The sequence below is a fragment of the Mustelus asterias genome, chromosome 4 (assembly GCF_964213995.1).
Source record: "Mustelus asterias chromosome 4, sMusAst1.hap1.1, whole genome shotgun sequence".
NCBI lineage: Eukaryota > Metazoa > Chordata > Chondrichthyes > Carcharhiniformes > Triakidae > Mustelus > Mustelus asterias.
Genome location: NC_135804.1, coordinates 89582124 through 89870481, shown reverse-complemented (window position 1 = coordinate 89870481; position 288358 = coordinate 89582124). Strand labels below are relative to the sequence as shown.

At 42.1% G+C, this 288358-nt stretch overlaps 3 protein-coding genes across 8 annotated transcripts; all 3 read right to left on the bottom strand.

Annotated features, from left to right (window-relative positions):
- Window positions 1-70912: 70912 nt before the first annotated feature.
- Window positions 70913-86542, bottom strand: LOC144492843 (E3 ubiquitin-protein ligase MSL2-like). Its single transcript, XM_078211354.1, has 2 exons — window positions 86389-86542; window positions 70913-71904 (listed from the first exon to the last, which is right to left on the bottom strand). The coding sequence occupies exons 1-2, from the start codon at window positions 86540-86542 to the stop codon at window positions 70913-70915; spliced, it is 1146 nt and encodes a 381-aa protein (XP_078067480.1).
- Window positions 86543-98117: 11575 nt separating this feature from the next.
- On the bottom strand, window positions 98118-250096 carry stag2b (STAG2 cohesin complex component b). 5 transcript variants are annotated; one of them, XM_078211349.1, is made up of 34 exons: window positions 249828-250096; window positions 206718-206869; window positions 195201-195285; window positions 184796-184957; window positions 183899-183995; window positions 182159-182235; window positions 180238-180442; window positions 179288-179439; window positions 175624-175697; window positions 175388-175511; window positions 174959-175057; window positions 170848-170927; window positions 162670-162777; window positions 160620-160734; window positions 159994-160111; window positions 150269-150372; window positions 148284-148376; window positions 143833-143922; window positions 140826-141029; window positions 138213-138283; window positions 133388-133475; window positions 133174-133254; window positions 127331-127423; window positions 122320-122494; window positions 117334-117473; window positions 116743-116844; window positions 114156-114304; window positions 110842-110970; window positions 110495-110697; window positions 106283-106466; window positions 103566-103673; window positions 101979-102105; window positions 101823-101900; window positions 98118-98953 (listed from the first exon to the last, which is right to left on the bottom strand). In XM_078211349.1, the coding sequence occupies exons 2-34, from the start codon at window positions 206759-206761 to the stop codon at window positions 98930-98932; spliced, it is 3783 nt and encodes a 1260-aa protein (XP_078067475.1). In that variant the 5' UTR covers window positions 206762-206869; window positions 249828-250096; the 3' UTR covers window positions 98118-98929. The 5 variants fall into 5 exon arrangements, with proteins under 5 accessions (XP_078067475.1, XP_078067477.1, XP_078067478.1 ...); XM_078211351.1 differs by having other exon boundaries at window positions 106283-106463; XM_078211352.1 differs by having other exon boundaries at window positions 195213-195285; window positions 249828-249882.
- Window positions 250097-256575: 6479 nt separating this feature from the next.
- LOC144492841 (E3 ubiquitin-protein ligase XIAP-like) lies at window positions 256576-288040 on the bottom strand. Of its 2 annotated transcripts, none has more exons than XM_078211348.1 (7): window positions 287920-288037; window positions 282728-283749; window positions 277749-277848; window positions 276653-276731; window positions 271596-271644; window positions 271212-271406; window positions 256576-257059 (listed from the first exon to the last, which is right to left on the bottom strand). In XM_078211348.1, the coding sequence occupies exons 2-7, from the start codon at window positions 283614-283616 to the stop codon at window positions 257049-257051; spliced, it is 1323 nt and encodes a 440-aa protein (XP_078067474.1). In that variant the 5' UTR covers window positions 283617-283749; window positions 287920-288037; the 3' UTR covers window positions 256576-257048. The 2 variants fall into 2 exon arrangements, with proteins under 2 accessions (XP_078067474.1, XP_078067472.1); XM_078211346.1 differs by lacking the exon at window positions 256576-257059 and adding an exon at window positions 267966-269614 and having other exon boundaries at window positions 287920-288040.
- Between the last annotated feature and the right edge of the window lie 318 nt (window positions 288041-288358).

Genomic DNA, 288358 nt, shown 5'->3' with positions numbered 1-288358 from the left:
GATTTCCAGCCCCAGGTGCGTGATTCCAGGTTATGCCTGGCTAGCACTTTAATATAGCGGACATTTCCCAAAGGAGATGATAGAGTCCATGCCGCTTTTTTCTTAAACCCCTAAGCTAATCCCAATTGCCCGCATTTGGCCCATATCCCTCTATACCCATCTTACTCATGTAACTGTCTAAATGCTTTTTAAAAGACAATATTGTATCCGCCTCTACTACTGCCTCTGGCAGCTTGTTCCAGACACTCACCACCCTCTGTGTGAAAACATTGCCCCTCTGGACACTTTTGTATCTCTCCACTCTCACCTTAAACCTATGACCTCTAGTTTTAGACTTCCCTACCTTTGAGAAAATATATTGACTATCTAGCTGATCTGTGCCCCTCATTATTTTATAGACCTCTATAAGATCACCCCTCAGCCTCCTACGCTCCAGAGAAAAAAGTCCCAGTCTATCCAGCCTCTCCTTATAACTCAAACCATCAAGCCCCGGTTGCATCCTAGTAAATCTTTTCTGCACTCTTTCTAGTTTAATAATATCCTTTCTATAATAGGGTGACCAGAACTGTACACAGTATTCCAAGTATGGCCTTACCAATGAATTGTACAACTTCAACAAGACGTCCCAACTCCTGTATTCAATGTTCTGACCAATGAAACCAAGCATGCTGAATGCCTTCTTCACCACTCTGTCCACCTGTGACTCCACTTTCAAGGAGCTGTGAACATGTACCCCGAGATCTCTTTGTTCTGTAACTCTCTCCAACGCCCTATCACTGTGTTCTATTAGTAAGTTAGAGGGTTATAGGTAAGCCTAGTAGGTAGGGACATGTTCGGCGCAACTTGTGGGCCGAAGGGCCTGTTTGTGCTGTAGCTTTTCTATGTTCTATTAACTAAGGAAGTCCTGCCCTGGTTCAATCTACCAAAATGCATCACCTCGCATTTATCGAAATTAAATTCCATTTGCCATTCGTCAACCCACTGGCCCAATTGATCAAAATCCTGTTGCAATCGGAGATAACTTTCTTCACTGTCCACTATGCCATCAATCTTGGTGTCATCTGCAAACTTACTAATCAGGCCTCTTATATTCTCATCCAAATCATTAATATAAATGACAAATAACAGTGGACCCAGCGCTGATCCCTGAGGCACACCACTGGTCACAGGCCTCCAGTTTGAAAAACAACCCTCTACAACCACCCTCTGGTTTCTGTCAAGAAGCCAATTTTGTATCCATTTAGCTACCTCACCCTGGATCCCGTGAGATTTAACCTTATGCAACAACTTACCATGCGGTACCTTGTCAAAGGCCTTGCTAAAGTCCATATAGACAACATCAACTGCACTGCCCTCAGCTACCTTCTTGGTTACCCCTTCAAAAAACTCAACCAAATTTGTGAGACATGATTTTCCACTCTCAAAGCCATGCTGACTGTCCCTAATCAGTCCTTGCGTCTCTAAATGCCTGTAGATCCTGTCTCTCAAAATGCCTTCCAACAACTTACCCACCACAGATGTGAGGCTCACTGGCCTATAGTTCCCAGGCTTTTCCCTGCAGCCCTTTTTAAACAAAGGCACAACATTTGCCACCCTCCAATCTTCAGGCACCTCACCCGTGACTATTAATGATTCAAATATCTCTGCTAGGGGACCCGCAATTTCCTCCCTAGCCTCCCACAATGTCCTGGGATACACTTCATCAGGTCCAGAGGATTTATCTACCTTGATGCACTTTAAGACTTCCAGCACCTCTTTCTCTGTAATATGTACACTCCTCAAGACATCATTATTTATTTCCCCAAGTTCCCTAACATCCATGCTTTTCTCAATCGTAAATACTGATGAGAAATATTAATTTAGGATCTCACCCACCTCTTGTGGATCTACACATAGATGACCTTGTTGATCCTTAAGAGACCCTACTCTCTCCCTTGTCACTCTTTTGCCCTTTATGTATTTATAGAAGCTCTTTGGATTCTCCTTTGCCTTATCTGTCAAAACAATCTCGTGTCTCCTTTTTGCCTCCTGATTTCTCTCTTAATTCTACTCCTACACCCCCTATACTCTTCAAGGGATTCACTTAATCCCAGCTGCCTGTGCATATCATGTGCCTCCTTCTTCTTCTGGACCAGGGCCTCAATATCCCAAGTCATCCAGGGTTCCCTACTTCTACCAGCCTTGTCCTTCACTCTAAGAGGAATGTGCTTACTCTGAACCCTGGTTAACACACTTTTGAAAGCCTCCCACTTCCCAGACGTCCCTTTGCCTTCCCACAGACTCCCCCAATTAACTTTTGAAAGTTCCTGCCTGATACCATCAAAATTGGCCTTGCCCCAATTTAGAATTTTAACTTTTGGGCCAGACCTATCATTCTCCATTGCTATCTTAAAACTAATGGAATTATGGTCACTGGTCCCAAAGTGATTCCTCACTAATACTTCTGTCACCTGCCCTTCCTTCTTTCCCAAGAGGAGGTCATGTTTTGCCCCTTCTCTAGTCGGGCCATCCACAAACTGAATGAAAAATTCCTCCTGAATACACTCAACAAATTTCTCTCCATCCAACCCTCTAATGTTATGGCTGTCCCAATCAATGTTGGGAAAGTTAAAATCTCCTACTATTACCACCTTATTTTTCTTGGAGCTATCTGTAATCTCCCTACATATTTGCTCCTCAATTTCCCACCGACTATTTGGGGGCCTATAGTACAACTCTATCAAAGTGATTTCCCCCTTCTTATTTCTCAGTTCTACCCATATAGACTCAGTGGCCGAACCCTCAAATATATCCCCTCTCAGTACTGCCGTGATGTTTTCCCTAATCAAAAGTGCAACTCCCCCTCCTCTCTTACCTCCTGTTCTATCTTTCCTCTAGCATTGGAACATTGAGCTGCCAGTCCTGTCCCTCCCTTAGCCATGTTTCAGTAATTGATATAATATCCCAGTCCCACGTACCCATCCATGCCCTGAGTTCATCTGCCTTGCCCATCAGGCCTCTTGCATTGAAATAAATGCAGTTTAATCTGGACTTCCCTTGCTCTCTGTCTTGCTTTTGCCTGATCTGTCTGGTACTAGTATTACTGACACTGCCTTTACTATTTAATGTGCTTTCTTTAACTTCTGTGTTGTCCTCAACTTTCTCTTCTGTCTCCCTACTGCTTTGGATCCCACTCCCCTGCTAAGTGGCTCTAGCAAATCTCCCCGCCAGGATGTTAGTCCCCCTCCAGTTCAAGTGTAACCTGTCCCTCTTGAACAGGTCACCCCTTCCCCAGAAAAGATCCCAATGATCCAAAAATCAAAATCTCTGCCCCCTGCACCAGCTCTCAAGCCACGCGTTCATCTGCCTAATCTTCCTATTCCTACTTTCACTAGCACGTGGCACCGGCAGTAATTCAGAAATTACTACCTTCGAGGTCCTGCACTGCCTTCTGCCTAACTCTCTATATTCACACTTCAGGACCTCATCCCTTTTCCTATCTATGTCGTTGGTACCAATATGTACAATGACTTCTGACGACTCACCTTCCCCCTTAAGAATGTCCTTCCCCCTTAAGAATGCTCAGAGACATCCTTGACCCTGGCACCAGGGAGGCAACACACCATCCTGGAGTCTCGATTGCGGCTTCTAACTAGCGAGTCCCCTATTACTACTGCTCGCTTGCTCTTTGCCCGACCCTGCTCTACAGCAGAACCAGGTGTGGTACCATAGGCCTGGCTGCTGCTAGTATCTTCCCCTGACAGGCTATCCCCCTCAACAGTATCCAAAACGGTATACCTGTTTGAAAGGGGAATAGCCACGGGAGACTCCTGCACTACCTGCCTGCCTCTCCTGGTAGTCACCCATCTACCTGTCTGAACCTGTGGTGTGACAACCTCCCTGTAACTAGTGTCTATCACACTCTCTGCCTCCTGTATGCTCCGCAGTGCATCCATCTGCTGCTCCAACCAAACAATGCGGTCTGTAAGAAGCTGCAACTGGACACACTTCCTGCAGACAAAGTTGTCAGGGAGACTAGATTGTTCCCTCACACCAGGATTAAATTCTGCCCTGGGAGTGAGGCACATTGTTAGGGTAAGAGTAGAGAGAACTTTACTCTGCATTTAATGCTGCTACACCTAACCTGGAAGTGCTTCAAGCTGACAATCAACATCTGAAGTGAATAATTAACTATTTACCAGCACAAATCTAGATTTCATGGTCATCAGTAGATTCTTAATTCCAGACATTTTTGATTGAATTCAAATTCCACCATCCACTATGGCAGGATTCGAACCCAGATTCCTAGAACATTAATAGATTAATAGTCTAGTGATAATACTACCAGGCCATCACCTCCCCTGAATTCATAGATTCATATAAAGTTCATTAAAACATTGTTAAAATACGACAGTGAAAACACTGAGGAAAATACTGAAAAAGACAGTCAGATCTGAGCAACTTATTGATCATTACCAAAACAATTGCTCCAGAACTCAAAGACTGTTATTGATTCTATCCTCCTCCTTGGAATTTGTCAACTTCTGTTGTGCAGTTTTACATGTGCTAGTCACCCTCCATTATAACATCCAAATGGTCTTTCTTTTTTTTTTCAGTCTGGACAGCGAGGATCAGCAAACTATTCTACCATGAGATGAATCACAGTAAAGCTCGGTCTACCCTCACCACAGATCCACAAACAGATACCTTCTGTTCAATCCTGATAGTGGACAGGAACAGCAACAGGAACCTTTCCCAATGATTTTTTTCTTTTTCTTACTTCACAGGGCAATCAAGTCATTTGTTCCTGTATTACCCAAAATCAACAAGCAGCACAGACTAGGAATGAAATGGAGAACATTATTTCTTGTGATCTGATTTGATTTGATTTATTATTGTCACATGTATTAACATACAGTGAAAAGTATTGTTTCTTGCACACTATACAGACAAAACATACCGTTCATAGAGAAGGAAAGGAGAGAGTGCAGAATGTAGTGTTACAGTCATAGCTAGGGTGTAGAGAAACTTAATAGAAGGCAAGTCCACTCAAAAGTCTGACAGCAGCAGGGAAGAAGCTGTTCTTGAGTCGGTTGATACATGACCTCAGACTTGTGTATCTTTTTCCCAAAGGAAGAAGGTGGAAGAGAGAATGTCCGCGGTGCGTGGGATCCTTAATTATGCTGACTGCTTTGCAAGCTTAGACAGAGTCAATGGATGGGAGGCTGGTTTGCATGATGGACTGGGCTATGTTCATGACCTTTTGTAGTTCCTTGCAGTCTTGGGCAGAGCAGGAGCCATACCAAGCTGTGATACAACCAGAATGAATGCTTTCTATGGTGCATCTGTGAAAGTTGGCGAGAGTCGTAGCTGACATGCCAAATTTTCTTAGTCTTTTGAGAAAGTAGAGATGTTGGTGGGCTTTCTTAACTATAATGTCGGCATGGGAGGACCAGGACAGGTTGTAGGTGATCTGGACACCTAAAAACTTGAAGCTCGCGACCCTTTCTACTCAGTCCCCATTGATGTAGACAGTGGCATGTTCTCCTTTACACTTCCTGAAGTCGATGACAATCTCCTTCATTTTGTTGACATTAAGGAAGAGATTATTGTTGCCGCACCAGTTCACCAGATTCCCTCTCTCATTCCTGAACTCTCTCTCGTCATCGTTTGAGATCCTACCCACAGGACGTGTGTCACAGGACGGAGTGGTTTTGAAAATAAAATTCTGGCGTTGGCTCATGGTAACACATTGGCTACAAAGCTAGCTTGGTTGCTTTTTTCTGAATCTTGATGGCGTTTGGGACAATTCTTTTTAGAAATTAATTAGACTCTCAAAGGCTAAAGCCTGGGTAGTGAGAGTAATGAGTTTGCTACAGAGCAGAGCATCCACTGAATTTACAGGGGCCACAGTGACTGAGCTACAGTCTGTCAGCAATGTGGAGTGAGAAAAGGGAGACACATGTTAATGTTGCTTGTTTGGCAAGCAGCCAGTATTATTAGCAGTATCCGACTCCCATTTAGAAAGGAAACATCAGAATCCAACCTGTGAGAACATTAGAAACAGTTTCATGGTAATAGTATACTCTTAACTTATTTTTTCTCAAGATTATAGGGTGGCATGGTGGTGCAGTGGTTAGCACTGCTACCTCACAGTACAAGGACCCAGGTTCAATTCTGACCTTGTGCGGAGTCTGCACATTCTCCCCGTGCCTATGTGGGTTTCCTCCGGGTGCTCCGGTTTCCTCCCACAGTCCGAAGATGTGCGAATTAGGTTGATTGGTCATGCTAAGTTGCCCCTTAGTGTCAGGGGGACTAGCAGGGTAAATAAGTGAGGTTATGGGGACAGGGCCTGGGTGGGATTGTGGTCAGTGCAGACTCGATGGGCCGAATGGCCTCCTATGTTAAATTCTATGTAGGATTCTATGTTAAAGTTGCAGAACTCATTACCCATCTCAATTTTTCCTTCATCCTGTAATCTTTAAGATATTAGTAACAAAAGTTGGGCATCACTGTCACAACTTCTTGATTAACGTATCTTTGTTGATGGTTTCAACCTTGAAAACCAGCCTTATGGCCTTTGTCTCTTTACATTAAAGTTCAGTAAAAGCATTGATTGAAACAGTTACTGCTTTCCATTCTTCTGAATAACTCCTGAGGTCAAGGTGCATGAACACAAATTTGTTGTGAATACTGTAGAGAACATTAAACCTTCACTTCTTGGCGGGGATTTTACCGGCATGCCCACCCCAATTCCAGGGTGGGTGAGGCTCGCAGAACGGCATTCTCCGTTGGCCTTGGGTGGGATCTTATGAGTCTTGAGCGGGCGAGGCGGTAAAATTCCGGTACTTGTATTTGTATATACAAATTCTTCTATCCGTTATTTGAACAGATGTATTATTCTCTAGTCAAGTTCTATTCACTCATCACGCCCGACATGAATAGGCTCCGAGTCCATCTACAACTGGATTTTAAAATTCTAATTGTGTTTAAATCATCCATGGGTTTGCTCCTCCATGTCTCTGTAACCTGTTCCAATCCTATAACACACCAAGAACTCTGCTTTCCTACATATATGGTGGCTTGGGCAACATTTCATTTGTTTGTCTGTCTTTGGCAGTCATGTATTGAGCTCTGGAGTTCTGTCACCAAAGTCTTCACCTCTCTGTCCTCACAGAATGGTTACAGCACAGAAAGAGGCCATTCTGCCCATCATGTCTGTGGAGTCCTCCAAAAGAGAATTTGTTTGAAAATGCTTCTGTGAAGTGCCTTAGGAAATGTTATCATGTTAAAGGCATCATGTAAACACAAGTCTGTCTTCTTCGTAACATACTCTGCAGAACATACCTCCTTAGAAACTCTCCTGTTTCCTCCTTGTGCTTGCGGTCAATTTTGATCTGATTATTCTGCTGCGAATCAATTTGGGACATTTTACTATGGAAATTAAAGTTATTGGTTGTGTTTTAAACTATATGTTTTGATAACTGGATTAAAATAGCACACAGAGTAGCATTACCAAACAACACAGATTAACTCATGGGTTTGAATTCAGTGAAGGTGTGGCCCTGGATTGACCTGCTGCGCATTTTGAACATTCACTGTGATCTTAAACGAAGCAGAGAATGAGATAAATGCACAACAGGGCAATCAAAAACTGGAAAGAAAAAAGACAGGCTATGGTGTTTCAGGTATGTGACTCCTCAGAACTTAATTATCTTACAAAAAACAGAATCAAGCAAGGTCTTGTTCTGAATCTCTGTGAAGAAATCCTGGAATCACATAATCCTTACATTGTAGAAGGAAGTCTCAGATTATCATTTCTAAGAGCTTTCCACATGAACGGATTGGCCTATAGTTGCTGCATTTATCCATAACACCCATCTTGATCATTGTAACATTTGTAACATTTCTAAAATGATAGCACAGTGGTTAGCGTTGCTGCCCCACAGTGTCAGAGACATTGGTTCAATTCTGGCCTCGGATCCGAGGCCAGAATTGAACCAATGTCCCTGACACTGTGGAGTTTACACATTCTCCCCCGTTTCTGCGCGAGTTTCCTCCGGATGCTCCAGTTTCCACTCACATGCCAAAGATGTGCAGGTTAGATTGATTGGCCGTGATAAATTGCCCTTTAGTGTCAGGGTAAATTAGCAGGATAAATACATGAGGTTGTGGGAATAGGTCCTGGTTGAGACTGTTGACAGTGCAGGCTCGATGGGCCGAATAGCCTCCTTCTGCACTGTATGTATTCTAAATTGCTCCTTAGTGTACCAAGATGTGTAGGTTAGGGGGAATTAGCAGGGTAAATGCATGGGGTTACAGGGATAAAGCAGGGTTGGGCCTGGGTCAGGGAGTCGGTCCAGACTTGATGGACCAAGTGGCCTCCTTCTGCACTGTAGGGATTCTATGATTCTAACTCTCCAGGTCTCTGGTGCCACTCTTTGTATCTAAAAAGGTTTAAAAGATTTTGATGAATATGTTCGCAAGATTCCCCACCTTACTTCCTTCAACATTCTCTGATATATCCCATCTGGCCTGGTGACTTTAACTATAACCAGCCTCTCTGTTAACCCCTTTATCATTTTTTACTTTATGCAGTGTCTTTACTACCTCCTCTTTCACTACGACTTTGGCAGTAGTTTCTTCCTTGATAAAGACAGACACAAAGTACTCAGTTAATACTTCAGCCATGCTTTCTACCTCCAAGCATAAATCCCCTTTTTTGGTGACTTAATCAGCCCCACTCTTCCACAAGCTGCCCTTTTATTATTTCTACACCTATAGATGATCTTTAGATTCCTTTTTATCTTAGCTGCCAGTTTCTTTTCATATTCTCTCCTTGCCTCTCTGAATTGTTTTTTCACTTCATAGAAGCATAGAAGATAGGAACAGGAGGAAGCCATTTGACCCTTCGAGCCTGCTCCACCATTCATTACAATCATGGCTGATCATCCAACTCAATAGCCTAATCCTGCTTTTTCCCCATAACCTTTGATCCCAGTGCTATATCCAGCCACCTCTTGAATACATTCAATGTTTTGGAATCAACTACTTCCTGTGGTAATGAATTCCATAGGCTCACCACTCTTTGGGTGAAGAAATGTCTCCTCATCTCCGTCTTAAATGGTTTACCCTGAATCCTCAGACTGTGACCCCTGGTTCTGGACTCCCCCACCATCGGGAATATCCTCCCTGAATCTACCCTGCCTAGACCTGTTAGAATTTTATAAGTCTCTATGAGATCCCCCCCTCATTCGTCTGAACTCCAGTGAAAACAATCCTAACCTAGTCAATCTCTCCTCATACATCAGTCCCATCATCCCCAGGATCAGCCTGGTAATCCTTTGCTGCACTCCCTCGAGAACAAGAACATCCTTCCTCAGAAAAGGAGACCAAAACTGCACACAATACTCTAGGTGTGGCCTCACCAAGGCCCTGTATAATTGTAACAACACATCCCTACTCGAAACCTCTCATAATGAAGGCCAACATACCATTTGCCTTCTTTGCCACCTGCTGCACCTGCATGCTTACCTTCAGTGACTGGTGCACAAGGATACCCAGATCCCACTGCGCACTCCCCTCTCCCAATTCAGGTAGTAATCTGTTTTCTTGTTTTTGCTTCCAAAGTGAATAACTTCACATTTATCCAAATTATACTGCACCTGCCATTGATTTATCCACTCACCTAATCTGTCCAGATCATTCTGAAGGATCTCTGCATCCTTGTCACAGTTCAGCCTCCCACCCAACTTGGTATCATCTGCAAACATTGAGATGTTACATTTTGTTCCCTCATCCAAATCACTAACATATATTGTGAAAAGCTGGGGTCCCAGCATTGATCTCTGTGGCACCCCACTAGTAACTGCCTACCAATTTGAAAAGCACCCATTAATTCCTACTCTTTGTTTCCTCTCTGCCAATCAGTTTTCTATCCATCTCAATACACTTCCCCCAATCCCATGCGCGTTAATCTTGCACAATAATCTCTTATGCCGGATTTCGTCAAACACTTCCTGAAAGTCCAAATATACCACATCGACTGACTTCCCATTGTCAATTCTACTAGTTACATCTTCAAAGAATTCCAACAGATTTGTCAAGCATGATTTTCTCTTCATAAATCCATGCTGACTCTGTCTGATCCTGTCACTGCTTTCTAAATGCTCTGCTATAAAGTCCTTGATAATGGATTCGAGAATTTTACCCACTACCGATGTTAAGCTTACTGGTCTATAATTCCCTCTTTTCTCTCTACCTCCCTTCTTGAATATTGGAGTGACATTCGCTACCCTCCAATCTGCAAGGATTGTTCCAGAGTCTATAGAATCCTGGAAGATGACCACCAATGCATCCACTATTTCTAGAACCACTTCCTTAAGTACTCTGGGATGTAGATTATCAGATCCTGGGGATTTATCCGCCTTCAATGGCATCAATTTTCCCAGCACCATTTCTCTACTAATATTGATCTCACTCAGTTCTTCCCTCTCACTAAATCTTGCATTCTCCAACATTTCTGGCATTTGTGTTCTCTTTTGTGAAGAAAAGTATGTATTCAGTTGCTCGGCCATTTCTTTGCCCCCTATTGTACATTCCCCCGTTTCTGTCTGCAGGGGACCTACATTTGTCTTCACCAACCTCTTTCTCTTCATGTATCTATAGAAACTCTTAGTGTCAGTCTTTATGTTCCCTGCAATCTTACTTTTGTATTGTATTTTCTCCTTCTTAATCAATCCCTTTGTCCTTCTTTGCTGAATTCTAAACTGCTCCCAATCCTCAGACCTATTATTTTTCTTGGCCAATCTATATGCTTCTTCCTTAGATCAGATACTCTCTCTAATTTCCTTTTTAAGCCATGGATTGGCCCCCTTACTCATTTTACTTTTGTGCCCGACAGGAATAAACAGTTGCTGCAGTTCTCCCATGCGTTCCTTGAATGTTTGCCATTGCCTATCCACTGTCATCTCTTTAAGTAACTCTCCCCAATCTATCAAGGCCAACTCACGCTTCATATTCTCAGTTTCCTATATTCCTTCCCTCGTTGAACTTTCTATATTTAATCTGCATCTCACTTGTATCATCAATTTGGCATCTCTCATATACCAATTTTCTCTGCTGCATCTTACTCTCTACCTCTCCTATCATCCAGAGAACTTCAGCTTTTCTTACCCTGCTTTTGTCCTGTGTACAAATGTACATCAAATGTTTCTCAACCTCGTCCCATTACAGTTTTGCCTACTAATCTTTGATTCCAATTTAGCTGGCCAGATCTGTTCCCACCCCACTGAAATTGGCCCTCCTCCAGTTAATTATTTTTAACTCTGGAGTGTCATTTCCCATAACTTATCTAAATGGTATTCATAGAATCATAGAATTATAGAAAGAATCATAGAAACCCTACAGTGCAGCAGGAGGCCATTTGGCCCATCAAGTCTGCATCGACAACAATCCCACCCAGCCCCTATCCCCATAATTCCACATATCTACCCCACTAATCCCTCGAACCTACGCATCCTGGGACACTAAGGGGCAATTTAGCATGGCCAATCAACCTAACCCGCACATCTTTGGACTGTGGGAGGAAACCAGAGCACCCAAGGAAACCCACGCAAACACGGGAAGAACATGCAGACTCCACACAGACAGTGACTCGAGCCGGGAATCGAACCCATGCCCTTGGAGCTGTGTGGCAGCAGTGCTAACCACTGTGCCACTGTGCCACCCCATTGTGATCACTATTCCCTAAATGTTGCCCTATTGACACTTGATCCACTTGACCCACCCCATTCTCCAAAGAGATCCAGCAATACTTCCTTCCTTGTTGGACTGGAAACATACTGATCTAGGCAATCTTCCTAAAAACTTCAAAAACTCTCTCCCACAACCCCCCCCAAATCCATTTAAATTATTATATTAGGACAATTAATACCCCCATTATCGCTGCCTTTGATTTTTTTTTGCCCATCTGTAATTAACTCCTTTTGTTTGGAAGATACTTCTGGATATTTAAGATATCAAGGAATATGGGGACAATGCAGGAAAATGGCATTGAGATAGAGGGTCTGCCATAATCTAGTAAAAGCAAAGCAAGCTCAAAGGGCCGAATGGCCTACTTCTGCTTAATGATCCATGCCAATTAACAACAGGGAGCAGTCTCGCCACCTAATCAGGGTGGGTTCCTGAAACTAAAAGACCAATGGCAGGTCCTCCACCGCTGACACATTGGCAACCCCACCCCAGGTGAAAGCTGCAGATTTATAATAGAGAAGGGGAGTGGCAAACACTGAAGAAGAGATCAGCTCTTTTTTTTTAAGTTAAAACAGCCACAGCTGCCTTGGCAGGACAACCAGCAGCCACAGATGTGCCCTGGCAACCATTATGGAGGAGGTGGGAATTCTTCACATGACTCACTTCTCTCCCCTGACCTCCCACCCTAGGCCCACCATGTTTGCCTGGACACAGTTCATGCTGATGTGAGCTGCCTGCCTTGCCAATCAGTGCAGGTACGGGGCTTTAATAGGCTCGGTAATTATCAATAACTGATTGACTGCCTGCCAGTGGGCATCTGATCCAAAACCAATTTGCCCTCATTGCAAATGGTTCAGGGTCAGGTCATGGTGACAAACCAGCAAGGAAGCCATCCGTGTGAAATTACCAGCTTATCCGCTTCCGATCTTGACTCTGCACTAATTTAAAACTCCAGCCCCTCGGACACTTTGGGCGCGAACTTCTCTGCCGCTCACGCCATGCTCCCGCTGCAGTGAATCGGAGAATTTGGCAGCCAGCCAAATCTCCGTTCAGTGCAGCAGGATGGGAAAATCCTGCCGGCGTGAACAATGGTAAGATTCCGGCCTTTATATCCATAAACATTTAGCATCTAGGTTTGGATTTGTTTTAATTGGCATTATATATGAGGTTTCTATTAAACATATATAAGAGACCAATTGGAAACTAACACGTCAGGTAACATCAGGTCATGATAATAATTAATGCTCTAAAATAAGTTTCTCAAATTACAGAGACATGCATCACTGCTGTCTTGGTGTAGTACCACCAGTGATGTGCACAATCAGTATGAACCAGTTTTGCCACGATTTGAAATGACTTGTTCCTAACAGGCTGTCAAATTCAATATCATTCAATATATTTTCTTTTCAAATAAATTTAACAGTTAAAAGCCCGTGAGAACATTTATGATATTTAATTTATTATCACTTAGGGCCCAATTTTACCATTGCGTTGCGCCCATTTATGGGCGCGAAAACTTGGTAAAGTCAGGCGTGAGGCGAGTAGCATGATCCGTGCCCATCTCCGCATTTAAATTGAATTAATGGGCTGCACGCCCAACTTTACCAGTACTTCCCCCTTTACCACCGCGTTCTCCAATCCATAAAAGTCCGATTCAGGCACTCCATCAGTGAGGGTTAGAGACGAGATAAGTGCGTAGTGTCCGACGGCTCTCTGTTGTTCACAGGTGTCTTTTTGTTATGGCCATTCTCTTTCTCAGGTTGGTGGCGGCTCTGCGAGTGTATGGGAGGTGGGGGGCTGTTGCTCAGCGGGGTCTCCGATGTCCGATTTGCAGCACAGACCCGGGTCTCAGCACTGACCTCGGATCTTGCGGTGCTGCTGGGTCCTAGTGCAGTCAGCTCACTTCCAGCGGAAGGACGATTGGTGGGGGGGACATGTGCTGGGGGAATTAGGGGAGGCTGTGATTGTGCGGAGCATGTGGCTGGGGGAATTGGGGGGCTGTGATTGTAGGGACCATGTGGCTGGGGGAATTGGGGGGGCTGTGATTGTGGGGAGCATGTGGCTGGGGGAATTGGGGGGGGCTGTGATTGTGGGGAGCATGTAGCTGGGGGAATTGGGGGGGGCTGTGATTGTGGGGAGCATGTGGCTGGGGAAATTGGGGGGGCTGTGATTGTGGGGAGCATGTAGCTGTGGAAATTGAGGGGTATGGACAGTGACTGTTGATGTGCTGGGGCAAGCAGTGTTTCTTAACTCTACATGTGTTCCTCACCATCTCCCTCCCCCCACCCCTTCAGAGTGATAAAATGGCTTTTGCAATCAACCAATCGATCTTGCTATCCTTTTGGTTGCTGCTGAAGCTGAGGAGGAGGAGCAGGAGGAAGAATTGTGGGCACAGGATCCCAGGCCTTACCACTTGCAGGAGCAGAGGGAGACTACCACCAGAGGCAGGGGGTGGCCACCATTCACCCAGAGGGGGGGGCGGGCGCAGGAGAAGGAGGGAGCAGAGAGCCCGGCAGTTCCATGCACGAGTGTCATTTGAACAGATGTTGTACACCATGTGGTGGCGACGTCTCCGCCTCCGAAAGGCGACGGTGCAACACCTGTGCAACCTGTTACAGGACCTGGCACCTAGGGGCAATGTGGGATGCACCCACTCTCAGTAGCTGTCAAATTGACAGCCGCTCTGAACTTTTATACGACTGGCTCCTTCCAACCACTAGCGGAGATGTATGTGGCATTTTCCTGTCAGCCGTGCACACCTGTGTCAAGCAGGTTACGGAAGTCCTGTACGCCCAGGCTGGGCAGTACATCAAATTTAACCTGGACTAGGCCCATCAGGAAGCGCAGGTTACAGGGTTCGCAGTCATTGCGGGGATGCCTAACGTACAGGGGGCCATCGACTACACACACGTCGCCCTCAAGCCCCCCTATAGAATCCGCGAAGATCACTCAACAGAAAGGAGTTCCACTCCCTGAATGTTCAACTAGTGTGTGACCATAACATGAACATTAGGCACGTCTGTGCAAGACATCCAGGCAGCGTGCACGACAGCTTCATTGTCAGGAGCTCGGACATCCCGGAGGCATTTGAGGAGGATGGCTCGTGGGTGATATGGGTTACCCGCTTCGGACATGGCTGATGACACCTGTGCAGAGGCCTGTGACTGAGGCGGAGACCTGCTATAATGAGGCCCATGTAGCCACCCATGTGATAGTGGAGAGGTGCATTGGGCTCCTCAAGACACACGATTCCGGTGCCTGGACCACTCTGGTGAGACGCTCCAATACAACCCTGTGATCTCTTCCCGCATAGTGGTGGTGTGCTGTACCTTGCACAATCTGGCTCTGCAGAGAGGTGACCTCTTGGAGGAGGAGGAGGGCATGGAGGCTGACCAGCCGGGTGTCGCTGGGGAGGATGACCAGCAGGAGGAGGAAGAGGAGAAGGAGGAAGAAGAGGAAGAGCACGCTGAGGAACACCAGCCAGGCGCTGGAGGGCCGGCAGCTTAAATGAGGAATGCGAGGGCGGCTAGGGAGGCCCTGATCACCAGGTGGTTCACTCACTAGGGGCTTGTGTCTGTGGGTTCCATTCACTCCCCCGACCCCCAAAATTCCTTCTATCTCCTGCAACATTGTCACACCAGAGTGGTGGGCCTGGGTACTCTGTGTTAGCGAGTCTCTTTGGCAGGCAGGAGGGTGATGATGACTCGCTAAGCACCATTATGATGATGCCCTGGTGCAAACAAGTCTGACTCCTATCTGAACTCCGCATGCACGTTGGCACCTAGGCCCATGTCTGTGTAGTGGGTAAGGGATCTGAAACCCCCATACAGAGCCCTGGGGTGGGTGGGGTGAGGGACGGGAGGGAATCGCTCATGGGGTCTGGGGGACCAATGGCTTCCTTTTCTCAGTGACACAGCATTGAGGGACCTCCCCAACTGACATCAACATGAAGCATCCCTCCGGTGATCATCAATGGAAGAGGATTCCTATTCGAGACAAATCTGAGACAAATTAGTCACAGGTGGGTGGTGAAAAAACATTTAATTGCAATCAAGGTGCTTAAATAAGATATTCTAACATAAAAGGTTGTGAACAGAAAACGTTAAGGTGCTTACATTTCTTTCTAACTAGTGCAACCCTTCACCCGTGCCATCTCAGTGCAACTACAACTTCCTAACCTTACGTGGCCTACCACTACATGTCAGTGACTCCCCAGAATGTACATCGGAGGTGGAGGGGGCCAGCTGTCTACCATGCCCCATGGCCTGTGATGCACGTGGCGGGCATCCTCTTGAGGCCCTGGACCTTGAGGGCCCTGGCCGGCTTCCAAGTGTCTGGGATGTTTCCATGACACCCTCTTCATCCCGCTGCCCCTGAGATGCCCCAGTGTCAGGAAGGGGGGAGTCAGAAGGCGTAGCCACAGCCACAGTCTCCTGGCTGGAAGACCCTGGCATGGGTTCGAGCCCTTCCTCCTCCCGTGGGGTTCCTATGGGCCCCTAGGTCACTCCATGGGACAGCGGTGCTTCTGCAGTGAGCTCCAGAAGGTCCGGCGTCACCTGGCACTGCCAGTCCTAGAGGACCACCTGCATCCTATCCATTGTTGTCAAGCCCTCTGCGATGGCCACTTGATGTGGAGATGCTGGCGTTGGACTGGGGTAAACACAGTAAGAAGTTTAACAACACCAGGTTAAAGTCCAACAGGTTTATTTGGTAGCAAAAGCCACAAGCTTTCGGAGCCTTAAGCCCCTTCTTCAGGTGAGTGGGAATTCTGTTCACAAACAGGGCATATAAAGACACAAACTCAATTTACAGAATAATGATTGGAATGCGAATACTTACAGCTAATCAAGTCTTTAAGATACAGACAATGTGAGTGGAGAGAGCATTAAGACAGGTTAAAGAGATGTGTATTGTCTTCAGACAGGACAGCCAGTGAGACTCTGCAGGTCCAGGCAAGCTGTGGGGATTACAGATAGTGTGACATGAACCCAATATCCCAGTTGAGACTGTCCTCATGTGTGAGGAACTTGGCTATCAGTTTCTGCTCAGCGACTCTGCGCTGTCGTGTGTCGTGAAGGCCGCCTTGGAGAACGCTTACCCGAAGATCAGAGGCCAAACGCCCGTGACCGCTGAAGTGCTCCCCAACAGGAAGAGAACAGTCTTGCCTGGTGATAGTCGAGCAGTGTTCATTCATCCGTTGTCGTAGCGTCTGCATGGTTTCCCCAATGTACCATGCCTCGGGACATCCTTTCCTGCAGTGTATCAGGTAGACAACGTTGGCCGAGTTGCAAGAGTATGTACCGTGTACCTGGTGGATGGTGTTCTCACGTGAGATGATGGCATCTGTGTCGATGATCCGGCACGTCTTGCAGAAGTTGCTGTGGCACGGTTGTGTGGGTGTCGTGGTCACTGTTCTCCTGAAGGCTGGGGAGTTTGCTGCGGACAATGGTCTGTTTGAAGTTGTGCAGTTGTTTGAAGGCAAGAAGTGGGGGTGTGGGGATGGCCTTGGCGAGATGTTTGTCTTCATCAATGACATGTTGAAGGCTCCGGAGGAGATGCCGTAGCTTCTCCGCTCCGGGGAAGTACTGGACGACGAAGGGTACTCTGTCCACCGTGTCCCGTGTTTGTCTTCTGAGGAGGTCGGTGTGGTTTTTCGCTGTGGCGCGTCGGAACTGTCGATCGATGAGTCGAGCGCCATATCCTGTTCGTATGAGGGCATCTTTCAGCGTCTGGAGGTGTCTGTTGTGATCTTCCTCATCTGAGCAGATCCTGTGTATACGGAGGGCTTGTCCGTAGGGGATGGCTTCTTTAACGTGTTTAGGGTGGAAGCTGGAGAAGTGGAGCATCGTGAGGTTATCCGTGGGCTTGCGTTATAGTGAGGTGCTGAGGTGACCGTCCTTAATGGAGATGCGTGTGTCCAAGAATGCAACCGATTCCGGAGAGTAGTCCATGGTGAGTCTGATGGTGGGATGGAACTTGTTGATGTCATCATATAGTTGTTTCAGTGATTGTTCACCATGAGTCCAAAGGAAGAAAATGTCATCGATGTATCTCGTGTATAGCATCGGTTGAAGGTCCCGTGTGGTGAAGAAGTCTTGTTCGAACCGGTGCTTGAAGATGTTGGCATATTGAGGTGCGAATTTGGTCCCCATGGCTGTTCCATGTGTCTGGATGAAGGACTGGTTGTTGAAGGTGAAGACATTGTGGTCCAGGATGAAGCGGATAAGTTGTAAAATTGCATCTGGAAACTGGCAGTTGTCGGCGCTGAGCACTGAGGCCATTGCAGCAATGCCATCATCGTGGGGGATGCTGGTGTAGAGTGCCGAGACAAGCTCCTGGTTCAACTGCTCTATGGGTGCCGAGTTTCTGTAAGAAGTCCGTAGTTTCTTAAAGACTTGATTAGTTGTAAGTATTCGCATTCCAACCGTCATTCTGTAAATTGAGTTTGTGTCTTTATATGCCCTGTTTGTGAACAGAATTCCCACTCACCTGAAGAAGGGGCTTAAGGCTCCGAAAGCTTGTGGCTTTTGCTACCAAATAAACCTGTTGGACTTTAACCTGGTGTTGTTAAACTTCTTATTATGGTCACTTGAGTCAGGGGCCACCTCTCAATGGCCGCAGCAAGTGCCCTCTGAGACTGGGCCACACTCTGCAATCCTCAGCCATGACACTTTGCGACTGGGCCAGGTTCTCAACAGCTGCTGCCATAGCCTGCTATGTCTCAGTGCTGTCCCACTGGGTCTCCTGCAAGCTCTCGAGCCTCTCAGCCATGGGCCGCAGAACCTCAAGAATCCTGTTCAGTGCCTCAGCCGAAGCCCGCAGTGATTCAGCCGCGGCCCTCTGGGACTCTGCTGTGGCCTGCTGTGACTCGACCATCGCTTGGAGCCTGCCACTCATGGTGAGGATTCCCTGCCCCAGACTTTCCGCCACCCTTGCAGTGTTGACCTGGGAACCATGCAAGACAGGCAATAGCTGATCCATCTAAAAACTTTAGGACTCCTCCCAACAGCCTCGCAGTTGGTCCAGTGTGGCCGTCAGCCCCTCCTGCATTCCCTGGCTCTGTTGCTGCATCTCTAGCAGCTGAGGGAGAAGTGATATCAGAGGCCCAGCATGTGGCCAGCTGAGTCCTCGCTTCCGATATACATTATCAGATGTGTCGTGCTCACCAGAGAGTGACCCAGAAGCCTCATCACTAACTGCACCCACCGAAGTGTCAGTATCTGGGATGTGAGTTGTAAGGTAGAAGCTGACGCCAAAACAGTGCCACCTTCAGAGGTCCCTTCACCCATATCCTCCGAGGACTCATCCGAGCTGTCTGGACCAGGATGGCGGGAGCTGTAGCCGGGGTCTGTAGTCCAGAAGGCCCCAAGGTGTCCGGATCTGTCCCTGCAACACAGGACACAAGGTTAAGTGCAAGGAAAGGAGAGGAATCCGGGAAGCCAAACACGTGATTCACATTTCTCCATTGAACATAAAACAAAGCGCCAAAAAAATTACATCACAGGAACAGGACCTTTAGCCCTCCAAGCCTGTCGCAACCAGGCTGCCCATCTGATTTGTTAGCCCCTACCCTTCCAGGGGCCATATGCCCCTATTCCCATCCCATTCACATAGCTGTAAAGATGCCCCTTAAAGGTCACTGTCATATCTGTGTCTGTGACCTCCCCCGGCAGCGAGTTCCAGGCACCCACTACCCTCTCTGTGCAGATAAACATGCCTCATACATCTCCTTTAAACCTTGCCCCTTGCATCCGAAACCCATGCCCCCAAGAAGTTGCCTCAAAGTGAGTGGAGGAATGACAGGTGCTCACATCTTGACGGCAGCCCGACCATGCTGTCACTTACAGCCCGCATCTCCCAGTCTCTTGAGAGCTCCAGCACCCACTCCTCAAAGGGGGTGAGGACCCAGAGGTCTGGCTCACCACTCCCTGTCTTCGCCCTCTCTCTGGTGTTATGGTCGGTCTTCTCCTGTGGAGACAGAAGGAGCCATGAAAGAAATGATGGTGTGACTCCTGCAGAGTATCAGGTGGCGGCCCTTCAAGGGCAAGCACAGTGGGGTTCTTGGAGGAATATGAAGGATGTGCTTGGGGGTCAGGAGCTGGAAGCATGCAGGGTGCTGGGGATGAGAGGATCTGGGGGAAGATGCAAGATGGGGTTCAGCACTTACCCTTGCTGCATGGATGAGGTCATTGACTTTTTTCCGGTACAGCTTCCCGGTTCAGGGGGGCCAGTGCCCTGGCATTGACCGAGGCGGCGACTGTCTCCCAGGCCACATTCCCATCAGAACCCCTGGGTCTGCATCCTCCTGGGGGGAAGAGGGTGTCCTGCCTCGCCTCTGCTGCATCCAGCAGCCTCCCCAGGTCACCCTCAGAAAATCGGGGGGCTGGTCGTGCGCACATTTTGTGCAGAAATGCCTGACTGCCTGTCCATTTTAGAGTTTTTAATGGAGCTGCCCCTCGTTAGGGCCGATCGGCTGCAGGCAGTTTGGCAGAACATTCCAGCAAGTTACATGCAGTTTGCTTGTTAGCATTGAGGGGAAGGCAAGTGAGCACTTGCAGGTGTGCTGATGGGGATGGGGTGGAGGTGGATCAGTGCCTCAATGATTGGGGACAGGGGAGAGAGAGGGAGGTGTCACACAGCCATCGGAGTCTGGAGGAGATGGGGGCCTTGTGCAGGAGAGTCCGGGTGGAGGTGAGGGGGATCACCCTGTCTGATGTCTGTAGGATGGAGGGGGGAGGATGGATCTCTCTGCCTGAGATCAGTGGGGTGGAAGGGGGATTCGCTGCCATTCTGCCTGAGTTCAGTGTGGGGAAACGGGAGGGGCCCACGATTAGTCTGAGTGGTGGGGATCTGGGGGGGGATAAGGAGGTCAGTAATGTTGTGGGGGTGGGACAATGTCTGTGGGGGCCAGGGGGAGGCATTATCCAGCCCAGGAGGAGTGTGGCAGGAGAGTGTTATTTTATCTTTTTTTTCTGCGCATGCGCAGTTGGAGGCGCCGATCGGAGCTGCAGGGTTTCAGGCCTGTTAAGCCCCGCCCACAGGCTTGTGCAGCGCGATTCTAACTCGCTGATATTTTTGCAGGCAGGCACCTCAGAACGGGTCGAAAAGTCGGATCTGAAATACTCCCAGTTTCAAGTCCGCCCAGCACTTAGAATCAAAATGGTAAAATAGGGCCCTGAATTTTTTAGTCTGTATCAATACTCACTGCAAGCATTCTGATAGTAAAACAGTCAACACTTCCTGAACTCACTTTTTCTATCTTCCTCAACAATTATTTTCTCTAATAGACACATAAGAACTTCACGCACTGAGAGAAAAATATTTCATTTCAAGGATAGATATATTGATAGACAAATGATAGCAATATCATTCGGAGACACGGGGTGGGATTTTCCAGCTGCGCTCGCCCCAAGACCGGAAAATCTCGCCCCTGCTTTGATCAAGGCACCTGACCTCTGCCTGAACTGAACATGGGAGAGACTGCCAGGGATTTGAAACCCTGCTGTTGGCACAGGAATCACAGGAGAAGCAAGGTCTTACATAGTGCAGACTCCAAACGGACAACAGTACAGGAGGAACCAGAAATTCCTATAGAAAACAAATGAAGCATGACCCTGCTCTGAACCAGAAAGTGTAGGTGAAGATCAAAAACCAGAATCCAACTGTGAAGATAACCAGACAAAGCCTGAGAGTCCTGAAAGCCATCTAAAGGGTGGAAGTGGCACAGAGCAGGAGAAGGCCCTTTGCTCTTCAGAACCATCTCTGTCACCATTCAGAACATCCAGTGGAAGAATTGTGAAAATAACCCACAGAGATACAGTGATGCGTAAAAGCTATGATAGCCATAACAGAAACATGGCTAAGGGAGGGACAGGACTGGCAGCTTAATGTTCCAGGGTGCAGGTGCTTTAGACAGGACAGAGGTGGAGGAAAGAGAGGAGGGGGAGTTGCTTTCTTGATTAAGGGGAACATCATGGCCGTAATCAGAGATGAAATAACTGCGGGATCATCCAATGAGGCTTCGTGGGTGGAACTAAGAAATATGAAGGGGACGGTGACCTTATTGGGATTGTACTATAGGCCCCCAAATAGTCAACAGGGATTAGAAGAACAAATATGCAGGGAGATTGGGGAGACTTGCAGAAATAATAGAGTTGTCATAGTTGAGGATTTTAATTTTCCTAACATAGCCTGGAACTGCCATAGTGTTAAGGAGCTTAGATGGAGTGGAATTTGTTAAGTGTGTTCAGGAAAGTTTTCTCAGGCAGTATATGGAGGGTCCAACTCGGAAAAGGGCAAAACTTGACCTACTCTTGGGAAATAGGGCAAGGCAAATGACTGAGGTGACGGTGGGGGGCCACTTTGGGACCAGTAACCATAGTTCCATTAATTTTAAAATAGTTATGGAAATGGACAAAACTGGTCCACAGGTGCAAATTCTAAATTTGGCAAGGTGAATTTTGATGGAATTAGACCAGAGCTTGCAAGGGTTGATTGGAGTAGCTTGTTTGAGGGCAAAGGGACCTCCGGCAAGTAGGAGGCCTTCAAAAGTGAAATAGCTAGAGTTCAGGGTTTATATGTTCCTGTTAGGGTGAAGGGCAAGGCTGGCATGACAAAACATATTGAGGTTTTGGCCAGGAAAAAGAAGGGGGCATAGCTCAGGTACAAGCAGCTGGAATCAAGCGATACCCTCGAGGTGTACAGGGGATGTAGGAGTATATTCTAGAAGGAAATTAGGAGAGCAAAAGGGGGCATGAGGTAGTTTTGACTAAGATGACTAAGGTGAATCCAAAAGGATTCTTTCAGTATATTGAAGTAAAAGAATAACTAGAGAGAGAAAAGGACCCCTCAAGGACCAAAGTGGACACACATGTGTGAAAGGGCAGGAGATGGGCAAGGTTCTCAATGAATATTTCTCCTCTGTATTTACCGTCGAGAAAGAAGACTTGGGAACCTGGGGATGTTAGTGGCAATATATTGGGGACAGTTCACATTACAGTAGAGAAGGTGATGGACGTATTAAAATGTATGAAGATGGATAAGTTTCCTGGTCCTGACCAGGTATATCCAAGGACACTGCATGAGGCTAGAGAAGAAATTATGGGAGCCCTGGCTGAGATATTTGATTTGATTTTGATTTGATTTGATTTATTATTGTCACATGTATTGGTATACAATGAAAAGTTTTGTTTTTCGCACACTATACAAACAAAACATACCGTACTTAGAGAAGGAAAGAAGAGAGTGCAGAATGTAGTGTCACAGTCATAGCTAGGGTGTGGAGAAAGGTCAATTTAGTGCGAGGTAGGTCCATTCAAAAGTCTGATGGCAGCAGGGAAGAAGCTGGTATCGAGTTGGTTGCTACGTGACCTCAGACTTCTGTATCTTCTATCATCATCGTTAGCCAAGCATGAGGTACCAGAAGACTAGAGGGTAGCAAATATTGTGCCTTTATTTAAGAAGGGCTGCAAAGAAAAACCTGGGAATTACAGACTGGTAAGCCTGACACCTGTTGTGGGTAAGTTACTAGAGAAGATTCTGAGGGATAAGATATATAGACAATTGGGAAGACAGAGTTTAATTAGGAGTTGTCAGCATGGCTTTGTGCATGGGAGATCATGCCTTACAAATTTGTTGGAGTTCTTTGATGAAGTGACCAGGAAAGTTGATGAGGGCACGGCGGTAGACATAGTCTATGTGGATTTCAGTAAGGCCTTTGATAAAGTTCCAAATGGTAGGCTTCTCTGGAAGGCCAGATCACATGGAATCTAGGGATAGATAAGTGTGAGGTGTTGCATTTTGGAAAGTCAAAAATCAAGGTAGGACTTTCACGATGAATGGTAGGACCTTAGGGAGTATCGTGAAACAGAGGGATCTTGGAGTTCAGGTGCATGCTTCTCTAAAGATGGAGTCACAGGTAGATAGGGCAGTGAAGAAGGCTTTTAGCATGCTGGCCTTCATCAGTCAGAGCATTGCATATAGAAGTTGGGAAGTTGTGTTGCAGTTGTATGTGATGTTGGTGAGGCCGCACCTGGAGTATTGTGTTGAGTTTTGGTCGCCTTGCTAGAGGAAAGATGTTATTAAACTGGAGAGAGGGACGAAGTAGAAAGGGTCAAAAGCTTCAGATTTTTAGGTGTCCAGATCACCAACAACTTGTCCTGGTCCCCCCATGCCGACACTATAGTTAAAAAAGTCCACCAGCGCCTCTACTTTCTCAAAAGGAAATTTGGCATGTCAGCTACGACTCTCACCAACTTTTATAGATGCACCATAGAAAGCATTCTTTCTGGTTGTATCACAGCTTGATATGGCTCCTGTTCGGCCCAAGATCGCAAAAGGTCGTGAATGTAGCCCAATCCATCACGCAAATCAGCCTCCCATCCATTGACTCTGTCTACACTTCCCGATGCCTCGGCAAAGCAGCCAGCATAATTAAGGATCCCACACACCCTGGACATTCTCTCTTCCACCTTCTTTCTTCGGGAAAAAGATACAGAAGTTGGAGGTCACGTACCAATCGACTCAAGAACAGCTTCTTCCCTGCTGCTCTCAGGCTTTTGAATGGACTTACCTTGCATTAAGCTGATCTTTCTCTACACGCTCGCTATGACTGCAACACTACATTCTGCACTCTCTCATTTCCTTCTCTATGAATGGTATGTTTTGTCTGTATAGCGCGCAAGAAACAATACTTTTCACTGTTTGCTAATACACGTGACAATAATAAATCGTGAGTGCAGAAGAGATTTAAAGGATGTTGCCAGGTCTTAAGGGACTGAGTTATAAGGAAATATTGGACAGCCTAGGGCTTTTTTCTTTGGAGCGTAGGAGAATGAGATGTATAACTACATGAGAGGCATGAATAGGGTGAATGCACTCAGTCTTTTTCCACAAAGGGTTGTGGAATCGAAAACTAGAGGGCATAGGTTTAAGTCAAGAGGGGAAATAATTAATGGGAACCTTAGGAGCAACTTTTTTACACAGAGGGTAATTTGTATGTGGAATGAGCTGCCGGAGGAAGTGGTTGAGGCATTTATCCTAGCTAGTTCCCCAGACACTAATCAACCTAACCCGCACATCTTTTGGACTGTGGGAGGAAACAGGAACACCCGAAGGAAACCCACGCAGCCACGGGGAGAATGTGCAGACTCCACACAGACAGTGACCCAAATTGAACCCAGGTCCCTGCCGCTGTGAGGCAGCAGTGCTAACCACTGTGCCACCGTGCCACTTTACCACATGCTACAGATTATACAAATAAACAGAGTTTAAATAAAAGAAAAACCTGCAAGTCACATTAGAGAAGAAGTTTGCTCCCCAGCAGTTACAGCACAGCTCTGACACTAACAGGCCCTATGGTCACCATGGCATCATGTGCAGCAGGGAAAGTACACAAAAAATAAATCACTGGCGATTTAGGTGTGAGCTTTTACTGCCACCTTATGAACACATGGACACATTTCAGAAAAGATTTTTCAGAGGAAAAAAGCATGCACATGCTCATTCATTTCCAAATTAGCAAAGCGGCAATTGAGTTTTTACATATACACAATTACAGCGTTAATATTAATTGGAGGTGTGGTTGAAAAAATAATTTCAATAATTGAAAACATGCATAGCTGCTTTCCACAATGATGGTGCTAATTAAATTTGATATTCAATCCTGGAGGGGGTGATTGAATTAAAAATCATACTGCAATCTATTCAGAATCATACACTCATTGGGCCTGATTTTACCATTTTCATTCTAAGTGCTGAATCTGGGCGTAATGCAGATCCGAGTTAGAAATCTACTTTCAGGCACCCCCATACGCTCTCAGCCATCTCCAGTCCCATTCACGCTGTGGGCGGGGCTTAGCGCTGCCGGAACGATCGGAGCTCTGAACTGCCCATGCGCAGTTAGAAAAAAAATTGAGAAAAGCGCGCCCGTGTCAGATCGCTCCCGGGCCGCAGAAAGCGGAGAAAGCAGCCCGGGAGCGAAAAGCGGCAGCGAGGGTGTATCTCGTGGGTGGGGGGGGGGGGGGGGGGGGGGGCAGATGGATCTCTGGTGGGGGGGGGCAGATGGATCTCGGGGAGCGGAGGGGCAGATGGATCTCTGGGGGGGGGCAGGGGGGTCTGCTGCCAATCTGCGGATGATCGGTGGGGTGGAGGGGGGCAGGGATGGCGATTGGTCTGGGTACTGGGGGGGTGGATAAGGGGGACAGTGATGAGTGTGGGTAGTGAGGGGGTGGATAAGGCGGACACACACACATCACTGTCCCCCTTACCTACACCCCCACTACCCAGACTGATCGCCACCCCTGCCCCCCTCCCCCCCCACCAATCGCCCGCAGAGTGGCAGCGGACCCCCCTGCCCCCCCCAGAGATCCATCTGCTCCCCCACCAGAGATCCATCTGCCCCTTACCAGAGATCCATCTGCCCCACTCCCCGCCAGAGATCCATCTCCTCCCCCCCCCTCCCGAGATACATCTTACCCACCTCCCTCCTCCCCCCCCCCCAAGACAATGATCTGGCCTCACTCCCTTCCCCCCCCCCCCAGAGAATGGTCTGGCCTCACTCACCCCTCCCATACAATGATCTGGCTCACTCCCCCCCCCAGAAAACGATCTGGCCTCACCCCCACACCCCCCCCGCCCCCGACAACGAACTTGCCTCACTCCCCCCCCCCCAGAGAATGGTCTGGCCTCACTCCCCCTCCCCTCCAGAGGAACATCTGACCCGCCTCTTCCCCCGCCACCACCAGACAACGATCAGCCCCCCCTGCCAGAGATACATCTGACCCGCCTCCTCCTCCCCCCCCAAACCAGACAATGATCTGACCTCACTCCCCTCCTCCCCCCCCCAACCAGAGAATGATCTGACCCGCCTCCCTCCTCCCCCCCACCATTGATCTGAGTCAGAGAGCCGTTGGAAGCTCGGAACGAGCTCTTCAGAAGCTGGAGCGCTCGATTCAGACTTTTATTTAGCAGGTCCATTACGGCACGGTTCCGGATTGGCAAAAGTGGTGGTAAAGGGGGAAATGCTGATAAAGTTGGGCGGGCAGTTCATTAATTCAATTTAAATGTATGCAAATGCATTTAAATCACCGTTGCGCCCGTTTTGGGCGCGAATCGAATCGCCGCCATTCCCGGGTTTCGGTAAAGTGGAAATCTGCGCGGATGCGGGTGCGGATCACGATAAAGGCCTCACGCCCGACTTTACCACGTTTTCGGGCCCATTATCACTGCGACAAGAAAACCTATTTCAGGTAAAATGTGTTGTGTCCATAACTGCAACAGAGAACCAAATATCACAAAAAAAAACCACAGGGGTTTAATTCTGAATTTTGGAACTGTTAGCGCGAGTGAACAGATACCACACCACTCGCACCCAGAGCCAAGATTGATAGCAGCACAGTTTATTATAGTGTTTTACGTCGACGGAGGTACAATCAGGACACAGACAAGACAGTCCCGAAAAGTACTCTGCTTGCCTGCCAAAACGGAGTACAGTTATAGTAACGATCTGTTTTGATATGTAAATGGTTTGTGAGTGGTTTCCTGATATAATCATCCTGTTTCAATAGGTTTGTGGGTGTGGAGTTTGATGTGTAAATGGTTTTCTTTTATAGTTATCCCGTTAATGGGTTTTCTGGTCTAGAGTTTTAATATGTAAAGTTTGGTTTAAGAGTGTGATAATTGCTTTATGTCTCTGAATTCCTTTGGACAATGGGTGTTTGATGGGATGTCAGGAAGTTTTCCAGGTCTCATGGTATTTTCTGAATAGCATATTGATGCGAGTTCCTGAGTCTTTGTCAACCTGGTTTCTGTGTTTAAAAGATGTCTGCTTGCCTTACTCACACCTTTCTGGCTGAATGCTGTCCTGTTTTGCTTCATTTATCGAGTTATAGTTTAAGAAATATTCTAATCCTAATACCCACAAAATTTATGCCCGCCTACAGTCCCCCCTGTCGGTCAAAAGTGAATTTTTGTTGTTTATTTCCTTTTCACTTTTCTAACCGATCTTTCTCCCCTTTATTATATTTTGTGTCCGGTGCTTCCTGCCTCCGTACGCTGCAGTCGTACAGTTTAGGGAAGTCCCGGAGTTTGTCAAATCATGTGTAGGCGGGAGTAATCATCCCGCTTGGTTACCTGCCCCATCATACCAATTGTTCTAACTAAGTTCTTATGTGCTTTCATTCTCTTCCGCTGGCGGTAGGTGTAACATGTAGCCAATCCCCAGGAAAGGGCTAAGATGAGTTGGATGACCACCAGTGTGTGCGATGTAATTCGGACCCAGGGGTGGATGTTTACATTTAGACCCCAGTCCCACACCTTCTGTACCCATGTTTGACTTCGTAACGCCGTCTCGGTATCTTGTTCCAAGGTTTTGATGTGTGACTGTAACCGGTGGTATAATCGGACGGAGTGTCCTACTTTAAGTCGGAGCTCCCTTAGGACTTCGGTCAGGTGTGGGATGGGGGCTTGCTCGGGTTCTTGGTAGTCTCTTAGGTTGTCTTTTAGGGGGTCTGTGGCATTAAAGGCTATGGTCTGCCTATTTCGGATATTGGTGATGTGAGCTTGACCTATAGTGACTGGCTTGCGAGGGGTAAAACAGAAGTTAGGGTCGGGGATTGGGCATGTTAATCCGTTATATGTGAATGATGTACGTGTGGTAGCTACACAGTATCTACCCCGCCCCCCGTATCCTGCCCGGGCGAAATGTGGGTCTACGGGTATAATCTCTAAGGTGCAGTCCTGTGTTCGGTTAAACCCACATTCTGCTGCCTCTCCTTGTCTCAGTGGGTGAGGACAGATGGTGACCTCTCCCCTCTGCTTGCACCCTGCGAGAGAAACACTGGACATTATGCCATGTTTGGAGATGGCCATGTTTTCGGTTATGTGGTAGCGGAGGGAAGCATTGCCCCTAACAACACCAATATTTTCAATTCGGAAGATGGGGAATGGTCCAGCGTCCTGTGTGACCGTTGGAATTAGCAGAACCATTCCTATCCCGGTGCCCTCACTAACCTCGCAGTCGGGGATTACTGGATATACTCGTGTCATCCCCTTCAGGGTCCGGTCATCCAGCACCCCCTTCTGATCTGCGAGTTGCGCTAGTTGGGCGCTGTCGATCCAATCGGGCACTTCCCCCCTGTGTACCTGGTCCAAATTGTGTCGTATTTGTGCCACCATCCACTGACCATATGCATGGCATAACTGTCCCTGTTGTACCCGGGCAGTGTCTTCCCTTTCCCTGTCTATGAGGCGATTGATAGTTCGGGCATGTGCTTCTAACACTGCAATCCCATCTAGTTGGATATGGGCGCCCGCTTCCCCTAAGAATGCTTGTTCCGCCTGCTGGTCTAATGACCGCTGTAATATGTTTTTCATTACCCCTTTCAGCTGTTCAATTTTACTGTTGAGGCCCTGGATGTCAATGGAGTTAATCATTGTGTCTCCTGTATTCAGCCCTGTGAGCATATCATTGATAATACCCCGTTTGCTTCGGTATGTGTTGGTGTTTATGTTTCCCCTGTAGTGTGTGGCCCCCATTGCGTCAATGGCCCGTTTTATGGTCTCTCTCTCTAACATCTGATACAAGTTCTGTACCCGTTCTGAGCAATGCCTGGGTACCTGGATTCCTGAAATGTCGATCAGGACAGGTACCACCTCATGTTTTACGTTGTCGTACACAATTTCCCCCTCGTTCCACAACACCAGTCCTCCCTCCGGTCCCCTGCTTTGCAAGGGACAGGGTAAGATTTCGGGCCTTGTGGTCGTGGGGGCCCGCGTTGGAAGCGGTGCAAAACATACATACAATGAGACTGCGGGAGCCTCAACAAGTCCGTAATAGCCGCAAATGTCCATGTTTGAATTCAAAGTGTCCTGTGGTCGGGCCTCTTGTGGGTTGTCGGGGAGGGCGCAGAGAGTCCCAAAAACGCACTGGTCTCTGTTCTGGAGGTCCCGCTGTTGAATGCATGTTCGGAGTCCTTCTAAAGTGCAAGTGAAGCAGATCTCGTTGATACCCGGGCAAACTTGTAGCCATGCGTTAAGATAAGTTCTACTGTTCATAGGGTCCGGTCCAGCTGGCACACAGAGTGCCTCGGATGTGTTGAAGGCTACCCCGTGGAATCGCGGGTAGATGGGGTGTTCTTCGGGTGCCACACTCGTCAGGAAGGTCGCCGCGAGGATCATCCTCCAAGTGGTCCACATGGTTCTGGAGAGGGGTTGGGGGAGGATATATAAAACCTGGTGGCCGCCAGTCGTTAGGTTCATATTAGGTGATGAACTTGTCTTACTTATCTTATTCTTATTTCTATCTACATATATACATTCATGCCTCGGTTGGCATATAGTTCCTTTAGTGTTGGAAAATAAAGGTTGTTATTTCGATTTCCGCTGTAAGGACAAAGATGGTTAAGGGCCAATACGTGGAGTGGACGGAGCATCCTCTGTCCTTTCAGTCAGTCTGCTCTGTCCTCTTTCCCCGTGGTGATAGGATTTTAATTGCGACCAATGTTTCCATCGGCCTTTTCCTTTCACATCGACACACGCACATGTATCGCTGGTAAGGATAACCTCGTGGGGTCCCATCCATTTCGGTGCAAACCCGGGTCGGTCTGGGGCAATCCGAATCAAAACCCTATCCCCTACTCGAGGGAGGGTGGGGGTATGACTGACATTTTCCTTTTTAGCCTGGCCTCTAATGGCTTGCTGGTCCCTGGCTGTGTGGTGCAGGTCTCGGAGTTGTGAATCTAAGTGTTGCACATATCGTTTGAGCTTGTCCCGGAGGGGTGTCATTTCTTCCCCTCCCACGGCGATGTTTTCGGGGAGTCGCATTGCTCTCCCGGTCATTAGTTCGAACGGGGTGAGCCCTATGGTTCGACCTGGGGTGGCCCGTAGGCGCATCAGGATACAGGGAAGGACATCTACCCACCCCTGACCTGTTTCTGCGATAGTTTTTGCTATCGTGTTCTTGAGGGTGCGATTCATTCTCTCTACCATTCCAGCACTCTGGGGGTGGTATGGTATATGGAACCGCTGTCGGATCCCTAAGGTTTTACATGCGTGTTTCATTACCTTGCCTGTGAAGTGTGTCCCCCCGCTGCGGTAATGAATCCGCGCCTATTCCATGCTATCATATAGTCGTGAACCACCCCGAACGCATATTGACTGTCCGTGTATATGTTTACCCTTTTGTCCCTTCCTGCGCTAAGGGCCTTTGTTAATGCTATAAGCTCGGCCACTTGAGCAGAGGTCTCCCCCCTTTTACCAATCGCTGGATAGGTTCTGCTATGGATGCAAACTGATCGATGAAATTCCGACAGTAATTAAAGAGTCCCATTACCCTACGCACCCCCCTAACTGTGTTCGGACGGGTCATGTTGGCAATTGCTGTTTTTCGGTCCGTGGGAAGGGTTTTCTTTCCCTGACTTATGTAATGCCCCAGATATCGGACCTCTGGTTTTGCGAGTTGTGCTTTGGTTGGGTTAACCTTAAATCCTGCTGTTTGTAAGCCCCGCAGGATTACTGACAGGGCTCCCAAATGCCCCGTCGGGTTAGTGGAGGCGATCAAGATGTCATCCACATATTGGAGAAAAGCGCTCTCATAGGGGGATAAGTTACAATTTTCGAGGGCTTTGCTCATAACCCAGTGGAATATGTTGGGGCTATTGTGGAATCCCTGGGGGAGACGGGTCCAGGTGTACTGTCCACCTCCACAGGTGAAGGCAAACTTCTCCTGGGAGTCTGGGTGGAGTGGAATTGACCAGAATCCGTTTGCTATGTCTAGCACGGAGAAGATACAATATTCAGGTCGCAGTCCGTTAAATATAGTGGCCGGGCTCGCAACGATAGGGTGTTCCTTTGGGGTGACCTTATTCAGGGCGGTATAGTCGATGGTTAGTCGGTAGTTCCCGTCTGGCTTACGGACGGGCCACATCGGGGAATTTGTGTGGGACACGGTGGGTCTCAGGATGCCCCGTTTAACCAAAGCCTGGACGATTGTTTCGGTTGCCTGTGACGCCTCGGGTTTTATGGGATATTGTTTATGAGGGGCATGGGCTGGTCCTTGTATTTGTAAAGGAAGGATTGTGACGAGACCGCAGTCTTGCTTGCCTGTAGCCCAGACCCGGGGTAGTGCTTGACATAAGAGTCCCACTAGTCCCTCCTTCTTCCAGTCTCGGGCCGTCGGAGCCGGAGCCCCCATGCCTATGGCTGCTACGTTCTTATTAGGGACCCAGTATCCTTGGATCCCGCTCTTGTGTTCTTTCCTTGCCGTCCACAGCAGGCGCTTATTGAAAGCGTCCACCACTGCTCCTAACTCTCCCAGGAGGTCTATTCCCAAAATTGTCCCTTCTTCATTTGGGCCCACCCAGAAGTGTACGGGGAGTATGATCCCCTCTACCTCAAGTAACACTGCTTCGCTCTGATATGCTATAGTCCTATCCCCCCCTATTCCTACTACTACTATGGAACGGTGGGTGGTGGGTAGTGCCATGTTGGTGAGGGATATCGAAGCCCCCGTATCTATTAATATTTTGCATCGCCGGCCCCCTAACGATGCATTCACCCAGATACGGGGGTCCGTTCCCGGGGCGGGGGCCGATGCCACTCATGCAAATTTTTGTGCCGCCAAGGTTTGTATAAGCTGGTCGCTGAGGTGCGCTGGGTCCGAAACCACCTCATTCTCCCTTATATCTGGGGCGCTTGCCGGGGTTTTCTCCAGTCTCTTCGGGGGCGCTCTCTCTCTCCTTGGGATCCTTCTGTCTTTGCAGGTAGATTCGGTGTGTCCGATTCTGCCGCACTTATTACATGTATTAGGAGGGTGCGGGATCATAGCTCGGCATTCCCTTTTGAAATGGCCTAATTCCCCGCACCTGTAGCAATTTCCTCCTTCAGTTCCTACCGCTGATATCCCTACTCTGGCGCCCTGTGTTTTCCTTTGCTGGTTGTCTACAGTGACAGCCCAGTTTTCTAATTCATTGAAGGTGTTAAAGTTTACCAATCCTGTCTTTAGGATAGCTTGGTGTGCTGGGCTCAGCCCATCCCTATATAACCGGAGGAATGCCGGGTTCTGTCTATCTGCATCTGGCATTCCTCCGTGGGCTACAAAGGCATCGAATTTTCGTCGCCCGTATTCCTGAGCCCCTTCCTCCTTTTTCTGCGTTACTCCTACTATTACACTCCAACTCACGGGGACCTCCCCCATGGTCAGGATGATATCGTTTTTAAAGCCTGTCAGAGCCTGTTCCTGCTCCCGGCGGCTCCCGTCTAGGTCTGCACACCAAGTCCCATTCTGGTGTTCTGCCCGGAGCCGAGCCCAGTGATTCTCGGGCATCTTGGCTCTTACTAACCCTGCTATATCTCGGTTGTGTAAGTTGTGGCACAGTTGCATCCCTTTCATCTTTTGCCAAAAAATTACGTTACTGTGCCTGGGCTGCAGGGTTGGGAGCTTTTCTAGTAATTTCATAGTGCCCCCTGGCGAGAGTGACACATAAGTCATTTTAATTTGGGCCTGCCTTCCTCGCCCGTCTCTCCCTTGTCCCCCTGGGATACATTCGATCTTAAGAGGTGCTGCTTTGGCGTTTGGGGGATCGGTGGTTACCGGGGGACTCCCCCCTGTTTTAATCATGCTTTTAATTAGGTTCTTGTTTTTATCTGCTAGATAGCGGGTGAGGGACCCTTCCGGCCCCCATTCAAAAATGGTCTCAATGCTATCCATGTCGAATCTCTTAGCTAAGATCAGTGGTGTACTAATCCTGGTTTGGTGCTTCCCACAGATACTTGTGTAGGTATCCCTGGGGTTCCTGGTTTGGTGTTTCCACTGTCAGTACCTTTAAACCTTCAGCAGTAACACGCAGAGCCCGTCCTGCATGTAACGGGGAGATCACCGCTCACAGAGACAGGGGGGGCTCTGACCACGACTACAGGGGCCGGGGGCCACTCTTTCCTGACCAAATCCTACCGCTAAATCAATCCACAGAGGCTCGCCGTTTCCCTATCTCCCCGGGAATCACCCTGACCTGGGTGCGGACAAGCGTGGGATTGACCGCAGGTAGGAGTTCCCCCGGCGTGTAGCCGTTCTTTCGCGCTACCAGAGGTCTCCTGCTTGTAGTGCCCGAAGCACTCACAGAGGCTCCAGACTTAGTAGCGCCCGGACATGTAGCAGACTCCTCGCGGATCTGTTTCCAGTGGCCCAGACTTTCGCGCCTGCAGAGGTCCTACCCGACTTGCAGCGCCTGGACTTAAACCGAACTTCGTGAGTCCGCGTTCATTGGCCCTAACCCTGGACGTCCTCCCGGCCTCCCGGCCACTTAACCCTTGTCTTCCTTAGGTACCTTTTGGGTCAGCTAATGTCTGGTCGGGTCCGCTGTCAGGGATACGCGGAATGCAACAGTACACAATCAATTACAATTCGCGACCCCGCTCACCCGCCCAAAGAAGAACCTACCCCGCTGTGCAGCTCTCGATCGGGCTCTGTTCACAAGTTCAGATCGCGGCAGCCGTGGAACACCGCTGGCACTGGGAATTCCCGCGGACTTTAAATGAGTAAAGATACTCACCCAGTGTTTGAGAGGCGATGTTCCAGCGGCGGTCACGATCCCGGACGAGCCCCCAATTGTTAGCGCGAGTGAACAGATACCACACCACTCGCACCCAGAGCCAAGATTGATAGCAGCACAGTTTATTATAGTGTTTTACGTCGACGGAGGTACAATCAGGACACAGACAAGACAGTCCCGAAAAGTACTCTGCTTGCCTGCCAAAACGGAGTACAGTTATAGTAACGATCTGTTTTGATATGTAAATGGTTTGTGAGTGGTTTCCTGATATAATCATCCTGTTTCAATAGGTTTGTGGGTGTGGAGTTTGATGTGTAAATGGTTTTCTTTTATAGTTATCCCGTTAATGGGTTTTCTGGTCTAGAGTTTTAATATGTAAAGTTTGGTTTAAGAGTGTGATAATTGCTTTATGTCTCTGAATTCCTTTGGACAATGGGTGTTTGATGGGATGTCAGGAAGTTTTCCAGGTCTCATGGTATTTTCTGAATAGCATATTGATGCGAGTTCCTGAGTCTTTGTCAACCTGGTTTCTGTGTTTAAAAGATGTCTGCTTGCCTTACTCACACCTTTCTGGCTGAATGCTGTCCTGTTTTGCTTCATTTATCGAGTTATAGTTTAAGAAATATTCTAATCCTAATACCCACAAAATTTATGCCCGCCTACAGAACTATAAACAGGTAAAATTAATTTAGTCCATCTTTAAACATGCTATCAAGAGCTGTCACCAACGTTTCCTCTACTTTTTTTTCATCGATGTGCAGAAATTATGTCCACTAATATCATGGTAATGTGTGGATTTGAATTCACAACCTCTTGGGAACCACTCCACTGTGAGAGAGAGAGAGAGAGTCTGCCTGTTTTTATATCATAGTTTGTATTTTAACCTTTTGACAGAAGAGAAGTTGAATTGGTAGCGATGGCTCAAGACACAGATCCTTTGTTTCAGTTTGACAAGTTCAAAATAGAAAGAGCTAAGTCTTTTGAATTGATAGATAACATGGAAAAGACAAGTTTAATTTTTTCAGCTTACTGAGTGTTCTCTGAGAACTGTTCTGAATAGTGTGGAAAATAGTTCACTAATTTCTTCACATCAACAAACATAATTAGGCGGAGGTAAAATGTCTCTGTGAATTTAGGGAAAGGTTCGCTCTCATGACCTGGAGGCTGAAGGTCAGAAAGACACAGGGCAGAATATTATGAGGGAGGGGTTGGATGGGTCATACCTCCCCAGAAGCAAAGTCGGCTTGGAGCTCGCACGCCCCACACCAGCCTGCCCGGTAACGTATTGTGAGTGGGCTGATTTGGAGCAGAGTACGACTACTGCCTCTCACTGGGGAGAGAGGCCTGCCTTCGGGAGCTACTGGCCAGCTGTTCCACCGGTCCCAAGCAGCACCATGAATGGTCTAGTGGACACTGCTAGGACTGCAACCAGAAACAAGAAGGCCCATTGATCCTGGAGCCAGGGAGGTTCGGCATCTTGGATAGCGAGGGAGGCAGGTGCATGGGAATGGTGAGTTCTATGGAACAGGCAAGTCAGAAGAAACAGAACACTATCTTAGGAGGGCTGCACCCCCAGCCTCAAAGGGCCAAGATAGTAACTGCCTTCCATCCCACCTCTTTTTATAAACGTGGCCTGCCCACTCCCATCTGAGTACCCATGCCAACCGCATTATGGCATGGGTAGTGTATTCGCAGAATCAATTGACTTGTTAACAAGCCCAATTGACCCAGGTGGATTGCCAATTTTGGTGCCTGCCCACCTCCGTATTATGGGAGTGAGCTCGGGGTGGTTGGGAAGGTGGTGGGGTGGGCTCCTGTCCAAGTTTTTGTGCTCTCTCCCAACCAAATGTATGTGCAGTGGGAGCACACAAATACACACAAAATGTCCCTGTAAATTAAGTGAATATTGAAGGGGGAAAGAGAGAATTGTGGTGGAGGGAGATTGAAACCCAGCAGGAAGATGGATGGCTGAATAGTTTATGCGAAGTAATAGCATTTATTCCACCTACAGTTTTTTTATCAATTAAAAATCTATGATTTGTGAAGGAATAAACTGATTCACTATTTTACTCTCTCAAAATGCATAAAGAAGTGAATTGAGGAAGAGGTCGTATAGGTTCTCTATATCCTGTGAGACTTCCTCACAAGAACCTTTGCATTATTATTTGGAGATCTGAGCTTGGCATCCAAACCCTTTCACAAACTTCTGGAAATGCCCTTCCATTTTTAATGTGTCAATTGTCATTTGGATCAATCTTTGTTTAATAATTCTACAAAACCAGAATGAACAGATCAGTGGAATGAACTGGCCGAAAAATCTTAACTAATTCTTAACTCTGAAATTCTTTCAACATATTTAATGCTCGCCACTTCCTGCCTCCAGCCTATCACTTCTTCCCATGCATCACTTCTCTGCCCGGCTTGCCACAACCTCTACCTGCCGCATTTCCCACTTGCCTCTTCCCCTTGCCTTCTGCCCGCTCAGTGCTATGCTCCCTGACCCTCACTCTTGATGCCTCTCCCTCTCACCTCCTGCCCACTAGACACTTAGCTGCCCAACGCCCCCTCTCACCTTATCTCTCCCGTTCGTTGCTTCCCTTCTGCTCACCAACATTCCCACTTGCTAATTCCCTCCCCAACCCTTCAGCGCACTGTTTCTCCTGCTCACCGCCTTCCTTCTCCAACACTCCCAGTCACCACCTTGCCCTCGCCCTTCCTCCCATTTGCCATGTCGTTCCCTGCCCCTCCCTCTCGCCACCTCCCTCCCACTCACCAGAAGCAGTGAATGTAAAGACAGGGAGCCAGAGGCAAACAGCAAGCAGGAAGGATGTGGAGAGTCAGGGAGGGTAGCGGTGAGTGGGAAGGTCAGGAAGATATAGAGACATCAAGTTGGAGGGAAGCAGTGAGCAGGAGGGTCAGTGAACAAGCATCAGGAAAGACAAGCGCTAACATGTGATTGTCTGTAAGACAAGCGCTAATGTGTGATTGACTGTAAGACAACGCCTCTCTTGAGATTGACTGAAAGACAAGCGCTAATGTGTGATTGACTGTAAGACAACGCCTCTCTTGAGATTGACTGAAAGACAAGCGCTAATGTGTGATTGACTGGGCCCTCTGGGGTAGAGAATACCAAAGATTTACAAAGTTTAAGAATTGTTTCCTCATCTCAGTCCTAAATGGGTGACCCCTTACCCTGAGTGGTGAGTGGGAAGGTCAGCAAGATAGAGAGACATCAAGTTGGAGGGAAGCAGTGAGCAGCAGTGTCAGCGAGCAAGTCTCAGGAAAGACAAATGCTAATGTAGCTTCAGGCTCCAGGAACAACCTCACTAATAAAGAGAGTGTTTACAATTAGAGTTGAAAAATAAAAAATGTAGCCTGAACAAACGGCCTGTTGAGCATGAAGGACTATTGTTGGGTAAATTGCGAGAAATAGTAAGTGGAGGGAACAAATTTAATATCATCACAAATAATTCAACATAAACTACAAAGCAAACTAAATATTTACTTCATAAATTTGAAATTTATGAATTAGTATTGAAAAGTGTAAATTGAGAAGCATAATTAGTGTTCAACCCACATTCATGTTTCTGTGTTATCTGAGAGAGGAGGTGGGAGAGTAGGAACAGCTGTAGAAGCCAGGTGCAATAGCAAAAGATTCTTCTAATATTAGAACAGCAGGAGGGTTGTCAAAATAGAATTGAGAACCCCCAAGGATATTAATGAGGTTGAAATAGAGGATAAACTAAATATAATTCAACTAAATAATTACTTCCTGGAAGTATTCGCTAGGGCCAACATTAGTAGCATGCTACACCACAGAGGAAGTTTTAGACATTAGCCACTTCAATATTGCTCTTCAGCTGTTGGTGACTAATATCCAGGTCTTCTATTGTCACGCAATATGAAGCTACCAAATGTTCTTTAAACCAGTGGCAAAGAATCCCATTTTGCCCGCTGGGTTTCAGACTGCCACCAGAAGGAACAATGGTTAAGATTATCATGCAGTAGAGGTGAATGGAAGGGTCAGTGAGATGGAGAGGCAACAAGCAGGAGGGGAGCAGTGAGCAGAGGGTCAGCAAGCAAGCCGCAGGAAAGACCATTTCACATATCATGACAGCATCACTCCATGCAAGGGACCAGAACACCCTAGCCAGCCCAGTGCTCAAGGGTATGTTTGACCTTCACCATACAACAAGTTACGAGAAGCTAACGGTACATTATAAACTTTGTTATAATGGCCATGGAGAGGAACGTCAATAGATCTCCCCGTGGGCCTCGTAGAATACGAGTTCCCCTATTAGGGCAGTGGAGAATTGCCAAACAGGGAAGGAGCAGAGGGGGTTTTAAAACCAGCTGGCTCCATTCAGGCTGGCAGTCGATAGACTCAGCGCTGATCTACACTCTACCGCTGAATGGCATTTTAATCACATTGTAAATAAAGGGTGATTGGTGACGGAAGACTGGCCTCGGTAAGTTTATGACAAAATTGAATCTGGCAGAGCAGCTCAGTTAACTAACCCTCCCAAGGCACAGGCTATAAAGTGAATGCAGCTTTAATCTCCTACAAAGAGATGCTAAACATCCTTAACACCAATATATCACAGGGACACAGGTATATATCAGAAGGCACAAAGTGTGATTATGGATAATATCTATGAAAGGCTATTAGCCATCAAAAGGAAATCAGAGGAGTTCCTGTTGGATTGGAAAAAAGCCAACGTGTACCTGTTTTTAAAAGACCATCATTAAAAACCCCAGCCCATTAATCTGAAACAAAGACCTGCCAAAATAATGGATTTGATCGCTGATGAAAAACTTGGATTACCTCTCTGGAAATATCATCTCATGAGAGGAAATCCAGCTTAACCAATTCCATTGACATTTTATTAGAAAATAACATCTGAAGTGTGTGTTGTTCAGAAAACAAAGGTAGTTTTCAGGAATTTATATTTGTATTCATAAACAGTAGAAATAAGATATTTAAGTGGGTATAATTTAATGTTTCTGTGCCTGGAAGGGTAAAGCCGAGAGTTAGCTACATGCTGGACAAAGGTGTCTGTATGTGTGGGGTTTGGTTAAGTTCCAGCTGTGATTCTATTGTGCTTAGAGAGGGTTACAGTGTGAAGAGTCAGTGAACTAGCAGTGGTTGCTTAGCAACTGGGGTGCCTTGTGATGCGCGATTAAATCACTCGGGAGGCTGGATCGTACCCGGGAAATAAAGGCTTTTATTAGTAACAAGAATGGAGCATACTGCTTAACAATACAATCCCAGACTAAAGGGTCACCAGGCAGTGCAGTGACCTTTATACTCCTACAGGTAGGCGGAGCCAACCGGAGTGTACCACAGAACAATACCAACAGGTAGAACACCCCAACCCTAACCCCAACAGTGACAACAGTAACATATGTACAAGTACCCATAGTGCTAACCATCTATGGTTCAGTACCCATAGTGGTAACCATCTATGGTTCACCACACCTTGTAAAGTAGAAAAGTTTTAAAGTTTTAATTTTAGCTCGATATATTGCAGTTGAAGAAAGACACCAGGGAGTGAACATCTCTCAACTCTGCCTGGAAAAATACTGATGTGGAGATGCCGGCGTTGGACTGAGGTAAACACAGTAAGGAGTCGAACAACACCAGGTTAAAGTCCAACAGCTCAGTTACTGGATAATTTCCTTCCTGGAAAAATACTGGACAGGACAGGAACTGCAAACAGGCAGGCTTCCCAAAGAACCAGTTACAGTACAGGTAAACGGGGACTGGGACAGAAAAAATGTCTTAAGACAATTGAATTTAAGGGGACAGAGACCAAGATATTGTTTAGAAGAATTCAAGGAAGAGTGAACAAAGTGTTCTGAGACAATTGCAGAAACCAGATCTAAAACAGGAAAGCAGATGTCAGAGGTAAATCAAAAGGTTGATACCATTTTAATAGGATCTGGGAATCAAAACTTAAAGAAATTGTGAACAGTTTGTACAACAGTCAAGACAAAGAAATCCTAAAGGGGGTAGTTTAAAACCTGGATACTGGTTTTGCAGTTAAATGTGGAACAGAAGCTTTGTTTAAAAGATTCATTTGGAAAACCTAGACTGGATTTCAGAATGCATACCACTGATAGAAAGCATTATTGTGAAAGAAGATTCCGAAGCATGTTTTGGGAGTGGTATTTGGAAACTCGCACATCTGGGAGGATTCTGAGGAGAAATCCATAGACACCAATTTGTGTTCAGGGCACAGTGTGTGTATTTGACTGTGGCCAATGTATGTGCTTAAAGGGACTTTGTGTTAATGAGACTGTTGTAGTGTAAGGTGTACTTTGTTATCTGTGCAAATCTTATAATCTGTGTGTATTTAAATTAAGGATGGAGTTAGAGTATTGTATCATAATCCAATTTTTTCATATTTAATACATGCATTTTTCTTTTTGATACAATTAATTAGCAGTCATGTGATTCTGTTCCTCCATATTTTATTTTTAAAAAGTAAAAACTATGGGGGGTGATTTTCCCAACCCACTGTGCTGCTCTAGCGGAGGCCGTTTCGCAGGCTTCTCGCTGGGTGCCACGGCCACGTCCGTGCGTCTACGCTTCCAAGATTTCTGACATAATCAGCTCCACACCAGAAATTGGCATGGAACAATATGGAAATAAGCATTTCCATTTCAGTTGTGGGCCTGGGACTGAAGTCTCCGGGGCTGCTAGCATCTCCCCTCCCCGCCAGAAGTGGTTCGCTCCTGCGGGGTTTACAACAGGTCCCCACAAATGGGGAATAGGTGGCCAACCCTGCTGGAGTGAAGAGAGGCCATTGAGGCCCCCCCAGGAAATCAGGGGTAAGGGGGGGTCCCCCCTGGACAGTGCCAGCCTGGCCCCCAGCACTGCCCAAGGGGCAAACTGGCGCTGCCCAAGGAACACCTTGTCACTTCCCACTGGGCATTGGGCAGTGCCAAGGGTGTGGGGCCAAAGGGGACGGGGTCTATTGAAGGAGCCAGGCCTACTGGGACCAATTGGGGTGTTGGGGGAGACCGACTGCCACTCTGCCAGAGGATCGCGGGCAGAGGGAGGGAAGAGGAGATTGGGGCTGGCCATCCGGGTGGGGGAGGGGGTTGGAAGATTCGTGCTGGCCGGAGGGAACATTGGGGCTGGCCCAGAGAGATCCGGGAGGCCAGCAATCGGGGGTGGGGGGGTTGCGGGGCGTAGGGGGGGGGCAGTTACAGAGCTGGCCAGTGATCGGGAGGCTGGCAATGCGGGGCCAGTGTACATGCACCGAGGCCCGCTCGGCGTTATGCTACCAACCTCTCCAGCAGGAATAGAATTCAGAGGGTATCCTGCTGAGGCACTCTGCAGTGCTCAGAGCGTGGGAGATTCAATTTGAATGTCACGCCAAAATAATTGGCAGGAATTACTCCCGTTTTCATGCAAATTGGGGACCTAGAATTTTTTTGTGAGAATCCTGGCCATGAACTTTTAATGTGGAGATGCCGGCGTTGGACTGGGGTAAGCACAGTAAGAAGTCTCACAACACCAGGTCTACTTTAACCTGGTGTTGTGAGACTTCTTAATGAACTTTTAAGCCAGGGTTCTATTCTGGAAACTTTCCATTTACTGGGATTGTAAGAGTGTTGAAATGCCTTATGATGCAACAGGCTATTAGTGTTAGCTACACAGCTAACCGTCCTGCAGATCACCTCTGAATCCAGGCTATTCTGTAAATGAGAAATAAGTAATGGCTTCAACAGTGATCCCTGATGCACTTAGGTCACTTAAATTCACACACCACTCTCCCCACCCACATCATCAGTTTTCTACAAAGTACCTGCTACATTCTCTCCTGCATTCAAATCCTTACTCACATCGGGTTCCTATTCCTTGTCGCATATCTTGTGCAAAACGCTTATCAAAACTTTTCTGGAGGTCCGTGGATGTTGCATCACAAGGTATTTCAGTATATTTTCAGAGAGATAATCCAATGTTTTCATTAATGATCAATATGAATTTACTCACTGACAGCTCTTCATAGATATTATGCATAATCATTACTCTCAATAAAGAAATTCCTCCTATGTTTTTTCTTTGATCAGATAGCGGCTGTCTTATATTAATGCTACCTTGCTCAATTTCCCCTCTATCAAACATCCTTTCGATCAAATCCCTTTAAAATTCACAGTGGCACAGTGGTTAACACAGCTGCCTCACAGCGCCAGGGACTCGGGTCTGATTCCCAGCTTGTCTGTGTGGAGTCTGCACGGAGTCTGCACATTCTTCCCATTCTGCGTGGGTTGTTTCCAGGTGCTCTGGTTTCCTCCCACAGTCCGAAAGACATGTTGGCTCGGTGCATTGGCCATGCTAAATTCTCCCTCAATATACCCGAACAGGTGCTGAAGTGTGGCGACTGGGGATTTTCACAGTAACTTCATTGCAGTGTTAATGTAAGCCTACTTGTGACACTAATAAATAAACTAAATTCTAAAGACTTGCATCAGGTCTTTTCTTCATCTCTATTCTAGAAACAAAAACAACAGCCTCCTCATTCTTTTCAAACAATTGCATGCTCTCAATTCTGGGTAACATCAATGTAAATGTTTTCAGAGCTTTACTCAATGTTTATTCATTTTGTAATAAATAATAGAGAACAACACATAATGCACCATGTGTTGTCCAATCAATGTTCTACATAAAATTAACATTACAACCCTGATTTCATCCTAATCTGGTGGTAGTGTTCAATTGATTGATCTTAGCAATAGCTGACTTCTTGGTAGCTGATGAAGGAGTTTTGCTTCATAAAGGACTTCTTGCGGAGGCTGACATCTTGGTGAAAGGCAAAAGGGGATGTTTCTGTTGGCAAAGAAGTCTTGGCACGAGGTGACTGCTTGATATCTAACAGGGAGGGTGGTTTGCTGTATCATCCCACTTATTGTGCATTCCCTTGCCTTGTCTGATCTCCCCAAATGCATCACCTCAAACTTCTCTGCGCTGAATTCCATTTGCCACTTTTCTGACCAGCCCTTTGATATTTCCCTGCAGACTAAAGTTGCGTTCCTTACAATAAATCACATGGCCAATTTTTGTAACATCTGAAAACATCATGATCATTCCTCCTACATTTACATCCAAAACATTAATCTCTGCCAAAAATAATACAGTGGACCCAGTACTGTGCCCAATAGAATGCCATTGGAAACAGCCTTCCAGTCGCAACATCACCAGTCAACAACTACCCTTTATTTCCTGCCATTGAGCCAATTTTGTATACAGCTTGCTCCATTTCCCTAGATCCCATAGGCTTTTATTTTCTAAACCAGTTTGCCACATGGGACCTTGACAAAAGCCATGCTAAAACGTAGACCACATCTACAGCAGTTTTTTGAGGAAATGACAAGGAGAATTGATGAAGATACAGCAGTATCCTCATCAATCTTCCTTATTATTTCCTCAAAAAATTCCATCAAGTGAGTCAGACACGATCTTCCCATAACAAATCTATGCTATCATTGATTAAATCGTGCCTTTCTAAGTGACAATTCATCCTGTCTCTCAGAATTGCTTCCAATAACTTGCCCACTACCGAGGTTAGACTGACTGGCCTGTAATTATTCAGTCCATCCCTTACTCTCTTTTTAAACATTGGCAGACCTCCAATCCTCCAGCATCACAACTGTATCCAGTGAAAAATGCTATTTAGAAATTCTGCTATTTCCTCTCTGGCTTTTTACAACAGCATGTGGTGCATTTCATCCGGCTCTGGTGATTTATCAACTTTCAAGAATGCTAACCCCTTAATACTTTCTCTCTCCCTATGTTTATCATATCCAATACTTCACACTCCTCCTCGTTAACTCTACATCGTCCCCCTCTTTTGTGAAGGCAAATGCAAAGTATTCATTAAGAACCATACTCACATCTCCCTCCTCCACACATAGGTTACCCTTGCAGTCGTTTGTGGGCCCTATACTTTTGTTAGTTATCCTCTTACTCTTATGTATTGATAAAACATCTTTGGGTTCTTGTGTCCAGCACAAGGGAAAAAGTGTAACTCAAGAACAAAGTAGAATCACTTGTAAAGGTGTGCATGTGAAAGAAGAGGACTTCATCATTCCGATACGTAGGGATGTCTCTTCCTAAGAATGAGGTACAACATGTCTACACCTATTCTCTCACCACAGATGCTGTCAGATCTGCTGAGTTTTTCCAGCATTTTCTGTTTTTGTTTCAAATTAAGTGATCATTCGGTTCCAATGTTTATCTGTCAATGTCAACTGAACATGGAATGCAAGATGCTTGATGGTGAGCAGGCCAGGATATTTCAGGCACAGTGAATATGAGCCAAACCCGGGTGTTTTTTCTGAACAGGAACTCTTTCCATCATTCCTATGGTGGTGCCTAAGGGAGGCTGTGTGTTTTTGGACTCTTGACCCTGGAGGCTAACAAAACCATGGATTGGGTTTCAGCAGCAGAGGAGCTGATGTGGAGATGAAATAAGTGATTTTGATGATGGATTGGAAATGATATTGAAGCTCAATTCCAGGTTGGACATATAGCCAACACTTTCCACAGACTCAACAGACAAATGAAATCAGAGGAAAGGGATTGGAGCCCAAAAACAATTCCTTTGATCTTCCCGAAGTTGGAAGAGATTACGACTCATTCATTCCCTTGAGCAGCTCATTGAGGAGGTAGTATTTACCCATTTCGTAACCTCTGCTTACTTTATATTGGCTTAATTTCTCAGAGAAATGAGAAGGGCCATCACCTTCAAAAAAACCTCCAAGTTCTTTTGTGGAGAAAGCAATTCTGGGAGTTTCTCCAACTGCGTTCCTGAACTAAATCTCCAACAAAAAGCTGCCTGTTTTAAAAGTGGAACAGAACTTTACAAAACTTGGCTCCCTTGATTCTGTACGTCCACATGTAATAATGTCCCTCACACATGGAAGAAACACACAGCTGAGTTTTTTTTTCCCCAATGAGCTGACCACTCAGAATTCAGTGGGGTTGGCTTTTCATTCAGCCAGCACCAGAGTGCCCAGGAGAACAAGCAACTCTTTGGCTTGATGTTGGAATCAGCCCAAGAATCTATTCCTCAGTGAATGTCAGTCTATATGTGTCAAGACTGAAAACACTAAGTCTGTGCTTTATGGCATGCCAAGAAAATTAATAGGTTTCTGAAGACCAGTACAATGCCTGACAACTCCTCCTTCTCAGCATTTTAAAACCTTGCTTTGACACACTCAATACTGCATCTTGTTATGCAAGTGCTAAACACTGTTTAATGCATCAATGACCTCTTTGTTAAATTCAAATTGTGAACAGCACAGATTGATTTTACCATTCTAATTGCATTAAGATGCTCTCCAGAGTTGACTAAGTAGAACAATTTGAAGACTAAGTATCAATGTATTCTGTTGCGGTTTCTTGTTAATTGTTTAACTGCCTGAAAGAAGGAGAGGTTTTTGAAAGCAACTGCACTGCATGTTGTGGAAATAAAGTTGAGGGGAGGTAAGGGGGGGTGGGTTTTACCCCGTGAAATGGGGCGTTTGAAGTCAGGTGAGATGTCAACATTTTGAACATCTCAAGCCCACCTCCAAGGGAATATTTCTGGTTTTAATGGAGGAAAGGGAGGGAATGTCGGGGGAGCTGGCTGGCAGCCAACCACTCCCCGGGGGAGGATTAGCTGTTGAGTTATTATAGTGAGGCTGCCTTCAAGCCTCACCACAATCACTACCCCCCCTCCCACCCCACCTCCCCCCCTCCCACCCCACCTCCCCCCCTCCCCCAAGTGTTCCTTGCGCAACAGGGAGCCTAGCCTGTCAATCAGGCTACCTTCCAAGCAGAAATGCGCTTGAAAAAGACTTGCAGTGTGGTGTACTGATGCGAAAGCTCCTTCTCTGCCCCGTCATTCTCACAATATGCCCCAATGGAGCCACTGCATCAGGAAAGACGTTTTTCCATTTGATGTATTTCATCCCATTACCACTGAGACCCTGTCTGCTCGAGCATTCAGAACACACTTAACATGTGCTCAACACTAACTTTATCATTGGCAAACTGTAAGCAGATCAATTTAAAAGCCATGTTATAGAGATTTGCCAACAAACACCACTGCTTCGTCACATATTGCGTCCTTCTCATAGGTTAACTGTGACGATCTGGAGTCAAGCTTATTGCTTAAAGTTAAAGTTTATTTATTAGTCACAAGTAAGGCTTACATTAACACTCCAATGAAGTTACTGTGAAATTCCCCTAATCACCATAGTCCAAAGCCTATTTGGGTCAATGCACGTAACCAGCATGTCTTTCAGACTGTGGGAGGAAACCGGAGCAACCAGAGGAAACCCGCGCAGACATAGGAAGAACGCGCAAACTCCACACAGTGACCCAAGCCAGGAATCGAACCCGGGTCCTTGCCGCTGTGAACCAGCAGTGCTAACAACTGTGCAACCGTGCCGCCCCATACTTGTGTGGTAGAGTGGTCCCTTTTAAAGGGGTGACACCTGAGGGCCACGTGATCAGGCCAGACCCTATGGAGAGGCAGGGTGGGAAGCCAAGCCAATCGAGTGCAAGTGCGGGTGGGTCAGAACTTGCCCAGACAGGTCCAGGAAGCCAGCAATCAGGGGGTGGGGGTGTTGGAGGGGCAGCGATGCAGAGTCATGGGGCTGGCCAGCGATTGTGAGGCCAGTAGTGCGGGGCCATTGCCAATCTCTGTTTTGCTGCCAGCCTCTCCAGCGGGAATAGGCCCCATGCAATGATTTTTAGAGTGAATTATGCTAGGGCACTCTGCATTGCTCAGAGTGTGGGAGGTTCACTCTGAAAATCACATTGAAAAAATCCACAGGAGTTACTCCAGTTTATTGGAGAATTGCCCCGTATATTTTTAATCTGTACACCTGAAGAATGACATTCATGAGCAAGATTGGCTGCAGCTATGTATGTGTGTGATGATATCTATCCACAGTGCATTGTGCAGCCTGGCAAAATCAATTGAAAATATCAACCAGTCTTAATTGGTCTGAACCAAGAGTGAAAGGTTTCAACTGGTTTTGACTGGGTCCAGCCAAGGCAAGCGGTGATTATAGCTGGAAACTGGGTTGGGATTTTCCACTTGCCCAGTTGGTCGCGGTATTCCGTCAGCAGACATTGATTTGGACCAGTTGACTTGTTAAGCATTTCAACTTGAACCAGTTGGCAGGCACTTCATCATGGCTGACCTGGAATTAAGAAGAGTCACTTGGCATGTTAGCAAGTTCATGGAGCAATGACAGCCATTTCTTTTCCCAGATAAGTCATAGATAGATCTGGAGGGTTTTTCACATTCCAATGCCTCTCTGTACAACAGCCTTTCCATGTTAACTTCAGCTTCTGTCCATTATCCAACAAGCTTGGGATGCCATAAGACCTGATGCTTAGTCTTAACTTCCTGTCCAGTAAGGAATAGCACAATCCAAGGGTTATGTGAAAAGAGTTCTAATTAAACAATGGGATCGTTAGTTTTTCCCATGGATCTGTAGTTCCTCCTACCTCCTGTGGGAAAATGCCTGAAATCCTTTGGGTAATTGCTCCAAGAGTTTGAAATCAGAAGCTCACTCTATAAGCAAATTACTAGCACAAAGATCCAATTCTATACCAAGTGATTCAGTAGCATGGGACATGCTGCAAATTTTTACACTTACCATACTTTACTGTGTAAACATATTTAAAAGCAAATAGGATAAAACTAGCTGCTTAATGCAGAGAAAAACAAAAAATTAAATTCCTAATATACTTCTATTAATTTGCATAAGTGGAACATGAAAAAGTGGATAGTGCATTCGTTAGCAAACAATGACCAAATCAGATACATTGGAGGAAGTGGTAAAGGCCATCAAATGCTGAAGTCAACCACTGAAAAGGGACAAACTCACTTACCTCTTTATTATTATCGTATCTCATCACTACTTTTTGCTTTTAAGAATGCACAAATTTGAACTCTACTTCTGCAACTAACCACAGAAAAGATCAAATGGTTTGTATCTAACCACAAAGCAGATCAAATGGACTTCAGGCTTATATTGAGACCACAAGATCAATCACAAAGAGGCCAATTGAGGAGACAAGTTTAAGAAGCAGATGAGATTCTGAGTTAGTGCACCAGGAGCATTGCTACACTGTGCTCACCAGTTAGAAGATAGGTCAATACTGCAGTAACCTAGTATTGTCAGATAAAGAAAATGGCAACATTGATCTAGGCAAATTGTTCAATATGATAAACAGTTCAAACACCAGGGGACAAAAGAGTGAACGTTAGGAATTTAGACATATATCAATGGAGCTTTTAAATTGAAAGGGGAGGATACCAAGGAAAGTCACTGAACTGGGAGTATAAATGGATTCAAAAGAATGTGAGATTGCTTGATGAAAGAGGAAGGATATATTAGGCCCGGTGGCCTTTTCCTATTCCTAGATATTTTTCAACTATTTGTAACACACATTATTTTCTTTCAATAAATTACCTTTCAATCTAATTTATCTAATCCATGCAATTATAGACCGAGCAGTCCATTATCATCAACCAGTAAAATAATGGAATTAGACAACAGGAACAAACTTGAGGAATGATTGTGTGGGAATAATCTATTAAATAATAGCCAATGTGACTTTAAAAGAGAAAGGTGATGTCTGAAGATCGCCAGTCGATACTGCAAAGCCATGTGAAGCATTATAGTTTTATTCCCATAAACACTTTGACAAAGTTCCTCAAAAAAGGCGGCAACTAAAACTAAAAGCAGTGGCAACTTAGTTTGCATTGCATACACAATTTTTTATTGTTTCCCTATCTGGAGGCAGAATCAATCGATAAGGAATTGGAATTGTGTAAAGAAGGAAAAGCAGAACAGCTGCCTGTAGGGAATGTGGAAATGTGGGGCAGAATATAGAGGATCCGCTGGAGTGGGCAAGATTGCGGGTGGGCCATGGGAATCGGGCAGGGATCCCTGCATCCAACTTCCAGCAGTGGAATAGCTATCCTGCATTGCATGGGAGGTAGGACGGGGGTTGGGGGGGGGGGGGGGGGGGGGGGGGGGGGAGGGGTTGCCGGTGAGCTAGCTGCAGGAATCCCCCCCCCGACAGGTAACAGGATGTCAATTTAGGTTCATTATGGAGGCACTTGAAAGGAATTATCCCTGGGCCAAGGAGGATTTAGTAGCACCAGCATGGGTCTCCTGCACCTGCTGAAGTAAGTTATCAAAGCAATCGGATTTACCTGTGGTCTCATTCTGGGGGAGCCACAAGCACTAAGTGCCCAAACAAGGGACCTGGCATCAGGAATGAGGGGTGCTTAAGGACCCCACCTTTGATCTGATCCACTTCCACACTTGCCAGGACTCCTTCTCTGCAACCTCATCCCATCCACATGTATCTGTCTCCAGGAATCCAGCGTTGATTCCTGGCGAAGGTCTCAGTGCATTACCTCAGCAGCCACCGCTCCAGGTAGCACTGGAGATCTGCCGGCCTCTGATAGGTTGGCAGATCTCTGGGTCATGATTCTATCTGACTTTAGTGAGCAGGAGTCCCTACTTGTCCAGGTAAATAAATGCTTAACTGCATTTAAATAGTACTGTGCCTCCTTGAGAAAGGAATGTGGGGTTCCCATCATCTCGCCAAGAGTGCAACCCCAGTTGCCAACATTAAATTCTGCCCATTGAGTGGGACACTCCAGGATTTGATGCTGGGAATCTAATGTTGCGAGTCTACATTATTGACAAAGACAATGTGTGGGCCTTTAAAACAGTAGCCGGGACCCGACTCCAGGATCTCCAGCCCCATTCCCAGCACTCCCAGCTTTCATCAGCATGGGATAAGGGTGTGGGGCAATTCAGCTAGCGAACCTGCACCCTGCACTCCCAGCACGATATAGGCATCTTCCAGCCCCTACAATTCTCAGGGAATCGGACCAGCTTTTCAAGGAGTCATGGTTCACAGCCACTCAGAGTGTTTTTTAAATTCATTCAAGGGATGTGGGTATCACTGGCTAGGCCAACATTTATTGCCCATCCCTAATTGCCCTTGAGAAGGAGAGCTGCTCTCTTGAACCACTGCAGTCCATGTGATGTAGGTACACCCATAGTGCTGTCAGGAAGTGAATTCCAGGATTTTGACCCAGCAATGGTGAAGGAACGGTGATGTAGTTCCAAGTCTGAATGGTGAGTGGCTTGGAGGGGAATTTCCATGTGGTGGTGTTCCCACATGTTTGCTGTCCTTGACCTTCTAGATGGGAGAAGTCGTGGGTGTGGAGATCTCACCCAAAGTCCAGGGAAGCTTGCTAAGTTCCTGCAGTGCATTTTGTAGATAGTACACACTGCTTCTACTATGCCTCCTTGGTGGAGGGAGTGAATATTTGTGGATGGGGTGCCAATCAAGTGGCCTGCTTTGTCCTGGATGGTGTCTAGCTACTTGAGTGTTTTTGCAGCTGCGTTCACCCAGCAGAGTGAACAGTATTCCATCACACTTCTGATTTGTGCCTTGTAGAGACAAGCCTCATTACTGCATATTTCAACCATGCTGGACGAAATACACACCACCAAATAGCCTTGAGGCGAAACATTCCAAGGTCTTGTTCATCATGGCCAGGGACTTCAATCAAGCCAAGCTCAAGAGTGACCTACTAAGATACCACCACCATATCTCCTGTTTCACCAGAGGCCCAAACATCTTAGGCCACTGCTACACAAATAACAAACATGCGTACCGCTCTATCGTCCGCCCACCGCAAATCAGACCACAAGGCTGTGCTCCTGCTCCCGACATACAAGCAAAAACTGAAACGGGAGAATCCATCAAAGAAAGTAGTGCAATATTGGCCTCAGGAATCGGATGATCTCCTATGAGACTGCTTAGAATCAGTAGTCTGTTCAAAATGTTAAAACTCTGCAACCAGACTGAATGAGTATGGCACTACAGTAACTGACTTCAAAAAGTAAAAGTAAAGCTTTTTTATTAGTCACGGTTACATTAACACTGCAATGAAGTTACTGTGAAATTCCCCTAGTCGCCACAGTCCGGCGCTTGTTCGGGCCAATGCACCTAACCAGCAAGTCTTTCAGAATGTGGGAGGAAACCGGAACACCCAGCAGAAACCCACACGGACACGGGGAGAACGTGCAAACTCCATGACCCAAGCCGGGAATCAAACCCAGGTCCCTAGTGCTGTGAAGCGGCAGTGCTAACTACTGTGCTACCATGCCGCCCTATTAGTAAGTATGTAGAAGACTGTGTGCCAAAGAAGCAAATCTGTATGTTCCCCAACCAGAAACCATGGATGAACAGGGATATCTACTGCTTGCTGAAGTCCAGATCCGAGGCGATCAAGTCAGGTGACCTATACAAGAAAGCCAGATACAATCTAAGGAGATCCATCAAAGATGCCAAAAGACAGTACCGGACCAAGCTAGCATCCCAGGCTAGCCACATGGACTCCCACCGCCTATGGCGAGGTCTGCAAGACATGACAGACTACAAGATGAAGGCATGTAAAATCTCCGGCACCAATACACCCCTCCCTGATGAGCACAATGCCCATTTTAAGGTCAGCGAGAGCATGCCCTTCACCCCGGGAGCCTTGGACAAAACTGTATCCAAGGTTACCATTGCTGATGTCAGAGCAGCCTTTTCGAAGATCAACCCATGAAAAGCGAGTGGCCCAAATGGGGTACCTGGATGAGCACTCAGATCCCGCACGGATCAGCTGGCGGGGGTACTCGCAGACATCTTCAACCTCTCTTTACACCAATCTGAGGTCCCCATATGTTTCAAGAAGACAGGCACTTTCTCCCAAGGTGAAAGACCGAGCTGGGAAATCTCCTGACTCCCAGTATCCATCTCCAGGATAAAAATGAAGCTGGATATACACTGGTCAAGATCATAGCAAAGTAGACAATGTGGCTAGGTGGATGAAGCAGCTATGAACCTACCTAATGTGACAGATAAAGTCTATGTATGTAAGCAAATACAGCAAAATTTAGCCAGACATTCCTCATACATATACATATGTAAGGCATTGTCGTTGATTAACAAGTTGCAGTAGATCACGAATTAACCATTGGTCCAATCAACCACATCATCCCAAACTGGGTCAGTAATCCATTAACTACATGATCTGTTGGGCTGTTACAAATGAACTTCACATTGGGAGCTAGTGGGAGATCAGACTGGATTACCGCCACTGTTCACTATTCAGTGACTCCTGCTGACTAGTGCATGTGCATATTTCCTGGGTGGGGAAGGAATCTGGATGCTGGATATCCTCCATGGCTAAATGAACCTCAGCAATCACCTTCCAGTCTCAGATATGAAAATCGGCAAGTGGAACTCATGGATATCAGAACTCATGAACCCTATCCCAACAAAGTCCAGCCACTTCAACATTAAAAGGCCAGGAACAGAGAAAACAGAAACATTCTCAATTTTGGAAAATATTAAGAATGCTGAACATTTACTTTAGCACAAGATTGACATGTTACAATGTCACTGTTTTGTTTCTTTTCCTCACTTTAATATTGCAGCATTATGGTGGAATTATTGGCTTCCTTGACATTAATGTCTGATCTTGGATCAAGTTGATTTTATACTGATTAGCAGCTGGCTCTTCTGATTTACAGCATTGGTTTGTTCCATTGTAAAAACTTCCAAGTTTGATGCAGAAGTGCATTGTTTATATCATACACTCAACAGGCTGTTAATTAACTGTTGTGTTTCACAAAGTATGCCACCTCTGTTTGTTTGGATTTAGGTCGGAAGCATTGTTTAATTATTAGTAATCTGTTCATCAAGAAGTTACACAAGGTATAGAACTTTGAGGGGCAGCACAGTGGCACAGTGTTAAGCACTGCTGCCTCACAGCACCAGGGGCTCGGGATCAATTCCTGGCTTGGGTCACTGCCTGTGTGGAATTTGCACATTCCCCCTGTGTCTGCATGGGTTTTCTCCGGGTGCTCTGGTTTCTTCCCAAAGATATGCGGGTTAGGTGGATTGGCCATGCTAAATTGCCCTACTGTCAGAGGGATTAGCTTGGATAAATGCATGGGGTTATGGGGATAGGGCCTAGATGGGTAGTGATCGGTGCAGACTCGATGGGCCGATCAGCCTCCTTCTGCACTGTAGGATTCTATGATCCTTTAATTCTAATAGGGGATCATTGTCTGGTAATGAGTATGAAAGAGATTACAGTACTAACAGCTCTGAAACAGCATCATAATGTTACAGATCATTGTTTGAATTTATATTAATTATACCAGATGGCTGCAAGAAAATTGCACTGCAAAGTATTTGTTAAATAAGAATGAGTTTTGTTTTTAGAATATATGCATAATTTATATTGTTAAAATATTCAATGCCAAAGATAATGTCAAAGTAGAAGCTAAAGTATCTGTTTCATCAAGTCAGATCATAAGACACCATCTGCACAAAAATGAAAGAGGTCACACACTTTGGACAATGATTAGCTACAAATACTCATTATCAAACTACAGCTGAGCTCACTGGACTGAAAACCCAAATCACAACTACACATCATTAATTATGACCACGCTATGTCATCTAATTATCAGATAATAAATAGCTCTGCTTATGCTCAGAGAATGCACTCGATATTTCCAAAACAACCCATTTAAGCATAAATAGATAATGGAATCAGTATTTTTAAAACTGAAAACTCATGGCACATGAAGACATTTACGCATGAAGACTGTTGGAGATGTATGTTGTGCAATGCCACAGCTTGACATATGAGTGTATCCCCATGTCCAAAGGTAAGAATCTATGTAATATAGGCAGCCAGTCAGGTTTGAGAAGATGCAGTTGTTTTTATATATTCTGCAGTAGCCAGGTACTTAATCTGGAGAATTTTTTCTTTATTCATTCCTGAGTCATGGGAGTCGTGGCTGGCCAGCATTTATTGCCCATCCCTAGTTGCCCTTGAGAAGGTGGTGGTGAGTTGCCTTCTTGAAAAGCTGATATTTGCTTGCTAGGCCATTTCAGGGGGCAGTTGAGAGTTAACCACATTGCTGTGGCTCTGGAGTTACATGAAGGCCAGACGGCATATTTCCTTCCCTAAGGGACATGAGTGAACCAGATGGGCTTTTCCGACAATCGACAATGGTTTCATGGTTATCAATAGATTCTTAATTCCAGAATTTTTTATTGAATTCAAATTCCACCATCTGCCATGGCGGGATTTGAACCCGGGTTCTCAGAACATTAGCTAAGTTTCTGCATTAATAGTCTAACGATAATCCCACTCGGCCATCGCCTCCCCCATTTAATATTTTCCTTTTCTTTATGTTTCTTCCCTCCTTTCCTTTTCTGGTGGCAGACATTCCTCAGCATCAAGACTCCTTGTTCCATAAGCTGCCTCACCCACATGGCCATTATTTACCAATCAACCCAGATAGCAAATCATTACACTGCTGGCTTCAACTGTGATGGGCACCACTGGTGAGCCCAAACCAGTCTTTGCCCAACACATACACCTGGCACTAGCAACTTGGACTGGGTATTCTGGCAAAATATTTCCATCACAGCTGACATTCACCAACTTAACAGAGATCAGGAATCAAGCCTGGAACCTTTTTGATTGAAACATATAGGATACTGAAGGAACTTGATAGACTGGATGCGGAAAGGATGTTTCTCCTTGTCGGAGAATCTAGAACTCGGGGTCGCTGGCCTGCATTTTCCAGCCCTGTCGCAGCTGGACCCACTGCGGGAGATTTGGCAGCTCTGACTTTTGACAGGATCTGACAATTCCGGTGGCAGGCAGGGCTGGTAAATCCCATCGACTGTTTCAAAATAAGGGTCGTTCATTTGGGTCAGAGATGAGGAAAAACATTTTCTCTCAGAGGATTGTGAGAATTTGTAATTCTCTACCTCAAAAGGTGGTTAAGGCAGAGTCCTTGAATATCTCTAAGGCAGAGGTAGATAGATTCTTGATAAGCAAGGGGGTGAAAGGTTTTCAGGGGTAGGCAGGAATGTGAACTTGTGGTTAAAAATCAGATCTGATTGAATGGTGAAGCAGGTTCAAGGGTTTGAGTAGCCTGCTCCTAATTCGTATCTTCATATGGGGAAGTGATGGCCTGGTGGTACTATCACTAGACTATTAATCCAGAAACTCAGCTCACATTCTGGGGACCCAGGTTCAAATCTCACCATGGCAGATGGTGGAATTTCAATTGAATAAACAATATCTGGAATTAAGAATCTACTGATGACCGTGAAACCATTGTCGGTTGTCAGAAAAACCCATCTGGTTCACTAATGTCCTTTATGGAAGGAAATCTGCCGCCCTTACCTGGTCTGGCCTACATGTGACTCCAGAGCCACAGTAATGTGGTTGACTCTCATGTGCCCTCCAAGGGCAACTTGGGATGGGCAATAAATTCTGGCAAGCCAGCGATGCCCATGTTCCATGAATGAATAAAAAATAAATAAAAATATGTCCATATGGTTTAGTCAAACACTTTAACCCTCTGTGAAACTACTTGAACAATTTTAAATTGCAACATACAGCTGACAATGTAACAGTGGCTGGAGCAAAAGCGCCTCTGTTAATTCGTATATCAAAATTCTAGAGTTTTATTGGTAGCTTTCCTGAATTTAAAGACTTTTCTCTGTTGTTCCCAGTAACTAGTTTTTAGAAGTTAAATTATTAGCTTATCCTGCTCAAATCAGTGAATCTGTCTTTAGCCATCAAAATGACAGTCAGACCCAGATAGTCTCTGTAGAAGAAAAAAGAGGGGCTTGCTTATGAAGGAAAATTACTTATAGTTTAGCACAGCATTTATGAGCTATTTATTATTTTGTATGAGACAGAAATCTAGCGAAGCTCAACAACTACTGTAAGGATATATGTTCTGTCACTGACTCTATTCACTTGTTCTTTTACAGTCCAATAAATCTGCTCAGCAGTCAAAGCCTAAATCAAAGTTTAGTAGTAAGTTATTCTGACACTTTCCAAAGAGGGAAGATATTGTTAAAGCACAGGTTAAAACCAACAGCGAAACTAAATGGAAGAGGATTGTCTGTTCATTCACAGGGTATGTTATGGACTTATCAAGAAGACATGGTGGCTTATCCAATAGTGCCAGGTGGATTTCGTTAGAATCAGCCCTCCCCTCCACAAGATTTTTTTTAGAATAAAGAAACTCTAGAAGATAAGATTTTTTTACTTTGTTGGAACAGGTCGCACCAAGTAAGGGCAGTCTCATAGAAATGTATATGGAGGAGAGTGTATTGTCAACTCTACTGAACATCACAGAGAGACTGAGGAGTACAACGGGGGATAATGTTTCACATTCACAATCACAGAAGATAGTATTTTGGACTTTGGCTTGTTAGTCTCCATACTATCAACATGAACAGAACTTTGGGCCTGTGCTCTTTGGAGTTTAGAAGGAGAAGCGACCTTATTGAGACATATAGGATTGTCTGGGAGCTGGACAGGGTAGATGCTGCTACTGCACAACTCAATCACTCACACATCAGCACGCCACAGCATGCAAGGCTCACTCTTGATATTCAGAGGCTCCAATTCACTATCATACATCTTCCACTGATGCCAGTCTCGCACCTCCTGCTCACTGCTCCAGCTATTCAGCTACAGCAGGCATAACACACAAACATAGCCCAACACATTGGATCACTGACATTCCTCCCTCTCTATTACAGAGCAAAGCAGCACATGATAGAAGGGAGCAACGGAAAGAGCAGTGGCCAACACACCATCATCCACTGAACCTGACATAGGAGATGGAGCTCAGAATCATGGGGCTGACTGCAACAGAATCCATTGCATCCAGCATCACTGGGATCTTTCATGATGGCAATAAGTTACTGCTTAGTGCACTTCTCAACTCCCTCCTCGCCCTCATCCTTCTATTTGGCCTGATAAACAAGATATTCATGGCAACCATGGATCTCTTTCTTTCTTTCTCATCACCTTTTCCTCACCCTAATTCTCCCCTTCTGATTTTATGCTTTTGGATACCCAGGAACTGTCACCTTTCCAGAGACGGTGCACCCAGGAGGAAGAGAGCAACACAATATCCATAATGAAGAAGCATTGCGAATTGACCCGACAATCACAGCCATCAGCTCAGACACTGCAGGTTCTGCAGAGACCAGTGTAGAGTGGAGATCTGCACATGCTGGACATGAGTGGCAGCAGCCCAGGCCAGAATGAAAGGGTGGCATCTGTGACAGCTTATCAGTGGGTGAGGTAACAACAAGTTCTATAACAGGGGACTCAGATGGTGACTTCATTGGCAACCTACATGAAAACCTACTCTGAGACTAAAGACTTAGTTATAATCTTTATTCCATGATTACTTATAGTTACATTAAACTAGTTACAATATAAAATTAATGCTGTTCTTGTACTTCTTTGGTCCTGGTTTAAACTACTGCCTTAGTTTGAAATACTTAAAACTCACCAATCACCTGCCTGCTCACCTAATTTAAACTTCTTGTCTCCTGCTCTCTCTGTTTTGTAAGACACCAGAACAGCTGCTCACATCTTCCCTGACTGCACTGAATTCCAGCACTCACCAAATTCACAAGTACTCTGTAGAACCAGTACTCCATTGAGCAAGACTTTGTGCCTTTGCTAGAATTTCTCTTCAATACATCTATGTTATTTGTTTATGCTACTCCTTATAGGAGTGAGTTTCACAATCACACAGTGGAGCAGCACGGTGGCACAGTGATTAGCACTGCTGCCTCACAGCACCAGGGACCCGGGATCAATTCCCAGCTTGGGTGATGGTCTGTGTGGAGTCCGCATGTTCTCCCTGTATCTGCGTGGGTTTCCTCCAGGTGCTCTGGTTTCTTCCCACAGTCCAAAAGACGTGCTGGTTAGTTACACTGACCATGCTAAATTCTCCCTCAGTGTGGCTGAACAAGTGCCGGAGAGTGGCAACTAGGGAATTTTCAGAGTGGCTTCATTGCAGTGTTAATGCAGCCTACTTGTGACACTAATAAATAAACTTTAAACTTAAAAAGCTACAGAAAAATACTTTAAGCAAAATTTTATTATTTGTTTTTTTATGCTGGTTCCTACAGCGGCTGCAGTAGCTTTTACATCCATTTTTTAGGCTACTCTTGAATTTTCATGCAAATGAAAAACAGGCTGTTTCTATAATGGTGGCCAATACACCGCATCAATGTACACCCTGCAGAAAGTCGAAAATCTGCACTACCAAAGCATTTTGCTTTATTTCCCTGGATGGTGTTGTTCTAGCAATACAGTTCTCACATGCCATCTAGTGAAAAAATGTAAAAATTACAAATATGCAGCAATACAAGTAGAATGCATTACAATCAAGGCTTCTGTTTTGGTTTTTCACAAAAAAAGGCAGAATAAGTTGCTGCAGCACTCAAATATCACTAAAAATTCCTGAATTCTTTGTAATGAAGTAATTGGATATTTTTTTTACTATAAGCATGGTTATGACAGAAGTAAATACTTTTTTTGGGGGGGAAAAGCAGTTCCATGTTATGTTGTTAAAATAGAGACTTATATTTTGAGTTTGTATTTGTGTAAATATGTTTGTGTATGCCTTTTTAATGGAATCCTTGGTTTAATAGAAGGCTAGCTCATTCATAGAAATATGTTTTAATTCTTTGTGCTTTCAAAGTAAGGAATGTTAACTTTAGGTAAGTGAATACTTTCAGGCACCCATTGTCAGCATAAAACTTTCCCACGTTAGCTATAATAATGGTTCAATTTTGTGATCAATGTCAAAGCGATGATGCTCTCCACTGCCTACAAAGACCTAGGGATCTCAATAGCACAGACGTCACTTTTTCTGATGTTAATTTGAATCTGGTGTCAAGGGATTCTCCAGGTGCTGAGCAAAGTGATGTCATCAAGCAGGATAAGCAGCCAACCACATTGAAGTATTCTCACAGGCAGCAAACCAGGCAGTAATATGAACTGATTGGACTTCATCCTTAATTCCATTTTAGAGAGAAAAATAAATCATTGGGACATGCACAAATTTGATTTGATATTGTCACATCTACTGGGATGCAATGAAAAGTATTGTTTCTTGTGCACCATACAGGCAAAACATACTGTTCATAGAGCACATATGGGAAAAGAAAAAGGATAGGGTGCAGAATATAATGGCAAATATCATTTGTAAATTTTAAAAGTATTGTTGCAATGGATAAAAATTGGCATTATATAAATATAAAATATTCTTCCAAGGCAAAGAGCCTATTTAGCATTAGTGATTACTTTATATGCTGTTAAATCCCAATTACAGCTCCTTAACAAAAATAATAACTGTGTTGTTGAAGTCTGCAATCAATTAGAAATCATTGGACTAAAGGGAACATCCCCTTTTACACTAATGTTGCTGTTCACCCTCCCCCAATACTCTACAGAGGAGTGTAGAATCACTGATAGCAATATTGAATTTCCACATTTAACTGTGCATATGTAAACTCCAGAAGTTATTGTCAGTTTCCAAGAAAAGGAAGACTTGCATTCATTTATATAGCACTTTTCATGACCGCCAGACATCTCAAAGTGCTTTACAGCCAATCAAGTAATTTTTGAAGCAAAGTTATTGCTGCAATGTAGGAAAGCAAATATATAGGAAAAAAGAGGAGCAATAATGGAGGAGCATGGACCATTTAGCAGAGCAAAACCTCTTGCATTAATGTTGCATTTTTGTTTCTACACCAGCTATCATATGGACTTAGATGCCAGGAGAGATAGCACTCTAACTCAACAAGGCTATGTGTGTGTTTCTTTTTGTTTTCTAACAGTAGGTTGAACTCACTGTACCAAGTGACTTTCACCATACTATTATGGAGCAGCTTAGACATTGAATCAACTCATACCTCATTTATGGAGAGATTGAAGGAGAGACTATGAGCTATGACGATGTATGACCGATGAAGATCTAGTCCAGGGATGTTTCATTGCTACACTCCCAGGTTCCACAACCATATCGGAAAATAAAAGGCAACAGGAGTCTACTTTATAAAAACTATAATAGATGGGGGACAAACCTGCACAAAAAGTGGCCACCATATTATAAGGTCGGTAGAAGCAAAGGTGCTGAATATCTAAATTCATTTGAAATTTCAACAGGATTAATTTTAAGAGAATGACAGAAAATTTGGAACATGTAAATTGGTCACACCTGCTGGGTAATCTGAACTGATTTAGAGTATAAATGTCAAATTGTTACAAATAAATGTTCCTGAAATCAATAGGGAATGTGAGAAAAAGCCAAAATTCCTGACAGGTCATATGGTAACAGAAATACAACAGAAGTAAAAAAAAATCTAGACTGAAAGGGCCCTATTTTACCATTTTGATTCTAAGTGCTGGGCGGACTTGAAACTGGGAGTATTTCAGATCCAACTTTTAGACCCATTCTCAGGCGCCCCCATACGCACTCTGCCTGCAAAAATATCAGCGAATCCGAGTCATGCTGCAGAAGCCCGTGGGCGGGGCTTAACGCGCCCAAATCCATGCAGCTCTGATCGACGCCTCCAACTGCGCATGCGCAGGAAAAAGATGATAGAATGCTGCTACCCTATCACATCCATCCCGGGCCGGATAATGCCTCCCTCTGGCCCCCCAAGACATTGCCCCACCCCCACAACATTACTGACCCCATCATTCCCCCACACCTGTGACCCAGACCAATTGTGGCCCCCTCCCCCTTTCCCCCCCACCAATCTCAGGCAGAGTGGCAGTGGACCCTCCCTCCCTCCCCTGACTGATCTCAAGCAGTGTGGCAGCGGACCCCCCTTCCACCCCCCCTCGCCCCCATTGATCTCAGCAGAATGGCAGCGGAATCCCCTCCCCCCTCACTGATCTCAGGCAGAGTGGCAGCAGAACCCCCTCCCCCCCACGGATCTCAAGCCGAGAGCCATCGGATGCTAGGCACCTTCCTCCTCACTAACTGGAGCGCCCGAATTGGACTTTATATGGAGCATGTCTGTTTCGCGCTGATTCTGGATTGGGGAATGTGGTGGTAAAGGGGGAAGTGCTGCTAAAGTTGGGCGGCAGCCCATTAATTTAATTTAAATGCATGAATATCATGGCCAATCACAGCCATTTTCAGGCATTGGTAAAGGGGAACCGGCGCGCATCACGCTACTCGCCTCATACAGACCCAAAGTATATAATACACAGAAAAACATACTGGAACCAAACCCAGTTGGAAAATTGTCGTGTTTCATTGTTCTGTGTTTGATTTTGAGAGTACGTTTACTATTGATGTTCACTGTTCTTGCTTAGGTAGACATAGATGTGGACGCAGAGAAGGGTAAACAAATTGCAGAAGTTACTGGAAACTAGAGTTGTAAGCATGGAGCAGACATTTGAAAGCATTGTGGAATAAATTCCAGTTACACACAGTTACACACAGAAAGACTCGTGTCATCTCTGCATAGCTCCAATATATAAAATATACAACGAAAATAACTGTAGCTGACCTAAAAGGACCCTTACAGTTAATGGAAAAGAACATTATGGACATCTGAAGTAGCAAAAGAAATAGCTTTTCCAATTCTGGGAGTCAGAGGATGATCAAAGGCAACGTTTGTCTATTGAAAGATATGTTTATTGGGCTCCCCGCTGGGTGCCATCTCCTTGGCGCATCCCCAGGCTCCGGATTTTCAATGCTGAAAATCGGCACAGAGCTGATTAAAATATTTAAATCTTCATTTTAATTTCATTAGCAGGACCAGGACTGAAGTTGCTGAATCTGCTAGCCTCTCTCCCTCCCGCCTCCCCCCGCGGCAGGTGTTGTTTACACCAGCGGGACTTACAACAGCTCCCCACTAACGGTGGAGTCAGGTCTGTGGGATTGGGGTGGAGGGAGGTGCGGGTGGGTGGATGATTGGGAGATCTGGGCAGCCACAAGGGTGGGGAGGGGTGGGGTGGGGGGGGGCTAGTTAGAGGTTGACTGGGGGTGGAGGGCTGAGCTGAAGATGTCTGGGAGGCCAGCGATCGGGGGGTGGGGAAGGATCGGAGGGGCAGCATTGCAGGGTCGCGGGGCTGGCCAGTGATCAGGAGGCCAGCAGTGCCGGGTTACTGCGCATGTGCCGATCTCCGCACTGGCAGATCGACACATGCACAATGGCCCGCTCAGTGCTATGCTGCCGCCCTCTCCAGTGGGAATAAGCCCCACACACAGATTTTTATCGTTATTCACGCTGAGGCACTCTGCAGTGCCATAACTGCGGGCTTGCATGAATAACCTCAGCCGGTACGGGAATTGAAATAGCTCCGCATCACTAACCAACTGTTCACCTATCAACGGATGGTAACAAAGTGTAGAAAAAAAAGTGAAAATCAAAGAACAAAGAAAATTACAGCACAGGAACAGGCCCTTCGGCTCTCCAAGCCTGCACCGACCATGCTGCCCAACTTAACTAAAACCCCCTACCCTTCTGGGGACCATATCCGTCTATTCCCATCCTATTCATGTACTTGTCAAGGTGCCCCTTAAAAGTCACTACCGTATCCGCTTCCACTACCTCCCCCCGCAACGAGTTCCAGGCACCCACTACTCTCGGTGTAAAAAAATCTGCCTCGTACATCTCCTTTAAACCTTGCCCCTCGCAACTTAAACCTATGCCCACTAGTAATTGACTCTTCCACCTGGGAAAATGCTTCTGACTATCCACTCTGTCCATGCCTTTCATAATCTTGTAGACTTCTATCAGGTCTCCCCTCAACCTCCGTCGCTCCAGTGAGAACAAACCAAGTTTCTCCAACCTCTCCTCATAGCTAATGCCCTCCATACCAGGCAACATCCTGGTAAATCTTTTCTGTACCCTCTCCAAAGCCTCCACATCCTTCTGGTAGTGTGGCGACCAGAATTGAACACTATATTCCAAGTGCGGCCTAACTAAGGTTCTATAAAGCTGCAACGTGACTTGCCAATTTTTAAACTCAATACCCCGGCCGATGAAGGCAAGCATGCCGTATGCCTTCTTGACTACCTTCTCCACCTGCATTGCCACTTTCAATGACTTGTGTACCTGTACACCCAGATCCCTTTGCCTATCAATACTCTTAAGGGTTCTGCCCTTTACTGTATATTTCCTCTCTGTATTAGACCTTCCAAAATGCATTACCTCACATTTGTCCGGATTAAACTCCATCTGCCATCTCTCCGCCCAAGACTCCAACTGATCTCTATCCTGCTGTATCCTCTGATAGTCCTCATCGCTATCCGCAAATCCACCAATCTTTGTGTCATCCGCAAACTTACTAATCAATCCAGTTACATTTTCCTCCAAATCATTTATATATATTGCAAACAGCAAAGGACGCAGCACTGATCCCTGAGGAACACCACTTGTCACAGCAGAAACGCACTCTTCCACTGCTACCCTCTGTCTTCTTTGACCGAGCCAGTTTTGTATCCACCTTGCCAGCTCACCTCTGATCCCATGCGACTTCACCTTCTACACCAGTCTGCCATGAGGGACTTTGTCAAAGGCCTTACTGAAGTCCATGTAGACAATATCCACTGCCCTACCCTCATCAATCATCTTCGTCACTTCCTCGAAAAACTCGATCAAGTTCGTGAGACACAACCTCCCCTTCACAAAACCTTCAATTCATCAATTCTTACAGTTTCACACTCAATGATATTTAAATTTTGCCTGAGGTAGGCAACCAAATCTCCAACTGAAAGGTAGCGGGAGCTTAAGTAATATACTGAATGTTTTGATTTATTATTGTCACATATATTAGTACACAGCAAAAATTGTTTCATGCGCACAATACAAAGCATACTATGTACAGAGAGGAGGAGAGGATGTAGAATCAAAAACAGAAAATGCCGGAAAATCTCAGGTCTGACAGCATCTGTGGGGAGAGACTAGATGACCTTTTGTCAGCTGTCTAGTTCTCTTTCCTGTATTCCCTCATCATTGGTGTCATCAGCAAACTTAAAAATCGAGTTGGAGGAGAATTTAGCCACATGAGTATTTCAGGAGTATAATGTTCTGCGTGCTCCTCAGTTTGCTGTCGACAGAGTCTCTAGCATGCCAGTCAAATGTGATAGAGTAACTAGACTGTGGAGGGTCAGCATTTATGTGGTATTTTACAGAAGGAAGGTATTTTGGGGTTATCCTGGACCATCAGCGCTTGTTTGATCACACCTATAAAATGTCAGCCATTTCTGTCGATGGAAATTTAGTTTCCTACAGGCTGGATCAGGGGAAAATGTTGCACTCTACCTTTTAAACAAAATTTACTCCATGCTTAAAATTACAATGCCAATGTACACGGTGCAGCGGGTGGACCCAAATCCATCTCCTTGCTTGCTCCAAAACCAAATTCAAATTGAATCCAATTCATGGGCCCGACAAGAGACAAACAAGATCCAACCTGACAATATAAGGCATTTCACCCCATCTTCGGCTTGATCTGATGCTTGATCTTAGCCAAAAAGCCAATCAATGGTGTTAGAATTGGTGGAAACTGTATCCAGCATCAGAAGGCATGTGCAGATTGAAGTGCAGTAATGATCTGCTGTGGCCAGACATTTGGGTGCACTGTATTGCAGGCATACTGCATCGCATATCTGTGGGCTACAGATGTGCAATGCAGTATGCCTGCAATACAGTGCACCCAAATGTCTGGCCACAGCTGACCATTACTGCACTGTTGTACAGTGGTACAGGACAAACCGTACGTGCGCCTTTGCAAGTGACACTACTTAACCTCAGTAGACATTTGAGAGGCTAAACCTGAGCCAGTAAAACAGCTCAGGGAGTTTGAAGATTTCTTCAGGGGACTGCTCCTCCAATTACATGTTTCACTCCTGCGTTTGCTGCTGACAGGCTAACTATTGAGGAACAGGCTATGATTTGAGAAGCAGCGAACACCAGCGACTGCAAGTATTTGAAGATGGAGAGAGTCTGAAGCATACAGGGTATTCATCCGCCACTTTCTCCCGGCTGCCGGTGCTCTGATCTAGCAGCAGCCACGTTCCCCAGCTCTCCCCACCTCTCAGGTACGTGTGAGAGGAGGTGGGTTTGTGAGTGAGCATGAGAGATGAGCAAGAGGAGTTTGTGTGCCTGGCTCACTTCCGGTCTCAGGTTTCATTTACCCACACACACCAGGAGTTCTCACAGTGGGTAAGAGTGTATGTGGGCTAGACACACATTCTCACCATTTCACATTCCAAATAGTCATCTTTATTACTCTTATAAATTATCTATTGCTTTTTTTCTCCTCAGCAAATTGTTTTTCAAATGCCAGCTTTTTTTCCTGAAATCATGTTCAGTTTTGTGCCTAACCATCTTTCTTAAATTTGCTCATTGCCCCCCACCCCCGACCAAGTGTGATAAAAATGGAAATGTTCCCCCCTCCCCATGAGAAAAAGTTGGAAAAGCCCAGGTTGAGGTAAGGCTGCATGATCACTCGATTGTAATCTCAGGCTTTAGGTCCTTTTCCCTTGTTCATGCTCTGCACTTCATTGCTGACTCTTCAGTCTTGACGAAGGTTGCTAATTGAGATGCTTTTTAATGCTCTCCAATAATTTTCTAAATTGTAGATCTCTTTAGTCACTTCCATCCATCCAGTCCTGTCATCCTCGAGTAGAGAAAAAGTTTGGACTGGAATGAGAATAAGTAAGGCTACACATGATAGTGCTGTTATCAACACTTGGGATTCTGGCAGATTTTAAAAACAGTGCAAATTAGAATAGAACTATTTTAAACTTGAAGATGAAGACCTGGAAAACATATAGCACAAAAGGAGGTAATTCAGTCTACGGTGTCTGTGCCACAACCCTCTGGGTGAAAAGAATCCTCAACTCTCCTCTAATCCTCCTGCCAATCATGTGAGAACACCATCCACCAGGTACACAGTACATACTCCTGCAACTCGGTCAACGTTGTCTACCTGATATGCTGCAGGAAAGGATGTCCCGAGGCATGGTACATTGGGGAAGACCATGCAGACGCTACGACAACTGATGAATGAACACCACTCAACAATCACCAGGCAAGAGTGTTCTCTTCCAGTCGGGGAACACTTCAGCGGTCACGGGCATTCAGCCTCTGATCTTCGGGTAAGCGTTCTCCAAGGCGGCCTTCACGACACACAACAGCGCAGAGTCGCTGAGCAGAGACTGATAGCCAAGTTCCGTACACATGAGGACGGCCTCAACCGGGATCTTGGGTTCATGTCACACTATCCCCCATAATTACTTGCCTGGGCTTGCAAAATCTCACTAACTGTCCTGTCTGGAGACAATACAAATCTCTTTAACCTGTGCTTAACGCTCTCTCCACTCACATTGTCTGTACCTTTAAGACTTGATTACCTGTAAAGACTCGCATTCCAATCATTATTTTGTAAATTGAGTTTGTGTCTTTCTATGCCCTGTTTGTGAATAGAACTCCCACTCACCTGGCGAAGGGGCAGCGCTCCGAAAGCGAGTGGATTTTGCGACCAAATAAACCTGTTGGACTTTAACCTGGTGTTGTGAGACTTCTTACTGTGTTTACCCCAGTCCAACGCCGGCATTGCCACATCCTGATATTCTCTGCCTTGGCTATTAGGGAAAAGTATCCTAAATGCCTTCTTAATCTACCTACCCTCTTACCTTTAAGGGTCCATAGACATGTACTCCAAGATGTCCTTCTGCACTTCTCAGAATCCTTACATTCATTGTGCATTCCCTATCTGTCAGCCCTCCCTAAATGCATTTACTCTTCCAGATTGAATATAATTTACCAGTTTTCTGCCCACCCTACCAGTTCACTGACATGGTCCTGCAATCTTCTAATTTCTTCTATTGGCATAACTCTGACAGAGCCATCAATAGTTAGCAATTTAAATCACTTTGTCAGATAGTTCCCAGCGCAGCGTAATTGTCCAGGGCAAGTTAGCACTTTTGGACAATTGCTATGTCAAGCCTTCCCTGGGAACTTCCAAGAGGGACCCCCCAGCACAACTTTGGAGTACCCCTGATATCCAATGCTGAAGTTACAGTCTATCATCTCACTGAATTCAGCGAACTAAGCACTAACCAGGAATCAATCCACTTACATAAATAAAAGCAAAATACTGCGGATGCTGGAAATATTGAATAAGAACAGAAAATGCTGGAAAAACTCAGCAGGTCTGGCACCATCTGTGGTGAGAAAAACAGAGTTAATGTTTTGAGTCAGTATGATTCTTTAGAGCTAAAGAGAGGAAGAAATATGATGGCATTTATACTGTTTGAGAGGGAGTGCAGCACTGACTTACATGCTGCCTCTACCAATTGAATTAATAGCAAATGGGAATGAGTCATTGGAGAGCTAGAAACATACTTTGTTACAAGCAGCTGCCAAAGCTGATCCTTAAAATAAGAGGCAGGCATGTAGCTTGAGCATCTCCCCACAACCTGCACCCCCCTCCCAACCCAAACTGGGAATAATTCTGAAAAATAAAAGGGCATAGAAAACTTTGAACATTATTGTTAAAAGGACGCAACATGCTTTCTTCAAAACTTAAATATTTTTATTTTTGAAGAAATAAGAACCTGTTCCATCAATTACTTAACATTTTAGCAAAAAACATGAACTTGTCTATCCCACTTCTCAGGTATTAATGATCGTAAATGAGGTACTGTTCAAAATGTAATGTTTATTGACCCATAAATAAAAATCATTTAAAGTTTAGTGAATTAATTTTTCAAGGACAGAGGAACAAACATCCCATATTGACCTTATTAAAATATATTCATGTCTTAGGAGTTAAACAACCCCCTTTGTCTACCCATATTTATGACTCAACAACATAAAACTGGTTATCAAACAGTCTCTAATCAGCATGAATTGAATTTTCATTTAAACTCTATATTTAACTTTATAGTAACTCCGGGAAGGGTGGATGAGAAAGAGAGGCAATTCAAAGTCTTCAATGCATTGAAACAGATGTTTTATTGCTGTCCAATAAGATTCAACAACTTCTATTGCATCAGATAAATCCATTGAGGAAGTCTCATCAGTACCTATTCAAAAATCCAGACGGTGGAAAGAACTACATTCAGCTTTACCAGTCTTTCACCCCTCTTAGCCGGTTTCCTTTCAATGAGATTTTGAACTGGGAAAAAAATTCATTGAAAGGAACTGATTTGAAGGAATAATTAAAACTATCATAAATCACAGGATATAAGTCAACCCAACATATAATCCAATATTCCAGACCCAAAAATCATGTTTTTGTACCTATTCAGCATACAAGTCAACCACATTTTCAGCCACAACATGATATACTCGGACTAGTTGTCAGATCCAATTTTTCATCCCACAAATGCATATTTTATTTACCAGTACCTTATACCTGGACGCAAGGGATCAAGCAGGTTTTACAGGCTGTGTTGTGAAGATGCACGGGAGTTTAAGATATCCTCACTTTGCTGATGACATTTCTAAATGCAACCACCCGCAGTTCACTTTCATACTCGGCATATAAGCCAACTTCCATTTTTGGAGGGATTTTTATAACGCTTCAAAGGTCGACTTACATAGCTGACATCTATGGTAATGTGTCAAGATGATAAACTCACACAGTTCAGATGACTAGCTGGTCTTCCTATTAGTTCAATTCCTTCATATGATAAGGTTGAATAACTCCATCAGTGTTGATAATTATAAAATTAACCTCATCTAACAAAAAAGAGGGAAGTAAAAATACAGTTTGAAAAGGAATTGTTAGTATCCAGAAAGATATTAAACTAGAAAGAATGCAGAAAAGATTTACTAGGGTGCTACCAGAACTTGATGGTTTGAGTTGAGGAGAGGCTGGATAGACTGGAACTTTTTTCCCTGATGGCTTAGGGGTGATCTTATTGAGGTCTATAAAATAATGAGGGGCATAGATCAGCTAGATAGCTAGCATCTTTCCCCAACGATAGGGGAATCTAAAACTAGAGGTATAGGTTTAAGGTGAAAGGGGAGAGATACATAAGGGTCCAGAGGGGCACTTTTTCACACAGAGGGTGGTGAGTGTCTGGAACGAACTGCCAGAGATAGTAAAGGTGGGTACAATTTTGTCTTTTAAAAGCATTTTGACAGTTACATAGCTAAGATGGGTATAGAGGGATATGGGCCAAACGCGAGCAATTGGGACTAGTTTAGTGGTTAAAAAAGGGCAGCATGGACAAGTTGAGCCGAAGAGCCTGTTCCTACGCTATAAGCTTCTATGACTCTATCGTTATTCATCCATTTTGTAAAAGAAATTACAAAATAGAACTTCAAAACTCCTTTCTAAAATATTTTTGAAAGTTACTGGCTTAGAAGATATACTAATTGAGAGTCTGGGGAATCTGAATGATTAAAACCAGAGCTTTTTTGCTTTATGTTTACCACTGAGGGGATCATAAATGTCTACAGCAGTGACCTTACAGAACTGCTGTAAATTAGCAAGTATAAAAATGTAAATTAGCATGCAACAGCGTACAAGTTTTCATGAAAACTATAATATCTTGGGAAGTGATCTGAATTTGTGTGGCATGATACATATCAAATTATGGGTCGTTTAGCAGCTCCTTCTATTAAATCAGAGCCAAAGTACTATTTGAGCATCGGACTACCTACTTCTTTGGCTTCAGCAGTCTTACCACACGAATTTGGTCATAAAGTCTTAAAATTTATACCAGTATACTGGCATTATTTTAACATCAAAATGATAATATAAATGCATCAGTCTTAAAAAATTTTACACCTCTCTATTCACTGTTCACTATAATCACTGTTTTTAAAATCTATTTTTATGTTAACAAAACTTGGTTGGATTACTTTCAAATCTGAAATTTCTACAGATGTTCAAAAGCATTTACTCCAATTAAAGAGAAAATGTTACCTATCAGCAACATTCTCTTGAAAAAATGTCTAAAATTAATTTACTTTTTGTTGGTTGATTTTAAAAAGATACCTAAAGATGAAAATTCCTCTTAGAACAATTCTAACAATTCAGAACAATTCTGAACTTCTTGTATAATTTTTTTAACTTCTTTTAAATTTTTGAATTCTTGAAGTAGAAACATTGGTACCAGGACAAATTCTATCCTGCAAAAGGATTTCGCCAGATTGGTTAACTCAAGTATACTGACAAGTGGGTCCATACTTCAAAAGTAACAGGATGATGGTATCTCAAAGTTGCCAATATTTTGGCAATTATAATAACATTTAGCCTTTGTTGTAAAAGGTACTTTTTTTTGTTCCATTACTCCCATCTGTCACTATCTTTTTTTGATTTCTAAATATTTCCTGTTCTTTCTTAATTTACCTTTCTCCATACTGAAGGGAGCTTCATATCTGAGAAGATGAGCAAAAACAATCAACTTATATTTGTAAGGGAAATACTTCTGCTTTCTTCTATTAATTGAAACTATCTACAAGCTTGTTCTCGAATAGGAGAATGAGTAAGGAATGTATACCAAACCCTAGAAAAGGGTAGTAGAAATTCTTTCAAGATGACAATAATAAATCACTTAAAATAGAAATCGCCATATAAAACTGCCTGTTCACAAGGTATATTCAAAGCTTTGGCTGGTAAGCTAAACTGAAACCTGCACAACTGTTTTGTAACTTTTAGTACCATAACCATACTAAAAAATTACATTTGTTTTGCATGACCTATTGGAGTTGAACGACCAACACTCTTCATTAATCTGCTCTGCTTATGAGCTATCTCTGGAACAGCAAAAGACTCTAATTTCTTTGTACCATTTTCCATGTAGGAATTGTTACATCCACAGCAGATACAGTCTCGACAAGACCTACGATTGGCATAACAAGGGCACCTCTGCCCCCTGCAAGTGAGAACACTGGGGGCGCATGCTGCACGGCCACATTTACACCCAGGTTTCCCTCTTGGCTTTTTGCACACAGATTTCAGTGAACTAGTACATTCTTGATTGCCTAACCCCTTCACAGTTCTGTACTTAGCATTGTAACTTTTAACCATATTTTTCAACCTTTCAGTGACACTACTGTGCCTATTATCAGTTGGCTTCTTCAAGTTTAATAAGCTTTTGTCAGATGGTGGAATGTATGTAGATATCTGCTCAGTACTTTTATGCTCATTACTTTTCACATTACATCCATCAAGATTTGTCTGTGACAAACTTTGTTTGCAAATCTTTCTAGGAAAGACACTAACTGCTTTCTTCCTGTTTTTCATATTGGCATCAGTCAGATCAGTTGGCTGATTGGAGACAATAGATTTTTGCATCACCTGTACTTGTACAACTTGCAGCGGAGTCAAGTTACTTAATATTTTCATAGCTTTATCTGTGCAGCACAACACACTGGACTCCATTTCACCGTTCACCAACATCATGCCCTCTTCTAACAAATCATTTAGATTAACTGGTGAGGTGTATTTTTCTGAAATATTCTCCAATATGGCACAGTTAGCTATGTAGTCACAAAGTTTCTTGTAACAAGTTAGAAGAATATGAAGTTGCTTGTTTTTCACAAATGTTCCATGGTCTTTGCACCAACTGCAGGAAGGCTTCATTTGCATTTTCTGCCCTGTACAACTTTTACATACAAAATGTTGGCAGACTGACGTTTTTGGACCAACTGGACTTTTCAAAAGATAACCTAAATCAAAGAAAAAAATAGTACATATTTTGAAGCAGTTTCAACATGATTGACAAAATAAAAATAACAAAACACAAAACATGGAGCACAGGTAGTGTCTCTCAATTGAACAAAGAACTGGTCACAATGAGGCAGTTATTAATAAGGTAATTCAATTATCCCATCACAAAATAAGGAATTAAGCAATTATGAGTAAACTTGGAGAGTCACAGAAGGGACAACAGGATGAAGCTCACCGCCAAGTTATGAGGAAAGTCTAGATATGACTGATTTTTCAGCGCAGAAAGCTTGTACCTGAGAAGTGATCTTGCAGTTATAAAGGAATGTTACAGGCTATCCAGGAATATTATTTTAAATTGAATTAGAATGTAAAACTAAGAGTCATGGGCTGAGACTAGTATAAGGTTCAGTATCAGGAAATATCACTTTGCACTTAGGACCAACGAAGTGTGGAATAACATTCCACATATGAATAATGAAAGTAAAAACCTTCAATCATTTAAAAAACTGAATATTGAAATGAGGGGACATTTGGATCTATCAGATGGCTAAATTCAGAGTAGACAAAAGGCCTTTCTCAGCTGCATTGTGAAGCAGGATATGGATGTATTGAAAAGTATTCAGAAACTAACACGGGTGACTTCAGTTATAAGTAAGTCATGTAAATTTCCAACAAGCTTCTTATCTACAGTAAGGGGAGATGGGCTTCAAAATAAAAGTATGCATTTGAAGTAAATAAACAATTTTAATATTGACACAACATAGGGAGAATGTAAAATTCGCAAGCATTGCGCAAGATTAAATACAACAATCTCACTCCAAAGAATAATGGATATGTAAACAAATTTCCATTCGCTTGTGGTCAATTGTTGCTTTACTTTGTTTTTTTTTTAAAGAGCAGCATCAGGATCTAGATTATTGTGTGCTTTTGCTCTAAATATTTTCCTTGGTTTTCAGGCCATTCAAGTTGGGGAACTCTTGTTCCCCTTTCTTTACCGGTTAAATATTTGGGGTAGAATGCAATGGACCCAAAGGCTAAGAAGAAAATTCTCTGCATTTTGGATACTGGTTTTATGACAGTCCCTCACCCCTCTGCAAATTGGTCTTTTAAATGAAATGAGGTCCTATTTTGTCTACTTAAAATGCTGTAAAAGATCCCATGATATTATTTAAAGAGCAAGGTGTTTTCCCAGTATCATGGTCAACATTTCTCAATCAACACCAGCAAAACAAATGAACTGGTCATGTATCTTACTGTTGTTCAAGAAGCCTTGTGCGCAAATTAGCAAGTTTGCTCATATAAGTGATTACACTTTGGAAGAAATCCATTTCTTGTAAAGCACGCTGAGATATCCTGGGGATGTGATTACATAAATGCAAGTTTATCTTTATTACAGAAGGTGTAGAATAAACACTTCACTGGACTGTGGCTTAGGCTATAAAGAGCCAAACAGACTCGTGAACCAGTCAGAGAAATAGCAGAGAAATAGTGTAAATTTACAGAGGTTATAACCTTAACAACCCTCGGCGGAAGACAGAAGACAGAAAAACAGTTACATCGGCTGCATTGAACAGTAGTGTGAACTGGACCAGTCACAAGATCCCTCAATAATAAACTTTGTTCGATGATTTGTTCTAAAGATTTTATATGGACCAACCAATTTGTGCAAAAGGCATATTTTACAAAAAAACAATGAAATTTTGTCTTCAACAAAAAAGAGGCAAAACATACAAGTAAAATACACAAGATATTTGCATTTTAATTAAATGGCCTCATTTATTCCCATCTGTACATAGTATCTTTATTCAAACTTATGAATACCACTTATCAACCATAGTCTCTTGCATCCACATCTGGAACCAGGCAGTTCTGGCAGAATCTGAACTGAACATCAGCAATTGGGTGTAACCTGCAGGTAACTAAGCGGAGATTGACACAGAATGGTAATTCCCCAGGTTTATGTTTTTTGTTACAGGACATACCTGGGAAAGATTCTACCCTGTTGAGTCAATAGCAATGTCACAACTGCATTGGAAAAGCTGGGCTAAAGTGCGAACTAATTCTGGTAAATATAAAGCAATAACCATTTTAATTAAGCTTATTCCTTTCATCCTCCAACACTCAATTTTCTAGCCCATATTATCCTAACTCTTTTTCTCATGCCAATGCCAAACAAAAAATTAATTAGTATAATACCATAAGAAGCAAAGTAATATTTTTCCATTTTCTTTGAAATCAGCAGAGATCAATGATGTCTGAGATCAATAGTAAGTTTGCAGATGACACCAAGATTGGTGGCATAGTGGACAGTGAAGAAAGTTATCTTCGATCGCAACGGGATCTTGATCAATTGGGCCAGTGGGCTGATGAATGGCAGATGGAGTTTAATTTAGACAAATGCGAGGTGATGCATTTTGATATATTGAACCAGGGCAGGACTTAATCAGTTAATGGTAGGGCGTTGGGGAGAGTTACAGAACAAAGAGATCGAGGGGTACATGTTCATAGCTCCTTGAAAGTGGAGTCACAGGTGGACAGAGTGGTGAAGAAGGCATTTGGCATGCTTGGTTTCATTGGTCAGAACATTGAATACAGGAGTTGGGACGTCTTGTTGAAGTTGTACAAGATATTGGTAAGGCCACACTTGGAATACTGTGTGCAATTCTGGTCACCCTATTATAGAAAGGATATTATTAAACTAGAAAGAGTGCAGAAATGATTTACTAGGATGCTACCGGGACTTGATGGATTGAGTTATAAGGAGAGGCTGAATAGACTGGGACTTTTTTCTCTGGAGCGTAGGAAGCTGAGGGGTGACCTCATAGAGGTCTATAAAATAATGAGGGGCATAGACAAGGTAGATAGTCAATATCTTTTCCCAAAGGTAGGGGAGTCTAAAACTAGAGGGCATAGGTTTAAGGTGAGAGGGGAGAGATACAAAAGTGTCCAGAGGGGCAATTCTTTTCACACAGAGGGTGGTGAGTGTCTGGAACAAGCTGCCAGAGGTAGGAGTAGAGGCGGGTACAATTTTATCTTTTAAAAAGCATTTAGATAGTTACATTGGTACAATGGGTATAGAGGCATATGGGCCAATGCGGGCAATTGGGATTAGCTTAGAGGTTTTTTTAAAAAAAGGGCAGCATGGACAAGTTGGGCCGAAGGGCCTGTTTCCATGCTGTAAACTTCTACGACTCTATGTCCTGACACACAAAACTGAATTGTGCCAGAAACAGACATTCTTCCTCATTTCTTAACATAACAATGAAAAATGTCAACGCGTTAAAAATCTGTGAAGTTCTACAACCAAAATGTTGAACCCAATTTCCAGCACAGCAGGGAGAAAGTGCTCATAAATTTGAACTCTCAGCCCAATATGAAAATGGTTCTTGAAAGCACATTTGTTACATTATTTAGCTTTCCTGTAGAATGATAGAGAAACTTCTACTCCCAAGAGGTCCTTGACATGGACATAGCCTAAGTGAAATGAGCTCCAGTTTCCCTTGTAATTTCTAATTGACAAGGAATTAGTGCAGTAACATGGCGTACATGATGTTCAACCAGCTTATTAATGTGTTTAAAGTTCTGTTTTAGAATTAAAATACATAATTACAGCATACTGGTGAATTTCCTCTGTGGCTGAAACCCTCATTTGTGCCAGAATTATTCCAATGCTCTTCTGATAGACTCTCCTACATTGCAGCCTCCATAAGCTCGAATTAATCAAATACTCATATTGCCCATATCCCAATTTGCAGCAACTCCATTCACCAATCAACCATATGTTCACTGGTCTACAATGAACAATTGGATTTCAAAATTCTGAGTCTTGTTTTCAAATCCCCAAGTGGCTTTGTCTGTCCATATCACTGTAACCTCTGCCAACCCACAAACCTCAAGAGAACTCTGTGCTTTGCCATTCTGTTCTCAGCCCCCTACTATACTCCTTATATACCTATGACTGTGTGGCCAAATTCCCCTCCAATTCGATTTCCAAGTTTGCTGACGACACCACTGTAGTGGGTCGGATCTCAAACAATGACAAGACAGAGTACAGGAATGAGATAGAGAATCTGGTGAACTGGTGCTGAGACAATAATCTCTCCCTCAATGTCAACAAAACGAAGGAGATTGTCATCGACTTCAGGAAGTGTAATGGAGGACATGCCCCTGTCCACATCAACATGGGCAAAGTGGAAAGGGTCAAGAGCTTCAAGTTTTTAGGTGTCCAGATCACCAACAATCTGCCCTGGTCCCCCCATGTTGACACTATAGTTGAGAAAGCCCACCAATACCTCTACTTTCTCAGAAGACTAAGGAAATTTGGCATGTCAGCTGCCACTCTCACCAACTTTTACAGATGCACCATAGAAAGCATTCTTTCTGGCTGTATCACAGCTTGGTACAGTTCCTGCTCTGCCCAAGACTGCAAGAAACTACAAATGGTCGTGAATGTAGCCCAATCCATCATGCAAACCAGCCTCCCATCCATTGACTCAATCTACACTTCCCGCTGCCTCAGCAAAGCAGCCAGCAAAGTTAAGGACCCCACGCACCCCAGACATTCTCTCTTCCACCTTCTTCCGTCAGGAAAAAGATACAGAAGTCTGAGATCTCACACCAACCAACTCAAAAACAGCTTCTTCCCTGCTACCGTCAGACTTTGAATAAATCTACCTTGCCTTCAGTTGATTTTTCTCTACGCCCTAGCCATGACTGTCACACTACATTCTGCACTCTCTCGTTTCCCTCTCTATTAATGATATGCTCTGTCTGTATAGCGTGCAAGAAACAATACTTTTCACTGTATGATAATACATGTGACAATAATAAATCAAATCAATCTTGTGTATCCCAAATTTTCTGCAATCCATCATAGGTGGCATTGCCTTCAACTGCATGGCCCTAAAATTTAGCATCATCTATCTAAACCTCTCCTCTTCTTACCTTAACTCAACTTAAGTTTTGGCCACTTGTTCTTGTTTACAAAGCACAACACAGAATGTCCTGCACAAAAACAAGCCACTAAGTCCAATCAGTGTATGCCAGCATTTAGGTTCCAATCAGGCTTCCTTCCATCCTTTGTCATCTAACTCAATCTGCAAGACTTTCTATTCCCTTTCCCTCATATACCTATCTAGCTTCCCATTAAATACATGTATACCATGAGTGCTACTGAGTTCTCATTTCATCACTCTCCAGGTAGACATTTCTTCTGATTTCCCGAACGGACATATTAGTAACTATTTCATATTGATTGTCCCCGATTCTGCTCTTCCCCAAAAGTGGAAACATTGGCAAGGATTTTCCAGTCCCTTCAGTGGCGGGCATCGCCGTGAGCAAGACAGGAAAATTTGGAGAGCAGATAAAAGTCATTTTTAGTGATTATATTAATTTTTGACTTGGCCGCTCTCCAAATGTTTCTGTCCCACCCAGATGATGCCCACTGCTGGGGAGACTGGAAATTCCCAGCCATACTCTATGGGTGGGATTTTCCACGGTCTGTTTCACAGCAGTGGAGGCAGCCCACCATTGGCTGGATCTTCTGTCCCACCAGTGTTAACAAGGTTTCCCTTTGTATACAACCCCTACCGCCAGAAAACCCACAGCGGAGGTTCACTGTCAGCGGGACCCAACAATCCCGTTGGCAGGAACAACCTAAAAATTCTGGTCTGTGTCTATGATGCTAAAATCTTTCATAATTGTCTGTGCTATCCTGTCCTATTTGCAGCAGAACCGTCCAAGTGTAGATCAGCCTTTGCAATCACCTACATATCCACTGAAATCCTACTCCAGATGATGAACATGGGCATGGTGGCCAGAGCAGTACACTAGTCCATGTGTAATATAATCAAGCCTTGATACAAGTATGAAGGGACTAGGACTAGGGACTACGACCTTCTTCTCAAGTCTTAACGGTTGAAACATTTAACCATCTTAGGGTTCCAGATGAGGGTACACATTGCTTGTCAAAGACAAGAGAGAGGTGGGAGTCAGTGGCATGGACCTCGAACTGGTGGAACCAGTAATATTGCCTTGCTATACTGCAAACTGGGGACGGAATTTTCCTGTCCCGACCACCGCGGGAAGCATAGAAGCCGGGACAGAAAATTCAGCGGACCATGTAAATGTCCATTGACCTCGAGTGAGAATTTCTGATCTTGGGGCACGCGTGACTGGAAAATCCCACCCTCATTCTGCCATTAACCCCGCTACAGCAGCATCACAGAAAAGGAGCTCTGCCCAGATTGACTACCTGGTCCCATCTACACCATTTCTGCTGGAACTTTACGCCATTGCCTACAAGACTGATTCATCTCTGCACGCCTCTCATTGTGTGAAATCAACACCACCAGTAAAGTGAATTATACTGCATCAGTTTTCAGCCCGCCAACCTCCATGATGGAATACCCACATGAAACAATATTTTTTTCTCTCTGTACTGTCCTTGCACTGTAAATCTTTTCTCTTTCCCTTACTATATGAATGCAAAGGAGGTAACATTGATACCCTCCTCCCATGGTTTGAATGTGCGCTTCTAAACTAACTCTCTGAGTTCATCCTATCGCGAGTTTGCTGTAGGGATATTAATAGAAAATTAGATCACACAACAGGGAGGGAGGCGTGCAAGGGGAGCTGTGAAAGAGGCCACCGCTTATAAATGGGAAAGCAAAACACTTGGTGATTTATGGATCAGTGCTGTTTAAATTAACCCCTCTCCTGTCCATGGGCAGCACAGTGGCACAATGGTTAGCACTGCTGCCTCACAGCGCTAGGGACTAAGGTTCGATTCCCAGCTTCGGTCACTGTGTGTGGAGTTTGCACATTCTCCATGTCTGCCTGTGTTTCCTTCGGGGGCTCCGGTTTTCTCCCACAGTCCAAAGATGTGAACGTTAGGTAGATTGGCCATGCTAAATTCTCCCTCAGTGTACCCTAACAGGCACCAGAGTGTGGCGACTTGGGGATAATGGCAGTAACTTCATCGCAGTGCGAGTGTAAGCCTACTTGTGACTAATAAATAAACTTTACTTTAAAAACGCACAAGGTTAGCATAACTTCTCTACTTTTAAATTCTATCACTCTCGGAATGAACCTCTGTGATTGATTTACTTTTGTTATTGCCTTAAAAGGTCACAATTTTTAGTGGTTTGCAAATTTGTATTTCCAGATTCCTTTTCACCATAACTCAGATTCTTATTTTCCATGTTTAAGATGTGACCTTTTTTAATTACCAAAGTGTAATACCACACTTATCTATGCTGAACTTCATTTGTCAATTATATGCTTACATATCCCTTGTGTGACACAGTGCCAAGTTTTGTTTGATAATTGCTCCTGTTAAGTGTCTTGAGGCATTTTACTACATTACAGGTGCTATTTAAATAATAGGTGCTGTTAATATAAAAATCCTCAACAACCAAATGGCTTTTTCTTTAAAGGCGAGAAGCAAGCTGCTTGCTGTAACAAGCCAAATAAAGTTCAGGAACAATTTCTGGCTGATGGCTGATTTTTAGCTATGAAAATGGTAAATACAGAACCACAATCAAAAAAGGTGGCAACTTAGTAAATGTATGCAGTTTGTGCTCTTAAAAGTGAGAAACTAGATGTTCAAATAGCTTGGTTACTATTCAAATCCCAGGTATGAATTGAACAAAATTTGATTTTTAGGTGCACTCCTGAACAATGATACCATTGTTAAATGATAGATTCTGCCAATGCAGTTTAGGAAAGATTATGGAATGTCAGAACATCTACAGGGGCTGTAACTACATTTCTGGCACAATGAACTGTCTTAGTAACCTCTGCTAGAGGGAAAAACGTCAGTGGGTTTGCTCTCACCCATGAATTTAAGTACTCATATGGACCAGAGGATATGATTCAATTGCAATGCACCACATCACAAAATAGCTTGCTACCAAATGTGTTTAAGGTATTTGGCTACCACTATAACGACTATGGCTACCACATCCTTTGGAAAGTGTATGCGAGCAGATCTTTAGGCACATTCTAAAGAATAAGAACCTGGATGAAGTAATGGAGAGGTGTAAAATAGATTGTGTTTCAGGTGAAGGAATACATCCTGGTTATGAAAAGTCCACGCAAATTATCAAAGATATAAAGGGCAATCTGAATGGGAGAATGATAAGGTGAAAGCACACTGGTAACTTTATTGATTCTTTGTGCAGGTTGTCGTGTATTTAAAGTAGTTGCATCCTGCTGGTAGTGACATAATCAGAGGGAATTGCGGGCTTTTGGGGCTCTTCCATCTTGGACCTTGAAAAAGGTACACCTCAATAAATCTACATCGTGTTTGGCTTGAACTCACAAGTGTGTTCAAATTCCTGGTCAATTCATAACAGCTGTTGCCTCTCCTTTTGTTTATGGGATTGTGGGGATTGCTGGCAAGGCCCAAATTACCATTAAGATGACAATATGAGCTGCCTTCTTCAGCAGTTGCAGTCCATGGGACCCAAAGTGCTGTAAGTTCCAGGGTTTTGACCCTGTGATGGGCAAGGAAGAGTGATATATTTCCAAGTCATAAAGATGCATGACTTGAAGAACTTGAAGGTGTGGTATTACCTTGAACCTGCAGCCCATGTCCTTCGAGGTGGTAGAGGTCATTGGTTTGGAGGTGATTTTGAAGAAAGCTCAGGGAGATGCCTCTTGTAGATGATACTGCAGCTATGGTGTACCAGTGATGGAGGGAATGAATGTTATATTAGGCTCCTGTGTAGCCATTCATGCCTCAACTGGATTTATTTTTCAATAAAAAAATACTGTGGATGCTGGAATTATTGAGTCTAATACGATTCTTCTAAAGAAGTGAAGAGAGGTAACAACGCGATGGGATTCTACACTGTTGAAAAAGGGGGGACAGGTGCAGCAAAATAAAAATAAAAAATCAGGGACAGGTTAGAGGGCAGAGGAAATTAAATGACAACTATGTTATAGAACACTGGACAAGATTGGTTTCTCTCTCCACAGATGCTGCCAGACCTGCTGAGTTTTTCCAGCATTTTGTTTTTACTTCAGATTTCCAGCATCAGCAATATATTGCTTCTATATTAGTGTTTAATTCATGGCCACTTCTCTTCCAAGATTGCCTTGCTTGAATAAGTCCTGCTCCTCTCTTCAATAAGATTTCTGTTTGCCTCTTTTGTCGTGTTCATCTTCATTGCTTACCATTTCCCTCTTGGTGTTGAAGTTTTTAACCAAAAATCACTTTCACAGCCACATTTTCTTCTTGTGGCTGTCTCTGGCTCTGACTTATGTGGATTCCAACTGAAAATCCATTCTCATGTTTTGAATCCATCCAGGATTACAGGTACCTCCCAAGGCATATCATCGTTCCTCAGACTGCTGTTCCAGTGCATCTTGCAATCCATTCAATGCTATGCGCTGCCGTATGTACACACTCAAGCTCTCTGCAATAGCATAGATGCACCCTCTCTCAAAGCTATCTTTCTTCTCAGTTCCATTTCATTTATCTCAAAACGCAAGGAACATTTTCTCTTTCTTTCAAGTGTAAAGGAACGCAACCTTCAATAATTTATTGGTACCAACACCTTCCGTACCTTTCCTCCCTTTTCATCTGACCTCTTCCCTTATTCTTTTCACAGGTTTGTGTGTATTCACTGACTTCTGATCTTGCCCTCTCTGATGCTGAAAGATGTGTTTAGCACAGGAGTCCATTTTATTTCCTTCCTCTTAAATGAATTTCGGGGTTGGCATGACATTGAACTCTTCAATCAACTTCATGTTCACTTCTTTGGGCAGGATACCTCCTCCCACTTAATGGGCCCTTTTACCTATCCCTAAGATTGCCTCCGCCTGGAGACTTCCCTCTGGCATGCTAAACGAATATCACATTCCATGTCATAAGGGTGGGTTATTTTCCGAACCTGTAATTTTTACATTTGAAACTTCTTGGCCTGCCTTGAATCCACCTGGCCCAAAAATCCTTTTACTAATTCTGAATAATTAACCTCCTGTCCATTGATTCCCGTCTCCAGCTTGACTCACCACTCCGCTCCCAAACTCTCTCGCTACCTCTCCCAAGAACAGCTGATTCTGTAAATGCTCGTGCTCCCAGTCCTCATTAGATCCTTACTAGCCAATGTGAGCAGCCACACCTCTGCGAGGATAGCATCAGTCAAACCGAAAATTTAATCTCATGGATAGATATTTGTGTGCCCACGACGTTCACAATCCTGTAGGCACTACTTACCAGTTCACAGCAAGTCATACAAGCTACTCAAATGGCAGCTCCTTTCCTCTACTATCTCCCGCTTCCACAGCTTGTTCTCTCTTCCTACACAATGGTCAGGGCAGCTGTCAGCCAATCAGCTGTTTCCACAAGGCCTGCGGCCAGCAGGATCAGGCACAATGCAAATTCAAAAATGCACGTCACAGCTTCACGAAGCATCGACTAGGCTAACAGAGTCCTCTCCTCATGCCATGTGAATGGCGTTAATAACAAAGTTCGCAGCACTTAACGAAATGTAAGCGGCTACTTAGGCACACAGCTTCAAGGGAACATAGGTGCCAGATCTTTAGCGTTCACTGGGAGAGCAATTAATTTCAACAAGTAGCACTTTTTAAAATACAATTCCATATGAATACTTCAATTATGTGTATACAAACATTGAAACATGTAAATATCAAGACGCAATATCTGTACTTACAAGTTTGAGATGTGCCTAGGTAGAGCATTTTTTGACCCATCTGTGTATAACTGCAAGGTGGAGGTCACTGGTGTTAGGTATAATTCTGGATGATGGATTAAATATGTTAAGCCAGTACATTCAAATATTGGGTGTGTGTTTTTCAAGTGGTATACTGATTTACGTAAAACAAGTCAATAAACTTGTGACTTAAAGAAACAACATGGAAAGGCAGTATAACTACTTGGCAAGGTGTGAAAGGACTGAGGGGTCTGGGGTGCATATTCATAAATCCTTTAAGATGGCAGGGAAAGTCGTTAAAGCAGTTAAGTATACGGGATACCTGGCTTTTAAATAGGACCAATTAATGTAAAAAAAAGGAATTTATGCTAAAATTCTATGAAGTTCTGGTTAGGCCTTGGCTCAAGTAATAAACTTTAAAGTTGCCATAGTCCCAGATGGTCATAGGTTGCTCTCCCCTTTGAGGGAGAGTGCTGACTGGTGGCAATTTAACCCAAGGAACACCACATCGCAGACAAGGGGCAAGGTTGAGAAGGCAGGCTTTCATGAATAACCTCAGCTGGGTCAGGGATTGAACCTGCAATGTTGGCGTCACTCTGTATCACCAACCAGCCAACTGAGCTAAAAATACAAACCTCCCCCAACCCCCACAAACAGTCCGACTGGATCTTTCAGCAGGGATGTAAAGACAGCCTTTGGCGCTTTACACTGCTTCAGCATGTTTTGGAACCAGTAAAATACCTTCGAAGTGTAGTGTTGTGCAACACAGAAAAAACCATTATAGACACAGCTGTGATTGACATGGAAATTGGTAGGCTGAACATTGACATAGCTTCACCATAAGAGACCAGGTTCACTGAAAAAAAACATTTTTATATTTATTCTTTCATTAGATGTGGGTGTTGCTAGCAAGGCCAGCATTTGTTTCCCATCCCTGATTGCCCTTAAATTGAGTGGTTTACAATCTGTAGAGTAGAAAACCAACTGTTCCCCCATCTTTCTCAAACCATAAGAAATCCTCTTTAATTTGGTGATTTATAAATCCCTGTTGATTTATGCACCCACCAACCCACCCACCGCCCCCCCCCCCCCCCCCCCCCCCAAACACCTCTTTATTTGGGCTTGTTACACAAGTTTCTCTTCTTACATTCCCCCTCTCTTTCCGCCACCTTGCCACATAGACCTATCTCCAACTCCAACATTTCAGGAGGTAGATAAGTCAACGATATTTCTGTGAAGCTGCAGTAACATGTAGGCCAGACTAGGTAAGGATGGCAGATTTCCTTCCCTAAGAGGCATTAGTAAACCAGATTTTTTTCATATAAAAGTTACAAATCCAAATTTTATTAATTGAATTTAAATGAGACAAAAACCTGCTGCCTTGGATATCATAGCCTCAAAGATAAATGAAAACAGACAGAGACTACTTAAACTTTGCTGCTATCATGAGCTTTGTGTAACTTTGTGATGGCACCTGTCACTGGAGATTCTGAATGCACTAAGGTCCACTCAAAGTCCAAAAAGTTAGGTGATGCGCCAATGGTGACTGTTCACAAGAGTTGGTTGGAGATTTAAAAACATAGGTTACATTCTTGTACAGTGCAGCTTGACCATCTATGCTGCATATGAATGTATTCTGCACCATATACTCCTCCCATCGAATGTCTTATGCTTAAGGGATGTATGACCCAGTCAACAATGAAAGGAAAGAGACTGACCAACAGTTGATTCAACACCACCTGCGTAGTGATGTATGTTGGCACGTCCACCTCAGATGGCAGACAGTGCCAACTTTGCTTGAAAACATTCCCAGAAGTACCTTGGGCATTTAAAGGCACTTTATAAATATAAGCTGTTGTTAATATAACAGTTTCAAGGATAACAAAGGCCTAGATTTGATTTCCATGAATTTATGATGCATTACATGTCTGCATTTTACCTTGCACCCTGAGAAAACTGGCAGCAGATACATGGGAACACCACTACCTGCAAAGTTCCCCTCCAAGCCACTCACCATCCCGACATGGAAATATATTGCCATTTCTTCGCAGTCCTTGGGTCAAAATCCTGGAATTCCCTCCCGAACGGCATTGCAGGTCATCCCACAATACATGGACTGCAACATTTCAAGGCAGCAGCTCACCACCGCCTTCTCAAGGGCAACTAGGGATGGGCAATAAATGCTGGCCAGTCAACGATGCCCATGTCCCACAAATGAATTTAAAAAGTGCAATGTTTTTCAAAGTCATCATAATGAAATTCAGCATGGAACATGCACATGTAGTTCAGTTCAGAAGAGTTTATTAAGATGGAGAACAGAATTTTTCAGTGATGTGCTCCTTTACTAAATATTTAGCAAAGGCAACCTAGGTACTGAGCGAAAAAAATAGGCTTGTTCATCTGTAAAATCCAAATCCTTTTCCCACATTCCTTAAACTAACTTGCTGTATAGAATTGAAACAATTTTTGTCAGTCATCTAACATTCAACTAGGAAGAGATGTTCCAGCATCAGATCAGTTTGTTCAATGTCACAACTCTGAATCAGCACAGAACTAATAAACAACCTGCTGCGCTGGGATAATTTGCTGTGACGTTTTGAAAGTTTATTCTTGGAACAGGTTAAAAAAATGCATTTGAGGCAACGGCTAAACCGTTCTTTTCACACAGTGCAAGAAAACAAGGATTTTAACACCCAAGCAGTAAATGAGCTGGTTCGCCATTATTTGTTGGCATTGTTTATAGGTTGAATATTGGGTGGCACAGTGATTAGCATTGCTGCCTCAAAGTACCAAGAATCCAGGTTTGATTTCTGGCTTCTGTCACTGTTTGTGCAGAGTCTGTACGTTCTCCGTGTGGGTTTCCTCCCACAATCCGAAAGCCAGGGTGGTTAGGTGCATTGGCCATGCTAAATTCTCCCTCAGCATACCTGAACAGGCGCCGGAGTGTTGCGAGTACGGGGTTTTCACAGCAACTTCATTGCAGTGTTAATGTAAACCTACTTGTGACACTAGTAAATAAACTTGTTAGGAAAACTACTTTATCTTTCATCGAATGATGCAAAGACATATTTTGCCTACATTCAAAATGGGTCTTGGTTTAACATCTACTCATGATGTGGAGATGCCAACGTTGGACTGGAATGGGCACAGTAATAAGTCACACAACAGCAGGTTAAAGTCCAACAGGTTTATTTGGAATCACAAGCTTTCAGAGCGCTGCTCCTTGGTCAGGTGAGTGTCACCTGATGAAGGAACAGCACTCTGAAAGTTCGTGATTCTAAATAAACCTGTTGGACTTTAACCTGGTTTGAGACTTCTCACTGTAACATCTAATCAGAAAAGTATTTCAGGAATACAGCATTCTCCCAGTAAAGCAAACCAGTGTGCCAAAACAGACTGTGTCCTGGAAGGATATCTATACAGTCAACAGGCTGAAAATACCAGTCCTGATCCCTTAAATCAGTCGTCAATCGCGCTCTCTTCCCATCTCCAGGGATTGTCCCTCGTGCATCAGTGAGAACAAGGGAGATGATTTATGGTGGAGTGGATGGGATTAAAGTATGGTATGTGACATCTGAAAACCAATCCCATTATAGCGACAGGCGGAGCAGATGCTACACCCGCCTGCAACAGGCTTGCAATTGAGAAGCACCAGAAAGCAAGCACAGTGATTATCCAGCGCCATCACTTAATCACTCTCTGATTTATATTGGGGAGCTTCCTGAGTTATTAAATTAAGCCACCTGCTGATTTTTCTGCTTCCCGGGGTAAATTGTATTGACCAAAGCCGGCTCCGCTTACCACACACTGCGCAGGAAAGCGACTGGCGCAAGTAGGGCAGCAAGCGACATAGATCCGCCTGCACCTGCTCCACCTCGGCGCCGCTCCTCGCCGACAGCAGCATGGCACAGCGGCACGCGGCAATGTAGATCTCGGTGGCCACCACCGGGTTCATGGCCGGGCCGCCTCAGGTGGAGGATAAGATGGAGATGATGTGAGGGAACAAGCAACCACAGCCCGCCCCACCTCCCAAACCCAGCGACCTTCCCTCCGCTGCCTTCGACAATCACCCCCACAATCCTGATTGGATCATTCAGAAGGGAGCACTAGCCAATGAGAATGTGAATCTAGCGGCACCCGGGCGTACATTGGCCCGTGGCAATGTCAATCATGCTGTGGGCGGGAAGCTACTTAGTTCAAATATGTAACCGTTAGGACAAGGCAGCCATTTTAAATCACAGCAAATACATTGCACACAGTGCAGCAACGCATTGTACACTGCTTCTCGGCCTTTTGGCGAAGATCAAGTGTAGTATTGATGTAATGTACTTGGTTGAAGTCGCATGGTTACATTGTGGCTTCATTTGAAGCAATTTTTTCAAACGGCATTTAGACCTTTTGGCTAAAATGCAAATAAGATCACGCCTTGGAGGAGGTGCAATGCCTGCTCCAATCAGCTTGGATCATGTAGACCAAGCCCAAAACGGGAGGTGAGAGCCCTGTCTTGTCAGCTTGGATTGGGAATGTCTCACTTGGATGAGACTCTGAATTGGACTTTAATTGGATTGAATTGAATATATAAAAATTGGATATATATCAGTAACCCCCACAGCTTGCCCCCTGGACTTGCAGAATCTCACTAGCTGTTCTGTCTGGAGACAATACACATCTCTTTAACCTATGTTTAATGTTCCCTCCACTCTCATTGTCTGTACCTTTAAGACCTGGCTGGTTGTCGGGATTCGCATTCTAATTAGTATTCCGTAACTTGATTTGTGTGTCTCTGTGCACTGTTTGAGAGCACATTTCCACTCCAACTGACGAAGGAGCAGCGCTCCGAAAGCTTATGGTATTTGCTACCAAATAAACCTGTTGGACTTTAACCTGGTGTTGTGAGACTTCTTACTATACAAAAAAACACAGGGACTGAGTATTTGTTTTCCAATTGTAATGCCAAAAAATTGATGCTTTAACCAACCGCCATTAACAAAATCAAAATACCCCATGTTTTTGGGGAAGGGGTGTTACAGGCTAATAGGCTGGAGGAAGTAGATGTTCGGAGGGAGGATGTACTAGCAGTTTTGAATAAACTGAAGGTCGCTAAGTCCCCTGGGCCTGATGAAATATATCCTAGGATTCTTTGAGAGGCAAGGGATGAGATTGCAGAGCCTTTGGCTTTGATCTTTGGATCCTCACTGTGCACGGGGATGGTGCCAGAGGAGTGGAGAGTGGCGAATGTTGTTCCTCAGTTTAAGAAAGGGAATAGAAATGACCCTGGTAATTATAGGCCAGTTAGTCTTACTTCGGTGGTTGGTAAATTGATGGTAAAGGTCCTTAGGGATGGGATTTACGACCATTTAGAAAGATGCTGATTAATCCGGGATAGTCAGCACGGATTCGTGAAGGGCAAGTCGTGCCTCACAAATTTGATAGAATTTTTTGAGGAGGTAACTGTGTTGATGAAAGTGGGGCAATTGATGTCATATACATGGATTCTAGTAAGGCGTTTGATAAGGTCCCCCATGGTCGGCTTATGATGAAAGTAAGGAAGTGTGGGATAGAGGGAAAGTTGGCCGATTGGATAGGTAACTGGCTATCTGATCGAAGACAGAGGGTGGTGGTGGATGGAAAATTTTCAGACTGGAGGCAGGTTGCTAACAGAGTGCCACAGGGATCAGTGCTTGGGCCTCTGCTATTTGTGATTTTTATTAATGACCTAGAGGAGGGGGCTGAAGGGTGGATCAGTAAATTTGCTGATGACACCAAGATTGGTGGAGTAGTGGATGAGGTGGAAGGCTGTTGTAGACTGCAAAGAGACATAGATAGGATAAGTGACAAATAGTGACCACAACTCTGTTAACTTTAGGATAGTAATGGACATGGATGAGTGCTGTCCTACGGGCAGGGTGCCAAATTGGGGGAAGGCTGACTATAGCCGGATTAGGCAGGAATTGGTGGATGTTGATTGGGAGAGGATGTTCGAGGGTAAGTCCGTGTCTGGCATGTGGGAGTCTTTTAAGGAACTATTGATAAGGCTGCAGGATAGGCATGTGCCTGTAAAAAGGAAAGATAGGAAAGGTAGGATTCGAGAGCCGTGGATAACCAGGGAAATTGAGGATCTGATTAAAATGAAAAGGGAGGCGTACGTTAAGTCCAGGCAACTGAAAACAGATGGAGCTCTGGAGGAATACAGAGAGAGTAGGAAAGAACTCAAATGGGGAGTTAGAAGGGCAAAATGAGGTCACGAGATGTTCTTGGCAGGCAGGATTAAGGAGAATCCTAAGGCATTCTATTCATACGTTAGGAACAAAAGAGTTGTCAGGGAGAAAATCGGACCTCTCAGGGACAAAGGAGGGGAATTATGCTTAGAACCCAAGGGAATAGGGAAGATCCTAAATCAATACTTTGCATCGGTATTCACGAAGGAGAGGGGCGTGTTAACCGGGAGTGTCTCGGAGGGAGGTGTTGACCCGTTAGAGAAAATCTCCATTACAAGAGAGGAAGTGTTAGGTTTTTTAGGGAACATTAAAACTGACAAAGCCCTAGGGCCTGATGGCATCTATCCTCGACTGCTCAGGGAGACGAGAGATGAAATTGCTGGGCCTCTGACGGAAATCTTTGTCGCTTCTTTGGACACGGGTGAGGTCCCTGAGGACTGGAGGATAGCGAATGTGGTCCCGTTGTTTAAGAAGGGTAGCAGGGATAACCCAGGAAATTATAGGCCGGTGAGCTTGACGTCCGTGGTAGGGAAGTTGTTGGAGAGGATTCTTAGAGACAGGATGTATGTGCATTTAGAACGGAACAATCTCATTAGTGACAGACAGCATGGTTTTGTAAGAGGGAGGTCGTGCCTTACAAATTTGGTGGAGGTTTTTGAGGAAGTGACAAAAACGGTTGATGAAGGAAGGGCCGTGGATGTCGTCTATATGGATTTCAGTAAGGCATTTGACAAAGTCCCACATGGCAGGTTGGTTAAGAAGGTTAAGGCTCATGGGATACAAGGAGAAGTGGCTAGATGGGTGGAGAACTGGCTTGGCCATAGGAGACAGAGGGTAGTGGTCAAAGGGTCTTTTTCCGGCTGGAGGTCTGTGACCAGTGGTGTTCCGCAGGGCTCTGTACTGGGACCTCTGCTATTTGTGATATATATAAATGATTTGGAAGAAGGTGTAACTGGTGTAATCAGCAAGTTTGCGGATGACACGAAGATGGCTGGACTTGCGGATAGCGAAGAGCATTGTCGGGCAATACAGCAGGATATAGATAGGCTGGAAAATTGGGCGGAGAGGTGGCAGATGGAGTTTAATCCGGATAAATGCAAAGTGATGCATTTTGGAAGAAATAATGTAGGGAGGAGTTATACAATAAATGGCAGAGTCATCAGGAGTATAGAAACACAGAGGGACCTAGGTGTGCAAGTCCACAAATCCTTGAAGGTGGCAACACAGGTGGAGAAGGTGGTGAAGAAGGCATATGGTATGCTTGCCTTTATAGGACGGGGTATAGAGTATAAAAGCTGGAGTCTGATGATGCAGCTGTATAGAACGCTGGTTAGGCCACATTTGGAGTACTGCGTCCAGTTCTGGTCGCCGCACTACCAGAAGGACGTGGAGGCGTTAGAGTGCAGAGAAGGTTTACCAGGATGTTGCCTGGTATGGAGGGTCTTAGCTATGAGGAGAGATTGGGTAGACTGGGGTTGTTCTCCTTGGAAAGACGGAGAATGAGGGGAGATCTAATAGAGGTGTACAAGATAATGAAGGGTATAGATAGGGTGAACAGTGGGAAGCTTTTTCCCAGGTCGGAGGTGACGATCACGAGGGGTCACGGGCTCAAGCTGAGAGGGGCGAAGTATAACTCAGATATCAGAGGGACGTTTTTTTACACAGAGGGTGGTGGGGGCCTGGAATGCGCTGCCAAGTAGGGTGGTGGAGGCAGGCACGCTGACATCGTTTAAGACTTACCTGGATAGTCACATGAGCAGCCTGGGAATGGAGGGATACAAACGATTGGTCCAGTTGGACCAAGGAGCGGCACAGGCTTGGAGGGGCGAAGGGCCTGTTTCCTGTGCTGTACTGTTCTTTGTTCTTTGGATGCAAAGCTGGACTGAAAAATGGCAAATGGAGTTTAACCCTGATAAATTTGAGGTGATTCATTTTGGTAGGACTAATTTAAATGTGGATTCCAGGGTCAACGGTAGGGTTCTGAAGACTGTGGAGGAACAGAGAGATCTTGGGGTCCATATCCACAGATCTCTGAAGGTTGCCACTCAAGTGGATAGAGCTGTGAAGGCGGCCCAAAGTGTGTTAGCTTTTATTAACAGGGGGTTGGAGTTTAAGAGCCGTGGGGTTATGCTGCAACTGTACAGGACCTTGGTGAGACCACATTTGGAATATTGTGTGCAGTTCTGGTCACCTCATTATAAGAAGGATGTGGAAGCGCTAGAAAGAGTGCAAAGGAGATTTACCAGGATGCTGCCTGGTTTGGAGGGTAGGTCCTATGAGGAAAGGTTGAGGGAGCTAGGGCTGTTCTCTCTGGAGCGGAGGAGGTTGAGGGGAGACTTAATAGAGGTTTATAAAATGATGAAGGGGATAGATAGAGTGAACGTTCAAAGGCTATTTCCTCGGGTGGATGGAGCTATTACAAGGGGGCATAACTATAGGGTTCATGGCGGGAGATATAGGAAGGGTATCATAGAATATCATAGAAACCCTACAGTATTCGACCCATCGAGTCTGCACCGACCACAAACCCACCCAGGCCCAACCCCCAAATCCCTACATATTTGCGCACTAATCCCTCTAACCTACGCATCTCAGGACACTAAGGGCAATTTTTAGCATGGCCAATCAACCTAACCCACACATCTTTGGACTGAGGTAGAGGAGGGACTGAGGTAGAGGTAGAGGAACTTGACTTTTCTCCAAAAGTCACATCAGAGGTAGGTTCTTTACGCAGAGAGTGGTTGAGGTGTGGAATGGACTGCCTGCAGTGATAGTGGAGTCAGACACTTTAGGAACATTTAAGCGGTTATTGGATAGGCACATGGAGCACACCAGGATGATAGGGAGTGGGATAACTTGATCTTGGTTTCAGATAAAGCTCAGCACAACATCGTGGGCCGAAGGGCCTGTTCTGTGCTGTACTGTTCTATGTTCTATGTACCCCAATCTGTGAAGAGAGAAACCGAGTTAATATTTCAGGTCTGTGACCTTTCATCAAAGTGGGAAAGTTAGAAATGCAAAAGGTTTAGAGCAAGGGGTGGGTGGCACAAAGATAAAAGCAAAATACTGTGGATGCTGGAATCTGAAAAAAAAACAGAAAATGCTGGAAATCTCAGCTGATCTGAAAGCATCAATGGCAAGAGAGCCAACATTTAAACTCTGGAAGACCTTCAGAGCCGAAGTTTTTGTATAGGTAGCCCAAAGGCAGATCAGGATTGGAAGAGATTGAAGAGGAGAAGCGATGGTCTTTCAAGGCCAAGAGGAATACCGATTGGGGGGGGGGGTGCCTAAAGTGTGCTGCTAACTGAAAGCAACAATATAAACAAGCAAAGTGAAATAAATTGGGGGCTGAACACCTGAAAGAACAAAAAGGTTGTGTTAAAACATCTTTCAGGTGAGCATTTTACAGAATTGCTTGTGCAGGAGACCCATCTGACTGAGCATTTCACCCTGAATGCGTTCTGCATATTTGTTGCTTTTCACATCTTTATTTTTAATATTTCTACCTATCCTTTTCTCCAAAAGTCCCAATTTAGCCAATATATCTCCTTAACTGAAGTTCCTGATCCCTGGAACCATTCTCGCAACCCCTTCTGGGCTCTTTCCATTGCCTTCACATCCTTCATAAAATGCAGTGCCCAGAACTAAATGCAATACTCCAGCTGAAGTCTAACTGGTGTCTTATACAAGTTCAACATAACCTATTCGCTCTTATGCTGTATTATTCTATCAATAATGCTTTATTAACTGCCTCACCACCTTTAACGATTTATGCATATACACATTCAGGTCCCTTTGCCACCTATCTGCCGATTCCATCAACTTATCTAAATCCTTTTAAAGTTCTACACCGTGCTCACAGTTTACAATGTTTGAAACTGTTCCCTATACACCAAGGTCTAGATCATTATCAGGAAAAGCAAAGGTCCCAAAACCAGCCCCTCTAACTCCACTACAAACCTTCCTCCAGCCTGAGTCACATCCACCAACCATTACTCACTTTTAGCTAATTTTGTATCCGCATTACTACTGTTCCATTTATTCCATGAAAAACTGGTCTCAAAATTAGTTTTAAGAAGTGCATTATTGTAATGCTTTCAATGACTACATACAGCACATCACAGCCATTAATATACTTTCTAAAATATCATTGCAGTTATTGTAAGACACAGGAGCCATGTTTTGAGTATGGAGCTGAATGAACAGTTTTTTTAAAAAGTGATGTTGGTTAGCATATAATTACCAGGAAAGACAGTCGGAACAATCGCTTCCATACTTTGAATAGTGCCAATTACCTTCACCCAAGGGGGCTGACTGTGCTTCAGTTTGATGCCTTATCTGAGAGACAGCAGCTGCAGCAGTTCAGCACTCATTTCTGCAGAGTCATGTGAACTTAGATTGTGTGTTCAGTTATCTGAAGTGGAGCTTTGACTCTTCTGGCTCAAGTGTGCCACCACTAAACCACACTGATGTCAGAACATTAAATCAAGACCACCTTTGCAGGATAGAATTGTGACCACACAGGAGAGAATATATCTGAAATGGAGATTAATTCATATTTATGATGGACACATTTCAGAATTTAAATAACCACATGATTTCAACTACTGTTTTTGAGTTGAAACTTTGACAAGAAAAGGATCAGGACAGTCCGAGTTGCTAATCAAAAAATCAATTTACAAATTTATTATACTTCACCACTCAATACTGTAATCCAGCTTCCTCTCTGTGGGGCAAAATACTCCTGGGTTTGACTGAAACCACCGTCTACATGCCAGAATGCAAAGGATCCATAGATCAATTGTTCCCATCTCTTCCTGATCTTACATTATTTGAAAAAGTAACAGAGCGCTGGCAGGGATAACACTAAATGGATTTTCAAAAGGCATTTGATAAGGTAGACTCATGACTGTCAGAGTATGAACAGTAAGGTGAGAAGCAGTAAAATGGATGCCAAGCTGGCGACAAAACAGAGTTGGCTACTCAAACTGACAGAAGGGGGCAGTGGTGTTCCACTGGGATTGGTGTTGGGGCTATTCATAATTTACATTAATGATTTGAACTTCAGAATTGGAAGTACAATTTCAAAATTTGCAGCAAGAAATTGACAAGTAAAAGAAGAGGAATGTCATAAAATACAGAAAGACATTAATAAGCTTGCAACACAAGTGCTTAAGTGGCAATGAATTTCAATAGAAATGACTGTGATAAGATGCATTATAAGAGAAGAATGAAGAGGCCACACACTGCTTACATAATAAAGATGCTAAGTAAAGGACAGGAGCAAAGGGATGTCTGAGAGAAACACAGATCACAAAGGTTGCGACACATTAACAAGTCCATTAAAAAAAATCAAATCCCTGAGATTAATTTCTAGAGGGATAGAACTGAAAAGCAAATAAATTATATTAAACTTGTATTGAGCCTTAGTTAGACCGCACTTGAGTACTGTGCACAGCTCTGGTCTCCATGTTAAAAAATGATATGCAGTAGGTCTTCTCAAATACACTCAAAGTTGTGGTTGCATTCCTAAAAATCCTTAATCAAAATTACTGTGAATTATCAGTTCCCATGGGAATCAGCGTTAAAACTAGAGATAGGTTCTTTCAGACATTTCTCACCCAGAAAAAAAACAACATACAAGTTGAAATACTGTATCATTTGTAGTAGTATACATTCCTAGTTGTAACAACAAGCAAATCACCAAATATAAAATAAATACTTGCTAGTTTAGGACTTTTCTCAGCGGAAAACAAACGGGAAAACAAAATAAGCCAAAGTGCCACACATTCATAAATGAAATAACTGCTTAAATTAAATATAAAAATACAACACATTGCAAATGTAAATACACGTAAAAAAAATTACATTCATCCGGTTTCGAATCTATCAAGCTTCATCTAGTAGCAAAAACTGGTCAGTGCAGGTTGTTCAAAGCAGGAGTAAGAGGAGGAGTAGCTGAAGAAGCCCCTGGCGGTGCTAACAGACACTGGAGACTTTGAGGGCGCAAATGGGAGTGGGGAAAGACAGACAAAATAAGGGGGAGCAGATTTAGGACTGAGTTGACGAGGAACTTCTTCACCCTGCCGAGTGAAGCAATTGAGGCTACCTCATTCAATGTTTTTAAGGCAAAGATAAGTTTTTGAATAGTAAAGGAATTAAGGATTACGGTGAGCGAGTGGGTAAGTGGAGCCTAGTCCACAAAAAAATCAACCATGATCTTAATGAATGGCAAAGCAGCTTCGACGGGCCAAGTGGCCTACTCCTGCTCCTAGGTTTTATGTTACATTCTTATGTTCTTAATTCAGAATCAAGGATGTGGGCATTGTCAGGAGTGAGAGGAAGAAGGGCTTTAGCAATGAGAGTGGTAACATGAGTGGGGGGGGGGGGGTGGCTGGTGGAACAGCTACTAAAGAATTACAGTGTTAATAAGAATGGAGGGTGGGAACATAAGGGTAAGAGGGGCTTCAGCCAAGGGGCGGAGCACTGAAGAAAATGTGTATTTTTTTCACGTGGGCCACAGAAGAGGACATTTTTGGCAAACAAGGTTAAGTTGAAACTTGCAATGTTAAATGGATATGTCACTACTTTATTAACAATATTAAAACAAAACAACATTGAGCGAAAGTTAAGCAGGGACTTAATGTAAAGTCATTGAGGAAAATGCAAAAAAGATTTACTCAATGACGCTAGAACTAAAAGGATATACTAATCAGGAAGCTCTTTCTTGAGAAAGAGAAGATTGAATGACGGCTCCATAGAGGATAGTGAAATAATTTGATAGGGTGGATGGAAAAAGTGGGAGAATCTAACACTACAGGTCATGTCCCCAATAAATCCAGTAGGAAATTCAGGAGTAACTTATTTATCTAAACTCGTAAGAATGTGGAACACACTATCATAAGGACTAATTGAATCATACAGCATAGATGCATTTAAGGGGAAGCTAGATAAGCATAAGGCAGAAAGGAGTAGGATATGAGGTTGCTTTAGATGAATAAAATGGGAGGAAGCCTGTGTGGAGATAAAAGAACAGAACAGACTAGTTGGGCCAAATGGTCTGTTTGTGCTGTGCACTCAGAACTATTATCAATTATTAATTTCATTGCACAATGTGTTTATACCTTGGAAATATTGCCTTGAATCTCAAACTTCAGACATAATGGAACCTTTGAAATGAAGTACAACCCCAAATTTTTTTTCCTGAACTGGCTTCTCATTTACCTCCTTTCCTAAAAGTGGTTCATGCTGGAGTGGAGGGTCGCAGCAGTCACGTCTCTCTTTCTTCACAAGTAAGCCTGTGGTCAATAGGCTGTTTAATTGGATAGCATCAAAATTCAGCTGATCTTGTTCTCACCTGGGAACAAATATGCACTATCCACTAAGCTATATGTTACATTTCCAGGCCTTCACAAGATACATTTCTCATGTTTTGCACCAGAGAAAACACTTGCTTCCAAAATTACTGTGACTTGACACACAGATGATATTGTAATGTTGACCAGGGTTGAACAGAAACCAGTGTTTCTGCTGGTATGGAAATGGCTTGTGTTCACCTGATTTTTATAAAAAAAGATAGACAGACTTTGTAGCTTAAGGTTATAAACCATGAGTTAGCTTTATTGAAAGCAAAAATTAAAATTAAAGCCAAAAGATCACTGAACTAGAACACTCAATTTTCATTTCATGAATATTTTGAAGCTGTCTATTTCTTCTTCACAATTAGTAGGTTGCTGCTTACTGGGTTATCATAGAGGATTACTACTATTTGGTCGAGCATGATGTATTATCTTTCCTAACAAATACCTAGAAATAATAATGAGTTTTGCAGCAAAAAAATCTTTCATAGTTGTGTACCGCTACTTTGCTTGCTTTCATATTGATTGCTACAGTGGGGAAATATTTCTGATTCAAGTTTTGCATCTTTAGCAATGTTCATTTCCAAGTTTTGTTACAGAAATACAAAATTAGATTCTACAGCCTGTCAAGCCACCATTCAATATGATCAAGGTTAACCTTGGGCTTCAACACCACTTTCCTGCCTGTTCCCCAATATCCCCTGATTCTGAGACACCAAAAACCTGTCTCGCCCAGCCTTAAATTTATTCAATGGAGCAGCATCCACAACCCTATTGGGTAGAGAATCCCAAACACTCAACCATTGAGTGAAGTAATTTCTCCTCAACTCAATCTGAATGCTTGGCCCCGATCATGAGACCGTGCCCCCATGTTTCAGATCCCTCAACCAGCAAAAACAACCTCTCTGCATCTACCCTACTAAGCCCCTTCAAAATCTTGTATATTTCAATTAGATCGCCTCTGATTCCTCAACATGAGAAAATATGGGCCCAATTTACTCAGCCTCTCATAGGGCTATATCCTCATCCCACAGACCTTTGCTGTGCCATCTCCAATAGAAGCACTCTGAGCACCCGTTTGAATCCAACATGCAAAGATACATTAAGAGTTTTTTTAAAGTATAAATATATTCATTCTGGGCATGTTCTAAAGGTTCAATCCTGTTCATTTTCAGATTACATCAAGAAATATGTACATCAATTTAAAAAGGTCAGTTGCTGAAAATACAGAAGTAGATCTTATTTTTCCTCCCAAAACAGACATTGCAATTTTTAAAATATTCATTTTGTGGGATGTCAGCATCACCAGCAAGGCCAGCATTTATTGCCCATCCCTAATCGCTCTTGATATATGTATACTTTTCTGCAACATCACTGTACAATGAATACCATTGCACAACCTTATAGGTTTAAATTTTATTCAAAAAGTTACTGTTTCATGACATAAATACAAATCAGAACAGTACAATGAACAACAAAATATGGAGGACAACAGGATAAGGTAAATATAAAACATTTCAGTTGGTTGAAAACATACAGTTTGAAGAACTGCCTTTACAACGAAACAAACTTTTTTTTTAAAAAGTAGAAAAGTCTGCTTTCACTGATTTTTAAAAATCATATATACAGTCCTCAGCAGTTCTTTAACGCAGTGGTGTAAGGAACACTAAAGGCAGTACAGCCAAATATGAGCAATGTTTTTTAAGTGTGTAAAAGCAAACTATTCTTCAGAAGACAACCATTTATTTATGGCATATCTAATGAACTAATAATAAAATTTGATGCAATAGCCAAGTTTTTATTTTTGGCAAATAAAGCAGAGTATTTATCCAATTGAAATAAAAGAAGATTTTTGCAGCAATTGGAGTTCGGAGATTATGTACTGCAAGCAGTTTAAGGCATGGAATGATTTAAAGAAAATAATTAATAGATGAAAGAAGACCGGCAAGAAGTGTCATGTACATCTTTTTATTATAAGTTAATGTCAACATAGAGTTGATAAAATAACCAGCTGCCAGAGTACTGCAGAACAATGTTGAAAAGCGTTCTATGAGTTATTAGAAACTTTATAATTATGACGGAAAATTTACCATAAAAATTAAAAACATGAACCCAAATTTAAGGGATAACATAAATGGGTAATTTTCTTGTTGTCTAGTATCTTCAAACTAATTTACATTATTAAAACAAATTGTACTATGACCAGCTGTAGTTCATTTAACCTGAAGATTGCTTGCAAAGACAGATGTGAATAAAATATAAAATACAAATTTAAAAATTACTTAAGCATGAATATCCATGCTATTTTAGACGCTGTTAATTTTATTATAATTTTTAAACCTCGTCCTTTTGTTTGGAATTTCAAAGTATGAAAAACTGAACAAGATTCGCAATTATAAAATCAGCACCAATCATATATATATTTTTTATTTAAAATTTAGTTCCCTATTCCCAAACTCTATCAAGTCAAATAATTGTTTAGAGAAACTTTCAAACATACTACACCAAGCTCATTTAATCAGAGACACAATACAGTGGCACTACTGGAAGGAATTTAACTTGCTTCCATAATTTTACAGTCTCTTAAAATATCAATTTATCAGGCAACAAACTGCCTCTTCAAAGCACTTAATCTAGGTGAACAGTGAACAACTCCATTAAGCATTCTCCTGAAAGGAGAAAATCTGTACAGTTTTAATAGTTTAACTGCATTAACCAAAATATTTCTTTTAAAACTACCTCTCATATTCATAAAATGACATTTTCTCAGAACATTGAAACTCCAAGGACCTAAAAGGGATAGGAAAACAGCCTTTGTTAGATCAAGAGTGAAACAAAAATGACAACTAATGTAATCCTGCAAATTAACTTTGAAATAATGTAAACACTTCACAGACAAGTAAACATTTTATGATAACTAATCTTAAAAAGAATTTGAACACATAATAAATTTATGTTCAACACGTGGGCTTATTTTTAATCTATTTAGTAATTTTGGAATAAAATATTACCTTAACAGTTATGGTTCACTTGCCATCTAGTGGACATTTTGCACAACTACAGTCAAAGCTAATTAGAAACACAATCCCGACAGTGCAGGAGGAGGCCATTCGGCCCATCGAGCCTGCATCAACAACAATCCCACCCAGGCCCTACTCCTATCACCCCACATATTTACCATGACCCCCTGACACTTAGGGGCAATTTAGCATGGCCAGTCAACCTAACCTGTACATTTAGATTGTGGGAGGAATCCAGAGCACCAGGAGGAAACCCAAACAGACATGGGAAGAATGTGCAAACTCCACAGTCACCTAAGGCAGGAATTGAATTTGGATCCCTGGAGCAGTGAGGCAGCAGTGCTAACCACCGTGCCACCCTCAACTGAAGCAAATACTGATGCAATGGATTCAAATGTTTAGTAGCAGTCAGGAATGATTTGTGCAAATCATCTTCACTGAGTGCATTGAACCATTGTAATTTAACACCTATGAGAGTGACAGTTGGTTGACTGGCGATTGTAAGATTTAAGATACAGAATGAACCAAGTTTTGATACAGAGGTTGAACTCTGTTGGAAGACATAACAGGACACGATTAGTCCAAGGAGCAGTTGTTGGCAGCTGCTCAGCTGGGGAGCTTGGACTGTTTGTGAATAGAGGCTGCAGTGTAGCCTGGCCAACACAGTGGGACGCAGCCTTCAAAAGGTCAGCACAGCTGGAAAAGGCAGCCAGAAAGACTGGATCCGAGAACAATCAGCAAAAGAACTGGAATATTGTGCCTTTTGGCAAGGATTGCACCATGGAAATCAAGGAGTAACACTGCTCTTTCCTGGGAATCAGGCTAGTTCCGAGGAGAAGCTCAAATTCATCATGAGGAAGACAAGAGTTTGAAGGACTTTGTGGTTCAGTGATTCATAAGTCATAGAGGTTTACAGCATGGAAACAGGCCCTTCGGCCCAACTTGTCCATGCTGCCTTTTTTTAAAAAAACCCTAAACTAACCCCAATTGCCCGCATTTGGCCCATATCCCTCTATACCCATCGTACCCATGTAACTACCTAAATGCTTTTTAAAAGATAAAATTGTACCCGCCTCTATTACTACCTCTGGTAGCTTGTTCCAGACACTCACCACCCTCTATTGCCCCTCTGGACACTTATGTATCTCTCACCGTAAACCGATGCCCTCTAGTTTTATACTCCCCTACCTTTGGGAAAACATATTGATTATCTACCTTGTCTATGCCCCTCATTATTTTATAGACCTCTATAAGGTCACCTCTCAGCCTCCTATGCTCCAAAGAAAAAAGTCCCAGTCTATTCAGCCTCTCCTTATAACTCAATCCATCAAGTCCCGGTAGCATCCTAGCAAATCTTTTCTGCACTCTTTCTAGTTTAATAATATCCTTTCTATAATAGGGTGACCAGAATTGCACACAGTATTCCAAATGTGGCCTTACCAATGTCTTGTACAACTTTAACAAGACGTCCCAAACTCCTGTATTCAATGTTCTGACCGATGGCTCAGTCGTCCAGAGTTTGTAAAATTGGTCCTATAGTTGTATCTGCCATTTTAATTGCAGGTGATTGTTGATATTCATCCACAATTTGTCCATTAATTTATTTTACCTCATGTTAATTCTAGATGTCAGCGTACAGGATAGATGACATTCAATGTTTGCTTTGTTGTCTCTTCATCATAGAAGATGATGAAGAGACAACATTACTCTTGTATAGTAAAAAAATCTGTTTGTTTGAAACCATGTAATTTATTCTTAGTAAATAACTGGTCGCTAACCGGATAATAATGCAATTTAAATATATTAAAGTTTCTTACTGTGAATAGCACTTCCATCAAAAGTACAACAAATTATTTGATAAAATCCAATTTCATTACGTTATAGTAGCCAATTCAAAACACTGCTGGAAGCCCTCCAGGCCAGGAAACTCAATTCCTAAATAAATTCACCAAATAAATATATTCCTGTTAGCTGCGAGGTGACTTGAAAACACACCAACACACAAAAATGACAGGCAGGGGAAAAAAAACAGCCTACCCCAGATTCACAATGACTGAAGCAATGAGACATTGCTCCATTAAAACATTGAAAACTGCTTACGGAAATATAAACAAAAGTTTAAATTTCTGTACTTTTCTCACTATCAGATTTATAGATAAGAATTGCTACACAAAGTATAACATTTGTTTCTCATGGAAGATTGTGAAGTTAATTTGAAGGATTATTATTAAAGATCCTCCACCCACTCCCAACAATCCATATTTCAATGTATGCTGAATCATAAGCTTCACTTGTTGTGGACTGGGGGAAAATTAAATATCTAGGACCAAGGACTTGTGTGATTAAACTACTAGCAGAAACTGCCAAAATTCATGCATGTTCAATTTTACCCGTTTGAGAACGTTTCTGGAGTGTACAACCCACATTTCTGACAGATAATTTTATTTCCCCTTATTTCCCCCACTCTTTCATCAAAAGGTACTTATTTGGTGTTTTTGTCCAACGACCTGGCTGAAACTGGGAGTCAGGCATTCTAAAACATCGCTGCTTCAATGCACATGTGACTATACCACATGGACATCTGAAACATTATCTTTAACCTACTATTGCGAAGGCTAACAGAAGACTTTTAGACTCACCGAGTCATCCATTATTGAGGCAGGGTCAAAGAAATCTGGTTTTAATTCATTTCTTTCACGTCTATTCTTGGATGGCGGCTAGAAAAAAAAACTTGCATTCAGAACTTTTGCTCACATTTTAAAAAGTTGATCTAATTTTTCTTTGCATCTTATTACCAGATCAATGTCGATGGTGTCAAAATCCATGCCCTCATTAAGATCTTCAATACGACCCTCCGATGACATCATTACATCTTCCACTATTGGTTCTTCATCATCCTCCATCAAACCTGTGCCACGTCGACTAGAAAAAATACAATAATTTGTGAATTCTTAACACCAGTAGTTATTTTCCTGACCTAGGCATCAGAATGTTGAGGGAAAAGAAACAATTAAGCAATTAGCAGCTACAAATGGGCAATGGGGGTGTGATTAATGCACATGGACTCTGCAGCCAGAGATCAAAGTGAAATAATAGGCCCCTTGATAAGACAGAACAATGAACATCTTCTGCCAGATGACAGGTCTTTTTATTTAGATTAGATCTTTTTCCACCATGCCCAAGTTGCCTTTTAGAGCAGTTAACTCAATACAAATATTCTAATGTGAAAAATAGAATTGTTAATCTGCTCTTATCATTCTGACACCATGGCTGATACTTGCAACAAGTTACCAAAAAGCATTAGGAGGTGCCAAATGTTCACTAAAAACATTTTTTTTAAGGAATACATGTTTTCATTTAGTGTTTTGGATTTGTAAATTGAGTTTACAAAGTCCTAATTTGTGGCATGAGCATTTTTCTCTATTCTTCTGATCCACTTATCTTTGAGAAATGAAAAAGGTGCATTTTTTAAAAAGCATTCAGCTACAGTACAGAAACCTATTCTGATCTTTGCTTCATAAGTTCTGCTTTTGTAGCTACCTATTTCCACAAAGAAACCAATGTGAATATAGGATGACTACATCAACAGCAAACAGATAGAGAAGCATAAAAGTTAGTGGACCATGGTCAGTCATTGTAGATCGTATTTATGACTTTGATTAGGGCCATTTTAGTGCTGTGATGTATCAGAAACCTGACTACAGAGATTCAAAGCTCAAGTTGCAGTAAAGATAGAATTTGGGCGACCACAACATGCTCAAGGAGTTTTGAAGTTGGCGATGGGCTGATAGTTTTCAAATACTGAAAGGTTAAGAGCAAATTTTCTTTTGAAGATGGGTAACAGTGGCAGATTTGAAAGGGATGGGAATGATTTTTTTTACAATATCAGCTAGCATGGGAGTCATGAAAGAACACTTCGGAAGAGTTCAGAAAGAAAGTGAAGATAGATAAGTTCACAGTCGGGGCTGGATTGAAAAAAGGGAGGTTTGCAACAGAGGCAACACTTCTGAAGCTGCTCAGATAGAGGGCTTTAAGGAGATGGTTGCAAAGAGATGGACAAGAGCAGCCAGGGGTTATCTTTGCATTTCAACATAATCCTGGAGCAATCAGTAGTTTTGGCAGAGGAAAGCAGGGCCCAAAAAGGCTTGATATGGTTCTGCCATATTTAGCAATGAATAATTAAATAAATTGTGCATTATATATGTTCAGAAGTAGAGGGGACGTTGGTAAAGATCCACGCGAATGGTAATTAATTTCTTGAGCAATGTACATGTATGTACAAACTGAGAAAAACAGCTTGGCCATGGAGAATACAATAGTTCCTAACTTGACTGTTAATACGATCATGCAAAATGACATTATAACATTTCCTCAAGACTTACATAGCATGTTGCAGATTGGATCTTAATTTAACGTAATTCATTGCAGCTCGTTCTTGTTGCCTTGCTTCCTCTTGTTGTCTCTGGGCAATCAACCAAGACATCTGACTACTGTACAAATGGAACAGAAACATGTGATAAGCTGGAGACAAATTCTTAATTTTCATTAATTCAAAGTTAAAGAACTCCAAAATAAAACTGGTTTCTGCTTTATACCGTAATAACTGCACTTATAGATATCTTAGTTCACAGGACAAATACTCTGTTTAGCTTTCCCATTCAAACTTTCTGTAGACATTTTCCAAATGAAGCACTTCCTAGAAAGCCTGTAAAATTGTAGTCCAATACTTATTTTCAAAACAAAATAACTCAGGATTAGGTTTAAAATATTCAAGGTTGGGAGGAGCAATTTTCCCTGGATATTAGACACTAAAGAAGATTTGAGGTGAACAAGGCGTCTGAGATAATATGCCAGTTAAATCTGCATTTCCTGCAAAATACCATCTTTGTTAAGGTGTTGAAGCTTGCACGAGGAAGTGTCATCTGGAAGATTATTAAGCAGCTGATTGCCACTTAAATTGCCTGCTCACAAGTATTAAGGTAGCTGCGCCATAGCATTTTAGTGGCAAGCACTTGAATTAACATGTTCTGCTCATAACAATCATCTGATAGGAGGGGAAACTAGTTGTTGTAGAAAGTTTCATGTGTTCCTGGGAGGTACATCAATCAACTTTTACTGTTCACTTGCTGCTCACATTGGGAGACTGCCTCGGACACTGTCATTTGTTCACAAATACAATATCAATGTTTATTCTGTTAATTATCTGAGGACTTGACCTAAAAAGAGTAAGCGCTCTCTGCTACTCTACAAGAGTCACCAGGAAAAAGGGAGTGCATTGTCATCTGTGTATTGCTAGAGGACCCCCTTGGTCTGCAGGAGGAATGGGAAAAGGACTTTAGGTCAGGCAGAGTAGCATCAATTGCCGCAGGACAGCAAAGTAGACTCCCTCCCTGCCTTGCAGGGAAAGGATATTATTCCTCTCTCTGGACCTCCCCTACCAGGATTCCAGTGGAATGTCAAAGAAGCTATACACCCACTCTCTCAATTCCAGGACAATTCGGAAATGGGTTGTGTGTCACCTTCAATGAAAGCTTAAATACACTGCTCATTAAAAAAATGAATCTAATTAGCACTTGCATCCTAACCTGCAGGTGGTTAATTTAGCGCATCAGGAAAGCTCAAATGAAAATTAGGAATAAAATTCCCTGCTACAACCAGACTTTCAAACAGGCATATCTTATTAACACAGCATCCACTTAGTGATCTAGGTCACTGAACTGATAAACCACAAACCGAGAGCAAGTCCTTGACTCAAATCCCATCACGGTAGATGGTGGGATAGAAAAATCATCCTGTGGCAGACATGGGTGAGCTGAAAAAATACTCCATTTAAGTATCTATTTTCACCTTTTCATAAAAATAATCCTGTCGGTCTTTAAAGTGATTACAAATTCAATAGGGGAGATACTAATAAACAACTTCATCAAGTGATAGAATCCAGAACAAAAACATCTTAAAATTTAGGGCTAAAATTAGGAAGCACTTTTTCATACGAAGAGGAATACAAATCTGGTATCATCTAAAAAGCTGGATGCTAGGCCAAATGAAATGTTGAAAGACCATGGTCAATGTTGGGTATAGGCATTAAGGCATATGGAGCAATGGCAGTTAAATGGAGTTAAGGTACAGATCAGCTATGGTCTAATAGAATGGCAAAATGTGTTCAAAGGAATGACTTCTGTTTGGCTGCTATACTGGTAAATGGCTACAACATTGCTTCAGTACAGTGAATGCTTTTTAGAACAGCGGGTGTTTTTTTTTGGGGGGGGGGGAAGCAGTGATGGAGAAATAAAGAGAAGGGAAAGGAGAAAAGAGCAAGAAAAGAGTGGGAGTGAGTGTGTGTTTTACATAAAGCATAAGAAATAGTGTGTGAAAGAGAAGATAGGGCCATCAGTGCGAGAACAAAACATTTCAATTTCAGCAAAGGTTTGGAACAACATAATTAGATGTAAAGTAAACCTCAATTGTTTCTCAAAGCCAAATCAATTATCATACTGTTACAATTTTCCAATCCACAATAGGGCATTTAGAATGAGAATGATAATTTAGTACCAGTTTTGAATTCAGTATACTACTGTTGTGAACCTTCATCCATAATGTGCAAAATCAATGCTAACTTCACAGCCATCTATCTATCCAAGTTCGATCTGTAAATGCCATGAATTATTTTAGCCACAAAGTTATATATAGTTGGCAGCTGATTTTAGGGAGAAGTTAAAATGAAAAACAAAAATCAAAACTCCTTTTGTCTTGAGCCATTTTCAGGCACCTCTTTGCATTAACCTGATCTAAGCATATTTAGGAAAGGTCACAAACACAACCTTTAATGTCTTAATGACCCAGGAACTGATCTCTGACTTTTTCTGCTTTCATTTCTCAATACACCAAAACTTAAATTAGCTATTAACTTCTTACAATATAAAATGTAATTGAACAGAAATATTGTACGTAATGGAATAAAGGCATCTTTGCTTTTTGTGATTGAAAGAGTTGAGATTAAAAATGAATTTGTGGCTGTCAGTTTTTTTGCCACCATAAACAACTGAGGGAAGAAAGGGTGAAAAGTATTTGTAGATAACAAAACAAACTCTACACGTACTTGTAGTCCACAGCAGGTTGATGTTGTTGAGGCATTTGGTATACCCCCATGTAACTTTCTTCTTCAGGCCTCAGCCTCTTGGCCTCTCTCATAACAGTGGAAGTCAACTGTGGGGTTTGCATCATGAGTGGTGATTGCAAACTATGTTCTCTGCTGATCCATGATCCATCATTGCTTTCCTCTGCTATAAAATACACAGAATCTCAGCTTTTTAAATTTTTGCAACATAACCATCAAAGCGGTTAACCTAGAAAACCAATACAATGACTGTAAAAGAAAACTAGGGAGTGCATAATTCATCTTCTCTCATCCTCTTTCCTCTCAGGGTCCATTCCCATACAACTCCTCGCAACGGGGGGGGCTTTTGGGACAGCTCACAACTGCTAATGTTAGTCTAAAATTGATCTTGCCCTCCATTTTTTTCTCCAGAGCAACCATGGAAGAAATACTTGTTCTGAACAATCTGACTACAACTGTGAAGTCACTGTGTGGGTAATAATTGGTTAAAATCTGCTTTGCTTCATTAATTGGGATAGCACACAAGAGGAGCAGTGTTTAATTTCACTGAAACATTAAAATGTCAATGAGCAGGAAATGCTACAGCATACTTACACGGCTATGTGCATATGCAATGTTAATGGACAGCTAAAGTTTTAACGCAGTGGTATTGAATATTAAATATTGTGAGCACTTGCTTGATGTCCTGGATTCACATGTACAATTCTACATTCAGTAGACAGCTTAGTATACAGCCCTTATATAGAGGATGGAGAGAACAGGTGTATAGCAGACAACTAAACTACTCTTTCAGAATTGGGACCAATATATGGTCCAGAGTAGATTTTTGAGATGAAAGCCTTCCTTTGGGTGGCTGTTTCGTGATATCAGCTGGGTCATTTTTAAGCCAGTGCAGAAAGGGCTCTGAATTTGCAGTTCCACTGCAATAAAAATGTTTCAAGTAATGTAAATTAAAGATAATCTTCTTTGGGAAAGGGACATGGAGGGAGACAGAAGCTATCTTTGAGGTTAAAAGAACCGTAACTGCATTTAACTCATGTAGGCCAAAGGGGTTTACTAATCATAATGGGTAAAGAGAAAAATAAAAGTTCCATTCCCTACCAGACAAGATTTTTAAAAAATGCATTATAGCGAGTTAACAGATAGTGTTTGATGTTTGGGTCACAAGAGATACAAACAGTTTGTTGAACCTTTGCACCTCCAACTGGTAATGCCACTGTTCAGTGGGTACAGTTAGATTCCATGTTGCAAGTCAGAAAGATGCCAGCAATGCAATGCCTGATTATAGTAGTAGCCTCGGTTTCGAAGGGGATCTTTGTCTGATCAACTAACAATGGTTCATTTACTTAAGGAGATGGAGTTCTTTGAGGCTGAAATACATGCAAGGTTCATGCAATAAGAATTTGGAACATCGCAGACTTCATCATACATATCTAAGCCAGGTGCAGATATTTCACCAGATATTTGGAATGGATTGTTTGAAGTAGTCTGGAAGGGTAGACTGAGCACTGAAGGAAAGGATGCTTCCCAGCTGGCTCCAAATATCTCTGAAAAATTAGATCAAAATGGGAATGCTGGGTCCCAGCTGGGTAAACAGTAGACAACTTATTGGTGGGATATTGCACAACTTTAGCAGGTGGTCCCAATGCTTTGATAGTTCTGAACCTGCACCGAAGATCTTTCCAAAGTATCTTCTTACGGGCTTTCGAGTAGCTTGAGTTAGAGACCCTTCAGTATACGGAAGCATCTCCCCACTTACAACATCTGTCAGTGCAGAGGAAAAACTGCAAAAACTACAAAATTCTCAAACACCTTCCAGAATATAATGAAAGATCTTGAAATTGAGTCTCTAGACCAGACTGCCTTGTTTTCCCAACGAAAATAAGAGGAAGATACCTGCGATAACTGTCTTTAATGAAATCATTAACTCGTCCTTCTTAAATGTGTTTCAGTTATAGGGAAAACATCATTCTATAATCAATCTCTGAACTGATAACTGATACATTTTAGAGAAATTTCCAATCCATGCTTCATGGTGCAAAATAAAAGGTAATTGTTCTTTCTATGCATGTTTATCAAACAGAAATCTGAAGGGAGTCACCGGTCATGACAAGTTTCACCTCCTACAATGAGTTTATAAATATATCTGTAATGCAAAATATTGAAATTTCTGAAAAGATTCAAAATGCAGGTTTAATTGGAATAAATGCATCTCACACATGAAAAGTCCTCTCCTCCAAACAATAATAAATTTTGAAAGTTGTGAATAAAACACAAACAAAATGTTTTAAATATACACATTATTTCATTTAAATTAAAATCCTAGTTTAACACTGCATAGGTCAAATTTGTGAACTGTTAACGACAAATGATAAATATATCAGACGATGGGTATTTGGTGAATTCACGCCATAACAATATTTTACAATGCATTCACTGATGAAAATAATCGTTTAACAGCAAACCTTGTCATCTGACAAAGGTGGAAAAATGCAACATTGGAAATACTTTGCTACAAGTATTAAAATCTCAATTTATGCAATCTGATTGACCATTGTGCTGAATTACTTTCTTCCTCTGGTAACTGCTAGTTGTTAGAAAAAGAGAAATCACAGTTATTTGCAAAGTAATGTCAAATGTGGAAACAATTGCTGTGTCTGCTACCCATATTCTATATTGCGGATACAGAATCATTTAACAGAGCAGCATTTTCATTATTTACTTCTGATATGAGAAAAAACCAAGTGCGTAGCTATGCAAGAAACATCAAGGTTAGCAGTGAAGTACAAGTGTAAATTGTGGTTCCAAAACCACAATTTACACTTCCAAAAACCAGAACTAGGGGGCATAGCCTCAAAATAAGGGGAAGCAGATTTAGAACTGACTTGAGGAGGAACAACTCCACACACAGGGTTGTGAATCTGTGGAATTCCCTGCCCAGTGAAGCAGTTGAGGTTACCTCATTGAATGTTTTTAAGGCAAGGATAGATAAATTTTTGAATAGTAAAGGAATTAAGGGTTATGGTGAGCGGGCGGGTAAGTGGAGCTGAGTCCACGAAAAGATCAGCCATGATCTTATTGAATGGCGGAGCAGGCTCGAGGGGCCAGATGGCCTACTCCTGCTCCTAGTTCTTATGTTCTTAAAATAAAACCTCTATCTCAGCTGGCATGAAGTGGTTGTCTAGGGATCTTTCCATTATGTTAAGTGCAATATTTTTTCCATTAGGAAAAACGGATTATTGAAAAGAACCCATGCATGTTTAATAACCAAATAAATTAGACAACAGGTTGTGGTGTTCAGCTAATATATTCCACTGACTGACACGGTCATACTACCAACAACATCTTTCTTTCCCCTTTCAGCACTCTGAAGGAACCATTACCCCAGCAATGCCCTGATCCACACTTCAATCATCCTCAACACCCATTCCCCTTCACTGGGCACGTTTTGTGTAAACACCTGGCTTTTTATTGCCTCTCTTACCATTGTTCAGAACACAAAACACTCAAAATATAACATTACTTCCACTTGTCTCAAAATAGTTTACTGTATTCTCTGTTAACGATGCAGTTTCCTCTACAATGGGGAGACTAAATAGATCGGATAACCACTTTGCTATCTGTTCAGTCTATTTTCTTGACCTGACAATGAACCCCAATTCCAAATCACTAACCTGGAAAACTAGCAATGTTCAGACAGAAAGGCTCAAAGTAATAAAGCAAAATACTGTGCAAGCTGGAATCTGAAAGAATAACAGAAAATGATGAAAAATCTCAGCAGATATGATACCATCTGTGGAGTGAGAATAGAGCCAACATTTTAAGTCCGGATGACCCTTAGTCAGAGCTCTGTACAGGATACTGGAGAGACTACACTTAGTATTGTGTACAGTTTTGGCCTGATTTAAGCAGGGATATAAATTGTAAACAATTTCACTGGGCTAAATGGGGATGAAGCAACTGTTTTATAATGAAAGGTTGAGCAAATGAGACCTATACCCATTGGAGATTAGAAGAGTGGAAAGAACAAAAATTGTACAAGATGTATCATTCACTCCACATAAGCAGTCACCTTTATTGGGTGCATCGACTCGTCCAATTTCCAGTCTTAAAGTGCATCCTGGAAATGCAATTATGTGTATGCAATAAGTGCATCATTATGATTTATTTACAAGAGCCATGCTAATGCATTACCTTCGGGTAATTTTCGTTTCCCTGTTGCTGGTTTTGTTTTCTTGCTTCTGATAGAAGAGCCTCTGCTGCTAATTCCACTGACAACAGACATTGTATCATCGTCCCCAGTGAGTAAGGAGTTTCTATATGATATTAATGGCAGCCACACATCTTCCCTGTGCAATATCATTTGCTCAGTCATAAACTTCTCAAGGTAAACGTAACTGAAAGTGCAAGAAAAACACTGCTCAATAATTATTCAAAAATGGTCAAAATGCATTGCAAAATAACATATTGCAACAATTAAAGCAAAATTACACAATTTTAGAGTTTGTTTTGCTGCATTTACAAACAAGTACTGTACTTACAGCGTTCTCTTGTCTTGTCTGAGAAGCTTAGAAGAGAATTCACTTAGGATATCAAGAAAAGCTAAATTCACAGCAGGATATCCTTCTCCATTTACATTGGGTTCCTTGAAGGCAAAATCAATGCCATCTCTGCAAATTCATTGTCAAACAAGTTAAAATTAGAAAATAACCAATGAATTCTCAAAGCAACACATAATTAAAATACAATTAAAATACTGAATCTGACATAATGGCCAGAATTTTACTGTCCCGCCTGCCACAGGAATCGGAGCAGGCGAGGGGCGGACCATGGAAAGGTCTGTTGACCTCGGGCTGGATTTTATGGTTTCGGATCGAGCGAAGCCGTAAAATCCCGCCCAATGGGTTACTCTTCATTTCTCTACGTTGAGCAGTCATATTTTCAGTTATCACAAACTTCAGATAATCTGCTTAAGTGAGGCTGTAGCATTCACTGCAAAATAAAAACTTCATGGAGATAAGCTAATTCAAGATTATTAGCCAAAGATTAAAATACAAACAGAAAATGATGGAAATACTTAGCAACTTGGGTAGCATCTGTGGCGTGAGAAACAAAATTAATGTTTCAATTCAATTACTTTTCATCAGAATGGCAAAAGTTAGCGACGTATGAGATTTTAATACAAGCTTGGAAAGTGGTGATGCGCCAAGAACATGGTGGAAGGCAGAAGAGATTAAGTAACTTAAGATGCAAGGCAAAAGGAGATGATAAAAGTAAAGAAACAAAAGGTGGGTCAAGAGCAGCTTTAAGTGGAAAAGCAAACCCATCACCATATAAAAACAAAAATGAATAATGGAGCAGGGGTGATGATCTGAAATTGCTGAACTCAATTTTGAGTGTAAACTTGCAGCGTGCCTAATCAAAAAATACGGTGCTGCTCCTCGAGCTAATATTGTGCTTCATTGGAACACTGCAGAAGACCAAAGACAGAGAAGCTAGAATGGAAGCACAGCAGAGAATTAAATTGACAAATGACTGATAACGCAATAAGAACTAAGTCGCGCAGCGTGGCCACCCAATCTGCATTTTGGCTCCTCAACGTAGTGGAGGTCACATCATGAACAACAAATACAATGTGCTAAACTGAAGTAAATACATTGCTGTTTCATCTGGAAGGAATGGCGGGACTTTGGACGATGAAGACGGGCTGGGTCACACTTCCTCCCACCCGAGTTCCCGTATTCCATTTTCTTAGTTTCTCCATATGTAGTCTGACAATGCCAATTTCCATACCAGTGCTTCTGACGTGTCTTACTTTCTCCTCAACAAAGGTTTCTCCCCACTATGTCAACCATATCAGTCTATTTCCTACACTTTTGCGGTCATCCCTTCCCTCCCTCCCAAAACACGACTGTTCTTCTCATATTTCCCTCCCACCTTCCACATTCAGATCACCCGCTACCATTTCCACCACATCCAGTATGATCCCACCACCAAATGCATCTTACCCTCCTCTTTCAACATTTCAAAAGAACCATTCCTTCCATAGCATTGTAGTCCACTCCTCAATGATCCCCAACAATCTATCCCCTTCCCGTGTATACTTAGGTGATACAACATCTATGCTGTCGCTTCCTTCTCATCATCCAAGGTTCCAAACATCCAGATGAAATAGCGATTTAGTTGTACGTCTTTGAATTTAGAATTCTGCATTCATTATTCATGGTGCAGTCTCTTCAATATGGTGGAGGCCAGCTCAAGGGTGACCGCTTGCAAAACACCTCTGGTCAGTATGCAATCCTGATTACAAAGTTTCCAGTCACTTGTCATTTTAATTCTCCACCTCACACAACCACTCTGACCTCGGACACTGTTCCAACACAAGCTCAAGGAATGGCTTCACTTCTTGAAATTGGGCATTCCACAGCTTCCAGGCTTAACAACAAGTTCAACATTTTCAGATTATAACCTTGGCCATTTTCTTCATTTTAGGATGGCAGGTGTTTTCTCCTTTGCCCAATTCTACCTCCCTCGAGACCCATCTTTTGTATCTTTACTTGACCCATTACCTTCTCCATTTGGCTTGCACCAGCATCAATTTTGACATTTAATCTCTCCTACCTTTCATCCCATCACAGACTACCTTTGCTGTTTGTCTGACCCCTTGCCTTGCCTCTGTAGTTGCTTAAAGCCTTTTACATCTCCACTCTGACACAAGGTCAACAACCTGAAAGAGTAACCTTGCTTTTCGCTCCACAGATGCGACCAAACTTGAGCATTCTGAGTAGTTTCTATTTTATTTCAGGTTTTCAGAATCCATTATATTTGGCTTTTGAGATTAAATGAATGTTTACCAGACTCATTCCCTTCAGTTAGTAGGTAACTCTTGTACTTGTCTGCAAAATTTGATCCAAACCTTTGAAATGTAAAGGCATAGATGCTGTTCAGCAGCCAGTTAAATTTAAGTATTTAAGTAGAGGCTACAAGCTAAAAATGAACTAGACTTGTGAAAGAGTACACATTTAACTCCATTAATGGCCATATGAAACTAACCCACAGCATAATGCTAATCATCATCATCTTCAAAAAGAAGCTGGATAAGTACTGATTGGGTTTGGAAAAGGATCACAGATCACAGAGAAGGGTCACAGACAGTTGATTAAGCACTCCACATGACACGATGGTATAAGTGATGCTGAGGTAAATGACTGTATACAGCAGTAGGCTTGTGTTGTGAAAATAATGGGAGGATAAATATGCTGTAGTTTTATTGGATTACATATTGGGAATATTTATGAAAAATGTTCCCATGGGAGATTAACTGGGTAAAGTCCAGGAAAGCGTGTACTGTACCACAAATGTGGAAGGAGTGAACGTGGCCTTGAGCTAAGCTTTCAACCCCACATTCTCTCTTACCAAAACCACCTATACCTACCTCCCCAATATCACCCATCTCCACCTGGCTTCAGTTCAATTGCTGCTCAGCATTTGGTACCTCCAGATGTTTTCAAGGGCTTTCTAGCCATTCTTCCACCTCAGTAAACTTAAAATCATCCAAAATTCCAATGCTTGTATCCTAACTTGCACCAAGTCCTGTTCATTCATCGCTGCAGTGCTTGCTCACCTACACTGCCACCTGGTTTGGCAATAATATCTCTACAAGACTTGGCGTCAACTTTCTATTTGATCATGTGCCTGGGAATGTTTTTACTATGAGAAAGGCACTATATAAACGCAAGTTGCTGTTGACAAGCTGAATGCTTTTTCTTGCTGTACCTTTTGATGTTGCTGTCCTTCACCCAGAAACCATGCTTTCCAGAAAAATATTTTTAAACATCACATATCAAATACTTACTTGTGTAGCATTGCTACAGCTTCTCTGGTTTTTAGCTGATCTAAGCCAAATGTTAGTGAAAAACGTCGAGCAAGTTCTTTAACTCCACTAAAACCAGGAGCTGTTCGATCAAAATTAAGTCCAAGGTCTTGTTCCAACTCATTAAACAACTGTGAAGAAATTTAAAAATAATATGCATGGTGCAGTGAGCAATTCTCAAAAGGACATGCAAAATGCTGATAAATACGTAATAAGTTGAAAATTAAATAATCCACTTTTTGATTATAATGAAGCTTTATTGATTAACAAATGTAACTTTCACTTGCTTTTTCCAACAATACTGTACCCTTTTCTTAACCTGACTGGATTATTGCATGCAAAAATAAATCAGTAACCCTTAACATTTTTGAACAGTACCAAAAACAAATGGGTTTTAGAAATAGCTCTGGTTAATACACTGAAAACACTATCCCAAATATGTAAACACAAACCCAGGAAACTTAATTTGCAAATATAACATGTAAATGCACATTATTCTGATTTACATAATGGTTCTTATTTGCACTGCACTATATTTCTAAACAAAAGATAAAATATTGTCTACATGGACTTTAGCAAGGCCTTTGACAAGGTATCGCATAGGTTGTTGCATAAAGTTAAATCTCATGGGATCCAGGGTGAGGTATCTAAATGGATACAAAATTGCCTTCTTGACAGAATAACACAGCAAGAAGTCTCAACACCAGGTTAAAGTCCAACAGGTTTATTTGGTAGCAAAAGCCACTAGCTTTCGGAGCGCTGCTCCTTGGTCAGGTAAGAAGTGGGAGTTCTGTTCACAAACAGGGCATACAAAGAGACAAACTCAATTTCCAAAATAATGGTTGGAATGCGAATCTTTACAGGTAATCAAGTCTTAAAGGTACAGACAATGTGAGTAGAGAGAGCGTTAAGCACAGGTTAAAGAGATGTGTATTGTCTCCAGAGACTGGACTCCAGTCTTTGGAGACAATACACATCTCTTTAACCTATGCTTAACGCTCTCTCCACTCACATTGTCTGTACCTTTAAGACTTGATTACCTGTAAAGATTCGCATTCCAATCATTATTTTGTAAATTGAGTTTGTCTTTTTGTATGCCCTGTTTGTGAACAGAACTCCCACTTCTTAACTGACCAAGGAGCAGCGCTCCGAAAGCTAGTGGCTTTTGCTACCAAATAAACCTGTTGGACTTTAACCTGGTGTTGTGAGACTTCTTACTGTGTCTACCCCAGTCCAACGCCGGCATCGCCACTTCTTGACAGAAGCCAGAGGGTGATTGTAGAGAGTTGTTTTTCAAACTGGAGGCCTGTGACCAGCGGTGTGCCTCAGGGATCAGTGCTGGGCCCACTGTTATTTGTCATTTATATTAATGATTTGGATGAGAATATAGGAGACATGGTTAGTAAATTTGCAGATGACACCAAGATTGGTGGCATAGTGGACAGTGAAGAAAGTTATCTCCAATTGCAACGGGATCTTGATCAATTGGGCCAGTGGGCTGATGAATGGCAGATGGAGTTTAATTTAGACAAATGCGAGGTGATGCATTTTGGTAGATTGAACCAGGGCAGGACTTACTCAGTTAATGGTAGGGCATTGAGGAGAGTTACAGAACAAAGAGATCTATGGGTACATGTTCATAGCTCCTTGAAAGTGGAGTCACAGGTGGACAGAGTGGTGAAGAAGGCATTCGGCATGCTTGGTTTCATCGGTCAGAACATTGAATACAGGAGTTGGGACATCTTGCTGAAGTTGTACGAGACATTGGTAAAGCCACACTTGGAATACTGTGTGCAATTCTGGTCACCCTATTATAGAAAGGATATTATTAAACTAGAAAGAGTGCAGAAAAGATTTACGAGGATGCTACCAGGACTTGATGGATTGAGTTAGAAGGAGAGGCGGAACAGACTGGGACTTTTTTCTCTGGAGCATAGGAGGCTGAGGGGTGATCTTATAGAGGTCTATAAAATAATGAAGAGCACAGATCAGCTGGATAGTCAATATCTTTTCCCAAAGGTAGGGGAGCATAAAACTAGAGGGCATAGGTTTAAGGTGAGAGGGGAGATACACAAAAGTGTCCAGAGGGACAATTTTTTCACACAGACGGTGGAGAGAGGCTGGAACAAGCTGCCAAAGGTAGTAGTAGAGGCGGGTACAATTTTGTCTTTTAAAAAGCATTTAGATAGTTACATGGGTACGATGGGTATAGAGAAATATGGGCCAAATGCGGGCAATTGGGATTAGCTTCGGGGTTTTTTAAAAAAAAGGCGGCATGGACAAGTTGGGCCGAAGGGCCTGTTTCCATGCTGTAAACCTCTATGACTCTGTGACTCTATGACTCTAGTACACAACATAAAAATGAACCAGATACGTGCTGAGTAAATAGCCCCCAAAATAACACACCAAATTTTCATCTTTCAAGATTATCGCCTTATTCAATAAATATAAAACAGTTTTAACGTCATTCATTCAAGTGTCGCATATGGTACGCCCTGAGTACCGTTTGTTACAAAATACTTGCGAATTTGTAGTCCAACTCTTCTTCCAAATAGATTTAAAATCTTACCTGCTGTAAGCTAAGTATGAGGGTCTTTGCACACTGAATTTTGTCAGTTTGTCGGCACTTGCTCATAGTTTCCTTGATGATGTCTCCATAATCATTGTAATACTGAAGTATAAACAATAAAGGATTTAGTGACCATTATAGATTAAAGTTTTTAATAATTCTGATAACTGGGTCTAAGATGTATCATTTCGAACAATCCATGACAATAGTTTCACGCTATGAAAATTTTCGATATACTTCCAATATACACTTCTGTTTTAGCAAGTGCACAAATCAACCATTATAAGATGCTAGATTTATGTATGAACATACAGAACTGAGGTGGGGGAAAGGGGGGGGGGAGCGAACCTGAAGTGATCGAGCTCGCTGTTCTACTTTTTTTAAAGCACACGATGCTCATCATACTATGTCACTTATGCCAAAAAATAACCTGGTTCCCTCCTTAACATTGTTTTTCACAAGCCTAGCTAAGTTAGCCACAAAGTTACATTCTCTCTGGGATAAACCACCATAGCTTAGTTAGCAGCACAGTTTCATGTAAAATTTCAGACAAGTATAATAGCGTATTTTACAAAATTCAGAAATGTTTACCTTCATGTACTGCTTAAAAATATCTGCAGCTGTATGCATGTCGACCACATTATATACAATTAATTTACAGAAAGCTGCAAGAAGGTTCCTTCTTTTATGTAGAGCTTCAATTTTACCAGCTTCATCATCTTGATGTCCATCTGCAAAACACAGGCAATTGTTATTACTACTCATTAATTAAAAGTGAAGAAACTGGGAGCCACTTAGTTTTTCCCACCTTTATAAAATAAGAGGAAGCACCTGGTCACGACTGCCAACAATCAGGGAGAAAAAACAGAACTTTGTCTTAAAATTGCTTGCTGGAGCCTTGGGGAACCACACTCTGCATGGCGACATCACTGTTCAAGGACATCATAGCTGTCCATTTCACCATCCAATGCCTCCAACTCCTCTCCCAACTGACTTGGCTTCAACTGACAAGCCTGTACTTGGAACATCTGGTTATGGCCAGTCTCCTCTTTCCCACCCCCCACTCGCCTCACAAACACACTACTTTACAAATATTGAGAAGCAAGAGTTAATTAAGTCTTTTCTGGCAAGTGGGGGTGAGCAGAAACCAAACTGGCTGGCAAAGCATCAGGGAGAAAGATATGCTGAAGAGGGAGAAGCATCTGGAAAGATAGTGGAAGACCACTGGTTTCCACTGGTAGCCGAATGGGGAATATGGGCAGCAGAATGGTTAGCACTGCTGCAGCACAGCTCCAGGGACCTGGCTTCGATTCCCAGCCTCGGGTCACTGTCTGTGTGGAGTTTGCACGTTCTCACTGTGTCTGCGTGGGTTTCTTCCAAGTGCTCCGGTTTCCTCCCACAGTCCAAAGATGTATGGGTTAGGTTGATTGGACATGCTAAATTGCCCCTTAGTGTCCTGGTTGTATAGGTTAGAGGGATTAGCCATGGGAAATATGTGGAATTACAGGGAAAGGGCCTGGGTGGGATTGTTGTCGGTGCAGACCTGATGGGCCGAATGGCCTACTTCTGCACTGTAAGGTTTCTATGATTTCTATGAAAAACCCAGAATTGGCTACCAGTGTAATTTCAGCAAGTAACTGACAGGATCAAACTTTCTACAGCTCTGATTTCTCTCCTGCAAATCCTTCCTCCAGTTTCAGTTTCACGTTTTTACCACTTTGGATCCTGACCCTTTTATTCATTTCTTATCCTTCCCTTAATCAATGTCTCATCTCCCCAGTATGCTTTTTCTTTTGTCATCCATTACCCTCAATTTTTTTCCTCTTCCTCCCCACTGCTCACATTGCTTCTCTGTGAGCCAATTTTGTAAACCAGTCTTTTTTACTGTCAAACACTTGCTTAAAAAACACATTGACAACATTAATTGCATTTCCTTCATCAACCCTACCTACTTACATTGTGACACACTAGTTAAAATGTGCACCACAATAACTATTCAGTATATCTGGTGTCTAAAATTAACCAATACACTGGCAGTTTCTAGGAGGTTGCCAAGTCTGGGAGTCTCCAAGAGAAAAAGGTTACGATTCCAAGCACTGCTACGAGCAACCAGAGAGTAGTTTGCACTTCATATTTGCACCTGTGTAATTTTTATACTTGCTCACAGAACTTCTCATGGCAGTGACTGGTATGAAACCATGAGAAAAGTTTCTCAACTTCAAGGAACTCAACCGTTAAAAGGTCAATGTAATACCATTTGCAAACAGTGGGTAAGTGTCACATGAACACACACACACCCCTAGCACAACCTCTAATCAGTTGAAAACATTAACACTATTATCCAGAAAAGTCAGGTGCAACTATCACTAGATCTCAATGAGGCCTAATGGTTAATATTGCTGTTTTGGCCAAATCCTCACATTTTTAACCAATATTTCCCCAACTGATGTTTCTCTTCCTACGCGTCATTGTGTCATTTTCAGCTCACTGAGTCCACACCTGTCTCCTTGGAGAAATCAGTCCCATTCCCCTGCTCTACCCCCATTGTCCTGCAAGTTGCTCAATGCAATTTCCTACTGAAATCACTGATCTTCACTACTTCTACTACCATCAAGTGCAGCAAATTCCTGATCATTACCACTTGCTGCATAAAATTGTTCTTCATTAGGCCATCACTAAGCGGCACGGTAGCACAGTGGTTAGCACTGCTGCTTCACAGCTCCAGGGACCTGGGTTCGATTCCCGGTTTGGGTCACTGTCTGTGTGGAGTTTGCACATTCTCGTGTCTGCGTGGGTTTCCTCCGGGTGCTCCGGTTTCCTCCCACAGTCCAAAGATGTGCAGGTTAGGTTGATTGGCCATGCTAAAAATTGCCCTTGGTGTCCTGAGATGCGTAGGTTAGAGGGATTAGCGGGTAAAATATGTAGGGATAGGGGGGTAGGGACTGGGTGGGATTGTGGCCGGTGTAGACTCGATGGGCCGAATGGCCTCTTTCTGTACTGTAGTGTTTCTATGATTATCCCTGCACCCTTTGCCCATAAAGCTAGGAACATTTAGGCAGCATGGTGGCACAGTGGTTAGCACCAGGGATCCAGATTCAAATCCTGGCTTGGGTCACTGTCTGTGCAGAGTCTGCACGTTCTCCCAGTGTCTGCGTGGGTTCCCTCCTCCTGGTACTCCAGTTTCCTCCCACAGTCCGGAAGACGTGCTGGTTCAATGCATTGGCCATGCCAAATTCTCCCTCAATGTAGTTGAAAAAATGCCCGAGTTTGGCAACGAGGGACTTTTCACTGCAACTTTATTGCAATGTTAGCTTAAGCCTACATGTGACACTACTAAACTAAAACTGCATCCCCCAGTCCTTGCATGTCCAGTTAAAAATAAGGGGTTTTCATCTACCTCATATAAATACGTCATAATTTTTTGTTTCCCTCTCTCAAATCTCCCTTAAATATCCTTTGTTCAAAAGAGGATAAGCCCAGTTTGTCCAACCTAACCTTGTATCTAAAATCCCTCATCCTTGGAACTATTCTGGTAAATCTCCTCTGCACCCAAGAGCCCACACATTCCTTCCTAAAAGTGTGATGACCAGAACTAGATGCAATATTGTAGAATTGGCCTAATGTTTTATAAAGGTTCAACAAAACTTGCCTGCTTCTGCACTCTGTACCTCTATTTATGAAGCACATGATGTCATCACATGCATCCCAAGTTCTTCCATGCACACGCTTTAGAACTGTGCCATTAAATCTATATTGCGTCTCCCTAAAACTTGCACCAAAATGCATTACCTCACTTCTCTGTACTAAATTCAATCTGTTACTTGTCTCCCCATTCTGTTAGCTTTTGTGTCCTGTGCAGTTGATTTATATCATTCTCTGTTTGCCATCCTCTTGGTGAATTTTGAAATTTTACTCTGTATATGCAAGTCATATATATCATTAAATTCCCTTGGAGAACAACATTGTCTCCAATTCTGAAAAAGCAACCATTTACTACGACTCACTGTTTTCTGTTCTTAAGCTAATTGTTTTTAAAATCCAAGTTGACACTGATCCTCTCATTCTGTGTCAATTTTGTTAACAAGTCTTTGTCAAACACTTTAAAAACCACGTAGACAACATACGTAGCATTTCCTCCAAACTTATCTACTTGTGCTGTCACACTAATTAAAATGTGCACCACATTACTCTTCAGTACATCCAGTGTCCAAAGTTAACCATTACAAATAGTGTACCCTATGACAACCGCAAAAATATATACACAGCTAAACTAAGTTCTATTTCCTAAAGAGAGACAAGACAGTCTGTATCAAAAACTTCTATACTAAACTTGTTCTATACTAAACCTTAGTTTAAAAGATCATTCATTTTTTAGAGAATTGTGGGAAGATGGTCTTCAAGTTGGGAGATAAAGCAAAGGTGAATCCAAAGAGATTCTACAAATGCATAAAGGACAAGAGATTAACTGGGGAGACGGTAGGGCATCTGAAGGATCAAGAAGATCCTCTATGTGCGGATCCACAAGAGATGGGTGAGATCCTAAATGAAGATTTCTCATCAGTATTTACTGTTGAGAAAGGCATGGATGTTCGGGAACTGGGGAAATAAATAGTGATGTTTTGAGGAGTGTACATACAACAGAGAAGGAGATGCTGGAAGTCTTAAAGCGCATCAAGATAAGATAAATCCCTGGCACCTGATGAAGTGTATCCCAGGATGTTGTGGGAGGCTAGGGAGGAAATTGCAGGTCCCCTAGCAGAGATACTTGAATCATCGACAGCCACAGGTGAGGTGCCTGAAGATTGGAGGGTGACAAATGTCATGCCTTTGTTTAAAAAGGGCTGCAAGGAAAAGCCTGGGAATGACAGGCCAGTGAACCTCACATCTGCAGTGGGTAAGCTGTCAGAAGATATTCTGAGAGATCGGATCTACAGGCATTTAGAGACGCAAGGACTGATTAGGGACAGTCAGCATGGCTTTGTGAGTAGAAAATTATGGCTCACAAATTTGATTGAGTATTTTGAAGGGGTAACCAAGAAGGTCGATGAGGGCAGTGCAGTTGATGTTGTCTCCCTGGAAAATTATTAGGATGCTACTAGGACTTGATGGCTTGAGTTATAAGGAGAGACTGAATAGACTGGGACTTTACTCTCTGGAGCGTAGGAGGCTGAGGGGTGATCTTATAGAGGTCTATAAAATAATGAAGAGCACAGATCAGCTGGATAGTCAATATCTTTTCCCAAAGGTAGGGGAGTCTAAAACTAGAAGGCATAGGTTTACAGTGAGAGGGGAGAGATACAAAATGGTCCAGAGAGGCAATTTTTTTCAGAGGGTGGTAGTCGAGGTGGGTACAATTTTGTCTTTTAAAAAGCGTTTAGACAGTTACATGGGTAAGATGACTATAAAGGGATATGGGCCAAACGAAGGCAACTGGGACTAGCTTAATGGTTAAAAACAAAGGGGCGGCATGGACAAGTTGGGCCAAAGGGCCTGTTTCCATGCTGTAAACCTTTATGACTCTAAGTAACAGGTATATGTACTTGGTTGGTATCAAAACATAGATATAAAATCTCTCACCTGTACTGTGGCTGTCTTCATCCTGGTCAATAAATACATGGTCTAGGATGAAGCTGAGTAACTCTGACTGTAGAGACGAATCTGGAGTGTAAACCAGAGGTTCCAGTACTTCACGTCCACCTGACACAATCTGGTGGCTAAAAATCATCAGAATATCACACAAGATAGTGAAAGCCTACAAAACAAAACAGAAATAATTACTGAAAGTTACTGAATCTATTTTGTATACATAGTCATTGCACCAATGAAATGCATCTTATCCATGTATATTATTTATTATTAACCCATGTTTTTTTTTAATGTGCCTATCTTACAAGAAGTTTTATACTTCTAGGAAATAAAACTACAATTCATTTTTTATTAGAGGCCTGCTACTTTAGGTCTTTACACCTAAATTCATTCCAATGTTATTGGCTAAAAAAACATCTTTGAGATTAGAACTTGAGACTGGCCAAGATTCCAATGTTAAACTGCCAAGCTAAGAAAAGTTAATGGATAGATATTGCTGCATACTTGGGCAGTATTAACAATCTGGTAGTTTATGTCTCAGTCACCATCCAGGCCAGCCAAAGCATCAATTTAAAGGTAAAGATTCCTGAATAAAGACCCTTTATGACAAATGTAGGCTGCCTCTTTACCCAACAGGGTACAGAGGACTCGCCCCAGATACAAGTGGAGAACCAAAGTACATCATTCCACAGGAAGAAAAATAACTTGGTAAAGTGATCTTGAAAAACACAGGAGGGATGATGCATTTATACTCACAGCTCTCCTGCTCGTGGCAGGTTGGAGGATATGCCATTTTAGAAGGGCAGAATTATTACATTAGGCAACCCAATTGCAACTTAAACTGTCCTTTTAAGGCCACAAGGTGCAACTGCTGTTGCCTTCTTGTCAATAAGTAAAATATTCTTGAGCAGACTGTAAAGGTGGTCTGAGGTCAGATTGATTTCCTTTGTTTGAACATAATTTATAGCATACAAGCATGACATTTGGCTTATCACACTTATATGACCTTTTTGTGAGAACAGTCCAAAACCAATTCCATTGTGCTCTCTTCCCATCTGCCTGTATCTTCCCCGACTCAAAATATTTATCAACTTCTCTCTGAGACATTTCTGCTCAACCATGTGCTGTATCAAAGAACTCGCTTTGTAAAGCAATTGCTCCTTTCTGCTCTCCTTATTTGCTTCATGATTATTTTAAATTACTCATTGCTGCCTCTTCATGGGGCGGCACGGTGGCACAGTGGCTAGCACTGCTGCCTCACAGTGTCAGGGATCTGGGTTCGATTCCCGGCTTGGGTCACTGTCTGCGTGGAGTTTGCACATTCTCCGTGTCTGCATGGGTTTCCTGCAGGTGTTCTGGTGTCCTCCCACAGTCCAAAGATGCGCAAGTTAGGTGCATTGGCCATGCTAAATTCTCCCTCAGTGTACCCGAACAGGCGCCGGAGTGTGGCAACTAGGGGATTTTCACAGTAACTTCATTACGATGTGAATGTAAGCCTACTTGTGACTAATAAACTTGAAACTTGAAAATCCTTCATAATTTAAAAAAAAACTCATACTAATTCTCCTTTAGCTTTCTTTGCTGCATTGGAAACAGTGCCAGCGTCTCAACTCTCTCCTTATAACTATAGATTCCCACCTCTGACATCATCCCGGTGAAGTTAGTTTAGTTGATTGGCATAGCGACTTTTACGGTACTCAAAACTCCACAGTGTACTCTGTGGAACAAAACTATCAGCACATCTTATGCTCTACATTCCATTCATAAATCCCCAAAGTAATCTTCACTGTTATATATCTGCTTGCATTAAATTATGCACTTGAATCTCAAAGTTCTTCATTCATTTACTCTCTCTCCATTTAGTATACTCTTTAGTTCCTTGTTTTTCCTTCCAAAACATATTAAATAATACTTAACATTAAATTCCACTTGAAAACTATTGATCATTAAGTTAACCAATGCCCTTCGCAAGTCTTTTACAATCAGTCGCTTGGTAGTACAGAACCTAGGTGTTGTTGAAAAAGCGGCAAACTGTTGAAGCTTATTCATACACAGGGCCTTATCCTTTGCAAACAAAAAGAAAATGTCCATGCATTGCATCTTCAACAAAATAGAAGCTTGGGGACAACTGTTCCCTGATGCATTCCTCATGGCAACCTCTCAACCAAAGTTGACATGCCTGGCTTGAATTTAAACAAAAGCCTCCATGGTAACACCCAATTAGCATCCTTTGCTCCTACATTCTCAGCATAAATTGCTATTCCCTTTGAAATTTGGTATTCTTGTGATGTCCTGAAGAGTGCAAATTGGAAAGCTTCAATAACATGTTCCTTTTTTTTTCCCACTCAGCAATACTTTTTTTACAATCCTCCTTTTTGCCAAAACCCTTCCTTTTGTGCAATCAGTAAATTCCAACACTGCTGCTTCTCTCCGAATTATTTTTATTAGCGTCACAAGTAGGCTTACACTAACACCGCAATGAAAAGTCGCCACACTCCGGCATCTGTTCATGTACACTGAGGGAGAATTTAGCATGGCCAACGCAACCAACCTGCACATCTTTCAGACTGTGGGAGGAAACAAGAGCACCCGGAGGGAACCCACGCAGACATAGGGAGAACGTGCAGACTCCGCTCAGTGACCGAAGCTGGGAATCAAACACGGGTCCCCAGTGCTGTGAGGCAGCAGTGCTAACCACTGTGCCGAACCAGCACTGATCCCCAGGGTGTAGAACTTCCAATTTCTCTCTGACATAATTATTACTCTTAACAACATCGGTTTTCTCTTTGCAAATCAAAAATATTTTTTGTTGTTGGAGAATTTCAAAGTACACTGAAAATTGACTTTGAGAGCTTTTAAAAAACACTTTTCTTCAGTTGTGACGAAAATGTGCAGTTGCAAGTTAAAACATAAACAAACAGAACTTCTGTTGTTCTTTCTCAAACTTAGAAGTGTGTCAGGAAAAGTGCAACAAGAGTTAATTGACACTTCAACAAAGGGCATACTATATACAAGATATTTAATGTACTTGATTCCTATGAATTATCTCTGAATTTTCTCTCTCATTCATGTTCACATGCACACATTTTCCTGTCCTTTTTGTCTCTCTCCCTCATCTAGGATTCTGTGACCCCTTTCTACTGATGGATTTCTGATTTCACAAAGAAAGATGCTGGTGAGGTGAGGCTTAGGGGTTCAGAGCAGAGTTGTAAAGTCACAGCATGTGGAAATCATGATGCAAATCGGAATAAAAGGATTGGGCTATCATCGTCTAGTACGACTCAAGATGAAAAACAAAATAAATGGGACAAGAAGGGCAGGGTAGTTTGAAAAATGAGCAATCAAGTTACCAAGGAGGGAACAATTCTGGACAGGGAGGACATGAAGCAGCACTTCCTGTTGGGAGACCTCCACTGCAAGGCAGGTAATTACAAGGACTGAAACATTAAGTACTGTGGTGTTACCAAAGGCATTGGACCTGGCATGAGGAAATTGTCACACCAAACCTGACCAAATCATGGCAAGGATGATAAAGGGGAACAGAATATGTTATGAAAATGTATATTTTATAACATAGTGAATAAGGGTACAGACCAAAAAGTCTCATGCTAAACATTGATTTTGCACTGATGCAAACTGAGTTATTTTCATTTGCCTCAGTTGCTCCAGCTCAGGAAAGAAGCAAATCAACCAGAATTCTCGTTCCCAACTGCTACCTAGAGATGACTACTGGAAATTGTGCTGTTGGACACTGAATGCAAAAAAATTTAAGCTCAAGTGTGAAGCCCCACAATCAAATATCTAACCAACATTCAAAGCCTGGGCTCAGACTCAGAATCCCAACAGTGCAGGAGGAGGCAATTCAGCCCATCAAGTTTGTACCAATTCTCTGACAGAGCATCTTACCTAGGCCCTATCCCCATAACCCGTTGTATTCACCCCACTAATCCCCCTAGCCCACACATCTTTGGACAAGGGGCAATTTGGCATGGCCAATCCACTTAACCAGCATATCTTTGGACTGTGGGAGAAAAGCACAGCACCCAGAGGACACAGGACAATGGACAATGTGCAAACTCCACACAGCGACCCAAGGGTGAAATCGAACCCACGTCCCTGGCACTGTGAGGCAGCAGTGTTAACCACTGTGTCACTGTGCTACCATAAAGGAAGCATAATGGAAGCATGGCCACTTGAGTGATGTGCTGGAAAGGAGGAAAGAAAGAGAGATACTAAGGGAAAAATATTCAACACTGAAATTATTCTTTATAATTTCTTATAACTTTAACATAAAGAAGCTTTACAAGAATCCCTTTAAAACACAATGAATGAGCTATGAGAAATAGCATCGATGTCAGCACTTCAATTAACTCTCAAGGTTGTTTTTAGTGTCAGAATTTGCTGCTGTTTCAAAAATGAAGTTATTTGCAAACTGCAAGTGTCAAAATTTACACGTCAATATGTATTGATAAATACAATTTTGAGAAACATAATGCTAACTCAAATGACTGATTTAACAACTATGGGTTTCAAAATTCCAGTGTACTTTTGTTTCCAGAAAACAATTAGTAAGTGGTTAGCCATTGCCCACAAAGGACCAGGGGCATCTCTCTCCATGGAGAAACAACTGGTGAAACATAGCTTCAGGAGCACCAGTCTGCATAGTTAGCACTAGAGGAACAATGAACTGACCACATGTTTCAAAGTGCAACTTAAGTGGCTACAGGAAATTAAAATTCATGTTGGATGCAAACTTCTTTGAAAATCTTTCAAGCTGTGTGTGAATGAGGAAAATTCCTATTTTCTGAAAAATTATCCAAAATAGTTAAGCAAATACTAAATTAGGAGGGAAACAATCAATTGAGTGCAGTATTCTCTCTGTGATCCTTTACTGATTTAGCACTGTAGGAAGCAGTGTTGGTAACACCAATTGTTGCTACAGGACAGTGTGATAAATAAAAACGTGGGGCTGTTTTCATGCAGAAGACATCATTTCTATTACCTGTTCTTTAACAGCTGTATTAACATTCGTCAGGTAGTGCTGGCAGAGCTGGCAAAAAGCTCGCATTTGTTTTCGTAACATTATTAGCTGGTCCTGAAAGAAAAATGAATGCTTACAAATACTTTTACATAATAATATTCTGTAATAACAGTAGTCAGTTCTGTACAGTATGCACTTGCAACAGAATTTTCAGTCACCATATCAATTTAAGTTCTTACAATTATTAAAATTTACTAAACTGTATTTTAAATTTGCATATTAAAAGTAAATGAACTACTTTAGAAATTAACAGTACATAGAATGGATTTCTAGAAGGAATATCTCTCCACTTTGAAACCCTCCAACATTAGTATCAAACCTCTACAAGGACATTAATCCCAGTCCTGTTAAGGTGCAAGCTATCCTTCCTGTACTGGCCCCACCTGTCCCAACATCTCAAGTTTAAAGAAATTTCTAGAGAAATTCTGAATAATGTTCACTGTAATGTGGCAAACTCTAATATTTCTCCAAAGCCATTTGGCTGTCAAGAATTCTTAAACACTTTGGCAGTCCGAGTACAGTCCTACATTTTGCAATGTCACCCAGAATGCATCTCAAGTAAATGATGTTACATTCAAGTAGTACAGAACATGCAACACTGGAAGGCGCTGTTGTACTGATAGTGCAGGACCGACAGTGGAATCCGGTAATCCTGCCACCAAGAGGACACTACAATATAGTGAAGCAAAACATGGTGCGGCCATTGGGTCTCTCTCAAGTCATCAAAAACCATCATTAAGGTATTCAATTGTTTCATTTAAAAAAAATGCAGTATGCAACCCACAAGTCCATTCTACATGAAGAAGAATTTGCCAATATTAATCTTAAATTTGCCTACTATAAATTGCTGAATTATTTTTGTCTGTCAATTTAAATTCTGCAATTTACCTTTTCCTTAACTTTTACTATCTATTATATCTCAATATGACGTCTCTCAAGGTAGGCAAATCAATTTTCCTCATTACTCATATGTGATGCGGTGCATCAGCATAGTGTTGTTACATGCTTGAATGGTATTTTGGTGGCCAAAACCGGACAAGAAACACAAGGTGTAATTTGAACACAACTCAATGCCGTTTGGTTCTTTGATGAGCATTTATTCCACATTTACCAAGTTTCTTAAATTATGTACTGCAATTTAAAGGCCTGAATCTTCTTTGGAATCAGAACACTAAATTTGTGAGCAAGTAAAATGGTTAATACTCCTATGTAAGCCCGTTAAACTGAAGTACTTTACATGATTATGTTCCATAACAGTGTCACATGAATTCAATCTCAACAAGGGAAAGAGGTAGGCAACAGGTTTTGAAACTATGGGTCTGAAATTCTAGGGTTCCTGTTCCAACAGAAGAATGTGGCAACCCACAACTAACAACAGGGACAGAGTAATTTCCTTGTCCCAGGCCCATGTGTGTACAGCAGTGTGCACCATGGTTGCTGTCTGGAAAATCAGATGGTAGAGTGCAAGGCCTGAAGAGGAGGAAGCAATTTTTTCAAATTTTCCCTCAGAAAAATCTGATGAATAACTTGAAGATAACTGATCCTCTCAGAAATTTATTGGGGGGGTGGGGTGCAATATATTTCCAAGTCAGGATGGTGTGGGGCTTCGAGGGCAACTTGCAGGTTGTGGCATTACAAAATGCCTGCTGCCCTTTTTTCTACAGTCAGAAGTCTCTCAACACCAGGTTAAAGTCCAACAGGTTTATTTGGTAGCATAAGCTTTTGGAGTGTTGCTCCTTCTTCAGGCGAGTGAGGAGTTGTGTTCACAAACAGGGAATATATAGACACAAACTCAATTTACAAGATAATGGTTGGAATGTGAGTCTTTACAGATAATCAAGTCTTAAAAGTACAGACAATGTGAGTGGAGAGAGCGTTAAGTACAGATTAAAGGGGTGTGTATTGTCTCCAGCCAGGACAGTTAGTGAGATTTTGCAAGCCCTGGCAAGTAATGGGGTAAACACAGTAAGAAGTTTAACAACACCAGGTTCAAGTCCAACAGTTTTATTTGGTAGCAAAGGCCACACAAGCTTTCGGAGCCCCAAGCCCCTTTTTCAGGTGAGTGGGAATTCTGTTCACAAACAGGGCATATAAAGACACAAGCTCAATTTACGTGAATAATGGTTGGAATGCAAATACTTACAGCTAATCAAGTCTTTAAGATACAAACAATGTGAGTGGAGAGAGCATCAAGACAGGCTAAAGAGATGTGCAGTGTCTCCAGACAGGACAGGCAGTGAAACTCTGCAGGTGCAGGCAGGCTGTGGGGGTTACAGATAGTGTGACATGAACCCAGTATCCCGGTTGAGGCCGTCCTCATGTGTGCGGAATTTGGCTATCAATTTCTGCTCAGCGATTCTGCATTGTCGTGTGTCATGAAAGCCACCTTGGAGAACGCTTACCCAAAGATCAGAGGCTGAATGCCCGTGACTGCTGAAGTGTTCCCCGACTGGAAGGGAACACTCCTGCCTTGGTGATTGTCGAGCGGTGTTCATTCATCCGTTGTCGTAGTGTCTGCATGGTCTCCCCAATGTACCATGCCTTGGGACATCCTTTCCTGCAGCGTATCAGGTCGACAACGTTGGCCGAGTCGCAAGAGTATGTACCGTGTACCTGGTGGATGGTGTTCTCACATGAGATGATGGCATCCATGTCGATGATTCAGCACGTCTTGCAGAGGTTGCTGTGGCAGGGTTGTGTGGTGTCATGGTCACTGTTCTCCTGAAGGCTGGGTAGTTTGCTGCGGACAATGGTCTGTTTGAGGTTGTGCAGTTGTTTGAAGGCAAGAAGTGGGGGTGTGGGGATGGCCTTGGCAAGATGTTCGTCTTCATCGATGATATATTGAAAGGTCCGGAGAAGACGTCGTAGCTTCTCCGCTCCAGGGAACTACTGGACGATGAAAGGTACTCTGTCCGCAGTGCCCAGTGTTTGTCTTCTGCGGTGGTCGGTGCGGTTTTTCGCTGTGGCGTGTCGGAACTGTCGATCGATGAGTCGAGCGCCATATCCTGTTCTTATGAATGCATCTTTCAGCGTCTGTAGGTGTCCGTTGTGATCTATGTTTCTACATGGCAGAGGTCATGGGTTTGGAAGGTGCTGTCCGAGTCTTGGGCGAGTTCCCGCAGTGCACTTGGTAGATTGCACACACTGCTGCCACTGTGCATCAATGGTGGAGAATGCAAATATTTGTCGGCAGGGTAACAATCAAATAGGCAACTTTGTCATGGGCAGTGTCATGCTTCTTGAGTGTTATTGGGGCTACATTCATCCAGACAAGGGGAGAGTATTCAATCACACTTCAGACTCCTTTTTTTTTGGTGGTAAACAGGCTTGGAGGTGGTGGTGTGGCGTACCAAGAGATGAGTCACTTGCAGCAAGATCCCCAACTTCTGACCTGCTCTTACAGACACAGTATTTAAACGGCTAGTTCAACAACCAGGATTTTGACAGTGGGGATTCAGTGTTGATATTAGCTTTGAACATCAAGGGCTAAAGATTAGTTTTTCTTGTTAGAGATGGTGATTGCCTGGCACTTGTGTGGCACCAATGTTACTTGCCTCTCAAGGCCTGGATATTGCCCAGGGCTTGCTGCATTTGGACGTGGACGACTTCAGTGTCTGTGTAGTTGCGAATGTTGCTGAACATTGTGCAATGATCAGAAAACATTCCCACTTGTGATGGAAGGTCACTGATGAAGTAGCTGAAGATGGCTCAGCCGAGGACAATACCCTTCTGTAGTGATGATTGACCTCGAACAACCACAACGACCTTCTTTTGTGCTAGGTATGATTCCAAACAGCAGAGAGCAAGCACCGCCCCCCCCCACCCAGTTTTGCTCGGGCTCCTCATAGAATCATAGAAGAATCACAGAATCCCTAGTGTGCAGGAGGAGGCCATTCAGCCCATCATGCCTGCACCTTCAACAATCCCACCCAGACCTTATTCTCATAACCCGACGCAGTTACCTTGTTAATCCCCTGACACTAAAGGGCAATTTTAGCATGGCCGATCAAACTAACGAGCACATCTTTGTAGCGTGGGAGGAAACTAGAGCAGCTGGAGGAAACCCAGGCATATGTGGGTCCTTGTCACTGTGAGGCAGCAGTGCTAACCACTGTGCCACCGTGCAGCCTTGATGTCAATGGCAGCCACTCTCACCTCACTTCTGGAGTTCAGCTCTTTGGTCCATGTGTGAAACAAGGCTGTAATGAGGTCAGGAGATGAGTGACCCTGACAGAACAGAAACTGACAATTCTTGAGCAGTTTAGTACTATGCAAGTGTCATTTTATAGCACTGTTGATGACCCCCTTCCACTACTTCATTGATGATCGAGAGTGGATTGACAGGATGACAATTGGCCAGGTTGGATTTGCCCTCATGTGTGTACACAGGACATACTTGGGCAATTTTCCACATTGCTGGGTCGATACCAGTGTTGTAGCTGTACTAGAACAACTTGGCCCGGGGTGTGCTAAGTTCTAAAGCCATTACCATTCAGTACCACTGTAGAATATTGTCAGGACCAGTAAAATCATAGAATAAAATGTATCGCATGGAGTGAATTGGCCGAAGACCGTCATCTGTGATCCTGAGGACTTCCGGAGGAGGCAGAGATAGATCATCCAGTTGTAAATGCTGGTGGATAATCAAACAACTTACGGGAGGATCATCCAGTCAGCACTTCTGGCTGAAGATTGTTGCAAATGCTTCAGCCTGATCTTTAGCACTAACGAGTGCAGCTTCTCCAACATTGAGGAGGGGGGTATTTGTGTAGCCTCCTCCTCCCGTGTTTGATTATCCACCAGCATTTACAACTGGATGTAGCAGGACTGCAAACCTAAGATCTTATCCGTTGGTTGACAGCTCATTCAGCTCGGTCTATCGCATGCTGCTTACACTGTTTCACATGCAAGTAATCCTGTGTTGCTGCTTCACTAGGTTGACACCTCATTTTTGGTATGCCTGGTGCTGCTCCTGGCATGCTCTCCTGCACTCTTCATTGAACCATGGTTGATCCCCCAGTTTGATGGTAATGGTAGAGTGGGGGAATATGCCGGGCCATGAGGATACAGTTCGTGATCGAGTACAATTCTATTGCTGCTGATAATTCACAGTGCTTTATGGATGCCCAGTCTTGAATTGCAAGATCTGTTTGAAATCTATCCCATTCAACATGGTGGCAGTGCCACACAACACAATGGAGGGTGTCTTGAACATGAAGACAGGACTTTGTCTCCATTAGGATTGTGCATTAGTCACTCTTGTCAATACCATCACGGACAGATGTGTCTGCAATACACAGATTGGTGAAGATGGGTTCAAGTATGTCTTTGCCTCTTAACCTCACCACTGGTCCCTATGAGCTTAAGGACTCAGCCAACTCAGTCAGTAATGGCGCTACCAAGCCACTTTTGGTGATGGACATTGAAGTTCCTCACCCAGAATACATTCTGTACCTCTGCCACCCTTAGTGTTTCCTACAAATGGCTTTCAAGTGTCAGCCACATTAGGTCTGGAGTCACATGCAAGCCAGGCCAGGCAAGGACAGCAGATTTATTTCCTTAAAGGACAACAGTGAACCAGATGGATTTTTACAACAATCAACAATTATTTCTTGCACATTATTAGACTATTAATTCTGGATTTCTTGAATTCAAATTCTGCCATCTGCTGTGGTGGGATTCAAATTCAGATCACAAGAGTATTACCCTGGGTCTCTGGATTACTAGTCCAGTGACAATACCATCATACTACCACATCCCCATGCATCTGCAAATATGGGACTAATTTACACTCTTTTACATACCTTTGTTGAACTGCCTTCAGAAACGGTGGCCAGGTTCCAAAGAATGACATAGTGAGTGCACTGTAGTGCATGAATGACGATCTAAAAAATAAACAGACAATATTTCAAAGTTAGGTCCTTTATAAATACATGCTTTAACTTAAATATAAAATGAAATATATCATGAAGAAATTCCATACAAGTCAATATTGCAGCTTTTAAATCAGATTATTACCTGTTCTGGCATATCTCCATTTTCAATACCAATCTTCAGCAGTTTGTAATTGCTGCCAAACAAGTCCCATCTTGTAAGATCATGAGCACTGAAAAATAAATAAATTCAACTTAGCATGACACCTGTAATAGCAATTAGATTGGGTTTTGCAATGAGTATACTTAAGAGGAATAGGGCATTTGGCCCTACACTTAAGCTCCCTCCCATCGTTCCTCATCTAAATATATCATGGTGACCCTCTGTTCCTTTATATCTCATACGTATGACCAGCTTAAAGCATCTGCACTAATTTCAACCATTTCCTCTGGTAGCAAGTTCCACATTCTCATCTCTCTTTGGGTAAAGGAATTTCATCTGATTTCACTACTGATTTCTTGGTGATAATTAATGATCTTCAGTTTTTCTCTTCTCCACAACAGGAAATATTAGCCGAGATCTTCCAGTCAGAGGCAGAGCGGGGCTGCATGCTGCTGACTACAATTTAAACTATCCACTTTACTTGTTAAAAGCTGGAGCCTTTGGACCTTAAGGCCCAGCTCCATCGACACTAATGCGTTATTTTCTGGTCTGGTGACAAAAGGCATCAACAGTGCCTGGAAAACATGATGTGAGATTGGTAGAGAAAAGGACAGACAAAAGTTTAGCATGTGGAGACTTTTTCCCCCCCAAGAACAATGCAATATGAATCTAATATACATATTGTAGGAGATTAAACTGGACTGTTTAATAGTAGTCAATGTGATTTTACTTCAACCATACACTATCAGTGGCAAGTATAGGATATTTTAATTGACAACTTGCAACTTGAGATGAAACATTATGCCTCAGTAGCAACTAATACTTACATTTTCATTAATTCCAGGAGCTACAAAGAGGCAGTACAAGATGTATACCTTCCTCCTCATGGCTTTCATTACATCTCCAAAAATCTGTGTCCAGTTACAGAAGAAAAACATGGACACAGTGCCAATGATATCTTTGAGCAGCATTCTCTAGCTGCAGGAGCAACACAAGAGCACAAGTATAGGCTAAACAACTGCACTTCACCAATGACTAGATGAACAGCTCATAAATCTGTTTTTGGTTTGCAGATCCTATACAAAATAACTAAAACTTAGCACAAAAAGTGATTCATGCCCGAAATGCATAATCTTTGGTACAAGCTCAAGGCTTCTCAATCCAAGGCTTAAAATCCAGCAATGTAAACAAAAAAGGAGGAAATTTAGCCAACTTTTTCTAATGTTTCTTAGAAAATAGCTTGCAATTACTGTCAGTCTTCGAAATGTTGCTGGTGCATTCATACCAGATAACATAACTTCAAATTTATGTACCCCACCTGATGTTACAGAAGTTGATATCACTTGTCGCCCTTGCCAATAAAGGTTCTTGCCAATATCCCCATAGCAAGTCAATTTTTCTGATAAATTCTCACTGCCCCACTTTCTCAACACTATCTTCCAAACGTGGAATAGGATACATATTTGCTTTTGTCACTGTGTTCACTTTTCAATAATCAACACAGTCCTTGTGTCCTGTTCAGTTTTGGTACCACCTCATCTGTGAAATCCAGTTACTGAAACAGGGTTCTATGATATCATTATCAAGCATGAACTCAACTTTGCTTTGCACTCGCTTTCCCAAACTACTGACAGTTATCTGGAAGATAACTCAGCATCACATTTAGATTCTTAAGCACTTCCACATTGTCCAATTTAATTTGAGGGAAGTCAATTTCAGAATCCTCCTTTTCCTCATCTATCACTACTAATATCTCCTTCTGGTTATCATCCCTGTCAAAGTACTTTGCAAGTGTATTTATGAGACAAATCCTCTGATTTACCTTCTATCTGGGGCATTTATAAAATAATTCACTTGAGTCTCTTTTCAATCTGGTAAAATCCTCTAAAACTTGTTTTCAATGGTTTGTCTGACAACAATACCAACACCTTTCCTCCAGCCTCAAATCTACAAGCCTCGGTCTTTTTATCTGCACTAGCCTTCATCACTTGCTGTGATATCTTTAAATGTTCCCTATCGAACTCAAATTCTTAATCTTTCTCCGAATTCTGTCACCATAATCCAGGATAGTTTCCAAACTTTGACTCATTAATTTATCCTGAAACACCCTGAGTGGTCCCCTTACCTCATGACCATAAATTAATTTGAAATGATTAAATCCTATTGATTCATTAGGAGCATCGCTATTAGCAACAACAATAATGGAATCCCACAATCCCAGTCCTGTAGGTAGTCTTGACTATATGCGTTCACCATAGTCTTGAAAAGTTTGATGCCACCTCTTTGAGGCACCTTGTGATTCAGGGGTGATAGAATCATAGAAATCATAGAAACCCTACAGTGCAGAAGGAGGCCATTCGGCCCATTGAGTCTGCACCGACCACAATCCCACCCAGGCCCTACCTATCCCCACATATTTACCCGCTAATCCCTCTAACCTACGCATCCCAGGACTCTAAGGGGCAATTTTTAACCTGGCCAATCAACCTAACCCGCACATCTTTGGACTGGCTGAAGATCAAAACTGCTTTGTTTGTCAGCTGTCCATTACTTGCTTAAACACCAGTGACATGAAACGTGGACCCAAGTCCGACTGTATTTCCTTCGGTAACCCATAACTTGTGAAGAATTTGGCCAATTCTACAATACACTTTGTTGTAATATTTCTAAAAGGGATCACTTCTCGGAATCCAGTGGACACATCCAATTGTCAGCAAGTACTCATTTCCACTTTTGGTCTGAGGGAGGAGCCCCATACAATCAATCAAGACCCTGTTAAAAGATTCCTCAAATTCTGGAATCGGAATTAAAGGTGCCTTTAATTACTTACGGTTTTTCTATCTCTTGACGTGTGACATATTTGACAGAATTTGAATTGGTTTTCTGTTTATCCTCCATCCAACACATTGACTTTGTGTGCTCAAATCTTATTATAATTGAAACATTTAAGCCTTCCTAGTGTCACTTCCACCCTCAGCACTTTCCTTTCCGGTCTGAGGAGAAATCCCAGCTGCGCCTTCTCTTCCCCAATTACCTGCCTTCCTTTCACCTTCCCACCTATCTTTCTTGGATTTAGATTTGGAAAAAAGTTTTAATTTATGGTCCAGCTCACAATCATCAGCTATCTCTGCTGCTTGCCAAGCCGCTTTAACCCTTTGTTCTTCCATATGAGTTCTAACGATCGAAGTAAATTTTTAAATTCTTCCAAGATAATTACTTCTCTCAGCGCTTTGCATGTTATTTCCACCTTGAATGCCCATATCCAAGCATCTGTTTCCTTGCACTCTGAAATTTCTGCTTGTATGCCTCAGGAGTCAATTCATATGCACTCAGAATAGCCTTTTTTACTGCATCATATTCTCCAGGTATCTCTTGTGACAGCGATGCAAGGGCTATGCCCAGATTTCCTTTGGCCATTTCATTTCTTGGTTATCTTCTCAAATAAAATAAAGAATGCCTCTGCACTCCTATCCTTAAACTTTGGGATGGCTTAGAAAAATTTTTTAAAGTCTTCACTGGGTTCTAGTCTGTCAATAATTTCTTTCTACTTCCTGGTGCCTTGGTTTTAACTATCATAGAACATCTATCAGCCATTTAAACTGGTATTTTCTTTCCTCCTTTGCTCACTTTTCCATTTCCAATACCTTTCCCTGTCATCTTTCTCGCTCCTGCCTTTTTGCTTGTTCCATTTCTTTTCCTCCCTTTCTCTTTCTAATGCCTCCACTTCAAGTTTTTTTTAAAATTTGCAACCGAATCTTAGCCAATTCAAGTGATTCGCCCTTTTGAGAATAGTCTCTCTGGTATCCCTTCCAATTTCAAATGCTGTGTTATTACTTCAATTAAATCTGCTTACCTCGCCCCTACAGTTAATTCTAATTGTAACCTACCTGCCAATTCTTTTAACTGAGACTTGGCTACACTTTGTAAACCAGTCAGGGTTACATCTTCCACTTCAGAAAAATCCTCGCAACTGCCAATGCCATTTTGCTGTCCAAACACTTCAAAATCCCTCAATACCAACTCCTGACTTGAGAATCTCCTCACACTTGTAGCATTTAAATTCACTAGCTCCAAGCCAATCAAGGATCTTTAATCCCTTGAACAACCCCCAATTTTGTTGTGAGATGGCAGGTGGGAATTACCGGGCCAAACAAATCCAAAAGGGAGGCTTGGGCAAGCTACCACAATGATTTTCAATTTGTATTTTGTAACGAGAAGGTATATGTACTAAAGTCAGGAATCTCAAATTCCAAAATCACTTTTGGAGATTTTAAGTATTAAATTAAAACATTTATAAACCAAAAGAAAACAAACACACTCACATTTATACAGTTAATTAGTCTTACAATCATTTCCCTAAAAAGTAGCTTTCTACCTAGTTAAATTTACAAAGGCAACTGTCTTGATAGACACACACTTTACAAAACAATAACCTGATGCAATTTTTCAAAGTCGTGTCAGCTTTTAGGCTATTATATTTACTTAGTCTTGGCTTGGTCATTTTTACTTCAAATGCCTGCTTTTACATCTAGCCTTTCGGATGACTTGAATCTTACAGCCTGTCTTCCACTGAATTAAACTATATACACGTGCAATACAAGCGTTAGATCAAGTCCTGGATGGGGTGCAATATCTCATCCTGTCAGCTTGGATCTTGTTTGATCAAGTCCAAGATGGGGTGAATTGCAAATATACTTTGCTTACAAGACTAAATGCACCCTCTAACCTTAAAAGGATACACACCGACATAATTTTGCATGGTATAATGTTCCTGATCCTTACAAAATGACACACACACACCCCTTACTTGTGAAAGGCAGTGATCCTTTTCAATGTGGATAGGACTTGGTAAGCATCATCCTCATCAAGCTCTTCATCCTGTTCCAATACAAATTTAGTCAATGGATGCACCAAAGAATTACAAAATTGCTTTTTAGTTTTCCCAGCTCCCTTACCAAAATGTTTGAGAGCATAACTACTTTAGTTTTGAATAATTAACCAAATAAGCAACCGAGTAGAGAAAACACAAACAGAACAGAATGCCCATGGATTTTTCATATGCACATCTTACCCATAAATTAACCATTGAGAAAGCAGCACCTCCCCCAAAAGATTAAGTTTGAATTCTGTTCTTATATTTTCCTCTTAGTAGACTAAACTATCAATGGGTATTGAAAAATACATTGAAGATTCAGTGCCTTGGTGCAAAATTAGAAGAAAATCATAGCACTATAAAATGGAAATTGCATTGAGGGTTTCTCCAAGAATTGAGTGACAAGTTATACTGAAAGAAACACACACTACTACTTAACAGGGTCCAATTGGTGCCAATTTGCTTTAAATATCATACATCAAATAATTGAATTTTAAATTACAAATACCAAATTATATTCAAATCTAGAGCATTGTTACAGCTGGTACTCAAGATCACCTTACAGCCACCCGTGCTGGAAATTCTGCATGTTGCTTCTGGCTGTTCAGAGGATCGAGCCTGGGGAAGCAGCCCACTGATATCCACAATCCATGTTTATTCCCCCCAAGAGAAGGCTAATTCAGCTGAGATATTAAGTGCTTCTTTTATCACCATTACCCCCAATAAAAATCCTGCAGCATATATTTCTTATAATATTATAAGATGGAGAAAATAAATGGAAACTTTTATTAAATTGATGGGCTCATCAAGTGCAGCACATTTCAAATAATAACAAAAATCAAAAATGGTAGAGGTGGAAGATTTTATTTTATTACAGTACTAAATTCATTCTGAAAACTCCTAGCAACTCTCACTAAGTTTTCAAGATTATGGAGCTTTTTTAAAATGAGAAGACAAATCTTTTCCTTTCATGCTTAATGCAATATATCACGAAGTGCAGAGAATATTAGCTGGTCAGCTGCACTCAAAAGAAACCTCAGAATGCAAAACAAAACATTCAGCCTAAAATCTTACTGGAACAAGCTTCTTGCATCATGGGGCATTAGACTTTTTCTTCCACCCATCAGCTCAATCCTTAACGTTGCTGAACGCATTAGGGTAATGGGGCACCTGGGTTTTTAGTGAATGAAAGGACTAACAGTCTATCTCTTTATCCGATGAGATTTAAAGAATAAGCAATAGAGAATCAAAGTAAAAGGGTGAATTAGAGTGGGTGACTTTGTTACATCAGAGAACGAGTGAGGGAATGGAAGTCCAGATTCAGAGTGAGTATATGAGAGAAAGAAAAGGTAGAAAAAATCTGAAAAATTCAATCCATGCAGGAAAGATACGCAGTTCATGTTCTGGGCATTGCATAAACAATCATCACATTGTTAGATATTGTTAATATGAGACCTAATTTTCAATCACAAATTTAATGGGACGTTGATATGCAAATTCAGCTTACAAAAATAACTGGGAGGTTGAGAGCAAAGTTCAGTTTATGCAAGGTGAACAGATCAGTGTACATAAAGAATATGTTCTCATAATTCACTAAATCTCAGTAAGTCGCCTTTTCCTGAAGTTGCTGACTGACTTGCGCATTCATAACAGCATGCACTATGAATGCACCATGATTTTTCCAGCAAGATTTGGGCTACTTTTTTTTGACGTTATGTAAAATGATCTGCTTTCAGCAATAATTTATATAATGTCAGATTGGCATGAAATATTGGAAAGATGTTAAGACACATCAGGGCAAAAATTAAATAAATTAGTTTCCCGTTCGTGAAAACTGATGGAATATGCTTAGAAGTTTCTACAAATGTAATGCCTGCCCCAGTAAAGTTATCAGAACCAAGTCAGAACTCCCTATCCTTCATACTTTAGAAACAATTACTCTAATCACTTGAGATATAGCAATTTAAAATGAATAAATTAATGTGTACAGTTATGCAACACAACCTCAAATGTTCTCATATCCTCATCTAGGTTCCCAATTTCCAAATCATCACAGAATTGTTACAGCACAGGCGGCCATTTGGCACATCATGTCTGCACTGGCTTTCCAAACAAGCATTATGACTTAGTGCCTTGCCCCTGCTTTTTTCCCATACTCCTGCAGATTGTTTCTATTCAATAAGTTTCAATCGTTTATTTATTGGGACAAAATTTTACGTGTCTACTGATTCTACATTAATAACCAAGTGCATTTCAACCAAATTTGTGCTGGGTTTGTTGATGATTTACTATAGTCTTTGTTAAATGTCGAATAATAGAAGACAATTTAAGGCAGCAATATAGTGCTGATTTTTTACCACAAAACAAGACAAATGATGCACTTGAAATGATTCATTATGTCCTAATTTTAATGAAATATTATTTTAAAATGTGTACAAAATAACACCAAAACAAATATTAGGACTATATTAAACCATTTTTTAAAAATGACAGTGAAAGGACCATGTAATCAAAAAAGGATTTGCAAATGACCTTTCAGATACAAACCTCTTGCAAGAAATCTTCAAGCATATGGCTGAATTTATCTACCAGTTCATCAATAAGCTGGCTCCTTGAGATGTCCACTCTGTTGAATATTGTGTATTCATCATTGCAGAGAGCATGGTAAGTTTTAGAACAAGCCTCTAAGACATCAGTGTCCACATGTTTTTCTACAATATTTTTCAGCTGCCTTAACAAAGAGTCCAAGTGCTTTCAAAAAAAGAACAAAATATTTGTATTAGCATGGTAACTAAAATCACATGGTTGGATTTTAAAACCACAGTGAAAAATTACCTGCTCTGGACATCCAATAGATTTTAAAGTGTGTGTTATTATTGCAAAAAAACCCCAAGATTTTAAATGAGGGGGGACAGGTTATTGTACAGTACTACATTGCAAACTAAGGTAAGCACCAAGATTGTAAGAATTTTGTCTAGATTTTCATTCTCTATAGAAGGGGCTGCATATTATTGACAAAAAAAAAATAATGCTGCAATTAAGTTGTTTAAAAAGCAAAAAATACTGCAAATATACAGCAATTCTATCAGTCTCTGCAACAGACATGACTGACAGGTTTAATAGGTTCATGTTTTGTTGCAGCTCCTACCTACATGCTTTGTAAATGCAGTTGAACTACTGTTATGTACTCATGTAAAAGTCAAATGTTAAGATTTCTTTTTAGGATTGATATGCATGGGTGATCTGGGGCCAAAGGAGACCATCACAGAGGAATTGAAGTAAAAATTAGCACCAATAAAGAAATTACATTAATTCTCTAAGATTTATTATTTTGCAACATAAGTGGTATACATTTCAGCTCACACAACATGAATACAGACCATAACTTTAATCTCAACACTTCACATGGAAATCCTTTAAAACCACTATCACTGAATAATTTATCCCCATAGCCAGACTGTCTATCATATGGATCTTCCTCATCTTCATCATCATCTGTCGTACCAGAAACTTCGACATCATCATCTCAAGTAATTGTCCTCAGTGTCATCAAACGCATGGTTCCACATTTTTGAAATTATTTTTTGACATCGAGATCAAGCTAATTCCACACATCTATGACCTATTGGCACTGTTGGTCATGTGGGTGCTCGCATATTTCTCTGCCTGCAGTGAATGTTTTTACACCTTACAATATTCACTTGTTCTACATGGGGTACTGCCCTTGACAGTTGTATTTATGCACTCATCTAAGAGTTAAACAACACAAATAAGACTGCTGGAAATAACTGCAACAGCAATTCATCTCGTAAACAATGTCATTCAATGTTACCAAAATCATGTCCCTGTCTACATCAATGGGGACAAAGTAAAAAGGGTTGGGAGCTTCAGGTTTGTAGGTGTCCAGATCACCAACAACCTGCCCTGGTCCCCCCATACTGACACTATAGTTAAGAAAGCCCACTAACGCCTCTACTTTCCCAGATGACTAAGGAAGTTTGGCATGCCAGCTACGACTCTCACCAACTTTTACAGATGCACCATTGAAAGCATTCTTTCTGGTTCTATCAGCTTGGTATGGCTCCTGCTCTGCCCAAGACTGCAAGAAACTCCAAAGGATCGTGAATGTAGCCCAATCCATCACGGAAACCAGCCTCCCATCATTGACTCTGTCTACATTTTCCAGTGCCTCAGCAAGCAGCCAGCATAATTAAGGACCCCACGCACCCCAGACATTCTCTCTTCCACCTTCTTCCGTCGGGAAAAAGATACAAAAGTCTGAGGCCACGTACCAGCCAAATCAAGAACAGCTTCTTCCCTGCTGGCATCAGATTTTTGAATGGTTCTACCTTGCACTAAGTTGATCTTTCTCTACACCCTAGCTATGACTATAACACTACATTCTGGACTCTTTCATTTCCTTCTCTATGAACAGTATACCCTGTCTCTATAGTGCGCATGAAACAATAGTTGTCACTGTATGCTAATAGATGTGACAATAATAAATCAAATCAGAGAAATGCAAGCCCAGGTTTGGAAAAGTGGGAGCTGAGAGTCAATTTAACAGTGAATGCGACCCATTGGTCCATGTTGGCTTTTACATGAGCATATACAGTAGTCCAGCATTTGAAGTTAGACATCAGCTTCACAATTATTTGAAATATGATGCGTAACTTAGTATGGTTTCATTAGCCTTTCTTCAAATATTACATTGTCTACTCCTGTGGAGCTACATGATTTCATAAGAACATAAGAAATAGGAGCAGGAGTAGGCCATCTAGCCCCTCGAGCCTGCCCCGCCATTCAATAAGATCATGGCTGATCTGACGTGGATCAGTACCACTTACCCGCCTGATCCCCATAACCCTTAATTCCCTTACCGATCAGGAATCCATCCATCCGCGCTTTAAACATATTCAGCGAGGTAGCCTCCACCACCTCAGTGGGCAGAGAATTCCAGAGATTCACCACCCTCTGGGAGAAGAAGTTCCTCCTCAACTCTGTCTTAAACCGACCCCCCTTTATTTTGAGGCTGTGTCCTCTAGTTTTAACTTCCTTACTAAGTGGAAAGAATCTCTCCGCCTCCACCCTATCCAGCCCCCGCATTATCTTATAAGTCTCCATAAGATCCCCCCTCAACCTTCTAAACTCCAACGAGTACAAACCCAATCTCCTCAGCCTCTCCTCATAATCCAAACCCCTCATCTCCGGTATCAACCTGGTGAACCTTCTCTGCACTCCCTCCAATGCCAATATATCCTTCCTCATATAAGTGGACCAATACTGCACACAGTATTCCAGCTGCGGCCTCACCAATGCCCTGTACAGGTGCATCAAGACATCCCTGCTTTTATATTCTATCCCCCTCGCATTACATTTCATTACATTTCCTTTCAAAATTATAGCATTGAAGGCACAGGAGCTATTCCTATGTATATTAGAAGATCAATAAAAATATAAAATTTATCTTTACAAAAAGCTTAACTAAAAATTTTAGAAGGATTCTAAATCACAACGCTACTATACCAGTGGTTAAAAATAATGCATTTTTCACCTTTTCTAGTCGACCAGTTGTATAAATCTCCAAGTCAAAAAACAGTGGTAACTGTAAAAGGTTCGTCACTTTCTCTGCATCAACAGCATACTGCTCAAAGGTGGGGGAGAAAAGATAGTGTAAAACAAATATTCATATCCAAATAACTAATTCAATTAATGATCAACAAAATAAACATGACTGTAAAGAGTATGAACACAACAGAAAATTAAACCGTTTTTAGACAAAAGTTCAGGGTTCCTTAGCTCAGGGTGTCAGCTTCGTCTCACTGACAGCATTCCACCTTCAAGTCAGAAGGCTGTGGATTCCATTCTCGGACATGAGCATATAATCTCAGCTGATACTTCAGAACAACAACGAGGAAGTGTTGCATGTTCCGAGATGTTTCGAGTAAATATACTGACGTCTTATCTGCCCCCTCAGGTAGAGATAAAAGATCCTAATGTACTATTCAAAGACAAGTAGGGAATTCTCCTGGAGCACTGTTAAAATGTCTCCTTTAAGCAATGCTCTTAATGACAGTTGTGGCACCTTGTTGCTCACAAAGTGCATACAAAAATGCAATTCACCCAGAACACCGGATTTACTCTCACCAGACAGAACAGATTGGGCCACACAACACAGTGTCATGGATGGTATCGCGAGTGACGATGTCAGAAATGACATTGGTTAAGGATGGGAATAATGGTATGGGTAAATACAAGATTCAGAAGAACATGCTTTTGAGATTAAAATACATCAACCAGATCATGGAATTATTCTCATGCATTTAATAACTTGTGGAGAAATATAAAAGGCAAAGGAAAGACACTTCTCAACTGGAAGAGAAAACTGAAGGGTCAATCATCCCATGACATACTTGCGTACTTTTCACCTGGTTAAAAGCAGCAATGACAGGGGGCAAGTTTCTCACTTCCTTAGTTTGGGCTGGAGTAAGGTGCATAGTACAGAGAAACTAATGGAGTAAAACAATATTGTTTGCACAACACAAAGATGCTTGGGCTCTTGGGATTCATTTAGCTCAACCATTTCAGTTTTGAAACTTCTCGTGTCTCATGAATTAAGCTCTCTCATTGGGGTTTCAATCTGGTAAACTTGAACACTCCACAGAAACTACGGATATAAGATATCCATTTGGCCATCTAACCAATACTTCATTCACAGCTATCAATTTTAATTCAATTTTCCTGCCCTTTTCATAGGGATGGCTGCGAGTCATTCAGCCTCTCGAGCCTATTTCATTATTTTATGGCTGATTGACACAAATTGGTTCTGAAATCCTTGCCTCATCGAAATCTGTCATTCATGGTTTTGAAATTTTAACTGACTGTACAACTACAGAATCCCTGCAGTGCAGGAGGCCGCCGCCATTTGGCCTATCGAGTCTGCATCGACTCTCTGAAAGAGCAACTTAACCAGATAATCCATTAATCTTCCACACTCAATGGTCATGGCAGATGGAGTTCAATCCTGATAAATACGAAGTGATGCATTTTGGTGGGAATAATGTAAGGAGGAGCTACACGATAAATGGAAGAACCATAAAGGGTGTAGAGACGCAGAGGGACCTGGGTGTGCAAGTCCACAGATCTTTGAAGGTGACGTCACAGGTGGAGAAGGTGGTGAAGAAGGCATATGGCATGCTTGCCTTTATAGGACGGGGCATAGAGTATAAAAGTTGGGGTCTGATGTTGCAGATGTATAGAACGTTGGTTCGGCCGCATTTGGAATACTGCGTCCAGTTTTGGTCGCCACACTACCAGAAGGACATGGAGGCTTTGGAGAGAGTACAGAGGAGGTTTACCAGGATGTTGCCTGGTATGGAGGGGCTTGGTTATGAGGAGAGATTGGGGAAACTGGGGTTGTTCTCCTTGGAAAGACGGAGGATGAGGGGAGACTTAATAGAGGTGTATAAAATTATGAAAGGCATAGATAGGGTGAACGGTGGGAAGCTTTTCCCCGGGTCGGTGGTGACGTTCACGAGGGGTCATAGGTTCAAGGTGAAGGGGGGGGGAGGTTTAACACAGATATCAGAAGGACATATTTCACACAGAGGGTCATGGGGGCCTGGAATGTGTTGCCGGGCAAGGTGGTGGAGGCGGACACACTGGGAACGTTTAAGACTTATCTAGACAGCTATATGAACAGAGTGGGAATGGAGGGATACAAAAGAGTGGTCTAGTTTGGACCAGGGAGCGGCGCGGGCTAATTGTTCCTTGTTTCTCGTGGAAGTGGAAATGACTAGGGTTGGGAAGCATTTTCCGATCAGGGCCATTGTGATCTCCTGGACTCGTTTCGATCGCCTCAGGGGGTCGGAGAGGAATTTCCCAGATTTTTTTTTCCCCATATTGGCCCTGGGGTTTTTCACTCTGGGTTTTCGCCTCTCCCTGGAGATCACATGGTCTGGAATGGGGGGGTGGGGGTGAGTTAATAGGTTGTAATGAACAAAGCATCGTAGCTGTGGGGGACAGCTCGGTGGATAGGATATTGGTATGTAGATAGGCTGGAAAATTGGGCGGGGATCCTGGATTCAGGATTCAATCCTGGACCGGGGAGCGGCGCGGGCTTGGAGGGCCGAAGGGCCTGTTCCTGTGCTGTATTGTTCTTTGTTAACCTTTTTAGCTCCACTAGAATTCTGATGAATCTAGGCTGCACCTCACCCAAGGTTAATACATGCTCCTGTGGTGCAGTACCCAGAATTAAATGTATTATTCCATACAGGATCAAACCAGAGTCTGTCCAAATGTAGCAACCAGCACACCTTTGTATTCTAACCTTTTTGAGAGTTGTGGGTAAAGGGCTGTTCCAGTAACACTGATATTTTCACTTTGACCCCAAAATCCGGTTCCGAGCTTATCTATTGATGCTATTCTAAACTCATTTACTATTTTAGACTTTATGACTGGGGTTTTAGCCATCATTCTCCAATTTTTGTTTTTGCCTTTGTCCAAAAGCCACCTACATTTTTAGCTGGCCCTTAATTTCTTGCATTACTTCCATTGTTGACCACATCAATCTTTGCTCCATTATTACTTTGAATAATTGGTATGCAATACAATGAAGCAATATCCTTCTGGCTACTCATTCTCCATTACAGATAAAAACAAAAGAATGAGCACAAGCTCATATTTATACAGCGGCTTATTAGATTTCATAGAAAGTCCCAAACTGCTGAACATTTAACAAATTCACTTCATATACATCAAAGTATTTTGAAGTGCAGTCACTACATCAAGGGATCCTTAACAGCTCCTTCAGTAGACAGATAAGTGGAGATGGTGGGGTCATGATAACATCACTTGACTAGTAATCCGGAGATCCAGGAAAACATTCTAAGGACAGGGGTTCAAATCCCACCATGTCAGCCGTTGGAATTTAAATTTACTTCATAAAAATCTGGATTTGAAAGCTAGTCTCAGTAACAGTATCCATGAGGTTATTATCAATTGTCAGGAAAAAAATCTGGTTCATTAATTTGGGGAACGAAATCTGCCGTCCTTACCTGGTCTGGCTGACAATGACTCCAGACCCACATCAATATGATTGACTCTTAACCGCTCTCAAGGACAATTAGGAACGGGCAACAAATGCTGGCTTTAATGGGGATGCCCACATTAAAAAATTGCTTGGTTTAACCAATGATCGGAAACTTGGTAAGGGCAGCAAGGTGGCAAAGTGGTTAACTCTGCTGCCTCAGCGTCAGGGACCCGGGTTCAATTCCCGGCTTGGCACTGTGTGCGGAGTCTGTACGATCTCCCCATGTCTGCGTGGGTTTCTTCCAGGTGTTCCGATTTCCTCCCACAATCTGAAAGATGTGCTGGTTAGGTGCACTGGCCATGCTAAATTCTCTCCAGGGGATTATCACAATATCTTCATTGCAATGTTAATGTAAGCCTACTTGTGACACGAGTAAATAAACTTCAAACTAATACTCACTTGTTAACCAAGCAAATTCCTGAAAGGAATTCAGGGCCAAGAGTGTTACCAAGCTGACAGTTTATACATGCAAGACATTCTATGTCCAGAGTAAGATTTTAATGGACTTCTCATATCTACTGCATATGGGAGCCTGGGGCTTTCAACTGCAAAAATCTCTCCTTTCCTATTATCCAGCAGCAAAAATCTTCGTTCTATATATTTTGGGCCCTCTACAGTAAGTGTGAAATATGGAATAGAGATTAATTCTTTATAGTTTCCAACGCTGTAGGCAGTTGAATGTAGAACAGGACAGAGATACCAACCTGCAATGGATTTTGTGAAATCTAGTGTCCAGTTTGATAACACAAACAAATACATTTGTACGTAAAATGCACAAAGATGGTTGCAAGGTTATAAGATCTAGAACATGCATGCCTCTGGTATATTGCATTAGAACAACCGAAGAGCAAGTGTTTATGTCCAGGGGCATTGTAGTGCAATGAAGACCTCAAAAAGTATTAAAATTGCAGTACCTTTGATAAAAGCTGTGGAAGAATCGTAGAAAATTGTTCTGTAATTCTGGTCCGGTCATCCAACTGAGTTTTTTTCTCTTTTGCAGTCAATACCTGTCACATAGCAAAAATGCAGACTTAAAGGATGCAAACATGCATACTCTTATTTTATTTACCTCCTCCTCTCTAGTTATTTACCTGAAGACTCCTAATCACCAAAAATGTACACAAGAAAAAAATTGCAGGTTACAGAAGGTACAGAAATATTGCTCGGAAAGAGTGATACATTTCCCTTTATCTCTCAAAGATGAAACCCTCTTTGTGCATCTCATGTCACACCACACCCATTATACACATATGGAAAACATTTTCACTCCTTAAGTACTTCAGTTCAACCATGTCTTATTTTCCAGCATTTATTCCAAGAGCCAATAAAATTGTTCAATAAGATGTGGAATTAGAATTAAGTAAACAAAGTGTTTGCTTGTCTCTGAAGTATAAAAATATACAAGGTACATTTCACAAGGGTCAATAAAATCAAAGTATCCAAAATATTGTTCTTTGCCTAGTTATAAACCAAAGGATGTAGAATAACTTACCTTGCAAAGCCAATGAAAAATAGGTTTTACCCATTTGAATTATAATGATGAAATAGTGATGTCATTAAACTTGTAGTAATAGCACAGTATTTAAAGGAGTAAAAGTTATCCATCAGCTTCAATGTTGTGGTGATTTTGCCTTTGATGATGCACTTAATTTCAGATTGCTCCCATCAGACAGCTATGCCCCCAAAGTCGTACAGTTCAAAATATTTTCGAAGTTTGAAGAACAAACAACAGGAACCTGTATTTATATAGCAGGTACATACCTGCTTATTGGTAAATAAGCCTATATTATAATAGCAAGATGCCCCAAGGCACTTCACAGGAGAATTGCAAATAAATTCTGAGAAAGTCAAATCAAGCGATATTAGGGCAGATGACCAAACTGCTTGGTCAAAAAGGCACATGTTAAGAAGCATGAGAAAAGAAGAGGGGCAAAAAGGCTAAGGAAGAGAAGGCCGCCAGTGTCTTAGAACGTCAGACCTTGGCAGCCAAAGCAGCAGCCATCAATTGTGGAGTAATTAAAATTAAGAATGCTCAAGAGGCCAGAATTGGAGGGTATCTCGAGAGGTTGTAGGACTGGAAGAGATTACAGCACAAAACAGGGAATTCAAAACAAGGATGAGGGTGTTAAAACTGAGACACTGCTGTACGGTGTGTCAATGTAGGTTACTGAGCACAGGGTTATCGGCGAGGAGAAATTGGTGAGAGTTTGGACAAAGGCAAAAGTTTTGGATGACCTCGAGTTTATAAAGGATAGAATGGTAGAGGGGATAGAGAAAGGATGGCCATGACCGTAGAGGAATAGGCAAATTGAGAGTCATAGAGGTTAACAGCATGGAAACAGGCCCTTCCGCTCAACTTGTCCATGCTGCCCTTTTTTTTTAAAACCCCGAAGCTAATCTTAAAACCCCTAAGCAGAGAGGTGAAACAGCCATGGATGAAGTTTCAGCAATAGATGATCTGAGGGAGGGCAGGAGTCAGGCATTGTTACAGAGGTGGAAATAGTCAGTCTTACTGATGGCCTGAACGCGTAGTTTGAGAATTTGTCCCAAGGTCAATATGTCTCCAAGGTTGGATGCGAACACAAACATGTTGCCAGGGACAGTGATGGCTAGGGAACAGTGTTTGTAGCAGGGACCAAAGACAATGGCTTTGATCTTCCCAATGTTTAGTTGCAAGAAATTCCAGCTCATCGAGCACTGACTGCTGGACAAGCAGCAGATAACTAACACTTAAGCAGTTGAGAGAGGTGAAGGTGAGAGTAAGAACTCAACAAAATGCGTTATCTAGCTATACTAAGTCTCAAGTGAATAAAATATACAAATTGCATGTGTACCTCAATTGTACTTCACTGACCACAAACATGTGAGCATCTTAGCTATTGCTATTGAAATTTCATACCTTTCTACCTGAACCTCTGCCAACAGGAGGATGGCACTCCACCGTTTGCCGTATTGTGCACAGCATAATTTCAATAAGTGCACTCTCCTGACGATCAGTCAGTACTGAGGAGGAAAAAATGCAGTGTCAGTCTTTCCTAGCGGTGAATTACACAGTATTTTCCTCAACTAATTTTGAGTGGACCCAACATTAAATGATTGCCATTTCAACAGTTAGATGACATTACACAACCTGTACCAATAATGCTACATGAACGAGGAACAAGATTGTCATTAAATCTTGCCAATGTCCTTTATGCAGCTCTGTGAAACCTGTAGAAAGTATATGAGAGACAATGTGCTTACCTGTCTGCTGAATATTAAATAGCATTTAGCAAGGGTCACCAGAAACAAGTACTCAAATACACTACCAGCAGTCAAATTCACAAGTTTCTAATGAAACGTAACAAACCAGAACTGATCCAGATTAGATTTGGAGGATACGTTTCTCACATTTCAGGCCGACTAAATATTAAAATCATAAAATCTAGAAAATTAGTCAAACTTAGAAATATTTTCATAACAAAATAAATTATTTTTTATTGTAATGAAAACATTACCATGGACAAGTCCCAGTAAAACATCCCAAGGTGCTTCATGGGAGCAATTATCAAACAACATTCGACCTGTCAGAGTCCTCTTACCTGCATTACAGCTTGAACAGTAATGCTTTAACTTGATTAAGAATTATGGAATGGAAAGGTGACATTCAGCTAAATCCATTTTCTCCAGGTCAAAAGGGAATTTTACTTTCAAATTGTCACAATAGTCCAATTATTGCTTGGAGCTCACTTTACAAATCCTGATGGATTTTCTTTTTTTAGCAGATGGTTACTTATTCTGAATTGATGGCCTCAATAATCTAAGAAACCACACATCTGCTCTGAAGTTGGAGCAGATTTTTCTGGTTAGGTGCATTGACCCGAATAGGCGCCGGACTGTGGCAATGAGGGGAATTTCACAGTAACTTCATTGCAGTGTTGATGTAAGCCTTACTTGTGACTAATAAATAAACTTCAACTTTTCACGAGAGGCTTGTTACCTGTGGTTAACTCCAAAAACCACATGTACTTGCTCATCTCTTCCAAACTCTCCTAACATCCTCCTGTCCTGTCATTTCCCATACCCCTGTAAAGTGCTCTCTGCATTGCTACTAAAAGAAAAGTGCAAGTCAAATGCAGATGGGTAAATTGAATACTTCCATTTTTAAAAATTGGCGTGATAACCAATGTTTCCTTGAAATGTTGCTGTGTACAGCAAGTTTGAAGCAACTTTTTTCAGTGCATGGTCACTTCAAAACATTTTGCAAAGCTACACATGTTACAGACCAACACCTGTGCAGTAAATTCCAGGTACAGCATGCAGGTGAGTAGGAGCATTGATGTCAACATCAAAGGATTTCCAGACAGCAGAGCTAAAAGCATGCCTTTCTTTTCCCCGATATAGATCTTAAATACCAAACCAGAACAGTGATCCAAACCAAAGCAAATTTTCGCACAAAACACATTTTTGCTCTGAGTAAGATGGCTGCCATATTATGACACTTTGAGTAGTGAAGTCAGACTTCTTAAGAGCTGCATTGAGATTCCCAAACTTATTTAGTGCTCGACAGTCAGCAGAACGATTTTTAAAATGTTTGGAAATAACGGGTACAATTCGTCCAGTTTGGATTTGATAACCCATTCAGGACATAGTGGGTAAGGAGCCCCCTAAAGTTTTTCCTCCACATTGCAATTATATTTACATAATTGAAAATAAATAAGAAGCGACTTTTTGTTAAATTCTATCGTTGACATGCCAGAGCATTAAGTAAGAAACCTGAAGTAGAATTTGTAACATTTCTCAACTTCAAGATCAGCCTGGAATGCAGAAGTAACCTCTGGCTTATCTACCAGCTATCTTAAGAGTTTCCTCATCCCCTGCACCCTCATCTCCAACCACAAATGATCAGCTTTGTCACAAAAATCAAGGCCAATTCTTCAGGTACAACTGCTAACATTCCTCCATTGTTCATTGAACCAATCTTCCCCCAATGTTTTGCTGCCCGTCATCCTTCGCTTTCTCTAGTTTCTCTGTCTCTCTTGATGCCTTCGCTGATCTCATCTTTCCACAAGATACTCCTGCTGCCCTCTGTGCCTTATTCCTATTAATCTGCAAACTTCCTTTTCTGGTCCCAATGTTAGCTGATGTTGCAAACAGTTCCCTCTGTTCGAGTAACATGCCATTCTTGTAAATCTGTCACCACGTCATCTCCATTAAAAATAAATACCCTTGACCTGCCCAGGTCTGTAAATTGCCACCCATCTCCAACCTTCTTGAACATGGTATCACCTCCCAATTCTTTCCCACAACTCCATGATTGAATTAACCCAATCTTATTTCCACCCCACCACAGCACCAAATTCGTGTTCAGTCACAAATCACATCCTCCATGCCTGTGACAATGTTGCATTATCCTTCCTCATGGTTCTCATTTTGTCTGCAGCCCTTTGACACAGCTGACCACACCATTCTCCGACAATACATTCATTTACCAGCCGAGTGGGACTATGTAAGCCCGCATATTCTGTTACAGGCAGTGAATCTTCTACATTCAATTCTCTTCCATCCCTGATGTTACCTCTGGAGTTTCTCAACGATCTGTGGCCTCTTCCTATTTCTCATCGGTGTGTTGCCCCTCAAACATAATCCAAAATATGACATCAGTTTCCACATGTACAATGATCTCACCAAATGCTCTCTGGACCAATATGCATGACTTCAGTGTTATCAGGCTTCTATTTATTTGTTTGTGTCACAAGTAGGCTGACATTAATACTGCAATGAAGTTACTGTGAAAATCCCCCAATCGCCACACTCCGGCACCTGTTCGGGTACACTGAGGGAGAATTTAGCATGGCCAATGCACCTAACCTCTCGGAAGAAGCGATCACAGTATGGTTGAATTTAAAATACAGATGGAAAGTGAGAAGGTAAAATCCAATACCAGTGTCTTGTGCTTAAACAAAGGAAACTACAAAGGGATGAGGTGGGGTTGTTGGCTAAGGTAGACTGGGAGCAAAAACTTTATGGTGGGACAATTGAGGAACAGTGGAGGACTTTCAAAGTGATCTTTCACAGTGCTCAGCAAACTTACATACCAATGATAAGGAAGGACTGTAGAAAAAGAGATAATCAGCCATGGATATCTAAGGAAATAAAGGAGGGTATCAAATTGAAAGAAAATGCATACAAAGTGGCAAAGATTAGTGGGAACCTAGAGGATTGGGAAATCTTTAACGGTCAACAGAAAGCCACGAAAAAAGCTATAAAGAAAAGAAAGATGAATTATAAAAGTAAACTAGCTCAGAATATAAAAACAGATAGCAAAAGTTTCTACAAATATATAAAACGAAAAAGTGTGGCTAAAGTAAACACTGGTCCTTGAGAGGATGAGAAGGGGGATGTAATAACTGGAAATGAGAAAATGGCTGAGGCATTGAACGGGTATTGTGTGTCGGTCCTCACAGTGGAAGACACAAATAACATGCCAAAAATTGATGACAGGAAGGCTATGGCAGGTGAGGACCTAGAAACTATTATCATGAAAGAGGTAGTGTTGAGCAAGTTAATGGGGCTAAAGGTAGACAAGTATCTTGGTCCTGATGGAATGTATCCCAGGTACTAAAAGAGATGGCGGGAGAAATAGCAAATGCACTACTGGTAATTTATCAAAATTCACTGGACTCTGGGGTGGTTCCCGCAGATTGGAAAACAGCAAATGTGACACCACTGTTTAAAAAAGTAGATAGACAAAAGGCGGATAAACTATAGGCCGGTTAGCTTAACTTCTGTAATAGGGAAAATGCTTGAATCTATCATCAAGGAAGAAATAGCGAGACATCTGGATATAAATTGTCCCATTGGTAAGACACAGCATGGGTTCATGAAGGGAAGGTCATGTTTGACTAATTTGGTGGAATTCTTTGAGAACATTACATGTGCAATGGACAATGGGGAACCTGTGGATGTGGTTTATCTGGATTTCCAGAAGGCATTTGACAAGGTGCCGCACCAAAGACTGCTACATAAGATAAAGGTGCACGGTGTTATGGGTAATGTATTAGCATGGATAGAGGATCAGTTAACTAACAGAAAGCAAAGAGTGGGGGTAAACGGGTGTTTTCCTGGTTGGCCATCAGTGACTAGTGGTGTGCCTGAGGGATCAGTGTTGGGACCGCAATTGTTTACGATTTACAGAGATGATTTGGAGTTGGGGATCAAGGGGGGAATTTTACCATTTGGAGTCTGAGGGCCGGATCCGGGCATAATGCAGATCCGAGCCGGAATCCTCTTTGCAGCACGTCCATACGCTTTTTGCCGACTCCGGTCCGATCCGCGCACTGGACGGGGCTTAGCGCCGCCGGAACGATCAGAGCTCTGAACTGCGCATGCGCAGTTGGAAAAAAATCCGAAGCAGCGCGCCCGGGTGTGAAAGAAAAAAACAGCCGAGAGAGCGGGTTGGTGGACTTGGGAGAATCTTGCAAACTGAAAATAATGTAGCATCTTCTTTGTGCTGCTTAGTTATCTATGGGAAAGGTAATTAAACTACAGTGTCCTAGTGAGAAATTAGTGACCTGTATAATACATTTGTGATCTGTAACTGGATTGTTGATGCTCAAATATTCAGAGTCCTGTGGTGAACTTGGCAGAATTGTCCCCGTGGTGGAACTTGGTTGGAAATAAGATTCAAGGAGATTACTAAATCTGGGAAACCAATCACAGTGAAAAGAAGTTTGTATTGGCAACTCTTCTCTCACATTCCATGGCAGATGTGCTCCTACTTATGAATGTGATTTGCATGGGCAACGTTGGGTGCAGCGAATCTGCCTCTGGAGCAGCCTTCGAACCTTTCTTTCATCTTGTTTTCATCTGAACATTGCACAGAATTAGACGAATTCCCTTTGGAAGATCATGTCAAAATTATAATCGCAGGAACTAACAACCTGACAGTCAAAAATTTGGGGAAATATTTCAAAATATATATCCCCCCATCCATATTTTGAAATATTTTCCCAAATTTTTGACTGTCAGGTTTTTAGTTCCTGCACCCAACGTTGCCCATGCAAATCACATTCATAAGACCATAAGACAAAGGAGCGGAAGTAAGGCCATTCGGCCCATCGAGTCCACTCCACCATTCAATCATGGTTGATTTCAACTCCATTTACCCGCTCTCTCCCCATAGCCCTTAATTCCTCGAGAAATCAAGAATTTATCAATTTCTGTCTTGAAGACGCTTAACGTCTCGGCCTCCACAGCCCTCTGTGGCAATGAATTCCACAGACCTACCACTCTCTGGTTGAAGAAATTTCTCCTCATCTCTGTTCTAAAGTGACTCCCTTTTATTCTAAGGCTGTGCCCCCGCGTCCTAGTCTCCCCTGCTAATGGAAACAACTTCCCTACGTCCATCCTATCTAAGCCGTTCATTATCTTGTAAGTTTCTATTAGATCTCCCCTCAACCTCCTCAACTCCAATGAATATAATCCCACGATCCTCAGACGTTCATCGTATGTCAGGCCTACCATTCCTGGGATCATCCGTGTGAATCTCCGCTGGACCCGCTCCAGTGCCAGTATGTCCTTCCTGAGGTGTGGGGCCCAAAATTGCTCACAGTACTTCAAATGGGGCCTAACCAGTGCTTTATAAAGCCTCAGAAGTACATCCCTGCTTTTGTATTCCAAGCCTCTTGAGATAAATGACAACATTACATTTGCTTTCTTAATTACGGACTCAACCTGCAAGTTTACCTTTAGAGAATCCTGGACTAGGACTCCCAAGTCCCTTTGCACTTTAGCATTATGAATTTTGTCACCGTTTAGAAAATAGTCCATGCCTCTATTCTTTTTTCCAAAGTGCAAGACCTCGCACTTGCCCACGTTGAATTTCATCAGCCACTTCTTGGACCACTCTCCTAAACTGTCTAAATCTTTCTGCAGCCTCCCCACCTCCTCAATACTACCTGCCCCTCCACCTATCTTTGTATCATCGGCAAACTTGGCCAGAATGCCCCCAGTCCCGTCATCTAGATCGTTAATATATAAAGAGAACAGCTGTGGCCCCAACACTGAACCCTGCGGGACACCACTTGTCACCGGTTGCCATTCTGAGAAAGAACCTTTTATCCCAACTCTGCCTTCTGTCTGACAGCCAATCGTCAATCCATGTTAGTACCTTGCCTCGAATACCATGGGCCCTTATTTTACTCAGCAATCTCCCGTGAGGCACCTTACGGTAGGGGCACATCTACCATGGAATGTGAGAGAAGAGTTGCCAATACAAACTTCTTTTCACTATGGTTGATTTCCCAGATTCAGTCATCTCCTTGAATCGTATTTCCAACCAAGTTCCACCACGGGGACAGTTCTTCCAGGTTCACCACATGACTCTGAATACTTGAGCATCAACAATCCAGTTAATTGCTCACTCGGACACTGTAGTTTAATTACCTTTCCCATAGATAATTATGCAGCACAATGATGATGCTACATTATTTTCAGTTTCAGTTTGCAAGATTCTCCCAAGTGCATCCTCCCTTCCCAACCAGAGATCCATCTGAGCCGCACCCCTCCGGCAGACGCCAGCTGAAGGCCAGGAAGGTGGTGCAGGCTCTCGAAGGACAGCAGGTCGGATGGATGGTGGAGGGAGATCAGCAATCGAGGTAGGTTGGGAGTGTGCTCTGCCGAGGGGGACTTGCCTCCCAGCCCCGGGGGGGGGGGGGGGGGGGGGGGGGGGGGTCTCTGCCGGGGTGGTCTGCGAAGGATGGTCACTTCACAAGGGCAGAGAGGGCTTCAGAGGTTCCCTTGCAGAATAGAAATCCGCTTCGAATTTTTATTCGGCAGGTCGCTTACAGCGCTGATCCAGAACGGACCAGAAGACGGTAAAGTGTGATTTGACGGTACAGTTGGGCGCGCGGTTCATTAAGTCGATTTAAATGCATGCTAATGCATTTAAATCGTCGGGCCGCCCGATTCAGGCACGGACCGGACCCGCGCCCAAATCGGGTGTCGGTAAAGCCGCGATCTGCTCGGATTCAGGTGCAGATCGCATTAAAGGCCCGACGCCAGACTTTAACGCGATTTCGGGCACGAATCTTGGGTAAAATAGGGCCCTAAGTGTAGTGTGTCAAAATTCGCAGATGACACTAAGATGAGTGGCAGAGCAAAGTGTGCAGGGGATGCTGGAAGTCTGCAAAGGGATATAGAGTCAGAGGTTTACAGAATGGAAACCGGCCCTTCGGCCTGTGTCATAATTATACCTTATTGCACATATATTGTCTTCAGACCACACGACAAACTTATTTTCCTCGTCACTAACTATATCCTCTTCCCTCGTCCGAGGCTAGACCAGACTATTCACACAACCTCTGCAATCAATTTGACCCGACCACAAACAGAACATCCACATCGATCACCTGGAGCTACCCTCTCCTTTGTTTCTCCTTTGTGTGATGGAATACTTTCAACTCGTCTGGATGAGTGCAATTGCAACAACTCTCAAGAAGCTCAATACCATTCAGGACAAAACAGCCCACCTGACTGGCACTCAATCCATATTAAACATTCACTCCCTCAACCACGTGCAGTGGCAGCAGTGTACACCAGCTACAAGATACACTGCAATAAGCTGGCAAGGTTCCTTCAACAGTATCTTCCAAACCTCCAATTTCTACCATCTGGAAAGAGAAGGGCAACGGACGCATAGAAACACAACCACCTGAAATTTCTTCTCAAAACAACTCCCCATTTTTTGAGGTCATTGGTCCAAACTCCTAAACTGCCCTTCCCAATAGCACTGAGAGTATATCTGCAGCAGATGGATTGCAACAATTTAAGGCAGCGGTTCACCACCACCTTCTCAGAGACAATCAAACATGAGCAATAATTGCAGGTCTTGTCAGTCATGCTCAAATTGCATGAAAAAATAACAAGTGCCAACTTTTAAAATTTACTTCGCACTTGTGAAGCACCTTGCAACATTTTACAATGCAAAAGGCACTATAAAAATACAAGTTGTTCTTGACTTGGGATACTGGTGATGCCATGTGACAAAATCAATAATTGTTGAGTCAGGAGATAAATGGAAAAGGTTTAGGTTTATTCCAGTGCACACTATAAATCAGAACGTGAAAATTACTTGCTGACTCTACCAACACTACCCCCGACTGCCCTCCCCGCCCCCACTGCCAGAAAAAAATTAACAGCACTTAGAAAGCTGCCCCTGTGAAATGTACTGAGTGAGGAATATTAGAGTACACGAAAAATAATTTTGTTTTAGCTGTAATCTTCCTTTACGAAAATGAGATGCACCTTACAATTTTAATTCATGCATGACAAGTGCTCTTCACTAGGAAAGGCAGCATTTATTGCCCATCTCTAATTGCTAAAGAGAAGGCTATGCTGAGGCCATTTTCTTGAATATAACTTAGCAGCATGCTCAACTACTTCAGAGGGCAGTTAAGAGTCAGCCATATTATTTTGGCACAGACCAGCTAAGGATGACAGAATTGTGCATCAGTTTAGTTTTCACAACATCTGAAGTTTGATGGCGACCATTACCAAAACCAGTTTTATACTCCATATTTAGTTCATTTATTCCATTTAAATTTTTGAGCTGATACAGCTGATTATGGCTGCATCATTACTTCTAACTTCCGGATTTCATCATATCACAACTGTTCTAATATACCACAACAAGATGCCTGTATAAAAGTTTAAAATAACATTTAATAAAATGATATTTCTGATACAAAGGTAAAGATAAAGTCGTCATAGTCCCAGATGACCATAGGCTGCTCTCCCTCTCAAAGGGGTGGTGATAAGTGGTGACTGGTGGTGATTTTAACTTGAGGAATACCACACCTCAGGCGAGGGGCAAGGTTGAGAAGGCAGGGCCTTCACGAATAACCTCAGCAGGTACAGGAAATGAACCCGCACTGTTAGCATTGCTCTCCAGCACAAACCAGCCACCCAGCCAACTGAGCTAAGGTTACTGGGCAAAGATATTCGAGGGTTTAAGTTTGGATCAGCAACCCCACCTTTCCACATTTATCCCAGCCCTATTTTTTGCATACTGTAGACAATAAATTAGGTGGCAGGAGCTTTGCTGCATCTTATCCAAAATTCTTTACATTTGTTTTGGAACATGCACGCTGGCCTATATAGGGAACAAACTGTGTGTACTTTGCTGGTAAATGGCAACTGATTAATCAGTTGTATGGATAGAGCAACAAAGGTAACCTTTATCCTCATATCTGTGTTTCCTGACAGGAGTTAATTGATTGGTAATCAGCAGCATGAAGTCACATCAAATTAATCTGCTCCCTAATCCACAGGATTCCAAGGTCACAAACTCCAGCCCCATCACTAACCCACATGAAATCATGATATGTACCTGAAGCCTTTCTGGTTCATACAAATCAAAATTACTTTACTTAATACAATTACAAATCAGGCCATCAGGAGAGGTAGTGGTTCTTCTTTCGATTGTAGCACGAGTGCATTTGAGTCATCGCTGAATTATTTTTCAGATTCAAGTATTTATTTTTTCTGACTTATTTCAAATACATTTTTCACAATTCAATTTCACTGTTCAAAATTTATATACAAATGTGAAGTTTCACAAAGTGATTTAAGTGCATACTTTACCTTCTTCCCCATTGAGTGGTTCTTCCAAAAGGAGGCTAGCCATACATTCCCAATCTTTGAGCAAATCCGTTGCACAATCCCACATGCTATCCACAAGGTAAGCAGCATGCTCGTGCAGCTATCAATTGAAAAATGAAAATAAAATGATTACATCAGCTGAAAGATTTCAGCGCGATATAAATTCAGCAGAGGAAGCAATAATACTAAGATTTTGTGGACAAATGCATCATCTCTGATAATGTAACTGAGCTTCCATTTAATTCTCCTTTCCCTGCTTAATTTACATTAAAATGCAAGTCAACAGAAGCTTAATTCTTGGTGCTCTAAGTAACAGAATGTTTCCCGTTAAAGAACCTCAGCACAAAAAAGCTGTCATTGCTTCTCATTAATATTCCTATAAGAACTATTGCTGAAATTTATGATTACACTGCTGAATTTAACTACTATAACTTAACAAGTGCTGTTCTGGTAAAGAAGTGATTTTATTTTGCATGTTCCAAAGTTTGAAGCAAATTTTGGATGGCATGAAAGGAAACAAAAATATTGTAAATACTCAGCAGGTCACACAGTATCCATTGAGGGAAACAAACTTGATGTTTCAAGTTGAGATGTAATTAACAACCTACCTCACTCTCTAGGAAGAAAAATACCAGTGTCTTGATAAGCTTTGCATTTGGACTTTGTCTTCCTTTTCTTTTTACTGTCCCTTCATCAGAATCAGGATCTTTCTGACTGAAAAGCCTTAGAAGTAAAAACATCAAAACAGCACCAAAAAATTAAAAGGTTTAAAAAGAATTGTGTTTCAATTTACATTCCATCATTCACCACTTCCACCGAACCAGATTTTCGACACTTCTTACCACCAGGCATCCTTCTTCACAGAGGGAACAGCAAACTCAGGACACTCTGGACCTGTGCAGTAACTGCTAAACCTGCTTCAAAACTGTGGATACTGTTTCTGAAGTGGAACTTGATCAGATCAAAAAATAAAATACTTTTTCTCTTAAATACATCACCCAGATTTCACAATGACAACTCTCAAAACTCACTCAATGAAGGCCTGCTCCAAAGACCTTGGAGTTCATATTGAACAAGCCTTTGATTGGGATATAAATATTCTTACAATTTACCAAATATTATAAATGATTCAAGCACAGTGAAACCCATTTAAATAGGCAGCTCTTTCGCTTACAAAGCCTCGGATTGTGATTTTCTTCCAAGTGGTTTCCCCAATAATTGCTCAAAGCAGCTCAAAGGTGACATCTTAGATGACCATTCTGATGGGGGTGGCACCGTGATGAGCACTGCTGCCTCAGAACACCAGGGACCCGGGTTTGACTCCTGGCTTGGGTCACTGTCTATGTGGAGTTTGCACATTCTCCCCATGTCTGCGTGGGTTTCCTCCGGGTGCTCCGGTTTCCTCCCACAGTCTGAAAGACATACTGGTTAGGTGCACTGACCTGAACAGGCACCAGAATGTGGCGACTAGGGGAATTTCACAGTAACTTCATTGCAGAGTTAATGTAAGCCTTACTTGTGACTAATAAATAAACTTTACTTGGTAAAGTTTTACCAGCTCTTAAAATTGCTGGTGTTAATTCAACAAATCCAGCTGTGATTAAACGAGTATAGTAGATCATCTTAGCAAGACAATAGTATATTAAAGTTAACCAACTGCTGGTTCAGCGGAAGGTTGATAGGAAAAGCAGCTGCAGGGTAGGAGATACATGGGAGCAGGTTGGGAGAACTGAAAAAGCTCAACAGCTGAATGTCAAGATCACAGAGCTCAGCAACAATGTACACTGAAGAACCAAGTCAATTCATCAGTTGGCACAAGTAAAGCACTTGAGTAGGAATTTTGGTGGGTGCCATGGCACTGTTAGATATGCTTTATAATTAATATTGTGCAACTGAGGGTACTTGCAGCATCCAAAGAACAAGGGTTAACAAGCTCAATTTGTTGAACAATCAATCAATAGAAAAATTCAGCCCGTCAAAACAATTACCATAGATCAACAAATCTTACTAATAAAATGGATTAGTAACTTTTAAAATGTGCAAATCTAAATGTTTGCAAGTATTTTTGGAGTTCAGTTAGCTATACTATAACTCTGAAGATGAAGGAACAAGACTTACAGTTATGCCTTTAATCAATACACATCGTCACCACAAAATTGTTAACCAGTTAATTTTAGCAAGAAGAAAATATCACCAAATAAATGTCTGTGCATGTGTAAAATGTGTGTTATGAATACCTGCCTAACTATTATAAAATATTCTCCAAAGGACATATGGAATCTATGCTCTTGTTTAAGAACTAACTGGAACTTCACAATCTGTAAGCAATGATGTACTTGCTAGCTCTGAACACAAGAAACCAGAATAGGCAACAAAACACACAAGAAACTAATCAGAGATCATGAAATACAAATAGTAACCCTGCAACTTAATGCACGTGCAATACAACAAGAAACTCATGTTCTGAAAGTGATTTCCCAACTTTTAAATCAAACATATGATCAAGATTTAGTTAAACAGTAACAATATTTAATCAAACTGAACTTATAACTGCAGTTTTATTCTGCAATTCTATCAAACATGTTCGGAAAACAATTACATGCCAGAAACTGAAATTATTTCCCTTATACATATTTTCAAATTGATTTTGCTCCTTACTTTTTGTAAAGAAATTCCCCTGCTGCAACAGCAACTGGTCGATGAGCAGAGTAAACCAAATGATAAACGTTTTCACAGTCCTCAGAGGTAAGGACATCATCACTACCCCTATAGTAGGAAAAATAAAAGAATGTAAAAGGCTAAACTTAAGAAAATGTTCTTCAATATTCTAGTCAAAAATTGATACTAGGTTACATCGACAATAGAATAAATATTGCCAAAGCTAAATATTAGACACATCATTCTCTTATTTTATCTTACACAAAATAAACTTTAGCACATAGCTCACTGAATGAAATTTAGTTGCTCAAATTATTTTCAAAACTGCACACATTAGATAGCTAACTAGAAACTTCTCAAGGCATTGCTCAATAAATCAGAACGTGCTATTTTATGAAAAATGTGCCAATATGAAATATGGATTTCAAGAACAATCATGATCCTTGAAGCTCTCTCCCCCCAAGCACTTCACATTGAAGGAATTTAAGGTAATCATTATCGCAATGTTGGTAAACAGGGTAGACATGGTAACATCCACCTCAGGGACTGCAGGGCCTTAACTTCACATTTCATTCAAATGACAACACCTTGAACAGGGCAGCACTGAGTGCCAGCCTAGATTATGTGCACCAGTTTTTAAAGTTGGGTTTGAAAACACAACCTTCAGACTTAAATGACCAAAGTGCTACAACTGAGCTGTGGCTCACATTGAATATACCAAACTATTGTTTCCTTATAGAATAATGTGGGAGTTAAGAGTGTTTTGGCTGAAATGCCATTATTTTATGCATTTGTGATATGCTTGTTTAGCTGATCTATTATCATGGTGGCACATTTGACATGCACAAAAAAACAAAGTTAAAAATACAATATATGTTGGAGAAGTTAATTAAAAATTAACAGAACCTCACTATTTTTATAAGTCCTGACACAATCGACATTATGAATAAAGGGAAGTAGAATAAAATCACATCAAAAATATATATAATTGTAATGCAGGTTGGCAGTAAATCCTTCCAATACACCTGTAGCAGGCCTAAGAATGGGAGAAGATTCTGGTTATCCATGCTTGATGGCGAAGTGACGCCCAGACTGGTGACCTATTCCAAGAAAAGCAAGCCACAGAAACAGATACAATCATGTGCGCTGTCCGTCTCATATGTCATGAGGCATGGGAAGAGAACTAAAGAATGCAGGTTGGTTCTTTTTTCTCTTTGCTAAATGAAACTTGGGAATATCCTGAAAACAGGTCTTTAAAATTATCAAGTTAGACAAGCACTTGTGCGACCATCCAAAATGAAAGACCCTTAACACTGATAACTGGTAAATCCAATAGAGAAATTGTAGCTGGAGTGTGGAACTGACCAAATTCAGATCTTTCAAAAGAGAAGTTGTATAAGTAGATCAGAGGAAAATAGAAAAATGTGCTGCCAAGTTGAGATGAAGCAGATGTAACGGGAAGAAGCCCATGTTGAGTACAGACACAGTAAGTCTCACAACACCGGATTAAAGTTCAACAGGGTTTATTTGGCAGTACAAGCTTTCGGAGTCTCGCTCTTTCTTCAGGTGAGTGAGGAGTTGTGTTCACAAACAGGGCATATAGATAGACATTAAGGTAGCCAAGTCTCCAAGGCCTGATGGGATATACCCCTGAATACTGAGAGGGGCAAGGGAGGAAATTGCTGGGGCCTTGAGAGAAATCTTTGCATCCTCACTGGCTATAGGGGAGGTCCCAGAGGATTGGAGAATAGTCAATGTTGTTCCTTTGTTTAAGAAGGGGAGCAAGAATAATCCAGGTAATTATAGGCCTGTGAGCCTTACATCAGTGATAGGGAAATTATTGGAGAGGATTCTTCGAGACAGGCTTTATTCCCACTTGGAAATAAGTGGACCTATTAGTGAGAAGCAACATGGTTTTGTGAAGGGGAGGTCGTGTCTCACAAACTTGATCGAGTTTTTCGAGGAAGTGACGAAGATGATTAATGAGGGTAAGGCAGTGGATGTCGTCTACATGGACTTGAGTAAGACCTTTGACAAGGTCCCTCATGGCAGATTGGTGCAGAAGGTGAAGTCCCATGGGATCAGAGGTGAGCTGGCAAAGTGGATACAAAACTGACTCGATCAAAGAAGACAGAGGATAGCAGTGGAAGGGTGCGTTTCTAAATGGAGGCCTGTGACAAGTGGTGTTCCTCAGGGATCAGTGTTGGGACCTTATATAAATGATTTGGAGGAAAATGTAATTGGATTGATTACTAAGTTTGCGGACGACGCAAAGGTTGGTAGATTTGTGGATAGCGGTGAGGACCATCAGAGGATACAGCAGGATCTAGATCAGTTGGAGACTTGGGTGGAGTGATGGCAGATGGAGTTTAATCTGGACAAATGTGAGGTAATGCATTTTGGAAGATCGAAAACAGATAGGAAATATACAGTAAATGGCAGAACCCCAAGGAGTATTGATAGGCAAAGAGATCTGAGTGTACAGGTACACAGGTCACTGAAAGTGGCAATGCAGGTGAAGACATGCTTGCCTTCATCGGCCGAGGCATTGAGTGTAAAAATTGGCACGTCATGTTGCAGCTTTATAGAACCTTAGTTAGGCCGCAGTTGGAATATAGTGTTCAATTCTGGTCGCCACATCACCAGAAGGATGTGGAGGCTTTGGAGAGGGTACAGAAAAGATTTACCAGAATGCTGTCTGGTATGGAGCGCATTAGCTATGAGGAGAGGTTGGAGAAACTTGGTTTGTTCTCACTGGAACGACGGAGGTTGAGGGGAGACCTGATAGAAGTCTACAAGGTTATGAGAGGCGTGGATAGTCAGAAGCTTTTTCCCAGGATGGAAGAGTCAATTACTAGGGGGCATAGGTTTAAGGTGCGAGGGGCAAGGTTTAAAGGAGATGTACGAGGCAGATTTCTTACACAGAGAGTGGTGGGTGCCTGGAACTCGTTGCCGGGGGAGATAATGGAAACGGATACGGTAGTGACTTTTAAGGGGCGTCTTGACAAGTACATGAGTGAGATGGGAATAGAGGGATATGGTCCCCGGAAGGGTAGGGGGTTTTAGTTCAGTCAGGCAGCATGGTCGGTGCAGACTTGGAGGGCCGAAGGGCCTGTTCCTGTGCTGTAATTTTCTTTGTTCTTTGTATATGCAGACACAAACTCAATTTACAAGATGATGGTTGGAATGTGCATCTTTACAGGTCATCAAGTCTTTAAAGGTACAGACAATATGAGTGGAGAGAGGGTTAAGCACAGGTAAAAGAGGTGTGTATTGTCTCCAGCCAGGACAGCTGATGACATTTTGCAAGCCCAGGCAAGTCGTGGGGGTTACAGATAGTGTAACATGAACCCAAGATCCCGGTTGAGGCCGTCCTCATGTGTGCTGAACTTGGTTGTCAGTTTCTGCTCAGCGATTCTGCGTTGTCCGTGTGTCGTGAAGGCCGCCTTGGAGAAGACTTACCCCAAGATCAGAGGCTGAATGCCTGTGACTGCTGAAGTGTTCCCCGACTGAAAGGGAACACTCCTGCCTGGTGATTGTCGAGCGGTGTTCATTCATCTGTTGTCGTAGCTTCTGCATGGTCTCCCCAATATACCATGCCTCGGGGCATCCTTTCCTGCAGCGTATCAGGTAGACAACGTTGGCTGGGTCGCAAGAGTATGTACTGTGGATGGTGGATGGTGTTCTCACATGAGATGATGGCATCCGTGTCGATGATCCGGCATGTCTTGCAGATGTTGATGTGGCAGGGTTGTGATGTCGTGGTCACTGTTCCCCTGAAGGCTGGGTAGTTTGCTGCGGACGATGGTCTGTTTGAGGTTGTGCTGTTGTTTGATCCGTGCCGGATCATCGAACACGGATTCAAACAACCGCACAACCTCAAATAGACCATTGTACAAATGGTGCTGGATTTTCATCCTGAAGGCGGGTTGCGGGAGTTGGGAAATTTCTCTGCTCAGCACATCATCCTGCAGCTACATGGGCACCAGATGCTGATATAAGCTGTTTGAATGGATTGCCTCAGTGCTCGAAGACTTCCTTCCAATTACAATAAATCAATACAAGAAACAGCCCTCTCGCCTTCACCCACCCACTTCCCATACCAACTCGTGGCTTATTCCCCCTCGCCCACCCTCCATGGTTCCTAATACCCTCACCTGGCATACAGACCCTCCATAATCACTGAACCCTCTCGTGCCAACAGCATATATGACAAATTTTATTTTTAAAATGCAGTCAGTTTTAAAAAGTAATTAATTCATAACTTTAGTTAAAAAAAAAAATTTCTACAGCCAAGTGCCAATCATTCAGACCTTTCAAAGTAACAAGAACTTACACTACAAGCACTTTACATCTCTTAACCTTGTGCAAATAAACATTGCGATCTATTCTATCCATTGCACAGAGAAAGAGCTGTCAATCAAGCAATGTTTCCCTGGTGCATAGCTTTTTTCAAAACAGACCAACAGATGTCTTAGCCAAGAATGTATGAGGAGGCTTGGCTGAGAGAACAGACATCCATAGTCTGTCCAAATAGCTGGGCTCAGGGGCAACCACTGCTTGATTGACAACTCACTCTTTGTGACCCATTCAGTTCACTGCACCATGTTAATTTACACCAGATAAAATGCATCAAGTGTTGCAGTATCAGCTATTGATACTTGAAAAGGATCGAGATGAGTGACACTTTTATAATACTGTAGTAAAAGCATTTTTCCAAAGAAAGTAGAAAGTTATGAATTACCACTTTAAATTTTTTGTTGACACAATATTGTAAGGTTCAGTGGCTCTGTACCATTTGAATACTGGGTGAATAGATATGGAAGTGCCATAGGTTGGCATGAAGAGTATAAGGCACCATGGGAGTGTGGGTGGTGGGGCCTAGGTTGACAGAGGGTATATAAGAAAATGTGTATGTGGAGGTACGTAGGTTGGCATGAAAGCTATGGAGAGCCATGCACCAACCCAAAGCTTCATCCTGCACTGGTAAATATGGGAAGCTCTGGGAATCCAAAAATCCATTCCTGGCTGCCATTTCACTCCACAAATATCCAGCTCATCGTTTCCATGAATACAAAATTTGCAGGTAAAATTTTGCACATGTCTCTCTTCAAAACTGTGGTTATACATTTAAAAGTACAGGTGTTCTGCAATGTGGGATACCCAAGAGGAGGTTGCAATGAGTACTTCAGACCCTCCGTCTGAAGAGCAGAGTTGTTTAGGACCTGGGAGAGAGAGAGAAATCTAGCATGTATGTGGTGCGTGCAATGCGGAGTGCATGGATTGTAATGTGGGTCAGGCGCTACAACACAGTTGAAGTGAGATCAAGTCCTGAGATATGAATAAAGGGATGGGTTCTGTTATTTTATATCCATGATTGATGTAACTCAGTTGGCTGGACAGCTGGTTTGTGATGCAGAGCAATGCCAACAGCACGGATTCAATTCCTGTACCAGCTGAGGTGAATCATGAAGGCCTGCCTTCTCAACCTTGCCTCTCACTTGAGGTGTGGTTTTCCTTCTTTGAAATCACCACCAGTCAGCTCTCCCCCTCAAAGGGGAGAGAGCAGCCTATGGTCATCTGGAACTGTGGTGACATTTACTTTATCAGTGAGAAGGAAGGGTTGCAATGAGCATCGATAAGCGATCTCAACAAATCTGAAAATACATGCTGAAGATGGGAAAAGACTAACTACAAGCACTTTTACAAATACTAATAGCTTGTGCAACTTTAAAAAAGGCCACAAAACCTATTTGAAACATGAATTGATTCTGCTTACAGAAAGCAACTTGTTAAGCTCAAAACTGAATGGGCTTTAAGCAGAATGGAGCTGTATGCATAATGCTAGTTATTCTGGAAGACTCAACAAAAGGTAAGCATTTGTATAATAAATACAAATGGGGATAATTTAAGTATTACGGCCAGGCTGACAGGACTGACTTGACAAAACAGATAATTCAGAATTATTTGCAAGGAGTTCAAGAAATCCAGATGCGCTACTCACAAGACTTAATGTCGGAGAACATAAGAAATAGGAGCAGGAGCAGGAGGAGGCCATCTAGCCCCTTGAGCCTGCCCCGCCATTCAATAAGATCATGGCTGATCTGAAGTGAATCAGTTCCACTTACTCGCCTGCTCCCCATAACCCTTAATTCCCCTACCGATCAGAAATCCATCTATCCGTGACTTAAACATATTCAACGAGGTAGCCTCCACCACTTCAGTGGGCAAAGAATTCCAGAGATTCATCACCCTCTGGGAAAAGGAGTTCCTCCTCAACTCTGTCCTAAACAGACCCCCCTTTATTTTGAGGCTGTGCCCTCTAGTTCTGGTTTCCTTTCGAAGTGGAAAGAATCTCTCCACTTCTACCCTATCCAGCCCCTTCATTATCTTATATGTCTCTATAAGATCACCCCTCAGCCTTCTAAACTCCAACTAGTACAAACCTAATCTGCTCAATCTCTCCTCATAATCTACACCCCTCATCTCCGGTATCAATCTGGTGAACCTTCTCTGCACTCCCTCCAAGGCCAATATATCCTTCCGCAAGTAAGGGGACCAAAACTGCACACAGTATTCCAGCTGCGGCCTCACCAATGCCTTGTACAGATGCAGCAAGACTTGTCTGCTTTTATATTCTATCCCCCTCGCGATAAATGCCAACATCCCATTTGACTTCTTGATAACCTGTTGTACTTGCAGACTGAGCTTTTGCGACTCATGCACAAGGACCCCCAGGTCCCTTTGCACAGTAGCATGTTGTAATTTTTTTCCATTTAAATAATAATCCAATTTGCCATTATTTCTTCCAAAGTGAATAACCTCGCATTTGCCAACGTTATACTCCATCTGCCAGATCCTCGCCCACTCACTCAGCCTATTCAAATCTCTCTGCAGACCTTCCGCTTCCTCCACGCAATTCACTTTCCCACTTATCTTCGTGTCGTCAGCAAACTTTGTTACCCTACACTCAGTCCCCTCCTTCAGATCATCTATGTAAATAGTAAACAGTTGAGGCCCCAGTACCGATCCCTGCGGCACGCCACTAGTTACCATCTGCCAACCAGAAAAGCACCCATTTATTCCAACTCTCTGCTTCCTGTTGGATAGCCAGTCCCCGATCCACGCTAACACCCTACCCCCAACTCCGTGTGCCCCAATCTTCTGCAGCAACCTTTTGTGAGGCACCTTATCGAATGCCTTTCGGAAATCCAAAAACACATCTACCGGTTCCCCTCCGTCAACCGCACTAGTCACATCTTCATAAAAATCCAGTAAGTTCGTCAAACACAACTTTCCTCTCATGAATCCATGCTGCGTCTGCTTGATCGAACCATTCTTATCCAGATGGCCTGCTATTTCTTCTTTAATGATGGATTCCAGCATTTTCCTAACTAGACGTTAAGCTAACCGGCCTGTCGTTACCCGCCTTTTGTCTACTTCCTTTTTTAAACAGCGGTGCAACAGTAGCCGTTTTCCAATCAGCTGGCACTGCCCCAGAGTCCAGTGAATTTTGATAAATAACCACTAACGCATCCGCTATTACCTCTGACATTTCTTTCAGTACCCTGGGATGCATTCCATCCGGGCCCGGGGACTTGTCCACCTTCAGTCCCGTTAGTCTACCAAGCACTGCCTCTCTAGTAACAATAATTGTATTGAGTACCTCTCCTCCTACCAACACTCGATCGTTAATATTCGGTAAACTATTTGTGTCTTTCACCGTGAAGACCGACACAAAAAACCTATTTGAAGTCTCAGCCATTTCCTCGTTTTCCACTATTAAATCCCCCCTCTCGTCCTCCAAGGGTCCAACATTCACCCTAGCCACTCTATTCCTTTTTATATATTTGTAAAAACTTTTACTATTATTTTTTATGTTTAGAGCTCGTTTAGTTTCATAATCTATCTTTCCTTTTTTTAATCGCTGTCTTAATCATTCTTTGTTGTTTTTTAAAGCTTTCCCAATCTTCTAAGTCTTAGGAGAGGTGTACATAAAAGATTAGTTTATCTGATGGAAGATGAAACAGATTCTGAAGTGTTCCAACCCAATGGAGTCAGTGAAAGGATGCATCTCAAATGGCAAAACAATATTATAAATATCCAATTACTGTAAAAAGATTCTGATAGGCCACATGACCAAATCTAGTAAAGAAAAATATAACAACCGCTACTTACTGCAGAACGAGTGTAAGGAGTTTTATTGCTTGCACAGCAACTTCATATTCTTTATCTAGAGTCATGGAAACAATTCTATCCTAAAAAAGAAGATAGTTCATTAATACAGAAAAGTCTCAAAAGAAGTTGCATGAGTAGCTTCCAGTGCAGGTTATTTGAGATTTGTCTTAAATATCTATCTCTAGCAGTCACTGTAGATCGATAATGCTTGACTGGGGTGTAGATGTTCCAACTATTTACCATTTTCACAGACATTAACTAGTCACTACATGCTTGTAATTATTTATTTAAGTTGATTAGCACACTATCAGCATTATCATACAAATTTTATTTTCAAATACATCATCTTTTATAGCATTCCTAAGATTTTTTATGCAGAAATCAAATATGTCCAACTTCAATTGTATTACATGGCCTTTTGGATTTTTGAAGCATTATTTTGCTATATAATTTCAGTGACTACCACAGAATCATAATTGTTACAGCACAGGAGGCCATCATTTGATTTGATTTATTTTTGAAATTTGTATTGGGACACAGTGAAAAGTATTGTTTCTTGTGCGCTATACAGACAAAGCATACTGTTCATAGAGAAGGAAACAAGAGAGTACAAAATGTCGAGTTACAGTCATAGCTGGGGTGTAGAGAAAGATCAATTTAATGAGAGGTAGGTCCATTCAAAAGTCAGATAACAGTACGGAAAAAGCTGTTCTTGAGTTGGTTGGTACATGACCTCAAAATTTCCTATCTTTTTTCCCTGACGGAAGGTGGTGGAAGAGAGTATATCCGGGATGTATGGGGTCCTTAATTATGCTGGCTGCTTTACTGAGGCAGCAGGAAGTATAGAAAAACTGGCATTCCTTCCTCCCCTTTCCCCACAACCCAGCTATTGTTTAAAATGACTCCAGATAAAGAATATGAAGTTGCAAATTTATTTCAGGTGTTTAACCAATTCCCTTTTGAAAGCCACAATTGTATCCGCTTCCACCACCCTCTCAAGCAATCCACTTGCTGCTTAAAAACATGCTTTCTCATGTCACTATTTGTTCTTTTGCCAATTAATTTAAAATCTGTCTCCCCTGGCTCTCAAACCTTCCTTCAAAGCCAATAACTTACCTCAATTTGCTGTCTCAATCCTTCATGCACCTTTAGCAAATCTCCTCTCAATTTCCTTTCCACAACGAGAACGCCAGCTTCCCCAATCTCTCCCTGTAACTTGAAGACCCTCAGCCCTGAACACAAGAAATAGGAGCAAAAGGCCGCCAGGTCCTTCAAGCCTGCTCCGCCATTCAATACAATCATGATTGATCTATGCCAGTCTCAGCTCCTTTTGTGTGTCACTTCCCCATAACATTCTACTCTTCGAACTATCAAACATTTATCCATCTCTATTTTAGATACTTCTAATGATCCAGGTTCCACAACCCTTTGGCACAGGGAATTCAATAGATTCACCACCTTCTGCCAGAAGAAATTTCTACGCATCTCAATTCTAAATAACCAGCCCTCTATCTTGTAGCTATGGCCCTTTGTTCGAGTCTGTCATTAGTGAAAACATCTCACCACTTACCCTGTCAAGCCCCCTCAGGATCCTATACGCTTAAATAAGGTCACCCAAAACTCTTCTAAACTAAGGAATAATTTAGTCTCTCTTGATAGGACAATCCTCTCATCCCAGGAATGAGCCTGATGAATCTCCTTTGGACTGCCTCCAAAGTTACTATATCCTTTTTTCAAGTAAGGGAATCAAAGCTGTGCACAGTCTTTCAGGTGAGGCTTCACCACCATCCTTTACAATTGCAACAAAACCTCCCTATTTTTAAACTCCAACCCCTTCGCAATAAAGGCCAAAATGCCATTTTGCCTTAACGACTTGTTCAACCAGCCTGCCAGATTTTTGAGATTCATGCACTAGAACACCTAGATCCCTCTGTATTTCACGTACCTGCAGTCTCTCTCCATTTAGTTAATACTCTGCCTTTTGATTTCTCCAGAAGTGCATGACCTCACATTTCCCCACGTTAAACTTCATTTGCCAGGTTTTCACCCAGTCACCCAATCTATCTGTATCCTGTTGCAGAATCACGATATCCTCATCTCAACATGCCCTTCCACCTATCTTTGTATCACTGGCAAATTTGGAAAGCTGACATTCTGTTCCTTCCTCCAGGCATTAATATAAATTGCAGGCCGAGAACTAATCCCTGCAGTACCCACTAGTTACACAAATCACTCAAATATTTGCTGCAACTTCTCAAAGCCTTTACATCTTTGCTAACGTGCAATGCCCAGAACAATTCCAGTTGAGGCCAAACCAATATTTTAAAAAGGTCTGTTATAACTTATTTACTTTTTCAAGTTGCTATGCCTTTACACAAGATCCCATTTGCCTTTTAAACCACTTTCTAAACCTGCCCTGCCACCTTCAATGATGGTTGTACATATAACTCCAGATCCCTCTGTTTCAGAACACACTTCAGAATGCACCCTTCACTTTGCAGTGCCTCTGCTAATTCTTCCCACCAAAATGAATCACTTCACTGGGGGGTAGGTACAGGGGAAATGTTAGGGGGAGGTTTTTCACACAGAGGGTGGTGGGCGAGTGGAGTCGGCTGCCATCGGTGGTGGTGGAGGCAAACTCAATAGGGTCTTTTAAGAGACTCCTGGATGAGTACATGGGACTTAATAGGATGGAGGGTTATAGGTAGGCCTCGAAGGTAGGGATATGTTCGGCACAACTTGTGGGGCTGAAGGGCCTGTTTTGTGCTGTAGTTTTTCTATGTTTCTTCTATGTTTCTATTTCTCTGCATTAAATTTCATCTGGCATGTCTCCACATTCCACCAACCTTAGTCCTCTTGAAGTCGAGCAGCATCTTACTCACAGTTCGGCGCACTTGCAAATTTTGTAACATTTGAGATTTTTAAGTTGTGGCCTATATACCCGAGGGTAAGTCATTAGGTTATAAAGTAAAGCAGTGGGGCTCATTCCGCCCTCTAGGAAACAACACTGTACACCTTCCTCGAGTACAAAAAACAATTTACCACAGCCAACTTTGCATTCATATTGCCACTGCCGCTTTCATTCCATGAGTTTCAAAACTGCTGGTCAGACAATTGGATGACACTTGATCAAATGCCTTTTCTTAAATCCATATAGTCACATAAACAACATGATCCTCATTAACTCTGTTGCATAAATAAGCAACAGAATCAGTTAAGCACGATTTACCTTGAACAAATCCATGTGATCATCAAAATTTATGCCAATTATCATTTCTATTCACTTTCCTACTTTCCAAGGTTAAATTGATTCGCCTGTAGTTGCTCGATTTACCTTCATAACTATTTCTTTTGAGTGAATATAACATTTACAAAATAAACAAATGATCTTCATTAACTATTCATACCTGCATATTGGATTTTTACCAGGTTCTGTGCACAAGATAATAGGCGATGTGGAGCAGATTAGAGGTAGGAATATGAAATCCCAATGGGGGAAGAGTGAGAAGAGTTGTGCTCAGCAGCCATTATATACATGAACTTTCATAGCACCACACTGGTTTTAACCAAGGTGGGAATCTTGGATTTGGCAGCGCTGGCTTACTGGGTTAGCAGTAGCGGAGAAGAGGAAAAAGTGAGACACTTTGGCAGCGACATTAGGAAGTAATGGCGGTATTGTATGGAAAGCGACATGGTTTTGGAACATTGAGAGAGACACTGGTACCTTTCAGTACTGAGAATGCAAGAACAACAGTGAATACATTTTAGATTAACATAATTAAATTTATATCCTTTACTTGAGCAGTTTTATTTAGGTTTTCAATTAAATTCTTTGAAGTATGGGTGAGAAGCTGGGCAGATGGATAACACTGAATACAGCACGATAGTATAAAAGCGAGTGCATAAGCGGTTACCATTTATGAACATAGAGATTAGAATTTATAATGGAGAAAAAAATGAACTGAAGAGTGTGAAAAAAAACAAAAAGGTTTTGTTGACTAAAAATGTGTGCCAGTAATTAGGTTAATTATATACATACTAACAACCACACGGTACAAATTACAAAACTAGATTAATGAATCTAGTAATATGCAATTTAAAATGAACTAACCTTGAAACGACTTGTAAAAAGTTCAAGTTTCGGAATGAGCTCTCTGTTGTAATAGAGACCTTGCAGAGCTGTTAAACATTTTAGCCTCACTTCCCCTTGCTGTAAAACAAAGTACATTTCTTACCACTGAGGGGTGGCAGGTGGTGGCAAAAGGCAGAAAAAGTACTTTCTTGACAACAGGAAAATTTTATAGAAAATCTCTTATTAATGTACACCACTCTTCCTGACCGGCTCTCCCCATCCCCACTCCTAGGATCCAAAATTGCAGATTTGTAATCATGGAATTAATTGGTAAGACTTGGTGTTCAAATACACATTTGGTTCTACACTAGAATATACAAGATAATTTACAGGAATAATTCAATCAAGCTTTAGTATTTCTTTACATATCTGCACATTCAGCATTTACAAAAACAATGGTCTAATTACCTTATCATGCATGGTCCACCCCACATACTTCAAATAACTGTCATTTAAGAAGGCATCGCTATACATTTTCATCCATACCCCTATCTCTTCAATGCAGACTGCTCTTATCTCAGAGATTGCGTCACTGAGGGGGGGAAAAAAACACAATTACAATAAAACAATCAAACATGCATGTAGAATTTCTCTTTGCTACAGGCTGCATCATGCAAAAGTACAAGACTAATTGAAGCTCTTACCGATATCGATGTACAAACACTCCTTTAAAAATGGCATTCATCATATTTTCGATTTCATCCTGATTTTCTTGAAGCTGGGAAGAGAGAAAAAGATTAAGGTATGGATTAATCCTAAATTAATTCACACCACTTGGGAGTTAGATTTTATGCTTTGGGTGCTATCAATCCGTAATCCAAACTTAAATCAGACCTGAAATTCTGCCAGTTTCTTTACCTTTTGTTCTGCTCAACCCTATTTGCATATTACCAAACATAAAAGCTTGCTATGAAGCAGCAGAACTAGTTAGTATTTCAGAATGCAATTTAAGACAAAAATGGGGTTGCATTAAAAAAAACTTCCTGGCTATAATGAAGGGCAATTTGAGCAATACAGCTGACAATGGGTTTACACAGAAAGAAGCATTTCAACTGAATAAAAGCGAAACTGCAGATGCTGCAAATCTGAAATAAAAACAAAAAATGCTGGTTAAACACAGCAGGTCGAGCACCATCTGTCTAGGAAGAAACTAAGAGGTGGCATTTCAAATCCATATGCCTTCTAGAACTAGAGGGACAGAGGTTGCATTTAAAATCGCACAAGTTTTGCCAATTTTGTACAAATTGTACTGTATATACTCCACAATTGAGCAGAAGCTTAGGAACATGGGAACCATTCAATTAAGTTAAGTGATCTGAAAGCTAACTCTATATATCCACCTTTGTTCCATACCCCTTAATACTTTAAAATCTCAAAATTAAAATTAACAATTAATGTAGCATTAATGCCATTTGTGGAAGAGAATTCCAAAATTCTAACATCCTACGTGTCTAAATGTTCCCGAATTTCATTCCGAAGTCCAGCTTGAAGTTTCAAACATCGCCCCAATGTCTTAGATTTCCCAAGCAGGGGAAACAGATTTTCTCTACCAATGCTATAAGTTCCTCTAAACATCCTGAAAACTTGAATCAAACCGCTCAAAGTTCTAATTTAGAAAAAACAAAGCAATTGCAATCGCTCCCCATGAAAACCAGATAACATTCCAGTAAACCTCCATGCCGGTGTTTAAAAGACAAGGGGTAAAGAAACAAGTATGAAATTCAGTTCCAGACCCCTAAACGAAAAAAATAGCGCACAAAAATACAAAAACACAGCAAGTCAGGCTAAAACTAAATTAAAGGCATGATCCAAACTCTTTCCCCTGAAAAGTCAACGATGAGTAACAGTGCATCGGCCATGCCCAGTATAGGTATTACAAACTTTTAAAGCTACCTTTTGTTTTAAAAGTGGACACCAAAAGCTGTTTAAGATGGCTGTAGTATATCATGTGACTTGGTAGCATCCAGCTTGACAACACTGAAACTCAAGTTAAGACCAAATAAAAATATGGATAATCACAGATACTTGTGAAATTCACACATTCCTTTTGTAAAGGATGGACCATCAATAGAAATGACAATGAAGACATTGAAACTCAATGGATGCTAAACAAATAGGAAATAGATTTCATCAACCTTTCATTGTATTGTGATGGTTCCATGTCCCAAACTCAAATACCATGGTGAGCAGAAACCATGGGTGCGAAAAGCCACGGCACAGGATGTTTACTTGTCCAACACACCACCTTATTTGGAAAATGACTTTGGACTTCGAACAGGTCATATTGGGCAAGGCAACTATGTTTGTCATCTACTTTTAAATTAGAACAGCAGAAGCTTTTCTGAAACTGACACATCATTAGAAATACCATCTAAACCAGCTGCAAAACAACGACACAGCCAAGGGTATCTAACTTTAAAACAAGAGAAGGATTCTTCTCCCGATCTGTTGTAACTTCAGGTTCACCTGGGAGTCGAGTTCCTGGCAATTAAACAATAAGAAGCCTCGCAATTTATTGAGAATGCTCTGTTTTTGCAAGACCTCCACTCCAACTAAAGCATCACTTCATCAAAGTTGCAGAGGCCAGCTGAGAAACTAACAGTATTCCAAATTTACTAACATCGTTCCAACTTGTAATCATAGCTTTTTTTCTTTCACCTGCACCTAACCTTTGTGTGCATGATAATGTGCGTCAGGGGTTTAAACCTCCGGGGCAAGGGTGTACCAATAAATAATCTTTGCTTTATCTTAATTTCATAAAACCTTGACGCCGAAATAATTAATTTGGGGCAAAAGACTCAATCCTAAGAAAACATACTAACCGGGCACATTAAAATACAGCAAACAATAAAATCAATAAACTCCATCTGTGACAGCATCGGTCTACTGAAATCTATAAATAGCACACTTTACAAAAATGGAAATTGTTTTGGGACATAGTTCCTTGCCAGTTATAAAGTTTGCGTGTAATTCTTTTCTATATACTGTGATATATTTTATTAAAGCCCACCTGCACACTTTACCCTTATCACAATTTATAAAATCTCTAAGTTAGGAGTACTTAAATTATGGATCAGCAGAGCTCAGTCAACAGTTCATTTAGTAATAATGTATTGCACTATGATGCCCCTGAAAAATAAAAAGCTTGCTAGTGCATCAGTTTAAGTGGTAATTGGGACAAGACATCAGAGGGCCAAGTTACCTTATGTTTCTACCTTTAAAATTCAATGGGAAAAGTAAGTGGGAGTTTTTGCTGGCTACAGTTACACCACAGCAACTAAGTACAGTACCTGCTGCCAGAGATGCTCTGTTGTCAGCTCCTTGTCACACTGGCAGACTGTCAAAGTGCAGCTGCAAAGTTTTCCACATGCATGCATCTATGCAGCCACAGCACTGTTTCTTAAAATAAGTGTAGGATCATTTACTTGCTAATGTTGACATTCCACACCAGTTTCTTGTGCAGCAAACGCTTTTAAAATGCGTAGCTGAATCATCTTGCCTAATAATGCAAGAGTGCCTCTTTAACACAGTGGACGCCAAATTTGACCATTTATTTCATTTACTAACGCAGTGCAATGAAAAAAAAATTACAAGGGTGGCACAAGTCATTTAACCTTTAAGCAAATTTTACATGAAAGCCAGCAGTTAAATGCACAGATGTGCGTGTAACTGCTTCATAGTTATAATTTTCAAACAAGTTTGTTTATATGGCTCAGTCACAGGGACAACTTTCTTTTTGTTTACAAACCAATTCATCTACAATGGCACAGGCTGTGAAGAAGCATTCACTTCTGCATTCAGGAATTTAAAAAATATATATTTATTCTTCCGAGGGGTGTGGACGTCACAGGCTAGACCAGTTTTAATTGATCATCCCCAACTGCCCTCAAGAAGTTGCTGGTGAGCAGCCTCCTTGAAATGCTGCAGTGCATGCCCAAGTACAGGAAAGGAATTCCAGGATTTTGGCCCAGCAACAGCGAAGGAACAATGAGATAGTTGCAAGTTGGGGTGCTGCCATTTTCCTTCTCGGTGGTAGAGCAGGTTTGGAACATGCCATCAAAAAAGCCGTGGTGATTTCCTGCAGTGCATCTTGCAGATGGTGTACACAGCGGCCACCATGCATCGGTAATGGAGAAAGTGAACGTTTGAATGAAATACCAGTCAATCATGAATAAAATTCACAAAACTAACAAACAGTAAGAGAGAAAATATTGATGAAGGAAATCCCGCTACTTGCTTTTGATTGCAACAAAAAAAGTCTCATGGCCTCGAAGTATCCACTAGTTGCGACGTAGATATTTCACTGACCTCTTTTCTCTTCTGCAATAGGAGCTCCAATCGGTCATTGGCCCTCTTGCCAATTATTTTATTCCTTTCAGTTTCGTATTGCCGTTGAGTGTTGTCCATGTTAATACTTAAATTTAACGCCACATTTACTAGTGCTGTCATCAGCTTCATAGCTACAAAGGTAAGATAGATATGGTTAGACAGTTTAATATTTATGCATACAAATACTAAGGAATTCACTTGCAATTGCTATTGGGATGCAACTTGCATTGCTGAAAACACAAAAATTACGCTCAAGTAGTTTTGTTTTCCTGTTCTCACAAGGATGCTAACTCCACCAATAGTAAAATCTTCATCATTGTAAGCCTCATTTGAATCAGGTTCTAAGTCATAAACATGATGCTATTTTTAGCATTGTAGGTTGCAGACCCTATTTACGAACATTCAAATAAGATGGGGTAGACCATTCAGCCTTTCAGGCCTGTTCCACCATTCAATAAGAGCATAGCTGATCTGATTGTGCCTTCAACTCTGCATTCCTGCCTCCCCGATATCATTTGGTTCCCTTGTTGGTCGTATTTCGTTTTTCAATGTCTTGAACTCACTTTTTAGCCACAGAAAATATATTACTGGGTGGCACGTTTATATTAAATGGGCCACAGTCGCATGAACTGAAAATGTTCTTCACCTGTTCATGAGGGGGAAAACACTCAATCAAGGCAACATGCTCAACAGATACGGAGCACAGTTGCAGCCAATAATAGCTGCATAAGCAGTGGACCAAAGCTTTTGAATATTTTTTGACTTTTTAACATGGAGAAAAGAACATAACATTGCACAAAGAGAACACTTGCAAGCTATAGATGAAATGCAAACCAGCTTAATTTAAATATAAATTCAAAATGATAAATAATACAACAAATATACAACTTTAGAAAACCAACTTCCGTACTTTGATTAGTGGATTTTACCTGCCAATGTGCTGGTGTGTCTGAATGCTCTAACCTGGGAATCTGACAACCCAGTTAGCAGGGAGATGACAGTGTCCATCATGTACTCATCATATATGATACTGTATTGACACTGCCGTACAAGCACAGAGATGAATTCACAGAAGCTGGACTTGAATTTCTTCCACTGTGGACCAGGCATTGTAAGAGGGTAATCACCACTGTCCTAAAGTATAAGGAGACAAAATTTGGTTAAAGAAAACAAGACAGAGAGACAACTAAACAGAAATCATGTGAGGAATTAATCTTAACTCTGAAAGCAATAATTTAGTTATAATAATGCAGATGACTTTTTTTAAATGATCATGACTCAAATATGCTAACATACAAAGTCAATCATATGCATTTTGTGCAGAATATAAAAGGTGCCTGGTGTGATGGCAAATCACAAAACCCAAAACATGTGTTTGAAATGATGTCAGACTTTGACAGTCAGCATCCTCCGACAGGTGGCACGGCCTCATGCCTGGAGATAAAGGGAGACGAATAACATTTTCATACTGAAGTTATGGCATTGTTATAAAGCAGGAGATAGCTGCTATTTTGTGCCGTTAACCCTTGAAGTGCTTTAATTGAAGGGGGGGGGGAGGAGGTAAAATTCTCACAAAAATAAGTTCATTAAACATATTTGTCTCTTAACTGAGTTAACACTCCAATTTTTGTTTTCACCGAGAGTAAAAGCTTGGTTAACCTGGCCTTCAGTATATATTTCTTCTAATTCAGTATATATTTCTTCTAGACAATGCGAATTGTCGAGCCATTTCAGCATTTCATTGAAGAACAAAATAATAACATGATTAATATATTGTGAAACCGATTAACCTCAGATACCAGGCAATAACATGCAATAACTACTAGTAAACATGATTTAATGTCACTGCTGGAACTTTAATAGTGTTATTTTGCTTTTGGTTTTCTTATGCTTTGTTCAATTAAAATTATTAGTGACAGACAGCCAACTTCAAGCTTGAAATTTTTTTAGCAAAGCCAAGCAGACTGTCTTTCTTACATAAATTAAAAATCTATAAAAACTGTAACATATAATCAAAATAGCGAAATTTAAAATTGGATTGACTTGAACTTCCAAATACATCATTGGATATGGCCAACTTTGTTCACTTCAATTCCAAAACTTTCCCATTTCCAAAGGTTTTCAGTCCCTTAAATTTTAAATTTTAGTATGGTAGCAATTTAACTTCACTAACCGCTCACTGATAGCACAGTCTCATGGCTGGAGATAAAGCAATACGTGTTTTTTTTTTAAGCTGTAACTTAGTCAACAAAAGCCCCTGCTGAAACCCTGACATGAATCAAAAATAATGAAAATAAAGATTTCATGTTTTTAGTCACGGAGAGGCGATGGCCGAGTGAGTGGTATTATTGCTTACGTTATTAATCCAGAAACTCAGCCAATGTTCTGGGCGACCCGGGCTCAAATTCCGCCAAGGCAGATGGTGGAATTTGAATTCAATAAAAAATACCTGGAATTAAGAATCTATTGATGTCCGTGAAACCATCGTCAATTGTCGGAAAAACCCATCTGGTTTACTAATGTCCTTTAGGGAAGGAAATCCGCCCTCCTTGCCCGGTCTGGCATACGTGACTCCAGAGCCACAGCAATATAGTTGACTTTCAACTGCCCTCCAAGGGCAACCAGAGATGCACAATAAATGCTGGCCAGCCAGCCAGCGACACCCATGTCCCATGAATGAAGTTAAAAAAAAGTTGATGGCTATTCATAAGTACTGTCAAAAAATTAAGGACATCAAATTTTAACAGCGGTTTCTTGGTCCGCAAATACTGCTCGCCTTGCGATACCTTTCCAGCATTTAATTTTTATTTACAGTATTTGGTTTTTCAAAACAATTTTGTTGCAAATTACCTCATCAAATTCTTCTGTCATCTTACGAATTATCTCAGAATTCTGCATATGACGGAACATCTCAGCAGTTACAACACCTACAAAACAAGAACACGATGAATGAATGCAAGTAAAACGAAAATTAAAATGAGAGAAGAGACAAAAATGTCACAATTATTAGTCAATATTCTAAATGTTTTCAAACACTTCAAATCAGATGAATTTGATTTGATATATTATCATATGTATTGGTATAGAGGGAAAAGTATTGTTTCGTGCACGCTACAGAGCCAAAGCATACCATTTATAGAATACATAGAGAAGAAAAGGAGAGGGTGTAGATTGAAGTGTTACAGTCATAGGTAGGGTGTAAGAAAAGATATGAGCAAATGTAGAAGCTACATTTATGTACTTTTAAGACCTCACACTTTTTGCAGAGTAATTGTGCAGAAAGGTTTTTGTTGCATCGACATCAAAACAGATTCAAGTATGAACTTAATCAGTTTGGCTTAAGTTCCACCAACTCTTCGAGTCACAAATTGTGTCTTATTTAGTTTCCTTGGATTGGGAAGGAAAGCACCATCACAACACTTGGACATCAGTTCTTTTCATTCTAATGGACCAGTATTAGCATCAATAATTCACAAACAATGCTTGCCTCTTCGAAGTGCCTGCAATTAGCCAAGAATCAACATACTGCATCTTTGCTGTGTTAGAGAATGGACTGACCCGATATGTTAACACCTTGCTTCGGGGTCCAACAATGTTGGACGGCAGGAAGAAATCATTTCTACTGCCAGAGGGCAAACGTATCATTTTAGCCTACTCTTTTTCGAAGAGATCTTGGATCGTGACAAGAATAGCAAAGCTTTCCTAGGACTATCAACTTGAGGTTCTTAACCTAACAATTTCTCGCGGGATATCAAAGTTACAATTAAGTGTACGGGGCGGCACAGTGGCACAGTGGTTAGCACTGCTGCTTCACAGCTCCAGGGTCCCGGGTTCGATTCCCGGCTCGGGTCACTGTCTGTGTGGAGTTTGCACATTCTCCTCGTGTCTGCGTGGGTTTCCTCTGGGTGCTCCGGTTTCCTCCCACAGTCCAAAGATATGCGGGTTAGGTTGATTGGCCAGGTTAAAAATTGCCCCTTAGAGTCCTAAAATGTGTAGATTAGAGGGATTAGCGGGTAAAATATGTGGGGGTAGGACCTGGGTGGGATTGTGGTCGGTGCAGACTCGATGGGTTGAATGGCCTCCTTCTGCACTGTAGGGTTTCTATGATTTCTATGATGAAGTGTAAATGCTGCACAAAAACACGAATCCTTGCAAAAAGACAGGAGGATAAATAACATCACAGTTAAGTTCGATAAATGCATTAATTTGCTTTCATTTAAGCAAAGAACATAAAATGTCATTGCATCTCCACTCACCAACCCTTGCTAAACTTGCTTTTGGTGATTAAGCCCTTGTAATAGATAGAAAACCCAAATCCCCCACAGGGTGGTAACAACAAGAAACAAAATATCATTTATGCTCATATTCAGCAATTTGCTCTAAACAAGAAGGATGTGACCAGGCTGGTTGAAACCTCAATAATGTCCCCTCGTGACATTAAATATCTGTTCAACACTTGGTCCAATCTGTTGAGGAAAAACTCAAAAGTATTCAGACAGAACGCAATCAAGATTATAGGAAATGCTACGGACTGATACTCAGACTACCAGATCCAAACATAAACTGACTTTTAAAATGACCACAACCAACCTTTGCAGCCCGAACACTGAATGAAAAAGTTTATAAGATCCAGAAGTGCTGTATCCCGGTCATGCTTGTAGGATTCAATCCAGTCATCTACAACAGACTATGAAAGTAGGAAAGAATGGTATTAATCAGAAGTTCAAAAATATTACAACCTTACATCTCAGCAATATTACGAAAAACACAATCTTTGAGAGAGACGAAGAGAGAAACTGGCATGTGTGGTGAGTGTGGGGCAGGGAAACGCAGGACGAAGTCAACATTGCTGAGCAGGGAGAAATTGTAGAGGATGGCAGCTGGGGGGGGCCTAAGGGGCAGCGGGCGGCAGGGCAAAGGAGACGCTGCGTCATGGGGCAGGCCGAAGGGGGGTTGCTCAGGGGCGGGATGAAGGGCTACGACCCAAGTGAAAGAAATATACTCTGCGAAAACAGTAGGACTGTTAGCCTACTTTTGCATTCAAAAAAGACCATTTTGTCTCAGCATTCAAGCAATCCTGGCAAAACCAGAACGTTCCTAATCAACTCATGCCACAAAATAGGCCAAAAGGCAATAAGTATTATAATTAATGAAAGGATACTGCCTCTACTATCACTTTGATAATGCACTTTTGCTTCATCAGCTTGTCATCACTAAACAAAAATGAACTGAAAATAGCTAATTAAAACCCAGGAATTGCAGCTCCTTGCAGCATCTGTTTCTCATTTGTACACAAAGTGGCAAGTGATACTGACAAGCTGCAGCTGCCTCATGGTAGGATTGTGTTGCTCATTTGCTCGACGATGATGCTTTGTTAGAACAGCAGTAATGTTAGACACCCTGCAAGATGTTGGATAGATTTTGTACAGTGATTTCCCATACTGGAAAACAAATTAATTGCTCAATCATTCGTCTAATAAACTTTACCTGCATTGCACTCTTGCCCAATTTCACAACTTCAAATAACATCATGTTTTCCACTTCCCCATTCTGTTGGTGATGTCCATTCATCCGGTTCATGCCTGTTGCAGGTTTTGCACCATTTCCACTATTTCCTTTCTCTCCAGAAACTTTTTTTGCCTTTTTAGACTAAAAATTAAAAATAAGTTTATTACACAAGACATTTCACAATATCACAAGGAAAGTTACCTTATTAGTGACATGCTTTGGCGTAACTAAATATTAGAAAAATGTTGCATTCTTCAAAAATAATGTTAAGCATCATTAAGTTATCATTCTTTGATGCGAACATTGGGTATGGGTGGCAGCTTCCTCTGCTTTGAGTCTTACAGGTTAGCACTGAGCCATTAATGGGTTCCGATGTTGACGAGCAGTAATGATAAGTTTGAATATCCTCCAAAAGTTTAGAGGATTCGCTTTAAATTTATTCTCACCTGTGATTTGTCTTCATGGTGTGAGGGACTCACTCTACATATTGGTTTTACTTAACATTGTTTAGCCTGCAATGTTCCTCCTACCAACCCACATCAGGATCCACACAGAAATGACCTTACAGAATCTTCTGGCCCTCCATTTCTTGCTGGAATCCAAGTGCTTTAGCCAAGCATGCACCACTCAGATCTTCTCATCAGACACATACACCTCCAACAGCGTTTACTCTCTATCAGACAATCAGCAAACCTGACTGATTTTTCACCTGCAGAATCCACTGATTGAGGAGAATTGAATTTCCTCTCTCTCTTGCCATCATCCACTGCAACCCCTTGCAATAAGCTAAATTAGCACAGTTGGAGCCCGAGAGATTTAAATGAAGGCATAGAGAATTTGCATATTCTCAAATCATTCACTGGGTCAGATTTTGTGGGGTAGTTGACAGTAAACTGTTGCCATTCTTAATCATAACCCCTCTGCAAGTAACAGCAACTTCAGGGTATTGGGCACACGTAGATTCCTGTGGAAATCCTGAAGTTGCAGTCTCTCATCCAGGGTGCACTGGCCTTGTTACTGACTATAAAATCCAACCCATTCATATTCAGCGAAGAGTCAATTTTGCAATTGACACTGGAGGGCAAGTGAATTGTGCATAGGAGGACACAAAGTCAATAAGGGACGCAGGCAGACCACAGCAGTAGGCAAAACAATGACACGTAAGAGTGCAATAGAGTGAAGTATCAGGTCTACTTTAGATCTGAGAACTGCAAACCAGATATTGTTTAAAATGGTGAGAGACAAGGATCTATGGAACGGCACTTGTGTTCATGTACTCAAATCACCAAATGTGCAGAAGTGCAACAAACAATAAAAATGCTCATGGAATGTTGGCCTTTATTTCAAGAGGATTGGGAGTCAAACCTTCAGGTCAAAAGTGAGTAAATGATGCTTCAGTGACACAGCGTTGATCAGAAATCACTTGTTCAGTGTCAAACCTCAGGAAAGACATAAGAAAATTACTGTGGACACTGGAATCTGCATCAAAAACAGAAAATGCTGGAAAATCTGAGAAGGTAGGGCAGCATCTGTGGAGAGAGAATGGAGCTAACGTTGAGTCATCTTAATGATTTGGATGAGAATATAGGAGGCATGGTTAGTAAGTTTGCAGATGACACCAAAATTGGTGACACAGTAGACAGTGAAGGTTATCTCGGATTGCAACGGGATCTTGATCAATTGGGCCAGTGGGCTGACAAATGGCAGATGCAGTTTAATTGAAAATGCGAGGTGATGCATTTTGGTAGACTGACCAGGGCAGGACTTACTCAGTTAGTGGTAGGGCATTGGGGAAGTTACAGAACAAAGCGGTCTAGGCATGCATGTTCATGGCTCCTTGAAAGTGGAGTCACAGGTGGACAGAGTGGTGAAGAAGGCATTCGGCATGCTTGCTTTCACCAGTCAGAACATTGAATACAGGAGTTGGGACGTCTTGTTGAAGTCGTACAAAACATTGGTAAGGCCACACTTGGAATACTGTGTGCAGTTCTGGTCACCCCATTATAGAAAGGATATTATTAAACTAAAAAGAGTGAAGAAAAGATTTACTCTGATGCTACCGATGGTTTGGGTTATAAGGAGAGGCTGGATAAACTGAGACTTTTTCCTCTGGAGCGTAGGAGGCTGAGGGGTGACCTCATAGAGGTCTATAAAATAATGAGGGGCACAGATCAGCTAGATAGTCAATATCTTTTCCCAAAAGTAGGGGAGTCTAAAACTAGAGGACAGAGGTTTAAGGTGAGAGGGGAGAGATGCAAAAGTGTCCAGGGGGGCAATTTTTTCACAGAGAGGGTGGTGAGTGACTGGAACAAGCTGCCACAGGTAGGAGTAGAGGCGGGTACAATTTTGTCTTTTAAAAAGCATTTAGACAGTTACATGGGTACGATGGGTATAGAGGGATATGGGCCAAATGCGGGCAATTGGGATTATCTTCGGGGTTTTAAAAAAAAAAGGGCGGCATGGGCAAGTTGGGCCGAAGGGCCTGTTTCCATGCTGTAAATCTCTATGACTATGAGTCTGGATCATCCAGGAAAAATATGTTAGTCTTCGAAGAGGTAGAATGCAGTCTCCAAAATGATACCAGAGCTTAAAGGATTAAATCATCAGGTTGGGATCCCGAAGCTTGATAATATTCCCTTGAATTCAGCTGGCTGAAGATTGATCTAATCAATCTAATTAAGGGATTTGCTATGGTTGATCCCCAATTTTCTCTGGTGGAGCAATCCAATACAAGTGGGCATAATGATACTTTTTTTTTAAAAGAGCGAGTCCATTTGGGAGTGAAAACAGCACGTGGATTTTCACACAGCACATCATGGAAATCAGAAACTCACACCATGGATGCAAGGTTAATTTAAATTTTCACGGCTGATGTCGGCCAGTTCTGAGAGAAGGGTATAGAGAGATATATATATGGTCAGTAAACAGAGCTGAGGTACAGATAGGCCATGATTCAACTGAATTTGGGAACAAGTTCGAGGGGGCCCAATGGTCCAGTCCTGCTCATGGTGAACTTGATCGTCTAGTTCAATCATTCACAAGAGAAACTCAAATGTCACCGTACAAGTCCTGCAACCTCATCTGAAGGTCCTGGCAGAAAATGTTACCATGTCAAATTTGCAGACAGTGTTATTTTAGCACTTGATGTGGCCTAATTTGATTAGGAGCAGAATTTAAGATTCGGAAAACTTAAAAGCGATTCTTCTCTCAAATATACAAGAAAAAAGGCAACAAATATCACCAAATATAATAAAAGGGAAAAGGGAACTGCTCCTATAGCCGACTACAGTTCATATAATTTACACAGTCTTACAATTTCTCCTCAACCTGCCTATCAATCCAACCACATGATTGTCCCAGTTTAAAACTCTAGTTCATGAAGGAACCAAGATTGGAATCGCTTTGAAAGTCTGTGCTTCCCATTCAAAATGCAATTCCACTGCCATATTTTGTACAGCAGAAAATGGTAGGAAAGTTTAAATTTAAGATATTTGGATTCAAGTTACAAAAGCCAGAGAAATATTTGTCAGATCTATAAAATCCAGTGAACTTGTTTTCCAACGTTCATCATGCTTTTCATTGCCTCCATTACATCTGCACAAGTACCCAGACAATAGAAGACACAAAAGCAGAACTGAAATAAAAGATGTTGCTATGAGTACAGTAAGAAGTCTCACAACACCAGGTTAAAGTCCAACAGGTTTATTTGGTAGCAAAAGCCACTAGCTTTCGGAGCGCTGCCCCTTCGTCAGGTGAGTGGGAGTTCTGTTCACAAACAGGGCATTTTACAGAATAATGGCTGGAATGCGAGTCTTTACATGTAATCAAGTCTTAAAGGTACAGACAATGAGTGGAGAGAGGGTTAAGCACAGGTTAAAGAGATGTGTATTGTCTCCAGCCAGGACAGTTAGTGAGATTTTGCAAGCCCAGGCAAGTCGTGGGGGTTACAGATAGTGTGACATGAACCCAAGATCCCGGTTGAGGCCGTCCTCATGTGCCCAAGACGATCTGTAACCCCCACAACTTGCCTGGAGTTGCAAAATCTCACTAACTGTCCTGTCTGGAGACAATACACATCTCTTTAACCTGTGCTTAACCCTCTCTCCACTCACATTATCTGTACCTTTAAGACTTGATTACCTGTAAAGACTCGCATTCCAACCATTATTTTGTAAATAGAGTTTGTGTCTTTATATGCCCTGTTTGTGAATAGAACTCCCACTTACCTGATGAAGGGGCAGCACTCCGAAAGCTAGTGGCTTTTGCTACCAAATAAACCTGTTGGACTTTAACCTGGTGTTGTGAGACTTCTTACTGTGTTTACCCCAGTCCAACGCCGGCATCTCCACATCATGGCTATGAGTACACACACGGCCTATAGCTATACCTGTCTTTGTGGGGATATATGGAATTTCTTTGTTCCAGACCTGAGGTTTCCCCTCTCGCCTTTGTCTGGTACTTTGATAAAGACTGTTAAGGTTTCATGCCCTGACCTTGATTTGGAAATCAACATCAACTTTGTTTCCAATTTCCCTCTTTTTCATACCTTCACATGGCCCAGCTTCAGCTCAACCCTTTCCTTCCTTGTTTTTCTATCTCTGGGATAGGCCTGCAAACTCCGAAAAGTATCTTGATTTGGTTCCTCTTATCCAACTTGCTGCAAGGACCCTATTCCGTTTCTCCCAGTTTTTCAATCTTTGTTGCATTTATTCGGATAATGCAACATTCCAAAGGAACACTTGGGAAATGTCTTCGATTTTTCTCAATTGAGGACTGCCCACATCATGGCTTACAGGGTACTTGACTGCCTCTGTTCTATGTCATACACCACTTCTCTTCCTCTTTCCCATGCTCCCAGAACAAACGAGTCCTCATGTCATCACCTTCTACACCACCACCCTCAGTATGAAAGAAATCATCTTCTACCGTGCCTACCTCCTCTAGCGTTGTCACCACCAAACATACCTTGTCTTCCTCTCTCAGCATTGAGGTAACCATTCCCTCCCCAATACACTGGTCCATTCCAAAGCATTATTCGACACGCCCACCCTTTCCTATGCTATTTTCCCGTGCAAACATAGAATCCCTACAGTACAGAAGGAAGCCATTCGGCCCATCGAACCTGTACCAACAACAATCCCATCCAGGCCCTATCTTTGAAACCCCACACGTTTTCTGCTGACCCCCCCTCCAAACACTAACGGGCAATTGAGCATGGCCAATCAACCTAACCTGCACAACGTTGGACTGTGGGAGGAAACCGGAGCACCTGGAGAAAAGCCATGCAGACAAGGGGAGAACGTGCAAACTCCACACAGACACTGACCCGAGACCGGAATTGAACCCAGGTCCCTGGTGCTGTAAGACAGCACTTCGAACTACTGTGCCACCGTGTCGCCCCAAGGTGTAACACGTTCTAACCATCCAAGGCTCGAAACATTGCTTCCAAGTGAAACTTGTAATTCTAGAAATTTATTATCTGGTATTCAATCCCTGGGTTCCTCTACGCTGCGGAGATCAGATGCAGACAGAATGACTGTTTGGTGAAACACCTCCAGTCTGCAAAAGGATCCTGTGCTTTAAGTCTCCTGACATTTTAATTCTCCCTCTTGCCCCCATCAAGCTTTCACAGAATCATAGAATAGTTATAACACAAAAAGAATGCAATTTGGCCTATTGTGGTCGCCCCAGTTCTCTGGCCCTTTTCCTGCTTTTTCCCCACACAGTTATAGATTCATAGAATCCGACAGTGCAGAATGAAGCCATTCAGCCCATCAAGTCTGCACTGACCACAATCCCACCCTGGACCTATCCCCGTAATCCCATTTATCAACCCTACAAATCCCCCTGAAATTTAGGGGGAATTTAGCGTGACCAATTAACCTAATCTGCACATCTTTGGAATGTGGGAGGAAACCGGAGCACCCGAAGGAAAGCCACGCAAACACGGGGAGAAAGTGCAAACTCCACAGAGACAGCCACCTGAGGCCGGAATTGAACCCGGGTCCCTGGCATTGTGAGGAAGCAGTGTTAACCACTGTGCTGCCCATTGCGGCCCAGTTCTGCAAATTGCTTTGATTCAGATAATTTGCCAAATCTCTTTCAAAGACTTCAACTGAATCTGCCTTCCCCATACACTCAGCAGAGCATTCCAGATCCTATCAAGCAATATACAAAAAGTATTTGCTCACGTCACCAGTGCTTCTTCAATCACCTTAAATCCTCTGGTTTTCAACCTGTCAATAGGAACAATTCTTCCCCATCTACTTTGTCCAGACTCCTGCACATTTTCAAAACTTCCATTTAAACTCTCATTTCTTAAAATCCCCAATTTCACCAAATTACCCATATAGCTGAAGTTCCTCACTCCTGGAATCATTCTCACAAATCATTTCTACACCCTGTCCAGTGTCTTCACATCATTCCTAAAATGTGTTGTCCAAAATTGAACACAATACTCCAGATGTGGCCAAACCAATATTAATCACAAGTTCCTTGCTTCAGTACACTACGGTTCTCTTGATAAAACCCATGATCCCGTGTGCTTGACGAGCCACTTTCCCAACCTGCCCTGCCACCTTCAATCATTTGTATTCATAAACCTAGAGGTTCCTGTTCTCTTACATCCCTACTGGAACCGTATCTTCATTTTAGATTGTCTCACCTCATTCTTCCTACCAAACTTAATACCTTTACACTTGGCTACATTAAGCTTCATCTGCCACTTCTTTGCAAATTCCACATGCTTGCTGAAGTGATTTTTTCACCATCCTCCTCACTGCCATGTCATTTCATGTCACCTACAATTTTTGACGTTGTGTTCTACATACCAAAGTCTAGGTTATAAATCTAGAAGAAGAAAAACATCTGTCTGAACACTGAGCCTTGGGGACACCCACTATACATCACCCTCCAGTCAGAAAACCAAGCATACGTTAATACTTTCCTGCCACCCCGTCAATTTGGCGTCCATGCTGCAACTGTTCCTTCTATTCCATAGATTTCAACTTTGCTGACAAGCCTGTTAGGTGGTCCCCCATTAACTGCAAGACCATCAGCAATCCACTCCATAACCTCAAAAAATCAAGCGACTTACTTAAACATGATATGCCCTAAACAGGTCCAAGCTGGCTTTCCTTAATCCATAATTTGTCCAACTGAAAGTCAATTTTGTACCAAATTATCATTTCTAAAAGTTTTCCCACCACCAAAGTTCGACCACCTGGACTATAGTTGCTGGGCTTAGCCTCACACCCATCTGCAATTCTCCAGCCCTCGAGCACCACCCCTGTATCTGAGGAGGATTGGAAGATTGTGGCTCGTGCCTCTGCAATTTCCATACTTACTTCTCTCAGTATCCTTGGATGTATCTCATCAGGGCCTGGTGACTTGCCACCTTTAAGTACAGCTAACCTAGCAAATATTACCTCTCTGAACTTGCAGCCCATTCTGTGTCTCAACAGCCTCTTCTTTCACCATGAATTGGGCTGCATTGTCTTCCTTGGTAAAGACAGACACGAAGTACTCATTTACTATCTCAGCCATATCCCCCACCTATAAACATAAATGTCCTTTTAGGTTCCCAATTGGCTCCACTCCTCCTTTTACTATTTATATGACCAACCAAGACTTTTGGATTCACTTTATCAGTCAGTCTCTTCTTCATACTCTGTCCTGACCCCTCCACATTTTGAAAACCGCCACTTAAACTCTCATTTCATGTGACATACTTTTTTTTCCTGCTCTATCTTACTCTCCATCACTGTCATCCAGGTAGCTCTGGATTTTATCTGACCCTTCCCACTTGTGGAAATGCACTCAGTGTACCCAAACTATCTCCTCTTTGAAAGCAGCCCATTGTTCCATTACATTTTGCAGGCCAAACTGGATTCCAATTTACCAGGACTAGGTCTCTTCTCACCCCAGTGAAGTTAGTTCTTCCCCCCAATTAATTATTTTAACTCTGGATTACTCCTTGTCCTTTTCCATAGCTTATGGTGCTATGATCACTGTCCCCTAAACGTTCCCTGGCTAACACATCCGGCAGCACAGTGGTAACACTGCTGCCTCACAGCGCCAGGGACCCAGGTTTGATTTCGGGCTTGGGTTACTCTTGTGCTGAGCCTGCACAGGTTTCCTCCAGGTGCTCTGGTTTCCTTCCACAGTCCAAAAGATGGTTAGGTGCATTCCCATGCTAAATTCTCCCTTAGTGTACCTGAACAGGCGCCAGTCTGTGGTGACTGCGGGATTTTCACAGTAACTTCATTGCAGTGTTAACGTAAGCCTACTTGTTGAAACTTTACCCATTTCAGCCACCTAATTTCCCAGAATCAGATCCAGCAATGCCTTCTGCCTCATTGGGTCAGAAACATACTGATCTCAAAAATTCTCCTGAACACACTTCATAAACTCTTCCTCCTTTCTGCCTGTTCCACTATTACAATTCAAGCCTACATTAGGGTAGTTGAAGTCCTCCTTGACAATTGTTTCATAGCTCTTGCACCTGCCTGCAGTTCCTCAGCAAATTTATTTCTGCCCATCTTTCTCACTCGATAGTGGCCGATTGGATACACCAAACAATGTAATGATACCTCAATTGTTTCTTAGCTAAGCAAATAGATTCTCTCCTTCACATCCTTTCTCTCCAGCACTGAAATGTTCTCCTCAACCACTGCTGCTACTCCACTTCTTTCTTTCCTTCCTGATCTTTGCTGAAGAAGTTTTATCCAGGAATATTTAAGACTCATATCTGCCTTTTTTAAAGCCATATCTCCATTATTGTCACAACATCATATTCCCATCTTTAGCTATGCCTGCAGCTCACCAACCTTATCTACCACATGCATATTCAGACACATGCAAAATAAACACAATTTAGTCCTTATTTCATTCGCTCTGACTCCACCAAGGGCCATTTTGCTATAGAAACATAGAAGCTGGAAGGAGTAGGCCATTCAGGCCTTCGAGCCTGCTCCGCCTGCCATTCATTTTGATCATGGCTGATCAATGAATTCAATATCCTGATTCCCCCCCATTTCCCTTGAGCCTCAAGAGCTATATCTAATCCCTTCTTGAAACAATACAACATTTTGGCCTCAACTATTTTGTGTCAGTGAATTCCACACATTCGCCACACTCTGGGTGAAGAAATTTCTCCATACCTCAGTTCTAAAAAAGTTTGAAGATAAGGGGGAAAACCATGAACCCTAGTTCTGGACTTCCCCACTATTGGGAACATTTTTATATAATTTGCCCTGTCTAACCCTGTTATTTCCTTCTCCAGTGTGATCTGTCTCTTCCAATTCCCTCTAGCTTGTTTTCCCTCGCTCACATTTCCTGATACCCACATCCCTGCTAATTTACTTTGAACCCTCCATAATAGCACAAGCAAATAGCCCTACAAGGCCAAGATTTCTAACTCTATTCAGGTGCAACCCTTCCTTTCAACACATGCCATTTTCCCCAGAACCAGTCCCAATGCTCCAGGAATTTAAAGTTCTCACTTCTGCACTAGCTCCCAGCTATCACTCCATCCTCTTTCCTTTAGTCACTAGCGTATAGTACTGGGAGCAATTCAGAAATTACTATCTTTGAGGTCTTGCTTGGGAGTTTCTTTCCTAGCTCCCTAAACTCTGTCTGGAGCTTATCCCTCTTTCTACTGACGTTGCTGGTACGGATATTGATCACGACTGCTGGCTGTTTACCCTCCTCTCTTAGGGGGCTTAGCAGCTATTCAGCAACATCCTTGATCCTGGAACCAGGGAAGCAACACACCATCCTTGATGAACATTTGCAGGTACAGAAATACTTGTCTGCACCCCTAATAATTGAATCTCCCAACACACTTGATTTCTCAATCTTCCTACTGAACCTGGCTATGGCTACACTCCAGAGGAGCTATCACTCTTACTGGTATTCAGAATTCTTACTAGTTGAAGAGTGAGATGCATTCAGGGGACTCCTGCACCACTGGTCCTTTTTGACTGCCTAGCAGTCGCCTATTCCCTCTCTGCCTTTATGCCTAAGCTTGAGTTGTGGGGTGATCACATCCATACACATGCCACACCGAAAACTCTCAACCTCGCAGATGTGTTGCAGTGATGCCCACTGCTGCGCAAGTTCCAAAACCTGCGATAATGTTCCAAAGAAGCTCAACGTACATCACCTCATCCTTCAGCCTTCTGGACCCAACACTGAATTCAACTATTTTAGATAATCTCGAGCCTATTTTCTTTGTGGAACCAAGAAAACATGCATTGCCAATACAATTATACACAGCTCTCACAAACATGGTTTGCAAACATTAGGTGAAGCCCAAAAGCATGGATATGACAAACAGTATTGCATGCAAAAAACAAATCTACGAATTGACTGGTACACTTACAGTGCTTTTCACCTTGGTTGGATTGTAAGTTTTTCCATCAAAGTCTTCAAAATCAGTATCAGAGGAGAAATGTGTTTCAGTCTCCCTGGTAAGAAAGTTAAACTGGGTGTTAGTATTAAGTCAATCCCAATAAACAAAAATTTAATTTGCCAGCTAACATTTGGCAAAATAGCAACCAAGAAATCTATCACTACCAAAATAAAGTCACCAGTAAGTTGTGAGATTGCGCAAGGCCATGTCACAATAATGTATGCCACTGATCATTATTTTGTGCATTAATTATATAAAATAGATCTTATCCCTGCATATAACATTGGAAGCAAAGATTCACTGGATAGAAGCTCTAAAACAAGGCATTCCTGTATTTGAGCTTCATTACAGATTCATCTGCTAAGCATTTTGTATCGCCAGAAAGAGAAAGAAATACTTGTGAACAACTCACTGATGACACCACTACCTTCTGTCTACTAATAAACATGCAAAAAAAACAGGAATATGGCAAGAGTCTTGGCAAGGATAAATTAAGTAGAACTTAAACTCTTACATTGATCATGCCCTTGAGGAAATTTTTGTTTCAATTAGAAAGATCTGCTTTTTCACACATGGGGGGATAAAAATCATGGTATAAAAATACATTTCTGAAGACTGCAGATTTAGAAATAAAAATATATTGTGTATGCATTTTTGGATGATTGTGAAATGGATATACAAGTACTTGCAAGTTTAGCTACATGAATATCTTACATTCCCATGATTATGTTTTACAGAAACACTGAAAAAAAGTATAACTGCTTCTCTATCTACACCAAGAGATATATTTTGACTCCCAAACTACCCAAGATCAGGGGCTTGAGCAACAAGGGAAGAAAAAGAACAGAAGGTTCCAACATTATTAATGCTAACAGAGGTGGAGCACAATACAAGGTTACTTCACTTGCAAAGCTGACTTAAAGCGAAGGTAAATTCAATTTACATATTAGTTCTTCAGATCAATTTTCTATGTGACTTCTATCTATTGGGTGTAGACACCAGAGTAAATCAATCCAACTGCAATCAACTGAATATGCAATTGCAAGAAAGCTGAAGAGTCAATAACAGCTATCTTTGATCTGATGTAAACATGGATCGTTCCCATGGACAACACCTCAAAAATAAAAACTTGCATTTAATGGCACCTTTGGCACAATGAAACGTTACAAAAGCGCTTCATATGGGCATTATAAAATAAAACAACACCAAGCCACGAAAGGAAACAATAGGTCAGGTGACCAAAAGCTTGGTCGCAAAATTAGGTTTGAAAAAGTGTCTTAAAGGAGGAGAGCAAGGTCGGGAGGGAATTCTAGAGCTTGGGGCCTCGACAACTAAAGCACTTTCTGTCATTGGTGGCCGAGATGATTGCACAAAACGCCAGGAGAAGTGCTGATATCTTGGACAGTTCTGAAGTTTGAAAAGATTAGAGAATGGTGAAGCCATGGAGGAATTCGAAAACAAGGATGAAAATTTTAAAACCATTGCTTGACAGAGAGCCAATGCAGGTCAGCAATATCAGGGTGACAGGGAATGGGGCATCCTGCGAGTGAGGACATTGCTGGAGTTTTGAATGACCTCAAGTTTACAGCGGAACAGCACAAATGAGGTTGCAAGTTCATCTCAGGATCAACGACAGAAAACCTCAAACCATTTTCTTGTGGCAAATGCAATATTTTCAAATTTCAGGCATCAGACTGCCTTCATCTAAATCTAAAACAGGTCAGAGCATTCTTTATACAATTCTTTGAGGATCACACTCCTCCAAAAACTTTGCACAACTACTTTTAACTTGGAAACAGTAAGTGTAATTACGGACTGCAATCCAGGAGAAGAGCCAGCCTTATTTAATGATCCAAGCAATGGTGGATGGTGGCTCCTGTCTGATGGTTTCCTGAGCAGACTGTCAAAGTAATCTGGCAGAATGTCTTTCAAACAAACACCCAAGACACAGCTTGGCTCATGATCATAACAGCCCTCCCAGTCAAATGCTTCCTACATGCCCAGACTCTCACCCCTCCTCACATTGTTTTCAAGGTGGCAGCGGTGGGACTCACATCTTTCTGGAATGTGCCTTTGTAAGAAGGTCTGGAGAGAGATGCAGTGGTTTTTGTCACAGTTCATCCTGAGCAGACCTGTGACAAGGACACACTGTTCTATGGGCTATTTCCAGGGACACACTGAGACAATCAACCACAGTGCAGGATCACGAACTTGAAGGCCAAAACCTGTTTATCTTCCAGTGCAAAGAGTTGCCTACGACCAAATGATGCAGACTGGCACATTTCAAGATGCCAAGGGAGGCAATAAAGCTTGGGACAGCTGTCACAGGGACATAATGGGGAAAGGATACTGTCTAAGGCCATTCAGCCAAGGAAATTGGATGGAATCTCTTGGGCTGTGTGACTCACATTGAACGTATACAGTAAATATAGGATGCATCACAATTGTATTGAAGCACCGCAGCAGTGTAAAATGTCTGCAAGAAATTTGACGATCACTGCACTTTCAATAATGACCATTTTGAAGTGTTTTGTAATGTTCCAAAATGTTTTAAGTACATTTTTGCCAAAAAAACAACTTTGCAGCAAGATGCTCAGAAGGCCATTAGAGATTTACGAAGGGCTATAGAGAGGTTAAATGAGTGAAACAGATTAAATAGCAAATGGAGTGCAATGTAGGAAAATATGAGGTTCCCACTTCAACAGGAAAAACAGAAAAGCAGAATCTCATTTAAATAGAGGCACTTAAGAATTCTGCAGTCCAGAGGGATCCCATGCAGGTAATTGTTGGTCTTTACTTCAACGGGATTTGTAGGGAAATCTTGCTCCAACTATAGGGCATTGATGAAAGCATAGCCGGAATACTGTATTCAGTTTTGATGCCCTTATTTGAGAAATATATTTGCATTGGATGCAGTTCAGAGAAGCAATGCTGAACAAGTTGTGCATAGCACATTCAGCGAGGTGGTCACACTGCAGGTCAGGATTGCATCGACAGAAAGGGAATGGGTGACCATCAGGAACAGTACAAGACTCAGGAAGGTAGTGCTTAAGTCCCTCGTGATCAACCCCCTCTCAAGCACATATACTGCTTTGGATACTGTTGTGGGGGTAATGGCCTCTCAGGGGAAAGCAGCAGCAGCCAAGTTCACGGTTCCGTGGGTGGTTCTGCTGCTTAAAGGGGCAGGAGGAAAACGACTAGCAGGACCATTGCGACAGGGGATTCAATCGTTCGGGACACAGGCAGACACTTCTGTGGCTGCAAACGTAATCAAGGATAGCAAGTTGCTTCCCTGGTGACAGAGTGGCTGCAAGGCATTCTGCGGAGGGAAGGAGAACACCAGTGGTCATGGTACACACTGGTACCAATGACATAGGTAAATTAAGGGAGGAGGACCTGCAAGCTAAGTACAGGAAGTTAAATTAAAATGCAGGACCTCAAATGTAACAACCTCAAGATTACTCCCAGTTCCACGCACTTGCAAGAGCAGGAATAGGCTAAACCAGATGAATGCATGGCTGGAGAGATGGTGTAGCCAGGAGGCATTCAGATTCTTGGGGCATTGAAACTGGTTCTGGGAAAGGTGGAAACTGTATAAACTGGACAGGCTGCACCCACACAGAGCTGGAACCAATATCCTTGCAGGGCGGGGCTTTTGCTAGTTCGGTTGGGGAGTATTCAAACTAGTGTGACTGGGGGATGCGATCCCAGCAGTAGGATCATATAGTTCAAATTCAAATGGAGGTAGAACATGAGCTAGCAATGTAGAAGATGCAGTGATAGGCTTGGAATTACAAGAAAAGCCAAGCTTAAAAAATGTCCAGCAAGGGAAATTGACAGGGTTAAACTGTTTATACTTCAGTGCAAGTATTACAAACAAGGTAGATGAATGAACAAAAAAGCTAGACCCAAAGCAGCACGATGTCTTGCTACAACGGAAACCTGGCTAAAGGAGGGACAAAGTTGGCAGCTCAATATCCCTCGTTATAGAATCATCAGACACGATAGAGTGGGAGGTAAAAAAGGAGGGCGAGTAGCACTGATGGTTGAAGAATCATTTCCAGCTATGAGAGCGGATGACACACTAAACTGGTCAACAAATAAGGCTTTGAGGGTTGAGCTCAGAAATAAAAATGGGGCAATCACACTTGTGGGAGTATACTATAGACCATCCAAATAGTGAAAGGGAGATACAAGAACAAATGTGTAGGCAAATGTCTGCCTGTAAAAACAAGAGGCCAATAACAGTAGGAGACTTCAACTATCCCAATACCAACTAGGATTCAAACAATGTAATGGACACTGAGGGAGAAGACTTCATGCAGTGTGTCCAGGAAACTTCTTTCAACCAATTTGTGACAAACCCAACAAGAGGAGGGGGGGGGGGGGGGGGGGGGGGGAAGGAACAGTGATCATAATTCAGTTAGAAGTTATCTTTTACTAGCTGTGTCCTCTCGCCATATCCTTGCACTTATAGTCACTTATGTTCGATGATTTACCTATTTTACATATTTCCAGCAGATAATTTCCTCAGATGACTCATCAGCTGAAAAACTGATGTTTCTCCAGTCTTTCTTCATTACTGTTCCCGAACACAAATTTCACTGCCATATTTCTAGTAGTCATTGATTCCCTCATTCCTTTGCAACCAATATTAGACATACACCAGAAGCGCTTTGAAAAGACATTGTAAAGTTCATTCACGACTTTCTCGGACTCCCTCAGGACTTGCCATCCCACCGTTTTCCAAATTGTGTTGGCCTTGTTGATCAAGGCTTGAATTCACTGGATATAGAGAGGTTTGTGTCCAAGAAACCTTTTTGGTCTTTTCCAACCTCACCCTGAGGTATTTCAAGTATTAAGTATGCATACGTCCTTTTTCCTTATTACATGCAGCACCTTGAACTGCTTGGCATTAAATATAATCTTATATTGCTCTACTCATTTTGTAAATGCTGAGCAGCCTCCTTCAATTCCACTGCGCCTCATTTGGAACAGCATGCAAATTAAACCACTTCTGGCATTGTTTCTGAATCGAAAGTCATTGCAAAAATTCAAAATAGTGATACGAACACCAAACCCTGAAGCATTCCACTCTACTTGTCTGTGAATATAAGAAATAGGAGCAGCAAAAGCCTATCGGACCACTCATGCCTACTTTGCCATTCATAAGGTCACAGCTGATTTTGACCTCAAAGGTCAGTCTACCTGTCTCAATCCTGTATCTCACAATTCCCCTCCATCTAAAAAATCTGTCGTGACCTTGAATATACTCAATTACCAAGTGTACACTCCGGGACAGTTAATTACAAAGACTCATAATCCTCAGTGAAGAAATTCCCTACCTCAGTCTTAAATAGAAGACTCAATTTCCTGAGAATACTGGTTCCAGACTCTCCAGTCAAGGAAAACTCAGCATCTACCTAATCAAGCCCCCTCAATATTAAATGATTCAATGTGCACACCTCGCTTTCTTCTAAACTCCAGAGAGTGGAGCTCTTATCCTGAGAAAATCCTTTTGTCCTGCAAGTCAATTTAATGATTTTTTCTTCTGCCTTCAAGATATGTCCTTCCTTTAATATGATGAAAAATGCACGGAGTACACCTGGTAGGGACTCACCAAAGTCTTATACAATTATAGCAAAAATAACTTAGGATTACACATAAATTCCTTCCAAAAGGTCAACAAGCCATTTGACTTGCTAATCGATTGGTGTTTTTGCTTGCAGTTTTCTGTACTTCTTGTACAAGGACAACCAACAATCTTGGAACATCAACGTTTAAAAGTTCCTTACATTTAACAAATACTGTATTCCATAAGACCATAAGACATAGGAGCGGAAGTAAGGCCATTCGGCCCATCGAGTCCACTCCACCATTCAATCATGGTTGATTTCAACTCCATTTACCCGCGCTCTCCCCATAGCCCTTAATTCCTCGAGAAATCAAGAATTTATCAATTTCTGTCTTGAAGACGCTCAACGTCTCGGCCTCCACAGCCCTCTGTGGCAATGAATTCCACAGACCTACCACTCTCTGGCTGAAGAAATTTCTCCTCATCTCTGTTCTAAAGTAACTCCCTTTTATTCTAAGGCTGTGCCCCCACGTCCTAGTCTCCCCTGCTAATGGAAACAACTTCCCTACGTCCATCCTATCTAAGCCGTTCATTATCTTGTAAGTTTCTATTAGATCTCCCCTCAACCTCCTAAACTCCAATGAATATAATCCCACGATCCTCAGACGTTCATCGTATGTCAGGCCTACCATTCCTGGGATCATCCGTGTGAATCTCCGCTGGACCCGCTCCAGTGCCAGTATGTCCTTCCTGAGGTGTGGGGCCCAAAATTGCTCACAGTACTCCAAATGGGGCCTAACCAGTGCTTTATAAAGCCTCAGAAGTACATCCCTGCTTTTGTATTCCAAGCCTCTTGAGATAAATGACAACATTACATTTGCTTTCTTAATTACGGACTCAACCTGCAAGTTTACCTTTAGAGAATCCTGGACTAGGACTCCCAAGTCCCTTTGCACTTTAGCATTATGAATTTTGTCACCGTTTAGAAAATAGTCCATGCCTCTATTCTTTTTTCCAAAGTGCAAGACCTCGCACTTGCCCACGTTGAATTTCATCAGCCACTTCTTGGACCACTCTCCTAAACTGTCTAAATCTTTCTGCAGCCTCCCCACCTCCTCAATACTACCTGCCCCTCCACCTATCTTTGTGTCATCGGCAAACTTGGCCAGAATGCCCCCAGTCCCGTCATCTAGATCGTTAATATATAAAGAGAACAGCTGTGGCCCCAACACTGAACCCTGCGGGACACCACTTGTCACCGGTTGCCATTCTGAGAAAGAACCTTTTATCCCAACTCTCTGCCTTCTGTCTGACAGCCAATCGTCAATCCATGTTAGTACCTTGCCTCGAATACCATGGGCCCTTATTTTACTCAGCAGTCTCCCGTGAGGCACCTTGTCAAAGGCCTTTTGGAAGTCAAGATAGATAACATCCATTGGCTCTCCTTGGTCTAACCTATTTGTTATCTCTTCAAAGAACTCTAACAGGTTTGTCAGGCACGACCTCCCCTTACTAAATCTATGCTGACTTGTCCTAGTCCGACCCTGCACTTCCAAGAATTTAGAAATCTCATCCTTAACGATGGATTCTAGAATTTTGCCAACAACTGAGGTTCGGCTAATTGGCCTATAATTTTCCATCTTTTTTCTTGTTCCCTTCTTGAACAGTGGGGTTACAACAGCGATTTTCCAATCCTCTGGGACTTTCCCTGACTCCAGTGACTTTTGAAAGATCATAACTAACGCCTCCACTATTTCTTCAGCTATCTCCTTTAGAACTCTAGGATGTAGCCCATCTGGGCCCGGGAGATTTATCAATTTTCAGACCTTTTAGTTTCTCTAGCACTTTCTCCTTTGTGATGGCAACTATATTCAACTCTGCCCCCTGACTTTCCTGAATTGTTGGGATATTACTCGTGTCTTCTACTGTGAAGACTGACGCAAAGTACTTATTAAGTTCCTCAGCTATTTCCTTGTCTCCCATCACTAGATTACCAGCGTCATTTTGGAGCGGCCCAATGTCTACTTTTGCCTCCCGTTTGTTTTTAATGTATTTAAAGAAACTTTTACTATCATTCCTAATGTTACTGGCTAGCCTACCTTCATATTTGATCCTCTCCTTCCTTATTTCTCTCTTTGTTATCCTCTGTTTGTTTTTATAGCCTTCCCAATCTTCTGACTTCCCACTACTCTTTGCCACATTATCGGCTCTCTCTTTTTTCTATTCTTCCCACTAAAATGAATAACCTTCTCCTTAGAAAGCCAGACTTCCTTCACGTTTCCTGGATGGCTGTTGCACAGCTTAGAGTTTTAGGTGGGATCAAATTTACTCGCTTGTTCAAGCAACCTTTCTTGAAAAAGGGCATGAAATTATCCTGTTACCATTCTATTTCCTCCTGTGTTCACCAATTTGGTTAAGTCCATTTCCTCACTAAGTTCCTACCTCGTCTCTAATACTCAACATAAATTCTATCCAACCCAAATATTGATCATATTCAAGCTCTTACAATTTATCTGTTTAGCAATCCCAATAGTAGTGAATTGATTAATTTTGTTTCTCTTGTTTTTGTTTACGAGGATAATGCTGTGCATTTCTCCCAAGTGAAACTTTAAGTAATATCTCATGTGCATGCTCAGTTTTAGTGTCCTCACTTTTTATGACAGTACTTATTACACTTGAATAAATTATTTAGCTACATTTTATCTCTTCATCCCCACATGTAGCATTTTTCATAACATTCCTGGAGTTTGAATGTGTGTTTCTTGGCTTTTTTATATTCAGTTCCTCGTCACAAGTCTTTGAAGAGGAGAGGTGCAGGCAGAGAACAGGCTATTATGAGCAATGTTGCAACAAGCCAGGTATGTTCAAGTAAGAGCATAAACTTGGATATCTTTTTAATTTGCTGACGTAGACTAGGTTGCAATTCTTGAGGTGAGGTGATCTGTGAAAGTGATGGTGAGCTTTCTCTTCAACTGCTGCAACCCCGAGTGATGACAGTTCTCCTGTCATGGTGTAAAGGGAGTAATTTCAGGGCATAAACCAAGCACCAATGAAGGATGAATACCCAAGTCAGGATGGTCGGTGTGTAACTTGCAATGAATCACAGAATTGATCTTGTCACAAGTGTTACCTTGGCCCTTTCTTGATGATAGAGTTATTTGGTGACAGAGTTCACAGTGAGGGTAGATGCTGTTACAGTAACCTTGAGTTGCTTATGTGCAGCTCAGACTTCGCAGTCAGAATGTTGTGCCTAATTTTGGAAGCCGTGTGCTTAATAAATAAATCAAGCAACAGACGTCTGAAAGCAAAGCAGCAAGACACGCTGGACAGCAAGAGTTCAAATGCCCTTCACCTGGCATCAGATAATTACAAGTCAAGAGGTAAAGCTAATTTTTTCTCCTTGAGCACCCACTGGATTAAATCAGGGTGAAGATCAGCAGCCTCAGGATCTCCAAGTCAATGGGATGAATGTAGGAGTAAATGTATTAAGAGATCCAAGAAAAGCTGAAATTACTGAAAGAAATCTGTAGAACTTCCATTTTCACTGGTCAGGTCAGACTGCTCTGGAGACATGGTCAGGTCAGACTGCTCTGGAGACATGGTCAGGTCAGACTGCTCTGGAGACATGGTCAGGTCAGACTGCTCTGGAGACATGGTCAGGTCAGACTGCTCTGGAGACATGGTCAGGTCAGACTGCTCTGGAGACATGGTCAGGTCAGACTGCTCTGGAGACATGGTCAGGTCAGACTGCTCTGGAGACATGGTCAGGTCAGACTGCTCTGGAGACATGGTCAGGTCAGACTGCTCTGGAGACATGGTCAGGTCAGACTGCTCTGGAGACATGGTCAGGTCAGACTGCTCTGGAGACATGGTCAGGTCAGACTGCTCTGGAGACATGGTCAGGTCAGACTGCTCTGGAGACATGGTCAGGTCAGACTGCTCTGGAGACATGGTCAGGTCAGACTGCTCTGGAGACATGGTCAGGTCAGACTGCTCTGGAGACATGGTCAGGTCAGACTGCTCTGGAGACATGGTCAGGTCAGACTGCTCTGGAGACATGGTCAGGTCAGACTGCTCTGGAGACATGGTCAGGTCAGACTGCTCTGGAGACATGGTCAGGTCAGACTGCTCTGGAGACATGGTCAGGTCAGACTGCTCTGGAGACATGGTCAGGTCAGACTGCTCTGGAGACATGGTCAGGTCAGACTGCTCTGGAGACATGGTCAGGTCAGACTGCTCTGGAGACATGGTCAGGTCAGACTGCTCTGGAGACATGGTCAGGTCAGACTGCTCTGGAGACATGGTCAGGTCAGACTGCTCTGGAGACATGGTCAGGTCAGACTGCTCTGGAGACATGGTCAGGTCAGACTGCTCTGGAGACATGGTCAGGTCAGACTGCTCTGGAGACATGGTCAGGTCAGACTGCTCTGGAGACATGGTCAGGTCAGACTGCTCTGGAGACATGGTCAGGTCAGACTGCTCTGGAGACATGGTCAGGTCAGACTGCTCTGGAGACATGGTCAGGTCAGACTGCTCTGGAGACATGGTCAGGTCAGACTGCTCTGGAGACATGGTCAGGTCAGACTGCTCTGGAGACATGGTCAGGTCAGACTGCTCTGGAGACATGGTCAGGTCAGACTGCTCTGGAGACATGGTCAGGTCAGACTGCTCTGGAGACATGGTCAGGTCAGGCTGCTCTGGAGACATGGTCAGGTCAGACTGCTCTGGAGACATGGTCAGGTCAGACTGCTCTGGAGACATGGTCAGGTCAGACTGCTCTGGAGACATGGTCAGGTCAGACTGCTCTGGAGACATGGTCAGGTCAGACTGCTCTGGAGACATGGTCAGGTCAGACTGCTCTGGAGACATGGTCAGGTCAGACTGCTCTGGAGACATGGTCAGGTCAGACTGCTCTGGAGACATGGTCAGGTCAGACTGCTCTGGAGAAATTAAGGGTAGTGGTTAGCCTAGATGGGCCAATCTTTGTAAGGCAACATGGCTTCAACAGTTAACACTGCTGCCTGTGCAACTGCTAACACTGCTGCACCAGGGATCCAGGTTCAATTCCAGCCTCACGTGACTGTGTGTGTGGAGTCTGCATGTTATCCCTGTATCTCCGTGGGTTTCCTCACATACCCTGGTTTCCTCCTACATTCCAAAGATGTGCAGGTTAGGTGGATTGGCTGTGCTAAATTGCCCTTAGTGTCTGGGGGATTATCAGGGTAACTACGTGCGGTTACAGGGATAGGACCTGGGATGGGATTGTTGTCAGTGCAGGCTCAATGGGCCAAACGGCCTCCTTCTGCACTGTAGGGCTTCTATGGCTCATTTTTAAATAATGTAGAAAAATGGCTGGAATTTTTCTGCCATTCTGGCCAGCTGAATCTTCCAGTCCCGCCAACGGCTGCCTCCCACCACGTGTTGTCTGTTGACAGGGTTGTTTAAAATGGGAAACCCCATTGACAGCGGCAGGACCAATTATTGAGCCAACACGGTTGACCTGATTCATGAAATGAAATTACAAATCAAAGGAAGTATGCTCCAAATCTATTAATTCGGGTGGATAATGCTGAATATCAGTGAATGCCCATGTGATGTAGTACTACAGTTTATTTGCCGTCATAACTTTGTGTTTAAGTGGGGAAATCAAATAAACCATGGTTTAGTGGTGGCAAGTATAGGATTGGGTTTGGCAGTGCCTTCTTCCATTGTCCAACAGGCTGCTGAAACTCACCATCTGGGCCAACAGACAATAAATAGCTTCTTAGATGGACTACTGGCCCACGGAACCATACTCCAGTCAAATCACTGGCTTCAGGAAAGAAAAACATTAGTTGTACAAAGTTGGGAAACATGCAAGACTAGCAGTTTTTATTATGGATAAGTGTGGCTAAATAACCGAAACAACTTACTGAGGGAGCTGAAATTCTGTGGGTATTTCAGGTTCAGCTATCATCTCCTACACATCTTCTGTGACAAAAATAAATTATATTTGTCCTCCCCACTTCACAAGAGCAGTGTGTTCAGTTCCAACCTAGTCACTGCTAGTCACAGAACGCAAAACCTGAAAGGAAGAAAACATAAAACTGAATCTTTTAACTTCCTTTTCTTTAGTTTCTTCACATTTATAGTTTACATTAATAGCACCCAGGAAACCAAGATAGTTTTAAAACAAGGCATAGCTTTAAGTAAACTTAATTTTATGTTCTTGTATACGAAAGGGCTCAAATTTTAGTTAGCTTCATGTTAAACAAAGGTGCCTGGATATGTGTGGGTTTTGGTCACTTTAAACTGTGTCTGGGTTTAAGACATGAAAGTAAACAGGATGTAAAGGGAAATCAGACTGTTGCTTTTAGCAAGCAGCGGCCAACCTAGGTTAGAAAGAGCTTTTCAGTTTAGTTTTAAGCTGGACTCAGAAGTAAATGGAGAGGAGAAGGGATCTGCAGGGAGCAGCTTTGCCAAAACTAAGTTCAGAAACCAGAAAGTTGAGACAAAAAAAAGGTCTCAGGAAGACAGTTAAAGGAGCAAAGAGCAAAAAGTTGGACACTGTTCTGTTGGGTAAAGTTAAAGTAAAATGCAGAGGAAAAAAGTGCTGAGTTAAAGGGACAGCTAGCTGCAAGAATCAGATTTTAAGTGAGAAGCCAGACATCAGGGGTAAATCAAAAGTTTGGTGACATCTTAATCCAACCTCTGAAGCATTAGTGTTCTGTTGGCATGGTTGGGTACCTGAGAGTTAGTACGGAAGCTTGAATGCACATTGCAATCCAAGGCAGAGGAATGCTCAAAGGAGAGATTGAAATCCTGAAAGTGCACTCTTGGCGAAGATATCCCAGAGGAAGTATTCTTTGGGAGAAAATTCCAAGCTGTGTTTTTTCAATAGTGTAAATGTGAACACTCGTGTGGAAGTCAGGGTTCCAGTGAAACCAGCTGGCTGAATGTAACAAGCAACTGGGGAGGATTTGATGAGAAATTCACAGAACTTGTATTGGGTACCATCTGCCATTTGGTTTCAGAGTGGGGTGTGTCTGACTGCACTTCACCTATTGGTTCACATGGACCTCCTTAGAACATTAGCATTTAAGATTTACCGTAACTTGTGTAATCTTTGTCAATACTAATTGTCTAAGATAAACAAGGAACAACCATTTGAACATGAAACACGACTCCAATAGCTAGCAGCACTTTGCAGAGGATGAAGACAAGAGCCAAAAATGCTTTTCTTCTTTAAAAAATCTTCAACAAAAATTGTAAAAGGTATGCAAGATTATAGTATCTGTTAACCCTATATCCATATTCAATATCATAGAAATCATAGAAACCCTACAGTGCAGAAGGAGGCCATTCGGCCCATCGAGTCTGCACCGACCACAATCCCACCCAGGCCCTACCCCCACATATTTACCCGCTAATCCCTCTAACTACACATCTCAGGGACAATTTTTAACCTGGCCAATCAACCTAACCCGCACATCTTTGGACTGTGGGAGGAAACCGGAGCACCCGGAGGAAACCCACGCAGACACGAGGAGAATGTGCAAACTCCACACAGACAGTGACCCGAGCCGGGAATCGAACCCGGGACCCTGGAGCTGTGAAGCAGCAGTGCTAACCACTGTGCTACCGTGCCGCCCCATATGATGCAGATAAGAAATTTCCACATGAATACCCAGCTAAGGAAAGAAATATTTTGGTGCCAGTGCAGTCTTAAAGGTTCTGAGAGATGGAAAAGTACAGCTGCAGAGGAGGAGGTAGGGAGTCAAGAAGAAAGTGAAGGCCAAAGTTGTATGCAACGCACAAGGTGGTAGAAGAGGAGGGAGTTCAAGAATGACAGAAGGGGGCGGAGTGACATGAAGGTGGGAAAGAGAGAGGTTAAAAGGAGAAGTACAAGTGATGGAGGAAAGGAAAGCTAAAACAGAAGGAGCGAGAGGGGAATGAGATATGGATTGGGAAGAATTCAAGCGTAAAGAATATTTAAATGCTCACCAGGAAGCAAAGTAAAATGCAACTCCTAAATATTTGACCTGGGTCCTGAGCATCATCTCATGCTCTGACAGCTGCGCTACTCAAAATTCCGACTTTCTGCTACCTCTCACGATCCCGTTTCATGGGACCTCCACAGCATTTCTCCCACAACTAAATTGCCCTGTCACCGCCAGTGCTGAAATGACCAGCTATCAAGAGGCAGAAGTTCCAGCTGCAGGGACATATCAGATGGCAAGGCAAAAGCAAGAGTTCCAGTCTGAAGTAGAATTCCAGCTATTTGTGGCAATTGCAAAGAATTTGAGATGATACAAATACATTTTTTGAAGGCATAGTATCACGTTTCTTGTAAAGGGTATGTTTAAAATTCAGCTCTGTTTTACACGGTGTCGATTTGTCTACAAAGAAGGCAGTTCACATGCTGAGAAAGCTAATGAGGCTAATGATTGATTTTAGCTAGGGATGTTTGTGTTCTCATCGGAGTTAATGCATTTTCCTTTATTTGGTTTTGACCCTGGAGTTTCAGACTAAGGTTTTGATTAGATTGCTTTACAGAGACAATGTGTTAATGGCTGGAGCTCAGCTTACAGGAGAGAGTGGTTTAAAATAAAGAGCAGTTTCTGCCAGGTTTGGAAAGAAGCAGGAGGTCTTTCTCTCTCTCTGGAGACTGCTGTTTGGGACCTGCTGGAAAAAAATAAGCCTTTCACTCCAGAGGTGTTCTGGAGGTTTGAGGACTGGCGCAAGTACCAGCATGCAAGCCTGTGTTTGCTAACTGATTATGAAGAGGAATTTAAGTCTATAGTAGGAATATTGCTTGAATTGGAACTAAGAGATAGGTTAGCTGCTCAGAGCTGTATCTTGCCATGTTTGAGTGTTGATCAATTGATAAATGTTAAGCTAATTTTTTTTGTAGTTAAACTGTATTGTTAAAGAAAGTTTGTTTTGACAAAAGCTTCCCAATTTGACAGTAGAATCGCGCCTGGAGTGAAACATCATATCCTCACATTAATGCCAAATAGCAGATAGTTGCGGTCTAGTCTAACTTCATAATATATCTTGGGGTTTCTGATCTTGTACCCTAACGGGGTTGGAGAATAAGTGCCAGCAGAGTAGAAAACTGGCATGGGGCAGCAATCCAGCTCAAACAGACCAACCATTATGACAGTCCAAAGGACACTAATGCTGAAATTATGTTTCCTCTAAAACAAAAACCAATAATCTTGAATGAGTTGTCAATGCAGGTCCAAATTCCTGGGAACATGACAGCAAGTATATACAACATAGAAAGATGGAGTGGAACGGGCAGAGACTGGCAAAAATGACCAAGAGTCAAATTTTTACCTGCTTATACAAGAGCACACCAATGGTCACAATAGCTCTGGTGGTGGTTGGGGGGATAGACAGGACAAGAGGGTGAAACAAGGAGTACAGGGAAAGTGAGACATACAAACATAAGTTGCTGACATAAAGCAACACTCAATGGGTACATAATGGACAAAATCATCCCTTCGATACAACTATACAGAAACCAGCAAAGGTAAATCCATTCAATCCATCGAACTTCAAATGTTAAAACACACATTTCCAAGCTTCTGGAGTTTTCCTTAAAGAAACTTTCAATGGCAAAAAGCATGTTTCTGTGGAAAAGTCTCAGTGCGAATCAAAAGCATAGAAGGTATCGCTGGGCAGTCAGGTTGACTTGCTCTTTGGCTTAAATAGGCTTTGCACTGCTGTTATAGGTGCGGCCAACATTGATTCTCTTCTCCGCACCGCCCCCACCCACTTAAAAGTCCATTTGTATTTTCCTAGTTCTGGAACATGGAGGTAGGTACAGGGCTACCAACAAATAGGGGTCATGAGTCCAGGCACTGCCAAATTCAAGTTGCTGCTGGAATCAGTGTAGAATAGGTTGGAAAGGAACTAGCAAGTCTGAGATGAACAGAGATCACAGGTGCAAACAGAGCAATTGCAAACATCTGCAGCTTCTATAGCAATGATGCTGCTGTCCATCAAATAACTTGTATAGTTAAGGAACTCTATGAGGAGCAAAATTGCAAAGCTATATCCCCCGCTCTCAGAGAGGAATAAAAGTGGGAAAACAGTATCCACACGGTTAAAAAGCGTTTCGCAAAGCCATTTCAGAAGTTCAGTTTATACGGGTTTATACCAGTGGCAATTTATACCAATGCAAAATGTAAACAAAGATAAATCACCTCTCTGGACAACCTCAAACATTACAATAAAAGAACTTTCGGTCCATAACTTCCTCGCAGTGGCAACCATTGATGGATTACCATTGCATAGGAACTTACCTTCGCTGGAATTCTAAAGCCCGTCTCACCTGATGTTCTTCACTCAGGCCAGGTGAGATAGGAATAGCAAAGGGTGCCCCCAGCTGCAGCAGCATGGTGTAAATAGAATGTGGACATGTCAACTTTTTACAACACCAGCTGTCATACTGGAGATTATGGCCCTTCATTTATTTTGCATTTGTACAGTGGTTAGCATTGCTGCCTCACAACACCAGGGACCTGGGTTTGATTCCCGGCTTGGGTCACTGTCTGCCTGTTTCTCCTCTGGGTGCTCCGGTTTCCTCCCACAGTCCAAACATGTGCTGGTTTGATGCACTGGCCATGCTAAATTCTCCCTCAGTGGACCCAAACAGGCACCTTTCACAGTACCTTCATTGCAGTGTGAATGTAAGCCGACTTGTGACTAATAAACTTTTTTACCTTGTATGTAGAAAAATGCTCTAAGACCACAAGACTACCAGTGTGGGAGAAAATGCCAAATCTGAGCAACTTCAACAATTGCATAGTTGATGTTGTGTTTATGCTGTTTCACATCAATTTCGGACCTGTGTTTTTCCCTTAGTTATTTCATGGTTGCAGGCATTACAGACATGGCCAGCATTTGTTGCCCACCTCTCACTGCTTTCAACTAAGTGGCTTACTGGGCCATTCTGGAGGGCAGTGGTCCACATTGCTGTAGATTAGGAATCACAAGTGGGGCAGACCAGGTAATGATGGCAAATTTCCTTCTCTAAAGGACATCAGTAAATCAGATGGGGTTTCACAGCAATGAATGATAGCTTCATGATCACAGACTAAATTTTATATTCCAGATTTCTTAATTGAAAGTCAACTTCACCAGTTGCCACGATGGGATGTGAACTCATGTGCCCACAGCATTTGCCTGGGCCTCGAGATTACTAGCCCAGTGACATTACTACGATACTACCAACACCCCTTATAGTGTAACTGGTGCATAAGTCTTCAAAGAAGGATGATGCAAAAAGAACCTCAACTCTTTGGTACTTGTGCAATAAAATTACTGCTTGTAATAAAATCTGATTTTCAACATCTTTCTACAGTAAGTTAATCAAGTAAATTGAAATAGTTGCCACTAATTATTTTTCGGAGATCCACAGCAAATTCAAAGCAACTGTTCAAATAAATTTTATTGAAAAGCAAAGGCTAATTTGATTTTCAATTTAGCTGATAATCTGTATTCACATCCAGTTTAAATGAATAATTATAATGAAGATCTCTTTTCTGCAAGGGGCTCTGTACAACTTACTCAATTAATCCATTGATACTCCAGTCAAATTTTTCGTGACTGCAAACCAACAGAGCAGGAAGTATAATGTCTCCCACTTCACTGGGAGTCTCACTCAGAGGTCACAAGGTTAGACAGCATGAGAAATTAAAACATCAAACTCAATGCAAGAGGGATACCCTGCACCAAAACTAGCTTTGTTCAGCTAGTGGGTTCTTAAAGTGACACATTTCATTTCCTAAAGCATCTTTTGAACAGAAAGTACATAGAATGTCAGGTGCATATATTTAACAAGTATAGATTTATTGAATCCTGAAGTCAAGCACATATTTGGGAGGGATGGGAAAACAATGAGATGAAAATGGATTTAGAGCAAAAGTAGCATCATAGAGTCATAGAATAAAACATACAACTATTCAGCAACCACACATTGTAAATGCAAACTGCATCAAGAATACCTCTGTAACTGCTACACATAGTATTTCAAAATAACTAACAATAATGTTATTAATTTATTTGTACAAGTTACAAAACACACCCAAGGTTCAATACTGTGCTCAACTTGCACCAACTTCATTTTTCAAAACAGCCAAATTAAAAAGGTAAATAAAATATAATAAAGCAAATAGAAAATTCTGCAGGTTTATTAAATTGGAAAGTGCAAATGTACAAGTTTCAAATATAATTAAATGCATCCACCATTGAATTAATTTTCAAATGTCATTGAAATTAACGGCATGATTATTCATGTTCAACTTTGTAGCACGTGCATGACTGATTCTTGATCAAATATTGAACATGGCAAGTTTCTCCATGACCATGAGAGGTACTTTAAGTTAAGTAATGCTTTACATGAGAACAATTTCTTAGAAATAAAATTCCAGAAAAAACCTGTATGAATTTGATTGGTGCAATTACAGTATTTAAAATCAAAACGAATTATCTGAAGAATTGCACGACTTCAGGATCCATGTGTGACATCTTTTTTGCTCATTTAAAATACCAATATATTTCTGGCAAAATTATGGCAAAGCAATTTGAAGGAAATTCTTAGCCATCAGCTTCACCAAGGTAAAGTTTACACATCTACATGGCATAAAAATAAGCCATTCAACCCAACTAGTCTAAACTTCACACAAGCCTTCCACTGCTCCTTTTGAGCCCCATCAGCATATCCTTTGCATCTCTTTCTCCTTGTGTTTACATAACTTTTCCTGAAATGTATGCATGCCATTCCTTTAATTATGGCATTTGGTAGAAAGTTCCATACTCCAATCACTCTCCATGTGAAGAAGTTACTCCAGAATTCCTTGTTGTATATTTCAGTGACCATCTTGTGTCAAGTTTTAGATTACCCCACAAGTGGAAACATCTTTACATCCCTCAAATCTCCTTACAATTTAAAGAACCTCCATGATGGGTATAGAGGGATATGGGCCAAACGCAGGCAATTGGGATTCGCTGAGGGATTTTTAAAAAAGGGCGGCATGGACAAGTTGGGCCGAAGGGCCTGTTTCTATGCTGTAAACCTCTATGACTGTACGATTTCATGAAGTTACTCCTCAGCCTTCGCCTTTCTGAAGAAAAGAGACCTTGCTGGTTCAGTCTTTTCTGATGGTCATCACTTTCATGTTTTGGGGGCTTTATCCTTCTAAATTGGACTACTTGATTCACAGGGGGCAAGGGGTTGAGTGAGCGCGCAGACGAGAAAGAATTGTTTGTTCGATTGTGATGAAACCTTTTAATTGCCTCTGACAAACAAAAATATCCTTCTGCTTCTTTAACATATATACTTCGGCTGAGAGTTACAGGAGTAGGGCAGAGGGGTGGGCCTAGCTAAGATGCTCTTTCGGACAGTCGGTGCAGACTGAATGGGCCAAATGGCCACCCTTCTGCACTATAAGGATTCTATCAAAATTCACATCCAAAATGTTAGCTGATCTTTGTCTTTCAAATGCTGATAATCTCACTATTCAATTATGATTTTTATCTTTTAAGCATCAAAATATATAAATACCAAACAATTAAAATAAAGCTTCTAAACGTATGAAGCTTAATGATCTTTCACGACATCGGCACAATGACAGAAAAGACCATTACCGATTTTCTTGCTGAAAATTGGACAGTATATGTTGTCTTTATTATGTGGACATGTGAAGAAAGGAAATATTAAGCAATGTAAAAGTGTTTAAAATTAATTAAGGCATTAAAGAAGCCTATGAGACCATATGAGTAGTTCTACCTATGTCATCTGCTATGACTGGCAACTCATCAATGAGCAAAAAGAAAAATACATCTTTCTCTGTTGGGCTATACGCTCGACAATCACCAGGCAGGAGTGTTCTCTTCCTGTTGGGGAACACTTCAGCAGTCACAGGCATTCAGCCTCTGATCTTCGGGTAAGCGTTCTCCAAGGCAGCCTTCACGACACACAATGCAGAATCGCTTAGCAGAAACTGATAGCCAAGTTCCGCACACGAGGATGGCCTCAACTGGGATCATGTCACACTATCTGTAACCCCCACGACTTGCCTGGGCTTGCAAAATCTCACTAACTGTCCTGGCTGGAGACGATACACACCTCTTTAACCTGTGCTTAATCCTCTCTCCACTCACATTGTCTGTACCTTTAAGACTTGATAACCTGTAAAGGCTCGCATTCCAACCATTATCTTGTAAACTGAGTTTGTGTCGATATATGCCCTATTTGTGAACACACCTGAAGGAGCAACACTCCAAAAGCTTGTGCTACCAAATAAACCTGTTGGACTTTAACCTGGTGTTGTGAGACTTCTTACTGGGCTATATCTCTGACAGGATGGTGATCCAGACAATGCGTCTGTATTACATGATCTTCATATTGGCTGTATTTAATGTCATACTGATAAGCAGATGAAAATAAAAGCCCATCTTTACATTCAGGCTGCAACTAAACTGATTAGTGAAGACTTGATTCAATAGGCCATTAGTGGCTTGTAATCAGTTTTGATCCTGAAAATTCAACTATACCAATATTTATAAAATATTCTTACCCCAAAAAATCAAAGACAATGCTTCTAGTTCTGAGCACAATTCCACTGGCTGCCACGGAGGTGCTTAAAACAAAAGTAAATCAGTCTTTCCCCACCATTATCCAACAAAGAGATCGTCACACCTACTCTGCATCAGAAGACATCACATGCTTGCTTCATCTTTTTGGACACATCGTAATATAAGCATTATACAATCTACCAATTTTTTTACACAACTGGAATGCTTTGTTGCACTTTTGTCAACTTCCATGGAACACCCGTCCTCAGGAGTTAATTCAACGAATAAAATAAGGTTGAATTTGGTCTGGATTTATGCACCAAGCCCAAACAAGATGTGAACTCATGAGATGTTGACAGCATGGTCCATTTCATCTGGCTTGAATCTTACCTTTACATGGATACAACCAATCTGTGTACACCCTGTGCCCCAAATACTACAGAGTTTTGAAACATTTCACTGCTTGCCTTTACCCAAACTCCATGCTTTCCAAACATTCCAAACACCTTTATTCAGTGCAAGCTGAAATAAATAGCAGACTACTCCAAACTTGGTTCAACTACCTTTGGAAAATTTCAGTGGCTGAAGAAACACCAAATGGCAGCCTATGAAACTGAAAAAGACCAAATGTGTACGAATTGTCAAATATGACAGACATATCAGTTAACAGGCATTTGTCAAATCTAATTCTGTACAAAATGTGGCGTCCTGACAACATTGTGAACTGATCCTCCACCTTTGGCAAGTAGCAGGTGGATTACATCCCAGTACCTAATTTAAGGTTACTTTATAATCTCCACATATTCTTACATTGTCATTAGGCTTAGGTGCGTTTTTTAAACTAATTCTTGGGAGGTGGGTGTCACTGGCTAGGCCAGCATTAATTGCCCAACCCTAATTGCCCTCACCACCAACAAGCTCACCACCACTGAGAAAGTGGTGCTTTCTTGCATTGCTGCAGAACACGGGGGGGGGGGGGGGGGGTATACACTGCTCCTATTATGCCCCCATGGTGGTGGGAGTGAACGTTTATGGATGCCATCAAGCAGACTACTTTGTCCTGAACGGTGTCAAGCTTCTTGTGCTGTTGTTGGATCCGGACTAATCCAGAAAAGTGGAGAGTATTCAATCACACTCCTGACTTGGGCCTGGTATATGAACAACCAACTTTGGGAGGTCATGGCATGAGTTACTTGCAGCTGAATTCCGAGCCTCTAACCTGCTTTTGTTGTCACAGCATTTATATGGCTGGTCCAGCTGAGTTTCTGGTCAATGGTAAGCAGCACAACGTTGATTGTGGGAGATTCAATGAGAGCAATATCATTCAATGTCAAGGGATAATGGTTAGATTCTCTTGACAATCACGTTGTCTTGTATCGTCAATTCCACTATGATATGAAAATACTTTCCTGTTAACCAGTTTCTTCCTAACACGACTGATTTTTCACTCATGAACATTTTGCTCTTTGTGTGTGATTGGCACTGACAGACTGTCTATTATAAGGGTTTTCTCTTTTCCATAACTTCATAATTCTGAGAGAGATTTCTCCAGATGTTGCTGACTCAACTTTTGAAAACACATGTAATTTCAGTATAGCAATCAGGAATCACATTGACTAATGCCATGTCAATCTCCATGTTTACCGGAGCTCCATCCAATATGACTTGGACTGCAATACCCTGCGAATTTCCACTGGACATCCTTGTGTTGTGGGTCACATGGGCCTCAACCAAGTTCTCACCCATTTTCTCCATTTACGTTCTTCTGACATGCCTTGCCAAGATTAGTCCTCCTCTTGCAGCAGTAGCACTCTGCCTTCAGAAACTTATCTATGCCCAATGTTGGCCTATGCACCGGTAATGGGACTTTTTAGTACGACTGTTAATAACTGCTATCACTGAGGCCATATAACTAGTTGTTAACAGTCAACTGTTTACTAGTTGAGTGATGGTCCATCATGTCCATGAGTAACACGGTTTGGCAAGCTAAGTTGAAAGGTAAATTTGGCAATGTCTACACTTCTGTCCTGCAATCATCTCTCTTGAAATTCTCCGAAATTACAAGGAATGGACAGCTTTTTCCAAGCCACAAAGTCCCCTTGATTCCTGGTTCCAAATCAATAGCTTTCAATAATCTCCAATGTAGAAACTGTGGTGCTGCTCTGGCTTACACAAAAGATCTGACAGTAACATGTCTTTTTACTTAGCAGGATTGAGCGAATTCCTCAGCGTTTCATACACTCCTGAGTCCACTGCAACCAAATTAACAGGAGCAAGGGAAAAAGAGATGGTAGTAGAATGAAAGAAAATAATTTGAAGTTGAACCACAAAGTTAACGTGGAAGAGCATCATATGGCATTGAAGTGGCTATAAAGTAGTCATGAAAATATGTGGCCCTCACACAAGTATGGTCAAGATGTTAAGTTCTGAGAAGGGGCAGTTGGAAAAAAAAAATCAGATGAGCCTGATGACTTAGAAAGTTCAAGTACCAATTGTTGCTACAACACATTAGCTGGAATTTTACCCTCCCACCCACCACAAATATTGGGGGGGGCAGACATGGGAGTTGATCTTGGGCAGGATTTTATGGTTTCGGGATAAGTGAGGCTGTAAATTCCTGCCCATTGTGCCTCAAATCAGAGCCACGTCTGATGAAATGCAAAGTTCAATTCAGGGTCAAAATCAGTCTTTGTTCGATGTTATCAAACTACTATTTTGGAGGTAACTCTTAGCTCTGGGAAGATTAAAGTTATTGGCAGAAAATGGGTAAATACAACTAAAGCAGCTTGACAACTAATACACGTAAAAAGTTGGGGTCAGAGAAAGGCAGGATCATAAAAATGCAGGTGGGCTTACTTATCCAGAGACCCGGTTTACATACCACACACACACACCAATTTGTGCATGTTTTGTGGATGACTGCATGTTCTGCAGCAGGTCAAAGATCATAGCGAACTTGTGCTGATGTTTGCGGACTCCTGGCAGCAAAAGTGTTGCTGTTAGCTGGCTCTGTGACATTGGGGCTCAGGAAATTTCCTGAGAGTCATTTATGGCTTGGTGCAGCTGAGGAGATTGGAGCTTGGCGAGATCCAGGAGCAGTGCCAGCTATTAATGAGCTGAAATTTCATCATGTGGAAGGAGTGCAGATTCAGAAATCCAACAGAATGGAACCTCGGGGGACAAGACTAAAACTCTCAACTTGTGCAGTCACTGAGGCAGTCCGAGTTGGAGCGGCTTCTAAAAAATTCAAGAGCTTGATCATCGGAAGTATGAAATTTGGAGTCCCTCCTGAGAGACACAGAGCTTCAACAAGATTGGTTGAGTCAGTGTTTATTGACATCTGGATGGGTTGCTCAAAAATCCATGGGATGAGTTTTGGTCAGATTTGCTTTGTTTTGTAGTGTGGTGATTTTAACCACAGTCTGCCTGTTAATTGTAGCTGATATTAACCTGAATGGTTTTTATAGAAGATATCAGTGTCAATTATTTTATTCTTTTGACCTACTATAGCAAAGTTCATTTTTGTTTGTTTGAAGCCAATGGAATGAGAGTATCGTAATTCCCTGCAGTGCAGAAGGCGGCCATTCAGCCCATCAAGTCTGCACTGACTCTCTGACAGAGTATCTTTCCCAGGCCATTTCCCCCACCTTATCCCCATAACCCCACACAATTACTATGGCAAACTCTAACTCGCACATATTTGGGCTGTGGGTGGAAACTCGAGTACCCGGAAGAAACCCAAATCGACACAGGAAAAATGTGCAAACTCTACACAATCACTCGAGGCCGGAAGGAATCTTGCTTTGAATTTCAAACCTTGTACCTGTGTCCTGCTGTGTTTAGTATGGCATTAACTTAAAGTATCAAGAACACAATGAGAGCAGTACCTTTCACCCAAGATGAAGATCGCACATGGAGTTTAGAGAATTCCAAGACTGGACAAAGAACCAGGGGAACATTGCATTTCCACATTCTTCCTTCATGATGCATTGCTTCAAACTTAAGCACATTAATTTCAACCACTTATTTCCCTAGTCTAAGTACATCCCCAGAATCCTATCATCCTCACTGTTATCTGCACTGAATTTTGAGTCACCTGCAAGCTTTAAAAAATTGTCTCCTCAATCCAAATGCAGGGCATTCATTAAAGAATAATTTTTTGAAATGTTTGTCATTGAAAAAAACAAACAAAATAGATGATAAAAGTGCTATCAAGACTCAATCAACCTTTAGCCTTCATGTAATTCAGACTCTGTTCTTTTCTACTTCATGCTACAGCTTTTAAAGACCTATTGCATAATTAGAGCTTTATAGATTCAATCAATATTTGATAAAACATCTGTCAAATTCAATGCACTGAAGTAGGCAGTTCCACATCAGTGGTTGATTTTGGCCTGTGAACAAATCTCACTTGCAAGGAAAGTAATGCAACACAATACTGGATGAAAAGAATACTTTTCTTCCGCACTTAGTCGTGATTAATTTGCCTGTGAGTTTGCTTCTCTACATGGAAGCAACAAGGCAAATTTCTAACTTCATGTCACACATAACATGTACTGGGACAATGTGGAGCCAACAAAGCAACTTGAATCTCAGTTCCTCACCAATGAAGCGTTGAAGCTTCAGTGAAGCCATTGCATTCTCGTTTGGACAGAAGGCGGTCATATCTGCTTCCCTACAGTAAAGTATTGTAATTATGTGGTGGTGACATGTCATGGGCATACCATTTTCTCTTTTCCCTGATTTTACCCATCAACTGAATAATCTAAGAAAATTTATTATTTGTCAACACTTTAGACCTCCTCTCTATCGTATAGCTACCTGCAAGGCATTATCTCACTCATGCTCAACTGCCATTCTATTTCTGCTTCTTTATCACAGCCAATACTTTTTGCCCACTGTCCCTGATACTTTTTCCCTTTGACCTTACCAGCTGTGCACTTTTTTTAAACCTGCCCCATTTCAGAACAACAATATTGAGTGTGGGGTCTCACATGTCAGACACAAGTTCACAGAAAGACATCAGTATAGAGGGAAGGACAATCAGAGCTGGGTGATAACAGCAGAATGCGAGGGTTGAGGCAGAAAGACAGTAATTTGTAGTAAAAGCTCAGAAGAAAATTGAACGAGAAAGATACGAAAATGGTAACAAAGAAATAGTGGGATAGGTGGGTGAATAAATCTACAAAAATGGGAGAAGAGAAAAATGGAAAGAAGTGGCACACAGATCAGACCAGCATAGAGAGGAGAAAAGTCAGTATATATGAAGGAATATTTGTGGCAAAACCAAAAACCAGAGAGGTAGAAAGGAATTAGAAGAATGGTAGACAGGGAAGCTAGAGAGAACAGCACAAAGAGCAAATTGAAGTGGGCATTAAAATGTAATTGGAACAATCAAGGAAGCGAAATTAGCAAAGGAGGCAGAAAGAACAAGGTGAGAAAGAAATTGCAGATAACGGAAGGAAAAATGAGACATTTCAGAGAGCAGAATGGTCATTAAGGTAATGAAACAGTCTTTGAAGACTGTCATGGAGATTATTTTGCAACATTTAAGTTTTGTGCCCAGCACATATATCCAGTACACACTTCTGCCATCAACACATATCACCATTCTTTCACTGGCATAGTTTGTTGATAGTTTTAAATTACAGCAACGAACATGACCAGAAGAGAATTATGCCATTCAGCCCATCGGGTATGCTCTGCCATTCAAATAATGATTGATCTGGTATGATAATTCTCAACTCCACTTTCCCCCCTTCTCTGCACAACCCTCAATTCCCTTACAGATTAAACATTTGTCGATCTCAGCCTTGAACATACATTACGACCCAGCCTCTGCAGTTAAGAATTCCACAGATTCACTATCCTCAGAAGAAATTCCTCAACTCTGCCTTAAATGTGTGACCCCTTATTCTGAGATTATGCCCTCGAGACCGAGACTCTCCCACAAGGGGAAACATCCTCTCAGCATCCACCCTGTCAAGCCCTTGAGAATCCGATGTCTCTCAATGAGGTTGCCTCTCATTCTTTTAAACTCTACTAAGTTACAGGCCCAACCTGCTTAAACTCTCTTCAGAAAATCTTTCCATACCTGGGATCAACCTCGTGAACCTTCTCTGGATTGCTGCCAATGCTAGTATATTTTTCATAGAAGCACAGAATCCCTACAGTGCAGGAGGCCATTTGGCCCATTGAGTCTGCACCATTCTCCAACAGAGCATATTATCCAGGCTCAATGTATTTACCCTGCTAATGTCCCTAACCTACACATTTTGGTTTCACTCACGCAGTTCTTCTCCAGTTCCACATCGCAGATCATTCCCTGTAACCTGGACTTAAACCATCACCTAATGCACTGTGATTATCAATGTAGCCTCAAAACAGCAACGCCAACAGAAACAATGCTGAAGCACTCAAGACATTGATAAGAGACCCCTCGTCAGCCAGCACCTCTCTTGACAACTTACTGAGTTCCAGTGACCCAAAAACACAAAGTGACCACAATGTCCAGTTGGCCTCAAGGCAGCTGCGAAGAGACATTTGGTCACTCAACCAGGAAACAACAAATATATGTGGGGTCACCTGGGTAAGATGCTCTCTGAGAGGCGGTGTAGACTGGATGAGCCAACTGGGCTCCTTCTGCACTGTAGGGAATTCTATGATTTTAAGACTGGCTTGATGAGAATGACTATGAAGTCCAGGGACTGATAAGCCACAAGCAGAAGGCATGTCTGAACCTGAAACAGAAACCCAACTCAAAGCAAGAAAGCAGCTCTACCGTTGGCTGATGGCTGAGGGCCAGCAAAAAAACACACAACCCAAAGAACAGACGGAGGAAGAAGAAAGCGTAGATGATGCAGCAGTTAGCCAACAACCATGAGCACAACATTTCTTTCATGCAGTCAAAACCAAATACGACCCAAACACCTCAGGCCCCACTCTGCTATTGGGCAGGAGTGGCGAGCTACTCATCAAGAAAAGAGAAGCAGTCAGCAGCTGCAGGTAGGATCACTTCATAACAGATCAGTCCTGCAGGATCACGTCCCACGTGGATCAAATGATACAGACATCACTGAGACCTTGAACTTGAACAATTACATAATCCAGGAGTTGCCAGTGCTTTGATCCATGAAGTTTTGCACTCGTCTTTCTGTTGAAGTATGTTTATTATGAGGCCATGCTGAGAAGTGTCTGCAGGAGAACACCATTTGTCTTGGCTTTTCCCACAGTTTTTGCCAATGGTTCTTCTCCAGACACGAGAGTCACAGCCACCCAGAAGGATAATCCTTTCCTCTTTTCCATAACATCTCCATTGGAATCAAGGATTAGAGCCTGAAAGCTATTGGTGGTAGTAGATCAATCGTGGCTGAGCTACAGGTAAAATATGAGTCTTTCAGTTCTAGAACTGGGAGAACTGCAATGCACCTGTTCCTGATATCAAAATCAACTCTAAAGGCCACAAGGGTCACTGTCAACCTTTCCTTCCCATGTAAGTGTATCCCCGTACCTGTTCCTTCAGCAGTCCCTCCCCAGGAAGGTTGGGCTTACTGAGCACAGTGATGTCAACTTGATGGCACACATGCTATGATCACAGTTCTTCTTTCTGAACATTCATTCTTGAGATTATCCATGAGTGTTCTAACATTCCAAGTTTGCAAACCTGGAGTTCCCTTCTTTTGCCACAAACATGATGATCCTGCATGGTGTGGTTCCTCAGCCAGAAGAAAGTGGGCACCTTTCCGAGTCTCCCCCCATTTGGGATGTGAGGATAGGACTGCTCAGGCACAGATGTTGCTGCCCAAAGACACCTCTGTCCCAACACAGGTGTCCAACAATCATCATAGATCGGCCACCTAAAAGCAGATTTTTTACTTAGGACACCCAGGTTCACAGCCCTGACCTTGTCGCCATTCTTTTAATGGTCCCAGGTCGAAGCCTCCACGTGATTTTTGTTTACAATGGGACCTTTGTGCAGACAGGGATGACGCCCCACTTTGATGGAGTGGTGGTCATATTTCAGCAACATGTCAAACCATGACCACAAGCACATGCTGCTACTGCAACCTTCTTCCACTGTCACAGCTGGCGAAACACCCAGCTTTCCTTCGCCTTTTCTGTTATTGAGGATTTTTTGGACCACATTTTGTCTGTCACCTCCCCTGACCTTGCCATCATTGGTAGCTCTACCAAGAGCAAGGTGGTGCCAATAACATCTTCCAGAGATTGTCAGAGTGCACAATCCTCTCCACGACTTAAAAGGTGGTGATCCAGGTTGAGGTAGATCTATCACTTGGATTGCAAATAATCAAATAACTGGTCTATAATTTTGTTTTTGACTTTACAGATTTGAGGATTAGATAGGGAAAGCATGTCTTTCTTCTTATTATGGGGCAGGAATGGGATTTCTGCTATCGCTTCCATAGTGAAATAGCTTCATATTATAAAAAATATGGCTTTTTAATTTACTTTTTCTTGCACTACGAACCAAGTTCTGTACTTTATAAATGTTCATGTGAACTCTTAGTAAGCAAAATATTAACTGCTGGGTTGTGTTCCAATGGGAGATTACTCCTTGCATTGATCAGGTTAGGTGCAAATAAAGGAAGTCACGTGATAATTAGGGATAACATGTATAAAACTAGACATTTAAGAAAATTAGAACAATTTAAAATGATTAAGCCTGCCTGTAGAATATACAGTTCAACAACAAGAGATAGGAAAAGAATGCTTTGTGCTGACTAGACTGTTTGCATATTTTTGATTGGATTGCTGAACTCAAATTGTAATTGCATTAACAAATGTCTTACTCCAAATTTGGACTCCAAATTGCCTGCACACCTTAGAGTGTGTTAATTGTCATTCAGGATGTAGCTACTGATTGTGTAGCAATGGCCTACTGCTGTCACAGAGTGGTGTACTGATCATATCGATTGTGTTATGAATGGTGTGAGTCACTTGCTTTTACCAAATATGGTAGGTGAAATCCTGGACACCAGAGCGAGAGGGGGATAAAAAGGACTCACTGGAAGAGTTCAGGCACGCTGTTGTACGGGTTTGCAGAAGAGAAGTCAGACCAGAACATTGGCCTCTGCCCAAGCTACTCCAAAGAGTCACGGCCATGTGTGACTCAAATTATCACTTGGTGGTTATATATGGTTTTGTCACTGAAAAAATCCTCAATGTATTACACCAACACCACTGTGTCAACTTTTTGGCTTGCTACAAACCCGAATAAAGGTTTAAGTAACTTCATACGCAACTTGCCCATTGGAACCCAAAGTTAGAAGCTTCAGTGGAGGAAGAGGAAGAAAATTGTTAAAAACATAGATAGACACAAGCAATGACAGTTACTCGCACTGAGAACACAGCAGTTCAGGCACCTCTCATTCGCGGAATGATGCCATGAGTGTATTGTGAAAAGAAAGAATAGCTCATCTGATAGTTCATAGGTGGGCAGTTGTGAGACAGAAAACAGAATGTCCTCAATTGAATTCTTACCTGGTGCTCAATTAGATCAACTCAGTGCTGCACAGACCAATCTACTGGCCAGGAAACTATACTCAACAGTAGTCAAACATTTGACTTTTAATTGCAGAAAAATTCTTACTTGGTATTCTCTGAAAAACTGAAACAGGGTGAACATCCTAAACTTGAATGCATTCAAGATTTTCAGCTCAAAGGCCAAACAAAAGTATGGAAAAGATACTTTGGGGGAAGAGCACGGATTGCAATGTGATTTTAACATTGTTCCTCTTTTTAAGAAGGGCAGAAGAGACAATCCAGGAAATTACAGGCCTGTGAGCCTTACATCAGTGGCGGGGAAATTATTGGAGAAGTTTCTTGGGACAAGATGGACTCATATCCAGAAGAGAATAGGCTTATTAGCGATAGGCAGCATTTTGTGAAAGGGAGTTTGTGTCTCTCAAACTTGATTGAGTTCTGAGAGGAAGTAACAAGAAAAATTGACCACGCAGGGCAGTTGTTGTATACAGGGATTTGAGTAAAGCCTTCAATAAGGTTCCTCATGGCAGGCTGATACAGAAGGTGAAGTCACATGGGATCCAAGGTGAGCTTGTAAGATGGTTACAAAACTGCCTTGGGCATGGAAGTCATGATGTGGAGATGCCGGCGTTGGACTGGGGTAAACACAGTAAGAAGTTTAACAACACCAGGTTAAAGTCCAACAGGTTTGTTTGGTAGCAAAAGCCACAGAAGCTTTCGGAGCTGCAAGCCCCTTCTTCAGGTGAGTGGGAATTCTGTTCACAAACAGAGCATATAAAGACACAAACTCAATTTACATGAATAATGGTTGGAATACGAATACTTACAACTAATTAAGTCTTCAAGAAACAAAACAATGCGAGTGGAGAGAGCATCAAGACAGGCTAAAAAGATGTGTATTGTCTCCAGACAAGACAGCCAGTGAAACTCTGTGGGGGTTACAAATAGTGTGACATGAACCCAATATCCCGGTTGAGGCCGTCCTTGTGTGTGCGGAACTTGGCTATCAGTTTCTGCTCAGCGACTCTGCGCCATTGTGTGCCACGAAGGCCGCCTTGGAGAACGCTTACCCGAATATCAGAGGCCGAATGCCCGTGACCGCTGAAGTGCTCCCCAACAGGAAGAGAACAGTCTTGCCTGGTAATTGTCGAGCGGTGTTCGTTCATCCGTTGTCGCAGCGTCTGCATAGTTTCCCCAATGTACCATGCCTCGGGACATCCTTTCTTGCAGCGTATCAGGTAGACAACGTTGGCCGAGTTGCAAGAGTATGTACCGTGTACCTGGTGGGTGGTGTTCTCACGTGAGATGATGGCATCTGTGTCGATGATCCGGCACGTCTTGCAGAGGTTGCTGTGGCAGGGTTGTGTGGTGTCATGGTCACTGTTCTCCTGAAGGCTGGGTAGTTTGCTGCGGACAATGGTCTGTTTGAGGTTGTGCGGTTGTTTGAAGGCAAGAAGTGGGGGTGTGGGGATGGCCTTGGCGAGATGTTCGTCTTCATCAATGACATGTTGAAGGCTCCGAAGGAGATGCCGCAGCTTCTCCGCTCCGGGGAAGTACTGGACGACGAAGGGTACTCTGTCCACTGTGTCCCGTGTTTGTCTTCTGAGGAGGTCGGTGCGGTTTTTCGCTGTGGCGCGTTGGAACTGTTGATCAATGAGTCGACCACCATATCCTGTTCTTATGGGGGCATCTTTCAGCGTCTGGAGGTGTCTGTTGCGATCCTCCTCATCCGAGCAGATCCTGTGTATACGGAGGGCTTGTCCGTAGGGGATGGCTTCTTTAACGTGTTTAGGGTGGAAGCTGGAGAAGTGGAGCATCATGAGGTTATCCGTGGGCTCGCGACACACGACGGCACAGAGTCGCTGAGCAGAAACTGATAGCCAAGTTCCGCACACACGAGGACGGCCTCAACCGGGATATTGGGTTCATGTCACACTATTTGTAACCCCCACAGAGTTTCACTGGCTGTCTTGTCTGGAGACAATACACATCTTTTTAGCCTGTCTTGATGCTCTCTCCACTCACATTGTTTTGTTTCTTAAAGACTTGATTAGTTGTAAGTATTCGCATTCCAACCATTATTCATGTAAATTGAGTTTGTTTATATGCTCTGTTTGTGAACAGAATTCCCACTCACCTGAAGAAGGGGCTTGCAGCTCCGAAAGCTTCTGTGGCTTTTGCTACCAAACAAACCTGTTGGATTTTAACCTGGTGTTGTTAAACTTCTTATTGGGCATGGAAAGCAGAGAGTGGCAGGAGAAGGGTACTTTTCTAACAGGAGGTCTGTAACAAGCGGTGTTCCACAAGGATCAGTGCTGGGGCCTCTATGATTTGGAGGAAAATGTGGGTGACCTGATTCGTATATTTGCAGATGATACAAAAATTGGGATAGTAGCAGATAGTGAGGAGGATTGGCAGAGGATACAGCAGGATTATAAATCAGCTGGAGACTGGGCCGAAAGATGGCAGATGGACTCGAAACGTTAGCTCTTTTCTCTCCGGACAGATGCTGCCAGACCTGCTAAGATTTTCCAGCATTTTCTCTTTTGGTTAAAGAACTTGTTGCCTGCATAAAATAATTTCTGCGGAGCAAAGGGAGAAATGCACCACTTAAAATTATTTCTGAGGTAATAGCTAAAATCAGGCTCAGCGCAAGATGCTGTCATCACTCAAAAATTCCAAATGAAACAGAATTTTAGAGCTTGGCTTCTTGAAGAAATAGTAGTGCTTTTCAACTCTACATGAAATGTGAATTTATAGTAATTGAAGCCCCAAGAAAATATCACTAAAAGGCACTACACTTTGTTAAAATAGCTCCCCTGTGACGAGCTGATCTTGTGCAGTGCATATTCACCCTTTATCATTACAGCATAGCAGTACAAATGTGTTCCTCTGTATTGCCCAAAACTGCATGATCAGTTTTGCATTTCAACATATTCAGCACTTGTAGATTTCAAGGCATTTTCAGTGACTCGGACTCTTGGCCAGGGTCAGAGGATAAGTTTAAACATGAAATGGAAGATTGACCAGGCAGTTATGTAATTCATGATGGATTGGTAGAGAGCTTGCTAACTGATAATTCCAGCATGCAACACAGAACAAGATCTATATAATGACAACAGCCTCAGATGTAGCACGTCACTCTTGCATATAATTACTTTCAACTGTCACCACGAGTCACAGCACAGCTATAAACTTTTTACAGTAACTTTCAAAAAGACAAACTACAGCTTTTGCATTGTACTAAGTATTAACTACAAATGTGAACTGGCAATTAACAGTAATCCCAAAAACAATATGAAGTTTTCACTTAATTTATCAAATATTATATCCCTTAGTTGCAATGTTGTGAGCAGATGGGAATATTGAAGCAATCCAGCAATTTTGTTCATAAGTAGTTTCTTTCAAAAGTGTTTGGAGAGAGCATTTTATAACTATAAGTTAGCACATAATTCTAATTAACTTCCTTATATTAGACTTGTGAGCAATTCACCAGCAATGGAAGTCTATCTTGCTATACCTTAAAGATGTTTACCTTTAAAGCAACATATATACATGTCAAAGCAATTTGGAACAAGAGTAATCTTTGTTTGCCCTTTGCTTCAGGGCTTTTAAGATTTGTTAATAGTTTCTAGACTTTTAAAGTTAGTTAACTATTGTTATCTAAGAGCACAATTAGGATCTGGTCTCCAAAGGGTCCCAAGGGGTCCTTCAGCAATTTCTATCATGTCGTACTAATCTCTTCGATGATCCATCTGGCAACAAATAGTCAAACAGTTTTAAATGTTCATGATGCACTATGTGCTTGCTTAGATCTGGATGGATATTCCCAATGCGAGTAAACTCCTGAGCTGCTGGGTGAGGGACTACGCAATGTACACTAATCTGGTGTGTGAAGTGTAGTATACAAAAGTACTGAAACTAGAACAAAAATTTTTTACAAAATAGCTTCCTTATTAAACCACTTGTTCCAATGTTATCAGGACTGGTGTCAAGATTTTCATTTGAAGCAAAGAATTGACATTAACCTAAGAAAAGCACCACTTCTTGTTCAACAAAAGACCAAAAGGTTTTGGTGAGTAACATCTGATTCCTGCTGAATACTCTGATGATGACACACACATTGAGGTGTAGAATCATAGAATGCTGACAGTGCAAAACGAGGCCATGTGGCCCATCAAATTTGCACCAACTCTCCAAAAGAGCATCTTTCCCATAACACTGCACATTTATCATGACTAATCCACTTAACCTACACATCCCTGGTACAAGGTAATTTAGCATGATCAGTCCACCTATCTGCACGTTTGGACATTGGAAGGAAACCAGAGCACCCGGAGGAAACCCTTGCAGACACAGGGAGAACATGCAAACTTCACAGTCACCCAAGGCCGGAATTGAACCTGGGTCCGTGGCACTGTGAGGCAGCAGTGCTAACCACTGTGTGACAGTGCTACTTTCTTCATGGAATGAGACACCATAAGAAAATTGTATTTATACAGTTTCTTGCACATTAGGATATCTTAAAGCACTTTATTTTAATGAAGTGCCTTTAAATTGAAAGTGGCAATGGATTTGTGAAGAACAGTATCCTTAAAAAGAGCTATCAGATAAATGACCAGACTTGTTTTCGTGATGCTGTCTGAACATGGGTCAGAAAATCAGAAGAAATTCATACGTCTTTAAATAGAGTATGAAAATATTTTATATCCACTTAAAAGAATAGACAGGGTTCTGGTTTATTGTTTCATCCAAAATAAAAAGGGCTGGGCAAGGGTCATCTCCCCAACAACTTCTCTACCTTGGCTACAGTAAATGTTATTTACATTCAATCATCAGTGCACAGGGACTCACTTTTCTGGGGTCTGTTAAAGCCTTAGGCCAGAATGCCAAACTATGTTAGGAATCCACCTACTAGACCCCAACAACTTTATTATTTTGGCATACATGCGAGAAAAGGATACCTTCTCGGAATGATTCCACTGAAAATTTAGGGACCTTATAAAGTAAAACAAGGTTTATTTAATAACAGTTTAAGTATATCTCTAATAAATGACACAGCTTAACTATTACCCACTTGAACAATATTTAAACACGACTAAAGAAACTCTTAATTTCTAACTTATCACCGTTTCAGTTCCAAATAAACAATGTTCTTCTCAGAGACTCAAAAACCACTTGCCAACTATATGGATACTTGCTGTAAGGGGTGTAGTCAGTCTTGCTTTCAGAGAGATTTGGTGGAGAGAGCAGCTTGCAGATCCCTATCTTTAAAGAAATCTCAGCCAGAACTCAAAAGCTGTTTACTTTCTCTGCTGCACGTCTAGTTCCTCCCATTAGCCACATTATCACAGAACCATGTCAATCTAAAGCCACCTTCCATTCCTTTAATCAAAAAACCCCAGAGGACCTTCCCTTTTTATAAACTTAAGTCATTAGATCTCTCCCAAGTGAACACTATATGGTTATTTGTAATTATCCTGCTATTCCAGCATCTGAGCTGCAGTCTCTCCAGACATACCGATTGCCTGTAAGAAAAAAAACTGAAATTTAAATCAGTCCCCTTAAACATACCTATAGCACACTGTCATCGCACGTGTTCTTTTTAATATTTTTGAATAACATTGAAACATAGAAATTAAGAGAAGTAGGCCAATTCAGCCCTTCGAGCCTGCTCCGCCATTCAATCAGATCATGGCTGATCTCAAATCCATACAAAACCCTCCTAATAAACACAAGCACTGAACTCCTGAAAACTTTCTACTAGGAACATTTTGCTGGATTCAATTCAGTGCTGGCTGCAAAACATTCACAACTATTTCTGCTCATTCTACACACAGAATACAAATACATTCACCACCCACAATGCTCCTGTTTACCACGTTCTGATGAGCTTATAATGTACAAACTGACGATAGCACTTTTTTAATCCCTCTCCTAAAAACGAACCTCCTATTCAAAGGACTGCCATCAAACTAGTAGGCTCAGCATTGATGGAGCTAAATCCCAAACACAAACGAGTTGACCTTTAACTCAAATCTGTGACGAACTATTTGTAAGTCAGATATAGTCAACTGTCTTAGCTTTCCGGTTATTAATAAGCTGTTTTTTTTAAACCAATGCTACCATACATTCATACGAAAGCAAAATATTGACTGGACCTCTAAAATACAGCAAGGATGCCAGAGATACTCAAATCAGGCAACATCTGTGGAAAGAGAAAAGGAGAGTTAATGTTTCAGGTCAATAACCTTTCATTGGACTTGTCTGCTTTTACGCCATACACAACTGTTATAAGCTTTCACAGAGGAATAAAACAGATTGCGACAGAAAAAATTAGGTAGTAGCTAGGGTAATTGAAAGCTGCATCAAAAAGGAGAGATTGCAGGGCTTCTGTGGTACAGAAGGATGCTGGTACATGAATTGCAAAGTCAGTACGCGAGTACAGCAAATTAGGAAAGCAAGTGGGATGTTGTTTATTGCAATGAGAATAGAAAATAAAAGTAGGGAGGTTTTTCTCATTATACAGGGTTCTGGTGAGGCCACATCTAGAATAGTGCACAAAGTTTTGATGTCTTTATTTAAAGGATCAATTGCATTAAAAGCAGTTCAGAGACGGTTTACTCAAATGACTTCTGGACTGAAGGTGTGGTCTTATGAGGAAAGATTGGACAGATGGTCCGGTATTCTTAGAATTAAGAATGAGAGGTAATTTAATTGAAGCACTTCAGATCCTGTGGGTACTTAATAGGGTGGATGCTGAGAAGATGTTTTCCCTTTTCAGAGAGACTAGAACTTGGTGACAGTTTAAAGAAGTTGCCCATTGAAGACAGATTAGGAAAATTTAATTCTCTTCGGGGGTCATTGGTCTCTAAAATTCTCTTCCCCAGCATGCAATCGGGGTAGGGTCATGCAAACATTTAAGGCCCAGTTAGACTGAGTCTTGACAGTCAAGGGAGTCAAAGGGGATAAACATGAAGGTCCATCAAATCAACCATGATCTTATCAAATGACAAAATAGGTTTGAGGAACCGAATGGCCTACTCCAAATTCATATGAGATTTAAGGCAAGACTTAAAGGGATGTGGTGGAGAGATTATGGAAGTAATTTCTAAAACATGGGGCTCAACCAACAATGCGACAGAATGAAGGGGGGGGGGGTAAGTGCGTGAACGAGAAGAGATAAAAAAGAGAAAGGCCACGAAGACATTGCAACACAAGAATGAGGATCTTAAATTTGAAGACATGGACAATGGAGAGCTTGTATGTTAAACCACGTTAAAATATACATTTGCCTACACAAGACAATTGCATGCACGGTTCAGAGACCCCCTTGTCATCAACCCAGTTGCCAGAAAATGAACGACTGATTTATTGCTGCACAATAACATGCATGCACAACACAATGGGCAATTTTATGAAACTGGTTTCGTACTGTCGTCTATCAAAACACATCAGCTTGAATATGGCCATTTGTACTTCAGCTTTGTAATTATAGAAAAGTGTACTGCAATACAGTACAAGCTACAAGTATTGAATTGATAGGCATTTATAACACATTCTGTTTACACAGATTTAAAAGGTTCCGGGTAACTTAATACTCAAGCTTCTATTTTGGTTAAGCACACTAATTGCGCATTTATACTGCAGTTATTGATTCTAATAAGACAGTGGCTCATTTATACTGCCTGCTACAAACAACAAAACCCATAGCCAAAAGAAAGCTCAGAATATGTTCTCCCAGCTGGTGCAATGTACATGTTTAGACAGCACAGGTCCAAGTTATCTGCACTTGTTAAACATTTAAATCAACGACTGAACAGTTTTAAAAAAGGGACCAGCTGCGCATGATCTAATTCAGATCTGACACTGCACTGACATTTTACACCAGAAATGTCAACCAGTTCAAAACCGTCTCCCCGAGAATCCAGAATGGTGTAGGATCACAACTCTGGAATTGTACGACAACGTCAATGTCATTGCAAAGCAGCACATGCTTGGCAGTAATGCTGAAGTGACAGCATAAATGCATCAGTTACACCATGATCTCATTGACGAAAACTGTTCCTACCATACTCTGCAAATGGTTTATTTCCCAGTAAACTGACACTCCTGGTCATTTATCCCCACCATGCTGATGGCACATTATACTTAAATAGTACAAACTATTCAGCATGTTCAGCACTAAACAGAAAGCACTTCTTCATACAGGAACAACTTATATTTATAGCATTACATATTTGTAGTAATGAAACAACACAAGGTGCTTCGCAAGAGCAATATAAAACAAAGAATGGCACCAAGTCTCAAAAGAGGATATTAGATCTAAAAACAAAGTGCTAGAAATACTCAGCAGGTCCAACAATATTTGTTGAGTGAAACAAACATGGAATCGAATAATACAGGTGCTGCCATTTCTAGCACCTTCTGTTTTTAATTTAGATTTCCAACAACTGCAGTATTTTGCTTCTGCCCGAGGTGGTATGGGTCAGATGACCAAAAGCTTGGTCGAAGAGCTAGGTTTTAAGGAGTGTCCAGAAGGAAGAAATTGAGGAAGTGAGATGTGGGGAAGGAATTCCAGAGCTGGGACTCAGGCAGCTGAAAGTAGTCACCAAGAGCAAAAACATTATAATTGGGAATGTACGAAGCCAGAATCAGAGTGCAGATATCTCAGAGGGTACTGAACATTAAAACACAGGTAGCAGAGTTCAGGAAGAGTGCAACTGGCAGCTCGAGTGGAGTTTGGAACAGAGACCAAACACAGTGGCTTTAGTCTGCCCGATAGTTAACTCAATGAAATTTCTGCTCATCCAGCGAGGAAAGCAATATAACTTAGCAACAGTGGCAGAGTCGAGAGAGGTGGTCATCAAGTGAAGCTGGGTGTCATTGGTGTACAGGTGAAAACAAATGCCTTTGCACGATGTTGGCAAGAGGCAACAAACATGTAGCTGAGAAATAAGAGGGAAAATAGCCCAGTGGACACTGATAGTAAGTGAACTGACGATGACCAGCAAAAAGATTGAAGCTTAGTGGCAGCGCCTGTGGCTCATTACCATTTGACATCCAAGATCAATGTGAAGTTCTTTGTAGCAGAACTGATGTGATTTGTAGTTATGGACTGCATATTTTCAGGAAAGTGACTTCAGTACCCCACTGTTAGAGAAAGGGAAAATAGTCTCTGCACTCCAGGGCAAGGAAAAGGAGAACAAAACAGGCACAGATCTAGTAATCAGCTGCTGCCAGTGTGTGCAAGTGTCATAGTTGATGATGGGGCCATTAACTCTGAACTTGAGCCATCAGCTTTGGCTCAGTGGTGGTCAGAAATTATTGTTCAAAGACACAATTGAAAAATTTGAGTACGTTTTCCTATTGCCATTACACTACAGCCATACAAAAGTTTACGGTGGAAGAATACATTGTTTCTTCTCTTTCCTAGGCACCAAGACTAATGATGCTTAGAATCTGATCCCAAGATCTGTTAACTCAGTACATACCGGGGTCTGAACCTCATGATTTTCCTTGTCTGTGTAGCTCAGTAGTAAACTACACAGTGAACATATTGTGTCACAGAGAATATGAACTCTACATTCCTTTAGAGTGCAATAAGACATGCTTGAGTCATCATACTTCAGCTGTGAAAATTCCCTTACCAATGAAGTTCAAACAATTTAAATCTAGAAATTAAAAGTAATCAACTGTCTTTGTTAACAGTACCAATCATTTTCCAGATAGCCCCATTACTTTGTACAATTATTGTTGCACTGTGAGATTTCTATTACTATTTCCAGTAATGTGCATGCAGCTTCAAAAAGAAAAAAATATTTTGTCATAGAATTCAGATGATCGCATATCTTGGTGAGTTGAGGTATCTCAGTTCTGTCACTTATCCAGAAATCATACTTCTGCATTTTAGAATATACAACCTTGGGTCATTATCCAGTGGGATGCATGTCAGTATAGAGCTACTGATGAACTGAGTTTTCATAGTCAATTCCTAATGCCCCATTTTTTAAAAAAAACAATAGCTTCAACACATCCCAAAATTCCAGACGATGCAACTTCCTAAACTTGATTTTTGTTTTTTTTTGTGGTGGGGGGAGTCTTGTGTATTTGGGTGATAAGCAAGAAGCTGATCAACTATCTGCACTTCATAAAAACAAATAAGCTTTTTATTTCTATTGGAAGTAATGACTGTAATGTTATTCAAGCCACCATACTTCATGTGTAAAGCAAGTGTTTGCAGGTTATCAACTATAGAAAACATCAATGCCAAACTCAATCCTGCCCTCCCATACATTCATGTGCACAATTTCTGCAGAGCGACTAACAAATCAGAACAAAGACAGTCTTTATTTTTCTTTTTCCCAGTGCAGGATTACTGGATATGCACGCATTAAAAAACCATAACATCATTTTGCACAATTACTTAACCTTTATACTTAAAAATTTGTCTGTTCAGTTTCTCAAAGAAATTTTCTGCACAATTTTAAAATGAAAGGAATACCATTAATACTATATTTTTTTTAAAAAGCTGCTCAAGTATGTGCATCATAAACCAGATCACTTCAAATCTAATTCCAAAAGTGAGATAACAGCAATTGCCCTTTGCAACAAGACAGCATATGGCAAAGTGTGGCATCGAGTGTAAACCTGAAGTCACTGGGATTCAGGGAAAATTTCTATTGACTGAAATCATACCTCGCACAAACAGCAAAGGCTATCGCTGTTGGAGAGCAATCACCTCACCCTATGATATCATCGCAGAAGTTGCTTTTTCCAGGCTAAATATCTTCAGATGCTTCAGCAATGACCATCGCTCCTTCCCAAGTTCAGAAGCAGACATGTTTGGTGATGACTGCACAGCATTCCATTCAAAACTTTTCAAATAGTAATGCAATCTCCTGCATGCAGCAAGACCTGGACAAGGTTCAGTTTTGGGCCAAGTGACAAAGTAAACTCATACTAGATAAGTGCCAGTCAGTGACCATCTCCCGACAAGAGAGAATCTAAACTATCTGTTTGAAATTCTGCAGCATTACATGATTAAATCACCAACCTGCAAAATCCAGGGGACCATCATTAACCAGAATCTTCACTGGAGCAGCCACACAAGTACCGTGGCAACAAGAACAAGTCAGAAGTTGGGTATTCTGCAGGAATTGACATATCTCCACACTCCCCAAAGCCTGTCCACCATCAACAAGGCACATGTAGAAATATGAGCAAACACTCTGCCTTTACCTCAATGAGAGCAGTCCCGCAAACACAAGCCATGTGCGTCATCTGCAAATGGCACTGCAACAATCTGCAATGCCTTCTTTGACAGTACCTTCCAAACCTGCTACCTTTACTCCCAGAAGGAGGAAAGCAGGTGCACAGAAACACCCCCAACCTTTGAAGTTCCCTCAAAGTCACACATCATGACTTGGAAATACAATCATTCCTTCACTGTCAGTGGGTCAAAACCTTGGAAGCCCCTCCCGAACAGCACTATGAGCACCTTCATTCACCACCCAGAGTGGAGTCACTCAAGAAGGTAGCTCACCACCATCTTCGAGAGGCTAAATCAGGATGGGCAAAGTAAATTTGGCCTTGGCAGTAATGCTAATATCATGTACATGAATGAAAAAAATTCTTACTCAAGTCCACAGTAATGAGCAAAATCTTAATTACTTTCATATACTTAATAACAAACAGTTGCCCATTGCAATATTATGAATAAAAACAAATTCAATGTGAGCAAAGGATATTTCTCATTTTCTGGACCCCAAATCGATCACAATAAAAATGGCACATTTCGTTGCAACCTCAACACTTGATAAAAACGCCCATTGGATAAGCTTACAAAATACACAAAATTCCCTGAATTGCTATTTTGTCAGAACAGAGCAATTTAAAAATAAATTAAAGTAACCGCTAAAACTAATTTTATAAAATTAAATGCTTTGCATTTATAGGTTTTTCCACTGTGATTTTCTATAGATTTAGCAGCTCCTATACAATGCCTGATTGTTACATAAATGCATCAATTCAAAATTGTTCCTATCCACATAATTACACTAGAAATCCACAGAATACGTGGACAATTTATTTTGTGTGATATAAGGCAGGGCTCCTGAGTTGTGATGGAAAACAGTGAACACTAGTTGCCTGGTTAAGAAACACAAGAAGGGCATCACACATGATTGTGAATATGTTGTGGATATATGAGTTGAACAAATTAATCAGTTCCCATTAAGACAAAAATGTTTACAAACACTTCATTGGATGTGTTTAAAAAAGATGCTTATAAGAATTAAACTTGTTACAAGAATAATGAAGAAGCTTCCCGATGACCATTTGGTCATGACAACTGCGGGTTTGGGGAAAAACTGGATAACTTGTTCCACAAACAAGTTGAGCGCTAGCCTGACATAGATACACTCTCAGAATCATACCTGACTGTCAATGTCCCAGATACCATCACCACTCCCCTAGGTAGGTCCAAACCCAACATCAGAGCAAACTCATTCGTGGTGATGGCACAGTGGTTTACCGTCAGGTGGGAGTTGCCTCAGGAGACCTCAACATTGACTCCAGGCCCCATGAAATCTCATTGTATCAGGTCAGACATGGGCAAGGTAACCTGCTGATTACCAGATACCACCCACCCTCAACTGACAAAACCGTACAACTCCAAGTTGAAGACCACTCGGAAGAAGCATCAAATGTATTCCTCTGAGGGAGGGAGACTTCAATACCCATCACCAAGAGCAGCTCAGTAACACCACTACTACTCATGCTCACCAAGCTGGCCAAATCCCAATGTATCTGCCAGACTGGGCCTCCAGCAGGTGGTAGGGAACCCAACAAGAGGGCAATGCCTATCTAACCTTGCCGTCACTAAACCACCTGTCACAGACACGCATCTGTCCATGACAGGATTGGAAGGAGTGATCATCTTGGGAGACAAAATCCCGTCTTCATGGTGAGGGGACCATTAATTGTGTTGGGTAGCACCTTCGCAGCACTAAATGGGAGAGGTTCAGATCAGATCGAACAGCTTAAAACAGGACATCCATGAGGCACGGAAAATTAGCAGAACTGTAGTTAACCACAATTTATAACCTCATGGCCTTCATACCCCTTACCCCAATGTTGCCAAACCAGGGGATCAGCCCTCGTTCATTGACGAGTGCAAAAGAACATGCCAGAAGCATCACTAGACATATCAGAAAACAAGATTCCAACCTGCTGAAGCTTCAACACAGGACTACTTGAGTGCTAATTGGAGGAAACAGCATGTGACAGTGCTAAGCAATCACACAACCAGTCTGCCACATCCAGTCCGTGAATGATGATGGAGAATCAAACAACGCAGAGGTGGCAGCTCTGAAAATATCCACAAACATGGGGTAGCCCAGCATATCAGTGCAAAAGACATGGTTAAAAGACTTGCAACCATCTTCAGCCAGAGACACCGAGTCTATGATCCATCTCGGCCTCCTCCTGAGTTCCACAAATGTCCAGCCAATTCGAATCTCTGCACTTGATATCAATAAACAGTTGAAAGTCTTGGGTGCTGCAAAGGCTCTAGACCCTGACAACATCACCGCAGTCATACGAAGGACCTCTGCTCCAGAACTCGTCATGCCCCTAACCAAGCTTTTTCAATGCAACTACAACTATCTGGCAACATGAAACATTATCCAGCTACGTCCATTCCGCAAAAGCAGGACAAACCCAACCAATTACCACCCCATCAATCTACTCTTGATTAACAAAGCAATGGAAACAATATCAAACGATACTTGCACAGCACTAAACTCAGTGGTTCCCAAAGGTGCGGCGCGCCACACTGGTGCCGCGGCGAGAGAGGATGGCGGGAAGATTCAAGGACAATCAAAGAAACATTTAAACAATCATGTATAGAAACCCGTAGAAGTTCCCAGATTTCATGCCATCTCTCTTTGTGTTAAGACTTAACACCAGTGTGGCGCACCGCACCCTTTGGGAACCACTTCTAACCGATGCATTCCACCCAAGCCACTTGACTCCCAACCTCACATCAGACTTGGTTCAAACCTGGACAAAAGAGCTGAACTCAAGAGATGAAGTGAAACTGGCTACCCTTGACATTACAGCAGCATTTAACGAACTGTGGCTTCTAGGGGCCCTAGTAAAATTGGTCAATGTAAATTGGGGGAGGGAGGGCACTTCTCCAGTTGGAGTCAGACCTCGCACAAAGGAAGATTGTTACGATTGCTGAAAGCCAATCATCTCAGTCTCAATACTTTGTTACAGGAGTTCATAAGATTTGTGTCCTAAGCCATCTTCAGCTCCTTTATCAATGACCTTCCTTGCAGCATATGGTCAAGTGTGAATGTTTGCTGATGGTTGCACTATGGGCAGCACCATCCATGACAGACACTTAAGTAGGTTGTGTCCATATACAGCAAGATCTGAACAGAACTCATGCATGTGCTGATAAATAGCAAGTTTCATTTGTGCCACACAGGTACCAGCACCAACATGTAGAATCTAACCTTCCCTTAATACTAAATGGCATTTCCATCATCAATTCCCCTGCCTTCAATATCCCAGAGCTTACCATTGACCAGAAGCTGAATTGGACCAGTCATATCAATAATGGGGTACAACAGCAAAACAAAGGTTGGGAATTCTGCAGTAAGTAACCACCTCCTCATTTCTCAAAACCTGCCCACAATCTCTAAGTCACAAGTCAGGAATGTGAGAGAGTACACTCCACTTGCCCTGTGAAGTGCAGCTCCCACAACACTTAAGTTTCACAACAGTTTTTTTTGTATTCATTTGTAAGACATGGGCATGACTGGCTCGTCAGCATTTATTGCCCATCCCTAGTTGAGAGTCAACCATATTGCTGTGGCTCTGAATTCACATGTAGGCCAGACCAGGTAAGGACAGATTTCCTTCCCTAAAGGACATTAGTAAACATCCAGGACAAAGCAGTCTGCACCTCATTCACCATCTTAACATTCACTCCCTCCACCATCGATGCACAGTAATAGCAATGAACCACCTACAAGATGGAGTGCAGCAATTTGTCAAGGCTCCTTTGACAGCATCTTCTAAACCTGTAGCCTTCAACACCTCAGAGGACAAGGGCAGTAGACGCATATGAAGACCATCACTCTCAAATTTCCCTCGAAGCCCCACATCTTCCTGACTTGGAGTATATTGCGTCCCTTCGCTGCTGCTGGGTTAAAAACCTGGAATTCCTTTCCTAACAGCATTATGGGTCAAGTGGATCACAGTGGTTCAAGAAGGGACCTCACTGCCTTCTTCAAGGGCAATGAGGGATGGGAACAAATGTTGGTCTTACCAGTGACACACATATCCCATTCTGGTCTTTAAAGTCACAAAATAAATTTCTACCCCGTCAGCTGTATTCACTGATTTTAGCCAAGTGAATGATGGGATTCCACACAGGCCCAGTTCCTCTTGCTAACACGCTATCAACAAAACAATGATCATTCAGGGCTCACATTCCAGATTGCTATTCATGACGGAAAGAGTGCAATGTAAGGTATTGATTAAAGACATAATCCACCTTGGCTGCGATGTTTGCATTTCAATAGCCTACTAATGTTCACTTTCCAAGTAAACTTATTGAACAACACCATTGGGATTCCTGCAGTATAAAACAGCATACATTAGATGTGTAGTCTTCCACAAATAGGTGGGGCTGGGGCAGGGTGAGAGAGAGAAAAAGATAAAACACAGCACCTTAAACTGCTGAGTGGGTAACAGCGCTGCATTCAGTCTCACTAAAATGTTCAGACTTGAAAGGTCTTAGGTCCAGTTGCTCGCCAACACTGTGTTAGTTGATTCTGGTTTAGGCAGCATGGAGTTAGAATTGACTTCCATGGTTCTAAGCCTAGTTTATATCAAAAATAGAGAGGGCACTCAACTATCATTCAGTAAATCTTGCTCAAAAACTTCAGATACATGGAAATTGGGTTTTCAGAGTCAACACTCAAGTAAGAATGCTGATGTTGTCTGACGGCTGCTCACGTAAACACATCAGACCAATAGGAAGTTTTCAGAGAAGGAGTGTTTTCAGTAAATTTCAGCATAACACAGTTAAACCTAATAACAGGCCAGGGATACACAACGTTAGCACAAAAGCACAGGAAATTCGACCCAGGAGTGGCTTTCAAAGTTTCTACTGCCAGAAACAAAAGATTACGCTGAAAATTAACAGTGTCAGCTGTCACTCAATTGTCAGAACTCCTGCATCTTGAGTTATACGGTTGTGGATTCAAGTCCTACTCCAGAATCTGAGCACAAAAATCAAGGCTGACATTTCAGTGCAAGAATTGAGGGAGTGCTGCCTAAGTACAGCCTTTAACACAGCAAACCACATCTTCCTCCTTCTCTCTGCTGTCGTCCAGCTGGATCGAATTGCTCTCACCTGCGTCCATTCTTATCTGTACAATTATAATCAGAGTAGAATGTGAAGTGGCTTTTCTTCCTGCTCCCACACCATTACCTCATGGTCCAAAAGGAGCTATCCTTGGCCTCCACTTACTTTCCCCGACATACTGGTCATTGGTAACATCATGCGAAAGCACAGCATTCATTTTCTCACTACCACTACTTTCAACTTCTCTGCTACTAATTCAGACTGCTTATCCAAAATCTTGTCGCAGACGAGCAGCAATTTTCCTAAATTAAATAGAGAAAATTGAAGGTACCGTTTTTATCCAAACTCTGTTCCCTCGCTACCGATTCCATACCTTATTCTGGCAACTGTTTGAAATTAAGCCAGTCTGTTTGCAAGTTTGATTTCCTATTTGACCCAGAGAGGCTCTTCTGACCATTTATTCGCATCAGCACTCAGACCACCAAATTTCCACCTCCATAACATCACAACTTCACCCATCTCAGCTCACCTGCTGCTAAAACCCTCATTCATGGCTTTGATACTTCTGGACTTGACTATTCCAACACAGTGCTCGCTAGATATTCTCTCACACCATACCCTCCAAAAACTTGAAATCATCAAAACTCTGCTCCCCATATCTCAACTTGCAGCAAGTCCTTTTCATGATAATCTGATGCTCCCTGCCCTCCAACTGGCACTGGTCAAGCAAGGTCCTGAATTTAAAATTTCCCTCCTCGCTTGTAAATCCTTCCATGCCTTTCCCCACCCTATATCTGCAATCTCCTCCAGCCTCAATTCTCCAAGATGTCTGTGTTCATCTAATTCTGGTCTCAATTATCCTGACTTTAATTGTTACACCAATGGTGGACATGCCTTCAGTTGCCCAGGCCTCTCTACTTTACTTCCCTCATTTAAGACACTGCTTAAAAATTTAACTTTTTCAACAAGTTTTTGTTCATCTGACCAAATATTCCCCGGAGACATGGCGTCACACTTTACAAAGAACAGTGCAGCACAGGAATAGGCCCTTCAGCCCTCCAAGCCTGCAGCCAATCACATTTACCTATCTAGACCAACTGCTTACATCCCTCTATTCCCCATTTGTTCATATGCCTATCAAGATAAGTCTTAAATGTGGCTGATGTAACTGCCACAACCACCTCACTTGGCAGTGTATTCCAGGCCCCCATCAATCTGTGTAAAAGACTTCCACTGAACCTTTCCCGCCTTTATCTTGAACTTGTGCCCCCTTGCAATTGTAATTTCTGCCCTGGAAAAAAGCTTTGAACTGTTCACCCTATCTATGCCTCTCAATTTTATAAATTTCTATCAGGTCAGCCCTCAGCCTCCGCCCTTGCAGGGAGAACAATCCCAGTGCATTCAATCTCTCCTTATAGCTTCTACCCTCCATACCAAGCAACATCCTGGTAAACCTTTTCTGCATTCTCTCCAAAGCCCCCACGTCCTTCTGGTAGCGTGGTGACCAGAAGTGGACACAGTATTCCAAATGTGGCCTAACCAACGTTTTATACAACTGTAACAATTTTCCAACTTTTACACTCGATGCCCCGTCCGATGAAGGCAAGTATGCCTTATGCTCTCTTCACCACCTTTTCGACCTGTGCTGCCACTTTTAAGGATCTGTGGACCTATGCTCCCAGATCTGTGTGTGTCTGTGCTTCTGATGGTTCTGCCATTTATGTTATAGCTCCCACCTGAATTGGATCTACCGAAATGGATCACCTCACATTTGTCAGGATTAAACTCCATCTTTCATTTCTTCATCCAACTTTCCAGTCTATTTCCTACTGTATTCTCTGACAATCTTCATCACTATCCCGCAACTCCAGCAATCTTAGTATCATCCGCAAACTTGCTACTCAGACCAACTACGTTTTCTTCCAAGTCATTTACATATACTATAAACAGCAGAGATCCCAGCACTGATCCCTGTGGAGCACCACTAGTTACACTCCATTCAGAAAAACACCCTTCCAACGCTACCTCTGTCTTCTGTGGCCAAGATGTGGAGATGACGGCGTTGGACTGGGGTAAACACAGTAAGAAGTCTCACAACACCAGGTTAAAGTCCAACAGGTTTATTTGGCAGCAAAATCCACTGGCTTTCGGAGCGCTGCTCCTTCGTCAGGTAAGTGGGAGTTCTGAACTCCCACTTAGCTGACGAAGGAGCAGCGGTCTGAAAGTTAGTGGATTTTGCTGCCAAATAAACCTGTTGGACTTTAACCTGGTGTTGAGAGACTTCCTATTCTGTGGCCAAGCCAGATCTGAATCCATCTAGCTAGTTCATCCCTGATCCCATGAGCTTTAATCTTTTGCACCAGCCTGCCACGAACGACCTTGTCAAATGGCTTACTAAAGCCCATGTGGACAACATCCACAGCCCTTCCCTCGTCAATCATTTTGGTCACCTCCTCAAAAAACACAATTAAATTAGCGAGACATGATCTCCCGCGTACAAACAACGCCAACTGTCGTTATCAAGACCATTCAGTTCCAAATGTGTATAGATCCTATTCCTAAGAATCTTCTCCCAACAGTTTCACTATCACTGACGTCAACTTCACTGGCCTAAAATTACCCAGGTTATCCTTGCGACCTTCTCATTCTCCATGAAACACCTTTAGCTATTTGATTACATTAAAAGAGCAATACAAATACAAGTTATTCTTGATCCTGTGTCTAAACTTTCCTACTTCTCTACAGACTAATTGCATCTTCGAATTCATAGTTCATTGGTGACCCACAGCACCAGGGACCTAGGTTCGATTCCTGGCTTGCGTCACTGTCTGTGCGGAGTCAGCACGTTTTCTCCATATCTGCATGGGTTTCCTCCATGTGCTCCGGCTTCCTCCCACAGTCCGAAAGACGTGCTAGTTAGATGCATTGGCCATGCTCAATTCTCCCTCAGTGTACCCAAACAGGTGCCGTAGTGTGGCGACTTGGGGATTTTTACAGTAACTTCACCGCAGTGTTAATGTAAGCCGACTTATGACACTTAGAAATAAACAAACTTACTGCTTCTTTTCTCTAACAAACAGTCTAACTCAACCTAGTTGCTTCTTTCTTGGTTGCAAAATCACTATCATAAATAACATCAATATTATCTAGCAGGAAAATAAGTTGAATTTAATCTTTGGTAAATATCAAAGTGAGTCTTTGTGCAACAAATCTAATTGTTTTTATTTGCGAGGAGGAAAGGTGTGAAAGAATGAGTTGGAAAAATTAGTCCATACTCACTCTTTCATTCTCAAACTATACCATATACCTTAGATTGAACTCAGCAACTGCACTCCTCCTCAACTAAAGCATACACAACTACAGAAAACAAAACTCTTCGCACTTGCTTATTTATGCATGATTCTACACTGAATCACTAAAACTTCTCCAAATATCCATATTGAGTGCTGACATCCTAATCAGCGACTAAAAATATCCTTACTTACTATCTTGACAATTCTGCATATACTGAACAAATGAATCAGCTCAAGCTTTGCAGCACTGGACACACAGCATCCCCAATGATACCTTGTCAGCACTGCAGAACAAAGGCCAAAAGACAAGGCTCCAGGCTTGAATTCTGGTCTGTTGTGAGTTAACTGATCTCAGTCCAGATGAATGTAGTACAGCTGATGCCTCTAGGGTCATGGGAGGGAAACCTGTTGGACTTTAACCTGGTGTTGTTAAACTTCTTACTGTGTTTACCCCAGTCCAACGCCGGCATCTCCACATCAGGGAAAGTTCAGCCAGTTTCATTGGAATTGATCTTGAGGTACATACACCTCACCTTTGAATTAGAGTTTTTACAGCTATGTGGACACAATATCAAGTTCAACAATTTCAGATTATAACTAGCGCTCTCTTTTTTCCAACACCATAATCCATTTTGTCAGTTAAATTACTCCTGCCTTTCACCCTATCACAGGCCTGTCCTCATGTTCTTTCCTCCCTTCTAAACCACCCTATGCTCGTCATTCTATACTTGCCATAAATCTTCATTCTTTCAGTTTTTCCAGTCTGACAAAAGGCCACAGACCTAAAGTGTTCACACTTTCTCTCCACAGGAGCTGTCAGACTAGAAAATTTCCCGAATTTTCTGTTTTTTGTTTCACATTTCCAGCATCACAGCACTAATTTCAAGATGGAATGATCAAATGACGTTAGAAGAACTTCAATCAAAAGATGATGGAAATCTTGAACTCTCTCCTTCAGAAGGCTGTGGAGGCTCAGTGAATTGAAAACAAAAATCGATTAAGCTCAATTTTGAATTTATGCAAGGGTACTAAGGTTTACAGAACCAAGCAAGTAAATGGAATTACCATACTAATCGGCCATGACCTATAAGAATGGTGGAGAAGATGCAAGAGGCTAAATTGTCCACTCCTTTTCCACTGCTCCTCAGCTATGCTCTTGGTTGGAGAGAGAAAGTTCCATATTCCATACTGTGCATAGAAAATATACTACATGGTATAACCATATCATCTAAAAAGTGCTTTCATTTGTTTAGCGGGACATCATGATTGTTATTACCAGATGATTGCTGCATAAACTATACTGCAGGGAATACCACCAGCTGGGAACAGCGTTGCCTGTGAGCTTTCTTTGGTCTCACCGGACAGGTGAGTGCCTGCAACAGCTTTCTCAAATATAACTATTTGTACTGGTCGTTTGCATTTAGTAATTTGCTTGTCACCAACATTAAACCACAGAACCAACAAAAATTTGGAAAGAAAAATTTAGAAAACACCAATCCTTCTGTCCGTAGCAAGAAAAAAAAGTGGCTCACATTTCTGCCACTGTGTTAGAAATAGTAATAATCCACTCAAGCTTCATCAGCGGAAGACAGATAGGTGTACACTGTAATGTTGATCAATAACAAAACATGAACACATACTTCCGCCACGACTCTAAATTTCTGTGATGCTATTACAATGAAAAACGTTTCCAGAAAAAAAAACAAAAGCTGTCATGATAATTACATCACAAGACTTCCAACAATTAGGTCGATGTCTTCCCACATTACAATGATCTTGGAGGAGGGTACATCACGTTCAGACCACATCTAAATTAAGCTGCTCTCATCAGTTCACATGCTACAGTTAAATTTAGATCTGTGATTTTTTCAGAGCAGATCCATATTAATCGTTCAAACAGGTTCTGGGGAATAGTGATGTGCACACGAGTAATTCTAACCAATGTTAAATAAACATACATTTGCAGACTGAGACCAGTTGACCAGATATATCGCAAATCATTAAACAGTTTGGCAAGAAGCCAGAGAACAAAATCACTCAAATGGAGACATGCAAGAGCTTTAACAAGACACCTAGTTTGTCAACACCAGCATGATGTCAACAGAGCTGAACAAAATTTAACAGAACTGAGTTTGGAAAAAACAGACGTGTAACAGGGTTGGCAAGACAGTATGTCAACCAAATCCACAGTGAGCCATTTGTGTCAAAACCAATACTGCCCTCACAAATCAAGAATGATTTTTAGCAAAAAACATACAAGCAATTGTATGCATTTACTAAGTCTCCACCCCCTCAACCGCACACCATGACCTTGCTCCATCAACTTGTGTTACTATCTCCATAAGCTTAAACACTCAATTTTTTTCAATATTTGTTTACTGTGTATCTATTTCCTTTCCTGCTCCAACTCTGCCAATGTCTCCACTCAACATGCCTTTCAGTGCAAAATCCTAAAATGCTCCACTTGTTTTTACATCTCTCCACAAAATTGATTTTGACCATGTTATCTTTCACCTCATGCAACTATTCTTCAAATTTTTGCTATGTCCAGTTCCATGTCAATGTCACATACATTTAAGATACAAGTTTTTCCTCTATTGTCAAGACTCCAGCGTAGACTTTAAAGTGATGCCATGATTTAAAAATATACATTTGGGCATAACTAAGTTCTAGTGCACAAAATCATCAACTGTGTATTAAAAAAGATGAAAACTTTTAAATAACATTAACCACTCTGGATTTAAAATGTTACTACCGACACTGCAATTCAAGGATCATTCCAGTAATCATTCAGTTTAAGATGTTTTACCCACAGAAACCTAAACTTATCTCATCCAATCATTTCATGAGTCAGTACAAACAAGATGCACATTGTTGCATGCACTCTAATTTAATCATTTATGCCCTGTTTCTACCAAAGACTGACATTATTGTGATAACAGGACATACAATGGAATCTAATTTTCAGCTGGGCAACTGACATATTGGTTGAGAAACTTAATCTGATAGCTGGGGTTCACTTGTACCACTTCCTGTTCAACTGCGAGTTCAGCTTCTTTCAGAGTAATATGCTGACGTAATTTTGAATGAGCACTGGCTTAGAACTCTTGATAATCATTCCAATATTAAATTATATCTCATTGCAAAACTAAACTGATACACATACGCCATTTATCAACTTACCTAGCCATGTACTACAATTTGGATTCCTTGGAATGCCACTAAGTAGTGAATAAAATGTTAATTTTTAAACTTTGGTTTATACAAAAGCAACAGTCAAACATTAAAAGTGTTTGAAAAAATACTGTAGGTGTAGCATATCAATGTTAATTACGTATGCATTCCCCCACAACACAGCAAAAATTTAACTATGTTCCAGCGCACAGCCCACAACAAAGTACAATTCACTACATTAACAACCATTCGAAAAGCCATCTTTATAAACTACACGCAACAGCTACAAGCAATCTTAGATGCATGTTAGTTAACTCACATGAACTTGAGCAGCAGGCTCTAACCAAAACTCTGGAATTTACACAAAGTGCACAGGGGATAACCTCGACAAAGTATGCTGTGATGACCTGGACCAGGGGTCCACTATTTCATTCTCTAAGGATATTTCAGTTGTAAACTACAACGAATATAGCTCCGTCGTCAACAGGAAGCTTATTTGCAAGCTAAAATGTCGAACTGAATTTGTTTAAAAGCTCTGGTGGCTTTCGTTTCACTCCACTGAGAATAAACACGTCCAGATACACGAAGATGAAAGCGGCCACGTATTTGTTTTTATGAGTAAATTGTGGAATAGTGAACGCCAGGATGAAAACGCACACGCGACAAAAGTAGAAGTTGGAAAAACAATTTACATAAGATTAGAAGAAGCTTACTCCCGACAGTGTCATTTTAAAAGTAAAATACCAAATAGCATTTTGAAGTGTAAAAGTGAAAAACTCGCTGCGAACGTCAGCAGTTTATCCAAAGCTTGGAACAGAAACAACCAAAAAAATCAGGCAATTTATATTCTTGGACTTACGCTCCAACATCTTTGCTTTACAAAAAATAAAGACAAATCGCCGGTTAACAAAAAGCCGAGTTGCAGGACTTCCCACGAAATCTACCAGATTAGGCATAAACAGGGTGTGGCTAAGAAATTGCAGGGTGATTTATGGGGATCTGTTTACTGTGAATTTTTTTGATGGGGTAAAAATATCATCCTCGAACATAAACGTTGGAAGAGATGGTAAACCTATGAAGTTTTTTTTCCCAAATTAGAAGGTGCCAAGAAGCGACTTCTGTCGGAAAAGGTGGAAAATGAAACGTAACCCCTTAAACTATTGGGGAAAAGTGCCCCCCCCCCCCCCCCCCACCACCACACATATGAGGGAAGTGTTTACAACACTGTCACATGGACCCGGACATGACTACGGCCATTCTTACTCGCTAACAGGATTATTTAAACCCTTCAAAACAGGGAATAAAACTCACTTTTAAAAAAACACACAACATCGAGCGCTTTATTGAACTAAGTCGGAAGGGGCGACTTTGGGCCGGGCATGAATAAAACCGAGGAGAAATCTTTTTTAAATACAGGGAGAAAATTTTTTTTTAATTCTCAGTTTCCGATAAGGAAGTGATGGCCCGAAAAAAATGTTCTCTCCATTACAACCCCCCCCCCCCCCCTTGCAAAAAGAGATCGTCGTCGGTAATAAAAAGCAAACTGATCCTTTTTTTTTCAAAATAGAGGGGAAAAAAATAACCCACAGGTGGGCAGATCTTTTTTCTAAAACGCCAAGAAAGGTTAATTTTTAAAAATAAATTAAATTAAAAAAGTGGCGCCAAAAAAAAGTCTCCTGCTTTCTTTAGCGATGTGGCCAATTTTGTTTTCAGGCAAAAAAAAAAGGGGGACTTCGACATTTTGTGTGTGTGTTTGTGTAGAGGAGTTTTTTTTTTGGCTTCTTTGTAAATTGGGTGGGAGCCGGGAGTTGGGACGAGGGCAGAGAGAAAGAGATTGTGGAGCAGTTTGATCCGGGGAGGAGAGGAGAGGGTGGAGGGAGATGTTATTTTTAATCCTCCTCTCGCTCTCGCTAGGCCCCAATTGCGAATTTTTAAAAACAAACCCCGGGCCCCGCGGCCTCCATTTTGCTGCGATCTCTCCACAAACACAGGGCCTAAAAACACACACACAGACCGACACTTCACCCCCTCCGCAACTTTACCCGCCTCTTCCAGAACATTCTTTCACCCCAACGACAAAAAAATCTCTTCCTTACCTTTTTTTTTATTTTTTTTCCCCTCTCTCCTCAACTGTTGTATTCCGTTTTTTTTAAACCCCCCCCCCTCTCCACACACACACACCAACCCCTCCTCCTCTCGATTTTTTTCCAACCCCCCCCTCCTCCTCCTCAATTTAAAGTGCTTGGGGTTTTTTTTTTCCTCCTTTTCACTTGTTTTTTTTTATTTTTAATTTTTCTCTCTGGCAAACGGCCGTTTATGTCGTTGCGCTCACTCCGACTGAAGGTGAAGCTGCCATCTGGCGGACAAAGGGCAAGTGGAGTGGGGGAGGGGAGGCGCTGCGCCCTCTATCGGGCAGCGCCGGGCTTTCCGGCTGGCGGGCTCCCCCTCTCGGCCGGCGGAATTTGTTGCTGCTGGCACCGCGTGTTCGCTGCTCCGTCCTCCACCCGCTATAACCGACCGTCAAGACTGCTCCTCCCCGCCTCCACCCCCCTGCCGGTGGGAGGTCGTCGGTGCCGCTACACTCCCCATTCCTTCTCCTCGGCATCACACACGCGCGCTGGGCACCAGCAAGTGCGCAGTCAGAGCAGAACCCCGGAAGTAGGTTGCTATCCAGGAAGTGGTGCAATGTACAAGCTGCAACACCAGAAAACAGAACAAACATTTATTGTTTCCAACGTTTTCGTAATCGTGTCGGTGTTGCTTCACAATTTTGCCACTTAGTGGCAGTTTCAATTGCAATTTTGCTATACGTATTGTACATTTACTGAATAAATGTACCCACCTATATTAAATAATTTGATAATGTTGCATTTGAAAAGCCCAATCCAAGTAAGCGTTTCAACGTCTGAACCAGGGTGGAAAAAAAAAGGTATCCAGGGATATCTCCTGTTGGGAATTAACACAAAAACACTGCTGTGAAATGACGCTTGAAAATTGTTAACATTTCCCAGCAGTTCTGACGAAAGATCTGTTTTTCTCTGCATAACATGTTGAGTATTTTCAGCATTTTCTGTTTATTGTTGACGATGAGCTCCAAGAGGAGCTTGAACTTAGTCCATCCTCCACACCATCCACTCAATAATATGCTGGTTTATTTTTCCAAATTACAAAGAAGATATTTCTAGAATTTAAGTACCATGACGAGATCAGGAACATTTTTATCCAGGAAGTAAATTTTCCAGTTTGTCCACGTTGTGTCAAATGTTTGTTAAAATAATTGAACCTTGCGTCTTTGGTATTATTTTGATCCACCTATAAGGACTCCAGCCAGCTAACCAATGCGCCAGGTCATCTCTTAACAAAAAACAAAGAAAAGTACAGCACAGGAACATGCCCTTCAGCCCTCCAAGACGTGTCGACCAAATGCCCGAACTAAACTAAAACAAAACCTTCTGCACTTACACAGTCCATATCCCTCGATCCCCTCCCTATTCATGAACCCATCCAGATGTCTCTTAAATGTTGCTAATGTGCCTGATTCCACCACCTCCAGCAGCATGTTCCAGGCACCCACCACTCTCTGCTTGAAAAACCTTCCCCGCACATCTCCCTCTCACCCTCACCCTTGAACCTGTGCCTCCTTGTAATTGACACTTTCAACCTTGCTAAAAGTCTCTAACCTCCAGCAGGTCTCCCCTCAGCCTCCGTTTTCCATTGAAAACAATCCTAGTTTATTCAACCACTCCTCGTGGCCAACACCCTCAGGACCAGGCAACACCCTGGTGAACCTTTGTACTCTCTCAAAAGCTTCCACATCTTTCTGGTATGTGGTGACCAGAACTGCACACAATACTCCAAATGTGGCCTAACCTTTATATAACCTTCTCTCTTTTAAGAGAAAAACGATTCAACCCCATTCATCCTTTCCTGATAATAACTTTTCAGTTCAGAAATCATCCTTGTCAATTGTTTTACACCCTCGGCATTGCCTCTTTTTTTCTTATTTATAAAATGTTGACCAGAACTGAATACAGTACTCCAAAGGCAGGATTTCCCTGCAGGCTTCAGGGCCCCACCAACAGGCTCAAATGAGAGTCAGATGCCCACACTATCTGGGGAAAGAGTGATTCACCTGTGACTTTTCCCAATTTGGCCAATAATGACCCAAAGGTGGGCTCATCAGCCAATTACGAATGGTGGGTAAGCTTTCAAAACTGGAGGACGAACAGGATGCCCTCCAGTACTGAAGAAGCAGAAGCTGGCCTCACAGATCAGTCAGGGAGAGGGCATCAGCATTTTAGCTGCTGTTGAACCCAAGCTGGCAAGGAGGGCCCTCCTTGTTTATTACTGGGAAGCTATATTGACCCCAGCCACCTTCAGGGACCTGGAGGCCAACAGGGATTTTCCAACCGGCCTCCAACAATTGGCCTTAAGTAGCCTTTAACAGATTCAATTGGCCACCCGCTATTTGTAGGTGGATAGGGTTGCCAACGCTGCCGTGCCTTCCTACTGTCGCTACAAGGTCCCTCATGGGAGGTTAGTTAGGAAGGTTCAGTCGCTGGGTATACATGGGGAGGTAGTAAATTGGATAGGACACTGGCTCAATGGAAGAAGCCAGAGAGTGGTTGTGGAGGATTGCTTCTCTGAGTGGAGGCCTGTGACTAGTGGTGTGCCGCAGGGATCGGTGTTGGGTCCATTGTTGTTTGTCATCTATATCAATGATCTGGATGATAATGTGGTCAATTGGATCAGCAAGTTTGCTGATGATACAAAGATTGGAGGTGTAGTGGACAGTGAGGAAGGTTTTCAAAGCTTGCAGAGGGATTTGGACCAACTAGAAAAATGGGCTGAAAAATGGCAAATGGAATTTAACACAGACAAGTGTGAGATATTGCACTTTGGAAGGACAAACCAAAGAAGAACGTACAGGGTAAATGGTAGGACTCTGAAGAGTGCAGTTGAACAGAGGGATCTGGGAATACAGGTTCAGAGTTCCCTAAAAGTGACGTCACAGGTGGATAGGGTCGTAAAGAGTGCCTTTGGTACATTGGCCTTTATAAATCGGAGTATCGAGTATAAAAGTTGGAGTGTTATGGTAAGGTTATATAAGGCATTGGTGAGGCCGAATTTGGAGTATTGTGTACAGTTTTGGTCACCTAGTTACAGGAAGGATGTAAATAAGATTGAAAGAGTGCAGAGAAGGTTCACAAGGATGTTGCCGGGACTTGAGAAGCTGAGTTACAAAGAGAGATTGAATAGGTTGGGACTTTATTCCCTGGAGCGTAGAAGATTGAGGGGAGATTTGATAGAGGTGTATAAGATTTTGATGGGTATAGATAGAGTGAATGCAAGCAGGCTTTTTCCGCTGAGGCTTGGGGAGAAAAAAACCAGAGGGCATGGGTTAAGGGTGAAAGGAGAAAAGTTTAAAGGGAATATTAGGGGGGGCTTCTTCACGCAGAGAGTGGTGGGAGTGTGGAATGAGCTGCCAGATAAAGTGGTAAATGCGGGGTCACTTTTAACATTTAAGAAAAACTTGGACGGGTTCATGGATGAGAGGGGTGTGGAGGGATATGGTCCAAGTGCAGGTCAGTGGGACGAGGCATAAAATGGTTCGGCACAGACAAGAAGGGCCAAAAGGCCTGTTTCTGAGCTGTAATTTTCTATGGTTCTAAGAGCAAATCAGAGGCTGTGAATTCTGCAGCCAGTATTTCACCTCCACATTCCCTAAAACCAGTCAAACATCTATAAGACACAAGTTTGGAGTTTGGTGGAATATTTTCCACTTGACTGGATCAGTGCAGTGCCAACAACACTTAAGAAGCTCGACACCATCCAGGAAAAGCAGCCCACTTGACTGGCAGCTGATCCATTACTTTACACTTTTAGCTCCTCCATTCGTGGTGTACTGCATCTTCAGTGTAAACCATCTACAAGATACACTGTACCAAACTCGACAGCTTCCAAATCTGTGACTTCTACTTCTAGAAGAACAAAGGCAGCAACTGCATGACAGCATCAAGACCTATAAGTTCCCCTCCAACCTGACTTGTAATTATATCATTGTTCCTTTATAGTTGCTAGGTCAAAATCTTGGAATTTCCTACCTGACAGCATTGTCGGAGTATCTTCACCAGGTGGACTGCAGCAGTTTAAGAAGGCAGCTCACCACCACCTTCTCAAGGCCAATTACAGATGGACAATAAATGCTGGCCTTGTCCAACATCTCTCGGTGAATTAAAAAGTGTGTGCACAATAGTGATCCCTGACTGATCCTTGTGTGATTCCATTTCCTACCTTCTATCATTCTGAACAACAAACCTAACTCTTGCTTATAAGTTCATAAGATATAGGAGCAGAATTAGGCCATTCAGCCCATCAAGTCTGTTCTGTCATTCGATCATGGCTGATATACTCCTCATCCCCATTTCCTGCCTTCTCCCCTTAACCCTTCAACCCATTACCAATTCAAAATCTGTCTCACTCCTCAAATTTACTCACTGTCGCAACATCCACCTCACTTTGGGATAACGAATTCCACAGATTCACAACCTTTGAGAGAAGTAGTTTCTCCTCAACTCTGTTTTAAATTTGCTACCCCTTATCCTTTGCTTTATGTCTTTTCAACCGGCAACTATTCATTTTGGTGTTTGTCCTCTAAATCTACATGCTCTGATCTTAAATATTTGTCCTTTAGTTCATAAGTTTATAAAGGCCTTTGGTAAAGCTTGATATATTACATCTACTACATCACCCTTGCACACTCTCTCTCTCTTGCTTTTTCAAAGAATTCAATGAGTTTGCTCAAGAAAGACTTTCCCATTTGAACTGAATTTTGCTTTTTCACTACAATATTTTTGGTTGCTAGATTTTTTTCTCCTTTAGTAGGGATGCCATTATTTTTCCCACGAGTGATGTTAAGATATCTAGCCTGTAGTTCCCTGGACAGGCTCCATCATCCTCCTTTATGGGTAGAGGGTATAGGAGTGTTTGAAGAAACCCAGATTGTGACTGTAATGCCTGCATTATTACCACACAAGGGTCACCTCAAGCACAGTGGAGTGAGTTTCGTGACCCTGTTGCAGCGAGATTCTGCTTCCCTGGTAGAATGTGTTGCTTTAAAGAAGAACAAAGAAAAGTACAGCACTGGAACAGGCCCTTCAGCCCACCAAGCATGCGTCAACACATGACACCTTTCTAAATGAAAAACCTTTTGCCTCTCCGCAGTCCGTATCCTTCCTCTCCTTGCTTATTCATGTATCCGTCAAGATGCCTCTTAATCATTGCTGTTCTATCTGCTTCTACCACACACTCTGGCAGTGCATTCCAGGCACTTACCACGCTCTGTTTAAAAAACCTGGCCTCTCACATCTCCTTTAAACTTTCCCCCTTTTTTCCTTAAACTTTTGTCCCCTCGCAATTTCTACCCTAGGAAAAAAGACTCTTGACTATCCATTCCACCCATGCCTCTCATAATTTTGTCAACTACACTAATGCACCTTCACAAAATTGTAAAGGTGCAGAAGGAGGCCATTTGGCCCATCGTGTCTGCAGCAGCGCTTCAAAAGAATGTTATGACTTAGTGCCATTTTGCTGCCCATACCCCTGCACATTGTTTCTATTCAAATAATCTTCCAATGCCCCCTTGAACAACTCGATTGAACCTGCCTCCACCACATTTCCAGGCAGTGCATTCCAGACCCTAACCAATTGCTGTGTGAAAAAGGTTTCTCTCATGTCACATTTTTTTCTTTGGCAAATCATCTTAAATCTGCATCCTCTCATTGCCTTTTACGAGAGAGGATCTCATGGAAACTTATAAAATTCTATCCGAGTTAGACAGGGTAGATTCAGAAAGAACGTTCCCAATGGTTGGGGAGTCCTGAACTAAGGGTCATAGTTTGAGAATAAGGAGTAAACCTTTAAGAACTGAGGAGAAATCTCTTCACCCAGAGAGTAGTGAATGTGTGGAATTCACTACCACAGAAAGTAGTTCAAGCCAAAACATTGTCTGATTTCAAGAAGAAATTAGATATCGTTCTTGGGGCTAAAGGGATCAAGGGGTATGGGAGGAAGGGGGGGATCAGGATATTGAATTCGATGATCAGCCATGATCAAAATGAATAGTGGAGCAGGCTAGAAGGGCCAAGTGCCCAACTCCTGCTTGCAGTTTTTATGTTTCTATGGAACAGTTTCTCCTTACCTACTCAGTACTCTCATGATTTTGAACATCTCTATTAAATATCCTCTTAGCCTTCTCCTCTCCAAGGAGAATAGTCCCAACCTCTGCAATCTATCTTCATAACTGAAGTTTCTCATCCCTGCAACCATTCTTGTAAAACATCTTCGACACTCTCTCAATGCATTCACATTCTTCCAAAATTGTGACATCTAGAACTGTGCACAATATTCCAGCTGAGGTTGAACTGGTGTCTTGTATCAGTTGAGTATAACCGCTATGCTCTTGTACTGAACTTTGTGCTGCATTTTAACCTAATTCTGAACAATACCTGGGAGGGAAGCAACATCTACTTCATTGCCTTATCATTTACACAATTAAACATTTCACAAATGTTTAGACACAGAAATGTGGGGAAAAAAACTCCTTTAAAGTAACTATAACCAAGGGGATGTTCAGTTCCCTTAGTTGCTATCCAAGAATAAAAAACAGAAAACACGCTGCTTCTTAAAAAAAAATCAACACAAATAGGACAAGAAATGATAGCATTGGACAGTGTCCATATATTCTCCTATTGTCCATGATCAAAGTATTTTACGTATGAGGTTAGTGTTTTCTTACCCTAAGAGAGGTGTGTCCCAATTTAAATAATTTCCAGCAGCAAAATTTGTGAATTTATTTTATTTATTATTGTCACATGTGTCAGTATAGAGTGAAAAGTATTGTTCTTGCGTGCTATACAGACAATGTATACCATTCATAGAGAAGGAAAGAAGATAGTGCAGAATGTAGTGTTACAGTTATAGCTTGGCTTGAGAGAAAGATCAACTTAATATAAGATAGGTCCATTCAAAAGTCTGATGGCAGCAGGGAAAAAGCTATTATTGAGTCAGTTGGGACCTGACCTCAGACTTTTGTATCTTTTTCCCAACGGAAGGAAGTGGAAGTATGTCCGGGATGCATGGGATCCTTGATTATGCAAGCTGCTTTTCTGAGGCAGCGGGAAGTGTCGACACAGTGAATGGATGGGCGACTGGTTTGCGTGATGGACAGGGCTTTGTTCAGAACTCTTTGTAGTTTTTTGCGATCTTGATCGGAGCAGGAGCCATACCAAGCTGTGATACATCCAGAGAGAATTTTTCTATGGTGCATCTGTAAAAGTTGGTGAGAACAAAGAGGATTATTTATTACCACACACTTGTCTGGCGATTTAGATGTGATGTCTCACACACTCAACCATATACACATAGATTAGATACAGATGAACACAAAATAATACAGGTACTATCTGGTATGATTTCAGTCTCCTTTGTAGCAGGGCTGTAATTTCTTAGATGAATTTATGCTTTAGCTGGATTCGTGGTCTTGTGAAACAAAGAATCGTCAGTAAGCTGCAAGGCTTCTTGTAGTCAAATTACTAGGAGGTTGGCTCTCAGGTGAACTTGAAGATGGAACAGGTTGAAGGAGAATTGTTCTTCCACTTTCAAGATGCAGCTGTTTACTTTGGCTGCGAAGTGGCTTGAATCTGGTTCAATGGCTTTTGAGACAGTGTCTCGCATGGTGCTTCTGCTCTGAACAATTTTTCTGTTCATTCTTTCATGAGATCTGGGTATCTCTGGCTAGGCCAGTATTTATTGCCCACCCCTAATTGCTCTTGAGCAGGTGGTGGTGAGCTGCTTTCTTGAGCCGCTGCCATCAATGTAGTGTAGGTAAACCTACAATGCTGCTGGGGAGAGAGTTCCAGCATTTTTATCCAATGCCAGAGAAGGACAATTTATTTCCAAGAGTGGGCGGTATGGCCATGCATCTGCTTGTTCTTCTAGTTGGTAGAAGTCATGAGTTTGGAAGGTGCTGTCAAAGAAGCCTTGTTGAGTTGCTGCTATTGTTAAAAGAACATGTGGCAAACATGGCAATATTAATCATGTGACCAGTTACAAGGACAAAGTCCTTCTTCCAAAAATGGTGGTCGATTGAGCTGATACACATGCTGCTGTGGCCTTTCACATTTCAAGAGTTTTTCAGACAGCCATAGTTTTGTAATTGAATCATCCATTCAATTTAAATTACCCTGTTGAATGCCTTTTCAGGAAAAAATACATTTGAGTCAACAACAGTCTAGATGGTGCAAAAACAGAAAATGCTGGAAAATCTCAGCAGGTCTGACAGCATCTGTAGGGAGAGAATAGAGCCAACATTTTGAGTCTAGATGACCCTTTGTCAGAGCTCATCTCGACTTGAAATATTCCTCCCCACAGATGCTGGCAGACCTGCTGAGATCTTCCAGCATTTCCTATTTTTGATTCAGATTCCAGCATCCGGAGTATTTTGCTTTTATTTTACAGCTGAGATGGTTCCTTTGTCCTCTGGTGACAGAGGAGTGTTTCAATCCGCAAGAGAAGTCATGTGATTCTCAGACAGACATCTTTTTGCATCCTTCTTGCGTTTAAAGTCTTTTTAAGAAACAACTTGAAAAATTCATAATATCTTCATGCCTGTACTGGGCATGATGGTGAGAATATGGTTTGCAGTGCAAGAGAATGTTGACCGATTTGTTGAACTTCACAAGGGGAAATATACTGACAATATTAGAAACACATTTACACTGTGAAATTCATATGCTGAACAGTTGAAGCTCACTTACACTTGGTTAATTTTATTTTGCAATTTTCCTTCGACTGAAGAATTCACTCTTGCTTGGTTAAAACTTCATGAACATTTGCAAAACCTCTCTAAAATGGTCATCCATAATATATGAATGTAACAACTGAGTAATGACAGGCTATTCAAAATGTAAACCATCACAGCTCAGCATATTCTGGTTCTCACCAGATGCTGAAACACACACACATTTTCTCCATAGGCACCGACTGAGCCTTCCTTTTATGTACGGCTCAGTTGGTGATCCATTTCTCCATTTAGCTAATTGGGCAATTCCATATTTGCCTTTCTTATGACACTAATATCAGTGATATAGTCAATTAGTGGCAAATGTGACTATTGAGCTATCCAAATACAGAACACTGCAGCATTCTGAGACCAAATGAGAAGTTGAGCACAATTCTCAACACCCTTTCTCACAAAGGGGAGAGGAGGAAATTCCTCTGTCATCCTGATCATTATCCACTGGCACTCACTGAAAACCATAAGTTTGTAGATGTGAGACAGTTTAGGATTCGACTACACTGTATGCATGTTCTTCTGTAATCAGTCACTCTTGTTGTCTATTGGTCATTATGAAGAATAACCATAACAAGCCAAGGAAATATAATCCACAGAAATAACAGTATTCAAAACAGAAGCAATGAAAACTTGTTTAAAAAATGGGTGTCTGCAGAATGTAACCAAAGCATGGCCTTATTTTTTCTCAATATATCAATAAAACTATTAACATTTTAAGTTTATGTTTATTTATTAGTGTCACAAGTAGGCTCATATTAACACCATAATGAAGTTACTGTGAAACTGACACACTCTGCCTGTTCGAATACATTGAGGGAGAATTTAGCATGGCCAATGCACCAATCCAGACTGTGGGAAGAAACCAGAGCACCCAGAGGAAACCCACGCAGACACAAGGAGAACATGCAGACTTCGCATAGACAGTGACCCAAGCTAGGAATCGAACTCAGGTTCCTGGAGCTGTGAGGCAGCAGTGCTAACCATTTTGGAAAATTGGCTGAAGAATCCGAATGTGTTGCAGGATATTGTTGAAAATAATCTTGTGTGAAAATCCATGACAGAACAATCATACGCAGGTGACAACAGACATCTTCAGAAAATGAATCTTCAAAATGAAACTATGATTTGTCAATGGAAGGATGCTTGAAAATCATTCAGAAAAGACAATTCAGGATAACCCAATGATGCAGTATTTACTCAATGGTAAACTGAGAGAGGGAAGTCCCAACCCAATGGGAAACTAAGACAGGAAAGTCCCAAGTTCAATTCTTGGTCACTTTGAGTTAACTGTTCTCAGTGGGTTATAGCAGTGCTCTGTTGTTGACCACAGTCATGATGTGGAGATGCCAGCGTTGGACTGGGGTAAACACAGTAAGAAGTTTAACAACATCAGGTTAAAGTCCAACAGGTTTATTTGGTAGCAAAAGCCACACTTTTGCTACCAAATAAACCTGTTGGACTTTAACCTGGTGTTGTTAAACTTCTTACTGTGTTGACCACAGTGCCCTTGGTAAGAATGGGGAGGGGAATTAGCAATAGAGTTCAAACGCCTGCTTAGCATCCTGCAATTCCTGTTGGAAAGTACCCATGTTGGATGTAGAATGAAAACATGATTGGGCGCAATTATGATAACCGGCAGATAAGAATAGCTGTTCAACACCCACTGTCAAAGCTCACAGATGAATAGCATACTTGTTCAGTGTAGCAAACCTGAGTGAACAGTCAGCGACCTCAAGAGAGGAAGGTATAGAGTGGGCGGCTGGTTGGGGCGGGGGGGATTGCAAGAACTTGGCCGACATACATAACATTAACACAGCTGTTTGTACTTTACATTCTTTTAAGGTTTAATATTTATTATTCTTCATACAAGATTAGTCAATAATGAAATTTACTTTTTGATATTAATGAATTTCAAAACTGCCATTTGAAAAAGATGCTTTAACAGTTCCACATGACAGCCAAAAAACGATCTTTTTGCTGTAAAATGGTTAAGTTGGTGTTGCCTATGTTTCCAAAGTGTCAGATTGTTGATGCATTTAACTGTTCTGAATGGTTACATGTTTGCAATGGAACCAGCAGTATAGACCCCTGAACACTTTGAGAAGGCTACCGTAGAAATTATGTGGAGATGCCAGCGTTGGACTGGGGTGGGTGCAGTAAGAAGTCACACAACACCAGGTTAATGTCCAACAGGCTTATTTGGAATCACAAGCTTTTGGAGCGCTGCTCCCTCCTCAGGTGAGTGGGACTCACTCACCTGAGGAAGGAGCAGTGCTCCGAAAGCTCGTGATTCCAAATAAACCTGTTGAACTTTAACCTGGTGTTGCGAGACTTCTTGCAGTAAAAGTCATTGACAAAGAAAGTATATGACGAGGCAGGGATCAGCAAAGTTGTAGAATGAATCTAAGCTCATGGTTAATCGTCTGCTGTCCTTATACAATTGCACCTTGTGGAAGAATAAGAGGAAATGTATACTAAATGGTGAAACTTCAAATTGTGTGGAGAATCAGATACTTGAGGATTACAGATACACAAATCTTTAAGTGGGAGGACATATTGATAAAACTTAAATATATGGAATTATTAGTTTTAGAGGTAAGAACCTACAAGTACAAAAGCAGAAATAATTATAAGCTTGTAGAAATCATTAGTTATGTCACACTTTGAGTATTGTGCTTAACTTTGAATTCAAACTTTAGAAAGGATGTGCAGACCACCAATAAGTAAAGGGCACAGAAATGATTTGCTCCTATGATACCAGGGATGAATGGCTTTAATTATGAGGAAAGACGAGAAAAGTTTGGGCTGAATTTTGCACATTTCAGATCAGAGGAGACCTGATGGAAGTATCCAGAATTATGAGGGTTTTTCATTGTATAAACAGGGAATATCTATTTTCACTAGTCAGTAAATTAGTAACAGAGGGTTTAAAGGTAAAATCACCAATACAGCAAATGATTGTCAGGGTGTATTATGCGGCTTCTGAAATAGTGGAAGCAAAAGTGATATGCCTGGCAAAAGAAAAATGGATAAATATTTAGGAAAGAATGCTTAAAAGTGGATGGAAATGGCAGGGGAATGGAATGAGGTGGACAGCTGTTTCAAGGAACCAGCAGAGGTCTGATGGGCCAAAAAACATCCAACTCTGCTGTAAAATCTTATGATAAAAGTCAAAGAAAATGTGATAGAATTGCATTTAAACACTAATGGAAACGCTTCTGAAGAGATGACTTCAAATTTGCTTAAAAACAATAAAACTAACACCAGGTGTTCATTGCTTCAACAATTCTGATGCGGTTGAAGTGATGCTAATAGAGTTTTCTGCTTCATTGCAGCTTCAGCAACTTAACATTTTGAGTAACTTGAACTCTTGGGTATGTGTATGTTTACCAAAGCTGTTCAAAGTCCCAAGTGACATTTCAGCATGTTTTGACATGCAGGCACATACACAGTATACAGTCACTGATTGTCAAAAACTGATTGACAACATGAAGTTACTCAAGTCAGAAGAAATCACTGATAAGACAACAGGATAAACAGAGTGAAAATAACCCTTCAGTTCATTGTCTTCAGTATCAGGAAAACAGAATGGTGTCTCAAAGACAGAAGATAAATTGTCAGGTTCAAGCTTCTATGAAGAGATGCTCAGCATATTCCAGCTGCACCTTGTCACCAGCTTGGGGCTAGAGTTATAATTGAACAAAAGAAAATCAAACAGCAAATATTCTGACAGTGGCCTCAATAACACTGAATTCATTTGTTCAAAATCTTTTATCTCACCTGAATTTTATTGCCCTGATTTCACTTCCAACATGCAGATTTCAAGTATCATAATTCATGATGAGCTGAGGATATGCATCTTTGCAGTAAAAGGGCATTATCAGAGAGGTATGGTATAAAGGGATATAGAAAGCTTTTTAGAAACATAGTTTAAAGTATGAAGTCACAACAGAAATATATTGTTTCATCCATTTTGCAGTTTTTATGTTGGTGCAGGGAAGTTCGGCTGGCTAGATGGCGAACGAGTGATACAGAATCAAGGCAACCACATGGGTTCAATCCCTCTACCAACTATGGTAATTCCTGGAGGCCCTGCCTCCTTTGCTTGCAGATGGATAGCCCTCAAGCTACAAGTAGCCAAAATGCATCTCTCTATTGAAGGGAGGTGTCTGTAGTCTTCGGGGACTATGGCAAGATACATGTTGGTGCAGGTCTTTTTTTATCCTTCCTGTACTTGCCATTCTCTATGTTTTCCTCGGTTTTCGATTGCATCTTATCGACATTTGTTTATTTCCCAATTGGCTCGCTATTGGTGGCCTTGTTCCCTGGTCAGCATCTTTCTGTTGGAAATGCTTGTGTTTGTGTTGTACCAATTAAATTTCCATTCATTTACCATGTTGGAAAAACACACTATTCCTGTTATTCTCTTCTTCCTGTCACCTTACGTATCTTCTTTCCTGGTCTTTCTCTATCCCAATCTGCCTACTGTTTGATGTTGATTCTGACTTGTTTATTTATTAGTGTCACAAGTAGGCTTACATTAACACTGCAATGAAGTTACTACGAAAATCCCCAGGTCCCCACACTCCGGCACCTATTCTAGTACACTGAGCGAGAATTTAGCATGGCCAATGCACTTAAACATCACGTCTTTCAGACTGTGGGAGGAAAGCAAAGTACGCAGAAAAAAAACCCATGCAGGGGAGAACATGGAGACTCTGAACAGACAGTGACCCAACCTAGGAATCGAACGCAGGTCCCGGGCACTGAGGCAGTTGTGCTAACCACTGTGCCACCATGCCACCCCTGTTGTTCCCATCCATGTTCCCTCACTTATTTACTGCACCCAAACCTCTTGTATTTCACTGTTTCTTTGTATTCTTGCACTGTATTTTTCATTTCGTTATTTTCATTTCTGCTTCCTTATAGTACTCATTTGACTGTGCAAACAATGCACTATTTGTTCCTTATTTAAAGAAACAAGTTGATTGCTGAGTAGTACAATGTATCAATCAAGAACACCAATTGTCGAATTATAAAATGAACTTCAGTGCAACATTGGGGGAATGGACAAACAGATTCATTTACTGCTCATTAACATTCAGCCTGGTTCATATACTAAAGATTTCTGTGGGATTTCCAAATCCTTAATAAATGCAGAAATACAAAGTGCTTGCACACCCCTTCCGGGCAGGTCATGGTCTGAAGATCTTTTTTAAATGTTTGAAGTATAAACTGGATAAAAGTTTGACCAGCAGCCAGTGACAATTCTGCTTTAAAATGATATCTTTCATGAACTACTTCTGCTATCTTTCAGATGATGCCTGAAAAAGCTATTTCATGTTATAAAATACCCAATGGCACATTCAGAGCAAAGAGCTTCCTCAAGCATCCTGTCAGCAATATTATTATTTTTTTTTACGGGATGTGAACAGCCCATCCCTAATTATCCTCGTGAAGTTGGTGGTGAGCTGCCTTCTTGAACCATTGCAGTCCCTGTGATGTAGGTACACCCACAGTGCTGTTAGGGAGAGAAATCCAGGATTTTGACCCAGTGACAGTGAAGGAATGGTGATATATTTCCAAGTCAGGTTGGTGAGAGACAAGCAGGGGAAGCTCCAATTGGTGTTCCCATGTCGAAACATAGAAGACAGGAGCAAGAGGAAGCCATTTGGTCCTTCGAGCCTGCTCCGCCATTCATTACGATCATGGCTGATCATCCAACACAATAGCCTAATCCTGCTTTTTCCCCATAACCTTTGATCCCATTCGCCCCAACTGCTATATCGTCACCTCTTGAATAGATTCAATGTTTTGGCATCAACTACTTCCTGTGGTAATTAATTCCACTTCCTGTGGTAATTCATTCCACAATGGTCATGAATGTGTCTGCTGACCTTATGCTTCTAGATGGTGGTGGTTGAGAGTCTGGAAAGTCAGCCATGGAGAGTCCCTGCAGTGCCTCTTATAAACTTGCAGACTGTTGCTATAGTGTGTGGGGAAAGTGAATAGTTGCGGAAGAGCACCAGTCAAGCGAGCAGCCTTGGCCTGTATTATGTCGAGTTTCTGGTGTGTGGTTGAAGCTGTACTCAACCAGACACGGAGAGACTATTCCATCATGCTCCTGACTTGTACCTTATAGACAATAGATATGCAAGTTACTCACCCTAGAATTCCAAGCCTGTGACCTGCTCTTGTAGCCACAGTATTTATATAGCTAGTCCAGTTCAGTTTCTGGTGAATGGTAATCCCCACAATGTTGATAGTAGGGATATTCAATTATGGTAACCGCAAGAAACTACAAAAGGATCATGAACAAAGCCTAGTCCATCACTCAAACCTGCTTCTCACACATTGACACTGTCTACACTTCCCGCTGCCTCCAGCAAAGCAGCCAGCATAATTAAGGACTCAATGCATCCAGACATTCTCTCTTCCACCTTCTTCCCTCTGGAAAAAGATAAAAAAGTCCGAGGACACATCCCAACTCAAGAACAGCTTCTTCCCTGCTGCCATTAGACTTCTGAATGGACCCAACATTAAGTTCTTTCTCGACACCCCAGCCATTACATTCTGCACTATCTTGTTTCCTTCTCTATGTACGGTATGCTTTGTCTGTACAGCACACGAGAAACAATACCTTTCACTGTATACCAATACGTGACAATAGTAAATCAAATCAAAAAAAATCAAATTCTCAAACACTTTTGGTTGAGTATAAGTTGATACCTGGGCCCTGGATTGCACAAAAGAATAAAACCAGAAAGATCATCCAGCATTGAGTTCGGTACGGATACTAAAAAGGCACATCCTGCCCACTTGATCCTCTGAAGTTCTCCTCCCTAACATCTGGGAGCCTGGGCCCAAACTGGGGGATAACCCAATAGACTAATTGAACAACTGCCTGACAATTATATTCACCAAATCATATCTTACAGTAAATATCCTAAACTCTTCCATCACTCTCCCTGACAATGTCCTGTCAGAAGTTTCTGGGTCACAGTGATATACAGCCGGGAGGGAGTAGTCCTGGGAGTCCTCAACCTCAGCTCCAGATCCCATCCAGTTGCATGAACGTTACATCAAGCAAGGGCAGGAAAAACTCCTGTTGACTTGGTGCCTACAGTCCTCCTTCAGCTGTTGAGCAGAAGTAAAAGGACTAGACCATTTGGCGCTCAAGCCTGCTCTACCATAGAATGAGATTGTGGCTTATCTTCTATTGATGCCAATTGCTAGAGTGTTTTTATCTGGGCTAATGCAGTGTTGCTATTTTTGCATTTCACCTGGATTTTTTCAGACTAGGATTTGATCATGTTGATTGACAGAAAAGTCATGTGAGTGGGCAGGAAGAGGCTCACAGAGAGATAAGCTCAGCTCCTGTTCGGGATCTTTACAGCGAAATTGCTCTGTCTCTCTCTCTGGAGATTGGAGACTGGGAGCTGCCACAAATAGCAGAACTTCAGAGAAAGCAACCCGTTTGTAGATAGATTGTTCACTGGAGGCTATTGTACAGTAATTTTTCTGTACCTCTGTCCAGAGGAATCAAAGGTGAAAAAATATCATACCCACGTGAACCTCTTTTTTTTGTGCTAACTGACACTGAAGAGTCATATCTGGATAATGCTTAAATTGGAACTAAGAATTATACCTGTTTAAGTATTTCAATTGGTAAAAGTTATGCAAATTCTTTGTTATATTTTAATCAGTACTCAAAGCTTCCTTAAATCAATCAAATCACATCTGGAACAAATAGCTTATGCTTGCACTAATGCCAAAATATTAAAGGTTAACTTAACTTTGGGTTGCTGATCTGGACCCGAGCACAATTATGTAAAGGGATATGGGTGGTGTGTTTAAAAGGCATTGGAGAGTCCCATCGGTAATGATTGTATTAAATAGCTAAGCAGAGTCAACAGGCAATGGTTTACTCCTGTTCCTTTGACAATCCCAAAAATTAACCCAGTGAACTTGCTCTGAACTGCTCCCAAAGCAAGTTTATCCCTTCCTATAACATGTAACCAAAACCCTTGCAGCACTCCAGGGTGTCGTGTCACCACGCCCTGTACAGAGGTAACAAGATTCCTTATGATAAATACGAGGTTCATTTGAAAGATCCATATCCCTCTATAACCTAACATTTTGCAGTCTCTCTCCATTGAATCAATATACCTTCTTTGTACTCTACATACCAAAGTGAAGCATCTCAACATTTTCGAACCTTATCATTCATCTGCAAAAGTTTGCTAATTTTCTGAACTTATCTGTATCCTTTTGCAGACTGGTTTCCCTATCTTTGTATTCACAAATTTGGTTACCATCCTCTCTCTCTTCACCCGAGTCATTGATTTATCTTGCAGAAAACTCAAGCTTCAGCACTAATCCTGGCACTCCACCAGTTATAGTTTGTCAGCCTGAAAATGAGCTCTTTTGTGCTAACTCAGTTTCCTGTTGGTTAGCCAATCACTGCCTGTTAGTATATTAACCCAAACCCATTGCTTTTTCTTGTGGTATCTTTTTACATGGCACCATATTGAATGCTTTTTAGATACCCAAAATGTCAGTCAAAATGCAAACACTGTGCATCCACTGTCTCCCCCTCCGCAAACAAAAAATCATATAGCCCCATTTGTTATATCCACAACTTCGTTAAACCACGTTGGCACTCCTTGATTTTGTATGTTTTTCCGTCTCCCGCAACCACTTCCTTAACACTCAATTCTAGCATCTTCCTAATGAAAGATGTGAGGGAAAGCTCATCAGCTCCTGCTGTTTTGTCCCTCCCTTTTTCAGCAGTGGAATTCAATCAATATTTCTCAATCCACAGGGCCCTTTCTGAAACAGTCAATTTTGGAAGATTACAACTAAACAATCTCTGCAGCTATTTATTTTAAGACTCCAGAATATAGTCCATCAAATAAATGAGACTTGTCAGGCTTGACTTACAATGGCTGCAGTAAAGATAGACAATCCGTTTGCAAAGTGTATTCATGAGGAATGCTGTAGAAGTGTACACATCCCTTTAAATACATAATTTAGTGATTATGATGCAGTGAAGACTGCTGCTTGCAATGCTTAGGTGGCAGTGCCAGAAGCCCACAAGCAATGGAAGAGACAGAATCCGACTAATACTGATATCATGGAACTCTAAGGAAGCATGAGTGTTGTTGAATGCCAAGTAATTCCTGGTCTGCTCTCCCATGTTCAATCACAAAAGGAAGTCAACAATTAAACAACCATCTGGAGGCGGCTCCTCAAACATTCCCAGCTTCAATGATAGCCATGCCAGGATGATCCACATATTATAAAGAAAGGAAGATAGAGGACTCATGTGCAACAGGATTTAGCACCAAAGTAAAGAAGAGTAAGCTTTTGCTACATTACTTGCACTCAAAACGCCAGACTGACATTTTGGGAAAAATTCAATTTTTATTACAAATCATTACTTCACTTTGCAAAATTATAAATAATTTCACAGATTCAATCTATGTTACTGTGCAACTGAAAAATTGAATCATAAAGATCCTAGTGATTTTAAAAGCTAAAGGGTTAAAATACATCTCAAGTTTATTCATTTGGTCCTGTATATGTACATTGTCAACATTTCAGAAACGGATTTTACGCATTTTAAACCTGGTTAACATCCAACTGCAACCAAATGTCTACATTTTCATCATTTGTATAACATAATTGTCAAACAAGTAAAAACTGACAGCTTAAAAACAAAATCAAGAAATATTGTATTCCATAATGATTCTCTTAAAGGCTGAATATTGTGAGCAGTCAGCTCATGGTTTACCAGATAACGCTCATCACAGCAGAGCTGCCATCATTTTGTGAACATGATCTTGACTCAGAATAGACACTGTTATACAGTCCAATGTTCAAACTCCGCATTTAATTTTCACAATATTATGACAAACCATCAGTTGCCCAGTGCATAGGTTCTTTCATTTGTTCAGGCTGTCATTTAATCCTAGGGCATATACTTAGTTGGGTACTTTGAACTACAAATTTACTCAACAAGTACATTTTAATCCTGCATTGAAATCCTACTCAAAAAAAAATTGAAGGTCAGTGTTTTTAAAAATTCATTACATTCTTTTGCCTTCTACTTCCTTCCTTAGTGTAAATAAAGCCATTCTGAAATATTGGTTGCACAAAAGTTTTTAGCAGATATCCAAATTCACATAACCACAATAGATCAGTTTTCCACCCCACCTCCTGGAAATGGTGTATGCAGTTGTTTGGCAACATGCGCAAAAAAGGATGGAAAATTCTTAAGAGCAAAAAAAAATTCAACTCTACCCACAATTTCAATCAATGCCTGCCAGTTTCTTGAAGTGCAATACAACAATCCAAAATATTACCACTTTATACTATGATGAATTAGAAATTGAATGCTTCAGCTGAAGGTCTTATTTGTTTAAAAGAATCAGTCTTCCGTGATTAAGAATATTGTTACAAAAGGTTGCTGAAGAGACAATGGCTACTCTGTTCTGTAGCATGAATTGCATTAGAACCCAAGTCTTGAAGATTTGCAAGACTGTAAAACGCACCAAATGATTAACAGTTTATGTTGAAGCATAATGATCTTTACAAATAGTTTATCATAATTCTTCACAATAATTTGTACACTACATAGCTTATTTCGTTGTGTTCTTGATGTCACTAGTTAGTTAATTGGCACACCAACTTACTGCACGATTATTTGAATAAGTCACTGCACAGAAAATTAGGGAAGAAGTTGTCACATTCATTTAACTCAATACAAATTAATAAAATCTTTATTCCACTGCAAAATTCAGGCAACAAATTTCAATGAATTTTACTTCACTAATTAAGACAAGTATATTCTAACTCTTTCATGAATTTGGGAACAGCATATTGGACACGTCTGCACAACAGAACATTCTTTACACGTGACTACATGACCACAGGGGACGAAGGCAATGCAAACATCTCGATCCCAGCAAATTTTGCAACACTTCTCTTCCTTCAGTTTTTTCAACTGCTCCTCGAGGTCTGTATCTATGAAGCGATAGATTTATTGAAACAGTGTTGAAACAGGTTTTGATGTTAAACTTAGTTAACATGTCATTTGTTTTTAGAAGCATGGACAAGTCAAATTTTGCAAGTAGAATGCCAAAACTATATTCAAAGAGTCAGGAATTTTTGGTTCAAAATCAGACTCAGAAACTAACATACAAAAGTTAGTCACAATATATTTCCATTTAAGGTCAAACATTTCAGGTTATGGCAATACACAGGATTGCCTATGAAACACCTCAAAATGCTTCATTTACCTGAACCATGAGCTGTTGCACTGCACTGTGAAAAAAGGCAATCCCAAACTTTAGCACTCATCTTAATTGAAGGGCATGGCTGCTAAGGATTGCAATTCATCCCAGGCATCAAGCAACAGCAAATAATCTTACTCCAGTCAGGCGTTGCAGGTAATAAAACAGAAAATTCTGGAAATACTCAGCCATTACCTGCAAAGAGAAGAAGTTAAAAGCACTGAATAAGAGTCATGGACCTGAAATGTTAACTTTCGTGACGTAAATGCCACTTGACCTGAATATTTCCAGCGTTCTGTTTCAATTTCAGATCTCCAGCATCTGTAAAGTCAGCATGTCTGGCAGCGTCTGTGGAGTGAGAAACAGAGTTAACACGGAGCCCATGTATCACTGCTTTGGAACTCAAGCAGTCATACTGGAGCCAAAATATTAACTATGTTTCTCTCTCCACACATAGCAACTGTTCCCAGCACTTTCTGCAGTATTTTGCGAATGCATTTATATTCTGTAGGAGTGTACATATCTTCGCTCTTTGGGCTGCAAAGGCATTCCGGGATGACAAGAAGTTAAAATTCATCTTATTGAATGCACGTGTCAGGTGCTAATATTAACTGATCTTGGATGTTATGATTTAAGATCAAGACTAATGAAGCAACAGTACAAAAAGTACTTTCAAGCCTCAAGGGCAACAACATTGACAACAAAACAAAACTAGTGAGCAAGCACAAATAAGACAGTTTCCTTGATTCAGGGCTCTGGAACTTGTAGCCTGTTTTCTGCATACTGGACACAACTGATGTCTAGCATGATTAGATGCAGAGCAACCCATGTTCTATTCTTTAAGAATACACCAGAGATAAATATCTCCCAGTACATTGATAAATTACATTCAGCCTCAGTCATGCAGCAAAGTTATTAACGTGCTGTTTCATGCAAGACAGCTCGAGACTAAGAACTCATACCTACAAAGATTTGAATTGGGACTGCTCAAAACACAAGGCAAACAGAATGTGGACATTGAGAGACACAAAATTTTCATCCAGTCAGTTTACAGCTGGTTTTGGAGATATCCCGAACAACCTTAATGCATTGAAGCCCACAAGCATATCCATTTTAAAATTTTCAGCATTAAGGGAAAGGAAATAGGTTATGGTGATAGGCTTAGATGAACCTCCTATGGAGCACAAACACATTTACCATTGAACTGAACGGCCCTTTGTTTTAAATTATCTGTAGTTCATTTAGGTTCAAAAAAAAAACAATCTTTCCTCAAAGTAATAGAACATCTGTTGCAAGAGGAGGGGCAGGGGATAGCACTGTATCATTACCTTCCTTCAGGTCCTTATGTTCCTGAACCTGTGTTTTTCTTTCAGCTTCCACCAGATCTGTAACTAGCGTTTCAACAGACCTGTAGGTATCATTGGTCGATCGCAGTTTCTTTTTCACTAGTTCTGTTATTAGCGAGTTGTCAAATCCCATCTCAAGAGCACCTTGAACTACTGGGGATTGCATAAAGGTACTTTCTGAAAATACAAATATACAAGACAGTGAAGAAATATCACAAACAGGAGAAAAAAATTAAACATTTAACCGGATAATCAAGCAAAGATTGTAATACAAATCAGTACTAATAAATAATGGATCAATGGATGATCAATAGCTGCATGTTCGCAAGGCATTTCACAAAATTTGAATGTCAGCAAAAGACTAACCAGATTCTGATAAACGTGCAGAAGGACTATCTTGAGGAAGTGCTTCAGTCTGAAACAAAATATATTGTGGATAAACTCTTTGCAAATGTTAATTTCCACACTAAGTTTTTTAATACATTCAAACATGAGAATGTTTAACATTGGGTAGTTTCTGTTAACAATGTTGATGCCCTAATTAGAAATCAAACAAAAGGAACAGGCCACATGTGGAAAACAAGTCCTGCTAATTTTCAACCCTTTTAACACGTATGAAACTCTAAGTAAAAGGTTAATCACACATATCAAGTCTGGGAGTTTAGACATTTGTATCAACTCAAGCTCGAACTTTCCAAAAATCTAATAACGCAAAGCTCTGTGATTCTGCTTTAGACACACGTGCACATTGGGACTTGGCACCCAACAGTCAAATTTCTGCTCTACTAAAAAGCCTGGAGAATATATCTAAACTGAGTGATTTGGTCAAGTGGCATCTCAGACAGTGATGTGTGTGGTGAAGTTGGTCAAATTGCTGAAGCTATTTAAGAGTTGCTTCCTTAATTTAAGAACACTCCATTCAGTTAAATGTTTTTGGGAGGCGAGAGGTGATGTTCAAAGCTGCACAAGTTAAGTTGCAACATTTAATAATCTTGTATTCACAGAGCACTTTGGGACTGCAGGACATCTGAAAGCACTTTTGGAAAAGTAGTCACTGTCATGATGGAGGAAACATGCTAATTTGCACATAGCAAAATCCTGCAGTCATGTGATAATAACCAGATAATCTATTTTTCTGGTATTGGTTAACAAATATTGGCCAAGATGCCAAAGATAAAGTGCATTTTCTATATACACACATCCACTGGAGGGCAGATGGGGCCTTGGTTTAACATAATCTGAAAAATGGTACATCAAAAGTGCTCTGAACTAGCCTCGATAATTTGCTTAAGTCTTTGGAGTGGACCCTCAATGCAGAATTTCCTGACTCAAACGTGTTTATAACCAGTTAACTTGGTGAGATCCAAGCAGTACATTACACAAAAAAACTGAGATTGATACCATAAGCTTAAAAGAGCCTTAACCAGATGAATAGTCTTGGGTGGCACGGTGGCAAGCACTGCTGCCTCACAGCTCCAGGGACCTGGGTTTGATTCCTGGCTTGGGTCAGTGTGTGGAATTTGCACATTCTCCCAGTGTCTGCATGGGTTTCCTCCCACAGTTCAAAGATGTGCCTGTTAGGTTGATTGGCCATGCTAAATTGCCCCCTAGTGTCCAGAGATCTGAGGGTTAAAGGGATTAGTGGGGTAAATATGCGGGGTTACGTGAATAGGGCCTGGGTGGGATTGTTGTCAGTGCATACTTGATGGACCTCCTTCTGCACTGTCAGGATTCTAAGAGCAGCAAAGTTAGGCCCTACAGACAGTTGCGCCATTCCTTGAAATCCAGGCTGATCTTGGACTTCAATTCTGCTTTGCCACGCAATCTCCATATTCCTCAGAAGTCTACAAATCCATCCATGGCAGGCCTGGATACACACAATAACGAAGCATCAAGAACACCCTGGAATAAGGGCTTTCAAAGATTCCCCAAATTGCAGGGTGACATTTCTCATGCCAGTTCCAAATGATCGGTCCTGTATCTTGATCATGTGCCTCCATGGTCCAGATTCCCCAGCCAGGAGAAACAACCTTTCATCCCTACCCTATCAAGCCTGGTCATAATGGAATCTTTTATGTTGCAATCAGATCACCTCATGCTTCCAAACTCAAGATTTTCGAACAAAAAACAAAGCAGCACAGCATAGGAACAGGCCCTTCGGCCCTCCAAGCCAATGTTGATCATGATGCCCTAACTAAAAAAAACCTTTTGCCCTTACTCGGTCCATATCCCTCTATTCATGTACCCATCTAGATGCCTCTTAAATGTTGCTAATATGCTTGCTTCCACCACCACCTCCACCAGCACGGCCCAAGCACCCACCGCGGTGAAAAAAACTCTTTCTCTCCCTTCTCTTGCAACTCCCCCCCTCAAACTTCCCCCCTCTCACCTTGAACCTGTGCCCCCTTGTAATTGACACCAACACCCTGGAAAAAAGCCTCTGCTTCTCATATCTTTGTAAACCTCTATCAGGTCTCCCCTCAGCCTCCATCTTTCCAGTCAAAACAATCCCAGTTATTCAAACTCTCCTCAGTCAACACCCTCAAGACCAGGCAACATCCTGGATGAAGCTTCTTTGCACTCTCTCTCAAAGCTTCCACATCCTACTGGTAGCGTGGTGACCAGAAGTGTACGCAATTCTCCAAATGTGGCCGAAACAAGGTTTTATATAACTGCAACATGATTTCCCAATTCTTGTACTCAATGCCCCGGCTGATTCAGGCAAATATGCCATATGCCTTCTAAATCACCTTGGCCACCTGTGTTGCCACTTTTAGGAAACTGAACCGCAAGCCCAGATCCCTCTGTATGTTAATGTTCCTACGGGTTCTGCCATTTACAGTATAATTCACAACCAAGCTTGATCCTCCAAAACTCATCACCTCACATTTGTCCGGATTAAAGTCCATCTGCCATTTCTGTGCTCAAGTCTCCAATGTACCTATATCCTGTTGTGTTCTCTGACAATTACTGAGATTATCAGCAACCATATCCTTTTAGGTCAAATCTATTGAACCTCTGTCATAGGACAACCCTCTCATCCCAGAAATCATGCTCGTTACCCTTTGCAGCTACCTCTATCCTTCCTTCAACAAGGAGACCAAAACTGTGCACAATACTCCAGTTGTGGTCTCACCTTATTCTGTACAATGACTTGCTTACTTGTGTACTCCAGCCACCTTACAATAAAGGTTAACATGTCATTTGACTTCTTAATGTAACAGTTTGCTGTGCTTCTGGTACAAGGTCACCCAGATCTCTCAGAACAGCAGAAACCACTTAAGATATTCTGCTTCTTCATTCTTCCACAGGTAATTAATCTCCCAGCTCTCACATTATACTCCATCTGAGACTTCAGTGCCCACTCATTTAACCTACCCAAAGTCCTTTGCAGCCGGTATTCTCCTCACCATTTACTGTCCCACTTAGATGGAGTCACGTATTCAAGTTGGTTAACAATAAAAACTAGGTCACAAAATGAATGGCTTCACAGAAACTCCACAAGCAGTGTGCCGAATATAGATACGGCTGCAATGTTGTAATGTGCTCTAATTAGTGATGGGCTCATGGCGTAAAATCCTCTTAATTGGAGATGATTTTGGAATTGATGCCCAATCGAAACTTCACTACTGCAATTATTGCTAGAAGAAAGAATGTGCAGGCCTCAAACCTATTCTCCCATTTAATTAGGCTATGACTGATCTGCATCTTGGTTTCGTATCCCTCAATGCCCTTTCTGAACAAAAGTCCAGAGAAGAGCCTCAAAGTTTAATTCTTGGCCAGAAGAAGCACAGCTACACAGACACAAGGACTGTAGTCCATTTACTTGACAGTAGCATGGACCTTGGGGTGACCAGATGGTCTAAAATATTTCAAAGCTGGTTAGCATTTCTATTGAATATTTCAGTTCAGCAGACTGTGGAGCACAGAAGACAAATGGTTAAACAACACAAAGGCAGAAATGGTCTGGATGTCAGGTTGTGATGCTTCCCCCCCGCCCCCCCAAGTAGAGAGTCTCTGGAAACATTGTCAGCTGGTGTGGCATGGGTGGTGGCAGATTTCAAGAGGGAAATTAACTGGTTCTTAACTGGATCAGAGGTCTGATCAAATGGAAGGCAAGTGCCTTTACAGATAAAATTTGATCAAGTTCATCTTTTGGACTGTCTTAGAAACTTTCAAAGCCAAAAACTTTCCAAGAGTATTTTGCCCTTTCAGATTTCAAGACTCGAGGGGAGTGATAAGTGTTTATTCAGGACAATCTGGCCATCATGTTGTGCAGACTGGAGGGGCCAGCTGTTTCTCTGTCAGTCCATTTCATATGTTCATCTCCAGCCAGGTAACAAGTTGGCTGTAGCTCTGAGTCAACCATGAAGCAAGGACATTTGACCCTGATCTCAGGTCTCAATGAGAAATATAGTGACTTCTTTTGTGAGAATTTCACCTCTAATCACCATGCAGCTGACTGCAGTGTCCTTAACTAGAATTTCCAACATGGAGCTGGAGTGATGTTACCAAGCTGTAAAATATGGAACAAATGAAAAATTGGCACATGCACAGGGTAAAAGAACATTAAAAAGTAGCTTTAAAAATCCACTGCTTAATCAGTTAACAGCACATCATGCACATGAAATTTTTTCAGGCTCAGTTTGGTTCAAATTATATCAATCACCACTGTTAAAAATCGCAAATACACCAGATGGAACAAAGTGTAACTAATGAGTATTCAACAACAACTTGGGAGTGGGAACGTTGAAATTCTCAACAATTTCCAGACTGCTGGCTCTGAGGGGACAGAGGGTGGGGAGCACTACAGCACTGGCTATGCAAAATTCAAGCTGTGAATTAATTTATGCTGAACGTTCAGTTATGTCAGTCAGTCATTACCACTGAGGGCAAATGATAGAGGGCATTTCATTCACATTCATCCAACCCAAAATAGTTTGCCATGCAACAGCAATTGCTCTGGTCAAGATGTTGCATAAGTAGCAGTTAAGTATGTACATGGTTGATTTATACATCCCAAGACCCACTTGGGATTCATACGTTCAATATTTGAACAATTAAAATAAACAAACCAAGAATTTTGCTATATCATGGAATTCTACTAAGTTTAACTTTAGTGTCACAAGTAGACTTACATTAACACTGCAATGAAGTTACTGTGAAAATCCCCTAGTCGCCACACTCTGGCGCCTGTTTGGGTACACCGAGGGAGAATTTAGCATGGCCAATCCACCGAACCAGCACGTCTTTTGGACTGTGGGAGGAAACCAGAGCACCCAGAGGAAACCCACACAGACACGTGCAAACTCCACACAGACAGTGACCCAGGCCGGGAATTGAACCCGGATCCCTGGCACTGTGCCACCCCTGATGACTGTTTCACACGAGAAAAGCACAAATATTTCAAGAGTGGAGCTTACGGTAGAAATGGAGTGCAATTTCTTCAACTGAACATCATTGACAAAGTCGTGGCCTTTCTGTTGAGTTAGGAACGCACACCTATTTAGACAACAGCAGTAGTTATTTTCCAGGAATTTCCCTCAACATATTTATGTTTCAACTGGATTCAGAAACAAAAAAGTCTTTTTCACAATTTCTTTTACATTAAAAGCTGAAATAATGGCCTAAATCGTCCCATTGGAGATGGAACCCTATTTCTGACCCTGATCAGGCAACAGAAAAACTCACTTACTGTCCTCAGACGCTCCTGAGATATCTGTTGATGGAAAAACTTTTGAATCTGACTCAGTGCTAGAAATTACAGACACCAGCGAATAGAAACCTTGCAGAAGCCATACTCTAGTGAGTAATGAGTTTAAATGTCTGAAGCTGTATTAAAATGCCACAGGGAGAAGGCAAGGCAAAAAGGGTGGGTAAGGTGGTGAAGCTGGAACAGGTCAGGGTGGGGTGTCAGTTATGTGGTTTCACAAGAATTACACAAGCATTTTTCTGTCCAATAGTTCCTAGGTAACTTCCCAAATAATTTCAAACCACGTCACGGAGTCTAACTCAGAGCTCGAAACTTTTCAGAGGGTCGAGGGAAATTGCTCATTAGAAGTTCAAACTTGCCATGCAATTCCCACTTAGTCATTATGTTGGGACCTCCAAAAGGGGTTCCCATAATGCATCCTCAGTGATACGTTTGGTCTCTGATGATAGAGATTGGAAGATCTGGGTCAATGTCCCGCATGGTCATGAAACCATCACCTGACTGCAAACAGAGAGATCTGACAAACTTCAAAAATCCTGTGCACAAGGTGCCCCAAGAGGGAAAACAATTTCCATTCAGAAGAAACATGTACACCAAGTGCAAAGTTCCAGTTCAGATCTGGTGGCACTGCAAACAACAACTTGTTTCGCAGCTGCACGTTATCTGGTTTGCAAAGCCAGAGGGTCGAGAGAATAGTAAATAATGGGAACAGGAGTAGGCTATTAATGCTCACGAACCAATCTGAGACAGCAAAAACTCAGCAACAAATCAATAATGCAAATAGTTTAAAGCAGTTTGCCTTTTACCCTGGAAACCATTTTGCATGCTGCTCCCAAGCTTCATCACAAGATTCCCAATTTCTGAGGCCTCCATCACAGTGAAAGCACTTCACATTGTCCTCTTCACCTGCAATTTAAGTCAAAATTCAGCATTTTTCATACTTAGACGTAGTTGCTAAATGTTGTTGGAATATAAAGGGCTTGAACAAATCACTTAAAAATATATTTTGTACCATGCTTTTCTCGTGAAGAGACTCCTCAGGAGCAAATACACCAAGGTGCCCGTGACTAGGCCATAGAGACCAGCATGATAACAGTTTATTGCTCCATCTGTAGGCCACCTGATCAACTGACTACAAACATTGCACCAGAGGGTTGCTGATGCCGCTGGTATTAAACAAAATAGTCATGGCCTTCATCAAAATATGGCACATGTTGACATGAACACGGCCCCCCCCTCCTCTTTGAAGCAGTGGGAGTGAGGTAAACTTTCCTGCCAACTAATCCAAACATCATGCTGACTAAAATTTGTAAAATGTGGGTTCGGTAAGAAATCAGTGACATTACAGATGGAATTTCCCCACGGAAAATTTCACAACAGTCCAACACACACAATTTCAACAGAATTTTCCACTGATACTCTAAACTTAGGCTACCGTAAGAGCAACTAAATTCAGTTACAAACAAAGAAAAAAAAATATTTGTCTTCATTTACTCCATAGCATACTTGCAGCAACATTCGGCCACATGAACACGGTCAAGGTTAAAAAAGTCTGACCACAAGTATTGATCAACAATATCCAAATTCAATCTTTCAATCTGAAATCACAGTAGTTTACAGAATCTCATGGGTGAGTCCAAGAGCACGTTTGGATAATTCCTCATGAATCTTGGTGAAAGACAAAATGCTTGCATGCAGGATACAAAAGGGAACAATTGTGGGCCAATGCATTCACTTGTTGTTTTATTCAGGATCATCTGTCAACAATATTTAAAGAGGATATTGGAGGTCATCTGACAAAAGACAAAGATGACAGCACGTGACTGGGCAACAAGGTGGCATATGGAGTGTAATATGGCAACACATTAAGTCATTTACATTGATTGCAAGAATAGAAAAGCAGATTTCTTTGAAATGGCATGAAATTTCTATGTATTAATAGTCAGAGTACTCATACCTGGAACACAAAAGTTTGCTTGCAGGTATAGCAAGCAATTAAGGTGGCAAATGTTATGCCATAATTCTAGAGGGCTTTGGCAAGACCACACCTGGAGTATCACGCACACATTTGGTTCCCAGATTTAAAGGAAGGATATGCTTGCATTGTGGGCAATACAACAAAAGGTACAGTAGATTGATCTCTGGGATGAAACGGGGTCTGAAATGAGGCATGGCTAAATTGGGTCGTTATTGGGTAGGGCCTGGGTGGGATTGTGGTCGGTACAGACTCGATGGGCCAAATGGCCTCTTTCTGTACTGTAGGGTTTCTATGATTTCCTCTATGATATTCTCTGAAATTTAGATGAATGGCAAGTGATCTCACTAAAAATACATTATTAAGGAACTCCATATGGTAGGTACTGAGACACTGTTTCGCCTGTTTGGGTAATTAGAACAGTAAGTAGTCTCACAACACCAGGTTAAAGTCCAAAAGGGGTATTTGGCAGCACTAGCTTTCGGAGTTTCAGGCTCCTTCATCAGGCGAGTGAGGACTTGTGTTCACAAACAGGTCAGATACAGACACAAACTCAATTTACAAAATAATGGTTGGAACGTGAGTCTTTACAGGTAATCAAGTCTTAAAGGTACAGACAATGTGAGTGGAGAGAGGGTTAAGCACAGGTTAAAGAGATGTGTATTGTCTCCAGCCGGGACAGTTAGTGAGATTTTGCAAGCCGACCTCCTCAGAAGACAAACATGGGGCAGCGGACAAAATACCCTTCGTCGTCCAGTACTTCTCCAGAGCAGAGAAGCTACGACATCTTCTCCGGAGCCTTCAACATATCATCGAAGACGAACATCTCGCCAAGGCCATCCCCACACCCCCACTTCTTGCCTTCAAACAACCGCACAACCTCAAACAGACCATTGTCCGCAGCAAACTACCCAGCCTTCAGGAGAACAGTGACCACGACACCACACAACCTTGCCACTTCAACCTCTGCAAGACATGCCTGATCATCGACACAGATACCATCATCTCACATGAAAACACCATCCACCAGGTACACGGTACATACTCTTGCAACTCAGCCAACGTTGTCTACCTGATACGCTGCAGGAAAGGATGTCCCGAGGCATGGTACATTGGGGAGACCATGCAGACACTACAACAACGGATGAATGAACACCACTCAACAATCACCAGGCAAGAGTGTTCTCTTCCTGTTGGGGAACACTTCAGCAGTCACGGGCATTCAGCTTCTGATCTTCAGGTAAGTATTCTCCAAGGCAGCCTTCACAACAACGCAGAATCAGTGAGCAGAAACTGATAGCCAAGTTCTGCACACATGAGGACGGCCTCAAGTCACTATCTGTAGCCCCCATGACTTGCCTGGGTTTGCAAAATCTCACTAACTGTCCTGGCTGGAGACAATACACATCTCTTTAACCTGTGCTTAACCCTCTCTCCACTCACACTGTCTGTACCTTTAAGACTTGATGACCTGTAAAGACGCACATTCCAACCACCATCTTGTAAACTGAGTTTGTGTCTGAATATGACCTGTTTGTGAACACAACTCCTCACCTGAAAGAGTGACATTCCGAAAGCTAGTGCTGCCAAATAAACCTGTTGGACTTTAACCTGGTGTTGAGAGACTTCTTACTGTGCTTACCCCAGTCCAACGCCAGCATCTCCACATCATGGGTAATTAGAACACAGGGCACAGTCTCAGGATCAGGGGTATATCAATTAAGACTGAGGCAGGGAGGAATTTCTTCACTTCAGTTCGTGAATCTTTGGAATTTTCTATCCCGGAGAGCTGTCTCTCAGGACATCAAAGCAGGATAATGAAGTTAAGGCTGATGGTCACCCATGATCAAGTTAAATGGTGGAGCAAGCTCAATGGGCTTTACAGCCTGCTGTTATTTCTCATGTTCTAATGAGAATTTCTCATGGCGTGATGCAAACTGGTAGACAACTGAATGCACAGCGACACAGTCACAGGCCCAAGACAGTCAACTGCAATTGGATTAAGTTACCTGCCAGGTGGGAATCTACAATGTATCTTGCCATCTCCAACCTCAGGAAAGTTTTAAAAAAGCCACTTTGCACAGGTTCATTTACATAATCTGCCATCGATGCCTTTGTTGGTCTCGACGTGCCTCCAATTCAACATCAATGTAGCTGATTCACAGCAGCCGTGTGAGGAAGCTTTGCAAACCACTCACTTGCACCAAAAACACAAAGAATGGTAGCAATTCAACACCACTACCTCGCAAGAGCAACTCGGAATGGGCAATAAACACCAACAACTGCGGGAACAACTATTTTTCTTTCAATTAAGTGACCATGTTCTCTTGAGGCAGTGGCCTCATGGTAATGTCACTGGACTTGTAATCCAGAGGCCCAGGATAATACCCAGGAGACACAGGTTTAAATCCCAGCATGGCAGCTTGTAAAATCTGGAACTGAAAGCTCGTCTCAATAATGGCGACCATGAAACTGTCAGGTGGCAGGAAGTCAAACTGCATGTGGTAGTGGTAGAAGACAATATAGTCAGAGGGACATGTACAGTTGCAAAGGAGCATTCAGAAGTTTGTTGCCTGAAAGGATTCTAAACATCTCATGGCTGGAGAGAAATTGATCACCTCAAACTAAAAAAAACAATCTGATTCACAAACCTACCCTGGTTTTCTCTGATAACACAAAATGTAAGGTGTTATCACCCATACTTAAGCATATATTGCAGAAATATTCCGTTTACAAATGTTAGGTTTAAGATTTGTTTACGGGATGTGGGCATTGCTGGCTGGGCCAGCATTTATTGCCCATCTGTAGTTGCCCTTGACAAGATGGTGGTGAGCTGCCTTCTTGAACCACTGCTGTCCTCAAGCTACACCCACAGTGCTGTTAGGCATGAAATTCCAGGATTCTGACCCAGCGACAAAGAAGAAATGGCAATGTATTTCCAAGTCAGGATAGTGAGTGGACTTGGAGGGGAACTTCCAGGTAGTGGTGTTCCCATATATCTGCAGCCCTCGAGATGGGAGTGGTTGTCAGTTTGGAAGGTGCTATCTAAAGAGCCTTGGTGAGTTCCTGCAGTGCATCTTACAGATGCTGCACACTGTTGTCACTGTTGATTGGAAAGTGCATGTTTGTTGAAGGAGTGCCAATCAAGTGAGTTGCTTTGTCCTGGATGGTGTCAAGCTGCACCTATCCAGGCAAGTGGGCAGGAATCCATCACATTCTTGATCTCTGCCCTGTACATGGTAGAGGAGCTTAGGGGAGTCAGGAGGCAAGTTACTCACTGCAGGAATCCTAGCCTCTGCTCTGGGAGCCACAGTTCATTTTCTGGTCAATGGTTATGCCCAGGATTTTGACAGTCCATAATTCCCTGGTTTCCATCTCTCATCTTCTTCAATAGCAGAGTGACATGTGCAATTTTCCGATTGAAAGGAATAGTTCCCAAATCACAAGAACATTGAAACATAACAGTTGTGGCATCTGCTACTTCCTTAAAAACCCTGGAATGGAAAACATCTCATCCTGGGGATTTACCATTCAAGTCCCATTATTTTCTTAACATTATTTTGCTAATTCTGGCAAAACCCCATACCAATTCAATATTGATTTCCCTGGTATGTTTAACATGCTATCCTCCTCCTCCTGAACAACAAACACTAATGCAGGAGTAATTATTCAACATGTTGCCATTTCTGTAAGTGTAATGGGTATTTCTAACTGCAAGAAATGGACAGTAAATGAAAATAATTGTTTTATTCAGCTCATCCATCTGAACTATACTTAATACTTAGAATTTCTTTAAGAAATTTACAATACCTGTGCTGTAAAATCCAGCTCTTGCAAGATCGCTAGCATTAAGTGCAAAGTGTTCTGAGCTTTTGAAAGTCTGAAGCCGTGATTCATACGTTTGCTTGTCTGGGTGTTTGGGCAGACAAAAAACATTTGCTTCTGCTTCACCATTTAAAGGCTGGTTAACATCTGTCCAGCTGCAATTTGGATCCAATGGTATATTTCCAACAGAATGTCCTAAAATAAAAGCACACATAGGAAAATGTCTCTTGTGCTCTGACATTGCTCGATCTCCGGGTTCCCAATTTTTCATTAAACCACCACAACAAAAGCACTGTACTTGGTCATCTTTGTGTATGTAATAAAGCCCTGCTTTGGCAAGTTCCTTTGGTGTAACAATGGCATAACTAGGCCAAGTAGTGAAGGTTTTGAGTCTGGCTTCTTCACTGCACATTGCAGGATTCTTGGGTCGTAGATGTGACATGTCTTCAATGCTTCGACTTCTCACAGGATCGCTGAAAGGTTGACTATGATACTGGCAATCACCATTCAATTGGCTGCAAGGGTCATTCTCTGAAGAGTGATGACTAGCCACTTGCTCAGAGTTTCTATGGTCGTGAAGCACAAGTGGAAGTCTGGAGCTCACTATTCGTTCATTCATGCGTGTACCATTAATAAATGGACAAGCAGGGAACAGCTGTCTGTGCTTGCTTACAGCTGAATCCCCATGTTGCCAGTTTTCCACTACCCCACCACAGCTGAAACATTTCACCTGGTCTTTGACACCAGTATAAGAGAAACCTGCTCTGGCCAATGTTGCTTCAGACACTGGCACATCAGATGGAAAGTTGACAAATGTTCCAAGTCTATAGATTTCATTTGAGAGATCTTGTTTACAATCTGTGGTAATATCCATATCGGAGAAGAACAAATATCCCGACTGAGTGCTTACGAAACTACAGATTCCTGGATATTTTCGGTATTTGGGTGTCTTTTCAATATGATGGTACGAAAAACCAACTTCTTTCTGCTGAAATTCCACTGTGCACCTGTAAAAAAAGCAAAAGTTCAATCATTACAAATCTTGTCCCAATTCAGTCCGATGCATCTGCTAACTAAAACCAATCAAAATAGGCATCAGCCTCAATCTTACCTAGATCAAATATGCATATTGCACTCAATTAGAAATACTGTCCTATTACAAAAAAACATTTTGCAATAAATTAGCACTTGAAGCCCAAGTTTTCCAAATGCTCACTTCAGATTCATTTATAGCTCTTTAACACATCCACGATAAAAATGACCAGCAGCTGCGAAGTACAAAACTTAAAACAGCTAAATTGTATAAAAGTATCATTAATTGCACACAATTTTGTTATCTATTGAAACAGTTTTAAAGAAACATGAAAAAAATTTCAAAAGTAAATCTTTTTCTTGTGGTAAAATGCATCTCTGACGCCCATCTTGTACTGCTGTACATCTCCATGGAACAGCGATCTAGTAGAGAGCAGTAGCTGGCTTTTCACTTCAATCCTGCACATTGGAACATTCAACTGCAAGCCATTACACGCAATCATTCTGAAGACAGTAGAGTTGTGGGTCACGGGATAAAGTTTTAGGGTCACAAGCTGAGGCACCAATGGCTACCATGGAGTTCAGGCCAATTTTGGGATAGCTGTGAGGACTTCTTTTTTGTCTGGTGGGCACAGCCTAATGAACGGCACTGTTGAGGCATGATTGATGCTGGGAAAAAAAGTGAAAAGGTGGACATCCACTGTGATACTTGAACTAGACAAATATTTGGAGAAGGAATTTGCAATTTCCGAAACAGTCCATCAGCAATCGCAAAGAGTTTCAGCCAAAAAGATGGCAACTGTCTGCTTCCCTTGAGGAAGCACGGTCCTCTGCCTAAAACTTGGATGTAAACACGGAGTGTGCCAAAGATTTTTTCTGAGAAGGCAATAGTGTATAGTATTTGCAAACTACCCATATATTCCTCAAGATAAAGACTAGGCAAACTAACTGGGAGGAGCACATCTTGCCCAGTGCCATACTATTGTGGGAGATCGGCGAGCTCTCACTATTTTGGGTGCTCTTTCTTGAAATTGGAAAACCGATTCGGCAGAAATTGAATGCTGGTTACCCTCTGGGTTTAAACAGAATTGGCGCAACAACTGGAATTCAGCTGGCTGTAAGTTACAACAACATTACAGCTGTTCAGAGACTCTGTGTGTGTGTGTGTGTGTGTGTGGGGGGGGGGACTTTTCCATGAGAGCCGAGATGCTCTGTGATCATGACAAAGATCTTCCACATTAAAGGGTCATAATAGAATAAATGATTTGCTCCACTGGTCAATGAGTCACGAGGAAACTCATTTAAAGGGGAAGTTACAAAAAAGCTTGGCAGGTTCGAAGGGGAATTCCCTTCCACAAAGTCCTGATGCGGAATTAAAAAGGGAACTCGAAAGCTGCTTTTAAAGACAAATTATTCAAGTGTACAAAAAGAAAGTAGAAGTGTGAGTGGTTGATGTGGGGGAGAGGGGAGAGAAAAAAAGAAACTTTGGCACAAACTTGATGGGCTGAAAGACAGAAAGGGGCATTTACTTGGTCCCTGGCAGTAAGAGGCATTTACATTGTCCATGACACCACAACAGTCCTAAGGTACTTGAGGTTAGCATGTGGTGAACAGACAGCCAAGAAACAGGATGTGGCACAACGAAGTTAAACAGTGAGATTTACCTTATTAAATGCAATGCAAAGGTGGAGGACCTCGGGAGACAAAGTTCCTTCTACCGCGCACAGATTGAAAAATCTGAAAATGAGTGGAGAAAAAAAAAAGGCGCCTTGGCCTACTGGACGATCCATAGTGTAAAGAACCCCATTTCAACATTTAAAAAAAGGGGGCCTGGAGTTGGATTTGGTGAAAAGGGGGCCTGGAGTTGGATTTGGTGAAACGAAACAAAGTTAAATTAGTAGGTTCATGGTGACACCCCTTAGGAGTGCAAGCTGCGAACTTAGGGGCTATCCTCAGGAAATGATAGAGCTAGTGATCAATCATCTTTCTCTGCTAAAAAAAAAACAGGGTTATCAAAATTAGACAATGGAGAGATTAAACATTGTCACAGAAGCGGAGCGAGTATAAGTGATTTGAGAAATGACGGGAAGTATGTGATGACTCAAAGAATATTTCCCTCCTTCTACCCTCACCACAATCATACTACCAAGGGTGAATCACCAAATTATAAAAATTAAGAAAAGTTAAAAATAAAAATGGCACTTGTGATCATGACAACTATCTGTTCAATAGAATAGAATCCTTACAATGCAGGAGGCCATTCAGCCCATCGAGTTTGCACCAACCACAATCCCACCCAGGCCCTATCCCCATAACCCCAGCATATAAAAACTGCATTCATCGTGGACCCAAATGTATGGATTTCATTTTTGATGAGACTTTGCAGAAGTCCCCCTGACACTAAGGGAGAATTCAGCATGGCCAATCAATCAATCTAACCCGCACATGTTTGGAGTGTGGGAGGAAACTGAAGCACCTGGAGGAAACCCACGCAGACACGGAGAATGTGCCAACTCCGCACAGACAGTCATCCACTATGAGGAAGCAGTGCTAACCACTGTGCTATGTTGCCCATGGGTATCAAAAAACTTGCAACAGCTGCTTCACACACAGGGTACAAATATCAGGACACTGGTCATTTGAAAGAGGTGGATGCCACACCAAAAGGTGTAAGAGGTCCAATTTGGTCATAAACCTACGTTTTCATGAGCAAGTAGGGAGTAGACTGTAAAAAACATCAAGACAGAAAAGTTAACAGAATGGGCATAAAGATGGAAGTTGTGAAGAATTAAGTCATACATTTTGGGAGAAATAAAAACCGGAGCATTCACTAATAAAAACAAAATTTTGCCTTGAAGAGGAAGAGAAATAAATATGAATTAATTCCAAACATTTCACACTATTTCAACTGGCTGAACCAGTTTTTGGAATGCAAACATTTTATGACATGAAAACATTGAGCATAAAGATACAATCAAAATGAAAATGTCCTTGACCCAAAATGTTATTTCTTGCTCCACAGATGCTGCGTGATTTACTGCATATTTCCAGCATATTGCCAGAAATGGGGAACAATAATTAAGGTGAGAAGCTTACTGGAATCTCACTTTGGAATGGAAAACACCATTAATTATAGTAAATGGAAATTATGAAGCATTTTGGCCGTGGATTTGTTCCAATTAGTCAGTGATAACAGATTTTTTCCAGCACTTGCTTTTTATTTTATGACAAATCATCTGTTCACTATCATTGAATAAGCAGAGGGGTTGGATGAAACATCTTGACAATATTTGTATGGAATACTTCACAGCAAGTCAATGTAGGGACTTCTTCAAAGTGAAACTGGATAAATATCCTAAGCAGAAGCAACTTCAAGAGAATAGTATAGTATGCAAAAAATACTTTTCCCTGTATACCAAAACATATGGCAATAATAAAATCAACTCATATGTCATGGCAATGTTTCCAACGACCTGCATTCTCCCCACATGAAAACTCAAAATCAGCAACACTTCTGGACCGAAGCAATAATAAATTAAAAGTGCACCACACAGACATTCAATGTCCTCAGAATGAGAAGAAACGCACACCAAAAGTTCACAATAAAAAGAGTAGCATTCCAAATCTACAACAAATTCAGCAGATTTTTGGAAAATGGCAACTTTGGATATTGACAAAGTGATATTTCAGCTACAATTTGAGAACAGCACAGGTATTTACCTCGACATGGCTCGCCAAAATACAAGAGAGGGGGAGGGGTGGTGAAAGCTGGAAGTAAATAAATTTATTTTCAAAACAGATTTCATGAGAAAATAAACTGAGCATGTAGACTGATAATACTGGGAGCGCAAGTCTGACATTCCTGAACAAATGCTTAATTGCACAATCAACAATCCTGCAAGAAAACTCAAATTATCAAAAAGGAATAAAGTACATCATTGCCTAATCTAGTCAACCCATTGCAATCACGAATGCCCTCCTCCAGAACAAGGGTGAAATGGTTAACAAAGGTGCGGCTCTGGGCACAATGCAAGTTTCTGCCTGTTAATCAGCAAGCCAGTAAAATCCGACAATATAGTCAATTGCAAGAAGCCAGCAAGGTTCGTGGATAAATAGAGAGTTTCACAGTAAAGTCAGGAACTCACAGCGAGGATAGAGGCGGTGCCGTTTCCCACAGGGCGCAGACCCAGTGCGTATAAGGAATGTGAAGCTGAGACAGAAAGCAGCCTGCGCAGCTCTCCAACAGCCAGCTCTGCAACTTCTGTCTGCGTCACATGAATGGAAGGAAAATCCTCAATGGCCCCCTCGTCAATCAGCTGGAGGAGGGCAGGGATTGGCTGCCGGTTCGCGTGGCTCCAACCTGATTGACTAAAATGGAGTCAGGTTCTTTCTCGATTGGCGCATGCGTCCTTCACAGTTTCTGTGAATGGCTGCTGTTGGGTTGGACTGGAAAGATAGCATTTTGATAGGGCGCCCTTTCACCCTGGAATGTGGCAATGCCCTTCATGTCATCTCAATTACCCTTGAAGAGCAGTCACTGACATACAGTTGAATCCACAAATAACAATGCACTGTTGAACATTG

Coding starts and splice junctions, on each gene's coding strand:
- LOC144492841 (XM_078211346.1), bottom strand. CDS start 283,616: ATGGATATTACCACAGATTGTAAACAAGATCTCTCAAATGAAATCTAT. Junction 276,732..277,748: donor CATGCAAAATGGTTTCCAGG/GTAAAAGGCAAA, acceptor TTGTCTAAATAG/GTGTGCGTTCCTAACTCAAC. Junction 271,407..271,595: donor TGCACGTTTATCAGAATCTG/GTTAGTCTTTTG, acceptor TTGTATTTTCAG/AAAGTACCTTTATGCAATCC.
- LOC144492843 (XM_078211354.1), bottom strand. CDS start 86,542: ATGAACCCGGTGGTGGCCACCGAGATCTACATTGCCGCGTGCCGCTGT. Junction 71,905..86,388: donor GCTTTCCTGCGCAGTGTGTG/GTAAGCGGAGCC, acceptor TCTTTGATTTAG/GTTATCTTTTGAAAAGTCCA.
- stag2b (XM_078211349.1), bottom strand. CDS start 206,761: ATGATAGCTGAACCTGAAATACCCACAGAATTTCAGCTCCCTCA. Junction 195,286..206,717: donor ACAGAATTTCAGCTCCCTCA/GTAAGTTGTTTC, acceptor CTTTCTTACCAG/GGAGACTGAAACACATTTCT. Junction 122,495..127,330: donor ATACAGCTGTTAAAGAACAG/GTAATAGAAATG, acceptor TTTGTTTTGTAG/GCTTTCACTATCTTGTGTGA.